Source organism: Vombatus ursinus, unplaced genomic scaffold, assembly GCF_900497805.2.
Source record: "Vombatus ursinus unplaced genomic scaffold, bare-nosed wombat genome assembly UNPS02000582.1, whole genome shotgun sequence".
Classification (NCBI taxonomy): Eukaryota; Metazoa; Chordata; class Mammalia; order Diprotodontia; family Vombatidae; genus Vombatus; species Vombatus ursinus.
In genome coordinates this window covers 616,736-861,208 of record NW_020940360.1, presented here as the reverse complement: position 1 = coordinate 861,208, position 244,473 = coordinate 616,736, and the positions used below count along the sequence as shown (strand labels likewise).

The window sequence follows — 244,473 nt, the reverse complement described above, 5'->3', positions numbered from 1 at the left end:
AGAGAGAGAGAGAGAGAGAGAGAGAGAGAGAGAGAGAGAGAGAGAGATCTATAAAAACTTTTGTAACAAAGCCTTGGAGGCACCATATTTGGATTCTAATATCACAAGTCTTAGCAAACTCTGTCTACACTCAGTACTTCACTTCTTCTACTCCCACAACTTTTTGCAATCTGGTTCTTGACTTCATCATTTAACAGATATATTAATTGCCAAATCTGATGGTCTTTTGTCAGTTCACATCTTTATCAATCTATCTGCTGGATTTGACACTGTTTATGATTGAACACTTCCCCCATGGCCCACCCCTCTTCCTGGTATATTCTCTCCTTTCAGTTTTCATAGCACTACTCTTGCCTGGTTCTTCTTCTACCTCTGTGACAATTCTCTCAGTCTACCTTCCTGGTTCAATGTTCTATATCATGTCTGTTGTTTTCCAGTGTCCTGTCCTAGGCCCTCATCTTTACACTCTTTGTCTTGGTAACCTCATCAGCTACCGTGGGTAAGATTAATGTATCTAAGCCCCATTGTCTCTCCAGTTCTTCAGTCCCACATTATCAATTGCCTACAGGACATTTCAAATTTTATGTCTCAGAGATAACATACTCAACATGTCCAAAAATGAACTCATTGTCACTCCCCTACCCCCACTTTTCTTTTCCAAACCTCCCTACTTTTGTCTAAGGTATCACCATCCTTAGAGTCTCTGAAGTTCATAACATCAGCATCGTCTTAGACTCCTCATTCTCCCTTAACCTCCATATCCTGCCAATTTCCAAATACTTCTGTTTCTAACAATACTTCTGTTTCAACATCTCTTGCATCTTACCCCATTTCTCTATTTACACAGTTACTACCTTAGATCAGGTGCCCATCACCTTTCCCCTAGGCTAGAGCAATAGCTAATTGGTCCTCCTGCCTCAAGTCTTCTCTCACTCCAGTCCACGCTACATACTGCTGCCAAAGTGATTTTCCTTAAGTGCTAATCTGACCATGTGACTCTCCTTCTCTAGTGGCTTTTTATTGCTCAGGAACAAACAAACTCCTCAGTTTAGCTATTAAAATCTTCACAATTTGGCCCCAATCCTATCTTTTCCATTCTCATGGGTATTATATCACTCTCCCATACTTTGTTATTTAGCCAAACTGGCCTTTTCTGTGCTCCTCCCATACAACACTTCATCTCCCATCTCCATTCCTCTGCACTGGCTTATCCCCCATCCTCCTTAACTTCTGCCTCTCTCTTCACCTCTGTCTCATAGAGTCCCTCTCCTCCTTCAAGACTTGAAGACTTTCCTCATCCCCTCAACCACTAGTATCCTCCCTCCCAAACTACCTGGTGATTAACTACTTTATAAGTGTCTTTGTAGGCCTCGTGATAGAAAATGCTATCCACATCCAAAGAAAGAACTATGGGGTTTGAATGCAGATCAAAGCACACTATTTGCTATTTTTTTTCTTCTGTTGAATTTTGTTTCCTCTTTCTGGTGGTTCCTCCTATTGATTCTAATTCTTACTTACAACATCACTAATGTGAAAATATGTTTAATAGGAATGTATATGTATAACCTATATTAGATTGTGCACTGTCTTGGGGAGGGTGGTGGGGAGGAAGGGGGAGAAAAATTTTTAACTCAAAAGCATATGGAAGTGATTGTTGATAAATCAAAATAAATAAAAAAAGTATCTTTGTATATATGACATATTGAACATCACATGATGTATATTATATATTATATACAATGTAACATTACACATATATATTATACACATGATATAATAATGTAACATTACATATTATACATGCATATGTATGTATAATTTATATAATCTATCTATTCTACATACACATGTAAAGAGGCTTACCTGCACATGCCTAAATTGCCTAACATGGAGATACCCTGCTTCTCTGAGTTCCCTTACCACGTGGGTGAAAGTAGTCTCCTTTGATTGGTTGCTTAGTGGGAATAGCTTGTGTCTTTTAAACTAGCCAGACTGAGACAGTTGCTCTCTTTCTTGTGCTAGTTCAGAGAGTGCATATCATGCACAATTCCCCCACAGAGCAGGTTCGATGACCTGACCCTGAAGGAGGGATACCTCCCCATCCCTTTCTTGCTTTTACCCTGACTTCAAGAAATGGGGGGTATTTGTTTCAGTTCTGCTTAATTTGTCCTCACTTTTATAAACTGGAGGCGATCAGTAGTCATCGTGACCTTTGAGCCGGGATTACAGGTAGGATATTGCAGGCAACTAGTCTGGAAAGGAAGCACCAAAAACTAGGGTACCTGGGACTTGAGCCCAAGGCAGGTTTTGGACTTGGAACTGGTACTGTGTGCTCTATAGGAACTGAGCTAAAGTATGAACTTAATCCCCTTCTATTCCTCAAGAGACTGAGGTGGTGCAAAGTGGAAAGAGGATTAAGCACCATGTGTTGGGAAGCAAGTTTATATATTTGTTGTTTTGCCTTTTGAAATAAATATTTCTGTAAAAATTAATGTATTAGTGGTTAATGGAACTAGAGAGCAGGGAGCCCACCTCCCACAACTGGGGGAACACCATGGATGCAGAGCTGCAGCCAGTGGCAGAGAGCCTAGACATTTCCTTCCTCCCTGCCCCTCCTCCCCGAAGTCTCTTAAAGTTAACAGAGAACCCTAGTTTGTGTTAGAGAATAGAATATACCTGGCCTTTAGGCAATAGAAGTCTGATTTCTTACCCAGCCTTAATCACTCAATGGGCATTGCCTCACTCAAACTGAGATCTGGGAAAGACCTTAGCTTAAAAAGGCTGAGATCTCCCACTGTATCTGGGCCATCTCCAGTCATCCTGATCTCTGTCTTGCCACTGGGCTCAGATGGCTCTGGAGGCTGGTGACTTTGCACAGCCCTCCCTCACTTAAAAACAATTCACTTGCAAGTCATGGCATCACCTTCCTGATATCATGGTCCTCTTCAAGAATGAAGGACAAACAACCCAATGTTCTGTAAAATCATGTTTTTCACAATTTCTTCCAGAGCAATAATATTCTATTACATTCATATATCACAGTTTGTTCAATCATTCCCTAACTGATGAGGACCCACTTAGATCCCAGTTCTTTTCCTTTTTTGTCTTTTAATTCTCCCTTCAGGATGTTTGTTTTGCTTAGGACTATTCTCTCTCCAATATTCTCTTCCTTGTTAAATCCCATCTCCCAATCCTTCTTTGGTTCCCTGTTGAGCTTGATATATTTCTGTGTGTGTGTGTATACATATATATACACACATGAACATATACATATATATGTATATGTATATACTGTGTGTGAGAGCACATTCAAGTCTTTTCTCCTTTCAGATAAGAATAAGATTCTTGGGAATGAGTTAAGAATGATGCCTGCTTTTCTCATCCTTTCCTCTATATTTTATATACTTTTCTTCTCATGCACTCCAAGTATGAGAAAAATTAAATCCTATTGCCTTCTTCTTCCTTTCTATAATAGTGTATTCCTTTTACCCTCCCTTTTCTTTCTTCCCTTAAAACCCTCAGAATAGGGTTTTAATCCAATACACCCTCCCCCAGAATTCTGTTTTTCTATATGATAGAGGACCTATTATGGAGAACATTACCCACCTCTTGACAGAAAGGTGGACTCATGGTGAAGGAGACATACATTTTTGGACATCATCACTGTGGGAATTTGTTTTGTTTGACTATTTGTTAAATGGACCTTTTTTCCCTTTCTATATTACATTTAAAGGTACCATAGATAATGAAACAATATCAGAGAAGTCTTCTGTTATTCAAATGTCCTTTCCTTTACATTGAAGGTTTTTTTCTGTTTTTTTGTTTGTTTGTTTTTGTTTTTGTTTTTTTTTTGTTTTTTGTTTTTCTGGCTTCTTAAAGAATTTGTAGGTGCAGCTAGGTGGTGCAGTGGATAGAGTACTGGCCCTGGAGTCAGGAGGACCTGAGTTCAAATCTCGTCTCAGACCAGACATTTGACACTTTTTAGCTGTGTGACCCTGGGCAAGTCACTTAACCCCAATTGCCTTGCTCAAAAAAAAATTTGTAATTGAAATTGTTTAATTTAACTGCTATATGACTTAGGGTTTGAAGCAAAGAGTTTTTATTTTTTCTGGAGGTGAACTGTGTATGCTTTTGATTGGTATTTTGTTTTCTAAATTCAGAAGCACTAGACAATTTTCCTGTATTATTCCTTCCATTATTGTGTTCAGGTTTTTTTTTTTATTTGTCACGTCCTACTAGAAGACCTAGTAACCTTAAGTTGTCTCTATACAACCTGCCTTTGAGATCAGTGTATTTTATTTGTAGAAAGATTATGTGTTTTAAAAATATTATTGCTTTTTGCTTCTTTTCCAGATTGTCCTCCACTTCAGTATATTTGTACTCTCAATTTATTGTTCTCTCAGACATCACCATGAATTCACGTTTTTCTATTCTGTTAATTATTTCTGCTATGCAAATAATAAATTTGTCCCCTTTTAACTTCTTTCAATATTCTTATTTCTCTCTTGCACAGTCCTGGAACATGCTGCTATCATTCCATGTTCCCTTAGGAATCCACAGAGTTCTATGTTTCACTAGGTGTTGATTCAATTTCCTTTGTTTTGCAATATTTATTTTGAGAGATTTGTAATCTCTTGGATGTTTTGATACTTCTCTTCTAATTTTTTTATCTTCTCTGTTGATTTATCTACTTGTGCTCAACTTACTTTTCTTTCTTTTGCAGTCTTTGGTGGTTTTAACCTTTTCCCCTTAAATTTCCCTCTAGCTCACTTTTTGACTTTTACCTCTCTGATAGTGGGTTTACCTCAGGGGCTGGAACTCAAAGCTGTCTCAGCCTCCTTTACTTTTACCCGGCCTCAGTTCTGACCCAAGTAGCTTCTGGGGGAATAAAATTGGCCTTAGCTGGACTTTAATGCCTTCTCCTTCAGGCCTGGTGCAGTCACTTATGCTGGATTAGTATTTTCTACTCTTCATGGCTTTGGAGAAAAATGATATGGCTGAACTGTCAGATTTTTAGACACTTTGGAATTCCCTAATCTAAGGACTGCCCCAGGAAGCTGGAAATCCAGTTCTTCCCCATACCTTCTCCTCAACTTCATGCCTAGTCAGAGTTGATACCTTATATTTGCTGCAATAGGACTATGAGGGAAATGTAGGGGCAGGATGTGCCAACAGAATTGCAAGAGCATGGAAATTACTAACTGGATCCCAAAGCAGAAATCTATAGTTTAGTTTGTGAATCCTGCTTAAGTATGGAGGCTGGTGGGGAAAGGCTACTGAATGAGCACCTTAAGGTGTAGCATTTTTCCCAATGTTAATTCAAAAGGCTATTATGAGGAAGGAGTGAGGGAATATAGGAAGAAATTTAAGTGCTATAAAAACAAGAAATCAATTTTTAGAAGGCTGTTATCTTTGTAATGAGTACGGCTATATGCACCAAATACCTGTGAAAGTTTCTCCCCTTTTAGAGAGGCTGAGGAACCTGAAGGATAAGGACTGAGAGAGATGGGAATGAGAGTTGGCAGAGAGGGGGAATTCTGTTGGAGAAGATAGTAGGCTTTGGCAAGAAAAACAATCACCTTTTCATTATAGACCAAACTGAAAGAGACAATGCAGGAAGATAGCTAAGTGTCATTAGATCTAGAGAAAGAGAGGAGGAGAAGAGGAAGCTTTTGCAAAATGGACTCTTTTTTGGGAGGGGAGATGAAGTATGAAGTGAGTCTTCAGCAGAAAGAGTTGTAGAGAAGGTATTGTGGGAGGTTTGAGGAGAGACAGGAAGATTTGGAACAGCCATTATGGATGGTTGGACAGTGAATTGATTAGTGAGGAATAAAATAATTACCTTGCTGTCGTGAAAGCCTAATTGAAATTAGACAACCTAAATTTGTAGTGAATGGTAGGCACAGTTTTGTGACTTCCTCTAGCTCTATTTAGAAGCATATGAATAGGAGCAGAAGTGGATAGTAGGCTTTATTGTGGGTTAGAGATTTGCAAGTGATCTGCAAGAGGACAAGGGGATAAAGAATTCAGAAACAGAAGATAGTGTAGAGTTGAGTTGGTTTACCAAGGATAGAGATAGTTAAGGGAAGAGAGCATAACTAGGGCAGGGCTGAGGGCCCACCAAAAGAGGAGTGAAATCTAGAATTTTCCATCATGCCTGCAAAAACTCTTCACTCCAGGGTGAAGTTGTGTTACTTCACCCTGGAATGGACACTTCAGAAGTACCTTTAGCCTTTGGGAAAAGGGGGCCTTCTTCTGATAGGATGGCTCCTCTTAAAACCTTCAAGTAAGGAAGACATTCAGGCCAGTCTTCTCACCATTTCTCACCAGGCTGAAATTTGGATTCTTCCATCATGCCCTGCCCAGGTACCTTCCTTTCAGCTTCCCCCCACCCCCAACTTTAGCTTCCTTCTGCATGTTGTTTTCCCCAGTTAGAATGTAAGTTCCTTGAGGATGGGGACTTTTTTTTTTTTGGCTTGTATTTGTATTTCCAGCCCCTAGCACAGTGCTTAGAACATAAAAAGTACTTAATAAATACTTATTAATTGATTGACTGGAGGGTTTGGAGGGCATGATGAGGAAGAAAAATAGGATTAAGAATAATGATCCTGGGAAAGATGAAATAATAAAACATTCTGAGCAGATAAAGGATTTTCAGAGTTTAGTAGATATGGGAGCCCAGTGTGGGGGCAGCTTGAAAGGACTGGATTATAGAAGGCCTTGGTGGAGTGGGGACAGGAGGTGGAGTGATTCATATCCTGGGGCAGGATGGCACTGGAGAATGTTCTAGAGACCTCAGAAGGTGGGAGGCAGATAACTAGGTCTTGTTATGATGGGCTTGAGCTAGAGAAGTCCTTGGAGCATAATGAACTATGGTAGCCAGAGGGGATTGGCAGGATCTTGTCTTGGGCAAGCTGGCTGTACTAAGCCATTGGACAAGGCCCTGAAGGTGACTGGTTTTTATCAGAAGCTGGAGAAGGCCCTGGTCTTGGCAGTGAAGTTGCTGGTGGGAATAGGGCTAGGGAAAGCTAGTGTTGTGGCTCATGTCTGTAATTCAGGCTTCTGGGGAGGTTGAACCTGGTTGATTACTTGAGTTCAGAAATTCTGAAGGAATTCTGAGGAGAGCTAAAGCTGATCCAGTCTCCGCACTAAATCTGTCACCAATATGGTCAGCAGCCAGGAGCAATGGGTCACCAAGCCCCCTAAGGAGATGTGAACTGTCCAGGATGGATAAACAGAGCAAGTTAAAGTTTAGTCAATTGGTCCTAAAGTCCTAGTCATTTGGAATTGAGAAAAGGTCTGTGAATCACTGCTGCACTTCTAGTATGGGTGTGTTAGGGAGATCTAGTCTCAGAAAAAAAAAGAAGAAGAAGAATATGGCTAGGGAGTAGTGACTTTTAAAACTATCCAAAGAATTATTCACTATTACCCAGTTGGAAGAATGCAGGATGCATCATTAAGGAAAACTATAAACATAATAGACCATTTTAAATAACAAAACAATTAAAATCACATAATTAAATCAGTAGATGCAGAAAAAACCTTTGAGAAAAGTATAACACTAATTTATGATAAAACCACCCAATTTATAGGGATAAATATATCTTTCCTTAGAGATTATCTACATAAAGCTGAGAGCTAGCATTATTTGTAATGGTATGACAATAGAAGCCTTTCTAATAAAATTAATGGTAAAGAAAGAATGTTTTTTGTCATTGCTGTTATTTGACATAGTTCTAGAAATGCTAGATATAGTAACAACGCAATAAAAATTAAAGAAATAAACATTGGCAAAGTGGAAGCAAAATTATCTTTATTTGCAAATGATATGATAGTTTACTTAGAGAATCTCAAAGAATCATTTAAAAATTGAATGAAACAATAAAAGTAGAAAGTTATGGAAAAGTAGAAAGTTATGTTACTAATAAAAATGAGAAGGATAAAAAATAAATCTAATTCAAAATAACTACAAAAAAGCATAAAGTATTTGGGAGTTTCCTTACAAAAATGCAAACCACTCTTTGTAGAAACAAAAGAATACTTGAATAAGTGAAGAGATATTCATTGTTCATGGCTGGGCCATGCCACTATAATAAAATTGACAAGACTATCCAATTAATTTACAAATTTAGTGCAAAATCACATACCAAGAGGTTATTTTATAAAAGCAGAGAAAATAATAACAAAATTTACTTGGAGTAACAAAAGGTGAAGAATTTCAGGGAAATAATGAAAAATAGTAGGAATGAAGTGAGACTAGCATAATGAGAGCTTAAACTATGTTACAAAGCAGTGATTATTAAAATTATTTTGCCTTAGTTAAAAACACATAAAATTGATTTATTGATCAGACTATGTTAGTGAGGTATAGAAGCAATCATATATAGTGCCCTATTGCTCAACAAATCCAGTAACACAAACTACTAGGGAAAACATGTGAAAAGTACAAAACTAGAAAGCAGTGTGCTAAAAATTAGGTTAAGATGAACTTCTTACCCCACATTCTGTAAGTTCCAAATGGATATGAAACCTAATTACAAAAGGTCTCATGATTTTAAAAAATCATAAAACAGAAGAAGATACCTTGCACAATGATGGATAAGAGAATTATTCTTAAAGTATAGAGATTATTGGAAAAGATAAAGAGATAATTCAATTACATAAATTTAAAGCTTTTGCATAAACAAAATCAATTCAAGTAGAATAAGAGGAGAGCCTATCAATTGTAGAAAAAAATTCTTCACATTAAATATCTCTTAAGGGCCTGATACCCAAAATATGTAGAAATTTGTCATAAATATGTAAAAATGAGAACAATTCCTTAATAGATAGGTAAACAAAATATATAAACAAGAACTTTTCAAATGAAGAAACTATCAGCTTTTGGAAGGAATGCTCCAAATCACTAATAATAAGAGAAATACAAATTAAAACAATGCTGAGGTCTCTCCTTACTTCCTTCAGATTGTCAAAGATTACAAAAGGTGAAAATAGTAAATGTTAGATTGGCTGTGAAAAGATAAGTATACTAGTATATCATTGGTGCAGCTGCGAATTGGTCCAACCATTCTGGAAAATTATTTGGAACTATATTAGAAAAGTCATTAAATCACACATACCCTTTTTACCCAGCCTTGCCATCACTGGTATATACCAAGGAGACTGAAGATATCACTTAAAAAAAAATAACACTTTTTGTGGTATCAAAAAAATTGGGGAAAAGTTGGTGCCCATGAATTGGAGAGTATATGAATATAATATAATATTATTATATCATAAGAAAAAAATATGAAGAATTCTGGGAAACTTGGGAATACATTCAAATTGATGCAGAGTAAACAGAAGCAAGAGAAAAGTTTATATAATGACCACAAAAATGAAAAGGAAAACAAAATTGGAAGACATCAGAATATTGATCCATGTGATAAGTTGATATTAGAGAACTGACAATGAAACATACCTCCTCACTCTCTGCAGAGAGGTGGTGGACTTGAGTTACAAAATGAGGCAAACACTATCAGACATTCAAAATATGTTGATTTGTTTTGCTTAACTAGTTTCAAGCAAGGGTATTAGTGGTGAGGGTGGGGTGAGAAGTGTGCTTTGAGAAGTGACAGCAATGTCAAAAATCATTAATAGTAATGTTAACAAAAATAAATGTATGGACAAGACCAACAAGACAGAGATCTAGGTATTTTCTTCGAGACTCATGACCACTCAAACCTCTCCAGAACGGAAATTACATGCTCAAAATAAAGCAATTTCAGCTGTCTTTAAGCTCTAGTACACCAGGAACCCAAAAATAGGTTTAAAAAAATCCCTCAACTAATGCCTAACTTGAGCTTACTCAGCACCCCCTCCCCCACTGCCTATCATGCTATTTACAGCAAGGATATACTAGCCATGGGCTATACAACCCATGGGCTCATAACAAAATTCAGTCCTGATCCTCCCTCCCTCTTTCCAGTGCTGTGGAGATCCAAGCCCCAAAATGCAGAAATTTGCTGAGGCCTCAATAGCCAGCACGATAATGTCATTCTACACTGCAGAAGATCTCTTCAGGAGAGCTAAGGAACAGAGGAAAAGGGGCAAGATGTGTTTGGCCTTGAAATAGAGCTCAATCCCACACCCTGACTCTTCCGCTCCCTTCCCCCACCCCTCCAGTTCTGGGAGATACAAATATTAAACAACAGAAATCAGTCCAGGCTACAATAGCACCAGCATGGTAGTGCTCTGTACTGCCTGGCCAGAGAACTGAGCAACAGAGGGAACAGGACAGGACACAACAATGTGTGTGTGTGCATGTGAGGGAAGATGAGGGTGGGGCTGCTCAGGGTGGGGTATAGTAAAACACTATAATAAGCCTGAGGAAAAGACTGAAGTATTTAGACGGGCCAATTCTGTTCCCTCAAAAATCACTCGGGGCAGAGACCTAGGCTGGTGAACCATAAATTATCCAAGATGGGAGGAGGCTAAGAAGCTTTGAGATCCAGGACCCAAGGCGATTACAATCAAGAGGGGAGGGAATCAGAAAGTAAGCAATAGGGAAAAACAAAGGGACAAAAAGACTGAAATTACCAAAGATCTCAAGAGAAAGAAAACTCAAAGACCATGAACATAAGCAGATAAATTAACGGAGAAAACATTAATAACATAAGGAAATATGGCCTCCAGATCTAGTAAACAAGTTCAGATATCTATGAATAAATCTTGCAAAATAAAGGCGAACTTGATGAGACAGAGGATCCTGTGGAATTTAAGGAGAACCTGAAACCACAACACACTGTTTGTTCCTGAGAGGCTTAAAAGAGAAATGAGAATTAGGAGAGCAAAAAATTTTTAACCTGTACAGAACAGAAAAACTTGAATCTGTGATGACTAGTCTCACCAAAGAAACAAAAGAGAAGACAATTGATTTGGGAATTGATTGGGAATATCTAGAAGGATAATCTAGAAGAAGAAAAGCAAAAATTAATAGCATACAAAGAAAATATGCTCTCTATTCAAGCAAAACATTGATCTCAAAGACAGGATGCATAGAGGCAACCTATACCATAAGGCTAGAAATAATAAGAGAAAACTACCCAGAACTTCTGAATATAGAAAACAAAATATCAATTTAAAGAATCCATAGAGAGGCAGCTAGATGGAGCAGTGTATAGAGCACCGGCCCTGGAGTCAGGAGGACCTGAATTCAAATCCAACCTCAGACAAATAACACTCACCAGCTGTGTAACTCTGGGCAAGTCACTTAACCCCAGTTGCCTTGATCAAAAAAAAAGAAAAAAAAGAAAAAAAAAGGAAGGAAGAAAGGAAGGAAGAATCCATAGATTGCCTCCAGAAAAAAAAAAAATCCAAGGTTGCAAATTCCAAGACACATGGTGGTTAAATTGAACAATTCCATTGAGAAAAAATATTCTGCAAGTAACCAGGTGAAAAACTTTCCAATACAAATGAAAAGAAATTTGAATTACACAAACTATTATAGACCCACTGGAAAATTTAAGAGGAAATGGACTAATGTATTCTGAAGAGCAATGGAACTCAGGAAGCAGCTTAGGGTCTCCTATCTTGCAATTCTTAAGTTAATCACAAATGAAAAAAAGAGATAGACATTAATAATAAAAATTCAAAATATTCCTAGAGAGGAAACCACACCTGAAGAGACTATTTACTTTTTGAACACTTCAGACAACAAAAATACAATAGGGTTGAATGAATTCAACAGTCAAGGACAATAACAGCAAGAGAGAGACAGCAGAGAGACCAGTAAAAGCCTTCTTTCTAAATGTACACAAGAAGACAGGGGTGAAAGCAGAAATTAGGCAGAGGTGATGGTGGAAAGGCAGATCTGGCACACTATGGCTAACAGCTTGCAGCTCCCTGCCTACAGATGAATCAATGTCTTTTGTGGGACTAAATTACAAAATGAGAGGGTTCATGGAAGACAAGAGGTGAGGAGGAAAATAGAAGGGAGTGTGTGATGTGCCCTGGTCAAGTTTAGAACTAGCAGTGAGGAAAATGTGACTCCTGAGATCTGGAAGGAAGAAAACAGCCTGCAGGTGAATGAGCGAGGATGTGGAGGGAGAGACTGAAAAAGGAGGAGAAAGGGGGAAGTGTTGTTTTGGTGGTGGAAGGGGAGGGCAATGACAAATGTCCCTATGGATGAAGATAGATGTTCTATGAAGGGAGATGAGGACCTTGCAGGGTGTTATTTTTGGGGATTTGGTACTTGAAAAGGCTACTTGTCCTGCCTGGCAGGGAGGAAGAAGGGGGAGAGTTGAAGCAAGGTCCCAGGGGATACTGGTGTCTGGGGGAGTGGGAAGGCATAGACTGAGGGAGGGGATTTTGAGGCAAATGGGCTGCACAATTGAGGATTGGGGGGAAAGATCCTGCCATGGGGCAGTTTTCTTTGTCACCTATAGAGATTGGCATCTTTTTGGGAATGAAGTATAATGGGGTTGGGGGGGCAAGCTCTATAAAACAGTAGCAAAAACCACTTAAAGAAGAAAGTTCAGAATGGATATGTCAGAAGTTTTGATTCCATCAAGAATGCACAGAATAGAGAAGGACTTGATAAAGAGGTATCATAAACTAGAGAATGAGAGTCTAGAATAGACAGAAAGGGAGGATGGACACTGAAGACAGTGGAGAGAAATCCTCTCTGGAAAGAAGGAAACAAAACATGAAACAAAGAACAAAAAATGGAACAAACAAACAAATTTAAAAAACCCAAATGAAAACTACTAATTGAAGGGGAGGAGACTAGAGAAGAATCAACTTAACTGAGAGGAAAAAATAGGGAGAATCAAATAACTAGATTAAGTTAAAAAAAAGGAACTAAGAGATGAGAAGACAGCCACTGAAAGTAAGACCACCTTAAAAAAGGTTAAGCTAAAGTAACTAAAGAGACATAATACTCTGTTTACACAGAAAGAAGAAAAAAACCATAATTTTAAAAATCCCAAGATTAGAGAAAAATAAAAAATAAGCCTAACTTTTATAACTTTGTGTGTATTAAACAATTCAATAAAACAAAAAAGTATGACAAAACCTTATAATCTGTTGTTTATAAGAAACACCTTAACAAAACAAAGATATACACAGAATAAAACTAAAAGGATGAAAAAAATGTACTAGCCATCAAGTGAATCCCAAAAAATAGGAGTTGCAAATATACTATCTGACAAAACAAAAACTTTCAAAAAATTAAAAGGGAAAAACAAGGAAACTACATTATTATGAAAGGAACCATAGGCAACAAATCAATATCAGTAATAAATTTTTATGTTCCAAATGTCTTAGTATCCAAATTCATAAAAGAAACATCAACTAAGCTACAAGAATTCATAGAAACAGAAAGGTAAACAAAGGAGCAATTTAGAATTGAACAAATTGCTTGAGAAACTTGAGCTAGAAGGCTTATCTTCCAAATGGGAATGCAAAAGAATATATGTATTTCTCAGCACCACATGGAACTTTTACAAAAATTAACCATATATCAAAGCTCAGAGATATTGCAAACAAACATAAAAAGGCAGAAGGGTATCCATTCTATAATGTGATAAAAGACTATAACACAATAAAAACTGTCATTTATTCAGAGGCCACAGACAAAAGATGCAGACTCAAATGGATATTTAACAATGAAATCCTAAATAATGAGTGAATCCAAAAAGTCATTGAAACAATTAATAATTATGTAAAAGAAAATTATCCTTATGAAGTAACATACCAAAATTTCTGGAATGCACCTAAAGCAGTCTTTAGGGGGAAAATCATATCCATACAAATATTTTAAAAAAGACAAATAGAAAAAGAAAAGATTAATGAACTCAATATGCATTGTTAAAAATTAGAAAAGCAACAAATAAACAAACTCCAAATATGCACAAAAGACAAGATATTAAAAATAAAAAGAGAAATGGATAATCTGGAAACAAAAAACCCTGTAGAAATGATAAGTAAAACTAAAAGCTGGTTCTTTGGAAAAACTAATAAAATCAACCAACTTTTAGCTAATCTTATTAAAAAGAATAGGGCAGAAAATCAATAAAATAAAATAACAAATGAGCAAGATGAAACCACAACAAAGTGGAAGAAATAAAAAGAATAATCCAAATTTATTATGCATAGTTATATGCTAACAAAACTGAGAAAATACAAGCAATAAAGAGATATCTATACAAAATACCCAAACTGTAAGATCAGATAGAAATCTTAAATAATTTAATTTCAGAAAAGGAAATAGTACTAGCTGTAATGGAACTTCCAAATGAAAAAACTCCTGGTCCTGATGGATATACAGGCAAATGCTTACAAACTTTTATAGGACAGTTAACACCTAGATTTTATAAACTATTCTCAAAACTTGAGAAAAAATTCTTACCAAAATACTTTTATGAGACAAATATCATCTTAATACCTAAACTAGGGAAGGATAAAACACAGAAGGAAAATTATAGGCCAATATTACTAATGAATACTGATAAAATTTTTAAATAAAATCCTGTCTTATTACAGTGATTTGTCCAAGACATCATTCATTATGACCAAATTGGATTTAGTCATAATGCAATAATGCAGGGATACAAGAATTGTTTAACATTAGGAAAATGATCATCAAAATTAATCATATTAAAAGCAGAAACATCTAAAACCACATGATTATCTTAACAGATGCAAAAAAGGCCTTTGACAAAGTAAAACATTCATTCATCTCAAAACTCTAAAAAATATAGGCACAAGAAACCTTTTAAAAATATCATAAAAAGCATTTATATAAAACCAAAAGCCAGCATTATGTGCAATGGCAATACACTAGAATCTTTTTCAATAAATATGAGAGTAAAGTATGGATGTCCATTCTCCCCACCATTATTTGATATGGTTCTGGAAAGGCTAGGAACAGTAACAAGAGAATAAATTACAGCAAAAAGATAGGTTAAAATGAAATAAAACTATCCCTATTGACTTGGTTGGTGGTTGACTTGGAAAATCCCATGGAATCAGCAAAGATAGTAATTGGGGCAATTAATGGCTTCGGAAAAGTTGCAGGCTATAAAATAAACCCTCAAAAATCAAATGCATTTCTACATAACAGTAACAAAATCCAAGAAGCAATACTAGAAAGGGAAATCCCATTCTAGTGCATAATGTATCTAAGGATCCATCTATGAAAGCATACAAAAGTTTGTATAGATGCAATTACAAAGTCATCTTAAAGAAATAAAGAGCAACTTAAATAGCCAGAGGGATATTAAAAGTCCTCATGGCTGGGCCCTGTCAATATAATAAAAATGACAATACTACCAAAGTTGATTAGTACTTTTAATGCTATGTTAATCAAGTTACCAGAGGATATTTTATAAACTTGATAAAATAATAACCAAATTAATTTGGAAAAACAAAAGATCTAGAATATTAAGGAAAATGATGAAAAGATATAGGGATGAAGAGGGAATAGCACTTCTAGACTGTAAATTATATTATAATCAGTCATCAAAACCATCTGGATTAGTTAAAAAAAACAGATAAGTTGATGGAATAGGTTAGATGAAGGAGAATCAGAAACAATTGAACTCAGTAACCCAGTGTTTGATGAAGTGGGAAACAAGTTATCTAGGAAAAAACTCCTTATTTGATAAGAATTGATTAGAAAACTGGAAAGTAGTATGGCAGAAATTGGGCTTAGATCAACACATTGTATCATAGTTCAAATGGACAGATGACCTTAATACTAAAAATCATATGATAAAAAATTTATAAGAGAAGTAGCTCTATGAGTAGGAGATGTATTCTTACCCAAACAAGGGATAGAGGCAATTACAAAAGATAAAATAGAAAACTTTGATTACATGAAAATTACAAGCTTCTGCACAGACAAAATTAATGCACCTAGGATAAGAAGAAAAGAGGTCCAAGGGGGAAAAAAGAATCTTTGGATCAAATTTGCTGATACAAGAAGAACAGATATCCTTGGGTATCAAGGTGTTCATATCCAATATATATACACTACACATACACACATATATTTGCACATAGACATTCTCTAATAGATAGCTGATCAAAGGACATAAACAAATAGTTTTCAAAGGAAAAATTGCAAAATATTCACAGCCAAATGAAGGAATTTTCTAGATCACTAATAATAAGAGAAATGCAAATCAAAACAACCTTGACGTTTCACCTCACACCTTGCAGATTGGCAAAAATTACAAAAAATGGCAAGAGTTGGTGTTGGAAGGGTTGTAGGATGAGAAGCACACTAATATATTGTTGGTGGAGCTGTGAAATGGTACAATCATTTTGGAAAGCAATTTGGAGTTACGTAAATAAAGTGACCAATGTGTCTATGTTCTTTGAACCAGAGACTACTGTACGTTATTGGGTTTATGTCCCAAGGAAGCCATTAATAAGAAGAAAGTCCCCACACATGCCAAAATATTTATAGCAATACTTTTTGTAATAGCAAAGAATTGGAAACAAAGTAGATGGTCATTGATTGAGGAATGGCTAAACAAATTGTGGTACCTGAATGTAACAGAGCATTTCTGTACTATAGGAAATGATGAATGTGATGAATAAAGAGAAGCACGGAAAGATGTATTTTAACAGATGCATGGTGAAGTAAGCAGAACCAAGAAAATAGTATACTGGAGCAATAGACATAGGAAGAACAATCACACACACAAAAATCAAAAGTGAATGTGTTAAAATTATAAAGATCAATCATGATTTGAATGAAGAGATATAAGAGGACAGCCCAAACCTACTGCTTTGTGGAATTGGAAAATCCACATGTGTTGCACATTTTTTGGGACTTTTTCAATGCTTTGATTGGTTGTACTGATTTTTTCCTTTTTCTTTTTTTTTAAATATACTATTTATTATATGGGATGTCTCTGAAGAGAGTAAGAGAAAATTATTAAGATGTAAAAAGTAAAAGACATCAATAAAAACTTATTTAAAAAAATGAATGTATGATGGGTGAAAAATTGGACTAGTTACACAGTGAGAGCTAGGGATAATAAATGGCCAATCATTGTACTTCACTTATATCCACACAATGTCAAGATAATGTGAGAAAGCCCCTAAGCAGATTGGATGGATCTCCTATAGCAAATTTATAGGAACATCTAGCTAGAATTGTGTGGGATTGTCAAACCTAGATATAATCTCCATTTTTGGAGGGAGGACACTCATAGATGAGATCACAGATTCATTGTAGCATCAGAATACTACATGCAGGGTACTATGCTAGGCATGCAAAACTACTAAAAACTAGTTCCAGACCTTGAGGAGCTTACCTTCTATTAACAGATACAAAACATGAACAGATAAGTAAATACAAGATAATTTGAGGAGGAAGAAAGCAGGGGCATTGGGAAAGTCTTGTGTACATGAGTTGAGACTTGAAGGAAGTTAAAGATTCTAAGAGGAAAAGGTGAGGAGTACATTCCATGTGTGGTATACTGTCTGTGGAAAAGTAGAGATGTAGGAAATGGAATACTGACTTTGGGGGGGAGCAAGTAGACCAGTTTTATTGAAATGTAGAGTACTTGAAGGGGAACAGTGTGTGGTAGATGTGAATGGAGAGAAGTAGACATATGAAAGAGATGTGGAGGTAGGACTGACAAGACTTAACTGATTGGACATGATGGGTCGATGAAAGTTGAGGATTATTTTAAGGTTGCAAACTTGAATACTTAGAAGGGTGATGTCGTCACCAACAGAAAAAGGAAGATCTAGCAAAGGAGAAATGAATTCCTTTGGGACATTTGGGAAAGGTGTCAAATTTTAGAATCAGAGGATTGACTGACTATTAATCCTAGCTCTATGTGACCTGGGCAAACTACTTAACTTGCCTAGTCCTCAATTCCTCATCGGGTTATTTGGTTAAAGACCTTCAAGACCCTTTCCAGCTCTATATTTATGATCCTATGACTCTGTTCAAATATTGTAGAGATAAATAGTAGATTATATTTTATTATACTTTCTACTAGTATATCCTATTGACAGAGCAATCAGGCGCAGGACTAAGGAAGTGTATTCTGCCTTGGTCAGATCACATCTAAAGTATTGCGTTCAGTTTTATCACAATTTAGGAAAGACATTAATAAACTGTACATTAATAAGCTTCTAGGGGGAGGCAACTGGAATACTAAAGGGTCTTTGATCATGATATAACAAGATCAATGAAAGTAACCAAGCATTTTTGGTTTGGAGAACACTTTGGTGGGCACATGATGGCTTTCCTCAAGTATCTGAAGGGCTGTCACATAGAAAAAGGATTAGAGTTGTTCTGTTTGGAACTAGAGGAAAAAACTAGGAATAATGGGTGAAGTTGGGAAAAAAGAATTTGTGGTAAAGAAAAACTTCCTAACAGTTAGACTACCCAAAAGTGAAATGGAATTTCTTGGGAAGCAGTCTTTGGCACCTTAAGCCAAAGCTTGATGACAACTTGTTGGATATGTTATAGAGGAGATCATTCAGATCAGGTGTTCAGATTACCAGCTGTCTTGTGATGTGCCTTCTCTTCTTGCTCTGAGATTCTAAATCTACTTTTGTTTTGTTGTAAACTTGAGTAGCAAATGGCAAATTTTGGTGAGCTTTTAAAAAGGGTGTTTACAACCATTTCACCTCCCTTGCCATTTTAAACACTTAAGCCTAAGAATGAAAAATTAAATGTGTATGTGTGTGTGGTGTATGTGTAAAGTCACTTCGATTCAATAAGTATTTATTAAGTGCCTGCTTGGTGTAAGACACAGGGATATTTGGGTCACACGACCCACAAATAGTGTTAGGTATGTACAGTCCCAGTTAAGTCATTTAAAGACTCTGGTCCTCAATTTTCAGAGAGCCGAGTTTGGAGTCAGAGGATCTGTTAGAATCCCAACTCTATTCCTTACTAGCGGTATGACCTTGAACAAGATTCTTACCATCTCTGGTCCTTGGTTTGTCTTCTATAAGATAAGGAGGTTGTATTAGATGACCTCAAAGGTAACTTCCAACTCTAAATCAAGGCTCCTATGAATTTATGCTTTTCCCTATCCACGACAGGATTTTTATGAGAATAAAATGAGATAATGTATATTAAGGGGTTTGTAACTATTTTGTAATGTATAAATATAAGTTGCTATTATTTCAGGGTTGACTGATTAGTTGTTAAGTCACCACAGATTAATTTAAAAATACCCGGAGTTTTGGGAGAAACAAGTGGTAAGGGACATGGAAATAACTGAGGCTATACTACTGAGAATAAATAGGAAAAAAAATACCAAGACTATACAAATAAATGTTGTGTGATCAAGACACTACCAAAGAAATGCATAGGAAGAAATGACCATTACAGGCTAAAAATACAGATTAAATATATGCTTGTTTCACACAAAATCCATCACCATGAATAATTATGAGTGAAACTGATCTCAACTCAGTGTATAGAGTACCAATATAATAAAAAATACTCCCCAAATTAAGTTATTTTTGTGGATAGGTGGTTCAATGCATAAAGTTCTGGAGTTGGAGTCAGGAAATAGGTCTGAATCCTACCTCTGACACCGACTAGCTGTGTGATCCTGGGCAAGTAACTTAACCTCTTTTGACCTTAGTTTCCTCATCTGTCAAATGGGGAAAATAGCACCTACCTCATAGGGTTGTTGTGAGGATCAAATGAGATGACACATGTAAAGTGCTTGGCAAATCTTAAAGTGCTCTATAAATTCTAGTTATTATTTCTCATATTGTTCCAATTCAAGATATTTAAAATATCTTGAAATAAAAATAGTTACAAGTTGTGATCTTGCTCTTTGAATTCTTTCCTCAAATAAAAACTTCTGCCTTGGTGGCACATTTTATCTTGGATTCTTCTTAGATGCTTATTATGTTAAGGTCTTTCACTAAGATCTCTATCTAAATCTTCCTCTTCTTTCTTTTACTTTTTCTCATGTCTCCAACTGTACGGTCAGCATTGCATGCATAAAGTCATGTAGGTACATTTCTCAAATTCCATTTTAAAATCACTTTGATGCCTTAATTAAAAGAAAAAAACTTACTAGAGTCTACCTCCAGTTATTCTCCTGTACCTCCTATTTAGGATAATCTATTGAGGTTCCATCAAGTATCTCCTCATGGTATTGCATGCTAAGAAAATTCTCCTTTGCTTTTCCTACCATCTGGAACAGCTTTTTCTACATCATCCATTGTGTCACTTCAAATCTTAGGGGACTATGTCTTAAAATTGTTTTCTGTCCTTTAATCTTTGTAATTATATGATTTGAAGCAACACAGTGTTTGGGTATACTGTTTATGTGAAAGAGAGAATGAAAACCATCATATGAAACATTTCATGAAGATTTGAAATTCTTGCGGAAAATAAAATCTATGAAAAAAGATCAAAAGCATTGGGATTATTGATCCTGGAGAAACTAAAAAGTGAATTAATAAAACATCTTTAAATATATGAGGGGTTATGTGAAAGTAGTTGTTAAGTTGATATTTTCCATTGAATAGGTAGTGTTAGATGGTAGAAACAGCACAGGATCTGGAATCAGGAAGATGTGTTCAACCCCTTCCTCAGATCCTTACTAGCAAAAAGACTTTGGGAAAGTCATAACCTTTCTCAGACTCAGTTTTCTCATCTGTCAAATGGGGATAACCTTATCTCTAGCACTTGTATCCCAGAGTTATTGTGTGCCAAAAATGAAATCGTATATTTAAACTGTTTTGAAACCTTAGAAGCACTACATAAAATGTCAGTTACTATTAGTGAGAATAGAACAGGAGGAAATGAGTTTGAACTTTAATGTGAGGATGATTAGTTACACATAAAAATTTCTCACATAGTGAATATTATTAAAGGATGGAATGGTTTATTGAAGGTGGCACACACCTTCCTTGAAATTCATTAAAAAATGGGGTATTTCTCGGTGATCTAGCTAGCTTGACTTTGGGTGTAATCTTTTTGAGGAAATAAAACAATGAACTAGATGGATCTCGTGGCTTCTTCTATATCGAGAGATTGGGGTCAGTGAAGAGATATGGGAGTTTTGAACATTTAATTTGTTGAACAGGACCTTGTCAGAAAGTTTAACCATCTCTAGGGACAATGCTGTTATCCTACACTTCTGGCTCTATACTTTTATTTCAAAAGTCAAAACAGAATTTTGAAACTCCTGATTCCTCCAAATTACAATACTTTTAAAAGTTTATGGCTTGTATTTGTTTAAAAAAATCCTAAAATAATCCCATTTGCCAAAGTATCCAAGTAGGCCAGAAGCCAAATCTCACAAAATACAATTCTAGCAAATTTGTAATAAAATTAAGAATTTAAGTCTTTCAGAGCCTATCATCATAATAACACCTCCAATAGTGAGTTATATGTAAAATTTTAAATTCCAATAAGATAGTTTATTAGGTAAGGCTTTAAGTTTTCTTATACAGAACATGTCAATAAGAAGGATAGCTTTTGCTAGTTGTTGTATTATGTAACTTTACTCAGTGGATTTCCACTTTTGTTTTAAAAGCCTTATAAAAGAGACATATATGTTCAACAACTTATTTTAATTTTGATTAGTTTGAAGGAAAAAATAGTAACCTCCTTAAACTAGCACAAATAAGCTAAAATCTTTTTTAGTCATAATTTGATTTTTATCCTTAAAACCTTTTGGCAAAAGAAACAGCTGAGAAAGTAATAGTTAAGTCTTCATGATAGGGGAATGAATAGAGTTGTGCTTTAGGATAAGCTATCTCCTCAAATTAAACATATCATCAAGTGGAAAAGAAGAGTATATTTGTAGTATGTGCATAATTTGTAATACTTTAAAAACAGAAATGAATCTTGTATTTAAGGTCAACATTCAGAAATAAGTTTTGTATTCTGAAGACATTCAAAAGAAGTTAATGAATTATTTTCATTACTATAGGAACTGGTAAAATTCTAATGTCCGATTCCAAGCAGAAATAATTTCACATCTTTTTTGTTATAAAAAATGTAATTTTAAACCTAGAAACTAAGCTATCTTAGAATAATTTTAAAATAACTTTTCCAACACAACTGGATCTTAATGTATTTTGCATTGCTTTACCACATGGTTTAGCAAACATTTTAATAACAGAATATAAAATGTCTTGAAATAGGTATTTTCAAAAAAATGAATGACAAAAATTGTGTCAAGGTTATTTAGAAGGCAATCAAAACAACAGAAAATTCTAAAGGTTAATTTTCCTAAAATGGTCTTAGAATACAAGTATCAGAACACTTTAAAAAAAGCTACTGCAGCTCCTAAATGGAAAGACATACCTGAAATTTCTAGAGTATCTTCCTAAATTTACATACCACCAAGAAGATACATATGGAAAACTTTAATCTCTGTGTTTTTATATTTGCTTTCACCATTTCTTTTCTATTCTCTTGTGGAATCAAATATCAATAAGCATCAGACTAACGCAAAACAAGTAATAAAAAATGAAAACCCAAAACAATCTATAATTACAACGAAGCATTTATTTGAAAGAAATTGGTACTACATCAATTGTTAAGATTATTCTAAGTATATACTTCCTAAAAATAAGAGAATAAAATATATGGCAGTTAATCACAGAAGTAGCAAAATGGCAATAAAGCACACAAAATGTCCATCTTTTCAAGCTTAAACATCCCTTCTAGAACCAGGTTGCTAGTAATTATAATAGTTTAAAAGAAATTAATGGCTTATACAATAATACAATGCAAATATTGTTAGTATTTAAAAGAAAGGACATTGCATATCAATAAAAGGTTATTACTCTGATAATTTAGACTTTACAATAACAAGTCATTGTAGCCATTTTTTATTATAATCAGAATGAATTATAAAAGGCAATCATTGTACTCAAGTATCCACAGGGCTTCATTTTCGGGCCCCCCACCAAATACATATTCAGCCCTGGATGTTTTAGTTGTGTCTTACACAGTTGCAGTCTTCACGGAAGCTGAGGGGCGGTTGCAGCACCAAGTGTTTCCCACCAGGAATGTTAGGAGCCAGGCTGGGTACAAGGCTTGAGGTAAGAATCCAGAAAACCAGAGTTCAGCTTCTAGGGTCCTAGTCCCACACATAAGCACCTCCAATCTTTTAAACCAGTCCTATAAAAAATACTGTTTATTACCTAGAATGTCAATGGAGAATCTTTTGTTAAATGTTAACAAAAGAATGCTTATTCCAGTTCCCCTTTAAACATCTACCTCTTTCATTTTCAAATGTTTAACTCCAGTCTCTTTTGGAAAGTGCTTAAATCATTTGGAGATAAATATTACTTATTGCTCTTTTCTAACAAATGGCATTTTCCATTGTTTGCATAAATTTCACCCATGTTCGTTTTCTTTTTTTTTTTTTAACAAGGCCCATATCCTCATCAGCGAAACTCCGATGAATGATTTAGCATACAAAACCCAGTAATTGCATACTAATTTGCGAAAGATTTAAAAAATACTTTTTGGGATGTTTTTTCAGCAAGTCTTTGCTTGCCTAACAGTAAACAGGAATGGTTTCGACCTTAAATTAGGAGTCATTTGTCAGCATAACTTTAAGTCAACTATACAATATATACATAATTTAAATCATTTAATCACTAAATACATTGGCCAAACTGTATTATACTCTTTTAAGATCCTTCGTTAGGTTATCGGTTTATCACTAAATTACTGCCAGTTCAGCTGTAGGTACATATTAACGTCTCTTTGCTTTTCCGTAGATTAACATTATTTTCTTCTTGCGAATATTCGGAAAAGCTTTTCGATTCCTAAATACCAAATCTCTGATCAGCTGTCCCCCAGCCCTATTATAATGAAAATAGCATTTTAAGTGCAAATAAGGAGTTTAAAAGCGTCGTTCTTAGAACCAAAGCAAAACACACGCACACACAAAAAAACACACAACCCACCAAAAACAACCATTTTACAATTTGTACTTAAGGCATTGGCAGTAATACAAGAAATATACAGAGATAAGCTCTAGCAAGTAACGGGCTTGCAAAAAAAATTTTTTTACTGCTTAACAAAAAGCAGCCTGAGCCTCTATTGCAATATACAGCACTTCCAATAAATTACACAACACTTGCACAGGCTGCAGAAATAACGCAGGACAAGACTTACACAGATGCCAATCCGCAGCATTTATACACATGCACATGGGTAAGAGACAGAAACCAAACACTATCATTCAACTCAGGGAGGGTAGCTCAATCTTGAGTTTGTTCAATGTGTGTGTGTGTATGTGTGTCTTATTTATGTGTGAATGTGTGGACGCCGTGTGTGCGCGCGTGAGAGTGAGACCCATCCTCAGGGCATTTTCCCCCCTCTCTGGGCAGTTTTGCTTCATTTGTTTCCTATTTCTGCTACATTGAAACTAACTTCCATCTCAGCCCCAGTCAGAGGCGCTGAATAGAACCTGTGCTACGGCTCCGTGTGCGTCATATCCCTCCGCGGAGCCGTCCCTCCCCCGAATCAATCCCTCCACAGAGAAAGCGTTTTCCAGCCAACCAACGGCCGCTGCTCCGACATCTTCTCCTAACTGGAAATAAATAAATAAATCGATCTACTGGGGCGGGGGGGGGGGGGGTGGGAGCGGGGAGGCGGGGAATCAGGCCGAGCGAGGCTGCTGCTGCCGCCTGGGAAAGGAGTGTGTATGAGCGCGCAAGCTAGGGAGGTTGTGGTGGGAGAAGGATACTTTTCCCTATTTTTTAACCCCCTTTTGAAGTTGAGTGGAGGGAGCCGTGCGGAGACGATCAGGGTGGGAGGAAACCCCAAGACCTAAGCTTAGCCCGGGCTCGGCGGCAGGGACTCTTTTCTGAGGCGGAGGGATCTCTGTGGCGGAGGTGGCGGGCGGGTTGCTGCCGCTGCCGCCGCCGCCGCCGCTGCCTGTGAGTTGTTGTTTCCTCCTCCTCCTCCTCCGCCGCCGCCTCCTCCTCCGCTGCTGTTGGTTGAATGGTGGAGCTGAGGCTCTGGCTGGGGAACACACAGTGACAGCTACAGGGCAGGCAGGCAGGCGGCGGCGCCGTCCCCGCTTCCCGTCCTCGGCGGGGGAACCCCGCCAGTGGCCCCTAAGTGACCAATAAACATGTCTTGTGAGAGCAAAGGCCTCTCGGAGCTGCGATCGGGTAAGTGGGGAGGCTGCAGGCGCCGCTGGCACGGGGCGCGTCCGTCCCCAGCGCCCCTAGCCCGGCGCTGAGCTGTGTCTCTCCCCTCTCCCCTTGTCCCCGCACAGAGCTCTACTTCCTCATCGCCCGGTTCCTGGAAGATGGACCCTGTCAGCAGGCGGCTCAGGTACGGGGCTGCGGGCGGACGAGCGAGAGGCGGCGGCGGCGGCGCGCCGCCGCGGGGCTGGGGCCGGGCCGGGGTGGGGGAGGGAGGGAGGCCGCGGGCTGCGGGGGTCGAGGAGGGCGGCCAAGCAGCGTCCCCCCACCCCGCTTTTGTTGTTGCAGGTGCTGATTCGAGAAGTGGCCGAGAAGGAGGTAAGAGAAGGCGGCGGTGGCGGCGCTCTGCGGCGGCTCACCCAGCCCGGGCTGCTGCCGCTCCCTGCCGCCGCCGGGGGGAGGAGGGCGGCGCGGCGGGCCCGGGCGGGCCGGGGTCGGCGCGGGGGGGGGCTCAGGGGTGGGGGTCAGCTGGGAGGTGGGGGTCGAGCAGAGGCTGATGTTGGGGTGTTTTCCCCCTCACAGCTGTTACCCCGGCGAACTGACTGGACGGGGAAAGAGCATCCCAGGACCTACCAGAATCTGGTGAGAGATTCCCATCGCGATGCGAAAAAACTTTTCCCCGAGTCAAATAAAAATTGAATTTCCCGCAATTTTTTACAGGGACAAAAACTTGGCTAAAAAAATCGCGAAAGCTTCAAAGGCATCGGGAAGGGTTGGGAGCTCAACACGGGACAGGCGCGGGGTTGGGGTCAGGGGTACCCGCACCCCAAGATCAGAGGGGCTGCGGACAATTAATTTGTGATATTTTGTTAATGTGCTAGAAATAAAGATACGTCATGAATGTTGTGCAGTGAAAGAGCTGGAGGAGGAGGGACTAGAGCGCGCTTCCGCGAGAGAGCGCGGACGCGGGAGCGCGCACCAGAGAGTCAGGCGGCCAGGAGGGCGCGCTCTCATTTCTCCATGCGCTGTTGCTGCTGCTGCTGCTGCTGCTGCTGCATACATACATAGCTCGGCTTCTCTCCTCTTTCTCTCTCTGCCTTTTCCCTTCTCTCTCTTTCTTTTCCCCCTTTTTCTCTCCTCTCTTTCCCAGCTCTTGATTCACTCTCTCCTCTATCTCTCCCTTTTCCTTCACACAATAGCTGGTGACTAACTATTCTAAAGTGGCATTAGCATTTCACACAAGAAAAGGCTGTTAAGCTTAAATAAAATCAGCAAGAAATTACCCCCAACCCCCCCTTTTTTTTTTCCTTTGCTTAAATTCAAATCTGGAAATTTGGGGGGAAATTAAAATGTAGGATGAGTACAGCCAGCTAGCCACACATTTATTTGCTGTCAGAGTTTTTACTGGTCCATGACAGAACGGCAGTATACATTTATAAATATGATTTGTGGGTTATATATAGCACATATATGGTGAATGTGCATATCCATGTTTAACTTGATACATTACTGTCACCAAAGTGTTCAGATCCTCAGCCTTTTGAAGTTCACTCTGGGATGAAACTTGAGTAAAATTTCCCATCTTTTTCTATTGTGTGATTCTGACTTTCAAAAGTTTTTTTTTTAAAAAATATCTACTTCTCAATTGTCCCTCCAAAGAATATTCCATAGTCTCTACAACTATAATTTTAGGGAAAGCATGAAAAGATCCTACCCTTTTGCCCTGTACTTTCCTCAGTTACCTGGTATTTGCTTTTAGGACAAAGACTCAAAATTTCAACCAATTTAGGTTTTCCTTAAGTTGTGGTCATTCACCACTATTTTCCATAGCTACTTTTTCTTTTTGATTGTGGTGTAGGCATTAATTTGACCAATAAAACTACTATTAGATTACTTTAGGTTCTCTTTGAGCCTTTAAAAATTGTTAAAAGTCAACATTCACAAATTTAAACTTTGAAACAATTGAAGATGCATATTAGATTTTGAATACTCAGTAATAACTAATCCCCTAACCCCAGGCAAAACGTGGTAGAAATAGGTAGCGTTCTTGATTTTGAGGAACATTGTTTCAGCTTTAATATATGAAAACAAATATGGAACAGTTTCCGTTCTTTACCACCTGAGTTTGGATATAATCCTATACCCATTGATATCATTTAAAGTGTGTGTTTTACAGGTTCTCCTCAAGATTTAGTCCACTTGCCATGAATGTTTCTTTTTGCCTGTAATTTTTCATTTTGCCACCCAGAGAAATATTGAGATACCAAAAGGGCATCTGATTTGACTTGGGAGGGCATGGATTTTGACTTGTTCTCTTTTGAATATATAGGTATACTGTGTTTGGTGTAATGTTGTTTGGTTTTCGTTTTTATTGGATTTCTGATGTTTCTGCGGTAATATTTGTGTGAACTCTTGTTATATCTTGGAAGTTATGTTTACATACTGCCTGATTACTTTTGTGTACTCAAAATGAAAAGCATAATTTACCTACAAAATATAACATTTAATTTTATTTTGTAGATTTTGTATGTTTTGGTGAGAACTGTTTGTGATGTTTTTTCTAGATGAGGGTGATAGTTATGCTATCAGGTAAAGTGATTTTCTTAAGTAGAGAAGTTGTAGTATTGAATTTAAATATGTAAAAATATTCCAGATTAGAAATTAGCTATAGAATACACACATTGAATATAATGCTAAAGTTAAAAAAATCTTTATTGATAGTAACTGTTTGGATCACAATAATTATGACTAAAAGAGTAAGCAGTGGTCTAGGAGTCCTTCAAAAAATTTTTATACATGATCTTTAAAATCCAGGGTTTTGTTTTTTTCTTCAAGTTTAATGTGAATATCCATGAGAAATAAAGCTTATCCTTGATTTGAAGGATTTTTTTTTCGCTTTCAAACCCCTAAAATTTGGACATAAATACGTATCTTCAATTTCAAAACTTTAAATGAAACTTTTTGCTTTTTAAATGTTTGGAAGGTGGATTAAGAAGAATTTACTATAGGCCAGGTTACTTAACATTTTTAGTTTATGATGAACATTTTAATGCATGGCATACTTAGTGATTTCACCACCAAGTATTTTCCCTCCAGTAACATGTATCAAAAGATCTCCCTCGTGTTCTTATACATGCATGATTTTTTGGTGTTTTTAGTATCCTGGAGGTGTACAAGTATCTTCTTGCTACTTGACCAGTCTGCTTCATTTTTCATTAATACATGCCATCAGTGATGTCTTTTACACTACCTTAAGTTAAACAGGCAAAATGTTGGTAAGATTCTGCACTCCGTATGTCTTTTATACTGCTCTTTGGGTTCCTTATGATTTTGATTTTTCAGAAATAGTGATGTTCCTAAAATCCTCAAACAAGGCCAACTCAGGGCAAATGTAGAAAAAGGAAGAAATTCCTGATCTGAGCATACAGTTAGGGAAATACTCTTTTCCTGTTTATTTTGTTTACTTAGTTCAGATAGTGAAACTGGTTGGTTTACCATCGTTTTCAAGTTTTTTTAAGCTTACGCAGTGATGTTTGTGTTTAGATTTGTAGTTCTTTAGCTGAGGTGAGATTAAGTTTCCTAGACTAGAGTTTGGACTCTTGAATTTTTTTGAACTGATCCTGCAATTTCATAAATGGAGGTAAGTCCCAGTGAGGAACTCCTTTACTAATGTACATCAGCATCTTCTCTGCTAGATGTAGTTTTAGAGTGGCCTGGGGTCACTGAAAGGTTCAGTAATTTCCTTGGAGTCGCATAGTCAGTGTTCTTCAGAGACCTTGAATCCAGGTCTTTCTGACTCCAAAGCTAGCTTTTTATGCACTGGACCATATTGCCCTTACTTTTTATTACGATTGCAGTTTTAGCTAGCAAAACCATTTTGGGGGTTTTTTTTGAGCTATTTATGTTTTTCTAAAATTATTACAAAAAGGATTCATACTCTTGTGGAGGGCTTCTTTACTCTTAATTTCACGCCACAGAAGGTTTCACTTTGAGGGGAACTGTTGCCAGGTACCTAGGACCTAATTTGGTGTTGAGTCTTAAAACTTTCCAAGTACTAAACCTTGAAAGTTAAAAAAAAAAAAAAAAGTTTTCTTCATATGTATATGTGTGTGTGTCTGTGTATGAATGTGTCATCCCAGGTTATAAAAAGAAAGTTAACTTAGAATTGTACACAAAACACAGTAAATGCCTTTACATTTGGTATAGATTTGCCATGATTAAAATGTTTAATTTTTGTAAGTTACTGATGATTTTTGAACAGTAATAAAATTAAAAATAAGTAGTCAAAAATAATTAAGTCAAATAATTGAAGAGTATAACATTTGTATTTAACGTACTATGAATTGTGAAACTATAGTTTTTAAAATGATTTTGAGATTTTCAAAAAAGATTTAAATATAAGATTATAAGTAATTTTAATATAGCATTGATAAATTACATACAGGCTCAAAAAGTTCAGATGGGAAATCTGCCTTTCCAGATTTTCATTTTTTAAAATTATATATTTAACAGAATTTTAAGACTTAAAATTTTCTTTTTCAGTCAGAATTGGCTTAAATACTGGTTTCCTTTGAGTCTACTAAAGAAATGATGAGAATGATTGTCTCTAGGCTAGTAGACTTTATTTTTTCATCTTATATTGCCCTAGTAAAAAGATAGGCCTTATTGTAGGGCAGCTTACTGAAAGAATTTGTTCTGTCATACCTTTACGTTTAATCAACTCTCTTTGTGAGAGTTAAAGTATTTTGAATATAGAGAAGAAAAAACGTATTTCGTTGGAGGAGAGGAGTTGTGACTTATCATTTTATGCATGAAGAATCCTAATCTAGGTGATTTTTACTGTTAGAAACTAGGCTCTTCCCCACCATTAAACAAACAATTCAAGCACATTCTGTGATTCCCAGTACTCTCCTAAATGAGTGAAAATTGACTTTACCCTACAGGGGAAGTTCTGTCTACTCATGTGTTGTTTCCCCTATCCCTGTAGTCTCAAGTGTGTCCTCACTCTCCACCTCCCCCCCCCCAGCCAATAATGTTAACCTCATATGTGTTTTTACTTAAGTTTAAAAGTACTGTGTTGTGTTGAATCCTGTTTTTCAAGTTTGTGTTTCAAAAGTATTCCATTTTTAGATATTACATGTAGATCAATTAGATTTTATGTTTGGGACATCGTTATTACATATTCCAATTACTACTTTGAAGAATAATGACTAATTTAGATTTTTTAAAATCATGTTTATAGTGTAGTTATTTCCCAAAATCAGAGGTATGGTTGTGTAAAATAATATACAAAATAGTTTAAAAACCTTGAAGAAAGTAGGAATTCAGTTGAAGATACAAGCAGAATCACAGATACATTAGTCTGACTAATAAGATGTTGACTGACTTTTCTGAGTGAATTTACATCATAAAATATTTAGTTGTGAGTGTTTTGGATTAACGGATATTAAAGCTTTTTGCTTTTGATAAGTAGAAAGCTGTTGTCATGAGATGGTAGTTTGGATTATATGAAAGGATCTTGCTCTTGCAGTCTGGTTCCTTTTGACCAGAGATTTGGGAATTTAAAAACCATAGTAGTTTGTATTCTTTAAGACTTTCTTGATGGGCAAGTGTTGTGTCTTTGGTTTTGTCATTTTGTTATCTATCTCAAAATTAGAATGAATTTCTTGTAAAATTTTCTGGTGATGAGAATTTCTGAATTTGTCGTTCCTCTTTTGAGGCCGTAAGTTATGTGAGTGTTATGAACATCAAGCATTTATCATTTAGAATTCCTTACAATACAGATCACGAATATTGTCGTCCCCCGCCTTTTTTTGTTTTACATTTCCCCTAGTTTTTTTAATTGGCATTTGCGGTTTATGTAAATGTAAACACAGAATTTAGTATTTAATAAAGGAATGAATTTTTTTCTGGAAAAATTCCAGTTAAATTGAATACATGATGTTCTTGGAAAGTGATTATCTTTTGCTGATGTTTATATCTAAATTGACTAACATTTTAGACAAGTTACTGTGAGCTTCTTTAAATGAATCTTATTTTACAGAGAAGCATGTATGTTACGGTGTTCTTTTAAGATATGTAAGACTACTAATTAAGTATACCTTAAAATGGATTTTTTTTTAGAAATAATAATAACTTGCTTTTGCATAGTACTTTAGTCTTTACAGAATACTTTTCTTTTTCATAGTAATTCTGAGGCAGATAACTTGAGGTATTAATATCCCTGTTTTATAGACAAGAAACATTCTATTAGAGGTAAAGTGATTTGTGTAGTAATTGTTTGAGGTGGAATTTAAACATAGCTTTTCTGTACCAAAACTGGAGACCTGGCACTTGGCATAGTGGCTAGAGAACTAGCCTTGAAATCAAGAAGACCTGGGTTTGAGCTCATCTTTTATGTATACTAATTTTGTGTGACCCAGGATAAATTATCTTTTAATTATAATTATTAAATTATTATCTCAGTGCTTTCTTTAAACAACTCTCTAAGACTATATATAAGTAGCTATTTCCTCACCTGGGAATTCCTTAAACCAGTGAAATCACAAGTGTACTCCCTGTTCCTATCTGATTCTAAGCTGTGCTCTTTCTGTTATACTGTACATTATTGAATCCATTGAGTCAGTACTTTTCATAGTATCGTATTTTTTAAATTGATATACTGATTTAGAAATTTTACGCTTTAAAGTTTTGGAAACCAGAGTGATGTTAGTACTTTTGTAAGTTTCTAACTAGATTGTAGTTTACATTGCTTTCAGAGGAGATGCTGCTGACAAAATAGTAGATGACTATATAAAAGCAACTTAATTCAGTATTTAAAATACATATCAGCAGTATTTGTGAGTATTTGTGGAGTATTTTAGCTGCTATACAACTTTAGGATTTTATGTATAGAATTTTAAGAATTGAAGAAAATAATGTAATTGAGTATATTTTCCTTTATAATGTCTTATAATTAAGAATTACTGAAATAAAGCAATTACCAAGATTATTTTTCAAATACTCATTTATCAAATATTTTAAAATCTATTTGATCATTCCCTCCATTGAGCAATAGCAAGATAGATGGCAGATATTTTGTTAGAGGGTACAAGAGGAAGGAAAAAGAGAGAAGAGGTTGGTGTTTTAATAATGCTCAAGAATGGTCCAGCAACTGCTCATCTGTTCCAGCAAAGTTTTGCTGCCGCAGGAATGACTCTGTGGATGTCCCAGGTCATCACTTGGATCATATACCTGTACTGTCCATGGTTTTGGCAGAGCTGGACCTGGGGGTGGAGGTGGGTAGGAGGGGGTGAGGGAGAGATAGAGATCACTTCCTGTTTTAGTTCTTGTCCACAGAAATAATAAATTCTAGATAAATTTGGTCCTTAAATATATGTAGTAATGATTTACCAAAATGGATTTTCTATCATTGTTTATGAGATATTATTTCAAGTATGTGATTTGCATTTGAAACCACTGAAAATAAAACTGACTGGTTTATTTAATTTTTGAAATGTTTAAGCATTTTTAGGCTTTTCCATTTTAAACCAAAAGTAGTATTAAACAATATAACTTTGCAAATAGGTGTAGTTAGAAAAAAAATAGAACAGCATAAATCAAGTTTTCAAATAATTTACTTGTCAGATTAGCATTTGGGTATCACTTAGGCAAAGATTGTTTAGCTTGGAAAGGAGATGTTTTCCTTGATATTGACTTTTTTTAGATTATCAAACATCTGACAGTTTGGAAAATAAACCTTAGTGCATCTTTTAACAGTTTCAGACAAATACTCATCACACTTTTCCTGTCCAGCCCACATCTGGAGTATTATACCAAGTTATGGACTTAACTGTTTTATTGAGATATATTGACAAGCTGGATGATAAGAGGGCTTGAAAGTATATGATAACAAGGACCAATTGAAAGAACCGATGCCTGGGGAAAAGAAGACCATGGAAGGTCACTGTGTTTTGTCTCTAAATAAGATTATGATGCAGAAGAATTACTAGACTTCTGCTTCATCCCACAGCTCCAAATTAAGGGCTGTAGTAGAAATTATAAAGCTAAAAATTGCAGAGAAATATGATAAAACTTTATAACAATTAGAACTATGTAAAAGTTGTTTGCATTTCCTGAGTAGTTGGTTTTCTTGTTACTGGAGTTTTTTAAATTGAGACTGTATTCTTTTATATTATATTATATCGTATATATTATACTGTGTTCTTAAGAATACTGTAGAGGAGAGATTCATGTTTCAAATAGGGAGTTAGCTAGGTGACTTCTTAAGAACTTTCCTAAAATCTTACAAGTTTGAGTTTCAAGATTCTGTTCATAGTAGTTCTATGTAATGTGTATCCTAATGATTCTAAAAAAAGATCTTTCTTACCATTTTAATAGAACATAAGTTTTTTTTGTTGTTGTTTTTTTGGGCAAGGCCCCTCTCACTTTTGTATTTTTATGCCCTGTATTTAGCATAGTGCCTGACACATGATAAGTATTTAACAAGTGCTTGTGTGAAATGCTGGGAGAATAGTGAGAAAATGTTATCATATAATAGTTGAAAATCATTTCTTTCCAACATTATTCCTGGATGGGGGATAAAAGTTCCAAACTGAAGAGTCAGGAAGACTTCGTTTTGACTCCTGCATCTGACATAAAATTACTTGATCTCTCCCACTCTCAGTTTCCTTAATCTGTCAGAATGAGGATAAGACTTGTAATACCTACTTTGTAGAGTTGTGAATCCTGCATGATGTAATATATATAAAGCACTTTGTAAATTTAAAAACATTTAAAAGTTATATATCAGAGCTGCCTAAAATAATAAAATTCAACTTTTTAAATATGTGCTACAGTTCACAACATTAGAAAAGTCTCTTAATTCAGATCAGAAGCATTTATTGATGACCTGCTATGTGCCAGGCACTGTTCTAGGTACTGGAGAATCAAAGATTAAAAAAAGCAAAATAGATCATGCCTTAGAGGAGCTCAGATTCTGTTGGGGCATGTGGGAGGAGTAAGATGTAATCCACTTTGGTGATAGCCACGGTGGTCAGGCAAGGTGTCCTGTGGGAGGTAGCACTGGAGTTATACTTTGACAGACGTTAAGGAGCTGGAAGCAGAGGTGAGACTGAAAAGGCAAGAGATGAAATATTGTAATCTGGTAACTGCATTAGAACAATTTAGTTGGAATGTAGCATGGTAGATGGGGAGGATCAGATTATAGAGTGCTTTAAATGTCAAGAAGAGTTTATATTTTATCCTGGAGTAGGGTAATGTTATGGTCAGATCTGTGGTTTAGGAATACCAGTTTGGCAGAAAAATGAGTGGATTGGAGACTGGTTATAGGGACACCAGTTAGGAGGCTGTTTCAGTAGACTAGGCAAGAGGTGATTGAGGGCTTGAAATAGCATCGTATCTAAATGAAGAAAAGGAAGGTATATAGGAGTCATGTGGAAGTAGAATCAATAGGACTTGGCAAGTGATTGTATATTGGAGGATTAAGAAGAGGAAAGAATCAGTGCTTCTGAGGTTGTGAACTGGATGGTTAAAAGGGTTGCTGTATTCTTGACACATGGAGAATTCAGGGAAATTGATGGATTTGGGGGGAAAATATGGAGTTCTATTTTGGACATGTTGAGTTTGAGGTACCTGTGGGACTACATACAAATGTCCAGCAAACACATGGTATTGTGAGATGGGAGCTCAGGAAAGAAATTAAGACTAAGAATGTAGATTTTGGAGTAATCTACTTAGAAATCAAACAATATTTTGGGAGATTTTGCAAAGGAAACTGAAAAAAGACATCGAGACAGAAGCAGAACTAGGAGAGTACGCAGTCATAAAAACCCCAGGAGGAGAGAATACAAGGAGGAAAGCGTGGTCAACAATGTCAAGCTGCTGAGGAGGGGAAGAAATAGGATGACTTGAGAAAAAGCCATTAGGTTTAATGGTTAGGAGAGCTTTGATAATTTTAGTGATAGCAGTTTGACTTGTGGTGAGATTGTAAGCCAGATTATGAGGGGTTGAGAATTGATTGGGAGGTGAGAAAATAGAGGCTTTATTGTGTGTCTAAAAGCAACAAGAAACAGCATTTTATTGGATATTTGGTTACTTTATAATGCAATGCTTATGATAAGCATTTGCAAAAATACTACCATGAAAGTATATCTGACTGCCGTTGTTAAGGGCAGCACCTTATTTTCCCTTTTAGATTTCACTTCTTGAGATCCTTTTGGTTCCTCATTCTGTCATCCAGTATATTAGCCATCTCTCTCAGCTTCATGTCTTCTGAAAATTTTATAAACAAGGTACATGAATCTTTATTCAAGTTATTAATAAAAATGGTAAATTGAAAAGGGCTAAGAAGGGCTGAAGTTTGCCACCAGGGTGCTTCCTACAGGTTGGCATTAATCTTTATTAACAAACACTTTTTTGGGGTTCAGTTCTGCCACTTCCAGATCTGCTGGGGGTACTGCCATGCAGTCCTTGGTGCTTCAGTTCTTAGCTCTACATTTTATCTACAGAGGTATTGTAAGAGATTGGTAAATGTCTTAAAGAAATCCAGTCTAATAATCTTATCCAGAAAAGAAAATGAAGATTAGTTTATGCTAATCACCACTTCCCTAAGTGAATAATTCCTTTAAAATTCATTCTAGGACTTTGTCTTGAATCAATGTCAAACTCATTGGCCCAGTGAAGAATCTGTCTTTCTATTTTTAAAAATCAGAACCACTATCTGCTGTACCTTTCTACTTCTTGATAATTCTCCAAAGATTATTGGTGGCTTAGCAGTTGCATCTGTAAGCAATTTCACTATGTGAGGATGTGTCAGATGTTTTTAATTCACTGAAAAAAACTAGCTACTCCTTTATCATCTTTGCATTTAGGTTAAGTATCAGTTTTCTGTAATTCATCTTTGTTTTTTCCTTTTGTTTCAATCAGTTAGCATTTATTAAGGGTCTCCTAAGTACCAGGCTCTGTGCCAAGAGCTGGGGCATACAAAGAAAGGCAAGAAATAGTACCTGCTCTCAAGGAACTCACAGTCTAGTAGGGGAAACAACATGCAAACAACTGTGTGCAAACAATATATATGGAATAAATTAAGGGTAATCTTAGCAAAGGCACTAAGATTAAAGAGGACTAGGAAGTGCTTTTTTGCAGAGAATTGAAGGAATCTAGGGAAGCTAGGAGGCAAAGATGAGCAAGGTTCTATTGGCATGTGGGGTACCATCAGTGAGAATTCTTAGAGGATGGGAGTAATGTGTAGGAATACTGGAAAGAAAGGGGCCAGGATATTAATGGCTTTTAAAGCCAAACAGGATTTTATATTTGATCCTTGAGGGTAGTAGAGAATCACTGGAATTTATGAAATTGGGAAGTGATAAGTATGGTGGTCAGACCTGCTTTTTAGGAAGATCAGTTTGATAGCTGAGTGGAGAATGAATTGGAGTGGGGAGAGACTTGAGGCAGGGAGATCAACCAGTCAGTTAATTCAGTAGTTAAAGTATGAGGTGATGAGGGCCTGCATCAGAGTGGTTGCAGTGTCAGAAGAGAGAGGGAAATATACATGAGAGATGTTCTTTAACTGAAGATCATTTTGGTTGATTGAACAATACAAATGAATATAGATGAAAATATTTGAGTATTTCAGTCTTCCATTATTGTTCCGACTACCCTTATCAGTGATCCTATCTCTTTATTTTTACTCCTAACTTCTAAAGTCACTCAAAAAGCTTTTTTTTCTTTTGGTATCTGGGCAGTTTGTTTTTGTAAGTTGCCACTTGTTTTGGCCTTTAGTCTTTGACTTAATGTTTTTATGGAACTTTGGCACTCATATACTCGGCCTCAGTTACATGCCCTTGCTTCTGTCTTTAGAGCACATTTGAAGTTGTTAATGAACTTCCTTTATCAGATTTGACCTGATTGTGATGCTTAATTAAACTGGTATCTCAAACCCTGACTATGATCAGTTAGTGTGAAGCTGTCTTAATGTTCTGTAAAAAGTAGGACTGACGTTTCCAGTTCCCACATTTGATTATTTTGGATAGACTCACTGTATATAAGTTTGCTCTTATTGTAGGAATAAGTAGAGAGACAAGTTGGGAGAAGGTAGTGAAAATCTTAAAAATGATAGCAAAGATTTGTTTTATATTTGAAATGAGTGTAGAAATAGATACAGAAATATTTGTAAACCTGAGGTGATAAAATATGGAAAACTTAATATTTATATTAAATGACATGAAATATTAAATGTTTAAAAAACTCATTTGCAAATATATCAAAGGAGATTTCTTGTGAAATCTGAATAAACCCATGTTTTTGGCTTTTATCATAAATTCTTTTTACTTCCATTTTCCATCGTTTTTGAACCTTGCCTTTAATGAGAGGTGGAATTAACACTTGCTAAGTTGTTATTGACCTACTACATCCTGTTGAGGTTGTACAAATTTAGCCTTAGTTAAAGTTCATATTACCAAAGATGGAGACACTCATAGCCTACCTTTAGTCTGGATTATGACATGTGGGATAGATGGGTTAATTGATTGAAATAGAGGGATCATTATGTTATTCTGAATTAAATGATAGCTTTTGGTTCTTAGATATTGTGTTTTAGAATCTGAGTTGGAAGGGGCCTCAGAAATCATCAAATATAATTCCTATGTGAACAAAAATTGCTTCTAGACTAGGAGGACTCATTAACTTACATGGGAAAAAATAATCTCACTAATAGTATTTTTTTGAGTTGTGAATTTAAAAAAAAATTCCATTCTGAGAAGGGGTTCATAGGTTTCTCCAGATTGCCAAAGGTTGAGGTGGGAGATCCAGGATAGAAAAAAAAAGTTAAGGACCCCTGCTTTAGAACATTCCTAATAAGTACTAATCAGACTTTGTTTGATGACCACTAGTAAGGACCACACTCTCCTCAAACATCTCATTCAACTTGTGAACAGTTCTGATATTTCGAGGTTTTTCTTTAACATCAAACCTAAATTTGCTTTTTTGCACCTTCTACTCTTTACTAATTCTTCTTCTGTGTGAGTGACTTTGAGCTACTTGAAGTTGATCATGTCACACCTTAAGTTATCTCTTCCTTAGGCTAACCATCCCCTTCAGTGATCTTCATATTGCATAGTCACAGTGCGTTTTCTGTACTATCTTGCTCTAATGTACCTCTGGATGCTGTCTAGTTTATCATTGTTCTTCTAACTAAAATGTGCATAGAACTGAACACAATACCAAGATGTGATTTGGCTGAGGCAGTGTACAGTAGGACTCTTTAACTCCTTGGTTCTGAACTTTATGCCTCTTGATGCAACTTAAGATCTTATTAGCTTGATTTTGGCTTCCATGTCACATGATTAAGTCATATCGAATGTCCAGTCCACTAAAATCTCCATATCTTTTTCAGACGAATTGCCGTCTAGCTATGGCTTCCATTGTACACTTATGAATTTGATTTTTTGAACTTCAGTAAGATTTGGACATTTATTCTGGTTTAATTTCTTATTAAGATTTGGCCCATTTCTCAATTACATATAATAATACAATTTTCCAGTTTTATACATAGTTTTTGAGGACAACTTTATACTGTTCCAGATCGTAGTTCTTCCCTGCTAGATTTGTTGAGTGTAATGTGTCCCACTAATTGATGGTGAAAAAAAATCCTCTTCCTGACACCTCACCAGTTCTGTGGGTTCACTTATGTTACAGATGGAAAACTGATTACCTGTTTTTGTGGCTGGCAACTTAGAGTATCCTAAGAAACTTTGAAAAGAACTTGAAAAACTAAGCGGGGAAAATGCCTCAGAAAATATTAGGATATATGTGCTGCTAATTTTATTACCCTGTCTTAATCACACACTGGAAAAAGTGCCAGGTACTTGCTTGATGTGTGCTTTGTAATGAACTAGTATAAGGAAAACTTTGATCAGATCACTAGTAGAAACTGTCAGTTTTTCTTTGTTCTATTCAGTAGTGTAGTGTAGAGTTATTTATCTTAAAGATAAATATTTTGGAGGGACTGGTAATTTTCCTAAGCCAATTTGTTTTCTGTACCATTGTTTTAAGATTTCTTTTGAATTCCTGAATTATGGTTGAACTTTAAGCGAATTAAAAGTGTTAAATTGATTGTTCCATAACAACTTTTGGTAAGTACATATTACCTTTGTAATATATAGTTAACTAAAATATATGTCTAGGGCAGCTAGGTGGCACAATGAATAGAATGTAAGGCCCAAAGTCAGAAAGACCAATCTCTCTATGAGTTCAAATCTGGCCTTAGACACTTAGTAGCTGTAGTCAGTTAACCCTGTTTGCCTAAGTTGTTCATTTGTAAAATGAGCTGGAGAAGGAAATGGCAAGGCACTGCAGTATATTTGCTAAGAAAAAACAAAATGGGATCACCAAGAGTTGGACACAACTGAGCAGCAAAAATTTATGTTTATAAGTAATGAGTGAGCTGTTTTCCTTTTTTTTTTTTTTTTTTTTTTTTTTTGTTTGGAGGTGAGGGTATAAACATATGCTTTGATTTATGTTTTAGTCCTGATGGCCATTGTTCAGTTTTGATGTAGGTAGCAGAGGATAGTGGTTGGTTTTAAAAGCACTATAAAATAGTCCTTAGAATTCAGAAAGGTATTGGAAAAGAGCAAGATTAGGTTTGACATTGAGAACTAAATAATGTGTAGAAAATAAAAACTTAATAATTTAGTAAATAAAAATATGCAGCAAATCCTTGATATTAATTATTTACTTGGGTTACAGTGTGATACATTCTACTTTTATTAGAGAGTAAATGGCAGGAAAACCCCAAATGGGGTCATGAAGAGTGAGACACAACTGAAAAGACTGAACAAAATCAAATTGTATGAGGAATTTTTTGTGGGGGAGGGTGGGAGGGGAGGGAAGGGAAGGGGGAAATATCCCAATCTCAAAATACTTGACCCTTGGATATATCCTGGCAATAGTTTTCATCCTGGTAATCTATATATTAATAGCTTTTTTCAACCAATACTTTATCATGAAAATTGAACTTCAGAATGACTCTGAGGCACTGCAAAATACTGACTTTTTAAAAAAAAAAAGTTGTGTTCAATACGTATTACTTAGGAAACTATATTGATGTTACTTTTCTAGAGATTATTAATATTTTTATGGTAATTTTGTCAAGAATTTCAGCAAGAGTCAGAATTTAAGAGGATATCCTAGTTAACTAGAAAAATTTATTTAATCAGAAGAGGACCCCTCCTGATAACTTGAGCATTCTTTCTAATTGAGCAAGGCTTTATAGTATGTTGACTTTTAACTTGTATTCAATTAATAATTTAAAAATAAATTTTTGATGAGTTCATGAGTCATGGAATTTAAGTTAGAAGAGATTTTGTTCAGTAATAGGTTCATAGGATTTATCATTTTAGAAGTTATTTTCTCTAACCCGCTCGTTCACATGAGAAAACTTTGGCCAAGAGAGGTTTTGATTGCCCAAGGTCATACAGATAGATAGTAAGTTGCACAGTCAGGACTTAACTTGGCTTTCTACTCATTTCACAATGAAGCAGTGTACATTTTTTTTCTTTAAAGAATTAGGTAAAAAAAAATTGGTAAAATCATACCTGTTAGGTATTTAATTTGTGGTCAAATGTACTTAGCATTCTGGAAAAAATATATGCTAGGTAGTTTTGCTAGCTAGGATATGTGCTTCATAAGTAAACATGAATGTTATATATGTATATGTATTTATATGTATTTCTGGTATTTTATAAAAGCATTGCTGAAAATAGTACTACAAATGAGATCATTTGTCAAAGTCCCATGTTGGCTTGTGATTATTTATCTTTCTCTGTTAATGTTTCTTTAAAATGGTAATTTACGAGTATTGATAAATTTGGGGTGAAAATAAAATGCTTTATAGCTAGCTGTGGAATTTTTAATATGGTAACTTAAAAATGTGGGATATAGAATTTGTTTGTCACCTCATCTCTTCACAAAACAACTCTTAAGTCATTGATAGGGATTTTATATAAATGTGTGAAAGAGATGATGAAAACATGAAAAAAAAACCTCTCCTTTTTTATCCCCTATCATCAGAAGATTAACATAGTGAGAAAAACATTTCACTCTAAATAAGATTTTCTAGATTGTCAGTTGTTCAGTTCAGCATTCTTTATGTTAAATTACTGCAATACAAAGTGTGATAATAGCATGTGCAGGACAGAATCAAATTCTAATGAAGAGTAAAGTATATTAAGGACAGTGTAGAAATATGAGTAATATCTAACCTCTTTAAAATGTCAGTCATAGTCTTCAGTTATACTGTAACAAGCTATTGCCAAGCTGGTATAGAATAATTTGACAAAAAAGTCCAGAGTATCATAAGGAATTCAAACTGAAATGGCAGTGAATAGTCTTTAGGTACTATAGTGAGGAAATTTACATGATTTGGGTAGGAAGCATAGTATAATAGTTAATTTCTTAATTTAATTCCTTTGAGATTTCATTTTATATTAGGATTTTTAAAATATTTTAACATATACGTAAATTTGAAGGGATTGTCCCTTCTCGCTCCCCCTACCCCCAGTCAAATTCTAAATACACAGTGGATGTATATAATATATATGTGTGTATGTGTGTGTGTGTGTGTATACTTTGTAATCTAACCTAGGCCAAAGTAGAGAGAAGAATTTTGCCCTTCTGCATAGTAATTGTAGCTGATATTTGTGAAGTGCTATATATGCGTTATCACATTTGATCTTTGTAGCAATCCTGTGAGATAAGTATCTAGGTAATACTACTTCTGTTTTACTGCTGAGGAAACCGAGGCTCTGAAAGGTTAAGATAAAATTCAGTGAACACTTTTAAAGTATATAAACAGAATATTATGAAGCTGATTTCAGTAGTTAATCTCCAAGTACTGCAGATTGTAATTTTATTACACAAAAGTCAGAGATTTATTTTAAATGAAGCATATAATATTAGTGTATTCCTTTTGATAGTTCACAACATAATTTTTATTTGTAAAAGTTATTAAAATTTTAAAGCACAATGGTATTTTAAAATTTATTATAACTAATCTCTACAATTCTTTGTTAATTATAGCAACTGTGACTTTTTTAAAGTTGTTAGATTCAACTTGTATGCCTTCTTTAACCTTTCCCCCATGTTATTTGCAGTGTATTTTGTGGGGTAAAACTAGGCATCGAGCTGTTTCACAGAAAAAATACGAAATGTTTAAGGAATGTAAAATTGTAGGGTAATGAGAATTAGATAGAGATTGTTTAGTATAACCCTTTCACTTTATGAGAAAGGAAAATAAGGCCTAGAATCTGTGACTTTGGTCAAGTTTAGATAATAAGTAACACTGTCAGGATTTAAAGACTAGATGTGATATAAATCCAAGCCTCTTGGTTTATTTTTCTATACAAAAAAGGAACTAAAAGAATAGCTAAGATAAATCTCTGTGCTTTAAAAATCAATTGTCTTTATTTACAATTAAATGAAAATTTCACTTTCGTGACAATTTTTCTTTAGAATTTTAGGTAACAGACATAGTATGAGCTTTATGCCATGAAAATGTTCATGTTCCCTTTAGCAAATATTTTTATATTTTTCTGTTTCACACAATAGGTGAAGTATTATAGACATTTGGCACCCGATCACTTGCTGCAAATATGCCATCGACTAGGACCACTTCTAGAGCAAGAAATTCCTCAAAGTGTCCCTGGAGTGCAAACATTATTAGGAGCTGGAAGACAGTCTTTGCTTCGCACAAATAAAAGTATGGAAGCTTCAAAAGAAGGCTTAATGGGATTTTAAATTATCATTTAAAGTTTTTGTGTAAATGTGCCTATATTCATATGTATATAAATATACATATATGTTCAATAGGCTGCAAACATGTTGTGTGGAAAGGATCAGCTCTTGCTGCTTTACATTGTGGAAGACCTCCTGAGTCTCCAGTCAACTATGGCAGTCCCCCCAGTATAGGTAAGTAAATTTGTTGATTTTAATCATGTGGGACAGAACTGTTTAGAAGAGCAAACAAAAATTATTTTCAGGTATAGCAGAATTAGATCACTTTCCATGCTATCCATTGCTTTATCAGGATTTCAGGTAAGAGCAGTACTGTTCAGAAAGTTCAGATTATTTTTAGGTAAATTGCTATAAGTCTATTTATAGTCATACATAATTTTATGTTGTATACTGTGTAGACTTTAAAATATTTGCTATGCTTTGGAGCAAGATTTAAATCAAGGCTAAAGTCTCTGAGAAAATTTAAGTTGTATGTTCCATAGTAGTTTCATATTCTTATTAAATATATTTTACTGAAAAAATAAGTCTTCAGTCAAAGGTATGTTGTGGAGGGGATTCTTTTTTAGGTTGAACCGAGCGATCCCTAAGGTCCCATCCAATTCTAAAATTCTCTTTTACTGGTCAGTGATTTTACATTCATTCCTTATATTTCCATCTTAAAACAAGAATATTTTCTCTCCTTCAGTTTTCCCCCAAATTGGGAACATTGGGAATTAATGAAATACCCACACTCATTTAGGGACCAAATAAAGGTAAATTTTTGGAGGTTCTTGTTTATTTGTTGTATCTTGTTTTGTTCAAAAAAAAAAAAAAAACAAAACTCTGATTCAGTCAGTGTAGTAAACTCCAGGTGAGAATACTCCTGCCTATTCAGATTAGCAACTGTTCTGTACGTAGAATCTTGTAGAGTTGCTTGGGAGCACTGTAGGGTCACATAGTAAAGTATGTGTCAGAGATGAGACTTGAACTCAAATCTTCCTGACTTTGAGGCCAACTCTTTCTCCACTACTCCACATTGCCTTTCATGTTAGGTCTAGGAAAATGAAATAGTTGAAAGCATCTGTTGGGAAATACAGCTATGCTTTTCTCTTTAAAATTTCAAGGAGGCAAACTAGCCAAGACTGTATAACATTTTATTAAACTTTAAGTTTTTCACTTTTTACTTGTATCTAGATCTGTTGAAGATTTTTCTAAGATAGTTGTTGCATGTTGCTGGTTTTCTCAAAATCATATTTCCAACTGCCTCAAAGACATCTTGGAGCGGCTAAGTGGTACAGTGGATAGAGCAATGGGCTTGGAGTTAGGAAGACTTATCTTCATGAATTCAAATCCAGCCTCAGATGCTTACTAGCTGTGTGATCCTGGGCAAGTCGTTTAATCCTGTTTGCCTCTGTTCCTCATCTGTAAAATGAACTGGAGAAGGAAATGGCAAACTACTCCAGTATCTTTGCCAATAAAAATCCAAAATGGCGTTATAAAGAGTCGGACAAGACTAAAACAGCTGACTGACAAAAGAAAACATCTCCTTCTGGATGTAATATCTTCTCAAATGCACCATGTCCAAACTAAGCTAATGATCTTCCTTGTCCTCACCAGGTTCCCCATTTCAGTTCTATTTTTTCTGTCAGCATTATCACCATTTTTCAGGTAGAAAACTTGGGGTCATTTAGGGTCCTTCCTTTTCTTTCAATTTCACTTCCTTTTAAAGTGTCTCTTGGATTCATCCCTTTCTTTCCATTCTTCCAGATCTCACCCTGATCAAGGTCTTTCTCAACTCACACCTAGGTTAATATACCAATCATCTTCTCAGACTTTACCCTCCTCCCTGAGTCTGCCTCACCCTACCCAAGGAAACCCACAGTGTACCAGTGAGACTGACTTAATGCCATCCCCCTGCCCAAGATAGTTAAAAGTTAGATAAAACATTTAAGCTCTTACTACACATGCTGGTCCCTGTTCTAAACGCTGAAGATAGAACAACAAACAAGGGGAAGAAAAAGATACTGATTCAGGGGCGAGGAAGCAAGCAAGGAAGGCAGTATAGGTGTGGGTGGGGTGAAGTATATCCTTGATTCTAAGGATTGGAATTCATTAGTTAAGGGATTCATTAGTTAAGAGAGCAGCCCCAATTAAGTGTTGACTCATTGCTGTTGTCTTTGAAGATTCCCTAGAGTCTTATCCCATCATAGATATACTACTTTATTTTTCACTGATTATAAGTACTTAGCCTTTGTTTCAGTCAGTAAAGAATCATTTATTAAGTGATTACCACATGTGAGGCACTAGGAATACACAGGCAAAAATACAGTAGTCCTTCCCTTCAAGCAGCTTATAGTCTATCAGGTGAGAGAACATGTTACAAAATACATATGAAATGAATACAATGTTGTTTTGAGAGGGAGAGCACTAGCAGCTTAGGAGGAATCCAGAAAAATTTCATGAATAAGGTTGAGTTTGAGCTGAATCTTCAAGGAAGTAAGGGTTTTTAAGAGGCGAAAAGGAGAAGGGAGTCCATGTGAAACAATGGGAACAATATGTATAAAACTGTTCCCTAAAGCTAACTTCTACTCATATCTTTCCCTCTTTCATAAGTCTTACTATGTCAGAAGCATAGTTTAGCGTCTCATTCCTTTCTCGTTCATATGTATATCTATGTTTTGTGTTTCCATTTAGATTGTGAAGGCAAGGGGTCATTGAGTCAGCTGATAACTCACTGATATGTTTTACTTAGGTGGGCTTCCTGAATTTCTGTGGCTGGCCTACATGTTGACGAACTTTTCTGAACTTAGTTACATTGGTCCTTGGGTGCAAGACAATCTCTTACTTGAAGGCTTTTCAGTTTGATGCAGGACCTGCAGAATTTGAGTTTTGCTGACATTTGAGAAACCAGGGTCACCTCCATGGCGTAATGAGGAATCACAGTAGGACTATGATAATTTTTATATAAATTCTGTTTATACACAATTGGAAGGCAAAGGTATATCTGAAATGTGAGGATTTCATCCAAAAATTTTAAACCTTACTAACATTCTCTGTGTGTTTTTTACTTTCTTCTGTTTTATTTTACCTGATGTGTATAATTGGCTAATCTTTGTAATTATGACACTTGATATATATATAATTTTGTTCAAATATGACTTAAAGATAACTGTTTTAGATAAGGTATAGTTGCACTCTGAGAAAAATTTTTTGGTGTGCATTAGGTGATCTGAGAGGGGCAAGAGTATCCCTGATTTGTTATAATCTTTGTGGTCTATCTGCTCTCTAAATAAGATGTTGCCCTTCTTGAGTGTATGGTAGCCTTTGGTTTAAAAAACCCACAAACCTAGATAATAATGAGGAAATAATTCTTCTATATCCTTTGAACAAATTTTAGCTTAAAAGCCGTTAAAGTGTGGGAATGTCATTTAAAAGATTAACTTTTTAAGAGTTTAAAAAACTGTATTTTCAAAACTTAATGAAAATCAATTTTTTATTTTTAGAAATACCAGCAAAGTATTTTTAAAAGTAACCAGAACAAAATTTATAGATTAGATAATAGATAGACAAACTAATAGTATGGCCATGGAGGAGAGATTAGAAACGTGAAAAATACATCTAGGTTAAACGGCAGAGCAGAAGAACATGACAGGGAATTGAGTTTTAGAAAGTTGGTGGGATCAAGCGTATGTTTTTCTGTTATACTGCATCTCTCATATCATGAAAACTAATAGAAAAATAAGGGGCAACATTTTGTTTTCTCTGTACAATTCTTTAGGAACCTCCCTGTTTTGTATATTTTAGAAATATTTGATGCAAAATGCCAGTCCACCTCCTGTTCTTTTGTATGTACACATGTAAGATACACTTTTGAGGGCATTAGTTAGAATGATTAATTCTACTACTACATATTTTTCAGTATTGTTTGTCAGTCTTCATAATGGAGTTTGAACTTGGCTTCGCTGTTTGAAGATTTGAAGAAAATTTCAAACAGCTGTCACTTATGGGTTAGTAGTAAGAAAAAAATAAGCATTTAAAATTTTGGTAGAGTATTCTACCTATATGTGTTTTCAGGATATTGATGGCAAAGGAGTATGTTTGGAAACTTTTAATTTGAATGTTAATAGTGCTAAATATTTTATATATTTTTATATAGTGCTAAATATATTTTAATACCACTTTGAGGTTTTTTTCCTGGTAATATTTGGAAACTTTTTTTGCTCTTCCTTCCTCAACAGGATTTGACTATTATAGATAGTATCACCAAGCAGCAGGAGAAAGAAGGGAAAAAGAATACAAAGAACTCTTTTACTTTATTATTTGGATTAGATTTCTTCATAGACACATTGAGATTGATAAAGCTGTGTCTTGTGTGGAGGGATTGTCTTCTGTTTTTCAGTTTTCGCTATTTAAAAAAAAAATCACCTCACAAAAATTCTTTTTGTAACAACTATATTGAGATCTAGATATCTCTTTTATTCAAATGTCCTTAATAATTCCAGGAAAACTGCTACGGGTAAAAACTTAATTGATTTAACATGCACCATTATAATATGTTTAGTATAAGAAACAATTTCCATCTCCTAGAAGAGACTCCTACAGTGCTTTATTGATGTGGCTATGACAAATTATATTGAAGTTGCATATAGCAGAAATTCCTTTCTGTTTAGCAGTGAGTATACTTGAAGATTTTTTTTTAGCCTAATACTTAGAGATAATATTTGAGTTCATCTTAAATGTTATTACCTTTTTACTTGTATTTTCAGATTGTTTTGACATTTTGAGGAGTTAATTTTATTGTTGAAAGAGTGCTGGAACTTCTTGTTTGTTGGCAAGCATGCTGGTGAAAAACATAGATAAGGTTAGTTATCTGTTTGCTTAGAGCTGGTTGCCTTATCAATTGGTGTAGTACAGATGAACTATTAGTTATAAGGAAAGAAGCTTGATGTCAGAGCATCATTGTTTTTGAGATGGGAGGTGGTGTTGGCAGTACACCTGTGACTATGCTTCTGAGTGGAGTAGCATGACTCATTTTGCTCCTCACTCGTATACTTTGAAAACTTGTGCCTTTGATACTCTGCCATCCTCTTAAAAATTTCAGTGGAAGCTGGTCTTGGCAGGAACTTCCAATGTAGACTTCCTTGTTCTACTTGTCCTTTTTTACTGCTAGTTACCCATTCCATCCCTTAAAAAAGAAAGAAAGAAATCTGGGGTGGAGGGTTAAGTTTTACTAGAAGGGGCAGTGATGTATAGTGGAGAAAGGGCCAGGACCAGCTTAGGTTAATAGAGGCATGTCAGCATTAGCCCAACCCCTTAGTTATGAATTCCTTTACTTTGGTAACCCATGAAATAAAAATAAAAAGTTCTCAGTCCCATATGGCCCTCTGCTTCTATTGAGATTTTTGTCTGAGTGGGAAAAGGAGTAGAAAATACTAAAAATCACAGCAGTTTCAGGTACCAACCTAGTTGTTGGTGCCATAGGTAGGAGATAACAGTCCATTTGAAAAATATCAGCCTTTACGTTCTCTTTATAAATGAAACAGGAAGACAGAAGGAACTTAGAACTTATAAGTGGCACACAGGCTCTCATTTGAGAGGCAAATAAAGGAATTGGTTTTATCAGGTATCCAGAGACAAAAAGAAACATCATTTTATAGGACATTTGGTCATTTTGTATTTCAGACTACCATGAAAATGATTGCTTATATAGTTCATCTATTTCCGATGCTTAAAAGGTAGGGAAATTTTATGAAGTACTCAATTAGACTCTCCAAATTAAAGTTTCATATACTTTGATATACATGGTGACTTCAAAGTAAAAATGGGAATAGACAAGTATGACAAAAAATAAGGTAGTCAGGAGTAAGAAAAGAGAGACCAGAGACTTGTTGATTGCACTGAAACCTTGGGCATATATATCATGATGACTTCTTTGAAGAAAAGATTTTGTTTATGGTGAGCACCAAATAATATCACAAAAATGAAATTAATTATATGTTAACTGTCAGGAGATGACTCATGGATATAAGATTGATTTGTAGATCAGCTGTGTGTGCTTTCAGACCACTTGTGAAATCAAAGATACAAATTAATGGAAATCAAAAGAAAATAAAAATGCGAAAAATATTAAATAGACGTACATGTATGTTTTCGCACTTGCATACATGTCTATACATATGGACACATACATACACATGCTTATATATGCCCTGCAGTTAATAGCTCCAGTTTACATATTTGAGCAAGTTACTGGTAAAGAAAAATGGAAATTGTATTAGGGTAAAGGATATGAGACATAGACACAGATTACAATAGTTGTAAATAGAAGTTTAATTGATATATATTAGCTATCATAATGAGAAGGTCAAAAGAGCCTCACCTTCCTTAGAAAACACTTGACTGGCTTATACAGTTAATATAAAAACTAGAAGCAATACTGGTTTAGAATACAAACTTGTTTATAAAATGTTATGGAAAAGGAGAGGGCAAGATTATAATGAGCTGTATTGCCTTTTTAAATAATGAGAAGCAGTATGGACAAAAACTAGCTTAAAGATATGATGGCATGCAACCCAGCTAAGCAAAGTCATTCTAGGATCATTTAAGAATGAAATAGGACTACAAATGACTGAAAAAAGTTTTTAAACATTACCATCAAGCACAGTGGAGGGCTCTCTTCTAGTCTCAGATGAGCTTAAGGAGAAAGTGGAAAATACATTGAAAAAAATAAAGGATAGGGAAAGTAGCTGGACTAGACCAAATACATACAGAGGAGGTCCATCCTAGAGATGACACAATTTACATGGTATTGTAGGTGTGATTCACAAGATGTTTGAAGGAGAGGAAGGTACCAAAATTATGGAAGAAAAAGGTCAATAAAGTAAATCAGTAACCACCAACCCATGTACCTACTTTCCTGCATGTATAAATGTATATGAAAATAATGTGCATGTGTATTAATGGCATACTGGATGAGTTTAGGTACCAGGTAAGCTTTTGCGAACAATATTCCAAAGGAGACTATATCTTTCCTATCACTCAGTTGATCATAAAATATAGAGAAAATGAGGTCTCACTGTGCTTGTTTTGTAAAAAGAGGATTTGATTCAGTAGAGTAAAATGCCACTGTAGGCTCTCTGATGAAGTAGCTTTAATAGCTTAACACTGCAGGGTGATTTTTGGACATCTTGTACATGGTAAAATTATGCAAGATTCCTTTAAAGATATATAACAAATAGTCTTGTTTGGCCCTCTAATGATTAATAACAAATGAAACATAAAACTACATATGGATGAAATCCACTGCAACCTGCAAGTTGAAGAGGGGTTTTTTGTAGATGTTATGGTCTTCCACGTGTTCCCATCTGCAGATGTCATTGTGTTGATTGCATTGAATTCTAGAACATCGTGGAGCCTCCTAAATGAGATCTGTAATTAGTTATTAATTTGGCCTAACTATCCATGTAGGAAAAATTAAGTGGATGAAATCTGTCTGTTGTGATACATTTGCAGACTGCAAATGGATAATGAATCGGGTCTAGAATTGAACAGGAGGAGAGCAGAGTGGATAGCTTTGGAAAATTGTCAAGTTCTTTTAATGACCTCAAATGTCTCTCTGAAACTATCCTATCTTTTTAATGCCCTTGGTAGGCAGAGGGTGTGGGAAAGCTGAAACATTATGAACAGAGAATTTTGAAGTCCTGCAAAAGATGTCATCAAAGAAATGTAAAAACAAAAAAAGATGAATTGGTCATGTGGCAAGAATGAGGAATGACTAATAGGTAGCCAGTTTCATTGGATCATTATGGTATCAGTAGAAAAAAAAAGCAGCTTTTAGAAGGATGTGGACAAGTAGCACAGGATAATTAGGAATGCTATGCTGTGATCTGTATTGTTTTAGGGAATTTCCACATCAATGAGATGACAAGTCGATTTGAGTATATCTTAGGAACTTAGTGTAGGAATAATTATCAATGGAAAAATTCCATTGTGTATAAACATTTCACTAATGCATCTGTTACATAAAACAAGAATATATCAATATTGACCTTTATACAGTAAATTCCAGCCTTATAGCAAGCTCCAGAAAGTGCTTTTTCAGTTTCTTACTTTGAGGTATATGTGGTGTACATAAGAGAGGCTGACTCACTTTTTGGTTTCTTGAAGGTGGTACCCATTGAACGTAGGTTCTTTAAACCTGGGAAGGTTTCAAGTATCAGTATGATAAACTTGGGTCTGCCAAAGGCCTAGCCTAGTTAAATTTAATGAGTCTTTTCAGAAGATTTGATTGTAACAACTCAAGAAGACCACTTAGTAAGGAATAATCTGCATTGGTGGAAAGAGTACCTACACTAATTTTCATCAAAGATCTAACCTTATAAATCTAATCACCTACATATTTTAATGAATTTTGAGATACCATCCAATGGTTTTTTTGCCTGGAAAATTGGATCATCCCCATTTTGTCTGCTTAACTCTTCATTTAGCCCACCTAATCTCTGTGTTTTCCTCTCAAGTATGTATCAACTCTCAGTCATCTGCTTTAGGCACTAATGGTACCTTCTACCTTTCTCTGCTAATTTCTTTTAGTAACCTGATCTTTTACCTACTCTTACCAGTAAACAACAGTTGAAAATGCACTGTATTCTGTATACAGGAGACCTGGATTATGGCCACTGATATGCACTAACACATAATCCCATTGGCATCATTCTGTCTGTCTCCATAAATCTCTGTTGTCACTCCCCCCACCCCTTACCCTGTCCAGTACCTCTCCAGCTAGTATCTCCTTTGTTATTACCCTTTTCTTGCTAATCCGCTGGCTGTTCTTTTCCTTCTGAAGTACTGCTTGGTTTTTTTTTTTGGTTTGTTTGTTATTTTTTACCTTCTTTTTAATACTGCTCATCTTCAGTCTTGCTATCTTCTAATCCTTCAATCTTGCTATGTTCTGGTTTTCTTCCACCAAAGGGAAACCATCATTTCTTAGTCTTCTGAAATCTTTCTTTTGTCCAGGAAGCTGTGTGGTGTCAGGCCTGGAGTCACAAATACCTGAGTTCAAATCTAGCCTCAGACACTTACTGTAACCCTGGGCAAGTCGTTTCACCCTCTTTGCCTCAGTTTTTTCATCTGTAATATGAGCTGGAGAAGGAAATGGCAAACCACTCCAGTATATTTGCCAAGAAAACCCCAAATGGGCGTACAAAGAGTTGGACATGACTGAAAAATGAACAACAGTGCTGAGACTGGTCTCTCTTTGTGTCCCTGATTGCTTAATTGTCAGGTCCGATGGTGCCTTTTCATTCCTCTTTTTTTCTACAGCAATTGCTAATGTTGATCATTTCTTCCTTTTTGATACTCTGTTCCTTTCATTTTCATGACATAGTCTCTTGGTTTTCTACCTTTATATGTTTCATAGTGAAACAAAAGATTAAGTATTTTCTTTAGGCTTTTGGTTTTTGTTTGTTTCTGCTTTAAATTTCTTATAGGATATTTAAAATTTTTCATTTGGAATTAGAACTTTGAACACTTCCTCAAGTAGTACTTTCTTGAGACCAGGAAAACAAAATATTGGTGGTATGGTTTTCTTTTAATACATTTTTATTGATAAATTGTTTTTATATCACCAGTATTTCCCAGTGTATCACCCTATGCCTCCTCCCAGAGAGCTATCCCTTATCACAAAGAATAAAAAAGAAAAGCCAATTCAGTGAAATTAATGAATACATTGCAAAAATGATGTCTATAGTGTTTTATATCCTTAGTGCCCCCACGTCTGCAAAGCAAAGAAGAAAGAAGTTACTTATTTAAGGAGAGCATGCTTAGAATTTTAGGGAGATAGTTGCAAGGACAAATGATAGTTTCCAACATTAACCAGTTTTTTTTTTTTAATGTTGAAAAGCTATATTATATTTCAAATTTGGGAGTCTTTAAAAGTTCTGTTTAGTTTTCATTTTATTGTAGGACTCTGTCAAAATATCAAAACCTGATAGACCCTCTTTTACAAAAATTAAATATTGAAAGGCAGTGTGGCATTAGAAGATAGCTTCAGAGTCAAGAAAATTGGGGTACAAGCCCAGTATTTGGCACCTACTGACTATGATTGCAGGCAAATAGTTTAACTTCTTAAGTACTCTTGGCAGCATTCTTATGATGGCACTTAAATTGTAGAATAGTTGTTGGTCAGCATTGATAAAGTTTCGTCATAGGAAGTTTACTATACCAGTGAAATTGCAGGTGTTGACCAACTTGGACAAAGCCTTCTCCCTCCCCTAATTCCCCCTGCCCTGCCCCCCTCAAAAAAAAAAAAAAACAAAAAAAATCAGAAATCCTACATCATGCTTACGTATTGTCATCTTTACATACCTATATTTGTACTGATTTAAGATATTTTTACTTGGGGATGTATGTCTTTTAGAATGTAAAGAGTTGTAATTGAGAGACAGCTTGGAGTAGTGAACTACATTGGCCTCAGAGTCAGGAAAACCTGGTTTCTGTTTTTGCTTCTGATACACATACACACACACACGATATATATTATATACACACGTATATGTGGTATATGTGTATGTATATATGTGTCTGTATCTGTATCTATATGTAGATATCTGTATGTGTATGTATGTATGTATGTATATATCATGTGACCCTGAGCAAGTCTCCTAGCTTCTTTGGACCTCTTTTTCCTTATCTAGCTCTAGATTTATGATCCTGTGATCTCTCAGTGCTCTAGGCAAATCTCTAAGACGTAAGGTACGGAAGAATATCTGATCTGCATAGAGGAAGTTTCCCTCACCAGGAATTTCTTTGCACCAGTGAAATCATGTATGGGTTCTGGAATTTAGAGGAATTAAATGATTTGTAGTAAATCACAGTCTGCTCTTTAAAATTTATACTTTTTAGCTAAGTATTGATAGAAAATTCCTATTAACTAAAGAAAACAAGCATTTTTTGATATATAGAGTTGTATTTTTGAAAAATTTGCTTGCAAGTTTTTTTGTGCTAAGTTCTATTTATCCTTGGGTTTTTGTTGTAAAATAAAAAAAGTTACCTGAAAACAAGAACCTATTTAGGAATATGGTGAACTTTTGTAATCATATATTTAATTTGATACTTGTGTTCCAATATATTTGAACAGAAAATGAATTAGCAGTGTGATAGTCTCCATTTCAGACTGTGTAATACTGCAAAGATATTGTCATGTCATGTTTGAATCCTGAAGCTTGCAGTAAAAATTTCTAGATCTCTTTTATGTGAACTATTGTCTAGCCAGGTCTCTCCTATCTTATACTTGTAACTGCTACAAAATCTCATGTTAAGTTGAATTTGTTTGCTCTGTTCCCAGTAGTTTTAATTATGTTGAAACTTCATTCTGTGAGTACGTATCCTTGTAGATATTTTTCAAATACAGATTCCTTTGACCTAGAAAATTTGGTTTGGACTTGATCACATTTTTCTGAGTACTGAACTCTCTCCTTGTTAGATATTTCTAATAGGGTATACTGATGAAGCATTTCATTCTAGGAATGAATCAAATGAATGTGGTCAGCATGATAGAGAAATTTTGTCACCTAATAGTATCCCTGCTATAAAAATTTGTTTCATGTATGTTTATTAACATATTACTTTAGTCTAATAAAAGCTTTTCAAATGGATTGAGTGAAAAAGAGACATGGTCATTGAACTGTAGCATGAAATTTAAAGAGCCATAAAAATAAACATATCTTTAGGAAGAACAAAGAGCAAATTAGGAGACTTAAAACATGGTGTTGTTTCTTTGAGGATTATAGAGAGTGGCATTAGTAATTGTACATAAGTTTAACTAGAGTTTTGGAACCAAATAGAGTTTTTGAAAATTTGTAAATAAATTCTTCCAGTATATTATTAATAAAAATGTTTGCAGGATGACGTACGTCTTTAACATTTCAAGAGGGTGTACTTTAATAAGTACTTTTATTTTTTTTTTGCTTCTATGTAGTCTTTCCTGAAATTATAGACTGGTTTATTTTACACCTATGTAATTTATAAATACAACTCAGTTCCAATTAACGCAAATAGGGAATCTCATGAAATGGTTGCATTATTTGAATTTATACTATATGTTTCCTTTGGTAGAATCAGTAAACATTTTACATACTTATAACTTCAAATAGTGCAAATTCAAATACATGTGGCTACTTCACAGGCAAGGTTAATTGTTTGCAGTGATGGGGACCTAGCTGTAGTTAATTGAGGTTGTCATGTGTTATACAACAGATTGTAATAATTGTTTTTTTAAAATGAATTTAGTTAAAAAATAGACCTGTATAGAAAGGATAAGTGAATCTGATTTTTTTGCTGGTTTAGTTGGCATACCTCTTGTTATTAGAATGGAAGCTTCTTCAAAGTACTATTTGTTTGATTCATTATCTATCTAAAACAATGCCTGGTACATAATAGGTGCTTAATAAATGCTTATTGATTGATTGCTTTCTAAAGTATAAAAACAAGAGTACTAAAAGAAATTGTATGAATTTGAAAATTCTAGCTAGTGGATTAATTTGATTTATAATCTCCGTGGGCTAAGCTTTGGTATCAAAAGAAGCAAAGATTAGACAGTACGTATGAAGGTTGGAGGTGCTTACGTAGAGAGTGATCATCCTAAGAAATACTGAAGACCTTTAGTGTAGTTAGTAGTAAGGTCTTTACCTAGACAATGTTGTTAGGGTCATTATGTTGTGAATAATACCTTTCCAAATAATAAAGATTATTAGCACTGAATTATATAAGTTGGATTCTTTAATCATGAACAGATAGTATTTTTAATGCATTATAATTTCAATGTGCCCTAATTGATTTTTATATTCAGCATAATAGAACATTTTGAATAACATTAAAACTTTTAACATTGCTGTTAAAAAAGAGAATATTAATGTTTGTTTTGAATTTATGGCAATACTAGAATCTATAGAAAATGCTTTGTATTTCTTCTTTATGTAATTAGCTGTTATTAAGGAAATAAAAATTTTAAACTTTTGTTAACATCCATTTATACTGAGATTTCTGAATGTGAGTTAAGTTATCTTAAATTTTTAAAGAAATTAGAAGTGTTACTTTTAGTCTTGTTAGCTGATTTTTCTTACAGGCTCTCTCCTTGTCTGGGAACTTAGCTAATTTGCAGGTTTGGTTAGCTGTCTGTTAACATTAAGTATCTGATATCTTTAGTATAATGAAAAATCTTAACTGTTGAGCTGCTTATTTTATAATAAGTATATATGCTATCTACCTGGAGTAGGTTAATGGAACATATTATTTTAAAAATTAACCTGATTTTGGTTTGATTTTTTTTTTTTAGTACCTGTTTCTTAAAATTATAATCATGCAAGTTCAAAGCTAGTTAGTGTTGTTGACTAGACATATTCCTAGCCATAGTCTACCCTCTTTATGGCTATCTACTCTTTGGATCAGTCTTCCCACAACTCTTCTTCCTTCTACCTCTCCATCCCTAATACACTCTGGTTGCTTGTATAGTAGAATCCTACAAATAGAATTTACCTTGTAGAGTGAAACCTTAATTAACTTTTAATGACTAATGACAAATAGAGAAATGCAATAACATTAGCAAAAGAAATTACTATTGGTAGGAGCAGTTCAGTACTTTGTCACGAGATACAAGGGTCCCTGACAACTGAGAAGGAAGCAAAGAGGGGTAGTACTCGGTCTGACTGTGCAAAAGCCTAGATTCCTATTAATTCAGCCCTTTTATCTTATTTATTTTATCAGTAAATACAGTTTCTTTGCAGCAATAATTTGGGTACCTGTTTGCCAAGTGACTGACTAGGTTTTCTTATTCTTTTTTACCCTGGCATAAACACCTAGGAGTATTCCACTTAATTCTTCATTTTCTTTAATGCAGGAGGTCTCTAACTTTTTGGTCTCAGGACTCCTTTTACACACTAAGAAATTATTGAGGCCCCAAAGAACTTTTGTTTACATACATTATTATTTGTCCATATTTATTTACCATATTAGAAATAAAAACTGATCAATTTAAAAAACCTTAATTCATTTAAAAATGATAACAGACCCATTACATGTTAAATAACATTTTTAGTGAAAAATAATTATGGTTTCAAAAAAAAGTAAGTGACAAGAGTGGCATGACAGCTGGATCCTTATATCTCTGCATTCAAACTGTTGTGATGTGTTACGTTTGATGTATTTGAAGAAAATCTGGCCTCACAGTGATAAGGTAGAATATTTTAATAGCTTTTTCAAATAATTGTGAAAAAATATGTAGTTCATCTTGCACCTCAAACAAGTGTATATGTACTTTTCTTCAAGACAACTGTTGTAGATGTGCTTTATGCATATTTCTCATTTAATCAGGCTATTGAGAAGACATGTACTTAAGGGTTTAGATTTAATAAAATTAATAACTTACTTTATTAAGTATATTCTTAAATGATGCTCACATTTTTTTTTAACTGTGAGCATATGTCACTAAAGAATAAAATGACTACTTGTACAGTTTAGTAGCATTGCCTTGATCCTTGCTAAGGTGTTAGCAGTTTTACTCACCATTGATTTTGCACCATTGATGCAAATGTTAATAATTATTCGTAGATAAACCTTAAGATTCAAGATAGTTACTCAACATTTGGAATATTTCAGCACCATTTGTGTTTGTTGACAATTAATCACATAAAAGATCTTTGAGGATTAATTGGTTCTGATAGTACACAAATAAAGCAATGCAGCAAGTCTAGCAACATCTGTAGATTTGTCCATTTGTGAGGCAGAAGTATAATTCTACAAATGAGATATTAACTCAGTCTTCATGTTTGTAGCTGTATCTTTAATTCACAGATCTGTGCCCTCTGTATGCTCTATTGGACACTAATTAGAATTTTTACAACCAGTCTCTCTGATAAGGGCCTCATTTCTAAAATATATAGAGAATTAAGTCAAATTTATAAGAGTACAAGCCATTCCCCAATTGGTAAGTGGTCAAAGGATATGAACAGACAGTTGTCAGATGAAGAAATTAAAGCCATCTATAGTCATACGAAAAAATGCTCTAAATCACTATTGATTAGAGAAATGCAAATCAAAACAACTCTGAGGTATCACATCACACCTATCAGAATGGCCAACATGACAAAACAAAACAGGAAAGTGATAAATGTTGGGAAAGATGTGGCAAAATTGGAGCACTAATGCATTGTTGGTGGAGTTGTGAAATGATCCAACTATTTTGGAGAGCAATTTGGAACTATGCCCAAAGGGCTATAAAAATGTGCATACCTTTTAACCCAGCAATAGCACTGCTAGGGCTATATCCCAAAGGGGTGTCACACAAATGGGAAAAGGACCTACATGTACAAAAATATTCATAGCAGCTCTTTTTGTGGTGGCAAAGAATTGGAAATTGAGAGGATGCCCATCAATTGGGGAATGGCTGAGCAAGTTGTGGTATATGAATGTGATGGAATACTATTGTGCTGTAAGAAATTATGAACAGGCTGACTTCAGAAAAACCTGGAAAGACTTGTATGGTCTGATGCTGAGTGAAGTGAGCAGAACCAAGAGAACACAGCCACGTTGTGTGATGACTAATATTGATAAACTTAACCCTTCCTGGCAGTACAAGGATCTAAGACATCTCCAGAGGCCTTGTGATGGAAAATGCTATACACACCCAAAGAAAGAACTATGGAAGCCGAATTGTTATTTTTTTTCTCTTCTGTTGAGTTTTGTTTCCTCTTTCTGATGGTTCCTCCTATTGGTTTTAATTTCTACTTACAACATCACTAATGTGAAAATATGTTTAATATGAATGTAAATGTATAGCCTATATCAGATTGTGTGCCGTCTTGGGGAGTGTGGTGGGGAGGAAGGGGGAGAGAAATTTTAAACTCAAAAGCATATGGAAGTGATTATTGATAAATCAAAATAAATTAATAAAAAATTAAAAAAAAAATTCCAGCTAAAACTGACAATAGTTATGACCTTAGAGACTTTCAGGGTTCTGTGTGCTAGTATAAATAAGCATACTCTTTTCCCTTTTGCTTTTTCCATTATTTTTCTTGTTCAGGAATTCTCTTTACCTTTGGTCATGTTCCGAATGGGAACAACCCCTCAACTAAAGCTTATTTCCCCACACACATTGCCAAGAGAAGTAGCATTTATATAGCAAGTGTTTTGCAAGTTATATCCTCACAAGAACCCTGAGAGGTAGGTGCTGTTGTCATCATCTTTATTTTTCAGATGAGAAAACAGAAGTTAAATGACTTGTCCAGGGTCACATAGCTAGTGTCTGAGGCCAGATTTATACTTAGGTTTTCCTGATTCCATATCTAGAAGTCTCAGTATTCCACCTGGGTACCTCCTGTAGTTATGCAGATAGCTTTCCCTTCCACTGAATAAAATTTATTTTAAAAGCCATATATCCAGTTATATTATGCCTAATACTTTGTAATCTGTATAATTATAATTCCTCTGCTCTTAATTAATGGAGAGAAATTGAGTTGGCTGCTTCTACATTGGGAAATACTCTGTCCAAGAACTAAGAAAATGAATATTGTCTGATTTTAGTAGATAACTTAATGACCCTTATTAGTAATATTTTTTGAAGGTGAGTGGGCAAAATATGCTTGGGCTAAAAAAATCTCAAATTTAATCCAATAACTGACAGTTTCAGACTATAAAAGAAATTACCAATCATTTTTTAACAGCATTGACCTACCATTAAGAACTTAGGTGAAAATGTGTTATGATATTAAAATAGAGCTATGTGGCATAAACATAATCCTTTAAAATTTGGTCATTTTAAAATCTCTAGCTTCTTCAGGTCTTAAGATGCTTATATTTTCCCTCCGTATTTTTTTTATATATGGACCAAAAGGGAAAGTGCTAGAAGGAGAAAAACAAAGATAACCTAAGTATTTACTATTCCCATTATTTAACTTCACTCTCCATTTTTTTGTTTCTCTTTAAATTTCTGGGAGCCACAGAATTTTATATGAATAAGCAGTGAGGAGTGAGCAGTATATTGTTTGTTCTAGTACTCAAGAAGTTGATAAACGACACAATTGGATTTTCATGTGGAAGAGATGTCATTTGGAAGTTGGAAACATTTCAAATTCCATTAAAACTTTTTCCTGGGAGGCTAGGTGGCGCCCAGGAAATAGTGACAGAGCACCTGGCCTGGAGTCAGGAGGACCTGAGTTCAAATCCGTCCTCAGACACGGAACACTCACTAACTGCGTGACTCTGGGCAAGTCACTTAACCCCAATTGCTTCACCAAAAACAAAGAAACAAAAACCAAAAACTTTTCCCCAAAAAAAGTGAGCATGGTCTGCCTACTTTCATTGGAGAGGTAGGGACTTATGGGTATGGAAAGTTGCATTTAATTTCAGGCAAAGGCAGTGTCTTGGTTGGTTTGTTGCACTGTTTTTTTTTTTTTTTTTTTAACCATAGTTACAAGGGGAGGTTTACTGAAGAAGCAAAGGGGAAAATGTTTATTCAGAAACAGTGATCTAACAAAAGGCACAAAAACTTTTTAAAAAATTAAGTGCTTTAAGACTAGCAAAAGAGCATTTTAAATTAGTTCAAAAGCAACTATTAATTACATTATGTATTGTGTTGTGTTTTTGAACCAAGTTTGATACATTTCTTTTTACCAGAATTTTTGCAGAAAGCATTATTTCTATAAGTAAAATGATTTGAAAATATTTTTAGAATAAATTTTTGTGGGAGAAACTGTTCTTCTTAGTTAGAAGTTGAATTATATCTCAGAACAACCAGGTAATTTACTTACTTTAAACTGAGCAATAGCCTTATTCAGGAAAAAAAAATTGGGACCCTAGAGACAACACTGACTATAGTGCTCAGGTGAACTTGAGTACCATCTCAGACTGAGGAACCTCTGTTTCTTAGTGGAGTCCTGCATAGCCCTAAATCAGAATTTTACATTATACAAGTAGCCATTTTAATTTATTGTCCTTAATTGAGAACAATTGTAAGAATTGTAATTGAATAGATAAACTGATATAGAAACTGATATTTTGGAACGTTAAAGTAGGTCATTCATATGACTTAGTTACATATGATTCTGTGGTGATAAAAGTTAACTCCTTGACTTCTTAGCATTGTCGAGGGGGAAAAGAGGAGAGACTAATAGTTTTCTTCTAGTGCTAAAGAAGACTCCTGTCTAGTTGCACTAAGAAAGAAGTTAAGGGGAGTAGGCAGTCAAAATACAGAACTTGAAGAGAAAAATCCCTGCAGAAAAGTTTCGATTCCATAAGAATTCTTATGTAAGAGACAGAAATTGCAAAGCATTTAACCTTTGGGGCTTTCTGTTTCTTCACCTGCAAAATGAGCCCTAGAAATGGATCTCTAAAGTCTTTGAAAACTGTAAATACATTCATTGAAACATTTATTATGTACTTATTATGTGCCAAGCACTGTGGTATATAACTAAAACAATTCTGGCCCTAAATGAGCTTACTCTAAAATACAAAATATATTTCCTAGTAGAAATCACTAACAACTGGAGGGATCAGAATGGGCTTCTTTGAGTGGAACTTTGAAATGAGCTAAGAATTCTACATGTCTGTTAAGAGGAAGAAAGTGTGTTTTTATCCTCTCTTCTTTATAATCAAAATTGATCATTGCAATTATCTCATTACAGTTGTCTTTCAGTATTTTTTAGTTCACATTATTATAGTAATATCTATTTTCCCTTCTGGTTCCACATAATATTTGTAAAGCATTTAGCACAGTGCCTGGCACACAGTAAGTGCTTTATTAATTCACACAAGTCTCCCCATTTTTCTCTGAATTCCTCACATTTTATATTTCATACAGTGCAGTTGTATTCCCTTGCATTAGAAACCACAATTGGTTCATCCCCTTTCCAAATTATGGAAACTCACTGTTTGTAGTTTTTTGACTTCCCCCTCAAATGCTATTATGAATATTTAACTGCATGGAGTTTTTTTTAAACTTAGGGCATATGTGTATATATGTATGCATGTACACATTTATATGTAATCTTCATATATGTGTGTATCTACATATACACACATATATAATCTGTACCTATACATATACATGTAGTAATGGGATGAGTGGGTTAAAGGGTCTGAGCAGTTTAGTTACTTTTCTTGAATAATCCAAGAATCACTTGAATATGTTTCCATTAACATAACATTTCACTAACATTTTTTTTGTGGCTAGTTACATCTTCATTTTTTTTAATGAGAATAATAATGTTATAGTCAGCATGATCTAGTGGATTGAGATTAAAAGGCCTTCATCATAGGATTTTAGGTTAGAACTGGATTAGATCATTAGAGTTCATCTAGTCCAGGTACCTCATTTTCACATGAGAAAACTGAGACCCACAGAGGTTAAGTGAATTACCTAACCTCACTGAGTTTGAATACTGTTTCTGTTGTAAGCTATATTTGGAGTCTAGGAGAACTAGACTCAAGGGCTACCTCTGATATAGTAGCTGTTTGATTTTGGGCAAGTTACTCTCATTGCTTCTAGTAAGTTTCTAAAATTGCAGTCTACAGATGTGTTGTACATTGTGAGATGAGTTTCTCTGCCATAAACCCTAACGAAATCACAGATGTGAAGCAAAAATAAATAAATAAATAAATGATCCGTCCATTTCCAAGACAGAAAATAAGTATATCTACCCTTCAAAAATGCAAGATCATTTCAGGTAGGGAACCGTAGCCTGTTTTTGTGTCATGTGTCCTTTGCCAGTCTGGTGAAGCATATGATTCCCTCCTCAGAATAATGTTTGTTGTCCCCATTCATAATTGAAGAAAGTGCTAAATTGCAGTTCAATGATAGTGAAAATAAAGATGTAATTTTTTTTTTTTTTTGGTATCCAGATTCATGGAATCCCTGAATTCCACAGTCCGTTAGACCCCAGGTTAAAGATTCCTAGTTTAGTGGGGAAAATATAATTTAATTGCTTAAATTAGTGAGCTTGATTTTATTTTATTTGGATTTTGTATAACATTTATTGATCTGTGTTATTTGTTGGGATTAGGAGCTGTGTTTGAATTTGTGTAAGGAATCAAATTGGTAATAATAGATTTGTTTGGGAAAAGAAGTTATTTTTAAATTATCATATTGGTCATGTAGTGTATTGCAAATGTAGATTAGTTTTGTTTTTGTTTTTAAAGGAAATTTCATAATGAGAGTACATCTGATGGATCCATTCTGTTTTAGAATGTCTTTGTAAACATCTACTCCAAGATACCAACACTTTCCCTTGCCTAGCTAATTATTCCTTCTTAGCTTGATAAATTCATTTCTTTTCATAGATAGATTTTTAAAAAGGCATCTTTTCGAGCAGACGGGCTTTATACTTTTTTTCAGTCATGGCCAATCACAAAGCAATTTGATTGTTTTTATAGAGGTAGTTATTGCAAAAATATTAAATGAGTTTTTGACAAAGAGAACCTTTTATGTGTTAAAGGAATTGGAGATTAGTGAAGACTGGAGTAATAACAATAATAATAATGGATACTCCATCAAGGAGGTCTGAGGGTTTAATAAATACATTCATTGTTGAGGAAAAGGAAGATAAAAAGGGTTTAAAAAATGTTGAGAGGGAAAAAATTAGTAGAGAACAGGTAATGAATCTTTTTTAGTTTGAGTTGGGCCTTTGTATATTTCTCAACCTTTATGCTTTTCTTCCAGGCCAATCCAAGTGAAATGTTACTGTGATTTTCATGGTGTTACCCTTATCAAGATCTTAAACCATTGCCTGTAGTCTACATTTATTAGTTAATTATTTTAAGTCTGTGTGTTAACAGTGCAACCTTTTTCCCTCGCACTTCCTATCATAAATCCTCTTTTCCAGTCAGTTTGTTTCTTTTATTATCTCCTTACTTTTATTCTTCCCCCTACCAACCTGTCTCCATTTAACCTTCTTCAAATATTTAGCCTACGTTAACTTTGCCTTAGCAAAATTATGGCATTTATAGCCTTGACCACCAGTTTAGTACCTGATTTCATTTTTGTCTTGCATTCTACATTTTGTAGCTGTCAACCAAACTGGAGAGGTTACAGTCTCTATATATGAAAGTATCCAAGTTGATACCACAGATCATTGAAAGACTGAAGAAATATTCTGTGTTTGTATCATGGGTAATTTTTCCTTTCTCAACAAGATTGTAAGCTTCTTCAGGGTAGGGATGATGTCATAAACTCATACTACTGATCAAATTGATCAAAGCACATAGCCACACCAGTTGATTTATTGATGCTTTTATGTATCAATAAATTAATACTTATCTATGCATGGTTTTGAAGCATAGTGGAAGCCACAGCACAGTCTGTCTGCAGGATTTTTTTTTTCTGCCAAAGACTATATTGCATTTGACATTGCCAAAGCTAAGTTTTCTGATAAGACCTCTGTTGTTTGAAAAATCAGGTTTTACCACTGTTGTGTGAATTAAGACTTGAGATCTGAAGGAACGAGGTTTTTGAGATAGAGAGACCATAAGATATTTGACAAACTGTGTGGAAGGTGGAAAAAGTTATATGCTTATCTCAAAAGGCAGAGAGAATATCAGTAAGTAGAAGTCACAGGGAAGTGGATTTGCTTGAACATGGGAAATAACTTTAATAACTGGATCTGACTAGCATTGAAATGGAATAGGTTTCTGATAGGAAGTTTTTAAGCACAACCTGTGTAGATATCTTTTAGGGTTGTTGATGGTATGTAAAATTGTAGGCTTCCTTCTAAAGAACCTTGAGATTTTATAAGTCTTAAATACAAATATTATGCTTTAAATATCTTCCACAGAATTCCTACTCTGATGATTCTTTGTGGTGCTGTATGACCTAGGGTTCTAGAAGATTATACCAGTGGAGTACAAGATCTGGCCGGTTATGCCATGCTGAAAAAGCTTCAAGTCTGGTCCCAGGGATAGACCAAGTCTATTTTCTGAGGAGCAGTCTAACTAATCACAGACAGATACATCACCAGTAGGCTAGGCTTATGGTGATGAAACTATTTTTAGTGATGAAACAGAGGGGGAAAAAAATGGGTCCGCAGTCATACGTATGCTACTTGCTGGTGGTAGGGTTGTAGGAAGTGCAGCAGAGGGTGCTCAGAATCATTAACAAATTCTAGTTGACTGTTGTTACGCTGAATGTGAAATCCTTGTTCAGTGACCAGTGAGTGAACATGTTGTTGAAGGAGCTGAGTCATATACCCATCTTTATATTCTTGATGAAAATATTTAGAAGAAAGAAGGAAGTTGTAATTAAAGGAGCATGGCACACAGGTTGTCCTTAGAGTGGCAAAGAAAGAAGTTGGCAGAGTGGGGTTTTTTGTATGCCCCAAAGCAAGAAGTATTTCATGAACCACTTGTCTATCACATTGCAATACTAATGAAAAGTTTTTGCAAAAAGACCACAACTGTAGTGAACACACCAGCATAAGTAACTGATGATGAAGCATAATTTCTATAGAGAATTTGATGAGTTTAAATGAAATCAACATACATTTTTATACTTGGCAATTTCATTGTTTTAAAATTAAACTCCTTGACATTTTTCTTGGAGCTTCCTTCTATGAAGGTTTTGTGAATATAATTGTTCCTGTGAAATTTAAAGCCTATGAACTGCTATTTAATGAAATGTGAAAATTAGAATAATTTTTCTGTTTTGGTGACGAAAGTAATTTTAAAGCCATTCAGATGACTTTATTTGAGACAAAACATCTAAATTATCATTTCCCTTTGGACTGGACTTGGGTTCTGGTCCTACTCTGCCACTAATTTGTTACACAGCTTGGGGCAAGTATCTAACTAAGTGATCTCTAAGGATCCCTTACAGTTTCTGACAAACTGAGACTAGAGACCAGGTTTTTATCTTTTGAGAATCTGTGTAACATTGAGAAAGTCGCTTAATTCTTTTTCTTAATCTGTGGAATAAATACCCATCTGAATTTTATGAAGAGCAAATGAAGTAACATGTAAAAGTGTCTTAAAGTGTGTGGTGGTTAGAGTGACTTTTAGTTAGGGTCTATATAAATAAGACTTATTCTATAAATATTTGTACCAAGTAGTAATGAATACAAAACTTCCTTTTAAGTAAGTGTAATCAAAATGTAGTCTAAAAACTAAATCCTGATGTTACTTAGAAATCTTTTCCCCCCCTCTTTCTTGTTAGCGGATACTTTGTTTTCAAGGAGACTGAATGGGAAGTACAGACTTGAGCGACTTGTACCTACTGCAGTGTATCAGCACATGAAAATGCACAAAAGAATTCTTGGACATTTATCTTCTGTATACTGTGTAACTTTTGATCGAACCGGAAGGAGAATATTTACTGTAAGTGCTTATTTTATTTATCATTTAAAAAAATTAAAACAATAGGCCAGAGTTCACATCTTACAGTTTTCATTTAGTTAAGATGTAATTTAAAATTACTTGAGATTTTTATAACAATATTGATAAATACATGGCAATTATAACCCTAAAGCTTTTCAGATAGTTTTTTTTTAAACTGAAAAAAAAAGGACATGAAACATTTGGGTCTTTGTTGTAAATTGATTTGCCATAGTTTAGAGGTTTGGTATGAAGCATATCCATCGTCATCCAAGAATGTTGGAAATATATGATGTATTTATGCTATATAATATACTCCTACATCAAATATATACATAATTTTGATTAAACTTTGGTAAGATAGGGATATGAATTAAACCTGTGATTTTATGAGTATAGGGAGCTCCCTGTATGAGGAAACTCCCTCTGCCAATGAAGAGGTTGGTATCTTCTCTATAATTTATGGTTTTGTTGAACTGCTTAGAGCACTGAGAGGATTAAATAGCTTGTTCACAGTCCCTAGGTCAGTATATGCATGAAGCATTTGCTTGAACCCAGGTCTTCCTGGTTCTGAGGCCAACTGGCTATCCATTACATTAGACTGCCTCTCATTACATGCTAGTATATATCCAAAAATCATTTTAATTGGTTTGTAGTTTGAGATTTTACAGCAGAATTTTAATTCCAATTTGTATGTCAAGGATTTTTTTTTAATTATGTAAATGAACAGAAAATTAAGAAGTTGTTTTTGTTTTGTTTTAAACCTTAACAGGAACATCACGTAGATATTTTTTCTCTTTAAAGTTAAGTCCTTTGTCCTTATCTTTTAGTTCTTGTTAGTCTGCATAGAAATTCTCCAAAGTATATTGAAACTGTGGTATTTGAATGTACTATCCTTGGGTATGTTTCTGATTTTTTTTTTTTAACCTCTGGAAGTAAAGAAAAGGAAGGTTTATTCAGCAAGTATCATCTTATGTAAGAATTATTTACTGTAAATAATCTACTTTCAGAGGTGTTTCTTAAATTCATTAGGATGAAATAGAGTGGAGCAGCGAATTATTAAATATTACTTTATGGCCCTAAAGTGTTAGCTTATTCATTGGTATGTGGATTTATTGAAACAAGAAATATTAAAATGAATTTTAAATGGAAATCCCCATTTCTCCTTTTGCAGATGGGAGCTAGCAATGGGATGATATATCTGTGTAAATTGTAATAAATCTCTTTCTTCAGTTATGCAAAGTCTGATTGTAAACTTGAAACCTACTTTACTTTTTCTACCTTTCTTATATACCCATTTATCTGTAAAACAGCCGAATAGCAGGATATGAGGAATTTAACTTATTCCCACTTTTTTTTTTTTAAATTCTGGCACTAATCCAAATAAAATTGACAGCAGTCACTTAATATTAGCAATCTACCCTTATCTACCTTTCACCATTTCACTGGGAAACAGAATAATAATGATATTTACTAAACTTTAAAACAGGATGCCAAATTTCAAAGTGGAAGTCAATCTCTACATGTTCTCTATAGTGCTTTAATATAATCCAAAGAAGTAATTTACTTGTTTCAAGTTTAAGCGCAGTGCCATGCTCATAGAGGGAGCATATAATAAATAGGCTTAATTGAAGATACTGTGTGACTCAGATCCAGCTAAGACAGCCAGAATTTAAAATGGCCTATTCTGATGCATGTTATTTGCATCTGAAATCCTCTCAGAATAGTCATGAACTGAAAGGAAGAGGATTTCATGATTATGCAATTATGTATTTGGGCTTCACTTTGGTTAACATAGTATATATTTGGAATTCACTTTAGTTTGTTGTTGTTAGTTGTTTTGGTCATGTCTGACTCTTGGTAGAACTCTTTTGGATTTTTCTTGGCAAAGATACTCTCATTTCGGTTAACATAAGACAAAGATAGCTATCAAAATTAAGAAAAATTGATAGCTCATTACCTTTGTGTTTTCCTGAAATAGATTTAGTACTTTGTTGGAAATTCTCATATCTTTTAAAATGTAAGCTTTTGTTTTCCCATCTAAGTCAATTTAGAAGTATTGTGTACTTATGTATATACTTATACATAGTTTATGTATTTATATACACATAGATAACACACTTATTGTATGTATAGCTTAATCCTATCTTTAACAAAAGTTTAACTTTAAATAGTTATGTCTTATTTGGAAGTTCTGGGAGAAAGAGATAGTAGAAGTAGTTATTTTTTAAGTTAAGGTTCCATAGATACATGAAAAAAAGCCAATGTAGAATTAGGATAATCCTCTAACACTCAACTTCTACCTTTTGGGGAACTTGGGGGTATTGGAATGGTGGGCAGGGCAACTCTTTTATAATGGCTGCTCTTGGAGATGGAGTAACATGCAGAATCAGGCAATACAAATTTCCACATTAGCCATGTTAAAAAGTGTATATCTCATGTTTTTGAGTCCATCATTTCTCAGGCAGGTGAGTGGCATTCTAACATCCTTTGTTCTCTGGAACTGTATGGTTTGGCAGATCAGAGTTTTCACTTCTTTCACAGTTGTTCATTTTTACAACATTGTTACTGTATAAATTGTTCTTCTAGTTCTACTTTTTTCAGTCTGCATCAGTTCATACATATCTTTCCTTGAAACACTTAATTGCATATGTCATGATAGTATTCTATTACATTCCTATACTGTATATTGTTTGTCCTTTTCTTAATTGATGTTTGATTGAAAATTGATGTTCGTTAATTGAATTAATGATTCCCTTTAGTTTCTAGTTCTTTGCCACCACAAAAAGAGCTGCTACGAATATTTTCATATGTGTGGTACTTTTTTTCTTCTTTTATCTTTTTGGGGCATAGATCTAATTGTTCTCTTTATTAAGGAGGCAAAAAGAATGATAGGAAGAGAAACTCATGTATTAATAATCTTAGAATATAATTTGATTCTTTAGTGTTAACATCTACTTTTCTCCACGAAATTCAAAATATTAATGTAACTCAGGTAAATATTTTAAAATATATTACAAACATTTATAAAAATTGCGTAACATTGATTTTCCATTGTTATGGAATTAAATAGAAATTTAATGGCTTATGTGAAGTGTTAGTTCAAGTCAGTGATACTTTTCTTTTACTTATGAAGATCTGGTTTTGATTTTCTCAAAGTCTTATAATTGCCTGGGTTGATTGTTGGAGGGTATGTGTTGATACTGTCGTTGTCAGCTGAAAATCCCCACAAGCTTTGGAATATCTGGAATGGAGATTAATTAGGTAAGGCTTCAAGATTATAAATCTCCCCATTCCTTCATTTGTAAGTTTGAGATAGTGGCATACCATGCTTATTTCCTTTACATAAGATTGTTAATCTTAAAGCCATAAGTGATGAGTTCTAGGCATCTATTTCAGATAAATTTTAAAACTTTTTGAAGGTTACATTGATTTGAGTAATTCTTATTTATTTGTATCAGTTAAACAAATTTTAGCCAATTGTATGCCACAACCTTAGCTAAGTACTGATTCAGACTGCATTAATGAAGCAGGTTACAGATGTAAAAAAATTTTATCAAATTTCCTAATTTTGCTCTAGAATTAAAAACTCATTCATTTATAAGCATTAGCTGACAATCTAACATTTTGACCTATATTATTTGACTATATTAATATATGTTAATATAGTCTTATTATAATATCATTTGGATATTATAAGCAGAACTCATTTGTATATATTGTGAAACTCTGCTCCAAAGTCATTTAGCTTAATCAGTTATCTTTTGAACATTATTTCTATTGATCTAAGTGACCCCATAATAATGTTTCACTACTTTGTAACAGGTGGTTGGTATGCCTGTATAACTTGTTACTAGATTGGAAACTTTTTGTAGTTACCATTCTATAATAGGTTAATTTTTAGTTCTGTAGTTATTTGAAAACTGTGCTCACAAACTGGTAAAGTTCAAACAACACATGAATATAAGTGAACTGACAAGATGCTGGGGATGGGGGTGGGGTGTTCAATGACATTTAGGGACTAGAAAACTTACTATAGGATATTTTCCTAGTGGAATGTTGGTGTGAGAACAGAGAGAAACACCTATCAGGTTAGAATTTATCTCTTTCTCCCTGTACCCCCATTTCCTAGTTCTTTAATTTCTTCATATCTTAGTTCTTTAATTTCTTCATAACATTTAACAGTATTTTAGCACGTGAAGATAGTTAATTCACTTTGAAGTGGCAAACTCTTTTTTTCCTTTTGAGGGCCACAAAATTAAAGTAGCAATTTAATTCTTTTCCTAAGAGAAATATAAAATGGTCTATTTTATTCTTTTATAAAATCAAGACTAGGGTACCTAACACCTTCTTCAGTAAATAAAACAAATAGTTAAAAAAAAAGGTAATAACACAATAATAGTAAAAACAAGTAATAGTAATCTTAAAAATATGTTATAATTTTTAAAATGTGTTCTGGTCATTTAAAAGGAGAGAAGAAGGAAAAACATGAGAATCAGACACAAAGGCAGATAAAGAGATAGGAAAAGTCATAAAAATACAGAAACAAATACATAGAGCGTATATATAGAAAAAATGAATAGGATATGGGTAGAAAAGATAAAGTTAACAGCTAATTTTGTATACTACTTTACATTCTTATATTCTGTATATAATATCACAACTGAGGCTGGCTCTCTCACTACCTGTTGTCGAATTGCCTCTCCTGTATACCATGTAATCATAAAATAGATGTCATTGTTTGATGAGTTGAATTGATCTTCACACTGAAGGAAGGAGATGATAGTCCCAATGTACTTTACCATGGTCAGATTATATCTAGAGTATTATATTCAGTTTCAGGAAGGAGTTTGATAGATAGGTGAGTGTCCAAAGGAGGAAAATCTGAATGGGGAGAACCTCAAGGTCATCATGCCATGTGAGGATCAGCTTAAGGAATGGGGACATTTATTCTAGAGAAGAGAAAAGGGACATGAGAGCTCTTTTTCAAGTATGTGAAAGACTATCATATGGAAAAAGGTTTAGATTTGTTGTGCTTGACCCCGGAGGACAGAATTATGAGCCAGTAGGTAGAATTTCCAAATATATGTTGATGTAAAGAAAAAAAAACATTTTTTAAACAATTAGAGCTGTCTAAAAATGGAATGGGCCACCTTGGAAAATAGTCATGAGTTTCTTCCCTCATTTAAAGTAATGAAGCAGTGGCTAGCTGACCACTTTTTAGGTGTGTTTTTGAAAGGATTTTTTGTTTACATACATGGGTTGGACTAGATGACCTTTGAGGCCCCTGTTAACAGTGATAAGTAAACCAGGATAGTGACAAGTCTCAAGATCATGCCATAAGAAGACTGAATGAAGTAATGGGGGAAACTCAATCTAGGGTACCCAATATTGTCACTCTGGGGGAGAGGAGAGGTAGGGATAATAGTCTTCAAGTGTTTGAATGGCTGTCAAATGGAAGAGGGATTAGATTTGTTTTGCTTGGCCTCAGTGGGGAAAACTTGGGATAATGTGTGAAGGTTGCCAAAAAAAAAATCAAATTTGGGCTTAATATAAAGAAAACAAGTAATTCTGTTTGGTTGTAGAGGGGATTTTTTTTTAATGTGTATGTTGGAATAAATGGGCCAATGAGGCTACTTTCAACTCTAGGATTCCATAATTTCTATTCTAGGGTGCTTAGGGGAGTAGCCAGTATCAATTTGGGTTCACTGGCTGTCATTATTGAGAATTCACAAAGGATGGATTCATGAGGTTTTGTTCTAATTAAATGCCTTTTTTCTGTCCTTTATACACTACCCTTCTTGTCCTATTTCCCTACCTTGGATTCTGCTGTTCCCTGAACTTGGAATGTCCTCTATTTACTCACCCCCAATTACTAACCCTCTCTGTATAGTAGTTCATACTTATTCACATAAATTAAGTACCATCTTCTCCATAAACAATCTTCTCTTATCCCCAAGTCAGTATTGGTACTTGCCCACTTTGAATATCAGATATTTGTCATGAACGTAATTCTTTAACACACGAATTCTTTGATTTCCACTTCTTACTTTTGGAACCAAATCAATACCCCCATTACTTATGGAGAGATGTGACATTTGACTCTTAGATGACTTCATTCACCATTCCTGAGATTCCCCAGACCAAAACTGCTTTCCTTGGCTTCTCCTTATCTGTATGTGTTATTTCTCCCTACTAGCATATGGTAAGCTCCTTGAGGGCTGGGACTGCTTCACTGTTGTGTTTGCATTTCTAGCACTTAGTAGTATCTGTGCTAGTAAGTGCTACATTTGTTCTGTGAAATCAAAGTTGTGAGTGATCCAATGGGGATTGGAGCACAGGTTATCTGCAGTTTATTTCCAGTGACCTCTGCAGGGATAGAGATAACAGGGAGAAAATGTATGATCGGAACAGAAGGTGGGCTATTCACATGATAAGAGCACAAGATAAGAGATGGACACCTGAGTACTCTACTAGTACCCATGGAATAGAAAAGAATAGCAATAGTTAGCCTTTCATATAGTGCTTTAAAGGTTTTGAAGGCTCTTTATTAACAAGTTTCTCATTTTATCTAAACAAGTCTGTGAGATAGAGCTATTATCCCCATTGTACAGATTAGTCAACTGAAGCAGGCAGGTTAAATGACTTGTCCAGGGTTGCACAGCTAGTAAGAATCTTGTCTAACGTTTTGAGTGGATCCTCATTGGATTTATGGAAGAACATGGACAGGAATAGTGTACAATTAAAGAATAGATGGGTTGTAATTTGTAGTAAGAGTGATAGTACTCTCTTTAGAGATATCACAAAATCATTGAAGTATTAAGTAATTTGCATGTTTAATAAGCTACTAATGTATTTTGAAACTGTAAGGACAGAGGAACTGTGACTTAGTCTTTGTAAGTATTATTTCAATTAAACAATTTTAATGTTTATTTGAAAATGTTAAGCATTTATTATTCACAAGGCACTATGCAAAGTGCTGGGAACTCGAAGACAAATAAAGAAAAACAAACCGTACCTTCAAGGAGCTTATATCCCATTTGCAAATGTAATATGATAACAGATAAATGCAAAGCAATTTGATGTCACTATCATATAATATGTCTGGGGCTGGAAGAAAGCTCAGAGGTCATCTAGTTTAATTTCCCCATTTTATAGATGAGAAAAATGATAACCAGATGGTTAAATGACTTGCACTAGCACACACAGGTAGTAAGCAAGCATCGTAGATGGAATTTGAATCCAGGTCCTCTGTCTCCACAGCCAGTGTTTTTTCTATTGAACTACAACTTAGGAAGATCAGGACAGACTTAATAGAGTATTTCAGATAAGCCTTCTAGGAAGCTAAAGATTTCAAGAGATTGAGGGGTAAGGAGAGAACATATTCCATAAATGGGTATGGGGAACAACCTGTGAAAAGATATAGAAACAAGGGATGGAATGCTGAATTCAAGGTTGGTGGAAAGTTAAGGAAAAATTCTATACTTTGATAATACTGAAAAATCACACCAAAAGTATTTTTTCGGGTAATAGTTGATGAATTAGCTTTGAATTTTTCATTAGATATTATGTTTTTTCTCCTCTTTCCTTGCTTGAATCATAGTAGGACTGCACCATTTTATTGACTTGATGATGGCAGGTTATGGAAAATTGGCAGGCTTGGATTTGTTATTGATTGAAGATAAACAAAGATAAACTTGGAAATTGCTATTTTAAAATCATAATTACTAGCATCTCTGTAGGTGGCAACACACCTTTATTAAAAGAATGAGAGAGAATCTTGAGCTTATATTAAAGAAAAAACTTAGTTCACTAAAGGTTTTTTTTGTTGTTTTCTGAGTACCAGGGGAACTTAATGAAAGAGGAATGTCTTTGTCAATCTTTTATGGATATTTGAAGAATAAAATTCTGAGAATTAGAATTTTTCTTAGGTATTATTCCTAAAATAACTTAGCAGTAAGAATTTAAAAAATATTGTTCAGGAAAGACCAGGTTTATTTTATTAAAAACCCAGTGAACACCTTTACTTTTGCTTTTCTGGCAGACTATGTTCTGCCAGAAAATAGTAGCAAACATAAGGCTTCTTGTTTTGAGATTAATTCTTATTAAAATTGTTTAAATTTACAGGCCCACATAGAAATAATTAAATGAACCTGTGTTTATTTTGTTTTTGTCTACATTATAATATTTGGCCAGCTAGCCAGATGATCTATTATGTAATAAGCCATGCCTTTGTAATTTTTTCAGTGTGTTTGTTGTACATTTAAATTTGGATAAATCCATACAGTGGTATTTTGAAGGAGTATTTAACAATGTTTAATTAAATTAGCTTTAATTATATGTATATCACTTAAGAATAGAATATAGGAATAAAATAAGAATTTAATTATGTCACTCAGTGGGAAGTGAAAAAGGAACAATATTTGCATGAAGAGTTTTTATTAAGTGTGCTTACTATGCATGTCAAGGAATCAGTGCCAGGCACTGTGCTAAATGCTAAAGATACAACTACAAAAGAGAAAGTCTTTTTCCTCCTGGAACTTTTATTATTAATAGGAGGAAACAATACATATAGGGGACTAGTGACCATGGCAGGATGTTTTGGTATGGTAAGTCACCGTGATGATGAATAGATCCATAAGGAATGGGTTAACTTGTCCTTTGTAGAGGGCAATATTGATATGCTTACTGTTCTTAGAGCAAAAGATGGAAAGTTGGTAGCATTCCTGGAAAGCAAGAAGAGAGCTTCCCCATGGGATATGAAGTATGCTCTGATTGGTTTGGATTTGGCTAGATACAGTGGGCTTTGTGAATTTTTTGCTCAGTTGCTAAGCAGTCATGCAGTTCAGCTCCAAAGCAGGAGTTCTGAAACTGAGTTGGGGTCTCCAGCTATCTGGAGGTTCTATAGCAAGGCAGCCTCCTGGCTAACTTCCTTGAGGCCAGAATAAGAAATAATGCCCTGAAAGAATTTGTGCCCTGGGTCCTTGCTTTCCTGATTAGTGACTGCCTCTTTCCTGTCTTTCTGCAAAGCCCTAGCCATATTTCACCTCTTTTCCTCTCTAGTTCTATAATAAGTATTTATATAAGTATAGATACAATCATATCAAATTACTTCTTCCTTTTCTCCTAGAGAGGATTGTGTCGAATCTATCCACCTTCTCTTTAACCTCCTACCTTTAACCTTTTACCATACCTGAACCTTTTCAAACCTGAATACCCTCACCAATTCCCAGTGTGTGTTACCTTTCTTATTAGAGAGTAATCTCTTTAAGGACAGGGACTGGTAGCTTAGTGCTTAGCATGTAGTCAGGTCAGCAAACATTTATTAAGGCCTACTTTGCACCTGGCATTGTGGTAGCACAGGGTTCCAAAGTAAGTCAAAAACAGTCAGTGCACTCCAGGAGCTCACAGTATAATTTTTGTTGTTCTTTTATTTTAGATGGCTTGAGGACATTGCAGTAGAAATTAAAGTTTAGCTGTGCTTTTCCTTATTTCTATAAAAATTGAGACTCCTAAAAACCTTGTGTTGAAAAGAGAACCTTGTAGTCTTAAGGCAATGCATGCATTCTTAATTAGTGGGAAAAATCCACTAAGAGATCCATACCCTGCCTAAAGGTTCATCCTCCAAAATAATTAGTGACCTTTTGCTATAAATCCTAAGAACTGAAAAGGCAACCTGAACATCAAATGAGTGGGGAAAACTTAAGTAGTTTAATTGTCTGGGTGGAGGGGATGGAAGAAGACTGGGTTTCAAGAGGCAAGTCAGCCTTTTCCAATTGGGCAGATTTAGTCCTATAGGCATCTTCCTTATTTTCATTCAGTATATTTGGTAAACAACCTTTTGATCTTAATTTGGTTTCCCAAGTAGACTTCCCTATTAGAGAAAGAGTTAAGTGTAAGTTAAGTTAAATTCAGTAAAGATTTTTTTAAGCACCTACTATGTGCCAACCATTTTGCTAAGTACTCGGGGATACAAATAAGAAAAAGAATCCCTTCCCTCAAGGAGCTTACAGTATGATGGGGATGGGGGAGAAAATGAAAGGAGAGTTGGGGTACCAGAAGATATGGTGTTCCATGGAGTGTCCTACAGAGTCAAAGCCTGGAACTTTGTGAGCCCCTCTGTAAAGGAAGAAAGAGTTTAATGCTCCACTTTACAGTCTTCCAATCAAGGGAGAGGCAGCAGGGGGTGAATTGAGAAGATGTTGAGTATTGAAATCTGAATCATTCTTCATGGTGATAAGATTTCTGGTGATCACCTTATCCTGGGTGGAGCATGGTTTTCCTTGGAGTCTTGGTTTTCTAATGCACTTCAGCTTTGTTGATATGGAAGATATGAACCAATTTTCCCAGCAGTTTCAGAAGGTAGAGTTACATGATGAAACTTTGAAATAAAAGGATTTAAAGGCAACTCTAAGCCCTGTATTGCATGCTGAAGTTATAATAGTCATATTAAACAATAAGTACCTACTATGTGCAAAGTTCTGTTCCAGGTGCTAAAAGTGAAAAATACAGTGTATGAACAATCCTTACTCCATGGAACTTCTGTTCTAATGGTGGAGACAAGTATGTAAGTATAGATAGAATGAATATAAACACAATAAAAGCAAAGTAGTTAACTACAAGAGAGTTTGGGAAGGAAGACACTAGAAATTGGAAGAATCAGGAAAGCCTTCTTGTAAAACAGGGGTTCTCAACCACTTGTGTTGTGGATCCCATTTATCAATTGGGGAATGACTTGTATTGGTATACTCCTTTTCTCCAAAGGTCTCTCATATGTAACTTTTCTAAGATTGTATTCATCTCCTTGACTTCTTATTTATTTTGTAGTTAGATTTATCTAGCCCTTAGGGGAAATTTGAGATTTCGTACTGGGAAAGTTTTCCAGTCTCTTTCTTCCCATAATTAATTTAACTTTGTTTTTATATGCACACAATGACATACATTGAATTATAAAGGAAACCAATTGACATATGGTTATCAAAATGTAGATTATATCTTGACCATTTCCCAGAGCCAGATTGATACATAAGCCCCTCTGGGTTCCAGAGGGCATAACCCTGATGGATTAGGGGTCACTTCAGTATTGCCATCAACTGATCCCCTTTGGCTGTGTTCCTCCCTTTGTTAGTGACCAGTAACTAGCCCCAATTTCATTTAATACTTAGTATCAATTAGAGCCCCTCTTCTTCCTCCTCACCTTCTCAATATATTTTTATTTATTTTAAAAAATATTTCCTGAAGCAGCTAGGTGGTGCAGTGGATAGAGTGTAGGGCCTGGAGTCAAGAAGACCTGGCTTTAGATCCATCCTCAGACATTTACTAGCTGTGTGATCGTGTTTGCCTCAGTTTCCTCTTCTGTAAAATGAGCTGGAGAAGGAAATGGCAAACCAATCCAGTATCTTTTCCAAGAAAACTTGGCCCAGTGATCCAGACATGACTGAAAAATGAATGAAACAAAAATATTTCCCAATTACATATGAGATAATTTTTTAGCAATTTTTAAAAAAAATTATGAGTTCACAATTCCCTCCCTCCTTCTTGAGAAGTCAAGCAATTGATATTGATTATACATTTAAAGTCATGCAAAGCATTTCCATATTAGCCGTATTTTAAAAAACAGACAAAAATAAAACAAGAAAAATAAATTTAAAAAAGGAATGCTTTCATCTGCATTCAGAGTTGATCAGTTCTCTCTAGATGTAGATAGTATTTTCCATCATGGATCTTTTAGAATTGTTTTGGGTCGTAGCTTCTTCACAGTTCAGTTATACTAACAATATTGCTGTTACTTTGTACTATGTTCTCCTGGTTCTACTCATTTTAATTTGTACCAGTTCATATAAGCCTTCTCAGGTTTTTCTGAAGCCATCCTGCTCATCATTTCTTATAGCACAATAGTATTCCATTACATTCATATACTACAACTTGTTCAGCAGTTCCCCAATTGATGGATCTCTCCTTGATTTCCAATTCTTTGCCACCACAAAAAGAGCTGCTATAAATATTTTTATACAAATAGGTCCTTTTCCCTTTTCTTTGATCTCTTTGGGATACAGGTCTAGTAGTAGCATTGCTGGGGCAAAGGGTTTATACAGTTTTATATCCCTTTGGGTGTAGTTCCAAATTGCTTTCCAGAATGGCTGGACTAATTCACAGCTCCACCCAACAGTGCATTAGTATCCCACTTTTTCCATATCCCCTGCAGCATTTGTCATTTTCCTTTTAGCCAAACTACTAAGTGTGAGATGGTACCTCAGAGTTGTTTTAATTTGCATTTCTATAAATAATAGTGATTTAGAGCATTTTTTCATGTGATTATTGCTAGCTTTGATTTCTTATGAAAACTGCCTGTTCATATTCTTTGACCATTTATCAACTGGGAAATGGCTCTTATTTTTTATGAATGTTGCTCAGTTCCATATATGTTTGAGAAATGAGACCTTTTTCAGAGAAATTTGCTGTAAATTTTTCCCGTTTCTTGTTTTCCTTCTAACTTTGACTGAATTGGTTTTGTTTATGCAAAAACTTTCTAATTTTATGTAATTGTAATTATGCATTTTATTTCCACTGGTCTTTTCTATTTCTTTTTTGGTCATGAACTCTTTCTTTATCCATGAATCTGACAGGTATCTTTTCTATGCTCTCTGTAATTTACGTATGGTATCACTCTTTATGTCTAAATCACTTATCCATTTTGACCATGTCTTGATACATGGTATGAGATGTTAGTCTATGCCTAGTTCCTGCCAAACTGCTTTATGGTTTTCCCAGCAACTTTTGTCAGACAGTGAATCCTATTCCCAAAAGCTTATATCTTTGGGTGTATAAAACACTAAATGATAATGGTAATTTTTATTGTGTACTGTGTATTATGTACCTAATCTTATCCATCCACTGATTTGCCACGCTGTTTCTTAGCCAGTGCCAGTTTGTTTTGATGATTATCACTTTGTAATATAGTTTGAAATCTAGAACTGCTGGACTGCCTTTCTTCACATTTTCTTTTTCATCAATTCCCTTGATATTCTTGATCTTTTGTTCTTCTAGATGAATTTTGTTATTCTTACGTCTATAAAATAATTCTTTGGTGTTTTGCTTGGTATGACACTGAATAAGAAGATTAATTTAGGTACAATTGACATTTGTATTATATTGGCTCAGCTGACTCATGAGCAACTGATATTTCTTCAGTTGATTAGATCTATCTTTATTTGTGTAAGAAGGGTTTTGTAATTGTGTTTCTAAAGTCCCAGGGTTTGTCTTGGCAGGTAGACTTCCCAAGTATTTTATGTTGTATGCATTTATTTTAAGTAGAATTTATCGTTCTATCTCTTCCTGCTGGACTTTGTTGGTAGTATATAGAAGTACTGATGATTTATGTCAATTTATTTTATATTCTGTAACTTAACTGAAATTGTTCATTGTTTTAACTTTTTTTTTAGTTGATTTTTGAGGGTTCTCAAAGTATACTATATCATCTGCAAAGAGTGATAATTTTGTTTACTCATTGCCTATTTTTATTCCTTCAGTTTCCTTTTCTTGTCTAATTACTATAGCTAGCATTTTAAGTACAATATTGAGTAATAGTAGTGTGATAATGAACATCCTTACTGATCTTCTTGGGAAGGCTTCTAGCTTATTCCCATTACAGAGAATGCTTGCTGATGGTTTTAGGTAGATAGTACTTATTTTAAGAAAGATTTTATTGATTCCTATGCTTTCTGGTATTTTTAATAGGAATGGGTGAATAAACCTTTTTGTCAAAGGCTTATTCTCCACCTATAAGATGATCACATGATTGTTTTGTTATTGAAATGGTCAGTTATGCTGATGGTTTTCCTAATATTGAACCAGACCTCCATTCCTGATATAAATGTCACCTGGTCATAGTGTATGTATGATCTTTGTGATATATCACTGTAACCTCCTTGCTAGTATTTTATTTAAAATTTTGCATCAATATTCATTAGAGAAATTGGTCTGTAATTTTCTTTCTCTGTTTTTGCTTTCCCAGGTTTTAATGTCAAAACTGTATTTGTGGCATAGGAGGAATTTGGTAGGACTCCTCCTTTATCATTTTTTTCAAAAAGTTTATATAGTATTGGGATTCCTTAAAAATTTGGTAGAATTAATTTGTAAATCCATATGGTCCTGGGGGATTTTTTTCTTAGGGAACTCATTTATGGCTCCATTTATTTCAGTCTTGTCTGACTCTTCATGATCCCATTTGAGATTTTCTAGGCAAAGATATCTGAGTGATTTGCACAGGGGTAGGGAACCTGCAGCCTTGAGGCCTAATAAAAGAATTTGTTCTGTGATGTTTCAGTTTCAGTGGAAGGGCCACACTTGAGGACCTAGAAGGCCACATGTGACCCCAAGGCTGCAGGTTTCCCACGCCTGGATTTGCCATTTCCATCTCCAGCTTATATTACCGATGAGGAAACTGCAGAAAACAGGGTTAAATGACTTGCCCAGGGTCACATAGCTAGTAAATGTCTGAGGCTGGGTTTGAACTCAGGTCTTCTTATTTCAAGGTCTACTAGCTCTATCCATTATGCTGCATAGGTGCCCTGTGGTTTATTCAATTTCTTTTTCTATCATTTGGTTAAGAATTTTATTTATTTAAAGTTATCTATAGTCATATCAAAAATGCTCTTAATCACTATTGTTTAGAGAAATGCAAATTAAAACAATTCTGAGGTACCACCTCATATCTCACACCAATTTCAGATTGGCGAATATGATAGAAAAGGAAAATGATAAATGTTGGAGAAGATGTGGGAAAATTGGGGCACTAATGCATTGTTGGTGGAGTTGTGAGATGATCTAATCTTTTTGGAGAGCAATTTGGCACTATGGCCAAAGGGCTATAAAAATGTGTATGTTCTTTGACCCAGCAATACTACTTCTAGGGCTGTATCCCAAAGAGATCATAAAAAAGGGGAAAAGACCCGCACGTACAAAAATAGTTATAGTAGCTCTTTGTGTGGTGGCAAAAAATTGGAAATTGAGGGGATGCCCATCAGTTGGGGAATGGCTGAGCAAGTTATGGTATATGAATGTAATGGAATACTATGTGCTATAAGAAGTGATGAGCAGGTGGATTTCAGAAAAAACCTAGAAAAACTTCCATGGACTGATGCTGAGTGATAGTGAGCAGAACCAGGAGAATATTGTAACCCAGTTACTGCAACATTGTCTGATGATCAACTCTGATAGACTTAATCTCTTCTCAGCAATACGATGATCTTAGACAATTCCAAAAGACTCATGATGGAAAATGCTATTCACATTCAGAGAAAGAACCAAGGAGTCTAAATGCAGATCAAAGCATACTGTTTTCACTTTTTGTATGTATTGTTATTTCTTTCTCACGGTTTTTCCTTTTTGTTCTAATTCTTCTTTCACAACATGACTGGTGTGGAAATAGTGTTAAATGTGATTGTACATATATGGCCTATATCAGATTGCTTGCTGTCTTGGGGAGGGAGAAAAAAATTTGGAACTCACAATCTTATAAAAGTGAATGTTGAAGACTGTCTTGACATGAAATTATAAAAAATGAAATACTGTTAAGTGGAGGAGAGGGGAATTGTTTCCTCTTCTGTTAATATGGGCAGTTTATATTTTTGTAAATATTCATCCATTTTACTTAAGTTGTTGGTTTTACTGGCGTGTAATTAGACAAAATAACTTATCCTTTAATTTCAGTATTGTTGATGGTGCATTCACTTTTTTCATTTTTGATGCTGGTAATTTGGTTTTCTTTAAAAAATTATATTAACTAGTGGTTTGTCTACTTTATTGTTTTTTTTCCCCCCGATAAAACCAGCTCCTAGTTTTATTTACTAGCTCAGTGGTTTTAGTTTCAATTTTATTAATTTTTCCTTTAATTTTTTTTTAGGATAATGCATTTTGGGGGTTTTTTTTGGAGATTTTTAAACTTTTTTAGTGTTTTTAGTTGCACACCCAATTCATTGATCTGCTTTTTCTTTCTTTTTATTAATGTGTGTTTTTAGACAAACAGGTTTTCTCCCAAATACAGCTTTTGTTGTATATCCCACAAATTTTGGAATTTTGTCTCATTGTTAACATGATCTTTAATGAAATTATGGATTGTTTCTATGATTTGTTCTTTGATACGCTCATTCTTTAGGATTAGATTATTTAGTTGTCAGTTTTTTTTATGCTTTCACTGCCCTTTGTTAAAAGTGATTTTTATTGTATTATGGTCTGGAAAAGGTACATTTAATATTTTTTACTTTTCTGCATTTGGTTTTGAGGTTTTTATGTTGTAATATGTGGTCAGTTTTTGTGAAGTTGTCATGTATACCTAAAAAGGTGGTGTACTCTTTTTTAAAAAAATTTAATAGTATTTTTTTCCCTAGTTCCATGTCAAGAAAATTTTTAGCGTTCATTTTTACAAGATTTTGAGTTCCAAATTTTTCTTCTTCCCTCTCCTCTTCTGAAAATGGTAGGCAGTTTGATATAATTATACATGTACTATCATATAAAAACATTTCCATATTGGTCACAGTTGTGAAAGAAGAGGCAGATCAAAAGGGGAAAAAAAACCATGAGCATGAAAAAAGCAAAAAAAAAAATGCTTTGATCTACTTTCAGAGTCCATTCATTCTTTATCTGAATATAGATAACGTTTTCCTTTGTGAGTCCTTTATACTTGTCTTGGATCATTGTGTTGCTGAGAAAAGCTGAGTCATTCATACTTGCATCATCGCACATTGTTGCAGATACTGTGTACAATGTTTTTCTAGTTCTGCTCATTTCACTTTTCATCAGTTCCTACAAGTCTTTCCAGGTTTTTCTGAAATCTGCCTGTTCATCATTTCTTATTGCATAATAGTATCCCATCACATTCATATACCATAGCTTGTTCAGCCATTCCCCAATTGATGGGTGTCCCCTCAGTTTCCAATATTCTGCCAATATGAAAAGGGCTGCTATAAATATTTTTGTATATGTAGGTCCATTTACCTTTTTTAATGATCTCTTTGGGAAAAACATCTAGTAGTGGTATTGCTGGATCAAAGAGTATGCACAGTTTTATAGTCCTTGGGCATACTTCCAAATTGCTCTCCAGAATGCTTGGATCAGTTCACAACTCTACAAATAGTGCATTAGTGTCCCAATTTTCCCACATCCTCTCCTTCATTTATCATTTTCCTTTTTTGTCATATTCGCCAATCTGATAGGTGTGATATAGTATCTCAGAGTTGTTTTGATTTGCATTTTTCTAATCAATAATGATTTAGAGCACTTCTTCATATGCCTATAGATAACTTTGATTTCTTCATATGAAAACTGCCTGTTAATATCCTTTGACCATTTACCATTTGGGGAATGGCTTCTATTGGCATACTCCTTTTCTAAGATTGTATTCATCTCTTTGACTTCTTATTTATTTTGTGGTTAGATTTCTCTAGCTCTCAGGGGAAAGTTGAGAACTCCTCTTAGGACAGTTTTCCAGTCTTTTTCATCCCGTAATTAATTTAACTTTTCCTTTAAGAATCTGGATGCTATGCCATTTGCTGCGTATATGTTTGTATTGATATCACTTCGTTGTCTACGGTGCCTTTTAGCAAGGCGTAGTTTTCCTGCTTATCCCTTTTAATTAAGTCTATTTTTGTTTTTCCTTTGTCTGAGATCATGATTGTTACCCCTACTTTTTTCATTTCAACTGAAGCATAATAGATTCTGCTCCAGCCACTTACCTTTACTCTGTGTCTCTCTGCTTCAAGTGTTTCTTGTAAACAACATATTGTTGGATTCTGGTCTTTAATCCGTTCTGCTATCCAGTTCTGTTCTGTTTTATGGGTGAGTTCATCTCATTCACATTCACAGTTATGATTACTAACTGCATTTTTCTCTGTCCTATTTTCTTCTGTTTATCTTTCTCTCTTTTTATCCTGTCCCTCCTCTAAAATATTCCCCTTTGTGTTTTCCCCTTCTAGATTTGTTTTTGTTTTCCCCTTCTAGATTTCTATTACCAATTCAGTATGTATATATAGTTTTCCTCTTTGAACCAATTCCTATGAGAATAAGATTCAAGCATCTCCCCCTCCCCATTTTCCACTCCCTTATAAAACATAATTTTCCCCATTCGTCCTTTCCCTTCCCCCTTCTCCCTGGGTATCACTCAGTCCTGCCTATTCATGTTTTCTTAACATCATCTCAACGTTATTGACTTAACTCTTCCACACCCTCTTTCTATGTAGAATCCTTCTAACTGCCCTAATAATGATAAATTTTTTAGAAGTTACATGCATCATCTTCCCGTATAGAAAGGTAAATAATTTAACATTATTGAGTTCCTTATGATTTCTCTTTCATATTTACTTTTTTAAGCTTTTCTTGAGTCTTGTATTTGAAAGTCAAATTTCCTATTCAGCTTTGGTCTTTTCATTAAGAATGCTTGAAAGTCCTCTATTTCCTTAAATATCCAGTGTTTGGTTTGGTTTTGGTTTTGTTTTTGTTGTTGTTGATGTTGTTGTTGGTTTTTTTTTTGTTTGTTTTTAACCTCTTTCCCTGTGAAGGATTATATTTAGTTTTACTGGGTTGGTGATTCTTGGTTGTAATTTTTGGTTGCTCCTTTGCTTTCTGAAATATCATATTCTAAGGTCTCTGCTTCTTTCATGTAGTAGCTGCTAAATCTTATGTGATCTTGACTGTGGCTCCACAGTATTTGAATGGTTTCTTTTTAACTGCTTGAAGTGTTTTTTTCTTTGACCTGGGAGCTCTATAATTCGGCCGTAATGTTCCTGGGAGTTTTCTTTTCAGGATCTCTTTCAGGAGTAGAGTCTTTCAAATTGTTATTTTACACTCTTGTTCTAAGATGCTCAGGCAGTTTTCTTTGATAATTTCTTGAAATATGATATCTAGGTTCTTTCTTTCAGCTTGGCTTTCATATAATCCAAAATTCTTAAATTATTTCCCCTCTATTTTCCAGGTTGTTGGTTTTTCAAAAGATATATTTTATGTTTTCTTCTATTTTCATTATTTTGACTTTGTTTTATTATTTCTTGATGTATCATGTAGTCCTTAGTTTCTACTTGTTCAATTCTAATTTTTAAGGTAATTTTTTTTTTTTAGTGTGCTTTTGTACCTCTTTTCCATTTGGCTAGTTCTCATTTTTAAGGTATTTTCTTCAGTATTTTTTGTGTGCCTTTATTATCAAGTTCCTCATTTTTTTCATAATTTTCTTCCTTTGCTTTCATTCATTAGCCTTATTTTTCCTCTACCACTCTTTGGTTGAAAAACATTTTTTAAGCTGTCCAAGGAATTCTTGTTGAGCTTGTGTCCAAATCACATTTTTTTCTTTGTGGCCTTGCTTTTGGCTGTTTTGACTTATTTGTCTTTTTCTGAGTTTGTGTCTTGATTGTCTCTGTCATTTTTGTAGCTTTTTATAGTCAAGTTCTTTTTTTGTTTTTGTTTGTTCATTTTCCCCCCCTAAGTTTTTTTATTTTGAACTTTATGTTAAAGTTGGGCTCCATTGTGTCTCGGGTGGTGGGAGTGGGATGAGAGTGCCATTGTCTCAAGCTTCAGGCTTTTTCTGCCCTGCTATTTTCCAGGTTTCAGTGCTTCCCGTGTGTTGTGATCCAGGGAGAGGTGTGGTCACTGCTCTCCTGATCTTCACTCTGGTCCTTACCCAGAAAGGGCCCCTGATCCCTTGGGATTGTAGTTGATACTGTCCTTCAAGATGCTTCCTCCCTTGTGACTAAAAATGATACTACTCCAGAGGGCTTCAGATCCCTCTTGACCTAAGGTGCCCCTCTCTGCCCTTGAACTATGTGTGGGTATAGGCAGTGGAGTTGCCAGATAATGTCTGGGTATTGTTAGCAAAGGAGTCTCCTGTAAAAGTCTCTCATTCTGACTAAAAACTAGGTTCCCTTACTGTCTCTGGCTTGAGAGCTTCCAAAACTTTACTGCTATTTCTGTTGCCCCCACCTAGGCCCACCACTGGTGTTTCATCCATGTAGACTTGAGGCTGGCCTTCACTCCCTTGACACAGATCTCTCTTTCTGACTTCTAAGTTACCTTGGACTGGAAGAATGTTTCACTCTGACCTTTTGTTGCCTCTGCCACTCCAGAATTCGATTTGAGGCATTAGTTGTTCTGAGGGGAATGTTGAGAGAGCTGAGTGCTTTATCTGCTCTGCCATTTTTGCTCTGCTTCCAAAAATTTTCAATTAGGTTTTCTTAAAAGATGTACAAGAACAAATATACAAGCATTTTTACCACGAATATCTCAGGAGCCATACTGTCCCCCATGCCTCCTTGGTCTTGGGTGAGCAAGCTTAAAAACTGCTGGTTCTATCAAGTTCATGACCAGATGACACAGCCATGTAAATACAACTTGACTGGGTTCCCAAAGATTGATACTTTGTCCTCAGGTATTGATGCTGCTTTGACTGCAAAACCCTTCTTGGATTCCTGTCCCTAAATTCCTGTGGTGTACTCTCTTGGTTGTTTTCATTGTTCTTCTCCCTTACCTCTGTGTCTTTTCATATTACTCAGAATTCTCTGAAATAGTCTTGTCAGTTTCTTACACACAATTTCTTCTTAGCACAGTTTGCTCAGCTATTCCCTAGTGGTCCAAGAAACGATCAAAGGTGCTCTTGGATGCTAATTCTTTACTTTTCTCTTTTAATACTCTTTTTAGGTTCAGGAGGAAGTTTGTTTTCCCTGCAGTTATTTCCTCCTTGCGTTATTCCTTGACCTCTGTCTCCTTAATTCCATTTGTTGTTCTGTCAGTCAGTCAACATATAATAGGTATCTACTTTGTGCTAGTCACTGTGCTAAATGTTGGGTATGAAAATACAAGTTTTAAAAAAAAAAGACCATCCTTTCCCTCAAGGAGCTTATAATCCATTGGGTGAAGGCAGCAAAGATTATAGAGGGAGGTGGTAGATAAATGTTACATATGCAGTGATGGGGTATGATGGGAAAGTCCTCTCAAAGAGATCCAAAAGCAGTGTAGATGGTGAGAAATGGGGAACACTGGCTGTATTGAATTTAACATATTTGTGTGTGTGTGTGTGTTTTCAGCCCTTTGTATGTCAGAGAACAATTCATTTTATACCTATTCCCTCCCATTCTATTATGTATGAATACTGTTCTCATTCATTTCAAATATAATAAATTGCAAGTTCCACCTTCTTCCTCTTTTCCATAATAGTGTATTTCTTTTAACTTCTCTTTTCTTTTCCTCAGAAAATAACTGTTCTACCTTCATGTTCTCTCTTTTTCTTAACTCCTTTAATACCCCTTGAAGACATTAAGGTTCTGAAGGAACACCTTTCTTCTTTACCCTATTAGAATGTTAATAGTACATTGTCATATAGCTCCATGCAAGCTCTGATAATTTTACCTTTCTTGGTTTCTCTTGACTCTTATATTTATATTTCAAAATTCCTACTCTGCTATATTCCTCAGAAATGCTTGAAATTGTACATTTTACTCTTTAGGATGACACTCAGCTTTCCACATTGTTATTCTTGTTTGTAAGCCTTGTGTCTTTTGCTTTTTAGAATGTTTTATTGTAAGTTCTCCTTTCATTTATAACAGAAAGTACTAGGTCTTTAGAGATCTTCACTATTGTTCTTTGGTACTTGAACTGCTTTGCTTCTTCCTGTACACTTAAGACATTTTTCTTTGATTTCATGCCTTTGGATCTTGGCTGTGACATTTCTGGTACTTTTCTGATGAGGATCCTTTCAAAATGATTGGGGAATTCTTTTCTCCCAGTATCTCTTCACTCCCACATATCAGATGTTGAGAGAGAGAGAGAAAATAGCATAACCAACCATTATTTTGGAGGATGTCTAAAAATGCATGAAATATTCTGTAACCTTGAACCTCCCTCCCACCTCTGTTTCAGGTCAGCATGTCTTCTTCATAATTTTACAACATTCATTTTTTATTGGCTTGAGTTGTTCTCTTCATTTACATTGTTGTCATTGTGCATATTATTGTTAGACAGATTTATAGTTCCATCACTGATACATTAATGTGTCCATCTTCCTACAACCTCTTCCAACAATGACTTCTCTTTTGTCATCTTTGCCAATATGCTGGGTGTGAGGAGAAATCTCAGGGTTGTTTTGGTTTGCATTTCTCTTATTAGAGACTTAGAACGTTCTTTCTTGTGGTTATTAATAGTTTAGTTATTTTTTTGAGAATTGTTTTTTCATATCCAGTGGCCACTTACTTATCAGGGAATGATTTTTGGTTGTCTGTTGTCTATATATCATAGATACCAAATTCTTTTCTGCGAAATTTGATGTAATTTTTTTTTCCAGTTTGACCGTTTTCCTTTTTTTTTTACAGAAGTTTTTCAATTTCATGTAATCAAAATTATCTGTTTTATCTCTTGTAACTCCTTCTGTCTCTTGTTTGGTTAAGGATTTATCTCCTACTCACATCTATGAAAGGTGTGATATGCTTCTTTTATTTTTTTTTAATGGTATGATACTCAGGTCACATTCATTTTGAATTTATCGTGAGATATGATGTAAGGTGTTGTTCTCAGCCTGATTTCTGGCAGAGTGCTTTCTGATTTTCCCAGCAGTATTTATGTGTAGTTCTTTCTTAAGTAATTTGTTTATAGCTTATCAAACACTACATCATTGAGTTCTATTGCATTTATTGTAATAAAATCAAACCATCTCTCTTCCTTCATATTTTTCCCCAATATGTTACCTGTTCTACTCTTTCACTCAAATCAGCTCTGCTCTTTGCTCTTACCTTGACACATTTCTCTTGTCTTAGTTCATTTCCAACTCTAACTTCTTGCTTACACATTCACCTACGTATATGGTTTGCTGCTTTAATGTATTATTAGCTGCTGCCTTAGAATCCCTTGCTCCTGATGTTTTTTTTTTTTTTTTAACTCTGTGACCTATGTTTATTTCTGGTTCCTACTATATCCAATTTCTTCGCTAATGGTAGCTGGAGAAAGTCATGAAAGCAGCTGATTTCTTAAATTTTGTGCCCTGTTGCCTAGTTTTCTCGTTCCTCTATTCATCTACCTTCAGTATTTTCACTATCAAAAAATCCAACAGATATTGTTTTTCAAATATCTCTCACATCTTGACTTTCAACTCTCTTCTGTATAGTTGGCCAAAGGCAATCCAGTCAAATCTTTTCCTAATCAATTCTGGGCCCAGTTTGACTATTGTAGCCATTGTTCAAGGCATGCATAGTGATGACCTGATTCAATAAGCTACCTGGCTAGATACATGTCATAATCTGGCTAAACGGTTCAATACTGCAAAAACACTTCTCTTCAGCCCTGGATTCAGGAGGACCTGAGTTCAAATCCAGCCTCAGACACGTAACACTCACTAGCTATGTGACTCTGGGCAAGTCACTTAACCCCAATTGCCTCAAAAAAAAAAAAAAAAACAATACTTCTCTTCAAGATCAGTGTTCTATGAATGCATATTATTGAATACCATTCTCTCAGAGCAATAAAAATAAAGCTCAAAGGATGATGATGCATAGTGGACATAAGCTGCCCACAGCATGTTATCAAAGATCATTTGCTTGTAAGGACAAGTGTAAAATACATTGTTAAAGATTTGTATGAGTGAAAAATGAGGTGGGTTTGTTGTGTATCATGAGTGGGATATAAGACATGAATAATCCAAGTGGTACATTAGTTTCTCTAAGAAGCTTCCTGGTTTTGAGTAGATCCTTTATGGACTATTTATAGGAAAATAGAGGTAAGCATTTTACAGGTTAAGATCTGTGGATGTTAAGATCTATGACAGTTGAAGAAATACTGAAAAGAAATTATACAATGGTATCAGAATGTTTATTACTATTTTGGGAGGGGTGAACATGTGACTTACAGTGAAACTTGGCGTAAACCTATTGTTTGTTATGGATTTGGTCCAAGAAAAGACCACTTTTTCAGCACCAGAAGAACAAGATTTGGAACATGGCTTAAGACATACAGAGTGCCATAAAATGTTTTCCATTTTAATAGTTTAAATTTGAATACTTTGACCACTTCATGAGATGCATTATTCTCACTAATCTAGATCTATATGTAAATGCCTAAAACATTTTTGGGGAGAACTTTTAACATGTATCATTAGAATAAAACCATTTCAAACTTTTTTTTTTGGTCAGCCTATGTCTGTGTATCTTTTTTGTGTGTGTGTTTATATGTAGAGAGATATAGATACTATTTAAAAAGCCTTTTCTGAGCTTAATTATTAAACATTATTTGCTAATGTAACTTATTTTTTTTAATGACAGCTAAGACTTAAATCCCACCCACAAAAAATGTGTAAGTAGATGTATGTGGACAATTATGAAATAAAACTCCTTGGTTTCTGGCTTCTTAGAGTAATAGAAAATCTGTAAGTTTTTTTAACCACAAGTTTCTTATTCATTTCATCATTACATTTTTAGGTTTTGTTATGACAGGTATTCAGATGATATAACAATTTTTTAAAAAATTTATGTTCAGTGGTATCTGAAAATGTACTTTTTGAGAAGTGGATTATTGTAAATATTAATGTTTTACATAAAATTAAATGAAAGCAAAATTCAGATTTATAATACTGATTTTTTTAAGGGTTCTGACGATTGCCTTGTAAAAATCTGGGCAACAGATGATGGAAGATTGTTGGCTACTTTAAGAGGCCATGCAGCTGAAATATCAGATATGGCTGTGAACTACGAAAACACCATGATAGCTGCTGGAAGCTGTGATAAAATGATTCGAGTGTGGTGTCTACGAACATGTGCTCCTTTGGCAGTTCTTCAGGGTCACAGTGCATCCATAACATCACTACAGGTAATTATTAATTTATTCAGTCACTATAAATATCCTCAAAGTAGGTCAATCTGTTAAAATTATAATACCCCAGAAAGAAATCAGATTTATGTTCTTTTAATTTTTCTTATCTAATTATGAAGATCAGTAAGAACTGAGAAATAGATATGCTTTTTGTCCCGTTTTTTAAAAGTCTGTATTTTTTAAAATACTGTAATTTTGTCTTAGCTCTGCCAAGCATGACTTTATCATCTCTATGTAGATGATTCCCAGATCTTCAGACGGCCTTTAGCCCTCTCCTGACTTTCCAGTATCACATGTTGCTTTTTGAACATGAGGAACAGAATGTCTGATAGGCATCTCAAATTCAGCCTGTCTGAAACAGAACACATCTTTTCTCCCAAACACTCCCCTCTTCAGCTTCTTTATTGTTGATGGTACCACCTTCCAAAAGTCACTTAGGCTTGCAACCTTAGAATTATCTTCAACTTCTCTCTCATACTCACTCCACATATCTAGTCTTTTGCCAAGTCTTGTTTCTACCTTTGAAACTTCTCTCATACTCATGTTGTTCTTTCCACTCACAGCCATAACCCTGTTACAAATTCTTAGCACCTTGCACCTGGACTATTGCAGTAGCCTAATTGATCTCTCTGCCTCATCTCTCCCTCCTATTCATCAGCCCTCAAAGTGATTTTCCCAAAGACAGACATCTTATATTCTCTATCCTCCTTGATTCTATAAATTTCAGTGGTTTCCTGTTGCCTCCAGGATCATATGTAAAATGTTACATTCAGCATTTAAAGTTCTTCACAACGTTAACCCATTCAATTTTTCCAGTTGTCTTACACTTTTTCTCCTTTTCATGTACTTTACTCTTCAGGAACACCTACTTGCCTTCTTGATTTTCTTTATATATGACACTCCGTCTCCCAGTTCTCGGCCTTTCTACTGACTGTCCTCCCATACCTTGCATGCTTTCCCTCTTTGCCTCTACCTAACTCTTGACCTCCTTGGCTTCTTTTAAGACTCGGCCCAAATTCTGCATTTTGCAGGAAGCTTTTCCCAGTCTTCACCACTTGTAGTGTCTTTATTCTGGGATTATTTCCCATTTACTCTGTGTATATAGCGTTATGTAGTTGTTTGCATGTTATTTTTATTCATTAGAATGTGAACTCCTTAGGGGCAAGGACCATACTTTCGCTTTCCTTTGTATCCCTAACACTTGGCACAGTGCCTAGCACATGGTAAATGCTTACTTAATAAATGCTTATTGACTGACAGTCTCCCTGTGCTTCTTTAGCTTCTTAATTTGCAAAATCTTTGAGGCCCCTTCTAGCTTTAAATATATGAATGATTCTGTGTTATTTGGTGGACTTTACTTGAGTGTTTCAATGTTCATTTTTTGGTACTGTTTAACTTATTTGTTACTATTTTTAAGGTGGCAAACGGGCATTATAAATTTTATTATTTGAAGAAAATGTTGTGTTCAAATAAAGATTTTCTTTTCTTTCTGTTCTTGTTTTTCAGTTTTCTCCGTTATGCAGTGGCTCAAAGAGATATCTCTCTTCTACAGGGGCAGATGGCACAATATGTTTTTGGCTATGGGATGCTGGAACCCTTAAAATAAAGTCAGTTTTTTTAATGTGCAATAGAAATGACATATTTTGTTTAGTGATTGCATTTTTTTAAGTATTTAAAAAAGTAAACTATAAAAACAATTCTTTTTCCTTGCCAAAAACTGGCATTTTAGTAAATTAAAATTTTGTCCAAGTAATAAAATGGACCTTTGTTCCTTTTTCTTTTTTCTTAAATATATGCTGGTTTTTATTTCATGGCTCATAGCTAGTGTTTCATCATTTTTACCTTATTTCATGCTTTTATTTTTTTTTCCAGTTCCTTTCATGTTACCTTTCATTTTAGAACTCTTTTAGTGTAAAATAGTTTTCTAACTGCACGTTAGGAAGTATCAAACTAGCTGATTCTGTTGTCGAATATAGGCATTCTGATATTTAGTTCTGATTTAGAGAAACCATTAGAACAGTATTTCCTAGGATGCCTAATTTCACTAAACCAGGGGTGAAAATACTATTTTGTTTACCCTTTCTTCCTGTTGTAATAGAGTGCCTCTTTGTTGAAACTTTCCTTTGGTTAGAATAGAATTGTGAAATAGATTCAGTGCTAGAGGTGGCCATTTTGTCACCATGGAACAAGTTACAGGTACATATGGAGATTGACTATCATATCTAAATAAGTACTGCCCTGCCCCTCAAACACATAAACATACAACACACAAAATTCCGGGGTAAGTTAATGTCATAGCAGTTCGTGACCATTTAAAAGTAGTACAGAGTGAAGCACCTGTGAGACATGCAACAACTGTCATAAGTAGCCTTAATGAAATTTATGGAATTGGAGTATAAAAGCTGACCATCCCAACACATTAAGTAACTTCCATATTAAACCCAATAGATTGCTTGTAGACTGTTTAGAAAACCATAATATACTACAGTTATCCCTTCCACAGCATAAGGGTTAGAGAAGTTGTGTCTCCCTCGATCTAGAGAATCTGTATAAAAATTTTTGGGCCCTCTCTTTGTACCAGAGATGTCTGAATTATTATGATATTAAAAGATAAACTATATTGATATTATACAATATGATATACATATATTTTATGCATTTCCAGGTTTCTAAACTTTTTCTATGTCATCTGCTGATCTTAGTGTGTTGCCTGCGGCTTCTGCAAAACTCAAAAAAAAAAAATCCCATTTAATTTCTTATGCTGACCCAGGATATATCAAAACCATGATGAGGAAAGTCGTGTTGTGGAATAACTGTACTTGTTGGCCATATCAAGCTTGAGTAATGTTTTATGTTCAAAATCATGATAAATTAAACATGAATCTCAATTTTATTAGTAGAAAAGAATTTAATTTTAATGATGTCCATGGTGGAAATCCATAATTTCAAAAATGGAGATTTGTGCCCTTTATATATAACTCATTGTGCTAGGTGTTGGGGTAAAAAAAAGATAAACAAGTCTTTTTATGGTTATGGAGACTTCCATTAAAATTTGAAATAGAAAATGAGACTAAGGAGTAAGTGCAGGGGTAATGGCTAGTGTCCAAAAGTCAATAGATATGGTCTTAAAAAAACAAAAATAAAAGTTTGAACATTAGTTTTCCCCCTTTTTGATTTGCCTTATCACAATTATTTTTTTAAAGAACTTTCTCTTTTCCTAAAGTTTGTTTCTTCAGGTACATGAAGGCTGTCATAACTTAGGCCACTATCTTCATTTATCTGGTATCATTGGGGAATGAGGTGTTCCACATAAAGAGATTTTCCAGGTTTTCCTTTGAAGCACTGAAAAGAATTTTAACTATTTTTAAATGGCGTTTTCCCCAAATCTATTATATTCTTCCTTGCTTTTTTTAAAACAGGATATGATAATATTAAATGTGTTTTTCACCTTTTCTAGTTGACTCAGAGCCTTCATTTTTAATAGCATATTGTAATGTTCTCAGGGACAATTTGAGGCTCCTTGTCCCTACACTGAATAACTTTAGATTGCTATGATTTTTCTGGTTGGTATTTTCTGCCATCTTATTCCTCTTTAATGTATTATATATTTTTATTTCTTCCACCAACAGTTATTTACTCCAGCAATATACATGTAGTATGTAACTTGGGGAAAAAAATAGAAAGTTGCCTCAGGAAACCAGCTAATCAAGCTTGCTAAATACTAGCGCTATTAAGTTTCTGCATAATAACAAGTCAGTAGTTCTGGCCTGAGGGTGTCATTTTTCTCCTGTGGAATAAAGTATATGAGCTTGGTGATAGCTGTTTTTCCCTCTTGTTTTTATAGTTTTGATTTCCCGAGATTTCCCAGATAAGTGGTGTATCTAATTACTAAATAGAAGCTAACCTTTTTTGTTTTGTGGGTATGGAAGAAAGCAGGATAAATCTATTAGGTCAACTGTCATTCACACTAACTGAAGGAAACAGTAAAATAGATAATTGGTTAAACAGGTGATTAAAAAAAAAAACAACAGCGCTCTACTACGTTTTTTACTGGGTAACACCTCCTACCTGATAATGTGGAGTTTAGGAAGTTCCAGCCCCAGACTAGCTGATTAGTTTGGAAAGCTGTTTCAAGAGTGCACTGAGTTGAAGGAAGCAGACCCAGGCACAGCTAGATGAGGGAAAGAAGCATGTGAATCCTGGAAAAAAATACAAAATCCGTTTTTAATCTCTACTGAATTGAATAAACTAGAGGTGTTTATGCCTAACTTGAATAAACAGATATATGATGCTTGATGACCAAACCTCTTACCATAATGCGTGACAAAAAGAAAGCATCTCATAAATGCCTTTATGTTCATTCTTAACCAAATTTCAGTCAAAAGATAGGCAATAAGGATTTGTCTTATTAGCTCTTACATTATGAGAGTCTGAATTTACAATATGTAACTTTAGATTTAATGTATCTCAGTACCACCAAAGTAGATAAGTTTTTGTTATGAGAAAATTAATTTTTATAGGTGAATCTTAGTGATTTCTGATTCAACTTATATGTTTTAGTTCATGTATAGTAAGAAAGTCAATAAATATTAAGGAAATAAAATTGTGAATTTGTTTAAAATAAAATTTTCTTAAATATTTGTTTTCTTTTTTTATAGTATTCATTATGATTAATATCTTATATAGTGTCCTCAGTCTAATACTAAAAAAAATTATTATGGTTATTGTAGAAAATTTTATTTTGAACCTATAGACAGGCCTATTCCATTTAGTGTTCAGAGGAAAGAAAAATTTTTAGGAAACTTTGTTTCTTCAGTGATATTTTCAAATAGTTCATTGAATAAAAAATATGTTTGCATGGCATAGGTAGATAATGGATAATTTCTGAATGTAGAAGCAGCTTGAAATGATCAAATTTGATGATCTAATTATATTCTTCAAAAGAACATTTTTCATTTCATGTATTTCTGAGAAAAGCTTTAAGTTTCAGAATCCTTTTAACAATTAGTATACTATGTCTGTTGGAGTAAGTACTGTGATTAAAATTTAATTTTGTTAAATTTCAGCAAGACAGTTGAAATTCTTTAATTTTTTTTGGTATGAGAAATAAGAATTTTATTACTTGTAGTAAAATACATAGTACAAAAGGATATGATTAAATCATCATAACATTAAATTTGAAGGCTGATAATTCTTAACTAGGTTTTACAGTTTATACAACAGACTAATGATTCCCATGCATCTTTAGATTTGAAAAAATTTCATAGACTTACCACATGATTCCTATAGTAATTGTATACTATGGTTCTATGGTTGATTTGTTGGTTTAAGAAAAATTACACAGTGGCACTAGTTTGAAGTTAGTAATATTTTAAATGAATTCATATTTTAGCATTCAAAGTAGAATCTATTTCATTTGCAACAATAATATATTGATTATGCTTAATTTATTACAATAATTGTGTTTTTATATTTAGGGATAGGATTTGGTGAGGGAGGGTGAACACAAAGATAGGAGTTGCAAAATAGAAAAGAAAAAAAGAGGGTAATTTGAAGTATTTTTTTCAATGCACAGAAGAAAACTAAAGGAAGTTGAGAATGGAAAACAGTTTTGAAAGTAACGTGTTGAATTTATGATGTATTTTAAATAAAGTAAGTTGTATGTAATTTTTTCCCACATAGCCTCTTTTTCTTATCCGTGGTAAATATGGAAAAATTTTTGGTATTGGTTAAATTCTGAATAAAAGTAAAATTTTAAAAATAGTAATATAGATTAAAAAGCATAGTACTTTATCCACTTATAGAGGTATATTTGCTTTGTTGTTCAGTCCAACAGTTGTTCAGTGTCTGACTTTATTGACCCCATTTAGGATTTTCTTGGCAAAGTTACTGGAGTGGTTTGCCATTTCCTTCTCCAACTCATTTTACAGATGAGGAAACTGAGGCAAACAGCTTTTATTTTTTTAAGAAATGACTTGCCTAGGCTCACACAGCTAGTGTTTGAGGCCAGATTTGAATTCACAAAGACTAGTTAGTAGTCTTTCAGGCCTGGTGCTCTATTCACTGCTCCACCTAGCTGCCTCATATTTGCTTTCTGATTTGTGAACCATTAAAATAACTCCTTAATCCTTCCATGGGTCTAAGAACTACTGCAGTGAGGGTGGGGTTTTTAGACTTTGAATAGGATAATTGTGATGTAGTAAGTTTAAATTGAATCTCCTTGTTTTCTGCTGTTCAGTGGGTATGTTTTGGTATTTTGGTGACAAGTAGTTTTGTCTCTACTTTTTGATATTTAAACTTATTTCTGTTAAAAAACAACATTTTGTAGTAGCTAATGTAAAATTTGTTATGTAATGTGGCCCTTCTACTTAAAACCTTTGGCAAGTTACTGAACCTCTCTAATCTTCAGTTTCCTGATCCATAAAGCCAGGGATTTGGAATACATGACCAAAGTTTCTTCTAGGCTTAAATCTGTGATCTTATGATTACTAGAAGAAAAAGCCTTTAATAAAAGGTAGTCTTTAAATTTTTTTTCATTCTTAACGTAACCAATTCCAAAAAGTGTAGCTAGGTAGTACAGTGGATAGAGTGCCATTTAATGGACTCAGAAATACCTGCATTCAAATCCAGCCTTAGACACTTAACTAGCTGTGTGACTCCAGGCAAGTTATTTAATATCTGTTTTCCCAACTGTGAAATAGGGATAGTAGTAGCACCTGCCACCAAGAGTTGTTATGAGGATATAATGAAATAATAAATGTTAGTAGTAGTTGTTACTTTCATCTATAACATAGAACAGAAAAAAAATAATACGGAAATATATATGTATGTATACACACATATGTGCACACACCTATATGAAAACATGAATTTCTTCTGTATAGCTTTTATTTTTTTAAGAAGTACTTAGTAAATTAAAAAAAAATAGTAAATTCAACTTCTTATTTTCAAAGCTGTCCTGCTTGTCTGTTTCCTTCTGTATTTCCTTGTATTGTATTCTGTGCATTTAAAAAAAGGAAAGCTTCAAGGAGCTTTTTTTCTAAATTTTTTGGGGGGAGGTAACTATCATTAGTGTTCTCTTCTGTCCCTTATACTCCCCCTCAGACAAAAAGAAGAAAAACAATCAAAAAGGTAGTCTTTTTAAATGGCCTTTTCCATTTCACAAATAGTAGTTTTCCTATTGCATTAGTAGTGTGTTACACTATTGTGCCATATGGCATACTCACATGTCAAATTGGATTAAAAGTGAATGTAAGCAATAGTTATGTGTCTCCCATGCCAATGACCTTGGAGTCATTCTTGGTGAGTGATTATGGCAAAATTTACTGTGTAATCAGGAATTCCTAAAAACATCAATGGTAGGATTTCCACAAAATCCAATCATGAGATATAATGATTCTAAATTGTTTATAGTTGGGCAGCCATCTGTTATTTCTTGTTTAATTTCTGTCCTCATGTATTCATTTTGAAATCTAAGACAATTTCTGGTAGTACTGATCCCTTTAGAATGATAATTTTAATTGTTTATTTTTTTACATTGTAGTCAAAGACCCACAAAATTTACAGAACGTCCTCGACCTGGAGTCCAAATGATCTGTTCTTCTTTTAGTGCTGGTAGGATTTTCTCTTTTTTAGCTTTCCTTCCTATTCTTTTCTATTTAAATTTTTTTTTGTTTTTAAACATAATTGGTAATGAAATACATAATGTTACATTTGTAAAAATTTTATTATTTTCCCCTTTAGGGTGGAGGAAGGGGATTAGATGTCAACTTAGATGAATGCAAAGGAGTTTGGAACATTTTTGGATTTTTTCTAATCCAAGTTAGATGCTTAGATTACTGTGATTTTTAGCTAAGATTACTATTATAGAGAAAGGGCATTCACAAAGTTCAGCATTGATCAAATTTGAAAAGAAAAGACTGGAACCTTGGATTAAGATATCTGTAACACCTTTCTATTAGAGGAAAAGAATTTAGGGGCAGCTAGGTGACACAGTGGATAGAGCACTGGCCCTGGAGTCAGGAGGAGCTGAATTCAAATCTGGCCTCCAGATACTTAACACATACTAGTGAGCTGTATGACCCTGGGCAAAGTCACTTAACCCTATTGCCTAGCAAAAAAAAAAAAAAGAAGAAGAAGAAGAAGAAAAGAATTTAAAACACAGAGACTGAATTCTTTTATTTGAACTTCGGAAGTACCTTGTAGCTAAATAATATAGACATGTATAATTCATTGGGAGGTACACCAGTTGCAATGCACTAACTTTTTGCATCCTCTTTTAGACTTAGGCATTTTGTACTACAAGATGTAATGTGTTGTGAAATTCACACATCAGTTAAAATAACTTCCTGGTTATACTTAAGAGAAGTCAGAATGTAGGGATTTTAGACATGGGCCTTAGAGATGAAAGTGTTAACTGATATAAAGAAAGCTTTACTTTATGATTTTACACTTTGCTTGTAATTCTACTTTATTCTTCCTTCTAATTAACCTAGGATGAACAAGATTCTTTTATTACTGAAACTAGGCACACAGTACATGTCAAAGTAAAGTCCAGCATCACCAACAGTGTGTGATGGAAAGAGTTGCTAGATTTGGAAGCAGAGGACTTCAGCTCATGGCTCTACTATTTACCACTTGTGTGATCTTGAGGAAATCATTTAACCTTTCTGAGCCTTAATTTTCCTGATCCATAAATAAAGGGAGTTACATTAGATGACCTGAAATCCTTTTAGATTTAGAAATTTATGATCCTATGAATAACTAGAAGAAAGGTGATGGTGTTACTAATACTGCTTTTCTTAGATATTTTGACTTTCATCTGATAAAAAGTTTTAGATATTTTCAAGCTACTATGCCAATTTCACAATACTGTTTATAATTATTTGTCTGGATTTTAACTTCAAAATGATATGGTATACATTTAAACTGCAATTTGAATTTCATTTATATAGTGAGATTAAAAGATTTTTAATCTTTTTTACCATTTGCTCTATAAATTTTGAAAAGTTCACTAAGTATTATATGTTCAAGAAGAAAATGAATAAGTATGGATTTTAAATTTAGTCTCATGATAGAGATCATGATGATGTTTGTAGTATTTTAGAATCTTAACTTTTAAAGGTTATGAAACTACATTAAAATGTTTGCTGGATCCTTTCATAGGTGGAATGTTTCTGGCCACAGGAAGTACCGATCATATTATTAGAGTTTATTTTTTTGGATCAGGTCAGCCAGAGAAAATATCAGAACTGGAGTTTCATACTGTAAGTAGTACATGAGAATTACCTTATCTAATTAAATGTCTTTGGCAGTTACATTAAGCTCTATTTTCCTTTCATTTATTTATAGGACAAAGTTGATAGCATCCAGTTTTCAAACACTAGTAGCAGGTAAGAAAATTATTGTTTATATTTTTTTTTTTCAAAAAATAAGTTTTTAGCTTTTTAAACTATGAAATTACATAAACCAAAAAAAAACCCAGTGGCTCTAAAGCTCCTTTGAAATTAATTATTTGATACTTAGGTAGATCAGAGTGAGTGGCCTTAACAACTGAAGGCGGTTCTTTGCGGTGCTAGAAAGATTATAAAGACTAATTTACTGGTGAGTTAGGGATCTGCATTAGTGAACAAAATTTCCACCCTGGATATTTCTTACCTTTTTGACATCACAGGTCCATAATAAAAAAAAATAATAGTTGAATTTTTTGTTAACTATTAAGTAGCAAAACAGATTTTATTTCTTTGTATGAGAAATGATGTCAGTAGTCCCTGTTTTATAATATAAAACGACAATTATATATGTATATCTTTAAGTTATACTGAAGTTTGGAAAGATCCATATGCTTACAAATGTGTCTTCATTTAGTTTATGTTGGGAAAGAAGTATTCATTTTCAACATTATTTTACAGGGATTTGAGTCTTACCCTATATATTGCCTGTAAATGATGTATTACATAAAGTTAGAGAAATACTTTGTGTATTATTTGAAAACCCATAGTTGTAATTTAATATTTACTCTTACATTCTTTATTGGAAGGAAGAGATGAAGGGATATAGTATTGGACATTTATGTCAGACCCCAGTAACTACAGAGAATTTGGTGCAGAACTAAGTTGCTTGCTGCATCCAATATTCTAGGATACTGAAGAATGGTCCCAAACCACCTTTGAAGCTTGATTTTTCAGTGCCAGTTACTGGTACCAGTAAATTCACATTAAAAGTTAGGCAAATGTTGAGTATCAATAGTTTTCAAAAGTTTAGGGAATTATTTTTAAGAGTACTTTTCAATTTAGTGTTATAAATGTAGGCATATGACTAGACATGTTTGTATGGTATTTTACAGAGTAGAGGTCAGGAAAATAAATGCTTAAAGCTATTTGTGTTTTTCTTCTTACTAGGTTTGTAAGCGGGAGTCGTGATGGAACAGCCCGAATTTGGCAGTTTAAGAGAAAAGAATGGAAGAGTATTTTGTTAGATATGGCTACTCGTCCAGCAGGGTAAGATATCAAACTTGAAAAATTGCTTAGATATAGGTCATTCAGATATATTACTGGTTACAGTAGATTTAATACATTATGCTAAAATTGATGTAAGAAAAAACCTTTGTGATAATTAAAGTTGGCGAAAAGTGGTATGGGATACATCAGTGTGTGGTGGAGTATAATGGAAATTTTCGCTTAGAAACTAGGTAACCACTTGTTAACAGTGTAGTAGGTATTCTTGATCAGGTGTATGTATGATGGAGAGGTACCTAGGTGGCTCAGTGGATGGAGCACTGGGCCTGGAATCCAGAAGACTTGACTTCAAATCTAGCCTCAGGCACTTAATACCTGTGTGACCCTGGGCAAGTCACTTAACTTCTCTTTACTTCAATCCACTGAAAAAGGAAATGGTAAAATCCAGTATCTTTGCCAGGAAAGCCTCATGGACAGTATGATGCCTAGGGTCACGAAGAGTTAGGCATGACTGAACAATATCATTAAATGATGAAGTGGAAAGAAAGCTGCATCTAGACTTGGGGTCTGGGTTTGAATCCCAGTGTTGCCATTTATTACTTATAAGTCTAAGTCACTTACATTTCCTTTGTCTTTGATTTTCTCATTCCTCAAATTGGAAGGTTTGATTAAATAATGTTTAAGATCTCTTCTAGTTCTAAAACTTAGAACTAGTGATTTTACCCCACATATTCGATAAAATTCCAAATCTTGCATTTCTACCTTCTCATCTATTGTATCTGAACCTTTCCATTCACACAGCCACCACCATGATTCAGGCCCGCATCACCTCTCACAAAAGTAATTGCAATAACCTCTTACGTGAAAATGTCAGTTTTTTCTTTGACCTGTAGGAACCCTTTAAAACTGATCCATCTAAAATACTGAGATAGTTATGATATAAGCCAGTGGGTTTTTTCTATCCCAGTCTTAAATGTATTTAACACAAATGTTCTTGCTTATATTCAGCATCTTAAAATTTTTCTTTAGGGGTAGGAAGTGGCAGGTGAGGCAGACAAGTAATTTGCCTCTGGGTCATAAAGTCAGTGGTAGAGCTGAACTATGAGTCTAGTTTTCTGAATTTAAATCCAAATAGCTATTTTTCTTCAACATTATTACTACTAAATAAGTGTTCATTTTTGTTAATAACAATAATAAAACTTATTCAGATTTCTGTGGTACCAGCATTTTACCTAATGTAAAGCATTTGGTCAAAATAATGTTTTTATTACTTTCAGACAAAACCTGCAAGGGGTGGAAGACAAAATCACAAAACTTAAAGTAACTATGGTAGCATGGGACCGTCATGACAACACTGTTATAACTGCTGTTAATAATATGACATTGAAAGTCTGGAATTCTTATACTGGTCAACTTATTCATGTACTCATGGTAAGAAGAATCTTCCAATTTTAATTTAGTAGACTTAATATTAATAGATAACTATTAAGTTAGCTTATATCAAAATGCTATTTCCCTGGAACACATATAACAAGGGAACGAAGAAATCATAGTAATAAATTAACACTTGTCATTTTACTCTGAACTTCTAAAAATGGGGTTGGGAATTGAAACTTTGCAGGGAGCAGAAGAAATAACCCTTTTCTGATGTGCTGTTGTCAAGTCCAGCTGTTGGTTGATTTGGAAGAGCATTACACAAATAATCCTCTAAATGAGAATCATCAAACATAGCATCCACACCACTCCCAAAAGTGGCTAAACCAGATTAAAATGTAATTGGGAAATTAATAAAAATATAATAAAACAGATATTGTTAATGTGTAGTTTTCTAAGTTAATAAATATGTGCCTGCACGGATCTTATGCATGGTTTAATGGCTGTCATTTCTATTTGAGTTTGACACTACTGCCCTCCATCACTATGTGATATATGACTTTGGACATTTATATCATCTTAGCTTAGTTTTAATTGTAATTCTAGTGCCTTCCCTCTGTTAATTATTTCTTTTTCATCTTGCATATAGCATTGCTGTGTGTGTGTGTGTGTGTTTGCATGTTGTCTTCTCCATTAGACTGTAGTTTCTTTGAGGGCAGAGACTGTCTTTTTTCTCTTTTTGTATCCCTAGAATTTAGCATGGTACCTGGCACATTGTTGTAGGTACTTAATCGTGATTGATTGATAGCTTAGTATTTGAGATCTTTATTTTATTTTACCAGCTAAATTTGAAGAAATTTATCAAGATAAAGTAATTTCTGGAAGTGTTCTAAAATATTTGCTGTATTAAAGTTGCGTTGTTAATTTTGCTATATTGTCAGTGGTTGTAACTTGAAAAATATATTTTTCAGGGCCATGAAGATGAAGTATTTGTTCTTGAACCACACCCATTTGATCCTAGAGTTCTTTTTTCTGCTGGCCATGATGGAAATGTGATAGTGTGGGACCTGGCTAGAGGAGTCAAAATTCGTTCTTATTTCAACATGGTAATTGTCTATGCCTTACATTTTTATATATTTATGTATATATGTATATATGTGTATATATGCATATATCATATTTAAGATTTCAATGTTTTATAACTACTGGCATTCTACATAGTGCAAAAGAATTTCATTTAAAATTGGCCCATAAAAAATAGATAAACTTTTAGGCCCCAATATTTTTGAGGCATTTCGAATGACTTTTATAAAAGAAAGATACATGTTAAGTACTAGTTAATGAACATTTTTCCTGGAGTGTTTTGACTCCATAATCATTCCTTTAACATTTTCCACTTCAGTAAATAAAGGTGTTTATTTTCATCTTAACGCTGAAAACTTTGTTGTGGAAAATTTAAATTAAAATTTTTTTGTCTCAAATTTATTTACTCAAAGCATTTTGTACTATGCCTCCATGTTGTGATTAGTAGTTTAGTTTTCAGTGTTCACTCAATAAATATGAACATGTAACTGTGTGTAAGACATTATTAGGTGCTGTTGTGAGAACTTCAAAAATGAAACCAGTTTTGCCCTGGAGCTTACGTTCTACTGAATGACAATAATTGTAATGCATATATTGTTTGAAGGTTTGCTCAATGCACAATATTTTATTTTAGTTTTCTTATTTGAGCCTTATAACAACTCTTGTTACGTACCTATTACTCTTGATACTTGTACATTGTAGATGAGGAAACTGAGGCAATAAGAAGTTAAGTGACTTGCCTACAGTTAAACAGATAGTGAATTTCAGATGTGGAAGTTGAATCTCCCAGGTCTTCTGTGCTTCCAAATCCAAGAGCAAATCCCATTTGTATTATGCTGCTGGCTCCAAGTCTTAAATATAGGAATCTAAATTACCTGTGTGCATTTATGTCATGTCATTAGAATGCAAGCTCTGGAATGTCTTAACCAGGAGGGAAGGGTTTTTTTTAATGGCTTTGTGATTATGTCTAATATTCAAAGGTCAGCTAAATTCAGAGAGACTTTTCATCAGGTTGACTGCAGGGTAACAATTATTTGGTTGTAGCAACTCTTCGTGACTGTCTGCTAAGTTTTATAGCATTTGCAGTCTACATCATTGGGTAGTACTCACACTTAAAAAATCATGGATCACGGAAGTATTAAAGTATATAGCTACATTATACGTTATATATGGTGCCATCATTTGAGATAGGATTGGGGGTTTCTTGAATATGAGGGAGAAAATAAGTTTCGAGAATTTTGGAACATGTAAATGGAGTGTATGTGTGTATGAGAGAGAGGAAGGGAGGGAGGTTGTAATTGTAGTCAATCCTTATTAGAAATGTGATAGGGCAGGTAGGTGACACAATGGGCAGAGTGTCAGGCCTGAAGTCAGGAAGACTCACTCCTGAGTTCAAATCCGACCTCAGACACTAGCTGTGTGACTTTGGGCAAGTCACTTAACCCTGTTTAACTTAATCCACTGAAGAGGAAAATGGCAAACCATTCCAGTATCTTTGCCAAGAAAACCCCAAATGGGGTCATCATGAATCAGACATACCTGAGAAGTGATTGAACAATAATAGAATACTTAAAAATTTATATCGAAAATATTTTTAAAATTTTCTGAATGTAATCATAAAATCAGATTCTGACTGCTGAAGGGCCAGTTATTTCTTAAGTATGTTAAACTTCAGTGTAGTAGTTATTTGCTTTTAAACCACATGTAGGCATAAGATGTTTTGTACTTACAAAAGTTGGGAGCTTTCTCCCCAGATTTCAGGTTAATTTCTGATTTAAATATTTTTGGTTCAGTGCGGATCCATGGGGCTCCATTTATACATATCTTTATATGATAATTCTCTACCCTTCTTTATACCATGTAGAAAGCATGCCTCCATTGAGATCATGCCAAGTCTTTTCATAATTTAATTACTTTTTTAAACCTAGTACTCCATTCTCTATTTCCTCCATTAAAAGAGGAGGAAAATATTCTATTTCAACTCTTAGCTTTTCATAACAAAAGAATTTTTAATATATTAAATAAAATAACATAGTCTAAAGAATGTATTGTAAGACACTATAGTCAGTATAATTAGCAAAATAATTTCATAAAAAGAAAGTTTGGCTTGGATATTTGAGTAGTATAATGGCCTTGAAAAACAACTGGCCACCAGTGAATTCTTGTTTGTGACCATTACACGATGAAATTATTTCCTGCTACTGAGATAGTAGGGAGTGAAAAAAGTTCTAAGACATAGAAGTTAATTCATTTTAAAATGATGGTATGGTTATGCCTTTGATGCTCATATGATAAGTGATAAGGTATGAGTCAGATATCCATTTTCAAACTAATATTACAAGCTTTTTTAGAGGATTGTTATGGAATTCAAAAGTAGGTTAAGAGTCAGGAACCAAGGTGACCCTCAAGTCACAGTAGACTCTTTAAATACATATTTAGGGCTTTTACCTTCTTCTTTACTAAGAAAGTCTCTACCATCTTTTTGGTCCTCATCATCTCAACTAGACCATCACTTATCTTCCTGATTTTTCTCCATATATCCAGACTTTCTGTTTTCCAATTCACCCTCCAAACAGCCACGAAATTGGTATTCCTAAAACATCTGATCATGTTACTCCCCTACTCAAAAATCTTTCACAGCTCCTTATTGTTACCTCTAGAATAAAATATAAACTGATCGGCCTGGCATTTAAAGCTCTGCACAAACTGCTTCTCACCTTTCCAGACCTGCTTTACAATTGTTTATCTCTGTATACTTCTTTCTAGTGAGTCTGGCCCTAAATCTTTTCCTCATACATGAGAGTAAATCTCTAGCATCTGCCTTTGCCCAAGTGACCCCCTATATATGGAACACACTCCATCTTTAGCAATTCCTTACAGAATCCCAACCTTGTTTCAAAATATAGGTGTAACCTTCATGTTTGTATCAAAACAGTGTCCCCACTAGGATGCCTTTCTTGCTGCTGCTATGTTTACCTTCCTACATTTCATTCCTGTCCTAGTCTTCATCTCATCTCTCTTCCTTTTCATCTCACCAGGCCCTAGTCTCCTAAATTCAGTTTCTTTGTTTGTAGAATGAGAATAATAATAATAATAATAATAACAATACCTACATTACAGAGTAGTTGTAAGGATAAAATGTAATAATATAAAGAAAGTGCTTTACATGCCTTAAAGCACTATAGCAATGTCAATTCTTACTCTCAGGTGAGAGAGAGAATATCTGGCAACCTCATTGTAGTAATGCAGTAGTGGGAGAGATATATAATAATTCCTATAAACCTTAAATCTGTTTCCTGGACCACACTGTGCAGAAGGGTTTTCTAGAGGTAAATTATTCTTTGGTCTTCCTATTATATCTCATTAACTTGTATGAATAAAATAATACAAATGTGTTAATCCAGACAATAGATGGGTATAAAATCTTCACGGCATCGATTTCCAAAATGAAATGTATGCATTATGCATGAGATGTATGTTTGTACACATGTATTATAATCCTAAAAAATTTATAGTCTGAGAATACTAGCTAAAAGTGATTTTTTTTTTTTTTGCCCTTAAAAGTTTGTCCAACCTTGTCCCAAGTGTTAGGAAGATTTTTTACAAATGCATAAAAATATATTTGGAAACCCAATGTAAGTATTCAGGTGGACATTTACTTTTTTCTTTCTTTATTTTGTTCTTTGTCTTCTTGGTTCAGTGATTTCAGTATTACTGTATTAAAGAAGGAAGTATATATATATATGTACATATACGTATGTATATATATAATGCCTTTTGTTTACTTCAACAGATCAAAATTTGTGACCTGTTTTATTTTTACCATCATTATTTGCCATTGTATTATTTACAAGATGTATTAATTAAATAATGAATTATTAAATATTTTGATAATTAAAATTATTAAAAATAAATAATTATTAAATAAACAATAAATATTATTGAATTATTAATCATTATTATTAATAATAAAAATAAATTAATTAAAATAAATGCACGGGATAGCTCCCCTTTCTATTTTAGGATAAACCCAAGACCTCTTCGGGTTTTTCTAGCAAAGTAATTAATATTACTTTAGCATAGTATATACAAGGGGCCCCTCTTTTCATGTGCAAATATGTAGCCATGTCTCCCTGGAAGGCAGTGGGCTAAATGTAGGACGTACTGTCTTCTTTTTCTTTCTCTTCTACTCTCAATGTACACACTAGCAGAGTTTTCCTTGTGCTTATTTTAATGAAAGGGTAGAAGAAAATCTCATGAAAATACAATAAATATGTAGTCAGCATTTTTATAGGACTTAAAAATATTATCTCATTTTATCCTCAAAACCACCTGTGTGGTAGATGGTATTATTATCCCCATTTTATAGATGATGAAACTAAAGCAGATATAGTTTAGCTGATTTGCTCAGGGTCATACATCCAGTAAGTATCTAAAGCTGAATTTGAACTCAAATTTTCCTGATTCGAGCTCTCTATCTACTGTTTTAGCCAGTTGCACAGCTAAAAAGTTCAGAGAGATAGAGAGATCCCTGTGTTGAGGGTATATAATCAAGCTAAGCCCTGCTCTCTTGATTGATCCTCTGTGTGGCAAAGAGAAGAAAGACTCATAATTTTTCTCCTGTGAGGTGAGAAAGTCACACTAATATCCTACTCTATAAAATTCCCATAATATATTAAAATAATATTGTACATATACATGCACGTCATGCACATTTACATATTTATCTCTTTTCTTATTTATTTCCAAGCCTATTGCAAAGATGCAACCAAAGAGACCTGAATAAATGTACATGCACACTTATATTAATATATATGTGTGCACGTATGTAAACATGTGAATTTGACCACTGATGTTGGTATCAGATTATCCCATAAGGAATGTATTGAACCTATTTTAAGATAAGATGAAATCTTTTAGCATTCTCTATCCTTAAAGATTTTTTTTTTGGTAAAGATTTCTTTAAATCTTTAAAGATTTGTTGAAGAAACAAAAGGGCTGGGGGAAAATCACCGTGTGTTTTATAAAATGAAGAGGTTAAACTGGATGAACTCTTAAAGCTCTTTCCAGCTCTGATTTTGTGAACCTATTCTATAAATAAAAAGCAAACACTCTATAAATAAAAAGCAAACACTTGTCTGTAGGCAGTCCTAGCCAGGTTCAAAGAAGGCCATCAATAGGATGTCTGTGTCAATAGAGGGAGGAAGATTTCCATATTAAAATTAGAGATTTATGAACCATCATATTTAATATAGAAGTTTTTAGCATTCACAGCCACTTATTTCACAAAATGGAGACCTGAACACACTCAGTTCATTTCAAGGCTAATTTCTAACCCAGTCATGTTAAATGTTGTTTACTTCCTGTGAGGGTGATTTTAGTTAGGGACAGCATCCTCTTTGGGTAGGAACGTTTTTAGAGACTTTTGTTTCTAGACTGTTTTTTACTTTGTCTTCTCAAATGTGGGCCCTCGAAGTCCTTTCTTTTACCCTTTTGCTTCCTTCTTCTCCCACCCCCCTTTCTTAGCTTACTTTACCACACTTTATAAAAGGCAAGTAAGATACTAAAGCAATCACTTAAGATTATTTAAAAGTTTGATAATTTTTTTTTGTTGGTGGAAGAAGGATTTTTTGTTCTTTGTCCATTACCAAGAATATTTACTATTGAAAAGTATTATGTTTATTATTTTTCCAAGTTTCTTTTAAAATAAATTTTAGTCAAATCACTTTTTAAAAGATCTTCTAGAAAACCATTGCAGGGAAATATATAAATTGTGACTTCAAAGGCCTGTTTTTGATTCTTGGCTCTGACATTGTGTGGTACCGACCAAGTCACTTTACTTTCTTTGTGAATAACAAAAGAAAGAACTATGTGAAGTGTTTTTGCAAACCTTAAAGTTCTACATAAGTGACTTAATATTATCATTTTGATATCAGAATTTACTTTTAAAAATTTACTACAGAGGAAACTTCTTATTTCCTACTTTTGGAGATTCATTCCCTATGTAATAATTACTGTTATAAATTATAAAAATGAATTAATGTTATTAATGAGAGTAATGAATTAAACCATTCAAATATTCTGGTTCCACTTTGCTATATGAATATGTAACTTTACATTAAAATCCTATTTTCTAATATACTGTTCTAACCCCAAAGTTTATCATATTTAAATTTCATTAGAATGATTGCTTTAAAACTAGTATTATTAGAAGATTTTAAATCTTTTGTGTGGAACCTTTATGTTCCCGTATTTGCTATGTATAGAGGAGGAGAACTTGAAATTTCTCTTCTGTCCTACTTTTCACTTTCCCCTGGCTCTGAGAACCCTAAAGTGTTCCTAGATGCTTTCCTCTGAAAACCATGATGGTGACTCATTGACTTGGTTCTCTCAGTGATTAGTTTGCTGATCTGTAAAATGAGATTGTACTATATTATCTCTAATGTCATAAACGTCTTATGATTCTAAGTTCCACAGAACCTGTTTAACTGAGCAAATTTGTAAAGTATTTTGACCATATTAAGATATCTTTTATTATTTTGTCTAAGTGTTTCTGGATGTACTAAAGAGTACCCTAAACTAGTTTGGTGCATCTTAGTCTTTCCTATTGTCTCTTTGCCTTTATTATTTTGTATTCAGTTAAGTATTGACTTAACAAGAAAAATGCAGTTACTTGGTTTCAGCAGTACTTTAGTACTTTTTTGTTTTGTTTTAAAAAACAAAGTATAAGTTTGGGGTAGAGGTAGAAGAGTTATACTTTTTACTGATAGTTCACAAAATATAAGTACATTTAAAAAGTGGTGTACAGGTATTTACATAGGAATCAAGCTGCAAGGCTTTATATAAATGAAAGATGTTCTAGTCATGTACCTGTTTGTCAGAGCTATTGGAGACAGGTAACATAGGAATAAGAATGTATCCTGAAGTCATCAGACAAAGTATGTTTTATGGTATTAAAAATGTAATTCACTAAATGCTAAGATTAGAGTAATGTCATGTACCTCCAATATATACTATGGACTCATGGGATAGAAGGCAGAAATGTAAGAGAAGGAGGATAAGAAAGTTATTTTAAGCCAAACCAACATTTATTAATCCTTTTCTGTGTGTTGGGGTACAAATAAAGGTTAAAAAAAGAGAGTCCCTACTTTCAAGGAGCTCATAGTCTAAGGGAAAAGGAAACATGCAAACAAGTATATGTATGAATAAGATACACATGTATACAAGATAAATTGGAGATGATCCCAGTAGAAAGGCCTTACCGTTAAGAGAGAACAGGAAAACCTTACAGAAGTGGGATTTTAGCTGGTACTTGAAGGAAAGCCAGAAGGGCAGAGAAGAGGGAGAGAATATCAGGTATGAGGATCAGACAGTGAAACTGCTGGGAGTTGAGAGGTGGACTGTTTTTGTGTAGGTAACAATAAGGAGGCCACTATACCTCTGTCACTGAATTACAGAGTACATGGGAGGAGGTGAGTAAGGTATAAGAAGACTAGAGGGTATTAGGTCAATAAAGGACTTTGAAAACCAAACAGAATTTTATATTTAGTCCTGGAGATGATAGGGCCACTGGAGATTATTGAATAGGTAGTAATTAATGGAAGTGGGAAATGAGATTCTAAAATGTTCTCCAGAAAGGTAGACATCATGGATTCATTCATTCAATGCAATTTTTTTTCTCTGTCTACTTTCATGAGCTACTTGAAATTCATCCACAGACCCTAGGTAAAGAACCTGTACTCTAAAAGGCCTAAATTGATCAGATTAGGACTAATAGATTAGATTTAATACATCAGGTACTTTATCCCACACTCCTCCCTGCTCCTAAACATATGCTTGCTTTATGTACTTACTGATGCTTGAATTTTCTTTATAAAGACAAAAGACATTTCTTTTCTCTGTTAGAGATAATGTGCTTAAAATGCTGGTTGGCACAAATTAATATGATTAGGTTTAAGTTAATAAAAAATGTAAATTACTTTATTACTTCTAGATTTTGATTGTTGAAAAGGGATTAAGAGTAGGAAAGCACACCTGAAAAATGGGGGGAATTTGTCTAATAGAAATAAAGAATGGAGAGGAAGTTGGAAGAAGACAAGTTTTGGAGACTAATTTGATGTAGAACTGGCCCTGGGCTCTTAAGTTGTCAAAATGGAAGCTGTGCTCTGAGCTGTTTTTGTAACATAGCTGCAGAAGCAGTTAGCTTGGCTTCAGATAAAAGACTCTTTTTTGGTGTTTGCTTTTTTAAAAAATAGAGCAAGTTGGACTTTCTCAGGGGATTTGTTAATAGAGGTATTTCTATATTTTTTTCCTCTAAGTCTGACTTTTATGTAGAGTTTTTTTTTATATTATTTTAAAGAGTCAAAATTCCCTCCTTCCCAATACCAATTAGTTTGCTAAGACAAATGAGTTAAAAAATAAGTCTGTTAGGCAATTTGAGAGACTTACATGATAGAATAACTCCCAAATGAAGTTTTATATATGGGGTGGAGAGGGGGCCATTTAGTCATTTCAGTTGTGTCTGACTCTTCATGACCACATGTGGGGTTTTTATGGCAAAGATACTGGAGTGGTTTGCCATTTCCTTCTCCATCTCATTTTACAGAAGAGGAAACCAAGGCAAATAGGATTAAGTGACTTGCTCAGGATCACACAGCTAGTAAGTGTCTGAGGCCAGATTTGAACTTATGATGAGTTCTCAACTCCAGGCCTGGCACTCTTATCCACTGCACCACCTTATGTATTTGTGTGTAGATAAATAGCTACATGCATACATACATACATACACACACACACACACGTGTGCACCTTTATATGAATTTGAAGTCAGGTATTTTATTAAGTTGCTACTACATATATGTACATACTACCTTTACTGGGTGAACTATAAGATTTCTATACATTGACTTTCATCCTCATGTATTCTAATAAAATTGTAAGTAGGGCAGGTATACGTTTTGTAAATGTGAAAATGAATGTCTTGTCCCAAGATCAAATTGCAAATCTGTTGCATTATTAAGAGATATAGGGTGGCAATACAGCTGGAATGATAATACAGGCTAGTTGTTAAGAGGACAAAGAATTCATTGGTTTTAAAATGTGTCACCTTTTATCAGTTGAAATTGGAAGCATTTAAAGTACTATTCTTCAAAGGTAACAAACATCTAAGTACCTGACAAAGGGGAAGGTAACTCAGTAGAATTTTAACATACAGATAATGCTTAGCTGAGTCCTTTAATAATGATGGCTATTTGCTTTGTAAATAAGTTTTAAAAGAAAACTAAACCATAATTGAAGAGTTCCTTGTCATTTTTTCTTAAGCTGAAGCAGTGGTAAAACTTACTTTAATACTTCAAAAGATCCATGATTCCTTTGGTGTAGTTGGGAAAACAAAAGTCACAAGGATTCTTTGGGAAGTGTTCAAATTTCTTGATAGTAGACCATTTTACAGACAGGACTATTATGCAGTAATTAAAATATGATCTGTAGATGTCTGTAAATTTATTCTCTTATTGATTCTTTTTCATGTGTACTATTATTCGGGGCAAAAGTTTATTACTTGCATGTCTAATTTTGTTTTTTTTAATTATGGGTTTTTGATATACCTGATATGATAAGGGTTTTTACTCAAAGATGGTACTGCTTCATTTTCTTTGTCTCATGGGTGAATTCCAAATAACGTTTTTTATTTCTTTAAAAATATATTTTTAATTATTTTTGTAATTGCTCACTTAACCTTTCTTTTACTTGAGATTATTTTATAAATGTTCCAGTGTCCACTAATCCAGAATAATGAGTTTCTCCTTGCAACGTGTCGATCAAGCAGAGGCTGCCAATCACCACTCAGAATTTTTGCACCTGCACGCTTCTGAAATTGCCATGTTCTCCAGTGTGTTCTCTACTCTAATTTCAAGTGTTGGCTACTATACTTACCTAGATAAAGAAAACAGATTTTTAAAAACCTCAACTTTTAATATCACAGGTGCAGGGTTATTCTTTCTTCTCTGTATTTAGGTAGTCTAGTTATAAACATGCTAGTCTCAGATTGAGAGAGTCACCTCTTTGATGGTTCCAGGTCCTTCATCTCATTTCTTCTCAGGAAAAGAAAAATGTCTTCTAAACCCAAATTTAGATTTCTAATGACATGCTTGGTTTCTATGATAATGTAGGTTCCATACACATAAATCTTTCAGGCCAGGAAAACACCTTGAAATGTTTAGAGAATTATTTGATACTGCTGTCTTTCTCTGCTATTTAAATATTTAGTGCTCAATAGTTCTTAGATGCAAATTCTTAAAAGATATCCAAAATAGATTCTAAGATAAACCATTTGATAAAGAAAGCCTTCTAAATCGTGCTATCAATTACTTTAGTTACCCTTAAAGTATTTATTAAATGGCTATATTGTGTTAGGCACTGTGCTTAGTGCTAGGGAGAATAATAAAGATGTGTGAAATAAATTATTGCCCTCTGGGAACTTAAGACTCTAGCTAAGGAGATCAGAAATGAAAAAATAATTAACAATGAAAGCCATTGTCAAAATGCCAGCTGATTGAAAAAGTAAGCACTAGAAGAGTTTCAAGGAAGAGAAAATCATTTTAGAGTGGGAGTGCTGAGGATGGATATGTGCCGCTGATAGGGTTTGAACTTATTTTTCAGGGGAGTATAGAATTACATAAATGGGAAAGCAGGGAGAGGTAGGCATTGTAGGCATAAATATGGTTAAGTGTGAAATTGAAGTGAGGAGAGTAGATAGACCAGAATGGAAATTACGTAGCGGTTTAATGGAAAATAAGGCTAAAAAACAGACTATATATTTAATAAATGGTATTGATTGAGTGATGGATTGGGGACAGATTTTGGAAGGCCATGAAAGTCAAATTAAGGTGTTTGATTTGATACCAGAGGGATCTGTAAAGAATTTTGAGCAACAGAGTGACTTGATAAAGGTAATATTTTAGGAAAATCAATGTGATGGTTTTTAGCATGGATCAGAAGTGAATAAAATTGGAGCAGGGGAGGTAATATAATCTAGATATAATGACTTCTTTAGCGGTCAAAGTAACAATGCAGAGGAAAGGGAGGATATAAAAGAAATTGAAAAGAAAAAAATTGAGTTTGGTAACTGATTGGATATGTTGGGCAAAGGAAGAGAAAGAGAAAAATCACTTCTATAATTCAAGTCTCAGAAGAACTGGAACAGCTATAGTTTTGTTAACCAAATAGGGAAGTCAAGACAAAGAGGTAATTTGGAAATTTTAGATGCATATTCGGTTTGAGGTAACAGCAAGATGTCTAATTAGAAATGTCCCATTTAGCAAATGAGTCCTGGTAATCAGGTGAGAGGCCAGGACTAGTTATTTTTATTAGTACGTAGTAGAGTTCTTTTTTACATTTGTTCATAGTATTAGGTAATTGACTAATTTTGTGCTTTATTTTGAAAAGATGCTACAAAGAACACAGAAAAATGTTGGTTGTCCCTCATGCTTTAGTTTTTGGTTGGGAAGATACCCTGTGGTATTACAGAATATTAGTTTTAAGGAAATAGATGATGGCAAAGTATCCGTTTTATCTTATCAATTGTATTTTCCTAAGGAATCAGTTTTTGTATATCGTTTTCTTACTGAAATCTAAACCCAATTATGATAAACCTAAGGTGTCTTTTTGTATAAGAAAAGACTTTTAAAGAGTAGTTATTTTCTCAGTTCAGTTTTCTATCATTCCTTCATGGTGTATTTTTTTCTTAATAAAATTGCAATTTCATTTGAAAACTTTTAGATATTTTCCCCATAAAAGCCAGAATAGCAGGAAAGCACCATTTCTTTGTGAGATTCGTTAATATAAAACAATTTGAAGAAGAAAAAAAACAGCAATTTCCCCTGATCCGAAATGGTCTTATTTTAATAAGAAAATTATTTAAACTATTCCAAATTTCAGTTTTTCTTTTTTCGGAATGTCCTAATCCATAGTCTTTAGATGAGTAGTTTCTTACAGGTTATACAGTTTAATCCTCTGACCTTAGATTGTCAATTATGTGCTTATGCTTTATCTTGCCTTTAAATCTGTTTTTTTCCACTTTCATTTGCTTCTTTGAAAATTATCCAACATTTTATTTAGGCTTCATAAGCAAAAGCTGTTTTTACTCGATTGTTTTTGTTTCCCTTGTCTGTCAAAATCAACAGTTTGCACTGAAATTCTGTCTGCAACCTCCATCTTGGGGGGGGTCATCTTTATTTTAATTTTTAAAAATTTGGATCACTATACTCTTCATTAAAGCTACTTCTTTGCATTATCTTCAGAATTTTTCCTTTAATTTGAATTTCTACTAAAAATTAACAGCCTATATTTACCAACATACCTATTATTTTGCAACATCCCTTTTTTCATCTATCTAAAAATTACATTCTCCATCATTTTGTCACTGTGTTTATTCCTTTTCTTTCATCTGGATAATTCTTACTTTTAAAGGATTCTGTTATATTGCTACTTCTCTTTGAGATTTATTCATATCTTTGTTTAACTGAATTCTCTTTCTCAGCTTTTTATCATGGAAGAGGTGGGGAAGAGAGTATTTTTTTGCATGTGATCCTTATTCATATATTTGTAAAATAACACAAAAGTATTTTAAACTTTTAGAGGGTGGAAGTAGATAAACAACTATAATTTGCTTTGAGAAATAGTTACATAGCATAATATAATTTTCTGCCTTTCTGCTTTGTAACTATTCTATAATAATAAACTTGTGCCACTAGAATAATTTGTAAATTTTTCAATACTTCTTTTTTGAGAGCTCACTCTACCTATTGTATAAATGATTCAGCTGTATGTTGAGTAAATATACTTTAATGTAACAATGATTTTTTAATCAATTTATGTTATGTAAAGTAATTAAATTAATCTTATGACTTGTGGGAGTCATATATTACTCTGTATTTTTGTAGTAAGTTTACTTTCATAATATTTTGATCATGGAAGGTTATGGTAACTATAAAGAAAACTTCCTTTTTAAAAAAAAAATATATATCTTCATTTGACTGATTTTTAAAATGGTAGCATCAATGAAAGAGCCAAAGTGGCTATATGTAGTTAACCTTACAGTGAAGGAAACATCTTATTATGTGGTAGTAAATAAATTTAAATCAACTCTCTGTGGTACATCATCTATATGCTTCACAGAGAAATTGATGAAAACTGCCTCCTAATTACATAGATATTAAATGTAACTTTGGTAATTACATAAAATCTCAAGCAGATCCTTAGAAGCATTTTCAAGTAATGCTTATTCCATCCACTTAAACTTGACTTTCCCTTCAGTCCTCCCTCACTCGCCCACTCCCTCCCACCCTCTCCCCCCAAAAAAGAACTTAATTTTTGTTGTCCTTTCTTATCGTAAGAAGGCCACTTTTGTGTTTAGGCATAAAAACACTGAGACCTAGAATGAACCACATTAGAATGTTTTGGCATTGATCCCAAGACCAGGAATAAGTTCTTTTTTGCCATAGTCTTTCAAAATTCTGTCACATTCAACTTCCATTAAACTTCAAGAAATTTTTAGTTAGTTGTATGTTTCATTAGCATTGACACTTTATTTAAACAATATTGAAAAGACCATTCTATAAGTATATTATGATACATTTATACCACTCTACTGGGAGTGGTACTTAATGAATGTTTTCTGTCTTTCCATGTGCATTGCTGAGTTTTTAGTTCTTTTTATTAGATGTTTTCCCCCTCAATAATTGTTCTTAAACATTTTGACATTAAAATACCATTTTCATATTTGATACAGCATTTCTTTTTTCTAACCTCTGATAATTTAGACCAAAAGAATCATAAATTTTCTAAGATCTACTAACAATTAAAAAGCTATGAAAACATTGATGTGAATTGACTTCATTAATTTTTTAAAATTTCTGTGATCTGCTAGCAAGGGTGGTGATGAGACTGAGAATGGACTAAGACAAATAATGTTGGATGGTAACATGACTGAGGCATTCTCAGTTCATTGATTTTTTTTTTCCAATTTATAGAGTTATAGAATGGGCTTCTACTTTTTACAAAACGTTTGTCCATGTTGGCAAACGTGTTTACCTTTAACAGTTCACAGTTAATAATTTTTTATTAGACTTGAAATTTCAGCCATATAAATAAGGCTTTCAAAATCCTCACTTCTCTTTGTAGTCTTTACTGTCTGGAAAAATTATATATCCTTAGTAATCTTTTATGTTTGTTTGAATTAATAATCTTTAAAAACTTTAACATGAACTTTGCAATTTACCTGGGACATTTCTTGAAAGATGTGAATTTATCTAGCCTATATTCCTTCATCTTCCTGCTTTCAGCATAATCAGAATCTTCTTTAGCTTGTGCCATTTTCTTATGGTAAATCTTGTTGTAAGATAAGATAGACTTCAGGAAGATGTCAAAGATTTCTTTGAAATATATTTGCATCTTAGAGGAAATCTCAATACTTTGTTTTGTTCTCATCATAACCACTTTTTTAAAGCCACTCATACATGCACGTTGTATTTAAACCAGTAAAGAATAGCTTTCCTTTTCTTTTCTTTTTTTTCATTACCTATTTGATTTCCTTAGCTGGAAACCTTTCTTGTAGAGCCGTAGATCTAAATGTGAGACAGTTTTCTTGAAAAATCAGACTTCTTGTTCTTTACAGTTATAGTCACATAATACATTAAAGTCTTTCTTTATTCCTACACTGAGGCTATTTGCAATCTAGACAACATTTGTTATTCTAAAAATATGACTATTACAAGTTTTGAGTTTCCCAAGATCTCAATAGGATACTGTTATTAAAAATCTATTTGTTCTGGATCAGTGGATACCGGAACAAAAAGAAGGTAATTCTTACCTGATAATGTGTTTGTGTTCCGATTCTGCTAATCCAGAAATCTCTATACCCCACTCCCCCCGCCCCCAATTTGTTGGAAATCATCCTTAGTTGATGCTGGTTAGGGAGTGACCTCTCTGTTTTAGTTGTTTTCTGCAGTTCAGCCCTCGATATGCCAGAGAAAGGGTAGAATTTTTACCTTTTTCAGAACACTGCTAAAGAAGTTTTCGACGGGGAATGTAGTCTGAAGAAGCACTGAGAGCAAAAAAATTCAGAGTGGTGATTGGCCACCTCTGTTTGATTGACAGGTTGCAGGGAGAAACCCATTCCTTCTGGATTAATGGAACTGGAAAACAGAAAACAATTATCAGGTAAACATCTTTTTTTTTTAACCTTTGAAATTCACCTTTTAAAAGATATCAGAACACTCAGTGAATTTTATTACCAAAACATTGTGAGTAAATTTTTTTACAAGTGTGAACCACAGTGTCTGGTGAACATTGACTTCTCTCTACTTCCTAGAATTGTCCAAATCACTACAGTTGCTAGAAGTTTTCAGCCTTGGCAGAAAAGCCAGTGATTAAAAGGAGACAGATTAAATCCCAGAAGCAGTATTTTCAGATCTGTGTTAAAGGTGATCAGTAGAATTCTGTAGGGGGGAGGGAGAGTGTTCTTTGATTTACTGAATTGTTCCAATTCTATGGCTAAATAGAATTCTTTGTTTTCCAGGGCTATCAATCTAGCATTTCTCATGAATATTTATGTATTTTTAAATGTATTGTTTAATAGCGAAGTTACTTGTTTGATTATCAGTTCATTTAGTATGTACATTTATAAATCTTTATCATAAAATTTTAATCATAAAATAGTAAACAGTTTGTTTATTAAAGAACATTTATTGATTCTCGGATGAATATATTTCAGATTGAAGGCCAAGGACATGGAGCAGTATTTGACTGCAAATGCTCTCCTGATGGTCAGCATTTTGCATGTACAGACTCACATGGGCATCTTTTAATTTTTGGCTTTGGCTCCAGTAGCAAGTATGACAAGGTATAGTATAATGTATAATGAACAAAATACATTTTTTCTTTCAGGTACTCTGTGAATATTTAGAAGTGTAAATATTTTGTAGGCAAATTCAAATGTATAGAAATGTGACACAACTTAGAGCATTTATTTTAAATAGTCATGAGTGTTGTTTTTGTTTTTCTTTTAGTTGAAGCTTAATTTCTGGCAAAAGATGCTAAGCAATGTCATTATGTTGAAATTTAGTAGAGCCTCCAGTCATCGAACTCTTACTAACTGTGTGACTAACCCTGGGCAAGTCACTTAAACTCTTTCAATCTTTTTTGTCATCTGTAAAATGGGGATAATATTTTATTGTTGTTCAGTTGTGTCCTGATTCTTCGTGACCCCATTTGGGATTTTCTTGGCAAAGATACTGGACTGGTTTACCAATTCCTTCTCCAGCTCATTTTACAGATGAGAAAACTAAAGCAAATAGACTTATGTGATTTGCCCAGGGTCATACAGCTGTTAAGTGTCTAAGCCAGATTTGAACTCAGGAGGATGAGTCTTCCTGCTGCCAGGCCTGGCATTCTATCCACTTTGCCACCTAGCTGCCTGAGGGACTGTTGTGAATATCAAATAAAATAATGTATATATAGTACTTTGCAAACCTTAAAATGTTTTATAAATGTAAACTTTTTATTACTACTGTTTAGAAATTTGAGAAACTTAAAAAAAGGTAACTTAGATTGTTTTCCTTGAAATGTTAGTGATTACATATTAATTCTTAGAGTTTTTAACTACTTTTCATATTTGAGAGTAAATGCTGCAAATCTTTATTTTTCCCAGGGGTACTTAATCACTTTCTCCATTTAGTCAGTTAAGTTTAACAAATCAATGAACATTTATTACATTGTCTTTCTATTTATAAATAAAGTTCTGGTTATGACATTGGTCTTGCTCTCAATCACATGGAGCAATGAAGTAGTACATTTAAAAAAGAAACTAAGGTATTAGAAAAAGCTTTGCAGGGGAAAAAATGTCAAGAAATGGAAGTACTATCTGAATTGGGCCGTGAAAGAAAGGAACATATTTAACCTTTAACAGAACTTAAGTCTGATCAGAGTCATAAAGATGGGAGGAATGGAACATGTGGAATAGTCTAGTTTGGCAGATAGTGAGGAAATATTTAAGTTTTTGGAATAAAGGAATGATGTCTTCATGTTTTACATTTGGAATATTTATTCAGGAATCAGTGTGGAAGGTGGGTTGAAGGAAGGGAGAGATAAGAGTCAAGAAGACCAGTTAGGAGACCATCTAGGCAAGAAGACATCCTCATATATATTAATCATACCATTGTTATTATCTAGCTGTCTTTATAATTGTTTAGAGTATGCTCCTTGATTGATTGGTCAAAATTATTTGTTATTGTTAAATTAGTATATTTGCACATTAGAGGAAAACTGTATGGTCTTAATACATTCAAAGTTAAATAGCATTTCTTGGAGTCATGGCAATGTAGAGGCTAAATTCAATTTTAAATTGTCAACACTATGGAGTGAATTTTCTCTATCATTAAGGAAGACAATCTGGTTTGAATTTGAATTGATCAATTTTAAATTACCATTGCTCATCGATTGGAGGCTATACAGTAGTGAAAAGAATGCTGGATCTGGTTAACACTTGGATTTGAGTCTTTCCATTGCCACTCATTATGTATGACTGTGGGCGAGTCACCTAACTTTGCTGGGCCTTTGTTTCTTCATTTCTAAAATGGAAGTATTGAGATAGGTGTCAGTAATGGCCCTTTCAGCTCTAAATCTGTATAATACTATGAATTCCTGGGGATTTCTTCAATTATTTAGAATTTCTTTTTTTCATACTCCTTTAAATTACAGTAAATTTTGATTCCTTTTGATTTTTTTCTCTTTTTGATATCTCCACTATTATTTCTTGCTTTGGCTACCAACACTTCATTTATTCTTAACAATAATTATATATATTATTAGCAAATATTAAAGTGTTAATAAAATGACACATTTTAGTATTGGCTTAATAAGCAAGTAAACTAAAGTAAGGATAAAATATTTATAATTAGGTTTGACTTACAGACAAACAATTCATTATGATACAGTAAAAAAATTAAATTCAGAAGTGATGAAGCATCTAATTATATTTTACCTTTGTCTATGAACCTGGATTCATAATTACCCCTAGAAATGAAAGAGATAGAATGCCTGTCCTAAAGATTGATTCAGTTAGTTGTTTTGTATACAAAGGTTAGCTTCTGCTCTGGTATAGATTGTAGAATTTGGATATATTTTTAAGTATGTTTCCATGTAAGTTATGTTTCCAACAAGTTTTATTGACAGTAATAGATAAATGTAAAATATAATTGAAAGTTGGAATATCAGATAATTATGTATAATTTTATGAAATTAGCTAATTTTGTATATTGTAGATGTTTTATAAATGTATGAATGATTACAATGCCGGATTCAAGAAGACTTCATTTGTTTTTTGTTATTTTAAAAAATGGCTTTAATTCATTAAGAAATGAAGTGGAATTCTGCATTACTAATCTTTGCTTGTCATATCTATTGGTTTATCTTTTTTCAGATAGCCGATCAGATGTTCTTTCATAGTGATTATCGGCCTCTAATCCGTGATGCCAACAACTTCGTGTTAGATGAACAAACTCAGCAAGCACCTCATCTCATGCCTCCCCCATTTTTAGTTGATGTTGATGGTAACCCTCATCCATCAAGATATCAGAGATTAGTACCTGGTCGTGAAAACTGCAGGGATGAACAGCTTATTCCTCAGATGGGAGTAACATCCTCAGGTAGGTACATACTTGATTTGTAAGCTAGAATAGTTTTTATTAGGTATTATATTTTCATAGTCACCCAAAATAATTCAGAATAGTATTTTTAAAATTATTCTACCAAATGATAAATTCAAAGGACATATTTGAAAATATCCATTTTTAAGGTCTTTGGATTGTATTCAAGGACATATGATTTGATTAGGAGCAGTTTTGAGAGTTTTAATATAATAATCTTGATTTGTGTACAGTCATGATAGATAAAACTTTTATAATTTGGATAAATTCTTAAAAATGATTTTAATAACCACATTTCTAGAATTCAAAAATGTTTAAAAAATATTTTTCTTTTTTATCAGTTATCATTTATTCATATAGTCATATGTATAGAGATCTTTTCCCAGTTTCCCTTTTTTCTTCCATATAATTTCATCTGCTAACGTGTGTCAGAAACAAGACATAAATATGTCTTCCTAAAACTAAAGCTATCCTACTATTCTTCCATTCCGCATCACATACTGGCTATTTGAATTGAATTGTTCACTTAACTTCACAGTGCTTCCGTGCTACTCTGTGACTATATTTTATAGATGAATTGCTGAACTATGTTGGTAGAGAAAGTTGCCAATTGCACTGAATCACACATTCAGGATTCTACAACTTTGCACCCTTTTAATAAGACCTCTGGAACTGTTTTGAATTTCTCTAAAATAGGAGAGAGAGTAGGTGCCTGCAGGAAAGTCTGGCCTTCAGTTTCTCTCTTTCTGTCTGTCTCTCTGTCTCTGTCTCTCTCTCTCCCTCCCTCCCCCCCCACCCCCACTGGTTTTGCCAGACTAACATGATTTTCTCCTTTGATAGGAAAGCTTTTAATAAAGTATCTCTTACTATACTTCTAGAGAACATAAAAAGACATAGATGTAGACAGTAATACAATTCAAAACTGTCTGGATGACCAGAATAGTTGTTAATGGTTCAGTATTACTGTAACAGGAGGTCTCCTGGGTTATATCCCAGGAATTTCTGTTTTGTCCTATGCTGTTGAACATTTTTATCAATAACATGATATAAAATTGCAGATGGTGTGCTCATAAAATTTGTGGATGACACAAAGTTGAGAGGGATAGCTAACACTTCTTTAGAATCCCAAAAGATCTTGACAGGCTACATTATTGGGAGGAATCTAGTGAGATGAAATTCACTGTGGATTAATGTCAAGTCTAACACTTGGGTACAAAAATCAACTTTACAAGCATAACATGAGGAAGGCATGGTTAGAAAGCAATTCTGAAAAAGATTTGGGGATTCTAGGGGACTGTAAGCTCAATATAAATAAGCGGTATGATATGGCAGCCAACAAAACTAATGTGATCTTGAACTCCATTAAGAGTTTCACAGACCTCTTTTAGAATATTGTGTTCATTTGTGGGCTCCATGATTTAAAGAGGACATTGAAAGGTTGGGAAATGAGTTTAATAAGAACACTGACAACTTTGAGAAAGTCTGGAGGAGAACAACCAGAGTGATAAAGTGCTTTGAGTCTATGGCATGAAGATTGGCTGCTGTGTAGTCTTGAGAAGTGAATCGTTGGGGCAAGGTCTGATAGCTGTCTTGAGGTATTTCTCTGGTTCCAAATGACAGAACTGGGAGCAATGGTTGGAAATTCCTAAGAGGTAAATTTAGATTCGGTTTCAGGGAAAACTTCATAATAACTAGAGCTGCCAAAAGTGGCATGGTCTGCTTAGGAAAGGATCAGGATCCCCTTCTTAGAAGTCAAGAAGAGGTTAGATGACCACCAGTCAAATGTGTTAAAGAGTTTAGCAGGGATTCCTTTCTTGTATGGTTTGGACTGGATGACTGGCGAGGTCCTTTAGAACTCTTAAGATTGTTTAATTAGTAATTTGAACTTCAGTTAGGTTTTTAGTACTTTTTAATACTATATTTGGGCATTATTTAATGATTTTATTTACTAGACTAGTCTCATTTTGGAAAACATTTTCATATACATGTACATATATATATGTATGTATGTTGCATGAAACCTTCACAGTCAGCAGACTTTTACACATAAAAGGAAACTGTTGTGTTGGCACTCCTTTTAAGTTTTGTACATGTAGCAGTTATCCATGTGAAGTAGTTATTCTGGTGGATTTTGATTTGTTTTTTCATGCTGGGTTTAAGTAAGTGTATAATATACTTTGCAGTTCTGCTTCAACCTATAAGGAATTTTTTTCCTTTAGGAATAAGAAGCTTGCATGTTTGGGGACAGTGAGGACTCTTACTTAGTCTAAGTGCATTTAATCCACAAATATAACTTATAACTAGAGAGTGAATGAATGAGAGATAAGGTTGTATAGCCAAAGAGCAATTAGATTTTTAGGGTCTTTGAATCCTAGGATGAAGAATTTGAATTTCATTGATAAGCTATTGAAGATTTTTAAATTAATGATATAATTATGAAAGTAGTATTGTAAGAAAAGTAGTCTGAAGCGGCAAGGAGAATAATTTATAGACTAAAGATAGCATAGAAGAGGGAGGTAAATTAGTTATAAGGCTACCTGAAGTTGAAGGCCTCAGCCTGTATGGTGGCAGCAAAAATAAAGAGGGAAAAAAAGTAATAATTTTAAGATTAAAGAGGAAGGGGTGACTAGTTGTGAAGGAATGATAGAAAATATTGAGTGAGAGTTATCTTTTAACTTGGGCAAATAGAGAAGTTATGGTATTATTGATAGAAATGGGGTAAACTATTTCACAGTATTATACTTTAGACTCTGATCCAGCTAATAAAAAACTACTCATCATTGTCTAACCATATCCTGTTCTCTCTTGCCTTTATTTTTAACAACATATCATTTTCCCATTTCTAGAAGCGATTTCTCTCATGTTTAACTATTGAAACACTTCAAAGTTAAATTTAGGTGTCACCTCTTTCATGAGATCTGTATTTCATCTTTCCTTCCTCTAATTTCCCTTGTCACTTTTACTTCTTCTATGAATAACATTCAAATTCTAATTTGGGTTAGTATGGTTACGTATGTGTTGCTTATCTCTCTCAACATTTGTCTTATCTATTAGATAAAAGTACCTTGAGGGCAGAGTCTGTTTATTATTATCATCAAACTTTATGTCTATGGTGCCTTGAATATAGTAATTGATTAATATGTATTTTTTTAGTTGAATTTAGAAGAGTTTATTCTATGCATGAGGAAGATGATGTGATGACGAAGATAACCAGCAGCTTTTAAAATATTGAACTTTTAAAAAATATGGTGTCTTGAAATTTTTTTTCAATTAACAAGTATTTATTTTTTCTCCCTTTCCCTTCCCCCAGTTTATTTAACAAATTGTAAAGTAAAACTCTAATAAAAATATACCTAGCTAAGCAAAACATTCCCATATAGGCCATGTCCAAAAATGTATTTCTCAGTCTAAATCTGGAAACTATCATCTCTCTAGTTTTCAGTAGTGTACTGACAATGAGTTATCTTTGGTACTCTGACTTGTGGATTGATGTTGCAATGAGAATTCTCAAATCTTCCAGAGGGTTTTTTTCTTTTTTAGAAAGTTTTTTATTGATGTTATTATATAAATATTTTGGTTCCACTCATTCCCTTTTTTCAGGCTTGTCTGAAACACTCCTGGCTGTTATTTCTTAAAGTGCAATATATATTCCGTTACATTTGTGTATCATTATTTAAGTTATTTCCCAGTAGACGATCACCTGCTTAGTTTGCACTTCTTTGCTAATACACAAAGAGCTGCTGTAAATATTTTTGTATATATTGACGCTTTTTCTCTTCTTTGATCTCTTTAAGGTGTAGATCTAGTAGTGATATAGCTATAGTAGTGATACTCTAGATATAGTACTGATATGATATACAGGGTTTGGTGACTTGAGCGAGAATGGATTGGGGTAGGGCGGATGGAGGGTAGAGGCTTTTCATTTTGACTGTATTTACAAATTCAGAATTCTGTCAACAATCCATTAACCTGTTTTCCACTAGCCCCATTGTCATTTTATTTTTCTGTCATCTTTACTACCCTGTTGGGTGTCAGGTAGAAATTCAGAGTTGCTTTATTTTACATTTCTCTAATTATTACTGATTGGGAGGGGGATTTTTTCTTATATATTTGTTGATTGGTTATGTTTCTGTGAAAACTACTTGTTCATCTACTTTGATCATGTATCATTTGGGGAATGACTTATTATTCTTATAAATTTGAATTCATTCCTTATCTCTGTGATACAAGATCCTTATCAGAGAAACTTAGTGCAAAGATATTGGTTCCTAGTTACCTATTTCTGTTCTCATTTTAAGATTTGCGCAGCACTTTACAAATATTAATTCATTTTATCCTCACAACAACCCTGGGCAATAGGTACAACTCCCATTTTTCAAATGAAGAAATTGAGGGACCAAGAGATTAAATGACTTGCCCAGATAGGCTCATGTATGTAAGAACCTCATAAATACAGAAAAGTAGAAATATGTATACCTTTATTGAAATATTCAATGGTCACAGAGAAAAAATTCTGAAAATCAGAGACTAAACAATTTAATCCTAATGAATTGGTATGTCAAAGAGCAAGTTAGAGAAATGATATATAGTTTCATTAAAGATAACAATCATGAGACTATATAAAAATTAGACTGCATTTAAAGCAATACATAGAAGAAAATTAATATCTCTGAACACTTTTATTAACAAATATGAAAAAAAACTCTCCCCATTTATGAATTGGGAATGCAAGGCAACCTCAAAAAACCTAAAAAACTAACACATTAATCCCAATTAAACTCCAAAATAGGAATCCTGAATATCAAAGCAATTAATAAAGTGAAAGTCAACCAATTAAAGATTGAAGTATTTGAAATAAAGCTAGAAATTGTTTTGTATTTAAAATTAATAAACATTTAGCTACTTTGTTTTTAAAAACAAGAAAGAGGAAAATCAAATTACAAATATAAAAACTAAAAAAACCAATTCACGGCAAAAAATTGAAATAAATTATTATTAAGAACTATTTTGTTCAAGTATATGACAATAAAATCGACAACTGAATATTTACAAAAATATACAAATCAACAGAAAGAGAGAAAATTTAAACAGCCAAATTTTAGAGGAAGAAATTGAATAGTATGTAAATGAGCTTATAAAGGAAAACACTGGAACTAAATGGCTTCACAAATTAATTCTCTTAAATATTTAAAAAGCAATTAATTCCAGTATTATATAAACTGATTGCAAAAAATTCAAACCAAGGGATCCTACCAAATTCCTTCTTTGAGATAGATATAATCTTCATATATAAACCAGAGAGAGTTCAGAATACCGAAGAAAAACTGTAAATCAATATCTCTCATGAACATTGACTCAAAAATTTAAAATAAAATATTAGCAAAGAGGCCAAAACAATGTCACAAAGATTACAACATTGTAAAGACAAAGAACTTTGATAGAAAGTTGTAAGAATTATGATCAATACAGTGACCATCTGTGATTACATAGAACTAATAACTGTCATCCTTCTGACAGAAGTGATAGATTTAGGGTTGCAGAGTAAGACACTTTTTTTTGTTTTGTTTTTTGTTTTTTAATTTTTAGGCAGTTGGAGTTAAGTGACTTTGACCAGGGTCACACAGCTAGTAAGTGTCAAGTGTTTGGTCTGAGGCCGGACTTGAACTCAGGTCCTCTTGACTTCAGGGCCAGTGCTCTATCCACTGCGCCACCAAGCTGCTCTGAAGACACATGTTTTTGTATGCAGCCAATAAGAGAATGTTTTGTTTCATTGTGATATTTGTCCTAAGAAATTATTTGCCCCCTTCCCCCCCCCTTTTTTTTTGATGAGGGTTGTTACTTAAAACATTTTTTAACCATAGAGATAATATTGCCTAATTGTTTTAATTTATTGTAAGAAATCTATTACTAAATGGGAAGTTAATTGTTTTTAATGTAAAAAGCAAAGCACATCAATAAACTTTTAGGAAAAAATTTCGGAGAGCCATAAGAAATTACCGAATTGAGACTCAACTTGCATTATTGCTTACTCAGGACTGTTTATTATCAGACTTTTCAAATTTCAGTTGCTTGGATTTGACTGCTGATGGTGTGCTAATTAACTCAGGACAAAATAATTTAGATATGGTTTCATATTAATAGCAGTCTTGGTATGTGCGCTTCTGTTGATACTTTGCTGACTAAGAATTTCTGAGCTTGTCCAGATGAAGCTAGATTGGGCTTGTTGGGTTTTTTTGTTTTTGTATTTTAATTCCTTGTCAATTAAATGTTGTCTTTTGTACCATACATGTCTTTAATTGCTTTTTTGTATTTTTTTTTTAGTACCATGATTTTTTAAGAATGAATATTGCTGTAGGGAAATATGTAGATAGTTATTTAAGAGCTCATTTCAGTGACTCATATGAGATATTCCAGAAGTTGTTGGTATGTATGAGTCAAGGGTCATTTAAACTCACCGTGAAAAAGCATCAGTTGTACTGAAGTATAGTGGGATATTTGGTTGAAAATGAAAAAAATGGGAAGAACTGATCAATGATTGCTACAAAGCAGTTTAATTAATCCTTAGACAACAAGCAAAAATCTCACAGGTACTTGTTAGCCAGAGAGGTTGATTTCTTCTCGACTTTTGAAATGGGAAGAACAGTGAGACCAATTTAAAACAAATAAAAGAAATAAGTAGCTGCTAATATTATATATGAAGCACTCTTACACTTCTCATGCGCAAGGCAGTATAAAAACTGGAATTCCAAAGATTGGAAAAATAAATTTTTTAGTGTGAATTTATTTTTTCATTCAAGGCTATTTAAAAACTGTCATCCAAAGAAGTCCAGATGTTTCTCTAATATTTGAGGTTTTTCATCAGAATTGTAAAACAACTACTCGAAAAATGTTTTGGGGATTTAAGAAAAAAATTTTTAACTTCCAGTAGGCCTTGAAGTCTTGTCAATATTAAGGGAATGTTAAACTCAGATATATATCTTGTTGTACCAAGAAGCAGCATTCTTCTAAAATTTTAAAAATTCCCAGTGGAGATGAAATTCTTCCACACAGCCTTGTACCAAGCCACATACCTTGAAAGCTTAAGAAATTTATCTAAGAGACAGAGATAAATATGTCTTGGTAGACTGAGACCTCACCTGATTTAAGATTTTTTTAAAAAATAACTTATGGCCTAAAGTTAAGGTTAGATTGGGAATGAGGTGGGGAAACTTTATTCTGAATCAGCAGATAGAATAGAAGTGTGGTTTCATGATGAAGAATTAAAGAATGAATCAAAATCTTGTTAAATCAGGTAAAAGAAGTGATCTACAGTAAAAAGATGACATTGCATATCAAACTTTTTTTTTTAAGATGTAAAAATTTAGATGGTTTAATCATGGCTATTCTTATTTATTAAATCAAACCACAAGGAACCTCCCCTTGCTGGAACCATATTAGCCTACTTTTAGTTATACTTTAAAAATAGTAAAAGTGTGATTTTTAAATTTGTGGTGTTTATTAATTTAGAGTTCCTTTTCTACCAATAAATCTAAATTACTGAGATTTTACTTTGGCACATTATAGGTCTCTAGCAAATGCTTGTTGATTGATTTATTGTAGTGTTTACGTTTGGCTACAGCTGTCTTTCTTCTTCTCCTTCTCCTCCTCCTCCTTTTCATATTTGTTCTGTACGTGCTCAATGTTCAAATCCAACTGGGCTACTAGGAGTTCCCTGAAGGTGGTCTTACATTCTCATACAATCATTTTACATCTCATCTGGTATCATTTCTTCCATGAAGCCTGCTCTGATTACTTCACTTCACAGAAGCTGTTAGCAATGGTCAGAAAAATAGTAGTGGAAATCATTGAAATAAAATTCAGTTACTACCTAACTTAATGTTACATATGTGTGAAGTATGACCTGAGGAGTTCAGAACTCCGGAATTATGCCATGAAACACTCTGCTCCCTTTTCAGTTTGTACCTAGTGGTCATTAGCTCAGACTCTAGTGGGGTAAGAAGTAGAGGAAGAAAGTTTCATGCAGCACTTTTTTTCCCCTTTTTAATGATGTCCTCACTGGACTTTGCAAGATTAGAATTATGTGTCTAGCAGCCCAGCAGAGTTTAACATCTGCTTACTCCGCAGCAGACTACTTGTACTTTCATGAGCATTCCAGAGTGCAGAAGGAAAGACTAATACTCACTTAAGGATAGATGGCAGAGTGCTCCTAGAAGTTGCTAAACATAGGAAAACAAAGGAAATCCATGGAAACTGGAGGAATATTATGGGCTGGTAAAGCAGAGTTAAAAATACAGGGTTAAAGCAAGGTGAATAGTTTCCTTCCCCCCTGGTGTAGTGGAAAGAGTAATGGAATCCATCCACTTGTCTTTGAATCTCTGGGCAATCAAATGCTTCTATATTGGGTAACTATAGGCAAGTCACTTAATCTCTCTTGGCCTCAGTTTCCACATCTGTAAAATAAGGAGTTTTTAGGTGTTCTTTCTAGCTCTAAATCTGTTTCTGTGGTTCACCTTAACATTCTATCTGTAGTATGGATATAGCACTCCCACCTACGTGGGTTTGGCTGATAATCCATGTACTTTAAAAAATCCAAACAACTTTTGGTTAAGAGGGATTATATAAGTGCTTCATAATATTTAGTCAGAATTTGAGGAATTAGCTACTGGTAAATACCAACTGGACAATAGATAGTGGGTTGTGAATTTTCAGAGTGTGGGGGAAAATAGTAACAAAACAGCAATTCTATTATTTTTGTATCTTAAGAAACATTTTTATTAGGATACTTAATTAATCCTTGATTTCTTAGCAGTTAGTCTTCCCTCCACTGATGCAGATCCCAGCCAATGTTGTTCTTGTCCACATCTTTCTTTAATTCTTTCACATAGAATCTACTGTGCCTACCTTTTTGAGCACCTGTGTGTTAGAAGTACCAACATCTTTACACTTTGTCAGGGTATTGACTCTGTCCGGTGTAACTAGGAGTGAGTCTCACTCAACATCAGCATGAAAGGGAAGAAATAGTTGCCAATGGTTTCATGCATACACAAATCTTGAGTATAGAGTCTGGGCAGAAAAAGGGTACTATGCTCTAATTCCTACAAACTCAGATCCCCTAGAAGGTTGATATGTGAGACAGTGATGCCTCTGCACTGAGCTCTTGCCTCAATCCTTGAATATCAGATGACCAATACTATGTAGGCAGATGGTTGTTTTTGCTTGTCCTTTCTCTCACAGTGGTGGAGAGGGAAGTGTGATGAGCTTTGTTGTTTATACATTGCTAAAGAATTAAGTACATTAGGTTCCTTTCAAATTTGCCTTCCTGGGGCAAAGATCTGGTTTACCCTTGATTGGTAGTCATTTCCCTAGGCCATGTAATTTGGTTTAATTCCTGTCCTGTAACTTTAACTCCATATTTCTGGGGCTGAGTCCTTGTTAACTGCCAGCTTTTGTCAATTTTAGGAAGCTAAAAGTGAACTTACATCCATTTTTGGTATTTAATTTTTCATAAATTTGGAACAATTTAAAATATATTGTCTTATTACACTTTTGGGGGAAAAAAATTAAGTAAGATTTGTTTATGTGAAGATGCCATGTCCTGCCACCCTTCAAACTGTGTTTTCCTCTTTCCACTTTTCCTTTTGGCTCAAACCTCATGAGGATCAGGCTTATGATATTGAGGGAAAAGAGCAGTATGACTTCATGATAGGCAGCAACTCAGATAGTTTGAGGACCCTTCCCTCATACCTTCAGAATTCAGAGGTCTGCTGTACTAGGCCTATAATTGCCTAACATTAAGTTTATTTTAAATAAACTGAGTCATTATCAGGAGAGTGGTGTTTAAAAAATAGAACTAAATCTTGATGATTATTAAGTAGAATTTTTTAAATGTCAGCTACAGCAGAATAAACATTTCTATAATTTTTACTCCCCCCCTTTTTTTTGCTTGTATCAAAATGTATTTTGTCTTGAGAAATTACCCACTGTTTAAAATAGTATGTTACCCTCTACAAATTTTGCTTATGCCATTTTTTAAGTTTCTAATACAAGTAAAATAGCATTATTATGGAATTTTTTTTCATATGAATAAGATATTTTTTGCACCCAGTAGAATGTATAGTCTGTGAGGGCAAGTATTGTTTCATTTTTGTCTTATCTCCAGAACCTTGAACATAGATGTTCACTAGGATTCCTGTATATAAGATCCACTGCCCCTTCAGTTTCTAACCATACCCTCAGGGACCAGGTGTATATGTGTATAGGCGGGTGAGGGAGTTAAACTAAAGGTGTTACTTGTTGCTTTTATGTCATCTGTTGTCAATATTTAGAATAGATAATTGAATAATAATTTTTCAAAGGGCAGCTAGGGTGGCACAATGGATAGAATGCTAGGCCTAGAGTTAGGAAGACTCATCTTCCTGAGTTTAAATCTGGCTTCAAACACTTACTACCTGTGTGACCCTCGGCAAGTCACTTCACCTTGTTTGCCTCAGTTTCCTCGTCTGTAAAATCAGATGAAGATGGAAATGGCAAACCACTCCAGTATCTGTTAAGAAAACCCCAAATGGGATCAGTCATGAAGAGTTGGACAAGACTGAAAAACAACTGAACAACAATAATAAAAAATATTTCAATTACAATGTGCTTATACTCTTATTTTGATTGCTTGAATGGCTGTAAGAAAAATACCGTAATGTGTCTGTTAACTTTATTATTTTTGTTTGTCTTCAATATAGGACTAAATCAAGTTTTAAGTCAGCAAGCAAATCAGGAAGTCAGTCCTTTGGACAGCATGATTCAGAGGCTCCAGCAGGAACAAGATCTGAGACGCTCTAGTGAAGCTGGTGCCAGTAACAATAGCCGTTTAGGCAGAGGTTAGCAGTGATGTGTTTTATTTTCATGTTGGCAATTGATCGTTTGATATCAGTAAAAGTCTTTATTTTGTCTATAAAATATCTTATTTACTTACCCTTTCCTGGTGATATTGACTCATTCTAGTTGTCTTATCTCTTTTTAACACTAGAAGGACCAAGCATGTGAATTGACACAAAAATACTAGAATTTTGCTTTGAAATAAAAATTTTTATCCTACTATCTCTATTTTCTTTGCTTTATGTGTTTAAAAAAAAAGTTCTGTGTCAAATGATGCAGTTCTGTTGGTCCTTCAAGGTATTCTTAAAGTTCTGATCCTTCTAGTATTAAGGCTAGTACAACAACCTCCTAATCTATTTTTCATTCTCGCAGTCTATCTTAAATTATTCTTCCTAATTCTTGGTTCTGTTCATAGCACTCCACTGATCAAGAAATTTCCTCTAAACCACAAATTAAAATCTAAAGTTACTCTGACATTCCTATTTTTCTGTAACTTGGTATTACCCTTACCGTACCTTTTTCTGATGCTACTATTTACGTGATTTTGTGTCCTCTTTGCTTTTCTGAAGGTCTAGATGTTCAAATTTTTATCGATCTTTGAAGGCCCCTCCATCATTTCAACTCTATTTCAGCAGATATTCTCTTTGCATTTTTGGAGTGTTCAGGATCTTATTATGTAGGAATTGTTTTACATGATATATATTTTCTGGTATTTGTAAATCTTACTTAGTCTTCTTACTTTTCTTATCTCCTTCAGTACGTAGCATAGTGCTTTTAATTTTTAAACAACTTTTTATGAAGGTAATGATTTGATATAACTTTAGTGCCTTGCACTTCACTGATATATTTCATTAGCTTATCTACACAGAGGAATTCACAGTTTACATCAGTATTTTGATTTTAAACTTTGTTTCTGGTTCAGTTATATCTGTAGTTATGCTAAATTTATAATTGATCATTTGAATGACCACAGTAACATGATGTTAAATTGAGATTATAACTCCCAATTCAATTTATTGTGTGTGTATGCCTTATCCATGTGTATCAACACAGACTTTGCCAATGGCTTACAATAAACTACTGTTTTTAACTTTTTATTCAGCCTCTGTAAGTTCTACCTCAGAAGTTCATTCACCACCGAATATAGGCCTGAGGCGAAGTGGACAAATTGAAGGTGTAAGGCAAATGCATAGCAATGCACCAAGAAGCGAGATAGCTACAGAGCGGGATCTTGTGGCCTGGAGTCGAAGGGTTGTAGTACCTGAATTATCAATTGGGGTTGCCAGGTAAGGCTCGCAAGTATCCATGTAGAATTAAGGTACTTGGATGTCTTGTGGGACTATTTTCCCTCTAAAGTAGGGTTCAGCAGAATATTGCCTGAGAGCAAGCTGAGAATGTTTTTTCATTTTTAGAGTTGGACCACAGGTAGTATTTTGTCTACTCCTACTCTGGAGAAAGAGTGAGTTCTCTTGAAGAAGGAATTAAAATCTTCAATATGAGAGTAAAGATTATATTATTTTGTCATAGCTTTATATTCCTGTCTTTTGAGCAGGAGGAGATAACATTGGGTTGAATCACAACTGTTAAATTTTTTAGGTTTTTACATCAAATTCATTTGTGTATATATAAATGGCTTTTATATGGTGTAATAACAAAATAATGTTTTTTAAATTGTAGGATATATGTGTTGAACTTAAGTCACAGGGTTGCTGTTTTTTGTTAAACATTAATAAAATTTCAAAATATCTGACCCATTTACTTCACTTTTTTAATTTTTCATTAAAACATGTTCAATTATCTGGCAAAGAGAATAAACTACAATCACATAGTGTTTAATGGTCACACTGTGTTGGTGTTTCATTGTAATGCTATCCTCATGGTCTGTTCTTTGGGACCTTCTTATAGTGAAGGCTAAATGAATACTGAAAGTGTTCATTGTTTCCAGTGTCAGTGTCTAAAGGTAAACATGCATCCAAGATATTCCTATTTTAGTAAAATGGAAATTGATATAATTGTAACCTGTAAGGATGCAAATAGCCCTCCATAAAAATAATGCTTTTTGATGAGCACTTTTATTATTTACGTTGACCTTCAGTTATCACCTTAAGATATTAACCTCTCATCTCCTCTTTTACCACCTACAATAGAATGGCCTAATAAAGGCATTGCCTCCTCTTCCTCACCACCTGCTCTATTACTTGTGATATATCTTTTGTTCTCTACTGAAACAACTTTCTCCAAGGTCACTAATAACGTCAGTAATGATAAAACAACATTTTTTCCCATTCCAATCTTCCTTGATCATTGTGGAATTTGACAGAGTGGACCAAATCCTCTTTTAGATGCCCTTACCTTCCATAATTTCTGTGATAATGTATTTTCAAGTTTCTACCTCTTTGACCAGTCTTCATCCTTTTTATTTTCTTTGCTCTTCATTTTTGTTCCGTCACCTTAAACTCAGGCAGACCTCTGTGTTCTGTACTAGGTTCTCTCTGTTTTCTCTCTGCACTATTTTTCCTGGAACTTTAATCTGGGTTCTCAGCAGATTCCCTGAATAGTGATTCCCTGAATCTCCAGGGTAGAAGGGCAATATTTACAATTTCCTGTTTGACATCTCCACTTGAATGTTCCATTAACACCTTAAATTCAACATGTATAAAATGAAGTAACTCATTCCCCTTCAAAATCTTCCTTTTCGTCAACTTCTTTGTTTCTGTTAGTGGTACCACCATCTTGTCAATGAGGTTCATAACATAGGAATTATTTTTTACTTCTTCCTCCCTATATATCCAATCACATTTAAAATTCTGATGTTTCTAATTGCACAATATTATTCATATCACTTCCCTCCTCTCCACTTCCTATCTAATGACCATAGTTTAAGTCCTCGTTTTTGTTTTGTTTTGTTTGTTTGTTTTGTCTGGGCTATTATAAAAACTTGGTAACTAGTTTTCTTTCTTCCAGCCTATCCTAATCCCTTACTTCACATCACTAACTGAGTAATCTTTCTACTACATTGCTATGACCACATCACCCTTCTTGAAATAAAACTTCATACTATCTACTATATAAATTACAGACTCTTAATCTAAACCACTTTCAGTTTACCTGTCCAGCGTCATTTAATCCAATATCTTTTTGCATTCTTTTTCCAGATGAACTGAACTATTTCTAGTCTCCTATCCTTTATCTTTCAGTTCTTTTCTCTTTGAAGGTTGTAACTCAGATTCCATTTTCTCTGTGAAATCTTAAGTGACATTCCTTCCCTCCAGTCCTCCAATCCAATCCTATTTTCATCCTCGAATTTCTCATATCAGTTTGTGTGAATATGTCCTTTAAAATTATCTCTTTCCCTTGTGTCATAATATTTTGATTATTTCTCATTGAAGCAAATAAATGGTTAGCTTTTTAAGAGTAGAACAGTGTTAGATCTTTCAATCAGTCTATTGGTACACATTTGTTAAGTGTACACTATTTGCCAGGCAGTTTGCTAGGTGCTGGAGATAGAGATACCAAAAAATAAAACAAAAACAAAAAAACCAAAACCCCAACAAAAAACAATCCCTACTCAAATAACTTACTCTGTTGTTGGGTTGGCATGTTCATATAAAAATGTTTTCAGAATGAATAAAAGATAATTAAACAATAAGGTAATTGTATATACTTTTATATCCTTAGCATGCTCATGGTAGGTACTTCATAAATGTTTGAACAAATGGCTTTGGAATTTAAGTGCAAAAATGTATTTTGCATACATTTCAAATTTAGAGACGCTATATCCAGTTCCAGTAATATTTTGTTAATATGTATTTTTAATTGTTTTCTTTCTTAGAGATTAACAGCAATGCAGAAATAAAAGAATGAGGATCTCCTTATGCATTTTCCCCCAAATTAATTTTTGTTCTGAAGTCATTTGTTGAACACTCATCTAACATGCATGTGGCTTACTTCACTTTTAGTAGGCAAGAAGAATGGAGAACTGCAAAGGGAGAAGAAGAAATAAAAATTTACAGGTCAGAAGAGAAAAGAAAACACTTTACAATTCCAAGAGACAATAAAATACCTACTCTGTCAAAGGTAAATCATAATTTATGTATGCAATAGCTGTATTGTACTAATTAAGATTAATTCTTCTATGCTTGCAGAGGAGCTGTGATTTCATTAGTGTTATGAATATTGATTCTATCGAAGTGAATTACAAGTCCTCCAGGAACTATACCCCAAAACAGTTTTTCACTTGGTGGGCAGCCTAGTCATTAGACTTTCTGAACATAGTCAGTCTGGTTCTTAGACAAAAGGACAGAACCTCTCGTTTTTATTTATTGAAGATTACATGGTGACATCATTGAACCTCTCAGTGCTCACTGGAAATTCTCTAAGACTAGGAATTTTAAAACAGTTGTCCATCAATGTTGGTAAAAGGATTTTCCCACTTCTGTGAAATCATAAGCCTTCACCCTTTACTCCCTCTAAAAAAGCCACTTACTCAGTTTGGATCTCAGTTTCTTTGTAAAATGAGAGTGTTGAACTAGATGGTCTTTATAGTCCTGAGCTTGTAAGCCTGTGATCCCATGTTGCAGTTATTCATTATAACAAATTTTTAATCTTGTGATGGCTACTCTTTTTCGCTCAGCACAAGCCTGGCTAACTGCACTATCAACTTGTATCCTTAATAAAGATGCTTAAATTAGCCTAAACAAAACTTATTTAAGAAAATGTCTACTGCAAAATCACATTATACATATTAAGTACTTGACCATATCAATGTGAATATTTTCTCCATGCATACAGAGCATAGACTATCCATACCAAATCATTCTGTGTGATTTTTATGTGTTTTCCCATGGACTTTTGACATTGGAATGATCTAATATGCTTCAGGCCTTCCTTTAGACCTATTTATATCTTGTTGGGTACCAGTGCAGAACTCAATTGGCCCCATTTCCTTTTACATTCATGTGCTTTCTGAATGAAAGCTTTGCAGCCTACAGTGTGCTTACTTTGTATCTCTCCATTGCCCTCATGAAAGTCTTCATTGATTTTCAAGATTCCATAGGGTGTCATTGGGAGATTTGTGGATTTTTTTAAATGGACTTTTATACTGAGGAATTGTATGGGATTTATCAACTTTTTATAACCATTATTTTCCTCATTGCTGGCAGGGGAACACCTTATTCAATCTCAGGTATTCTATATAGGATAGGAAATAAGGGTTGGCTCTGTGATTTTATTATTAGAAAGAATTCCCACATGACCAAACTGCCTCTGCTAATGTAGGTTGGCACCTTCTCTGTAACTTATAATCTTGGAGAGTTACCTAGAGTACCTGACAGGTTAATTCACTTGCTCAGGACCACACAGTATTTATCAGAGGTGAGACCTTGAACCCAGGTTCTTCCTGCTTTTAAGTCCACTTCACTATGCTGTCTTTAGTGTGCTATATGATGAAAATTTAGAAGTCAGAAAAAGTGGCTGGAACAGACCAGACACACATAGAAGTACTACATACTGGAAATAACAAAATCTTGAAAGCATTGGTGTATTATTTTGTGAAGTATCTCAGGGTAGGATGATGTCAAAAGAACAGGAAAACATCAGAAATTCTTCTTACTACTCAAAGACCATAAAGAAACCATTAGTTAATTATAAATTAGTCTGCCTGTGTACCCCTCTTAAGTAAATAGTTATGTGACGTTTCTATAGACATACCAAAGGTATCTTTTATTATTTTGTTTTTGTTTTTGGCTAAGCAGTGGGGTTAAGTGACTTACTCAGGATCACACAGCTAAGTGTCTGAGGTTGGATTTGAACTCAGGACCTGTGCTCTATCCACTGTGCCACCTAGCTGTCCCTATTATTTTTTTTTTTTTTTCAATGAGAAGAGAAAAACAAGCATGTTTATTTTGGTGATTTCAAAGTCACAGTTAATGAAGAACAGAGAATGCAACATCTTGGGCTAGCCTAACAATACAATCAGGGTAAACTCAACGGATGTAGCATGCTTGTTATCAAGACTGATGTCACTTGCAAGGCCATTCCATTAAGTTAGTGTATCAGTAAGTATTTCTGGGATGAATTAATGAGTTGGGTCCAGAATTGAATATAGAAGGAAGAGATTAGACTCAATAATGTTTTAGAAATTGCATGGTACTTTTAATAAAAAGATCATGGACAAAAAATGGATGTGATTTAATTTTGCATGATCTATTCTTTTGTAATATCCAAACAACTTTCTATTAATGCAAATATTCAAGAGTTAACAATTCATAAGAAAAATATTTCTACTTTTCTATTAAAAATGTAGTTGAATCTCCTCTGCTGGCTACTACCATCATTTTCTATATCATAGCTCTGGGAGAAATATTTTAATCTTATTAGGTTTCAGTATGCTTTTATCTTCTTAAATATGCTAAAATTCTGGCATATTAAAGGGCTTAAGGACTCTTGGTAATTTTCTAGTTCTTTCATTCAATTTTTCAGTCTTCTCACACTGTTGTTTTATTCACAGTCTTCCAAAGTCTAAACCATATGAAGCTGACTTATAAGTACTGAGAGGGAGAAAGGCAGAATCCTACAGGAAACATTTAGTTCAGCCTAGGACTCGTTACCTTTTAAGCAAAAATTCTGGGTAATATTTCATTCTGGGTAAAATAAGTGTCTATTACCTTTTTTAAATTTTGGCTTCTCAGGGATCCTAGACCAGTTTCTTCTACCAGTGACTTTTTTTTTTTTAAACAAAATTGGTTGAGGGACTTACATGTACTTTGAAGAAATCTAGATAAGCCATATATGTAATCTTTTCCTGATCTCAAAGGGATAGGGATTGAACCTGTGATTTTTCATTAATATCAGAATTCCTCCTTAATTATGAAAATTCTTTTACCATTGCAAATTTGCACCTTCTCTTTAATATATAGTTTCAGAAAGTTGCCTAGAGCCCTGAGAGGTTAAGCGAATGGCCCAGGGTCTTACGGCAAGTGTGTGAGAGAGGTTGAACTTGAAATGCCGTCTTCCTGGTTCTAAGAGTAGTTCTCTATTCATTATGCCATGCTCTCTCTGTTCATTAAAAGGAATTGAGGTTAGTCTGACATCAAGCCATATCAGTACATTAATATCTAATTTTGTGTATACTCTCTCACCATCACTGTAGTAACCAGTGTTCAGTCTGTCAGGCTAAATGCTCTAAGGAAGAAGTTACTGAAGTCTTTAGGGTTCTGATCATAAAAGCTTAAATTAAGGTTCGCTTGTAATCTACCTGAGTGAGTTTGAGAAAAATTTCCTCTGCCTCCACAAATGTTTGGCTGCTTATCTTTAAGCATGCAAAGAATCTATAGTAGCCTTTGTGTAAGACATATTTCCCTTTTAAAATTCAATCTCAGCTGAAGGTTCCCCTCTCTCCTCCTAAATCAGTGATTTCACAATTTTTTAGACATCAAAACATTTAAGCCTTTAAGGGAAGATCATTGTAGAAATTTGAAACATCACTATTTTTTGATTTCCCCAGTTATGATGCAAGTGCCTTTAACCCACTCACCCTTACTTTTCTGTCCTCCCCTCTGTTGATAAGCAATAGCTATGACTAAACTACTCCTTGCTTGGTATTGCCAGTTTTCATTACATATTAAAAGACAAGTTACAGTCTGTAACCTTCATGTAAGAAGTGTTAAAAAGAAAGATATCATCCAGAAAATGTATGATTGGAAAAAGAGGTTGTCCAAATAGGCAGCAAGAGCAGGAAATAGCTTATGTGCTGTCCTACTTACCAAAGATTATTACAACATTTACAAAGTTTTCAGTACATTGTAGATTTTATGATAGAAAATTAATGGGATAACATGACCAGGCATTACATAGCATGAGATAGTATAAATGAGTCTGATGTGCATCATTGAAAAGGAGCGGCCACATTAATATGATCATGGATCCTTTTAAACAAAGTTTTCATAGTCTTATTTCTACGTTCTGCTGCAAACCCATAGCAAACGACCTTAATACAATGGCGAGTTAGCTACTCCTGATAGTTATCATTAGCCCTTAGTAGCTTAAGCCACACAGATTTCTGACCAGGAATATTATTTTACATTATCCATACTTTTGGAATCATTTAATCTTTTTTTTATTAATTTATTTTTATTTATCAACAATTATTTCCTTAAGCTTTTGAGTTTTAAATTTTTCTTCCCCTCCGTCCCCAAGATAGCACGCAGTCTGATATGGCTTATACATATACATTTCTATTAAACATATTTTCACATTAGTGATGTTGTAAAGAAGAATTAGAACCAATAGGAGGAACCACAAGAAAGAGAAAACAAAACAGAGGAAAAAAAATAGCAAATAGTATGCTTCAATCTGCATTCAAACTCTGTAGTTCATTCTTTGGATGTGAATAGCATTTTCCATCCTGAGACCTTTGGCGATATCTTAGATCCTTGCATTGCTGAGAAGGGCTAAGTCTGTCAACGTTAGTCATCGCACAGCGTGGCTGTTATTGTGTACAGCGTTCTGGTTCTGCTCCCATCACTCAGCATCAGTCCATACAAGTCGTTCCAGGTTTTTCTGAAGTCTGCCTGCTCATCATTTCTTATAGCACAATAGTATTCCATTACATTCATATACCACAACTTGTTCAGCCATTCCCCAGCTGATGGGCATCCTCTCGATTTCCAATTCTTTGCCACCACAAAGAGCTGCTATAAATATTTTTGTATATGTGGGTCCTTTTCCCATTGTTATGATCTCTTTGGTATACAGCCCTAGAAGTGGTATTGCTGGGTCAGAGAGTATACACATTTTTATAGTCCTTTGGCCATAGTTCCAAATTGCTCTCCAGAAAGGTTGGATCATCTCACAACTCCACCAACAATGCATTAGCATTCCAGTTTTCCCACATCTTCTCCAAAATTTATCATTTTCCTGTTTTGTCATGTTGGCCACTCTGATAGGTGTGATGTGGTACCTCAGAGTTGTTTTGATTTGCATTTCTCTAATCAATAATGATTTACAGCATTTTTTTCATATGACTATAGATGACTTTAATTTCTTCATCTGAAAACTGCCTGCTCATATCCTTTGACCATTTATCAATTGGGAAATGACTTATATTCTTATAAATTTGATTTAATTCTCTATGTAGTTTAGAAATGAAGCCCTTGTCAGAGACACTGGTTGTAAAAATTCTTTCCCAATTTTCTACTTTCCTTCTAATCTTGATTGCATTGGCTTTGTGTAAAACCTTTTCAATTTAATGAAAACAAAATTATCTATTTTACATTTCTTAAGGTTTTCTGTCTTTTGTTTAGTCATGAATTCTTTTGTTCTCCATAAGTCTGATAGGTAAACTATTTCTTGCTCTCCCAGTTGGCTTATAGTATCAGTGTTTATGTCTAAATCAAGAACCCATTTTGACTTTATTTTGGTGTGAGATTTTGGTCTATGCCTAGTTTCTGCCATACTCTTAATTTTTGTATTATAAAGCAGCAGTCATCAAAACTGCTCGGTTCTGGCTAAGAAATAGAGTGGTGGATCAGTGGACACAGTAGTCAGTGACTATAGTAATCTAGTATTTGATAAACCCCAAGGGGACTCCAGCTTCTGGGATAAGAAATCACTATTTGACAGAAGCTGCTGGAAAAACTGGAAGAGAGTATTACTAACTAAACTGGGATTTTCATGGTCTGGGCTTCACAGATCACATTGGAAACATCCTGAATTGGATATCACACAAACATTATATTTAACAGTTTCCCACATGCTGGACCTGTGAAAAGAAAACAGAGGAGGCTCAGGAAAAATACTAAGATTTTAAACAGCAGAAAGGTAAAAGAATGGTCCAAAATTTGGTAGTTGTAGCCTCTCTGAGTGACAGAGGGTCTCTGAATTCTTCCTGAAATTGAGTTATTTTAACCATTTCAGGCAAAGAGATCTCTTGATTTTTGTACGTAAGACTTTTTTCTTCTTATATTGTCTTCTCTAGCTAGATACTATCTGAAATCCTGTTCTCAATCATTTTGTAGATTTAAGGATCGATATTACGTATCTGTAAACTTTCTTCTTACCGGAAAGCACAAAGCTAGTTTCATCCCCCTTACTCCCACTTCTGTTTTTATCTCAACTTTTCCCTACTCTAAAAAAGTGCCCCCCAGAGACCTTTATGTACCTTTTATATACAAAGTCTTATTTTCCCAGGTAAACCGTGAGTTCCATTTTTGGTTGCTTTGAATATACTTTTGTCCCTGAATTTCTGCTCTTTGACATAGTGTTGGCTACAGGAGCTTAGAAGGTAGGCAGGAATTGGGGCAGAAGTCTAGTGCCTGGCTGTGGAAGAATCAAAGCTGCTGAGAGCTTTGCTTTGTATGGCTTAAGAGAAGTTAGACTTAATTTCTTCATATGTAAAATATGAATAAAAATATACCTTCTGCTTCAAGATATTTTTAAGGGCATCGAATGAGATGTGGGGGAAGAAAACTTAGTAAGATGTAAAGGTATAATATGCAGAGCTAAATTAGTAGCATAAAAAACCTTTACCGCTGAAAATCTCAATCATGTATTTTTATATCTACTCTTCTTGGCTTGACCTTTTTCGTCCTCACTTCTCGGTGTTCTAGCTACATAGTCGCCCACTACACCAGCTATCTACATTTAATTCTTAACTTTTGAGACAAAACTCTAGTTACTACTTACTTCTTTGAAAATGAGTCATCCTTTTAAAGATTCTCTACTTTTTTTACCGTCGAGTATTACACTGAGTTGCCTCTAAAAGAAACAAACAAAAAGTTTGCTTTTTTGGGAAATGGAAAATCCCTAAAGAGAGAAAGGATAAGCTCCTATAACTTGAGGTACATAGTTTAGGAACCTGGTAAATTCAAAATGAAAGTTAGGGGAACTTCATAACCCTGTTTAGATTTCCTTCTTTCCTGAGTATCTGAAGCTAACACTCATAACATTACACCTTGTAGAGGGCAGCAGAAACCCTAGAGAAAGGTCATAGATTTCCATCTGTAGAAGTAGAAGAGACTTTCAAGGCCCAGCCCTTTTAATTTTTCAGTTGAGGCCTAAAGGAGTTAAATGATTTATTCAAGGACTCACAAAGTGATAGAGCCTATATTTGAATTCAGGTCCTCTAACTCCAAATTCTCTCTATTTGTGCTGTACCATACTGCTTCTTGTCCCCTTCTCCTCTCAGTAAGGGTGAACTCAGAAAAATATGTTGATATGTGTGGTTTAGGGTTAATAAATTAAAGGCCAAAAGTTGTTAAGTTACATATTTTCTTCAGCAAAAGAGTTGAAAAGATTTTTAATGCAGAAATCATGAAACAACATCATAAAACATAAAAGAAATGACTTTCTTACTGGCTTAGTCGTTTCAGAATCAACTGTTTTGTGAAAATAAGTATCTAATGAAAACATAGGACAGAGCTGAGCTGATTGACACTGCATAAAATTCTGAAATTCTGCTACCCATAGTATTTGGAGAACTGTTAACTTTGAATGATGGGAAATAGAAATAAAAGATAATAGGCTCTGATTATCATGACTTAGAGAAATTTAAATAATGTAAGACATTTGTGGGACAGGTAGGTGATCCAGTGGATAGAGGACTCAGCCTGGAGTCAGGAAGACTCATCTTCCTGAGTTCAAATCTGGCTTCAGACACTTACTACCTGTATGGCAAGTCACTTAACTCGCTGCCTCAGTTTGCTCATCTGTAAAGTGAGCTGGAGAAGAAAGTGGCAGACCATTCCATCTTTTCCAAGAAAATCCAAATGGGGTCACAGAGAGTCAGACACAACTGAACAACAACAGCAAAAAAGTTGCCACAATGAGAGATCAAAAAAATCCTAAGAACTGCTTCAGTTATAGACCCTTGGTTATCTAAACACAGATTCCAGATAGCTAGGTGCTATTATTGGTTTAAAGTTCATATTCATTTGCAGTACACAAAGAAGATTGTAGATTATAAGCACTATTGCCTCACAGAAAAAGGGAAGAACTCCTAAGTGACACGGTATATAGAGCGTTGGGCCTGGAATCAGGAAGACTTAAGTTTAAATCCAGCTTCAGACTCCTACTAGCTCTGTGACCCGGGGCAAATCACTTCACTTCTCTTTATCTCAATTTCTCATTTGTAAAATGGAGGTAATAATAGCACCTATCTCTCTGAGTTGTTGGTATGTAATGAGATAATAATTGTAAAGTGTTTAGCATAGTGCTTGCCACAAGGTAATTGTTAGCTGTTGTTATTAGTGGTAGCAGTAAATAGAAGAATCGTTTGAAGAAGCAAACCAGATTGTCCCCAGAGCATTCAGAGGAGAGATTAGATAGATGATGATAGAAAATTGGAAAGTGGTACAGCTCTGCCACAGTTTCTGAATTAATAGAGTATTCGTAACAGGTAAGCCTCTCTATATTTTGCATAAGGAAATAGAAATGTCAAGAAGATGAAATTGGGAAGAATAACTGGACCTCACGAAAATAAAGATGCAGTCAGTCCTGGAATCAGTATAGCATACAATTATTCATGAATTAATCTTTAAGTTTTTTCAAAGAGGGCAACACTCCAGATCTATAGAAAAGCTCCTATACAGTATTAATACCCACAGAAAGGGGACCAAGAAGATTAGTAACACTAACTACAGACCCTTAAACTCCATCTTTTTTCATCTCTTATATAATATTGACAGAGAAAGTAGTGTGGTACTGTGGAAAGAAAAGGCTGTCCTTTAATCCAGGAAAACGTGGGTTCAATCTGTCCTCTCTCACATATTCTCTATGTGACCTTGGGTAAGACACTTAACCTCTAAGACAAAAGTGGCAGAGAGAGATCTGACTTACAGTGAGTTTCTTATTCCAATAAAATCACTGGTACAGGGGCAGGTAGGTGGCACAGTGTATAGAGCACTGGCTCTGAAGTCAGGAGGACCTGAGTTCACTTAACCTCAATTGCCTCACCAAAAAGAAAAAATCACTGGTACAGCCTCTTTCTCTATAAAATCTTTATGAGAATGGTATTGAGGATATCTGAATGAGTATATGCGAAGGAAACTGGTAGACTATTGTAAGCAGTTTTTCCATGGCAGAGATCTTCATAGTCACATGATTAATTGAACTATAGAGAATACAAAGTCCCATTGTGTTTATTATTTGTTCACAAGATATTGTTTAAATTGGAATAAACCTGAGTTTTAAAAGCTTTCTTCCATCAACATTTTTCCAAAAATCCAGATTTTTTCCTTGTAAAGCCACAGTGACTTTGTTTAGTAACTCATTTTTGTCTGCATTAATTGAAGCACAAGGGAGGGAGACACATGATACCCAAAGATATTTTTTAAATATCCTGAAAAAATGTCCAGCAAATGGTTCTTTCAAGTCTCCCACTAGAGCTCCTATTTGTGAATGCCATTGTTCTGATTATATCAAGATCCCAGAACACTACCAAGATTCTGTGGTATGATTTAGTCAAAGTTTCTATATATGAAAAACAAATAGATATATAATGCATATTGTCCAGACTATGCTATCTACTTGGTGGGCATAGAGAGAGAGAGAGTGTGTGTGTGAGAGAATGTGTCTATGTGTGCATGTGCGTGTGCATGCACGTGCATCTGCCTCACTGCCTGTCTTAGATTGGCATTGCAAACATAATATTCTGGACCCAAAGTAATGATCCCAAGCTTCTCCATTTAAAAATTCCTCATCTTTTCAACTCCCAGTGATGCTATATGGGTTGTGAATGATGGAACATCATAATAAAATGGTATATGAAACAAAAGCAATAGATTCATGGTTAAATTTAAGTAGGCTAAAGCAAATTACCAGTATAACTTGTATGATAAAAATAATGATAGCTAACATTGATGTAGTGCTTACTATGTGCCAGGTACTCTACTAAGCACTTCAGAAATATCCCATTTGGTCCTCACAGCAACCCTAGAAAAGTGATACTATTATCCCCATGTAACTGATGAGGAAACTGAGGCAAAGAGAGATGAAGTGACTTGCCCAGGGTCAAACAACTAGTAAGTGTCTGTGACTATATTTGAACTCAGATCTACCTGACTCCAGGCCCAGCATTTTTTCCACTGTTCTACCTGGATCCATATAGAAGTAGCACAAAATAACATTATCAAGGACCTATTACCATTGGAAAAGTAAGAGAGCTGGTCATATTGCAGTAGTGAAGGATAACCTAGATGTTGACCTGATATCCATGAAATATCAAAAGATGCAGAAAAAAAGCCTTCAGGGATTTGGATACATTATTAATGGAGTACTTATGTGGGTAGGAATCACAAAGTTTAGGCGTGAATGGTCTGGGAGATGTACCACTGGAGAGATCAATGTCTTAAAAAATATTGTTTGGACAGATTAGTTTATGTCATTATACACATGAATAATTTGAAGATAGATTTCAAGAAGATGGAAATTTCAAATGTATGATTAACATTTCAGTGAAATTTTAGTGTCACAAGTAGAGGAGAATAGTCATATGGATAATACAAAAACCATCGTTTGTACTTCCTGGAATACATTGTTCTTATTTTGGTCTATATAATTATGTTTGCTTTGGATCATTATTAAAGTTAATCTATTTCTCCCAGTAGAAATCAATATTTGAGTATAAATAAGAATATTGGGTTGTGAAGAGGTCTTTCCAAATGAATAATTTATGCTTGGTTTTACTCACTTGTTTATTTGGAACTCTTTTAAGGAACAGGTTAAAATATAAATGTTGCTTCAGTCATGTAATAGAGTCACAGATTTTGAGAGTTAACCTTTCCAGAGATAGACCTCACATCCATCTAGTCCAAGCAATTACCCAAAAAATAGCATACCATGGCATATTCACAAATGGGTTTGAGGGCTTAAAAATGAAAGGGGTGGGGCAGCTAAGTGGTGCAGTGGGTAGAGATCCGGCCTTGGAGTCAGGAGGACATGAGTTCAAATTAGGCCTCAGACGTTTGACACTTAGCTGTGTGACCCTGGGCAAGTCACTTAACCCCAATTGCCTCAGCCAAAAAAAAGGGGGTGGGGTGAGGAACCTTTGGCTACCTACCAAGGCCAAGGGAGCCTACTCTACTTTTGGGTAGTTCCAATTGTTAGGAAGTTTTTCCCCATCAAGACTAAATGTGCTTCTTTGTAATTACCTTCCACTAATTGTGATTCTTGCCTTTCAGAGCCAAACAAAAAATGCAATCTCTTTTCTACATGACAGCCTCTCAAATACTTGGAAATAGCTATTGTGTCCCCTCTAATTTCTTGTCTTCTTGAGCCTAAACATCACTTGTTCTTTTAACTGAGCTTCATATGACATGGAAGAAAGGCCCTTCACTGACCTACTCACCTTTGTCTGGATAGTTCAAGCTCTTTTTCTTAACCATGATGACTAGAATTGAATACAATACTTCTCATTTGGTCTGACCACAGTAGAGTACAGAGCAACACTTGCCTCCTTTTCCTTACACCTTTCATTATGTAGCCAAAGATTACATTACCATTTTTTAGCTACCATATCATACTGCTGATTGATATTAAATGAGGAGTTTGCTAAACCCCTACATCTTTTCCAGACAAATTGCTATTTAATTATATATCTCCTCCATTCTATACTTGTGGAATGTAAATCTTTACATTTTATCTCTTTGGATTTCGTCCCATTAGATTTCATCACAGGTTTTCAACATCTTTTTGGGTCTTGATTCTGCCAACTGATATGTATTCTTCCTGATTGTGTTTTATGCAAATTTAATGATCACACCATTTATGCCTTTATGTAGTTTATTAATAAAAAGTATAACTAACATAGGCCTATCAAGTATATCGTACAATCCACTTGAGATGGCTGATGACTATCCTTAAGTCTGAGCATTCATCTGATGCCAAATTCATACAACTATATTATCTAGGCCAAATCTTTCTATCTTCTCCAAGAATGCTATGAAATATTTTTATCAAATGTTTTGCTACAATCTAGATAAACTCTCTTTGCATTTCTCTGCTCTGTTAGCTTATTAATCTTCTCAGAAAAGGAAATTAAGTCTCGCCTGACTTAATGGAGCCACGCACTTTCTGTAATCACCACTTCCCTCTCTAGATGTTTACTAGTCATTTCTTTAATGTTCCATTCTGAAAGATTCCTAGGAATTGAAGTCAAGCTGACTGCCCTTCAGATTTCAGATTCTGTTCTCTTCACCTTTTTGAAAATTAGCACATTTGTCCTATGGTACCTCTCCAGTTCACCACAATTTCTCAACTATCGCTCACAGTGGGGTCAGTAATAACATCCCATCAGTTTTTTCAGTGAAAATATAGTTAATCTAGGGCCAGGTGATTTGAATTTAGGGGCCTATTGGTCCTCTGTACTAATTTTGGGAATCAACTCCTTCTTAGTCATTAGCCAAAGTTGTTTCTGACAGAGAAAATAGAAATACGAATTAAACAGGTCTGGTTCTTTCTTTTTTCTGTTATCAGCCTTTTCCTATCTCATGTAGCAGTCCTATTTGTTCTTTGATCCTCTTGTTTTCCCCTATATACTTTTTTTTTTAAGGGATAAAGGAATAAATATTTATGTAGTGCCTTTGTGCCAGGCACTGTGTTAAAAATTGCATTTACAGATATTATTTTATTTGATCCTTACAACAGTTTTGTTTTCCTCAGTTTCCATTGCCAGCCTGAGCTCATTCTGAGCATAGGACTCTGCCATACTCCTTCATCCGTTATTAACTGCCCTTGCTTTATCTTCTGTAATGCCTTTTTAAAAATTTAAGTTAACTAGTATGTTTGCTGTGTATCCAAACTTGTGTCTTTGGGCAGATACTGCTTTTTTTTCCTCCTTGGAATTGTTTCCCTTTGTATCTTCAGAATTTCATTCTTTTTTTTTTTAATTTTTTATTAATTTATTTTGATTTATCAACAGTCACTTCCATATGCTTTTGAGTTTAAAATTTTTCTCCCCCTTTCTCCAGAATTTCATTCTTAAAAGGTTTCTATCCCTCCTGGATTGACTCCCCCTATAGAATTTTAGTAGATGGGATCCTACCTATCTTTTCTCTCAACCTTCTGAAATTCATTTTCCCAGAGTCTGTGGATTATTTCAGACTATGGTCAACTTTCAGTTTTATCACAAACCTTAGGAGAGATAGTCATTTCCCCTCAATGTTTGCATCCCAACACCTGGTTCTTATGTGTTGGCATATATCAAATCCAGAATAAAATTTCCTTTTATAGGTTCTTCTATCTTGTGAAGGATACAGTTATCACTAAGGAAGTCAATATATTATTAGCTGTTTGCTTTTGTTTGAGAGAATGTTTTGGCAAATATATAAATGAATAAGCATTTGAAGTCTCCCATTGCTAATATTATCACACCTGTGTGCCAGGTCTATGATCTGTTTCCAAAACTCATTTGTTTTTGCTTTTCGGCCAAGTGTTCTATAGTGTTTGCCAATGACAAGAATCTGTCAGTCTTCTGTTTCTCCCTCCACTGTTTTTACCTAAATGCTGCCCATCATATTTTCTTTCCTGTGATACTGGTTTTCTCAAATATTCATTCTCATTCCTCTTAATAGTCATGTTTCCTTTGGCTTCCACGTACACTGCTGACTCATTGAACTTGTTGTTTACTACAGATTTCATATCATTTTCAGAACAAATACAGTCTAAACATGTCTTTCTGTCATTATATTTATTTCTATTGTACTTCATCTTAACTAGTTTCAGCCCAGTGCTCTAGCTTTTCAAGATCCTTTTGAATCCTAACTCTCTCTTCCAATCTGTTAGTTTTCCTTGCCAGTTTGGTGTCATCTACAAATTTGATGGAATACCATTTATGTCATTACCTAAGTCATAATGTTAAGTAACACAAGGTCAGCCAAGCATAGATTCCTAGGATATTGTCTCTTCAAATGACTCCTGTTTTTCCTCCCTGGAATTGTTTAGCTTTGTGTCTTAAGATTTTGTTCTCGAGCATCTCCATTCCTTGTATACTTATTTCTCCCATAAAATTTTAATCTATGGGATCCTTCTATCTTTCTGCTGTGCCCTTTGAAATCTACTTTCCCAAAATCTGAGGTACATGTTAGACTATGACCAGCTTTCTTCTGCTTCTCTGTCATGATCTTAAGGAGGGAATGGTGACATCTTTCCAATGTTCTCATTATTTCCACCCCTAGCATTCAGATTTTTTTTATTAATGAGTATTAGGTTTAGAATTTCCCCTAGTCATTTCCTCACTTTCTGAAGGCTAAAACTATCACTAACAGAAGGCAAAAAATTATTAACTAATCTGTTTTTGTCAAAGAGAGAGTTCTAACAGATTTCTGGTTGATTTAAGTCTACTTAACTACTATATCATGCTTTTGTGGCAGGTCAATAATCTTTCCCCCAAAACTGTTTTCCATATCTGTTTCCTCTTTTCTGTCCAGGTGGCCTATCGCAGGGTTTTTAATGTTTTTGTGCCTCATGGTCTTCTTGGGTAGTCTGGTGAAACATTTAGACTCCTTCTTACAATAACATATTTAAAGTACTGAAAGAAATGCTACATTTCAGTTAGAGGTTATTTGAAAATAAAGGTCTAATTTTTTTTTCTATCCAAGTTTATGAATCCCCTGAAATAAATCTATACACCCGTGGCATATTTTAACAACCCTTGGTCTATAGTGTACTCATATGACAAGAATTACTTATGTTTCTCCTTCAGTTTATCTTTACCAAATTTTATCCATCAAATTAAGCTCCCTCTGATATCTTGGTTTCATCACAAGTGTACTTTTTTTAATACTCAGTGTTAAATCTCTGATCCTAGCTTTTTGACCAATCTTGCTCCATTTAAATAGGCTTTTATTCCTTTCTCCCCTAACCCCTGAACTATACTCTGCTTCTGCTTTCTTGTATTAGAACCTCTCTTTCCTCTTGATTTTGTTCCTTAACCTTTGGGCATTTGTGCATAGATATTTTAAGCCAGTTTAATTATTGACTTCTTTGTTGAATATTATTTGTGCTGCTGCTGTTCTTCCTTTATTTTAGCTGCTCTGTATGATATATAGTTTGGTGGGTATACATAGGCAATATTCCCTTTCCAATCATTTTAAAATAAAGCCCTTTTGATTAGATCTGTGAGACATCTAGCAAATACATTGTTAGCAGCTTTTTTTTAAAAAATGCTATGTGGCCAGAAATCTGACATCACTTTATTATTTTAAGGCATCACCTGAAAGTCCAAATACCATCCTTAGAAACTACCTTCTTTGCAGTCTGTTTACTTTTCAAATTAGTTTTTTCTTTATATATCCTTTGGTCTTCAGTTTCTTGACCCAGATTTCATAATAATTGTCAATACATTTTAAGTTCCTTCTGATAGTATCCTTTTACGTTTTACTAAGTCACCATAACTGGGTAATTGTCGTCCATTTTTCTAAGTCTTGGGAGATTTTCTGTTCAGTCTTGGACACATATCAAGGAAAGTCAACATCATCTCTCTTGTTGTTATCAGGTTGACGCATAGCTGCCTCTGTCAGTAACCCTGAGTAGGAACTCATCAAGAACTGCCACAGCTCTTTTCCCTCTGACTCATACGGGATTATCTCCTCCCTGATAGTTTTTGTGGCTCTAACATACCATCTTTTGGAAAACATAAAGTTGCTTAGTCATATAAAATGAAATTTAGTCTTCTCATTTGCTTGACTATTGCATTTTCTTTTCTATCATGGGCCAAGAAGAATGAGTAGTTGATCTGTGGATTAGATAGATAAATGAAGATGGCAGAACTAATTAAGTTAGAAGTAGTTAGATACAACCTGGAACCAAACTATCTGAGTTCATCTCTTAACCTTTGCCACTTTCTAGATATGTGATCTCTCTCTCTGGTCCTCAGTTTCCTCATTGCTAAAACATGGGATTTTAACTAGGTAGATTTTAAGATTTCTCAGGTTCTTAAATGTATGATCCTGTAAGTGATCAATTTTGGGGGATTATTTTGTTATGAAGAGGTCTTTATATTTTATCAACAAGAAGTCATTTAGGATTTGTTCCTACCAGCTTGCAAATTATGGTATCCATATACAACTTTAAATACTTCCAGTTCACTTTTGGGAGTATGGATCTTAGAAAACTAATTTTTATTTGTAACCAAGCCCCAGTATCTAAGATCATATCTAGTTTAATATAAAAAGGAAGTAAATAAAGTTGATCTCAAATAATGAAAAACTAATTCACTATATTCCTTGATCACTTTTATAAATGAAAACATAGCAGATACCTATTTTTCCTGTCCTTCAAATTTTACAGTTGTATTAAGTCTTACTAAAGCCTTATTTATTTTGTGGGACATGCAGTAGACTATTCAGACTTATTTCTTTGAAATTACCCAACTGACTTCTATTTTTAATCATATGGATAACTGAGTGGTAAGGATTGGGAAATGTCTAATTAATGTCTCAAATTTAAATCTTGGCATAAACTTTACCAGTGGAACCCTTCTTGTTTGAAAGAAAAAAGTTGAAAGTTGGTGACCGATTCTATTCTTCCTTTTTTCAGAATTGCAGTTTTCTTGGGGAAAAAATGGTACGACATTGATTTTGGCTGAGTTAATGAAATTTTTGCTGTATTATAATTTTGTATAGAACTTTTTTTCACATAATCTTACTGTTAAACTGACTGACAACGTGACATATTTGGGAAAGACCAATCAATTCTTTCAGTATTTCACCCTAAAAAAAGTAAAGTATAAAAAAAAACTGTTATAAAGTATACAAAAAGTTTTACTATGAAATAAAATGCAGAAGTGTAAAATGAGATTAAATATTTGTTTAAATTTCTGAGTACACACTACTTTTCAGGACATTAATAAGCAGAAATAGAACCTTTTATCATGAAATATCCTAGATTTTCTTCTGGTAAGAGCAAATTATTCACTGTTATTAGTGCTATATTTCATGATAATTGACAATATAGCATTACTAGCAACTTCTTATTTTGCTCTCTGAATCTGGGATATTCGTAACTGTTATAAAAAATGAATAATGTGACTAACATATTAAAGAGTAGAAAAAGAGTAGTTGATATCCACCTGTGCTGATTTTCATAAAGTGGCCTCAGTTCCAAATTGAATTTCAGCCAGTTTCAATTAAAATTGTAACTTCTTGGAATAATAGTCTACTTGTTTATTTTTTTCCCCTATGTATTTATTTTGTTTTTAAAAGGAAAAGTATTAGATTACTCATTAATGTTTTGTTGTTATCGATATAAAAAAAAATTTTAAATTGACTCTTCATATATGCTATTTTCTCTAAACCATTACAAAAACATTTTTACAGTTCAATCTTGATTATAATGCTCAGAGGAAATCATGTCTTAATGATTAATTTAATTTTCTTTTTAAGTTGGGTATTAAAACTTTCAATCCTTGTTGAACGTGATCTTGTTAGTAGTTGTGTTTATTACCATTTGGTACTTGAAACACACTGAAGAAGATTTAGTATTTTATATTTGTTAGTAAGGATCAGAAGACTTAGGAATATTAAATCAGGAATATTAAGTCAGGAAAAGAAAAGTGTTAGGAAAGAAATGAATATTAATTTAAAATATACAAAGTGTTATAAACCACCAGGACTAAGTGTAGAGTATAAAAATTTATTCTGTGTGGCTTCAGAGAATATAACTGCTCAATTGATAAAACTAGGCTCAATTGATAGAGGTTATAAGGATACATAATTCAGAAAGAAATTGTTAGCTATTCTAATTCACAAAGAATTGTTAGCTGTTCTAAAGAAACGGGTTGTTACTTTGTTGGGGTGATTTTTTTTTCTATTTTTAAAGATAGTGTACTTTAAGATAGTGATCAGGTATGACAAAATCACAAAAAAATAAAGTTAGAGAGGACCTTACGGGTCATGTCAAGTCCGACTTACTTATGAACAGGAATTTCCTTTACAGCATAAGTGTCCTTCTGTTGCAAGAGTTTGTAAATTTTTTTTTCCATGGACCCTCTTTGACAATCTAGCAAAGCCAACGGACTCTTTCTCAGAATAATGTTAAATCCATAAAATAGAATTCATAGTGTTCTAAAGGAAACCAATTATATCGAAATGCAGATATTAAAATAGTAAAACAAACAAATTCACAGACCCCCTGGGGGCCCTGCTCTATTTTAAGTCTCTGCTTTGAAGACATACAGTAATGAAAAACCTAGTATTCCTATTCCAAAAGTTCATTCTACTTTTGGACAGCTCTAAGTGTTAGGAAACTTTCCATTGTATCTAGCTAAAAATCTTCCTTTCTTCAACTTCTAGGGAGTAGTAATTGAAGAACTTAAAAATTTGAAGAATTTGGTTTCTAATTTGTGCCTTTGCTTTCAGCTTCTTGCTTTATACCCTAATGGTTAGCTACTTTTCAAGTTAGTAGAATTTTATGACCTGCCAGGAGAGGTGTCCTATTTTGGAAGTCATTTACATAAAGAAAACAGCTTATTCGTTAAGTCATTGTCAAAATCCTCTCCTTCGAAATCACATGTGTGTAAAATTAAATATCTGCTAATAGCTATTACGTAGTATGATTGCTCTTTAAGACAGTGAATTTCCATGTCTATTTATGTGCTGTCTTTTGACCTAGTAGTACAATAGAAATCCTATCACTGCTGTAACCAAAAGTTATATAAATATTTACTGATCTATAATTTAAATTGTCAAATTAAATATAATCAGATAATATTTTGAGTAAATTTAATCAGCTTTTTTTTTTTTTTTTTTTTTAAAGAATCATGCCCATGATCATTTACTCGATCCTGGAGACTCAAGAAAGCAACAGACTAATCAGCATAACTACCGGACAAGATCTGCCTTGGAAGAAACTGCAAGACCCTCAGAGGAGTTAGAAAATGGCAATAGTTCTTCAGATGTAAGATCCCATATTCTTATACTAATACGAATTGATTCCTGTATAAGTTTTTAGGGCCTAAAGCATTAAATTTGGATAGATTTGCAATTTTTAAAATTTGACTTGCTGTAACTTGTTATATTTCATTGAAAGAGCAGAAAAAGAAACAAGATCAAAAAGAAAAATATTAATAGGTATTATCTCAAAGGAAACATGTAGGTTTAATGAGGAGATTTGTCTTTAGGTTTTTGAGGGAATTCTGGAAAATTATTTGAACTAAGACAACCAACAGTCTAGTCAGTTGATTGGTGGGTTCTGATCAAGTATAATTATAGTTGAAATAAAAGCAAAGTGTCTGCAGGGGAAATTTTTTTTAATCAAATTTGCATGTACATATATATGTACACACACACACATACTTTAGAGTCTATATTTAAAATTTACTTGTTGCTTAGTGTTGTGTTTACAAATTAACTTTGTTTGCAGAATTGCATTGCCCATAATAGTTACGTTGCTTTTAAAAACAGGTAGTTGAGATATTTTTTGTAAGTTCTGCCAGATGACCAGAAAAGGTCTGCCTTTAAGTTCAGAGAAAAGACCTTTCCACTTACCTACTACATTCCAGACAGAAATGTGGCACGCATTCACAAGCTGACTAGCAAATTATTGCAGCAATCCCTCCCATGGACACTTTTGTTCTAAGCCAATTGTTCAAGTTAAAGCTCGTTATAAATCTGTAACATTTTTATTAACAGTAATCTTAGAAGTCCAGACACTTTGAGAGTTTCCCAGGTAGAAAAAAAAACAATTGGAGGTCATATATTTAAAAAAAAAAACAAAAACAACTTTATTTGGTGGCCAAAGTCTTTATTTTAAGGGACCCAATCTTTTCATATTCTTTTAAAATTAAAAATGTGTAACAAAACTCTTAAGGTAGCTGGTGACACAGTGGATAGAGAACTGGGCCTGGGAGGATGTAAGTTCAGATCCAGCCTCAGACACTTACTAGTTGTAATTCTGGGCAAGTCACTTAACCTTGTTTGCCTCGGTTCCTTATCTATAAAATTAGCTAGAGAAGGAAATGGTAAACCACTCCAGTATCTCTGCCATGAAAACCCCAGTGGGGTCACAAAGAGTCAGACACAACTGAAACAACTCAACAACAATAAACATAAAATTCTAATCAGTAGACACAAACAGCACATATGTATTCTGCATCATTCGTGGTTAAGGAGAGTCATAATGGCCAAAGAGGGTCCAAGAGGGTCTGTGTGCTCCATCTCTACCTATTAAAACAACCTGTTTGCTCTGAAGAAATGGCTAAAATTAAAAATATTGACCCTGCTTATTATCATTTCATAGAGAAGTCTAATGCATGCAAAGTAATTCTCAAAATAAGGAGCCGAAGTAACACAGAAATTGAGACATCACATTTTTCATTTTTATACAATGTAATGAAACATTTGTATTGTTTTAAAAACTTATTATTCCTATGTGTTTCAAACTTTCTGATGGCTTATGTACTTAATAAGAAGTTAATTTTATTTGAAAAGACATCAAGATAGAAGATGGCACAATCTAATAATTTGTCTAATCTAGTATATTTGAATGGGAATCATAGTTTGTGTTTTTTTCCTGTCTTGAATGATATAAGCTAAAACACTTAAACTTATTATCAGGACAAGTGAAGTTTAATATGGAGTAGCCAGCTGTCTCAGTAGATAGATTGCCAGACCTGAAGTCAAGAATATCTGAGTTCAAATCCAGATATTACTTACTAGATGTGTAACCCTGGAAAGTCACTTAACCTTCCTTTTGCCTCAGTTTCCTCATCTGTAAAATGAACTGGAGAAAGAAATGGCAAACTACTCTAGTACCTTTGCCAAGAAAACCCTAAATGGAGTCACGAAGAGTCAGACATGACTAAAATGATTGAATAGCTAAAAGGTTTAATCTCATAAGGCTTACTATTTAGATTGGTAATACAAAGGCTATATTTTTATAAAGGTAGTTTTTGCAATAAATTTTCCTTCTTAAACAATTAGTGATCATTGCACACCCGGGGAAACATTAAAATTATACTTTGTCAGTTTTATGGGACTAAATTTATTAATTCTATTAAGTTGTATTTTGGGAGGGAAAAAAGGCGTTACAGAAGTATGCTGCAAAAATTAATCCTTAGAATTTTCCATTTCATTTTAAGTAAAATCAAAGATGTTTAGTGTTGATAGCCATCTCAGAGACTTTCTAGTCTAACTTATACAGGATTTAAAATTCCCTTTATAACTTAGCCAGCAAGTAAGTAGTATTCTAGCCTAGGCTTGGAGATGTCCAATGAAGATAAACCTACTCCTCCCAAGATAAACATTCCACTTTTGGATATGTAATTCTTAGGAAGTTTCTGTTTGTATCATGCATGAATTCCACTCCCTTAAAGGTCTACCTATAATCTCTAGTTTTGTACCCCTAGGGCCAAGAAAAGCAAATATTCCCTTTCTAATTGTTAGCCCTTCCTTGAACACTGCCATGTTCAGCAAGTCAAGCAACAAGCATTTTATTAAGTACTCACTATGTGCCAGGCATAGTGGAAAGTTCTAGAGATGCAAAGAAAAGCAATAACATGATCACTGCTCTCCATGAGCTCTCATGCTGATAAGGATGACAATGTGCAAATAACCATGAATGTAATACATATATATATATATAATACATACACAGTGTAAATGTACAGTAAATCTTAAAAGGAAATGGACTAATAGCTGGGGGAAAGGTGGGAAAGATTTCCTTCAGAAGATGAGATTTAAATTGTCTCAGAGGAAGCCAGGGAAGCTAGCAGTTGGAGGTAAAGAAAGAGGGCACCCTATGAATGGAAAACAGCCCCTGCAAATGCACAGTCAGTAGATGGAATGGAATGTGTAGGAAGAACGCAGGTAGGCTATTGTGCTTGAACTTGGAGTATGTAGAGAGAAGTCAAGTATAAGGAGACTGGAAGGGAAGAAAGGGATCAGGTTTTGAGAGTTTTGAAGTAGAGGATATTACATTCTATTCTGGAAATAAGAAATTTATTGAATAGGAGGGTGACATATGGTCAGACCTGGCATTTAGGAAATCACTTTGGCAGCTGACTGGAAGACAGGAATTGGAGTAGAGAGAGACTTGAGACAGACCAATTACAAAGTTATTGCAAGAATCCAAATAACTATGAATATAATACAGGAGGCATAAGGGCCTGTACCAGTATGGTGACTTTGTGAGTAGAGAGGTTTCATACAAGAGATTTTATGAAATTAAAGACAAAAAGATGTGTTGATTCAGGAAGTAGTTCTTTATAAGTTATTTCTGGTACTCTCATTTTTGTGCCCATGTGGGTCATCAGAGGAGGGCAGTATTTTTTTGAAAGTATTAATAGACATTTCTTATTATAACTTTTGAAATTTTACTGATAATCCACTTATAGCAAGGTTAAGGGACTAATTTCTTTTAGATTCTAACCTAGGAAAAAGAAAAAAAAGTAATGATGCCCTCTGAATTAGATCCATGAATAAGTTATTAAAATATACTCTAGTGATTGGTCAAGGAACACATTTCAATTTAATGTCAGTTAGGTAGAAAGCTATGACACAGCTGCTTTTAGCTTACCTAACACACCCTTTGAAGAATAGAGATGGAAGAATGAATAGTCCTATTGATTGATGCAATTTAAATGATGCTTTAAGATTTAAAACCATAACAGAATTCATTGCTTAATAATGTATTAAAAGAATTATGACTCTAAATCAGGAAATTGCTATGCCCACCATAATTCTGAGATTGAACTATTAGTTTTCTGCATTTGTCACTTATAAAAATTTCCATTATTTTGAGTTCTAAATGTTAAGCCAAGATTTTTCAGGGTTCTTAACTCCGTATTTTTGTGTAGCAGTTCAAGTTTTAGCTACAAGTCTCCAGTTCTGAAATTATTAACATTAGATAAGAACAGATAAATACATGTATTTTTCATACTTATGTTTAGTGAAATTAGTTCAGTAGTATCAGCAGAATAGAGTTATAACCCCTTTTTCAGGCCCTCTCACCAGGTGAAGGAAAAGTGAAGATTACATTCAATAATTGACCACAAAACATTTTTAATTTCTGAAAGATTTTTTCTGAAAAAATTTGAAGGGAGTCAGAAATAAGACATCTTTACACATCTTTATAGTCCTATGAAGATAATAGTACCAGGAATTACCAGTTACATCTCTGTGAACTTTAGAATGATTCAGAAATTATGTTTATTATGAGAATAAGACCTATATTTTATGTCAAATATTAATAAAAATAGGCTATGTCATGAAAGTTCCCTAATGTTAATATCTCCAGATTTTACTGATAATTTTTGCAGAGATGTACAATAAATATATATTAAATATCTCTTAATTAGGAAGGTGAAGTAGTGGCTGTCAGTGGTGGAACATCAGAAGATGAAGAGAGAGCATGGCACAGTGATGGCAGTTCAAGGTAAATGACTGGATGCTTATTTTTATAAAGCTGTACTGTTCGTTTTAAGTATTAATGGAATTTTGATTGGTACTGATGGTACTCATGACTAGAATATAACTCTGGAAGGGTAAAACTTAGTCAAAAGAAAAAGATGAGGTAAAGGGGATGAGAGCCTTTAGTCCAGACCTGTAATTTTATTGGGTAGGGAAGTCAGGGTGGAAACTTACTTCATCAGTATAGATCAGCATTTCTCCTTTAAATAAGCTCAGAGATAAAAAAGGGATTAGGGATAGGGTTGTCAAAAAAAAATATTTTAAGGAAAAGAAATTAAAAGAGGATTATAAAAATGCACAGAAGAGAACAGAAAGAAAACCCAAAATTACATAGTGAATTTGATATATTTTATTTAGAAATTTGCAGTTTTCTTCACAATCCTGGTCTACTGTTGTGTGGAATTGCTCACTTTATTTGGTGTTTCAGTTCAGAACAAAAGAAAATTTTTAAATTTGTTAAACCTTTTAGGATTGCATATTAAGATATATTCCTGAAATAACTAGAATGTGAGGAACATAGTGTAGATTGTGGGTGAAACTCAGTGACATTAGAAACAAAAGTAGTATTGTCACTGAAGGCTACATCATTTAGACAGAGAAAATAGATGAGACATTCAAAAAGCAAATTGTAAGCCTGGCAGAGAGGGTATGCTATGAGAATGATGAGGACTTTAATTACCCAAATGTACTACTGTATTGTAGCTCTCTACTTCAAAAAGATCATCTAATACACTAGTTCTTGGCCTAACAGCAGGAAACATCCCACATTAGCTGATAATACCATGAATGGTACCTCCCATGGTAGCAGGGGCTTTAGAATGTCCTGTGGCTTAGGGGATAGAACCTTCAAAGTTACGGAATCAGTGACCAAAGGCAGAGGCTTCAATAACTTGAGAACAATATTTTCTTTCATTTATGGACTGCTCCACATTTATTCAGTATATGTGTTTACTTACAGCCTGAATAAACATTGTAAAGCTACATAATACTGTATTTCTCATAAGTATGACTCAAATATTCAGAATGGATCTGTGATCTCATTTGGTATATATTCCTGCTAACAGTATAGGTCAAAAACCATGTTCGCTTGACTATCCTGCGTATCTGTTGTCTACATCCTCCTGCAAGTCCACTAATAAGGGTGGCCCCACTTATTGGGGGCCCATATCTTAGTATTGGTAGGGATAGCATTAATTCACATAATCATGGTTTTTCCATTAGTTATTCCTCTTGTGCGTGACCAGCCAACCTTCTTTTTTGCCTCATAAGTTTTTTGATGACAGTGGTATGATACCATATGCTATAAGGATATATTCATTGCATAGAAGCCTATTTGATTCCATTCCTTAATATGTTAAAAAGTTGTTGCCATTAGAAAAAAAAATGGTACTTCAAAAAGGTGATGCTTTTAAACTAATTTAGGAGGTTTATTATTTTTCAGAATTTAACAAATGTCAAATATTACTATTAATTATCCCTTATTTCATCTCTTTATTATGAGCCTTTCTGAAAGGGAATTTTGGTTTTTTCTTGTTGTGTGTGGGAATTAGAAATGTTTAGGTAAGCATAATATTTTAGAAAGTGCTCAGAAGTTGATGTATTAGAAATCATTGCAGTATTTTAGTGAGTCCAGTAATTCTGTATTGTTTTTCTCTCATTACTTTACTTTTCATTCGTTATTTTAATATCAAAGAAGCAGGCTTAAGGTTTGTTTGGTTTTTTTTGTCCACATTTATAGTGATTATTCTAGTGATTATTCTGATTGGACAGCTGATGCAGGAATTAACTTGCAGCCACCAAAGAAAGTTCCTAAACATAAACTAAAGAAAGCAGAAAGCAGTTCAGAGGATGAAGAAGAATCTGAAAAACAGAAGCAAAAGCAAATTAAAAAAGAAAGGAAAAAAGGAAATGAAGAAAAAGATGGACCAACGTCACCAAAGAAAAAGAAGCCCAAAGAGAGGAAGCAAAAGGTTGGTACCATATTAAGCATCAAAATGGTGTGATATTTTCATTCTGTTTCTAGAGAAACATGATTATTTTTACAGAAGTTTTTTTTTTTTTTTTTTTTTTAATAAAATTAGTAGCTCACATTTAGGAAGTGCCTGTTTGATTTGCAGAGCCTTTTACAAATATTCTCTTTTGATTCTCACAACATCCTTGAGAGGTAGATGCTTTTATGCCCATTTTTATAAATGAGGAGACTGAGGCAGGCAAAGAGTAAGTGACTCGATTGTCACTAGTCAGCTAGTAAGTGTCTGAGACAGAATTTGAATTAAGATGTTTCTGATTTCAGGTCCAGCACTATCAACTTCACCATCTAGCTGTCTTTGTAAATAACTAGCATTTATAATTTGCAAAGCACAATACAAACGTTACCTCATTTTATCCTCGCAATAACCCTGAGAGGTAGGCGCGTATTGAGGGCAGAAAGGCCAGTCTAGCTAAAGCAGCAGCACACCCTGGAGGAGAGGTTCAAACCACTACTACCACTTTGACCCATCCCACCCTCCTTAGACTCTTGAGGGAAAGAGCCTAGGATTGTAAATTCAGCAGCTTTTTGTATAGCAATGCATTCAGCGCCAGTGTCCACAGTCATCATTCTGAGAAGCAGTTCCTGTGGAAGTGCAGTCTGGTAAGTGTTCTTGCAGGTGCAACACCTACTTCTATTGAAGACCCAGAACCAAAGTCCTTGGCAGTGAACAAGTATCAGTATTTTCTCAATATGTTGATGACCGCAAGTCATGGAATCACAGAGTAACCATATCTGAAAATACATGCAGTATTCCACAGCTGTAGCACCCCCTCCCTTCCAACCTATTTTAATTAACAAATTTGTTATCTTTCCACACTCTTACCCATTAAAAAAAGACAAAAGAAAAAAATTACCCTTTAACAGATATGCATAGTCAAGCAAAGTAAATTCCTTCATTGTCTGCATGTAAATGTGTGTGTTATATGTATATGTGTGTATACATATATACTTCTTCCAGAAGAGGTAGATAGTACATTATATCATCAGTCCTCTGGAGTCATTGATTGATCAATAGTTCTTATTTTAAAATAAAAATTAAAAAAAAAATCCTATGAAATCCAGACTGATTTAGATCTTTTGCCAGACTTAATTTAAATAATTCTTCCTTCTGCTTTTTCTGTTTTATGAAGCAATATATAGTCCTTAACTTTCCTCAGTAATATTTTACAAACAAGTTTATATTTTGAGTGTGTATTACTCTTAGCTCTCATCCACTTGACAAGTAAAGCAAGTTTTTGATCATCTAAGGCAGTTTGAAGGTCTTTTGAGAACCTCATTTCAATCAGTGATTTATACCAGATAAATGTTTGCATGAAATTGTTACCAGATTTTTATTTCTCTTTCTACATCTATTTCCTCTTTTCATTATCAATAACTCATTTCAGCAGGTCAGCTTGGAGCTTTTAAAATTCCGTACTGTATTTTTTCTCATTTGTTTTCTTACAGCTTTGCATTTATGATATAAAATCCCTGAAGTTTCTATATAGTCTATATCCCTTTTTTTAGAGCCATCTTTTTCAATATATTTGTCATCATACTTTACTATCTCCCTATTTGCCTGGTGTGTACTCACTTCTTTTCTCTGCCTCTTAGATTACCAGACTTTATCAAGCACCTGCTTGAGCCTCTCCTGATCCCAGCCATCCCTAGATGCTGGTGGCCTATGAAAAGGCATCAAGACGAGATTCCCCATAATCATTTTTCCCCCTAAATTTAAAAACAAATTTCTTTATGTTAAATTCCTTTGATAAGGCCTTGGTATCTAAGATACATAAACAACTAAGAAAAAATATTTTATTTATCTTTGTTTCCTATGTTATCATAGCCAAAGAATTCATTATGGGACCAGCCTTGGTCCCTTAAAACACAAATCTCATTTGTGATTGATGAGATTCCCTATGCTTAGCTAGGCTGGTCCTTAGAAAATAGACATGATTTGTTTTGGGACCATCCTTAAAGCTTTTCCGAAATGACACATAAAACCTACTTGTAAAAAACCAGTTTCTAGTCCTCCTAATTGAACTAGAAGTCAAACTGAATAGTCTTCAGTTTTCAGACTTGTTTCTGTGCTTCTTTTAAAATAATCAGGACAATATGTTCACCTTCCAGTTCACCAACTCTTCTTCTGTTGTCTGTAATATATCTTTCTTTATTCCACTAATCAGCAGTCAGTTAATAAATTCCCACTGTGTCAGAAGCACTAGGAATACAAAGACAAAAATGATGTGCTCTTGCCCTCACGGTGACCACACAAATCCAGGGGTGGTAATATGTTCGTGTGTGTGTATCTATTTATTTATCTATCTATCTATCTTTATAGATATCTGTCTGTGTGTGTGTGTGTGTGTGTGTGTGGACACATGCACAAGGCAGTTGTGAGTAGAATTATATTATTTTGAATTTAACAAATACTAACTAAAATTAATATATGTGTATAGAAGATCAGAAAAAAAGAAAATGGTATGTGAATATTCAGTAAGTTGTAGTTTACTTTTCTTTTTTTAAGTGTATAATAAGTTCAGTCTAATTTTCAAAAGCACTCCATTTATTTGTACTACTTTCTTTCTCGCCTTCTATTCTCTGCATTTTTTAAAAAGATGCCTCAGCATTTTTTTTTAAAACTTTTTAGTGAGGCAGTCGGGGTTAAGTAACTGGCCCAGAGGTACACAGCTAGCGTCAAGTGTCTGAGGTCACATTTGAACCCAGATCCTCCTAACTCCAAGGACAGAGCTCTATCCACTGTGCCACCTAGCTGCCACTGTCAGCAACATTCTTGCAAGTTACTAGTAGTATATATGTACCAGTGGAATTGCTGGGTAAAAGAATATAGACATTTTATCAACTTTATTTCTGTAATTACAAATAGTTTTCAAAATTACTGCATTAATTCATAATGCCACCAACAATATGTTGGTGTGCCTATCTTCCTACAACCTCTCAAACATTGATTATTTCTGTCATATTTACCAATTTGTTGGGTGTGAGGTGAAATCTCAAGGTTTGTTTTTGATTTACATTTCTCTTAATGCTTGTGATTTGGATCATTCTTCCACATAGTTGTTAATAGTTGAAAATTGTTCTTTTGAGACATATACGTTCAGATCCTTAGACCAGTTCCCCATTGGGAAAAACTTTTGATATCACATACTTTTGTTAGTTGTTTATGTATCTTGGATGTATGTATTTAATATAAGGAATTTTTCAAATTTGACTGTTTCCCTTTTTTTCATGTGTGCATTAATTGTACTTAAAGAAGTTTTTCATATAATCAAAATTATCTTTTTAGTTGCCTCAATCTTGTGTTTAGTAAAGAATGAATACATTTCCTACCCATGATCTAATTTTCTTCAAGAGTTTTTTTAATATTACAATCTTTAATAGTATGATCTTTAATATTAAGGTCACATATCCATTTTGAATTTATTGTGATATCCATTTTATCTTCTGATCCTCTTGTAATGAACTTTTTCCTTACTCATAGAGCTTGCTCCATTAATTTGTTTATGATGTCAGCCTTTATATCTAGGTTGGGTTTCCATTTGGAACTTATCTTAGTAAATGTTTGAGATGTTAATAGTCCTTTAGTAGTTTGTTCAGGATGGCCTGAATAAGTAAATTAATTTAGATAGTATTGTCGTTTTTGTTGTTTTGCTAGGCCAACCCACAAGCAATAAATATTTTTCCAATTATTTAGGTCTGTCTTATTTCTATAAAGAGTTTTTTGTAGCTATATTCATATGGTTTTAATGTATCTGTTGGTAGATAGCCTTCTGAGTATTTTAAGCATTCTTATAGTTATTTTAATGACAATTCTGTGGTCTCTTTCTGCTGAATTTTGTTGATATTTGGTGATTTACACAGATTTATTTTTTATTCTGTAACTTTGCTAAAGTTGTTTTTAAAAATTCTTTTGTTTACTCTTTAGCTTTCTTTAGATAGATCATCATAAAAAGTGATAGTTTTTGGTTTTTTACTCCCTCCTTTTACTTTTTCTTTTCTTTTTTTTAGGCAATTGGGGTTAACTGACTTGCCCAAGGTCACACAGCTTACTTCTTTTTCTTGTCTTACTGTTATAGCTGGCATTTCTAGGACTGTGTTAAATGGCAATAGTGATCATGTGTACACTTGCTTTACTCTTCATCTATTTGGGAAAGCCTTTAACAACTTTTCCTGTTGTATATAATGCTTGCTCTAGGTTTTAGATAGATACCACTTACCATGTTAAGGGAAAATCTGTTTATTCCTATTAATTCAGGTGCCTTTAACCAAAATTGGCATTGGATGTGTTCAGTATTGTCCAAAATCTTTTCAGCACATATTAATATAATCATAGTTTTTATTTTTTGAATTAATGTGGCTTGATGTCTTTTTTTTTTCCATTATGAACCAATTCTATATTTTGGGTACAAATCCAACCTGGTTATATTATATGATATTTTGAATATGTTATCTGATCCTCTTTGCTAATAGTTTTTTTTTTTAATATTTATATCAGTATTCACTAGGGATATTGGTCTATAGTTTTCTTTCTGTTTTAACTCTCAGGGTTAAGGATCGAGACCATATTTGTATCATACAAGGAATTTGGTTGGATTACTTTTTTGTTGCTTTGGTTTTTTGTTTTTGTTTTTGTTTTTTTCAAATGGTTTCTGTAATACTGGAATGCATTATTATTGCAAATATTGGAATATTTGAAATCATTTGTAAATGATTTTACCCTCTGGTCTTGGAAGATTTTGGAGGTGGGGAGGAGGCAAATAGTTCACTTTTTATGGTATTATGTTGTTCAAATAGTCTATTTTTTCTTATGACAATGTGAGAATTTTATATTTTAGTAAGTATTCAACATTTTCATATGAAGTACAGATTTTATTTGCATGTAATTGAGCAAAAATAGTTTCCCTTATTTCCTCTTCAATTTTTGTGAATTATCCTTTGTCATTTCATAGTAACAATTTGATTTTCCTCTTATTCATTGGATTAGTTAATTTTTTTTTTTTTACATGAGGTAATCGAGGTTAAGTGACTTGCCCAGAGTCACACAGCTAGTGAGTGTTATGTGTCTGGAGCCAGATTGGAACTCAGATCCTCCTGACTCCAGGGCCATTGGCTCAATCCACCGCACCACCTAGCTGCCCCCAAAGATAATATTCTCCCTCTTTTCTTTTCTTTTTTTTTTTTTGAGGCAGTCAGGGTTTAGTGATTTGCCCACACAGCTAATAAGTGTCTGAGGCTGAATTTGAACTCTATTCCTCCTGACTTCAGGCCTGGTGCTCTATCCACTGTATCTGTCCACTCTGTCTGTCCACTCTATCCACCTAGCTACCCCTAGTTAATTATTTTTGCTAGTTTTTTCCCAAAAATTCAGTTCTTAGATTTATTTATCAATTCAGTTTAATGGCTAGGACTAGATTCCACCTTCCACAGGAAATGTTTGGCCTTAATTCTTGGGCCTTGTTCAGACTCAGGTTGCCTGGATATTGAATCAGACTACTTTGGCCCTGTATCCTTCTGTGGGACTGGACTATTTTGTACCTCACCTACCCTATCTTTTCTCAGTGCCCTACTTTCACAGGATTCTGGCAATCATTTTTGCAGTTTTGAATGGATGGAGGAATTTATGTGTGATTTTCTTTGATTTTCTTTATCATTGTTCCTTCTAGTACATTTTCGGATCTTTACAAGCTCCTATTCTAAATGATACAATGCTTCCAGTGTGCTCTCTGGAATGTTTGCTCCATAGGGAACAAAATACATTTAATTTTATACTTTTTCCTTTCTTAGTTATGTTAGCTTCTTGTACTCACTGAGACATGACTCCCTCCTGATTTTACACAGCCTTCCTGGGCACCTTTTCTAGTACTGTTTTCACTTTCACTCATACCCTTGACTTCCGGTGAGGGAGTTGGATTACTCTTTATTCCCCATTGCTACTTCCAGGCTCTTCCTCTACCAACATCACTCAGTAACTTCTTCCTTTGAGATTTAGTCCATATCAGGATTCTAGTAGGTATTTATTGACCTCCCTCCTCCTTCTTAATTCAGGAAGTTCAGTGGCTGACTTGCAGTATTTCTCTTCTCTCCAGCTTCTGCCCTTTGTAGTAGGGAATTTCAGTGTACACATCACTAATTTTGGGAATACCTTACTCTCTCCTTTCTCAGGACCTCCACCTCTACCCTACCATAGCTATTATCTCTCTGACAGATGATGATCTCTCTATCACCCACAAGTGTTCTGCATCCATTTCATGATCTCTCAGATTCCTTTCTCTCATCATCATCTGTTGTCATTTCACCTCTCCCTCTGTCTTGCAACTCTAAATCGTGGTTTTCATCTTCACCAAAATCTCCACTTCTTTTACCCTAAGTTGTCAGCCATCACTCCTACACTGTCTTCCTGTCTCCATATTGACCCCTAGGTGAATCAGTTCAAATCTACCCTGTCCTCAAGTCCTTTGCCCCTCTAACATATCACAGATCTTGGAGTGACAAATCTCAGCCTTAGATTACTACAACCATCTACTGCCTTTGCTTCTACTAATGTGCTATTGAAAAGAACTAGAGAAATTCACAAAACTCTGCTGAGAGTCTACTACACGTTTGTTTCACAGTCTAAACTGGCCCCTCACTGTAGCAAGATAACCCTTTTCCTTTCTCACTGACTTACTATAACCTTTTCGCAGCCTGCTATCATACCTTCCACAGTTCCTACCCTCTCAGCTAAGAACATTGCCTCATTTCTATTAAAAATTTGAGGCCGTTCGCAGAGGTCTCTCCTTCCCATCTCACATCACTCAGATACTTTGTGCCACTATCTTCACTTTTATCTCACACGAAGAGGTATCTCTTCTCCTTGCCAAGGCAAACAAACCCTTCTACAAGTGATCCCATTCCATCCCATCTTCTCCAGTTGATTGCCATATCTATCACTAACACTCTCTCATTAATCTTCAATCAGTCCCTGTCTTCTGGCTACTTATCTACTGCCTAAAAACATGCCCGCGTCTCCTTCATAGTGGAAGAAGTTCAGTCTCAAAAATACATAGTTATAAATTGAAGAAATACATTATTGACTGGGCATACTAAATTATTATACACGTTTCTCAACTCCTCTCACCAATTATGTAGAAGTTTTTTGCTGAAATTTATTAAATAAGTTCCATCTGATTTCATTCCACTTTCAGGAAGTCAGTCAGTAAACATTTATTAAGAGCCTACTGTGTACCAGGTATTGTACTAAGTACTGGAGATATAAAAAGAGGCAAAAGACAGTCCCTACCCTTAAAAACTCATAATCTAATATAAGAAGCAAGTATGTACAAACTATACATAGGAAAAATTGGAAATAATTTAAAAAGAGAAGGCACTATAAAAAAGAGGTGTGGGGAACAGCTTCCTGTAGAAGATGAGATTTTACTTGGAACTTAATGGAAGCCAGATGAGGACAGGAAGCATTCCAGGTATGGGCAGTAGTCAGAGAAAATGCCTGGAGCTGACAAATGCTGCTGCTGCTTGCTATTTGTCCTTCGTTCTCCAAGAGAATCATGACCTCAAGGTGGTGTTGCCATGACGTGCAAGTGAATTGGATTTAAGGAGAGCTGTGCAAAGTCACCAGTCTCACTTTCTCCTCCAGACCCCTCTGGGTCCGGTGGCCAGATATGGATCAAGACCAACTGGAGATGGCCCAGGATGCAATAGGGGACCTTGGCCTTTTCAAGCTAAGGTCTTTAATAGGTCTCAGTTTTACTGAGGCTGAAAGATAAGTGTCTTATTTGCGGAATACCAAGGAGACCAATGTCACTGGATTGAACAGTCCATGGGGAATAGTAAAATGTAAGAAAATTGGAATGGTGAGAGGGAGGTAAAGGGGATGACGGCACTAAGTTATGAATATGAAGGGCTTTGATCAGCAACACAAAAGATAATGTGTTTTATCCTTGAACAGGTTTCGAACATGAACAGACTGATATGAACCAGGCCTGGCCAACAACATTGTAGCAGATCATTTTGAAAATATTTGTTGGTGTATTAAAATTATGACATTTGATTGTCATTGATGGTTAAATGCTTTTTTTTTTCCCATTAGTAAGGGTTTGGGAAAGAGAGACTAGACCTGTGATTGTACTTCAGGAGTCAATTTCTGGGGCAGCTAGGTAGCACAGTGGATAGAGCACCGTCCCTGGAGTCAGGAGGACCTTAATTCAAATCCAGCCTCAGACATATAACACTCTTTAGTTGTGTGACTTTCCTCAATTGCCTCATCAAAAAAAAAAAAAAGGTTGATTTTAGTACTGAGAGGTGAAATTACATACAAGAGGTGACACAGAGAGTATATGTCAGGGTGGGACTTGAACCTTAATTTTCTTAGTTTTAAGGTTAGCTCACTATACACTATAATACACTAGACTGCCTCTCCGGAAAGGGCAGAACAAAAATAGCTAATAAAAAAATGAAAACCATGACAAAAAGAGGGACAATGAAAACCACATATGGCAGGTTCAAAGAACTATATTCTAGATACTGAAAACTGGCAAATGTGATTTATTAAGCACCTACTATAAGCAAAGCCCTGTGCTAAGAGCTGAATATACAAAGAAAGGCAAAACACAGAAATGATTGCAAAGATGGTACCAGATGACATCACAGAATGAAAGTAGAACTATTCGGCTGCTATTTTGTTTCTATCTTCTCTATCAGCAAAAATGGTCTTCATAAACTGGAATCAAAAGAACAAACTATAAAGTAGAAATTGTAGCCTATGATAGATGAAGAGGAGATAACAAGATACCTAAATGCTTTAAATGAGCTCACCTTCAGACTAAATGAATTATTTACTAAGATGTTATAGATCCTTTCAGATATAATCTGAGCCACTGTTCAAAATCTTTGAGAAATCATAGAAAATACAAAAGATGCTAGAAAAATTAAGTTGTACAAATTTCCTAGTTTTCTGAAAAAAGAAGAGGTTGATTCTGGAAACTACAAATACAAAAAAAAATTTTTTTTGTTAAGTTTCACATGGATATCAGGCAAAAGTCCAAAATAGATTATTAACTAGAAAGTTTCTGAGCATTTAGAAAATGCATTGATCCCAAGATTCAACATAGCTTTTCTAGGAAGTCGTACCATGCTAGCTTCATATCCTTCTTTTTCCACAAGATTTTGAGTTACAAATTTTCTCCCTGTCTTGTCCCTCCCCCAAACCCAAGGCAGCATGCATTCTGAATACCCTTTCCCCTAATCTGCCCTCCCTTCTATCTCCCCTTCCCCTTCTCTTATCACTTTCCTTTTCTAGTTTCCTGTAGGGCAGGATAGATTTCTATACCCCATTGCCTGTATATCTTATTTCCCAGTTTCATGTAAAAACAATTTTTTTTAACATGTGTTTTTAAAACTTTGAGTTACAAATTTTCTCCCTTCCTCCCTCCCTACTCACCCTCATTGAGAAGGCAAGCAACTCAATAATTATACTTGTGTAGTCATGCAAAACACTTCCATAGTAGTCATGCTGTGAAAAACTAATTATATTTCCCTTCATCCTATCCTATCCCCCATTTATTCTGTTCTCTCTTTTGACCCTGTCCCTCCTCAGAAGTGTTTGCTTTTGATTATCCCCTCCACCAATCTGTCCTCCCCTCTATCAACCCCCTGCTCTCTTGTCCCCTTCCCCCCTTATTTTCCTGTAGGGTAAGATAGATTTGCAAGCCAAATCCTATGAGAATAAGATTCACTCATTCCCTCTCACCTTCCCCCATTTCCCCTCCACTGTAAAAGCCTTTTCTTGTCTGTTTCATGTGAGATCTTTTATCCCATTCTATTTCTCTCTTTCTCCTTCTCCCAGTATAATCCTCTCTCACCCCTAAGTTTTATTTTCTAGGTATTACCCCTTCATCTTCAACTCACCCTGTGCCCTCTATCTGTATATCTATACATACATACAATTTTTTTCCCTCCTACTACCGTAATACTGACAAAGGACTCATGAGTTACAAATATCATCTTTCCCTGCAGGAATGTAAGCAGTTCAACCTTAATAAGTCTCTTATGATTTCTCTTTCCTGTTCACCTCTTCCATGTTTCACTTGAATCTTGTATTTGAAGGTCAAATTTTCTATTCAGCACTGGTCTTTTCCTCAGGAATGCTTGAAAGTCCCCGATTTCATTGAATGACCATTTTTTAACCTGAAGAGTTATACTCAGTTTTGCTGAGTAGGTGATTCTTGGTTGTAGTCCTATTTCCTTTGCCCTTCGGAATATCATACTACATGCCCTCTTGTCCCTTAATGTAGAAGCTGCTAAATCTTGTGTTATCCTGATTGTGTTTCCACAATACTTGACTTGTTTCTTTCTGGCTGCCTGCAATATTTTCTCCTTGACCTGGGAATTCTGGAATTTGACTACAACATTCCTAGGAGTTTTCCTTTGGGGATCTCTTTCAGGAGGTGATCAGTGGATTCTTTCCATTTCTATTTTGCCCTCTGGTTCTAAAATATCAGGGCAGTTTTTCTTGATAGTTTCTTGAAAGATGATATCTAGGCTCTTTTTTTGATCATGGCTTTCAGATAGTCCAGTAATTTTTAAGTTCTCTCTCCTGGACCTATTTTCCAGGTCAGTTGTTTTTCCAATGAGATATTTCACGTTCTCTTCTATTTTTTCATTCCTTTGGATTAGTGTTACAGTGCCTTGATTTCTCAAATTGTCACTAGCTTCCAATTTATCCATTCAAATTTTTAAGGAAGTATTTTCTTCAGTAATCTTTTGGACTTCCTTTTCCATTTGGCCAATTTTGCTTTAGGGCATTCTTCTCCTCATTGGCTTTTTGGACCTCTTTTGCCATTTGGGTTAGGCTATTTTTTAAGGTGTTAGTTTCTTCAGTATTTTTTTGGGTCTCCTTTAGCATCACTCTCAGTTTTTCCTCTACTTCTCTTACTTGCTTCTCAAAATCCTTTTAGAGCTCTTCCATGGACTGGGACCAGTTTATATTTTTTTGGAGGCTTTGGATATAGGAGGTTTGGCTTCATTGTCTTCTTCTGGTTGTATGTTTTGATCTAATTTGCTCATGATCCCAGCCAATTACTTGAGTTATAGACTCTTTGTTAAGGTAGGAATCTGTTTCCAGTGTGGAGAATGTACTGTCCCAAGCTTCAGGGGTTTGGTGCAGCTGTTTTCAGAGATACTTGTAGGGACCTGTAAATTTTCAGTTCTTCCAAGGTGCTATGATCAAGGGTGAGGTGTTTACTCCTTTCTTGGCCTGCGCTGTGGTCTGTGAGCACTCTTTTCTGTCTTGGAACTGTGAGGAGGATTTCCTTTTCACAGCCGCTACAAGCTCCACCCCGCCAGCACTTCTCCTCGCCCCAGGACTGCCACCCAGAACTGTGATCCAGATCCAAGCACGTGCAAAGCAAGAGAATCCTGTAACAGCAGAGAGATCCCTGCAATCCCCTTCTGATCAGCCATTCGATTCCCCCTCAGTCTGTGGGCTGGAAGCCCAGAAGGCAGCCGCTGCCCTGGGGCTGAGCTCAGGGAATCGGGCTGGGATCCATGCTAGTCTTTAAGCGCTGCAGAAACAGACTTTTCCCACTGACCTTCTACGTTGTCTTTGTGGGTTGAGAAGTCTGGAGACCTCCACAGCTGCCCTTGATTCAGTCCCCTGAGGTCTGCCCCAGGTTCTCTGAGGCCTGGTCTTTGCCTGCGTAGCCCACACTGAACTGCGCTCCTCTCTCTCCCAGCCCACTGCGATAGACCTTTCTAATCAGTCATCCAGGTTGTCTTGGGCTGAAAATTTGTTTCAATCTGTCTTTTTGTGGGTTCTGCTACTCTGGAATTTGTTTAGAGCCATTTTTTTACAGGTATTTGAAGGGGTTTGGGGGAGAGCTCAAGCAGGTCACTGCTTTTACTCTGCCATCTTGGCTCTGCCTCCCCATATCCTTCTTTTGACAGCTATATTCATAGATTAAAAACCTCTTAAGGGCACTCTCGGTGACCTTGGGTTCTCGAAGGGCCCTTCCAGTTGAGTGCAAGCTCTATCAGATCCTCTTAGACTGGAAATTCTTCCAGTCTGGGCCTACTGATGTCAGTTTTCCTAGGACAAAACTATCCACTATCAGATCTCATCACCATGATGTTGATTTTTTTTTTTAGCCACAGCAATTCTCATGTCAATCTGGAAACTATCAGCATTATCATCTTTGTCAGTAGAAGCGTCCAAAAGGATATCCATATTGATAGATTCATAGATCCAAGAAGTATCAAGTATTTATACAAATAGGGAAGGAAAGAAGGATTTATTAAGCACCATAGTACTTGTACTAAGCACTTTACAAATATTATCTTATTTCATCCTACAAATAGAAACATATTTGTACAAAAATGTTTACTTATATAAAAATGAATAACCACAGTCCCTACCCTCAAGGAAATTACGGTACAGTGAAGGAGATGACATCTTATTGTATAATAAATACATAAATTTCAGTGAGAGCTTATAGGAGACAGATCATGCCTGATTTGATGTGGCTGAAGGAAATCTTCAAAGAAATTGAGTTGGGCTTTAAATGTGAGCTTCTAGTTTAAAGCCTGCAGTGAGTAGAACTAAATGGAAGAGCATTCCACACATAGAGAATTATAGTAAAAATAAAGGTATGAAGCCAGTAAGGTCTAGTCCATGTTTAGAGAATGGCTCTTGAGATATGTTTAGTAGGTGAAAGAAGGTAATAGGAAAAAGTTCTGGAAAATTAGATTAGAACTAGACTCTTCTTTTATTTCTATAAACATCTCACTTATTTTAAAATACATTAGTACCAAATCATCAGGGAAAGGGAAAATAAGAGAAAGCTGGGCTCTGTACTGAGCACTTTGGAAATATTATCTCATTTGATTCTCACAACCACCATAAGAAGTAAATGCAGTTAATACCCCTGTTTCACAGTTGAGGAAACTGAGTCAGGCAGAAGTAAAGTGACTTGCCATGGGTCACTTAGCTAGTAAGTGTCTGAGGCTCGATGCAAACTCAAGATTTCAGTCTCCAAGCCTAGAGCTCTATATACACCACCGTCTAACTGCCACTAAGATCGTAGATCAGGCCTGCCCAACCTGCAGCCCAGGGGGCACACCAAAGGATTTCAGGTGGCCTGCAAGAAATGTAAAGGATGTTTTCCTCTACATTTTTCATGGGCCACCCAAAATCTTTTGTCAGGCTGCAGGTTGTGCAGACCTGATAGATCTAGAACTGGAAGGGATATTAAAAGATCATTTCTTGCAACCTCCTCATTTTACAGATGAGGAAACTGAGATCCAAAGAGGTTATGACCTACTGATTACCATAGAGATAACAGAGTTAGAATTTGATCTTAGGTGTTGTAACTCAAGGTCCTTGCCTTCAAGGTATCCAAGCCCTTCTGTGACTCTAGGTTCTTTTCACTGTATCTTGCTGCTGTCTCTCTTTGCATCATTTTTTTTTTAAAGCTTAAAATTTTAAGATTACAATAATCCCATTAGCTAAAGAACTTTGCCAAAAACAAGTTTAATTTAAGGGAGATCAGTATAATGTCATTCAATAAGTTGATAAACATTAAATGCCTGCTATGTGCCAGACCCTGTGTTAAGCTCTGGGAATACAAAAAAGAGGAAAAAGATATTAACTCCCCTGAAGGAGCTTACAGTCTAACGGGGGAAACAACATGCAAATAAGTATATACAAAGCAAGCTATATGTAGGATAAATAGGAACTATTTAACAGAGGGAAGGCACTAGAATTAAGAGGGTTTTAGGAAAAGCCTCCTGTAAAAGATGAGATTTTAGTTGGGACTTAAAGGAAGCCAAGAAAGTCAGTAGGTGGAGATGAAGAGAGAAAGTGCGTTCCAGGCATGGGAGCATCCAGAGAAAATGCCCACAGCCAAGAATTGGAGTGTCTTATCACAAAGTCCTCGTCACTGGATCAAAGAGTATATGCTGGGAGTAGGGTGTACAAAGACTAGAAAGGTAGGAGGGGGTTGGGTTATGAAGAACTTTGAATGCCAAACAGAGCATTTAGTACTTGATCCTGGATGCAATAGAAAGCCACTGGCATTTTTTTGGGTGGGGTTAGGGTGACATGATCAGACCTCTTTAGGAAAATCACTTTGGTTGGAGGATGGATTGGAGTGGGGTGAGGCAGGCGCACCCACCCGCCAGCTATTGTGGTATTCCAGGTATGAGATGATGAGGGTCTATACTAAAGTGGTGGCAGTGTCAGAGTAGAAACATGTATTTGAGAGATGTTTCAGAGGTGAAATTGATAGGCCGTGGCCATAGATTGGATGTAGAGGAGAGGAGATAGTGAGGAGTTGAAGATGACTCCACGGTTGTGAGTCTGAGGGACCAGGAGAATGTTGTTGCTCTCTAAAATAATAGAGAAGGCAGGGGAGACTTTGGAGAAAAGATATTGAGTTCTCTTTTGCATATAATGAGTTTAAGATGTCTACTGAACATCCAGTTCCAGATATTTGAAAGGTAGTTGGAGATGCAAAATTGGAAGTTAGAGAATTTAGGGCAGGATAGGTACATTTGAGAATCATCAGCATAGAGATGGTAATTAAATCCATGTGAACTGATGAGACTTGAGGGAAGGTAGCATAGAAGGAAATGAGAAGAGGGCCCAGGACAACCTTGAGGAACGATGTCTGCTTGTAGTTGGAAGGCATCATCTTAATGATAATCCAGCAAAGGAGACAAAGACAGAGTGATCAGATAGGTAGGACAACCAGAAGAGAATGGGGTCCCAAAAACCTAGAGAGAAGAGAGTATCTAATATAACACGTATTGCGTTATGCATTTAGGTTAATTGCCACCCCAATTTTTTTTTCTGACAGGTACAGGAGGGATTATAATTGACTTGGCAGGACTTTTTGTTAATTTTTTAAGCAGAAGTTTATTTAGAGACAACAAGGATAAAGTGACTATTAAAAAAAATGTTGCATTTGACGTTCTTAAGCTACATAAATAACAACATTAACAAGAAAAGACAGAGAATAGACATAACTGTCAATAATATTGCTAATTATAATATTAATAGTATAGTATTAAGATCGTGGGAAATAGTAGTCTGTTTATTTTCTCTCTACTCCTCAGGCTGCATCTATAATATTTTGTACAGTTCAGGCCTACCAAATAAGGTACATCCAGAGGGGTGATTAAAGGATCTAGAAACCATGTCATATGAGATATCCATATTTAACTTAGAGAAGTAGAGATTAAATGGACATACACTATACTTACTATACTGAGTAGATTTTTTAGCTGTTGCTTCAGAAAGCAGAACTGGAACCAGGGCAAAGAGACAGGTTTTGGCTAGAGCTATTACAAAATTGAATGAATTGTCTTGATAGATGGTGAATTCTTTTCAAACAGATAACTGATTGTTAGGTGTACTATGGAAGGGATTGCTGCATGGAGTAGAAAGTTGGACTATACAAACACCAAGGTTCCTTCCTAAGATTCTTCGGTATTTTTCCATGCAATCCCAACATTTGTAAAATGCTAAAACTACAGATAGAGTACCCTAATTGTATTTTTTAAATAAGCATTTGGATAGATAGAATAAATTAAACAATCATTTATTAATAAAAAAAATTGTAATTTAAAAAAATGTAAAATGTTCTTAAAATTAAGATAATGCCTTGTATTGTAGGTGTTTAGTAAATCAACTGATTCATCCCATACCCTTATTTAAAAAAAAATAAAAAAGACTTGCAGTATTTTAGTGCAATTTAAAAACTTCAGTATTTCTCGAGGAAATAAGTATTGTATTCTCAGCACTGTGTTTCATAGATTTAGATCAAGAAGGGACCTTAATATCTACTGTTTTTGAATTCTTGTTTTCATCACTGCAATGGTTAACTTTTTTTTTTTAATTTCAAGAAAACCAGTTTGTTAATAATTGTGCAGTTAAAAAATGTATTCTTGAGGGGGCAAGTTTGCTTTATTTTAAATATCCCTGTTATGGAGTATTTTTTGATGTGAGGAGTATGCATTTTATATTGAAGGTTGATGTTTCTATTTTCATAAAGTTTCACTAGATGTTTTGTAACAAGTACTATTTATGGTGAGCATACTCACTTTCAAATTTTGTGAACATTCTCTAGAGATTGGCTGTTGGAGAATTGACTGAAAATGGTTTGACTTTAGAAGAATGGTTGCCTTCAGTATGGATTACGGATACTGTTCCTCGAAGATGTCCATTTGTACCGCAAATGGGAGATGAGGTACCTTTTGATTAAAAATTAACTCTCATTTTTTGTCTTTTTTACAGTTGACTTTAATGCAAACTTCTAGTAACTTGTAATTATATTAGAAAAATCTTGTACTGCCAATTTTTTATTGTGTGTATATGTATATATATTTAGAGAGATGTATGTATATATTTTTAATCATTCCATTGATTTTGTTTAGAAACATTGCTTAAAAGTGTTTACATATTTAAATGGAAAGTTTGTAAAAGAGAAGTAAAAAGCTTTTGGTAGAAATTTTTTTTTTTTTTACTTTATTTATTTATCTTGGCTAGGCAGTGGAGTTAAGTGACTTGTCCAGGGTCACACAGCTAGTGTTATGTGTCTGAGGCTGGATTTGAACTCAGGTCCTCCTGAATCCAGGGCTAGTGCTCTATCCATTGCACCGCCTAGCTGTCCCAAAAGTAAGTGGAGATGATGGGGATTGAACCCGGGGCCTCACACAAGCAAAATTGGTAGAATTTTTAAGGCAAGTTTATGAAATTTCGCAAGCTGGGGCTTCCATCTCTAATTTTATTTTTATTTTTTTCTATAACTTAATAGATATAAGTAGATTGGCATATTAAAAATATAATTTATAATTTAGTCATGAATAAAACTATTAATTATTGTCTGGTACTGTATTTCAAGGCATATTTAAATGTGTTCAATTGTTCTGTAAATCCATCATGTAAAAATTTGGCTATTTTCATTTTAACAGCAATAGAGTCATACCCCAATTTTTAAGCTGTAAAACAGTCTAATTGTTTAAGAATTGTTTAATAGATTCCTGAGTCATTATCAAATTGGATGAATCTCTGAAAAAAGAGACCACCTACATTTTGGAAAATTTTTACAATTATAGTATTACTTCCTTTTTGAGGTGGGCGAGGCCAGCTTAAAGTGAGAAACCTTACCATAATATTTTCCTCCAAAAATTACATCATTTTCAAATTATGAATATGTCTCAAGCTAATATAAATGGATGATACTAAGAAAAAATAGTTTTTGTAATTGTTACTCATATTAAACCTCTCAGATAGTAAGAATATCATAAAGTTAAGTCATTTAACATTTATTTTAAGATTTTAAAGTTGAAGGACTACTTTACTCTTCATAATACCTTGGGTTTAAGAAACATACTGATTTGAATTCTTACTATTTTTTAGTAATACTCTAAAAATTCATGAATTTTTAAATTACTTCATCCTTTTTGCTCAGTAAAAATCTATCCTTAACAAGCATTTCTTGGTACTTACTGTGTGCCAGGCACAGTGCTAAGCATTGTAGATTAAAAAAAAGTCCTTGCTCTCAAGAAGTTCACAGTCTAATGGAGAGACAACATGCAAACAACTATGTACAAATACAATAGATAGAGTATATATTGGAGATGATCTCAATTGAAAAGAACTAAGATTAAAGAAGACTGAGAAGGGCATTTTCCAGAAGATTCGACTTTAACTGAGACTTAAAGGAAGCCAGGAGGCACAGAGATGAGTTGGGAGAGAGTTCCAGGCGTGGGGTACAGCCAGTAAAAATGCAAGGATTTGGGAGATGGAGTGTCTTGTGAGAGGAACATCAAGGAGGCTAGTGTCGTTGGTCATTGGATCTCAAGATTATATGGTATTAAGTAAGATGTAGGAAATCTGGACAGACAGGAGGAGGCCAGGTTATGAGGAGCTTTAAAAGCCAAACATAGGATTTTATATTTGATTCTGGAGTTGATAAGGAGCCATTGGAGTTACTGAATAGGGATAAGGGATAATATCTTTTGGTAGATTGATTTGACAGGTGAGTGGAGCATGGACTGGAATAGGGAGAGAGACTAGGGGAAAAAAGACTAACAGGCAAGTTATCACAGTAGTTTAGGCATGAGGCAATGAGGATGTGAGGTAGCAGAAGTGTCAGAGTAGAGAAGAGGGCGTATTTGAGAGATGTTCCAAAGGGAGAAATAACACTACTTGGCAACTTACTGGATATGGAGAGTGAGAGAGTGAAGAGTTGAGGATGACACCTAGGTTGGGTAACTGGGTAGTACCCTTGATAGAAATAGCAAAGTTAGGAAGAGGGGAGAGTCTAGGGAGAAAGATGAGTTCAGTTTTGGTGTAGAGTTTATGATATGTGTGTGACATCCAGTTGGAGAACATGGAGATGTTCATTGAGTCAGTCGGAGCTGATGAAACCAAGTGCAGTAGTATAAAGGGAGAAGAGAAAATAGAAGAGAAGAGAGCCCAGGACAAAGAAAGTTTGTTTTTTATTTGTTATTTATTGTCCAGTTTTGTGATTTCATTTTTGTATATGAGACTCCTAGTGTGGAAACTTCTCTGCTAATACATATCAGACTTCCTTCTGTTCTTCTACTTACAATCATAGTGAGTCTGGGCAGTAAATCTTACCCACTGTCATACAGCCACTATTTGTCAGAGTTGGAACTTGACCCAGGTCTACCTGACTCTAACCATGATTCATCACTGCCTTTTAGTTTTCATGTAGAGTTCCAGAATAACATGGTTTTGTTGTATTTAAATTATTTTGACAGATTTTTCATATTTGACTTGTAAGTTTTTCTAAACTATATTGGAAATGTTCTGTAACCAAATTTTAGCTTCTTAAGAGATCTACATAATGTGTGAGAATAATATTGAGAGTTCTTTTTTCCTGTTTGGATTTCTAATTTGCAATAATATTTCTCTGTTTATCCTGTAAGATTCAGCTCCTGTCCCTTCTGTAGTCCTCTCGGCTGCAAATGTCTTCCTTTCTGAGATCACTTTATATCTGCTCTGTATTTATCTTATATGTATCTAGTTAATTATTGTTCTTCCCCCTCTAGGGCCTTTCTTTGTGCTCCCCACACTTAAGCACATTATCTAGCACAATATTAAAATTTTTGGACTGATTGCCTACTGTGGCTATAGTTAAATAGTGACAGTATAATAACCAATCAAAATTTAACAGTTCACTCATGGAATAGTTTACTCTTTTAGCTTAAGCTAACATAGCATAACATAGCATAACACTTAATGGTTTTTGCATTTTGAATCATAAGTGTTATTACATTTATATTTTGTAACTATGACATGATTCATTTTGTTTTTTTTTTTTCTTAGGTTTACTATTTCCGACAAGGACATGAAGCATATGTTGAAATGGCCCGAAAAAATAAAATATATAGCATTAATCCAAAAAAACAGCCGTGGCATAAAATGGAATTGCGGGTAATATAATGTTTCTTTTATTATGACATCTTTTTTTTTTATTGTTTTTAAAAAAAAAATTTTGGGGGGCAGCTAAGTGGCGCAGTGGATAGAGGTCTGGCCTTGGAGTCAGGAAGACCTGAGTTCAAATCCAGCCTCAGACACTTGACATTTACTAGCTGTGTGACCCTGGGCAAGTCACTAAACTCCCAATTGTCTCACCAAACCCCCCCCCCCCCAAAAAAAGTTTTTTGATTCAGGCTGATTAGTCAGAAGAAACCATTTTATAATACAGATAAGATTTTTGTCTTTGAGAATAAATAGCACTAGTTTTTTGTCTTGAAACTTTTAGAATAGATTTTTTTCTTTTAAGAGTTATTAAAAAGAGTTATCATTCCATTATCTCGACTTTGCAGTAAAAATACTGATCTAATTTATTGACTGGTGCAATTTATGTTTGATACATAATGTATCGGGATTACTTTTAGACAATTGTATTCATTTTATATCTAACAACTTTAATACTTTATGTGAAATAAATCTGACATTCTGATCTTAAGTTTTACTAGAAAAACACATTTTATTTTATTTTATTTTTTAGGCAATTGGGGTTAAGTGACTTGCCCAGAGTCACACAGCTAGTAAGTGTCAGGTGTTTGGTCTGAGGCCAGATTTGAACTCAGGTCCTCCTGACTTCAAGGCCAGTGCTCTATCCACTGCGCACCTAACTGCCCCTAGAAAAACACATTTTGAGAGTCATCATGACATATTGGATACAGTTGAAGGTTGGATGACCTGGGATATAAAGACCCTTCTCTGACAGAGACTGTGTGACCCTGTCAAGTCACTTAACCTCGAAGTGACCCCAAAGAACTCTGTAATACTAAAAGATGCAGAGCAGTTGTTGATCTGATTTGGTGGGGCTAATTTCTTTACCACAAGTTACCGATACTAATGAAATCACAAATCCAACATTACCTCCACACCCCACCCCCAAAAAAAATATTCAAAAAATTCACTGTCTTCATTTCACTAGATTTTTTTTTATGATAGTTACAAAATATTAAACTTTTAAGTCAAAACATTTAAATCAAAAGCATGGTGTTTTCTTGTTTCTTTTTTTCTCCCCTAGGAGCAAGAATTAATGAAAATAGTTGGCATAAAATATGAAGTGGGTTTGCCTACACTGTGCTGCCTTAAACTTGCTTTTCTAGATCCTGATACTGGTAAACTAACTGGAGGAGCCTTTACAATGAAGTAAGGGACATTCAAAGAGGCAAAAATTTTCAAAGCTTTAAGAAATATATTTAAATCATTGACTTTAATCAACTTATTCATGTTTTGTTTTTGTTGTATTTATCAAATTAGGTACCATGATATGCCAGATGTTATAGATTTTCTAGTCTTGCGGCAACAATTTGATGATGCAAAATATAGACGATGGAATATAGGTGAGTACATAATTAGTTTGTGAAAATGTGAACTGTTTAACATACACAAAATGAGCTCAAAAGAAAGGCAGCTTATTTCCTGGATCTTAGAGAATAGATGATAAAACATTTACTTTTTCCTAGGTAGAGAATTGAAGTGCATGATGTTGCCATCTCTGCCAGAGATAGCATCTTTATTGACTCTTTTTTTGCTTAGCTAACCTTTTTACATGAGTCTCTTCATTGGCAGGCATGGTATTTTTGAAGTGATTGGTGTAAAAATAAGGCATTTGTAATTTTTTTTAAGAGAGGCTTTATTCACTCACTATATAAATTGAATAAAAATATACTTGCTGAATAGGAAATTCATTGTTGATGTCCTTTTTTGTATCAGAAATACTAATTACATTTATTAAAAATCAGTTGTTTTAGTTTTTTTCCTCCCTCTAAAGGCCCAGCATATAAGTATTTTGTGTACTGCTGATTATTTTCTTGTGCTGGGTGAGGATTTATACAAGCGCCATTCATAACTGAATCTAAGAGCTGAAAGGGACCTCATAGGTAAAGTCAGCAAGCATTTATTAAGTACTTATTACATGCTAAGCATTGTGTTGACCTTATTAGAGTTTCTGCCTTCAGCAAGCTTCCATTCTAATGGGGGAAGGCAACACATAAAGGGAATTGAAAAGCAGGGACTAAAGGGTGGCAAAGTCTGATGACTGACATGGACTATTGCTCAGAATCAAGGTTTTGGGAAGAACTTACCAATGGGAGAGTTCTGCCATAGCCCCAGAGGGATGTTCCAGCAATGGGAAGGCATCTGAATCATGGTAACATGGTCATGTAATTTAACACCATCATTTTATAGATGTCTTCATGAAGATTATTTTAAGGTGCATTTTTGAAAATTCTTCGCCAATATGTGTGCCATTATCCATCATTGTTACTAGTTTTCATTTTAAATTATTTTTAAATTAAATCAAAGGGTTGGGGGGACTCATAATTAGTTAAATTCCAGGATCTAGATTTGCATGATTTAAAGTATTGATATCTGAAGGATGATCTCCAAAGATTTGTCCTTATTCTTGTTCTTTTCTCAGAGTTGACTTAGATGATATGATACCTGGTTTAATAAATTTTTGTTAATTTGTTGGTGATACTGTAGTTTTTATTCTTATCAAATATGTGGTTGAAACTGAGGAGTAGCTAACAATAGGACAGGATCATGAGCCTAAAGCTCATGGTCAGAGTGAAAGGGCCAAATCTAGTAACTGAAATTTAGTCAGATTAAAGCTCTACATTTGGGTCTAATAAATAATAAGCCTAAAGTTCTACATTTGAGTGTATATAAGTAAATATTATTTGCAGTACTTTTTAGTGAGAGCAGGACAAAAAAACATACTTCCCTTTCTCCCCCCCAAAAATCCTTGGTTTAGTACTTTTTGATAGAGTGGTATTAAAGGTCTGCTTTGTAAATGCAGTTTATTTTGATGACTTTGAGATGTAAAATGTTAACATCTGAAAAATACATAGATATAATTGAAGAAATACATAATTGGCTGGGCTTAATTATTATATACTGTTTTCAATTTCTGTTACCAATTATGCAGAGGTTTTTGTTTAAACTCAGTCAATTTCCATCTTTGCAAGTGATATATTGTTTTTGCTAAAGAAACTTAGTTTTTAGATATCTCGTTGAGCATGATTTCTCCATATTATTCACTAATAATAGCTCAAGTCACAATATACACTTAAAGTGTAAGGTTCATCATTAGTAGCAGTTAATACGTAAAACCATATTTCAAGTGATCTTTCCAATAATTTCAAAATTTTGGCTTATTTTTATTTCAGAGTTGATTAAATTATCATTGTTTCTGCCTTATAGTATGGCTGACAAAAATTTCAGCCCAGGAATAAGTGAAGTGTCATTTTTGGCGTGTTCTTGATTTAGAAGTTTTAGTGTTTTTCCCCCCAATCCCAGTGGATTGTCTTGTGTTACCCCACTTAGGATACTACAACTCATCTTTAGAAAATGACGTAAAAACAGAATGGTAAGAGGTCTAAAGACTATGCTATATACAAATCATTTGAGGAACTAGTAAATTTTTGCCTAGATAAAAAAGTACTTGGGAGACATGATCAGTCAACAAGCATGTATTACATGCTTGCTGTGTGAAGCACCATGATAGGCACTGGAACTGTAAAGACGAAAGTAAAGACAAAGTAAGACAGTATCTGCTCCCAGGGAAATTACATTCTGTTGGGGTATACAATGTACATAGGTAATATAAAACATACACAAAGTGATTTCAGTGGGGCTTCTAACCACTGAAGCAATCACAAAGTCCTGTTTAAGAAATTGAAGGAAACTAGAGATTACAAAAAGTGAAAGTAAGGAGGAATAACATTTCAGTCTTGGGAGATAGGCTGTACAGACCATGGTTGTAAGTGAGAGTGTTGTGTGCAGATAACCGTAAGTAGGCCAGTTTGTCTGAATCATACAATGTTTGGGTGGGGAGCAGGAGAAAGTAATGCAGCCTACAAAGATAGGAAGAGGCAGGAGTGAGCATAAAATATATTTCAAGCATGGGAGGTGGCCATTGCAAAGATACAGTATCATGAGGGGAGATGGAATAATAATGTCTTGAAAACATTGATTGGGGCCAGGTTGTGAAGGGCTTTAAAAAAAACCCAACTTCTCTAAACAGGAGTTTGTTTTACCCTAGAGGCAAGAGTGAGCTGCTTGTTTTTTTTGTTTGTTTGTTTGTTTGTTTGTGTGTTTATTTTTTTTGTTTTTTAGATTTTTTTAAATTTTAGACCTAAATACTAAAACTTAAATACACAATAAGAAAAAAAAAACCTATTACAAATTCCAGCCTTAGCTGGAAGCTTTGTGAGTGGAAAGAAGGGATCGTAATGAGAGATATGGAGATAGAAACAGTAAAACTTGGCATGTCATTGGATAGGTGGGGTAAGAGAATGTGAAGAGTGGAAGATAATGCCAAAGTTGTGCCCCTTTTTGTTGTTCGATGGTACCTGACACCATTTGGGTTATTATGCTGGAGTGGTTTGCTATTTAATTCTCCAGCTTATTTTATAGATGAGGACATGTTAAATTACTTGCCCAGGGTTACATAACTAGTGATGTCTGAGGTCAGATTTGGCTCAGGAAGATGAGTCTTCCTGACTCAAAAGTCTGGACTGTGCCATCCAGTTGCCCCAGTGCCAAAGTTACAAACTGGGAAAACTAGAAGAATGGCTGTACCCTTGATAGATATAAGAACACTTAGAGAAGTGATGAGTTTTGGGGAGGAAAATAATGAATTATGTTTTTGATATGTTGAGTCTCTGGGAACATCCAATTTCATACTCACAGTAAACAATTGGACAAACAAGAAATAATTTAAACTTTTAAAATGTATTTACTAAAAATGGATTATAACATGACATTCTTAGTAATGTACTGCCTGTTTGTTTCTTATCCAGGTGACCGTTTCAGATCAGTCATAGATGATGCTTGGTGGTTTGGAACCATTGAAAGCCAGGAGCCTCTTCAGCCTGAATATCCTGACAGTTTATTTCAGTGTTATAATGTCTGGTAAATATCTGTCTGGTTCGTTTTTTTGTTTTTCTTTGTGTTTTTTTGTTTCACCTAATTACCTTCAAAATTTTCCTTTGTAGTAACCAGACTATTGAGTACATGATTCAATCTCTTAAAATAGTGAATTTTTTTTTAACTTTTTTGTGACAAATTGTATTTTTTATTCATTCAGCAGTTATTTTTATTTGGAATTTTAATGCAAGTATTATATCTTTCTTTAAGCTGGGATAATGGAGACACAGAAAAGATGAGTCCTTGGGATATGGAACTTATTCCTAATAATGGTATGTGTATCTGTAGATTGTGCTCTATGTAACTGTGAAGTAGGATGAATTAACTTAATAGTAGAAAAGAGATTTTGAGTTAATAGGAGTCATCTTTATTAAATCAGTGCTATTTGAAAAAATTGTAGTGAATGTTTCATCCGAAAAAGTAATTGGAAAAAAAAAGATATTTGAAAAACACAATGTCCATTATGAAATGTTCATGTAAAATGAAACATGAAAATATAAGTTTTAGATCAGTTCATAAACTTGTTGATCAATATAATTCATTGGAAAATTTTCATTTTCACTGTTATATTAGTTTTTTTTAAAAATGAATTAAGCCATATTGAAGTATTTTGAATTCAATAAAAAATTTTTAATTGTAATTTTTTAAAATAAAAAGAGAGTAGCATTTCTTCTGTTACCAAAAAATGCAAGACATATTCTTTTATAACAAATCAGGAATTGAACTGAAGCCACATAACCTGTTTGTGCAGTTTATGTCACTACTGGCCTAAAATAGGTTGTAGCCAAAAGCTAAATGAGTAAGGGTCCAAGCAGATATAAGACAAACTGTAAAAGGGGGAAGACTGAACTCTTTTGACTCATCCAACCACAAATTTTACTACCATCATCACATCACCCTAAGGTAATAGCAGGCAGGTTTGTTCTCCAGAACTCTTCTCCAGTACTTAGAAGTTTCTTAGGCCTTCATTGTTTTTTGTTGTTGTTTTTTTGTCCTTCATTCTTGAAAACAACCAATGACATCAGGAAGGTGTTGTCTTGACTTGCAAGTGAATTGGATTTGAGTGAGGCAAGGCTTGTAAGTCAACAGCCTCACTCTCTTCTCCAGAGCCATCTGAGTCCAGTGACAAGGCATAGATCAGGATGATTGGAGATGGCCCCCGATGCAGTGGGAAACCTTGGCCTTTTTAGCCAAGATCTTCACCAGGTCTCAGTTTGTCTGAGGCAAAAACCATTAAGTGATTAAGGCTAGGTAAGAAATGAGGGGAGAAATGCCCTCTTTTACCTATTCAAAGGAAAAAAAAATCTCATCTAGGAGAGGAAGACCCTCAGAGTTCCTGGCCAGAACAGAAACAATTGCTATTTATACTCACTGTGAACCAACAAAACCCAAACAATGACCAACTGAGGGTTGGGTTGGGTAGCCCATTATTGGCCAGTCAGTGAGAGCTAGAGTGATTTGGGTTTAAGGCATAGGCAAGTAGCTCCAAATAGGCTTTATCAAAGCATGGTTTAACAGAGAGCTATATTTCTAGAAATTTATTTTCCTTTGGGCAGAGTACCCATATGTAAATGTATGATTCCCCATGTGTAGGGAAGAGGGAAAAAAAGAAGGGAGAGAGAGGGAGGTGCAAGAAGGGACAGTTCTCAAAGGATGAGAGCTATCAACAACCATATGGAAAATTGCTCCAAATCATCAATAAGAAAAAAAGGAAAATAAAAGAAACTCTGAAGTTCATGTCCGTAAGATTGGCAAAGATGACTGAAAAAAGTGATTGTTGAAGGATTTGTAAGAAAACAGGCACATTATTGTATTATCGGTGAAGTTATGAAATGGTGCAAACATTTTGGAAAGTAATATGGAATTATGTTCAAAAAGTCACTAAGACTCATATATCCCTTGACCCACCTTATGTCCCAGAGAGATCAAAGAAAAATGACCAAAATTCAATCCAGTCCAATCAATAAACATTTACTAAATATCTACTATGTTCCAGGCACTGTGCTAAGCACTGGGATACAATTAGTAAAAAAGCCAGTCCCTGTCCTTATGGAGCTTACAGTCAAAAGAAATCAACATACAAAAAGAGGCAAGAAAGTGGGAGTGAGGAGAAAAACCAAGGGGGTACTCAGCATGGGGGAGTGTCTTGTTCTTTGGAGTTGAAACGGCAGAGTAGCAGATGCAAAGTGGAGTGAGCTGAATACATTTTCTAACCTTGAAGCTATCCAGGAGTTCAGTATCCTGTCCTCCAGTCATTGGGGGTAGGAGGCTGAGGGAGATATCAGTCAAGGCTTGAATTAGCATCAGGTGGTAAGATGAGATGTGATGGGTTTAACCTGGGAGGTGCATCTTGTTCAGTGGAGTTGAAAAGTAGAGTATTAGAGGCAAAGTGGAGATATGTACAAAAATAATTATAATAGTACTTTTTGTTATAGCAGAGAAGTAGAAACTAAGGAAGTAGTCATCAACTGGGGAATGACTGAACAGATCATGAATATAATAGAATATTATTCATCTGTAAGAAGGATTTCAGAAAATCCTAGAACTTATATGAACTGATTTAGAATAAATAGAACCAGAAAAACAGTTTGTTCAATAACAGCATGAATGATTGAATGAATGAGAGAGCATGGTGGGTAAGCATTAGAGATATAAATAGAAAAAATAGAGACAATCCCTGCTCCCAAGGAGCTCATACTCTAATTGGAGAAGACAACATATAAAAGTTAAGGTGCAGAGCAGACATAAAGGCGCATAAGTCCTAAGGATTTAGTGGAAAAGCAGATAGCAAGGCTCATGGGTTCTAGGTTAAGTCAGTAGGTCAGATAATTATGCTGGGGTCTTCAGGGCATTGAGGCTTTGCAGATATAATAAGGGTAGGGGGATCTTAGGAGGCAGGTACGGGGCAGGTAGTAAGGCTTGATGATTTTCCATTGAAGTAGAATTGGTGACTCTCATCTTATCCAAGGCCTTCATATAGCAAGTTGAAGTAGTGCCCACTTCCCCCCCCCAACCTCCTTTTGAGGAGGACTTTAATTCATAATGTAGAACTGATGATAAACTAAAGAGTTTTAAAATTCTAATGTGATGTTTCTAAAACCTGTTTCTTTTTTCATAAAATACACTCTTGCATTTAACTATAGAGCATTACTTTCAGTTATGGACATTTTAGAGTATAAAATACATTTTGTATTAATGAAGTTGTCATTGATAAAAGTGTAAGTTCTTTTCAAGGAGTTTTAAACTAAAATTGTTGTTAAAGAGTCTGTATGTATTTTCAAATTTTCCTAAAGATGATTTTTCTCAGATTTTCTTTTTGATGCATTTCAGCTGTATTTCCTGAAGAGCTAGGAACAAGTGTTCCTTTAACTGATGTTGAATGTAGAACATTGATCTATAAACCTCTGGATGGAGAATGGGGTTCTAATCCCAGGGATGAAGAATGTGAAAGAATTATTACAGGAATAAACCAGCTCATGACACTAGGTAAGACTCAAAAAAGAGGAAACAGATGATGCACAAATAGAAAACTTGAGTAGAAATAAAACTGAAAATTAAACATAGTCTTAGTTTTCAGAGAGATCTTAGGTCCATGCTAGATACCTGTATACCTCTATAATGTCTCCTTCAGGTAGCTATCCAATGTCAGCTTTAACACCCACAGTGACATAGAAGGTACTGCCTGATGAGGCAACTCATTTGTTTATTTGGCAACATTAGTCCTTAAGAAAGTTCTTCCTTGTGTTGAAGCTTATCTGCCTTCCTACAATTTCCACTGATTAATCCTAGTTCTTCCCATTAGAACAGCACAAAGTCTAATTTGTTTTTATGTATAAACTCACTTGGTCAAGAATACAGATCAATTGTCCCTATTCCCCCAATCCACTTTTTCCCAGGCTAATTATTCACAACTGCCTAACCAAATCATATGTGATGTGATTTTTGAGGCCTGTTGGCAATCTCCTTTGTACATAATCCAATTTGTTAAGAAAAAAATTAATTACATTGAATTGACAACATAAGGAAATTTGGTGAGATTTTATTTTCCTGAAATAAATTACCTTTATTTTATGAAGAAAAACTTAACCTTTTTTCCAAATAAGTATGTAAAAATCTTCAAAGTGATTTTTTTGAAGGTGTATGCAAAAACAGTAGAGATCTAGAATTGAGTTAAAAGATTGAACCTGATGTACTAGTATTGATTCACAGTTGACTGGTAAATCTACAGAGGGCCAGTTTTGCTACCAAATAACTTCATGACACAAAACCCATATTGGTCTGTGTCTGCTCTCTTAAGACTTGCCGTAAGTTTCCTCTGTACAATATTTCATTGATGTATTGCAGTCTATTTACACTTAACCCCTTCTTAACCATTCCCTTTAAGGGTAGGAACTGGTTAGTTTTTTGGGTTTTTTTGTTTTATTTTGTTTTTTTGCAGCCAAAAAAAAAAAATTACCAAACTCAGATACATTGTTCTTTATCAGTCTTGGTCCTGAAAGACATATTTCCTCCTGTTTAGTCGGAAGACTATAGATGTGGAATGTTGCATATATTACTGTTTGTGATTTTTTTCTTCGTTGAGTTTTACTGTAAAAAAAAATTTTTTTCATTGTCATAAGAAAGAATTCTGTGATGGGGTATATTGGGGAAATTATTCTGAGGTTTTTAAAAAAGGGCATCTTATTCATTGGAGATAAAAATCAAATAATGGGGTTAGACTTTGATCTTGAAGGTCCCTTCCAACTCTAAACCTATGTGCCTGAGATGATTGCAAATTTGCCTTCATGTATTAGGAAACTTTTTCATTAAGTTATTGTTGGATGACTCATCGTTTTCTTTCATTATCCATGATAGATTCAAAAGGTAGTGATGATTTTCTATGTTATTTTCTCTTGTTGTAGACTTTTCTTATATAACTTTGCAGATTTTATTTGTTAATAATTATATTAAGGATATATGGAGTACTAGTGAAACACATAAAGCCATTGTTCAACCCTTGCTCTTCATAGATCTAACCTTCCCAACCTTTTTCACTTGTACATTTCTTTGATAATATTTTTTTTATACAGCTTCCCATGTGTAGTTCTTGGTAGGAAATAGCTCCAACCTATTCATATCTATTATGTGTTTTTACATGTACCTTTGAGTGACCTGCAACTTAATTATTTGTAGATTATGGTTTTCTATGCTGCAGGTAGTAGATAATGAAGAACGGGAAAATATAACAATGCTTTCAGTGGCACCAAGCTTCCCCTAAAACAAAAGCTATCTTTTTAATATCAATATTTTTCCAATGATTCTGTCTTGATATAAAGTGAAATTATAGGATGATAATGGATAAAAACTTTAGTACTTAATAGAGGAGTGAGCTTGGCAAAACATTTTTGAATTGTTGATATGCATTGATTTTATGGTAATGTATGGCAATGGACATACATAATGTAGAAATATTCTGATAGCTGCTGACTTAGTAGAAATACGCATGACCTTCCAGAGCTAAGGTGGTTTTGAAAACTTATAAAGATATTAGTTTAAAAGTGATTTTTTAAAAAATACAATGTGTAAATATTTTTTCCTTCTTTGATTTAGATATTGCTTCTGCATTTGTGGCCCCTGTGGATCTACAAGCATATCCCATGTATTGCACTGTAGTGGCATATCCTACTGATCTCAGTACAATTAAACAAAGACTGGAAAGCAGGTTTTACAGGTTAGAACTAAGTTACATAGTTATTACTGGAAAAGGTGTAGCAGGGGAGAGGGGAGGGCAGTATTATTAGTAAGTGGTCTTTTTAATTGAGCATATTCTTTGGAAAATTTTTGAGTACCATACTTTCATTATTTCCTAATCTGATTTGATGCTCACTTTTCTTAATGAATAGAAAACTCAATACAGAGTTTTCTTACGGAAAGAGGGGGAGCAAATTTCACATTAAAAGTAAAAGTTTTTTAGTTGACTTTTAAAAAGAGTATCATTTTTAAAATATGTGTTTGCTTTAATCATGCAGTCTTTGAATACTGATGAAAAAGTAATTCTCCTTTGTCCTTATGTTTTTGGTACTACAAACATTTAAAAACATTCAGAAGTTTTAGAAAATCATGTAAAACTTTTATAGCAATTTTAGTTTCAGATGTTCATAGACTCCCTCTTCTCCTCCCCCCCACATTCAAACTTGAAATAATTTATATTTTTTTCTAAAGATATATCACCTTGTATAGTTATTTCTTTAGAACTACATATCTCTGTGTATATATGTATAGATATAGATATATGTTCAGATCTGAAAATAAATATTGAATATGAGGAAGTCACATTTTCCATATTTATTGTAAATCCTTTTGGTTTTTATAGTTTTGACAGATTTTTACATGTTTATAATTCTTTTGTTTTTCTTTTAACCTAGAAATTTTTTTTTTTTCATTTCAACTGACTTTTGATAAAAATGTATATTTCTTTTTTTTCTTTTTAAGAATATAAAGAGCTATTTGCACGTGTTTCTTTATATACCAACAGTTCTGAACCTCTCACTTCCCTTTCTTTTCCCATTGCCTCTGGAGATTTCACTCCCCCTCCCCTTTTCTGTTGCATATTCCACTATCATCCTGGACTCCCCCCATTGCGTTTTGCTCCTTCTTCCCAAGCTCCATCATTACTTCATATCTTGTCCCAACGACGTGTGAAAGTTGTAAGAATTCTAAATGGAATATTAGTAGTATTTTAGAACCAATCCATCATATTAGAATTATTTTTGTATGGTGAAAAGTGCATTCCTGAGGTCTTAATTTGAGATGACTTAAAAAAAATTCCCCCCCAGAAGGGTAAAGTAGGTTTTTGTGTTCTAGATTGGAAATCCGTCCACCACTTATAATGTTGTTTCTATGAAAAGCTGCATTCTGAGTTCCAAAACTGACTTTTAAATGAAATTTTGAAAGATATGCATACTCCATATGTAATTGTAATTAACATTCTCTTAAAAGAATAGGGTCTTTATTATAAAATACTTAGTATTGTACTATGCTATAAATATAGTGATGTGATGGGTTAGAATTCATTTCCTCTATGCTCAGCGGCCCTAGACCTACTTGTACTTTTATAATTTTTTTTAGTAGTTCTTCTTTCTCTTCTTTCCAACCACTTCCTGAGGTCTTTACCTCATTGCTCTTGTCAGTGTGTCCTGCTCTCTTATTTTTATATAAACTTGTTTGGGTTTGGGAGCCTGAATTTGACCTTACCTCTGGTAAATAGTAAAATGTATATTTTTTTTTCTTAATGACTATTTGCCATCCAAACACATTTTTTGTTTTGCTTCTCATGTGTGACTACGTTCCATGTGAATATGGTTGCTAGAAGTCTTTCTTGGGTAAAGTTGAGGGAAAGCTTTCTGGGTGCTTGGTTTGTAAAGGTTTTTTTATTCCTTCCACTTGGTATGTGTTAAGGAATATTCCCTTAAGAAATCTCTAGAGACTCTACATAGAGTTGTATTTCAGTCATAGAATTTGAGCCATTAGAAATAATTCTCCATCAACATTTGTTTTAGAATTCAGAGAATAATTATTCTTCAGTCGTTCAGTTCTTCAGTTGGGTTTCATAGTAAACTCGTGGTTCACTTCATATCCCACAGGTGATCTGTCGTTCAGCCATTTAATAGTTTCCTCCGTATATCATAAAATCACATCCAATAACTATAACTTATTTTACTATTATCTTTTATAATTTTAAGATTAGAGGATAAAATTGGTAAAAAATCTAATTTTAATTTCTATGTACATTTTAAAAATATGAGTTAGTTCTTGTATTTTTCTTCCAAAGGCGGGTTTCGTCACTGATGTGGGAAGTTCGTTATATAGAACATAATACACGTACCTTTAATGAGCCTGGAAGCCCTATTGTGAAATCTGCCAAATTTGTCACTGATCTTCTTCTACACTTTATAAAGTAAGTTCATGATTACTTTTTTATTAATTCTAACTACAATACCAGTAATTAACAGTATTAAATGATATAAAGTAGGGCCATTATTCATATAACTACTGTTATAGAACTCAAGATAAGGAGCACACAGGATCAATCATACATTTAGACCTGGAGAGGGCCTTAAAGACATCCAGTCCAACTCAAAATATCTTCTTATATAGAAAAGTAAATACAGGGTTATTATGTAATCTTAATTATAAGGGATCATCACCAATGGCATTAATATTTGTATTCCCCACACATCTACAATACATTATGTATTTAGTTAATAAACACAAGTATAGGGCTGTTATACCAGATGATAATTAGCCTTTGAGAATACTAAATTAAGCATTCTAGAATTCTCTGCCACAGACCACACCTTCCTTTACCATTCCCCACCATTCTAACGTAATTTCCCCAGTGTCATCTTCTTAGATATAAATGAGATAATACAAGTATTAAGTGTTTACTACATGCATAATGCTAGGTAGTGAGAAAACAAATAAAAAGAATTAAATAATACCTGTTTGTAATTTACATTTTACTGGGGAATACAAGTACCTATAAACTTACATATATATATATACACACACACACAGAGCATAAATATGAAATTGATATGTAGAGAGCAGTTACTTATAAAATAGTTGTGGGGTGGGACTAGTAGTTAGAGGAAACAGGAGAGGTATCATACAGAGAGTGGTGCTTGAATTGCATATTAAAGGAAGAATGAGGACTCTTAGTAAGTAGAAGTAAGGAAGGAGAGCATTTGACGTATATGGGATGGCCAATGCAAAGACACAGAAACATGAAATAATATCTGCTGAGAAGCAGAGAAAAGGTCAATTTGTTTAGATTACAGAGTGTAGGAGGGGAGAGTAATATCCAGTGAAACTATCTGCCAGGGCCAGATTTTGTAGAGCTTTAAAACTAAAGAGAGGAGTTTGTATTTAAACCATACAGTCAGAATCACAGGTCCTTAACATACTGATGTCACAAATCTCAGAGGCTGGCCAGCCTACAACTGAGTAAGAATAACTTATTCTGGGGGCAGCTAGGTTGCACAGTGGATGGAGCACCGGCCCTGAAGTCAGGAGGACCTGAGTTCAAATTCAGCCTCAGACCAAATACTTGACACTTACTAGCTGTGTGACCCTGGGCAAATCACTTAACCCCAATTGCCTTTTAAAAAAAAAAAAGAATCGCTTATTCTTGTACTTATGACTTCCAGAGGCAGCCCATGTCAATTTAGGGTAGCTATGTTTGGTAGAAAAAGTTTCCAAAGAACAAAAGCCCAGTCTATCTGATTCCTCTTTCACATGACAGTTGTTCAAATACTTAACGACCACTATAACTTATCACTTAAGTGTTCTTTTTGTTTAAGCTAAACTTTCCTAGTTTTTTCAAATCATCCTCATGGTATTGTCATGAGGCCCTTCACCAGCTTCATTGTCCTACTCTGAAATGTTCCAAGCTTATCAGTATCCTTCCTAGTCCTGATGACAATACTTCAAATGTGTAATCTGATCAGAATTAGATAGAATCACAAGTAGAGTTAACAGGATTTTGTGCCTGTGTATTTTGGAGGATGTGATAGAGGATAGAGTCAAGAAGACTCCAAAATTTGAAGGAACTGGAAATGTATAGCTTGAAAAGGGAAAGACTTGGGAAGGTGCATGGGGTGGCATAGGGTAAGTCTTTCAGTATTTGAAGGGCTGTCATGTGGAAGAGGGATTATGTTATTCTGCGTGTTTACAGAAGGGTCAAAGCCTAGGAACAGTGGGGAGAAAATAGCAAATAAAGTTTGAGATACAGAAAAACTTTCTACCAATTGAAACTGTTCAAGAATGGAATGTACTTGCCTTGGAAGCTAGTAGGTTTCCCCCATACCAAAGGTCTTTACTCAAAATCTAGATACCGCTTGTTACATTTACTATATTATGTAAAAATTGAACTGGATGACTGCTGTGGGGTCCCTTCCAACTCAGCTTCTGTGAATAGACTATTTAGACTCTTTAGAATAGGCAGTTTTAAAGATTTTAGGTATTTTCTTTATCTACGAAAGTTGTTCATTTTTTACTTATTAAACAAGTATTATTCTATTCAGTAAATATTTATTGTACCTGGGCACTTTCCTTAATGCCTTGGCAGAGAAAAATTTGTATTTGAGAGATAAAAAATCAGTATTAGCTACCCTAAGAACTTAAGATCTAACAAAGAAATAATATCTGTATGTAAATATCTAAATTCCAAGACAGGATGTGCTAAATAAATACCATGTGAGAGACCTCAGGAGTTCTCTGGTGAAAAAAATCCTTTAGCTGGTAGTATTAAGGAAGATTCAATGGAGATGGAAACATTTAAGCTGTCTCATCCAGTGAGACAGATTATGAGAGGGCAAGGGCATTCTGATTTGAGAGACCATCAAGAGCAAAACTGGAAAAAGCACACCAGAATGATTAGTTCAATTTTGCTGGAATATAGGGAATGTATAGGTGATTAGTGCAATGTAAAACTAGAAGAGGAAGGTTAAAGTTTCCAAATGAAGAGTTAAAATTTATTTTGCAAGATAGAGATACATGCAAAAGATATTTCAGAAGTACAATTAACTGGACTTTGTGTCTAGATATTGAAGGATGTGATAGAGGGTAGAGTCAAGGAGGAGTCCAAAACTGAATCTGGTTGACTAGGAAAATGGTGATTCCATTAACGGAAATTGCAGTCAGGGGAGAATGGATTGGCAGGGAATATGAAGAATTTTATCTTAAATATATTCAGTTCAGGGTATTCACAAGACAGCAAGGTAGAAAGAAGTTAAGCATGTGTGATGGCTGCTAAAGAAAGATATCTGAATAAGAGTGGTAGATTAAGTTACTGGAGAGGGTGAAGTTAACTAAGCAAATAATAACAATAACAATAATAATTAAAATAGAATGACAAGGAGAATAGTTGAGGGAGTTAACCTCAACATCAGTATTCTGAAGTTTGAGAACTACTTATTTACTAAGGTGCTAGGTAGGATACACAGAAAATAACATGTTTCTGAATCTCAAGAAGCTTACAGTCTACTTAAGAAAGTTAAAGAATTTAAAGGAATGATAATTGTAGAGGTCAGGTAATGTTTCTAAGAATCTGAACTAGTTCTTGAAAGGTGGATAGGATTTGTATGGTTGAAGGGGGCCATTCTGGGAAGGAAGGAATGACGAGCCAAAAGCTCAGATTTCAATGCTTATGGTACATTCAAGGAAACATAAGTCTTAACTGGAGTTGAGAGAATTTAAGTAAGAAATTAATTTGGAAAGGTAGATTTGATTGAAATTGTGGAGGGCCTTGAATGTCAACGGTAAAAGAACTTACTTATTTATATACTTAACATCTGTTGTGGGTAAATTTTCAAATAAGTTCTGGGGCATTGTAACCTCCCAAAGTTTTGATATGCTTATTTAAATAATATAGGAAATACATATTAATAGAAAATTATTTTAGCTCTTAACATTCAGTTTATATTTTTTTTTTAATTTTTAAATTTGATATTACAAGCCTTTGTACTAACATTTCTTGTTATATAGAGATCAGACTTGCTATAACATAATTCCACTCTACAATACAATGAAGAAGAAAGTCCTGTCTGATTCGGAGGTAATTTAAGATTTTATTGTCATTATTAGAGTTTAATCAGTGGACTAAAATAAATCCATATATTTTAGTGAGTTATTAATCATTTGGGATAAAAAAAATTTTTTTTAATCTAGTATCCTCATTTTTTTAGAAGCATTTGATTGGTATATTGTATTTGAGTTGGTAGTAGTTATAAGACCCTTAAACTAGATACAAACTTATCAATGAACAGAAATGTCAGTATTGTGGTAAATAAGCATTTATTAATTGCTTTTTATGAGTACCTGGCAATGTGCTAAGTGCCTGGGATATTAAGAAAGATAAAAGTAGTGTAATCATTCTAATGTAGTAAACAATATGTCTATAGAACAGTACATAAAAGATATGAACAGGATAGATGGAAGGTAATCCTGGGGCAGGTACCAGCAGTGGGAGAGACCAAGAAAAACTTCTGCAGAAGGTATTGTTTGAATTGTCATAAAGGAAGAAATAGAAAGCAGAGGTAAGAAGGGAGAGCATTCCAGGCATGGGGAATGGCCATTGCAAATGTATGGAGTCAGGAAGAGAGAAGTGTTGTGTGAGACACCGGCAACTGGGCCAGTATAGTTGCTGTAGAGTGTAAGAAGGGTCAAATGTAAGAATATTGGAAAGTTAGGAGGGGGTTAGGTTAAGAGGAGCTTTTAAAAGTCCACTAGTATTTTATATTTGATCCTAGGGATAATAGAGAACCACTGGAGTTTATTGATTAGGAGGAGTGACATTCTCAGACCTGCAGTTTAGGAAAAGCAACTTAAATGAGGGGTGAATTGGAGTAGGGAAAGACTTGAGACAGGGAGATCTATTAAAAGGCTATAAAGAGCCCAAACAAGAAGAATTGTAACAGGATGGTTAGTGTGGATGTGGAGAGAAGACATGCGAGAGATATTGTCAAGATAAAGACAAGATTTGACAACAGATTGGAGATATGGGATAAATGAATAGAGTTGAGAATGAAACCTAGGTTCCGAGCCTAGATGACTGAGAGAGTGGTGGTGCTCACAGTAGTAATGGGAAATTGAGAAGTGAGGAGAGGATGAATGAATTCTGTTTCGGACATGTTGAGTTTTGGAAAACTATAGAATGTGTAAATTCAGGATGTCTACGTGCAGTTGAAAGTTGTAAGACGAGCTCAGAGGAGAAGAAAGATATATAGATCTTATATATCTATATATAGATATATAGATTTACATAGATATGACAGTTGAATCTGTGGGAGCTGATGAGATCAACAAGCACAGCAATATAGAGGGAAAAAGAGAAGAGGGCCCCAGGATAGAGCAGTGGGAAACATCCATGGTTACTGACCGTTAACCTGAACAAAAAACCAGAAAGAAGAAAATTAGCAGTCAGCGAGGAAGTGAGCCAGCAGAGAGCAGTGTCATGAAAACCTAGAGAAAAAATTATTCAGGAGAAGAGGGTCATAGTATCTAAGGTTTTAGAGAGGTCAAGAGGAATGGGGATTGAGAAAAGGCCATAAATTTGGTAATTTAAAGCTCATTAGTAACTTTGGAAAGAGCAGTTTCAGTTAAATGATGAGTCTGTATTGCAAAATGTTTTAAAAGTGAGTGAAGAGGAGAGGAGGTAAAATTACCAGTATAGATAATATCTCAAGGAGTTGAGCCATAAGTTTCGTGGGTTAAGCGAGGTTTAAGAATGGGAGAGACCTGAGCGCATGTTTGTAGGTAGCAGGGAATGAATCAAGGTCAAGAGTACATGTTAAGGGATTTACCTTGGCAAGAACGACCCACCTCTTCATATGAAACAGAGGTGAAGGAATAAGAGAGTAAAAGATGTGTGGTGATATAAGATGAAAATGAGTGTGAGAGAAGAGGGAGCTCTTGTTGAATAACAGTCAGTTTTTTTTTGGTCTGAGTCAAGGTCTTCGGGTTAGAGGGTGGAACAAAGGAGGAGTTATGGGAGGCTAAGGGGAAGATGAAAAGGTTAGGAATAGCTGTTGTATTATGTGGAATAACAGTTGAATTAGAGGGGTTTAAAGGCTTGCCTTGCTACAGTGAGAACCCAGTTGATATTGTGTAACAAATTCGTAGTGGACCTTGTCAGCATGATTTCATAATTTTCAAATATGCTGCTATTTTCAAGGCGTTCCAAAGTAAAAGGGGGGGGTGAAAACTACATAGTTAAACATCATGTACAGAGTGAGATATGAAACATTATTTCCTAGTGTTTTATGAAACTCATAAATTCTTGCTTCAAAGGAAGAAGAGAAAGATGCTGATGTGCCAGGAACTTCTACCCGTAAAAGGAAGGTAATTTATTTTTTATTGTTTTATTTCATTGATTTTTATCATTAATTTCTCACCCAGAGAAAGGAACATACTTGTACATGAAATAAAGAATATTGAAAACAATCTTTTTTAAAAGAAGCATTAATATAATATAATATTAACACCAAGCTCTTGGGACAAAAAAGAAAAGCAAAACAGCTCCTGCCCTGCGAGTGCTCCCTTTCTAAATGGGGGAGAGCTAGTTAAAGATATATCAGGTAGATGAGATGTAGCCTTAGAGCAGGAGTTCTCAACTTTTTTTGTATCATGGGCCTTTTTGGCAATCTCATCAAGCCTATGTACCCCTTCATAGAATAATGTATTTTAATGTGTTTTTTAAAATGCAATAGATTATGAAGAAAATTGGTTACATTGAAATATAATTATCAAAATGTGGTTTGTTTGTTTTTTAATATGTGTTCTAGTGTGGATATGTTGAGTTTTTACGGTACCTATGGAACATTCAACTTGAAATGTCCAATAGGCAGACCAGAACTCAAGGCGGTGGGGGGATGTATCATCATTTAAGTATTATTTTATTATTCTAAACCAATTTTTAGAACTATAAAATTGTATTGAATGAATGTATTTGAATTTGTGATGTTAGGACCACCAACCCAGAAGACGTTTACGCAATAGAGCTCAATCTTACGATACCCAGGCCTGGAGGAATCAGTGCCAAGAATTATTAAACCTCATATTTCAGTGTGAAGATTCTGAACCATTTCGCCAGCCTGTAGATCTCCTTGAATATCCAGTGAGTGTTGTGTTTTGTTTTTCAGTATAAATGTTTGTTGAAAAGGAAGTTATGTTCAAGAACTGTAGTTAGGCCATGTTTTTGTGAAGATAGAATTTCATTTTTAAATGCATTTCATAAATGATATTTTGGTTTCTTCAGTATGAAATATAAACTTTCATTATTGAAAGGCCATTTAGTATTTAATAAAGCATTTAAATCATTATAAACTTATTGAATGTATTCTTGAAACAGTTGAGGAAACCTGCATTTCACATCTTTCTTTTTGCCTCTAAGAAATATAACTTGATAAGCTAAGTTTAGCTTAAGGCATTTTATTTAATTCCTTTATTTGAAGCCATGTTCACTTGATACAGCACTGTTAGGTGCTAGTCTATATTTAGTATGAAATGAGAAATAAGAGAACATGAAATATTTTAACAGTAACAGAGTTCATGAAATATTTTTGTCAATTGAAAATCTATATCAAATTATCCCCAGACAAGTAATTGAATTGTTGATAAGTTTATAAACAGCATTTTTTTTCCAAACAGATAAAGTGGTAAGCATATACTCAACCCATTTATTTGTGATAATATGAAAACGGATAGTTTTACCCAGTGTTACCCTTTTCCACTCCCCAACAAAATTTTTGCCAGAGTTGTTAAATAATAAAATTAGTATGTATTTTAATTTCACTTAATATCTTTTCCTCTGAAACTCATTGCTGGAGGTACTTGAAGGTATAAAATGGTCAAAAATCTAGCATTAAGAGGTGAGTATTAGTAATAAGTTATTACTACAATATTGATTATACAGCAAGTACATCAGCTTTTTTTGTTTTTATACCTATATTCTTTTCCCACTCACGTATTCTCCCCTCTCTTATAAGAAAAGTTTAAGCAAAAACAACACAAGCTTCTGACATTCTGACATTATATAACATTCCATATCTGGAGTATAAGAGGGAGGAAGATGTTTCACCTACTGTTCTGTAGGACTAAAATTAATCAGAGTCTAGTTGCCTTTTGAGGTGTTTTTATTTATGCTATTATTGTCATTGTTATATACTTTTCTCTTGATTCTGCTTACTTCTATCCTGATTAATTTTCTGATATTGGCCATTATTTAGGGAGTAGATTTAGGAATATTTGAAACCTAGCAGATTTTTGTAAGAGTAGGTTAACAGGGGTATCAAAAGAAAGACAACACTAAACTTGGAGACATAGGTCTTTGGTTTCAAATCCCCTGCTCTGCCATGTAGTATTTGTGTGACTTTGAGCCAGTCATTAACTCTCATCCTCAATTTCTTCCTCTAAAAAGAGGTTGCTTAGAATAGAAGATCTCTAAACTTCCAGATATTTCTAAATCTTTGTTCCTGTCACCTTAAATTTAATTCGCTATCAGCAGGTATTTTAAAATTTTATTTAACTATTGCATTAAACAAATTTCCCAGATTTAATGTAGTGATAAAATAGTAAGTACTTCACTAATCCATCACTTAAGTGATGCAAATTAATTTTACAAATTAAAAATTATTGCTAAGTCTTCCTTTTAAATGTTTATTTTTTATTTTAAAAATTCTGAAATCTAACAGTTATAACCACAAAATGATTAGTTTATCAAACTTACCAGAATGTATATATCCAAATGACTGTTTTATCACTTTCTAGTTGATATATTTTTTCCAAAACTACTACTTAAGACATTTTTAAAGCTCTTACTTTGAAAATGGCCTGTGCTTTGCTGTAATGGACAGTTCTTTTGAGGCATGAGGGAGTCATTGGGAAGTGGTGGTAGAAAAGAAAAATTGTCTATCATGTATATTCTTTAAAAAATTCTCAGTTACAGCAAATTGTCATCTTTTGAGTATAAGTTTGATTTTTGGAAATGACCCTAAAAGTCATTTATAGCTCGGTCTGGTAAATAATGGGAATGATCAAGCTGACAGTCTTCTGTTCAAAAGTATAACAATAAAGGAGACTGGTTTTCTTTTGTGGTGGGTATACTGTCTCTGAAGCAAATTCAAAAAATGTTTTGCCAGGAGTAGGTATATAGCTTTCCAAAATCTTGAACTTGTGTCTAGCCCATTCGTTAAAAAAATTAATTTCATTACTTTATAATTATACTTATATAGTTTTCTTTGCTGTCTTAAAATATGAAATGTAATTTAGTATCATTTTATCATAAAGAATTTTATTATACAGAGTTATAAGAATCTGTTTGCTGTATGTTGGCTATGAGGTATCAAGGACTTTATCCCTATTGTCCCCCCTTACTAAAGCTTATCCTTCTGTCTTCCTTCAACTTGGTGCTGAAAGTGTTGGCTATGGTTTTTACAGTTTTCTGAATGCAACCCTAGAGTCTGGCTTAGTTTTTCCTAGAATGATATTTAGGAGTATTTTGGCATCAAATTGCCTATGAAAATTGATCCTTTTGTTTGATTTTGTTTGCTGTCATTTCCCAATAATTCACCTTTGCCATCATTAGAACCCTCTCTTGTAATAAGCAAAAGAGAATCAACACATTAGCCATGTCTAAAAATGTATGCCTCGTTCCACACTACTCTGCCAGGAGGCAGAAAGCATCCTTCACTATCACTCCTCTGATGTCTTCTAATGTTGTTACCTTGATCTTTGTGTAAATTGTTCTGCTTACTTTGTTCCACACTATTTCATACAAGTCTACCCACCTTTCTCTGATTATTCATATTCACTATTTCTTTCAGTGCAATATTCTATTATATTCATATGCCACAGTTTCCTCAGCTGTTCTCTAATCATTGGGCGCCCACTTTTCCAGTTCTTTGATATTACAGAAAGTGCTGAAATAAGTATTTTTGTATAAGTAGAACTTTGCCCATTATTATTGGCCTCCTTGGATTATTTGCCTAGTAATACTATCAAAACTCAAAAGGTATGTACAGTTTAGTGAATTTTTTAGTATAATTCCAAATTACTTTCCACAACAATTTTACCAGTTCACAGTTTCGCCACTTAGCATTTTTTTGTGTCCTACCCATCAGATGCCTTTTTCAGGGGCAGCATGGTATAGTGAATACAGTGTTGGATTTGGATTTTAATTCTTCTTATAGTGGTTGTGTGGTCATAGGTTTTCACCTCTGAACTTATATACTACTTGTGAAATGAGGATAATAATGCTAGTAATGCCAATTTTTCAGAGTTTTTGTATGGCTGAAATTAGGTTAATGTTATGTAAAGTGCTTTTTAAGAGTATAATTAATCATATTAAAACAACAGTATTATTTTAATTATTTCAGTATAGAGCTATATATGGCAACAGAAAATTAAGATTGCTAAAGACATGACCTGAATAAGTATAATGCAACTGCATTTCACATTGCCTCTTCTTTATGATGAAACTATAATTATATCACGTAGTTCAAAACTGATACAAATTACAAATGACATTTATTTTCATATATTGTTTTACTTGTAACTGTAATATATACATGATGATCCTAAAATTTGTTCACCATGTACCCTCTTCTTAACTTTAAGATCAGTATAATGTTAAAAAGGAAATAACCTTCATGTGTGTTGGGGCTTTTTTGTTTTGTTTCATGAAGAGAGCTACAGTGATATTTATGATACTGGGAGGATATAGGCACTGCATTAAATTTTGATTACTGAGAATAGGGAGAGGTAAATATAGAGGCTGATGCTACCTAAGAAAATATTTTTTATTTGGGACATTGGGGAACTGGGGAGGTTGTTTACTAACAGGGCAGTCTCTGTGGCTCTTTTAGAACTTACATGGACCCTTCTACCTTTGAGGAACATTGATTTACAGCCTTAAAATCTTTTTTTTTTCCCCCTGTAGGATTACAGAGACATTATTGATACTCCAATGGATTTTGCTACAGTTAGGGAAACTTTGGAAGCTGGGAATTATGAGTCACCAATGGAATTGTGTAAAGATGTAAGACTTATTTTTAGCAATTCCAAAGCTTACACACCAAGCAAGAGATCAAGGGTATGGAATTAAATTTTCTTTCTCAAATGTGTAATTTTCTGCTCATAATACCATCTTTATTTATAAATGTAAACAACTAAATGTTTATAGCTGGCTCTATAAATTTTAAAACAATGTTGAAATGTTTTCTAATCTGCAAAAGTAATTTAGATATTTGTTCATTAACTTTAATTACCAGAATTGAATATGAACTCTTATGCCTTCATTAGTTTGTACTGTCTATGAAAATGAAGTGTTTATCTGAAGAAAGGTATTTTCTGGGGGAGAAAAATAGTGCAGTTGATTAGTAATAGTTTGAATCTTGGTTTGCAAGTGGAGTAAATAATTTTCAGAAACTAACTTGTCTTTTTTTTTTTTAATATTGTGTGGTCAGCTCTTTTTTAATGGAGGAAGAACATTTGTGTGGGTAATTTATAAATGTAAATTTGTAAATGTAAAAATTAAAATATTTGCCTGGTTTTGGTGATACTAAAGAAAAAGGGAACTCTGGAAGCGAGATAATGGATATCAGTACATGGAAAGTAGCCCATTGTGAACTAACTGAAACTATGGCTAATTAGGTCAGCAGTGAAGAGGACTCTTGTGGATTATAGAGTTCAAGGTTATAGGTACTGCACACAAAAAAAGGATAAAAAACAAAATCTTGACCAAAGACTGCATTTAGGAGGAAGGTATGTAGTGCAGTGGTTAAAGCATAGGACTTGGACTTAAGAAGATTTTAGTTTGATTCCATCCTCGGGGCACTAACTAGTTGTATGACCCTGCACAAGTAATTTAACCTCTGTCTGCCTCATTTTTCTCAACTATAAAATGAGGATAATAGTACTTGCCTCCTGGAATGGTTGATAATATTTGTAAAGCACTTACCACAGTGCCTGACACATAGTGGGTATTTAATAAGTGCTTGTTTCCTTTCATTCGGGGCATAAATCTTATGTGTTTGCCTTTTTTTTTTTTTTAATTATAAATTTGCTATTGAGAAAAAATTGTGATTTTAAAATCAGGATTTTACTGAAGAGAAAATTTACTATTGTATGTAATTGTTAAAACACTGACACAATTCCTTTTATTTATAGATTTATAGTATGAGTCTGCGTCTGTCTGCTTTCTTTGAGGAACACATTAGTTCAGTTTTATCAGATTATAAATCTGCTCTTCGTTTCCATAAAAGAAATACAATAACCAAAAAGAGGAAGAAAAGAAACAGAAGCAGCTCTATTTCCAGTAGCACTGCATCAAGGTACAGTTATTTCTTTTTTTAAAAGCATGAAATGATCCATAAGTTTGACATCTGAATGGTTAAACTTGGTGTGGTTTTTTTTAATGCTTCTTTTACTATTCCCTATATTACAGAATGATATATTTGACATGCAAGTTCCTATGATGTGGAGGATTTTTAAACTTTAACTAAAGCTATACTAGTGTAAGTGCTTAAATTCAAATAACTGCTAAACATACAGTAAAACAGTATTTTTAGGATAGTGATGGCATCATGCTTTTTCTGTCATAACTATACAGTGATCTTTCACTAAAGATTCACTTATCTGAACCTCACTACTCCTTAAAATTCACTACAAATGTCACATTTAACATTTCATTACAGTACAAATTATTTTGAATCCCACAGTATTGTGAAACTTGTATGTGGATCCTCAGGTAACTACAAATGACCATGTGTGTTACAAGCTTCATTTTTTAAATTTACAGCCCTGAAAGGAAAAAAAGGTTATTAAAACCTCTCCTGAAGGCAGATATCTCTACCTCTCCATTTTCTACACCTTCACGAACAACAGCCCCAAGACACAATGCTGCTCAGATGAATGGAAAAAGTATCGAGTCCAGTTCTGTGGTACGGACTAGAAGCAACAGAGGACTTACAGACCTGACTATAACTGAGCAACCATCTACATCTTCAGGAAGCAAACCTTTGATTTCAAAACCTAATGTTTCTGTGATACCTGGGAAAACAAGTGAGTCGAGTCATTCATAATTTCTTAATTTAAGATTCCCTAGTAAAATGATGTCCCTGTGAACTTATGTCTAAATTTTCAAAATTCTTTACTCTTGATACCTTGTAGAATGAAATATATTACATTTGCACAGATTTCAGTAAGCCTCTTCAGAGGATTTTGTGTTTTTTCTAAACCTTTTTTTCCTTTAAGATTTGCATTCATAAACACAACTAGCCTGTAACTTTGTGAAGCCTAAAATCATTCCTTTTATTTCTTTTCTACTTTTGATTTTTTTTTCTTTTTAGTTTTTAAATTTATTTTAAACTTAAGTACAAAATAAGAAAGGTAAAAAAAATTGCCATGTACACAGCAGAACATAAGAGAGGATTCAGTATAAATCCATTTCAAGAAAACCTATATAAGAAATACTACACATTGTTTTCAAAGCTGTCCAGCTTTTCTTTGCTTCCTTGTAGGTTTTCTTTTGTGCACTTTTTATGTTATTCTCCCCACCCTTCTGATGGCTACAATTAAGCACAGAGATATAGATAGATAGATACACATGGACACATATTATACATATACATAAATATCCATTAACATACACATATATACTCATACACATATTTGTAAGACCGTACTGTGTTTATTTCTACTTGTTCTCTGTTTCTCTGAAGGTGGATAGCATCTTTTTTTCATAAGTCCAAGAATTTCTGTGTTTTTCTAAATCAACCAGCTCATTTCCTACTACACCACAGAAATATTCCAACCCAATTCCATTCTGTCAGGAAGATTGTCTGTAAAAGTTTTCCCCCAACTCTCTGCATACCTTCTTTTCTTGGGTGCATGAATTTTATTTATAGAAAAACATTTTAATATAAAATAATGAAAATTATCCATTTTACACTTCAACAGTGCTCTCACCTTATAATATGGTTTAAGGTCTGATACTACTGAATCTGCTTTACATCTTTTTTCCCCTAGTTTCTTTGAAGTTCTTGACCTTTTATTCTTCTAATGAACTTTGTTATTATTTCTTCTAACTCAGATAATTTTTTAGTAATTTAATTGGGATGGCATTACATAAAATAGATTAGTTAGGTATAATTGTCATATTTTTTATGTATTGGCTTTATCTACCCATAAACAGTAAATATTACTTCAGTTATTTAGATCTAACTTTATTTGTATAAAAAGTGTTTTATATTTATATTCGTATAGTTCCTGTGTCAGTTTTGGCAGGTATACTCTCAGGTATTTTAGACTGTCTAGTTATTTTAAAGTGGTCTAAAACAATACTGATACGTAGTATAATATCTTATTTTTCTCTTTTGATTAAATCTATTTTAGCTTTAACTTTATCTGAAATCATGATTACTGCCCCTGCTTTTTTATATAATAAATTCTACTCCTGACCTTTATTTTAAGTTTGTGTATATCTTTCATTTTTATAGCATTTCCTGAAAGCAGCATATTGTTGAATTTCAAATTTTTATCTATCAGTTTCCATTTTATGGGTAAATTCATCACATTCACATTCTTAGCTATAATTACTTGTATATTTTCCTCCTTCCTGTTTTTTTTTTTTGTACTATTCTCATCCTATTCCTATCACTCCTCACTCCTCTGCTTTACTTCTCCCTGCTACCTTACCTGCCCTATTCATTAACCTACCCACCCCTCCACGAATTCCATCCTCATCCTCTCCCCCCACCCTATCCTTTGCCCTCTTCTTTCTGAATATAGAACGTTTATACCTTTCTAGATATAGATAGATACAGATAGTTCCTTCTTTGACCCATTTCTGATGAGAGTATGGTTTTAGCACAAACCGCCTCCCCTCTGTTAGCTTCACCAGTATCCATCTTTTTCTCTTTTGCCTCATTTGTATGAGATAATTGCCCCTTTTTATCTGTCCTTACACAGTTTTATTTTTAGAATCACACGATCATACTCATCTCAGCCCAAGCCTTTCTTTCAGACTAAAAATGACGAACAGATACTTATCATATGTAAGACGTAAACAGACCTTATTGAGTCCCTTGTAATTGGTTCTTAATGTTTACTTTATATTTCTCCTGATGTTATGTGTCCAATTTTCCCTTAAGTTCTACTGTTTTTGTCACAAATACCTAGAAGTCTTTCTGTTCATTAAGTGTCTTTTGTTTTTTAATTCAGGATTATACTTAACTTTGCTGGGTAAGTTACCCTTGGTCTTAACCTCACTTCTTTTGCTCTATGAAAATATAGTATTCTAAGACTTATAGTCCTTCAATGTAGTAGCTTCTAGGTCTTGTGTAATCCTTATTGTAGCTCCACGATATTTAAGTTTTTTTTTTTCTTGTTGCTTCTAATATTTCCTCCTTAATCTGGGTGCTTTGAAACTTGGCTATGCTATTCCTGTAAATTTTCCTTCTGGGTCTCTTTTAGGTGGTGATTGATAAATTTTTTTCTATTTCTGTTTTGCCACCTTGTTCTACAACTTCAGGGCAGTTTTCCTTGCTAATTTCTTGTAATATTGTATCAGAATTCCTTTTTTCATCATAATTTTCAAGCAGTCTGACTATTTTTGTATTATTTCTCCTTGATCTATTCTCCAGTTATTTTTCTGATGGGATGTTTTATATTTTCTTCTATTTTTTTTTCATTCTTTTGATTTTGTTTTATTTTTTTGTGTGTCTTAGAACATCATTAGCTTCCCTTTCCCCAATTCTAGTTTTCAAGGAATTATTTTCTTCCTTAAGTTTTTGGTTCTCTATTTCAGTTTTGTTGACTTTCTTGCATAATTTTCTTGATTTTCTTGAATTGCTGTTATTTTTTTTCTAATTTTTCCTCAATCTCTCTTATTTGATTTTTGATATTTATTTGATTTTTAAAGTCTTTTTTATGTTCTTCTAAGAAATTTTTCTTTTGTGCTTGGGACCATTCAGCATTTCTCATTGAAAATGGGGTGGCTTTTTTAACTCCATTATCTTCCTTTGAATACGAACCCATATCTTCTCTATCCCCATAGAGGCTATCTGTGGTTGGGTTCTTTCTCCTTTGTTCTTTCTTTCTCTTTCTTTCTGTCTTTCTTTCTCTCATCAAGTTCTAGTCCCAAGGTATAGAGAGTAATGCCCCAAGTCTCAGGCTGTTCTTACTGTTATTTTCTGAAGTCTGTCCTGGAGCTCAACCTTGGGCTGTCCTTTCCACCGCTAAATCACTGCAAGAGCCCCTGGTCACAATGATCTTTCTCCCGGTGGCTGCAAAATACAGCTGCCCTCTCTTCCCTGGAACTGAAATCAGGGACTCTGCTCTCCTCAAAGTATCCACAGCCCACAGTTCCCCACCCCTCTGCTACTGCATTTAGTAGGTGTGTGCTAGCTGCTTCTTCCCACAGCCACAGCCCAGGACGAGTTTGGTTAGCACAGCTGTGCTTGGCATCCCTTGACAATGGAAGGTCCTTCAATCTTTTCCTTCTCAGCCTTCAGAACCCTTCATGGTCTGTGAGATGAAAGTTTCTAGGGCTGAGGCTGCCTCCCAACCCTAGCTGCCCAGAGCTTGCTGTTTGTTGATTCCGTAGAGTTGGCCTTGGAGGTGTTTGCATTTCACTCAGGCTGAACTTCCACCCCGTTCTGCCCTGGAAGTCAGGTCTTTCATAGGGTCTTCTTAGGTTGTCTTAGGACAACAACTGCTTTACCCTGACTTGTTTATTTCTGCTACTCTTCATTCCCTCTGAGGCAACATTCTGTCTTTTTCTGTGGAGGAAATTTGGAGAGCTGAAAGTTTTCTGACCTACTCCATCTTCCCAGAATCCTCTGCTTTTTTTTAAAAATAATTTTTAATCGTTTAATAGTTTTTAATAGAGTAGAAGATCTCTTTCTTTTCATTTGTTGATTAATGTTTGGGACAGTAAAATACTTGTTATATTGTGAAAATTTTGGAATATTTTCCTGAGTGTTCCCCTGTGGCAAAAAAACCTTTTTGAAAAGTGTTACCTAGTTGAATCCGAAGCCTTATTGGTTGTCTCCTTCCTTTACTTCTCAGGACCATTTGATCATGTTGACTAACTTCTTGATAAAAGGCTGTTCTTGAAATTCTCCTGTTGGCTATGATAGTGCAGAATGTCCGAGTTCCCTACTTGGTTTCTCTCCATTTCTCCTCTTTTCACATATTAATTGTAGGTATCTCCCAAAACTTACCTTTCACCTTTCTGTACTTTTCTTTTAACATTTACTTCTTGATGAAAACATCCTTTTTTCATAATTTCAAGTAGCCTTTTTATACTGATGACTCCCAAATTTAGCACAACCCGCCCTCCCCCCACTAGCTTCTGTATCAGTCTGTTTAATTTTTTGCCTCATTTGTATGAGATTATTGCTCCTTTTTATCTCTTAGTTTTATTTTGTTTTAGAATCACACCATCATACTCATCTCAGCCTAAGCCTTTATTTCAGACTACTCAAATAAAAATGACAGTCATAATAGAACTGGTAATATTTATTATACATAAGAAGTAAACAGTTACAATTAGTCCTTAATCTGACCACACCTGAACTTTGATTTTATAATTCAGTCAGGGTTTAAAGTAACCTTGGATTTTTCTCTCTCTGCCTCATATGTCTCTAGTTTATCAAGTCTTGTTTCAATTTCCTTTTTGCATAAATTACTATAAAATTATCATTTATTTTTTTGCAGGCATTTATATAGCCCTTTAAAGTTTGTAAAGTACTTTATTTGCATTATCTCATTTTTGTTTCACAGATATGAGGCAGGTACAACAATATTACTATTTTTGTTTAACAGATGCAGAAACTGAGGCTTAGGCCTTCTTGACTTGAAATCTGGCGTGAACATGTCCTGTACCTTCCACATGAAATTGCATTCCCAAATCTCTCTGCCTTTACACTTTGTCATCCATTCTTGGAATTACTCCCTCCTCACTTCTATCTCTTAGAATACTCTAGCTTCCTTTAAAACTCAACCTAAAGTGCCACTTCCTACATGAGACCTTTCCAGCTGTTAGTGTTTACTTAAATTTACATGTCGTTTTACCCAATACAATATAAGTTCCTCAATGGAGGGGATTGTTTGCTTTGTGTCTTTTTATCCCCAGCACCTAGCACAATCTGTCCCTGGCATATAGGTGTTTGTTAACTTTTTTTTAAAAAGTATTTATTGAGATCTTTTGTTTTATATCACCTAAATTTCCTTATGTACTTCTTCCCCTCCCCCCTTCCAGAGCTCCATCTCTCATAACAAAGATTTTTTTTTTAAAAAGAGAGAAAAAAGAATCAGCAAATGCAATTAGTACATTTTAAAATGTGACAGTATATGCAGTGCTCCGTAGACATGGGACCTCCTCCTGCATCTTTCCCTCAGAACACGGAACTTTGCAGAGAAGTGAGGGAAAGTATTTTCTCTTGCCTCTTCTTTGAAATTAGGCAGCATTCATTTAATTAATGTTTTTTGATTGCTTGATGAGCCTCTCTGAAATTAGTAAGGCTAATTCTTAGACCAGAAACAATAACTAATAATAATAATAGCTTTCATTTATATAGAGCTTACTGTGTACTAAGCACTTGACAATTATGTTTACATTTTTACATTTACAGTTACATTTGATCTTACAAACAAGGTGTCAAGATAGTTGCTCTTATTTTCCTCATTTGACATATAAGGAAACTGGGACAAAAAGGAGTTAAGTGATTTGCCCAGGGTCACACAGCTAGTAAGTGTCTGAGGCTGAATTTGAAATCAGATTCTCCAGACTCCAGGACCAGTGCTCTATCCACAGCGCCACGTACTTGAAAATAACATATTGGAAGGGACAGGGTAAAACAAGAGAAAAATAGAATAAACAAGGGGGGAGAGGTTGAAGGGGGTTTAGGATGGAGGAAAATACAGTTAGTCTTTCACAACATGATTATTATGAAAGTGTTTTGCATGACGACACGTGTATAACATATATCGAATTGCTTGCCTTCTCAGTGAGGTGAGGTTGGAGAGGGAGGAAAGGAGAGAATTTGGAACTCAAAAGTTTTGTAAATGAATGTTAAAATTGCTTTTACATGTAACTGGGGAAAAATAAAATGCTAAATTAAAAAAAATAATAACATATTGACTCTGGACCCATACACCAGAAGTCCTAGCAGTTTGTAGCACTTGCTATAAGTTGCAGTAGCTGGTATTGCCTTTGGGAACACTGGGTCATATCTACACCATAATGGACTATTAGGAACACAACTTTAATGGAAGTTCATCAACAGCATGTATAAATAATCATTATAAATAGTTGTCCCAGGGCTTTCTATCAACCTAGATGAATCAAAAATATGGTGGAACAGCTTCTCATAAAGGAAAGGAAGCAGGAACTATAAATGACTTCCGTTTCTGAGACGTCATCTCCTCTTTTAAAATTGAGTGTTTGAAGTTGAAAGTTGTGAGTATTAGCCCAGAGTTTTTGAACCTTACTAATCTAGTTATGCATTCGAGGCAGTCATAGCCTGTTTCCTAATGGGTGAAGAAATGGGAATCAAAGTGCCTCCCATGATAAGTTTCAGTGAATTTTGGCTTATAAGATCTTGTTCTTTTCTTTTTTTTTTTTTTTAGTACTGGAGAATTCTGCAAAACATTCCAAAAATGTAAATACTCTTTCAGGCCCTAGTCAATCTAATTTTAGTCACAGCACTAGGAATAATTCTGCAAGAGAAAATATGGAGAAGGAAAAGCCAGTCAAACGTAAAATGAAGTCATCTACTCTTACCAAGTCACCCACTCCAATTCAGCAAGGTACGTTGTTAACTTTTCAGGTGTATTTGAAGGTATACTAGAATTCATTAATAATACTGGTTCTGCTATTAGGACTAACACTCAACTTTTAGACTGCTCATGTTGTATTAGATCTTTCCTGTGGGGAGTCGACACATCTAAAGATATGGTTTAAAACAAAACAAATTTAGAGACCTATGTAGTAACACTCATTCAATTATGTAATGCCTAAAACTTCCTATATTCTTCTATGTTGAAAAAATTGTCAGGTTTCTTCTGAAGTTAAAGGATATATTTCCAAGCTCCTTGGGATACAGATATTTTTTGCACAAACTTTGTTCAGGGGAGATTCAGTAAAGTGGTTGGTTGTTAAAACAATACTGAACATGTTAAAACTGACTTCACAAGATCAACAAATACATCCTAAATTATTCATGTATCCTTTCTTCTTTCATTCCTTATCTGTACTATCCTCACCTTTTCAATAGTTAAATCCTTTCTTTGACCTATGTTTCTTCTCAGTTGCTTGTCACTTTCAAAATTCTAAACTCTGAAATAATATCTGCATATTTAAATATTAATGTCTGTAGCTCTAATATAACATAACTAACTCTGTAGCCTAGTGCATTTAATTCTCAATTTGGAAATGGTGCAACCAAACCACTATCATAGTAAAGTTGGCCAGTTGTCTGAAGTATATTAATTAGTGAATAGTTAGTTCTTTAACATTGATATTATAGGCTGCTTCCAACTTAAAAATGGGTTGCATTCTAAATGTTCTGTAATTGGTAGTTTAGAATTCTGAATAAATTTTCCCCCAGAAATAGTTATGTACAGTGACTTGATTCCCAGGTCAGCCCACACAAAAAGCCAGTTTGAACTATAATATATTTCCATTATAGTTCCATGTAACCCCTATGCGTAACAATGCTTTATAGGGAAATGTATTCAGAATTCCATCTAGGAATGCGGAGAGCCTCTCTGTCAACTCCACACTGTAGTTAGTGTCCTACATTTGAAGTCAGAAAATGAGGGTATTAATTATAGATCTAACGCTATGTGTGACCTTGAAGAAAATCACTTAACTAGTCTATTTCTTTTTTAAATATAGATATAGGTTAAATTGTATCATTGTGAACACTATTTGCTTTCAAGAAACATTTATTAAGTGCCTAATACATCCTATTCTATACATAATATACAACACAAGCCATTTTCTTAAGGAGCTTATGGCATAATGTACAAGTACACCAACAACTTTATAACACGAAAAGTCAGATTGATGCAAAGGAGAAATACAGAGTGCTGTAAGAAGTTTGAGAAGGGAATTTTCAGTGAGGGTATATGAGAAGGAAAAAGAAAGGCTTAATAGAGGTGGTGTGTCAAAGAAATTTCTACCTTAGTAAATTGCCCATATAAACTTCACTAACCACCTGTCAAAAAACACAGAAAAATCAGTAGCTGGAGGGAACAAATGGGTAAGAATAGCTTATGAGTTGTGTATCTCTCTCATTACTTCTTTATACGCTGGAGAACCTGGGCATTGTGTTGTGTTTTATGTCTAGATCCTACGAACTAAATATGGATTCTAGCACTGTGTTCTTGTTACGAGAGTATCTTTACACCAAGTAATTGAGTGAGATGTAAAATTTATTATAAAATTTTTACCTTGATTGTAAAGTCTATTCTTAATAGTTTAACAGGTATATTACCAAAATAAGTGAAAGAATTTACTTGAAATCATTTAACTATTGGGAAAAAGAACTATAGGGTTTTATTAACAGACAGGAACTTCTCTATGCTGTGCAAAATCAGCATTCAACTTTGTTATCATCCTGCATATAGTTCTTGTATTCCATTCTATTTCTATTATTATATTATGAGTGTTAAAACTGCCATCATATCCTTACAGAATTGTTAACTGAATTATTTTAATATTCTAGGAGTAGTAGTGTTTTTGTAGCTCCTTCATAAGAGGGGTTTTGAAGAGAAAGTCTATTGTCTTATATGGCAATTTAAGGAACAGTATAAGAGAATATTGACACAATATTACACATGACCTTATCCCTCAACTCTACTTGATATTTGTTACCAATGAGAGTAATGGTAGCCAGTGTATAAAAGTGAATTAAATCCAGTAGAGTGACATGGAAAAAAAAAATTGGGCTGTCAGATAATCTGATTTCTTGGTCTCACCTCTGTTGCTGACTTGCTGTGTTGTTTCAGACAAGTCATGTTAACATCTTGTGACTTGACTTCTTTGGGAGGGTTATGTTTTTATTATTTGAAAAAAGTAAAATGATGAGTTTATTATGCATTATGAAAGCTAACAAAAATGCAAATTCATCTCCTCCATATCTTGTAATAATACACTATCATTGTACTGTCTTAGCAGATTGCAAGAATAATGCTTTGGCATCAGGAAGCATCCAAGTAAATGGACATGGAGGTCAGCCATCAAAACTCGTTGTAAAGAGAGGCCCTGGAAGGAAACCTAAGGTAGAGGTGAATATAAGCAGCAATGAAGTTGTGCACAAGAAAAGAGGCAGAAAGCCCAAAAAATTACAGTGTATAAAACAGGAAAATTCAGAGCAAAACATAGTACAAACCATTAGAGATGTGATTAATGATGAAGTAACTGCAGCTTCTTCAGCGTGCAATTTTCTTTCTGAAACTGATGTTGTAAAAGAAGATTTGTTACAAAAAAAGGGCCGTGGGGGCAGAAAGCCCAAAAGAAAGACAAAGGCACAGAAGCCAGATTCAGACCTTATGGTTCCTGCAAGTGTTAAGATGCTAAGAAGAAGTAGTAGAAAAAAGACAGATGAACCTATGGACGAGGATGAAGGGTCTGAGGAACTTAAGGGCTCTGAGCCCCACATGAGAACTAGAAACCAGGGTCGAAGGACAGCATTTTACAATGAAGATGACTCTGAAGAAGAACAAAGGCAGCTATTATTTGAAGACACCTCTTTGACTTTTGGAACATCGAGCAGAGGACGAGTCCGAAAGTTGACTGAAAAAGCAAAAGCTAATTTAATTGGTTGGTAACATGTACCAAAATATTTTACTTTAAATGATATAAAGCAGGTACAGTTAAGGAACAAGTAGAACCAAGGCTTCTTCCTTGCTGCTATTATGGATTAGAGAATGTTATAATTTGAAAGAATTAGCAAAAAAAAAAAAAAAAAAAAAAGGAAAAGAAAAAAAACTTAAAGAACACTTCTTTAAAGAAATATATATTTTAAATGTTTGCTATTTATTGCCCTCAAATAGGTTATACATTTCAACAGTCATTTTATTCACAATTCAGAGGGGAGAGGGGAGCAATTCCTAGTTTATTTATGAAAGAGAAAGATCTGCTTGCACTGTTGGAGGTGCATCATATTCCTAGTGACAGAACTTTTCATGCTACAATGTATGTTTATTTTTGACCAAGCAAGGTACATTTCTATCAATTATAGAAGTCGTCTCCTAGGAAGACAGAATGTTGCAAAGAGTGGCAGTAAATTAAGAATTGTGTTTCCAGTAAAGATACATATAAAATTACCAAACTTTGCTAATCTTTAATTTCAGTAATGATGGAAAATTCATCTACAGAAGCTTAGAACAGACTTTGCTTTATCCCATTTCTGCCAAACCTAGAAAAAAAAAGTTCTTATAAAAAATATATCCACATTGGAAAAAGTTTGACTGGTGTCTAATTTTTCAGACCTTGATTCTTGTATCAATCACTAAATCTCTGTTTATTGTGCCAAAGACTGAGCATCAGTGCAGTGGGAAGCCTATTTTTGACTCTCCATACAGCATACAATTTTCAACAGTTAAAAAGGCTATATATTATTCTAATTAGCAAGTTACTTAAAATTGTGCTAAGATTTATCCTTTTGGTACTTAAAAATAATGCACTGGTGGGAGTCCTTTGACAGAGATGTTTTAGACAAAATATTTAAGTGGTTAAAGGATTCAAGGAAATTAAAGGAAAGGTATGGGATTTGCTGTTTACTTGATCTGGATTAATATCATTTCTACCAGTTTAGACATTTGCTAGGCTAAAATGACTTACAAAGAAATGTGTCTGTATGTGTATGTGTATATATTGATAGATGGTTATATAAAAATATATATACAAACACATGCGTATACAATATTACCCAGGTAAAATTCTTTTCAGGATTTTTTAAATAGCACTAGAATAAAAATAATTTCAAAATGTCATACTTTATAGTTTAATTTTAAGAGGAAGATTGGTTATTTTCAATTATAAAGGTTAAAATAGGCCAAATCACTTTTTATGCAATCATGTTTTATACAGTGGTCTCATTGCACATTGTGTTTTTTCTGCACTTTTTACGGTATCCTTATCACGCTGATAAAGTCAATATACACCCTAAAGAAAAATTCCATTTAATGATTGTGCCTTGTATTCTATTTTTTTTTGTTGTTGTTGCATCTTTAGTAAAATTAAGTTGTCTATTGTAAATGATAACTATATGACTTAGGGGAATGTATTGCTATATGTACTGCTATGGAAAAGGAAAGCAGTTATTTATTTGTTTATGGTACATTTAGTTATTTTATACCTTAAAAACCAACTTAAAATACCATTTCTGTTCAAAAAATGTCCATTACAAGAAAAATTTAAAGGATGTAGTATTTTCTGAGGACTGGTATGGTACAAAAATGTAACCAAAAATTTCAGATACTACATTTTTGAAATGGGATTAGGAAACAATGTATTATCATAACCCAGCTGTAGAAGAATAAAGGTCTTTAAATTGAATGTTGCCAAATTAAATTGCATAGCAATCTTCATATGTTCTGGTTATGTTAAGTATTAGCTATCATTTAATTATTCTAAAGAAAAATAATAGTTGATGCATTTGGATTTTTTAGGTTGTTTATGCTTAGATTTGTGCAAAAAAATCCTCACGTAAAATTAAGTAAACCATTTTCCAAATTTTGACTGGATTGCTATGATTTTACATTTTGGGGAAAAAACTAATTTGAAAACTTTGCAGGTATCTTTGTATATTTATTTTTTCTAACGGTTATTTAACTATTCAGTTAAAGTTCAGTGGCTAAATCATTCATAATGCAGAAGGTGGAAGGCTTGCTTGGTTGTACAGTAAAATGCAGTCTTTCAGTTATACCATTAAAAATAATGAAGTGTGTGTTTGACCTTTAACAATGATTAATTTAAAAGATCTCATTGCTTTTGAAGGCAATCAATATCAGATATGTAATTTCCTGATGTTATCTGCATTGTGTTAAGAACAATAGCATTCATCTAAAAATTCATCTTCTGTAAAAATATATACAGATATACATATATATTTTTATGGTGTGTACAGTTTAAAGCTATGAATTGACAAGAAGGACCCATATACCATCTTGGAGAGTATAATAACACTTCTAGTACAGTGTGTGGGATGATTCTAACTCTTGAGCAAAGAAATGAGTATTTAAGGTCTTATCTGCAGCACATAATTCTTTCTGTTCTGCAAACACTGTATATTTATGACCTTAAGCTTACAGTTTTACTAGACACTGGTTTCTTTATGAATCATGAATTATTTGGGTCAGGTTCTTTTTAATTGAAACACTTTCAAATTTTTATTAGTAAAACAAGATATATTTAAATTTTATATTTTTATAATTTAGCTTCACTGTGTTGCAAAGGTTTAGTTCAAAAGCTTTAAGTCCTTACCTTCTTTTGTGTGTTTTCTGTTTAGGAAAATGTCCTGAGACATTGATACCAATTCTTTGTGTGGTCACACTCACACACACACACACACACACACACACACACACACCAAGTTGTTCTACATGAGCAATAAAATAATCTCATTTGTTGGAATAATTTTCATAAACTCTTACTTGTTGTGTGCATGTAATATATAAAAGCCATCTGTATTTTCAGTTACCTAAAACATAACTCACAAAAATTTGTCCCAAAGTGATTTTTTTTTTTTTTACAAAACACATAAATGTTGCAAATATGCAGTTAAAACATTAAATCTTAATTATGGCCTCATAACCTGGCACAGTAGATTTGTAGTTTCATTAATCTAAATCCATTCAGCTCTGATATTGTGGTTTTAGACTATTTTCTGTCTGTAAATATGAACTGAGGCCAGAGTTTATTAGATTTATTTCCACTGATTTAAGTATCCAATTTCATTGCAACTGAAAAGAATAATGTTTGATTGTCATTATATTATGACAAGTAGTTATATCTTTACAAATTGTCTTCCTCTTTAAATGTGATTTGAATGACTGTATGAAATATTTGTGTACATTTTATTTGTACAATTTGGGATTGGGTTTTGGCATACTTTAAAAGATGGGATTGACTGAATTTAGTATTACTAGGAAATGAATTATGTAAGATATATTATTGACTGACAAAAGGACCCTCATGCCGCATGTATGTTAACTTCTAGAACTGTCACTTGTCTGTATGGTGCAGTAGACCAGTCAATACACTGTTACTGTACAAATGTATTCAAATACCAATTTTAGCTTGTTGGATGTCAGCAGTTTTTTGAAGATTATTATATGTAGACTAAACTAGCACATCCAAGCTTTGCAGTTGCTTCAATTCTAACAACATTCCATGACATATACTTTGCTCATACCCGCTCAAACTTCAGCTGGAAACAGTCTTATTTTCTGTTTACTACCTGTTGAAATTTGATGTTTAAGTAATTCTTAATTTGTATCTTATATTTTTCATAATACCTAGCAGTGTTTTATAATTAGTTGGGGGGGACTGAGATACTCAATTGATTAAAGGGCTATGCATTTTCTGCTTAGTTTCTCTACATATTTTAACATTTATGCACATTGTAGCAAGGAAAGGACTTTGTGCTCTAGGAATGGCCCCAAATCTGAATATTATTTCTACCAAGGTTGCAAATTACTGCATTTTTATTTCCTTATCTGAAATTTTGGTTTTGTATTTTCAATAAACATTCAAACTTTGGGGTTTTTTGTTTTTGGTTTCATTTTTAGGTCATTTAAATTCTATAATCTTTCATTTGCTATGAGAAGAATTGTTAACTACTAACTATACTAAATACTCTTAAACACTCCCAGTGAAGAAAGTTAGTTTTGCTTATTATCATAAAAAAGGTAAAATAATGTCTGAAAGCTACAAGTACCAGTTTTGGAGCTCCAGAGATTAATTTGTACACACTGCAATAAAAATACAATAGTTATAAATGATCTGAGCTATATAGTTTTGGGGTTTCATTTGGATAGCTGATAGCTCTACTTTGTAATTATTTTTGATGCAGATAAACACATCAGGAAATTAACCTTATATGGCACAAACCAAATACATGATGGTGGGTGGTGATATTGTACAATGAATTTCTACATTTAAAGAACTAAGAAGTTAGGTTTTGAATGGTATATCAATGTCCACCTTGTATACATGCATATAAGGCACGTGCACATACATGCTATGTTCTATGTAAGGTTGTGCATGTTGATTTACCAGTATGGTATGCTGTAGAGTATGAGACAAATAAAAGTTACATTTTTGGACCATATTAAAACTGCAAACCAAGACAGGGATCTTATTAAAGATCTTTTAGAAAAATATAAATCCTGTCACTTAAGATATTTAGATATGTGTAGAATGTAGCTCAATTTTAAGAAAGTGACCTAGAGGGTTAATTTTGAAAACTGACACATTTTCAGATTTAAAATACACTTATTTTGTACAGAATACAATGTTAAATCTGTTGTATGTAATAAATACCATACGGTTTCAAAACAAGATAATTCTTTAGCTTTATCCAGTTTTTTTCTTCCAGAAACCTGGAACATCATGTTGTTATAACCTGCAGTATCACAACAGGATAACAGTGCCCTTTCTTTTTGTACATACTGATTGGACCTTTCTTTACTGTTATGTGGACACTTTCTATGTTAGTTTTGATGCATAATTCTTTGAATCCTTTTATACAAACTAGAATGTATGTGTAAGAATTCCTGTCACTGCAATGTAGTAACTACAAACCTATTTTTAAATAAATAGAAAACTTGTTTTTCTAAGCTATTTAGTAGTGCCTCTTCTTTCTACTGAACTGCCTTTTTGTCATTATAAACCTTTTCATATACTATAATGTTTTAATCTCAAAAGTCCATTTTATGCTTAATTTTAATTCTGTGGGAGAAGTCCCATGCATTCAGTGTTAAAGTAAATATTTCTCTTTAATGTGAGAATTCCCAGGAGTGTGGATATCCTCACTAGATTTCGTTTGACACCTACCTAGTGGTCAGACTTAACATCACAAATTGTCGTGCTATTTATGGGAATCTGAATTTAAAGACCATAATTCACTGTGTGCTACTACCAGAGAGTGAATTTCCTGTGTGCTTTAAATTGTCTAGTGAGACCTAGATTTCAATCCTGTAAACCAGGGCTGGAGAACCTGTGGCCTTGAGGCCACATGGGGCCAGGTAAGTCTTCAAATGTGGCCCTCTGACTGAATCCAAACTTCACAGAATATATACTTGTATGTATGTATGTATGTATGTAAACTTACCATGTAAGGCATTGCAAAATGGGATTCAAATATAAAAAATTAGTTTGTCCTTCAGGAAGTTTTTTCTTAGTATGTATTTTCAACCCAAACTGTGATTTCATTGGTATAAGGAACTCACAGTAAGAAGTGTCTGATGGCTCTCTTCTCCTTAGTTATAAATGGACATTTGGGATAGAGGAAAGAAGTATAAACAAGGCAGAAATTTCTTTCAGCTGGCAGAAATAGTGAAAGCTGCATCCAGATGTGGCACTAGGTATGGGTTAAAAAAAAAAGAATTGCAATAGACTGAAATGTTGAGTGCCCAAGTTCTGTGTATAGGAACAAGTTGTACAAATGCATGGAGATGGAAGAATATAGAAGAATACAGAACAAAATTAAGTTGTAGTTCATAATCTGATTTGGCTGAAACTAGGATGCAACATGAATAATGTAAATTAAGGCTGAAAAGATGATGGCACACTGTGGAGTTTGTATTTTAGCCAATAGTCCCTGAAAGTTTTTTGATATGATCAAAGCTAACCATTAGGAAAACCATTTTGGAAAGCATAAAGTACAGAATGTCGGGGGGCAGGGGGGAGGTTTGTTTTTGTAGGATTTTTATAACAGTGGATAATTGTACTTGAGCCAGGATAATTGGGTTTGAATCTCACCTCATATACTTAGGAATTATGTGACTCTGGGGTGATAGTGCCTTTGTGGGCCTTGGTTTCCTCATTTATAAAATGGAAAAATAGTGCCTGTTTCACAGGACCATTGTGAGGATCAAGTAAGGTAACACAAAATACTTTGTGAACCGTAAAATCATATAAATAATGAAACAGCAAAGATATCTAGAGAGCCTTTTGTTGCTATTTTCTTAGAAATGGTTCAGGTTGACAAGTGATTAAAGCCTTCGTAAATTTTCCACATTTCCATTTTAAAGAAAATCACATATGTAAAACAAGTTTAATAGAAATAATGAGCATTTGAGACCTTCAGCATAGGTTTTTAATTGTGTTTTTGTATTTGTACCATTAATAATACTTCACAGGATTTACGTTTTTGTTGTTTTGGGTATGAATCTTTGATTTCATCAGTGTGAGGAATTTGGGCAATGCAGATTGCTAATATATAATCTTAAGAGAGCCTCCCAGGGCACGGACAGGTGAAAACATGTGCAGGGTTATGTGGCCCTTTACTACAGGCTACCTCTGTCAGAGTTGTGATGATTAGGTAAGATCATGTGTGTGTATCTTAGACTGTGGGCTCCTTGAGAGTCCTGCCTTTCTTTGTACCCCAGGGCTTGGCAAAGAGCTTAATAAATACTATTTGACTGTGAGAGGGGAAAAAAAAGCTATCTAAATGTCGACTGTTATGACTTCACAACTATGATCTTGCTCATTTCCACAGTTTCCTTATCAGTCCCTGGTCAGTTCCCATCACTAGTTTACTTAAAGAAATGGGCAGAGAAATTATTGGTCTAAGTCACCTGCTGGCTGCCCGCAATCAAACAACTGTTAACTGTATTAACTGTTCTTTTAGAAAGGGCTCACTGATTTCAGAGGACAAGAGAGAGAACATTCTGAATAGCTGCTGATAGCCAGAAAAATGGGCAGAATGTTTTGTAACAAACTGGTCCCTTCCATCACCACAACTAAATTTTTTAAAAGTCTTTGTGTTCTACATTTTTACTTTAATATACTATATTTGACATACTTGTCATTTGATATATTTTAGTACTTCAATTTATTAGTTAACCACTTTTCAAGCCCATAATATATCAAGGTTGATAGTGAGTTGCAGTGTAGACTGCTCATATTTATTTGGCTGTCTTATTGATGTGATACATAGATGGCTAAGTAAATTTCACTTACAACTAGTAGAGATGGATTATCCTAAACTGGGCATTCCTTAGTCATTTACATATAGCAAAGAGATGAGTTTTAAATCTAACACGATTATAGAGAGATCACTGGATTATATAATACTTAAAACAGAGAAGTCACTATTGTACTGTTGCAGTTGTTGGAGATCATAGAATCATAGATTTAGAACTAGAAGAGATCTTTGGAACCATAGAGTCCAATCTCTTCATTTTACAGATAAGGACCCAGAGAGGTAAAGGGAATTGCCCAATACTATGTTAAGTGCCTAAGGGAGATTATAACTTAACTCTTTTCTGACTTCAAGTTCAGCCCTCTTAATATACCACACTTCCCTCCACAGTAATGGTTTTTCTATTTATCTTTTCTCTACTGTTGCACATCCTGGAATGTCACTTCTGGATACTTTCGGGGTTTAGATGTGTACAGACAAGTGTTGCTTATTCCTGGTATTTAGATATTTAAAATCATTTAACCCATTTTAGTTATGTAAGAATGCATGAACTTACAGAATAATCAAATCAGCTAATGGTTTTTCTATTTTTTTTTTAAAGAGCTAGTCTTATTCAATGTTTTCATTTTATTTTAAATTTTGTAAATCTTCATTTTCACTATTTTAGTGATTAATTAGGTCAATTTTCCCCCTAGTATTTTGATTGCACTCCCAATTCACTGATCTGTTCTTTTCCCTTTCTGTTTAAAAAAAAAAAAAATGTTTAGAGATACAAATTTTCCTAAGGATTGCTTTGAGTGTGTGCTGTCTCATTGCTGTCATTGTCTTTAATGAAATTATCACTTTTTTGATTTATTCTTTAGCCCACTAGCTCTTTAATTTCTTTAAATATTTATTTAGTCTCCAATTTATTTGGTTTTCAGTGGCCCTTTATGTAGTATAATTTTTGTTGCATTGTGGTCAGTAAAGGATATGCCTAATATTTCTACTTTTCTGCATTTGTTTGTGAAATTTTTATGTCGCCAAGACATGATCAATTTTTATAGTAGCAAATGGTAGAGAACAGCAGTAGCATAGTAGAGAAATATGTAAACTCCATTGTATTTCCATGTCATAATTGGCAGAGGTCTATCATATTTATTTTTCTAAAATTTTATTTAAGTCCTTTTTTTGTTGTTAGATACATCTAAGCCTGATAGGGGTGTACCAAGGACCTATATTATTATAGTTTTATCTCTTTGTAATTTAGTTTTTGCTTTCAGTATTCAGAAGCTATACCATCCAGTGCACATATGTTTTGTTTTTATCTTTTTTTTTTCCCAAGGCAATGGGATGAAGTGAGTTGTCCAGGGTCACATAGCTAGTGTCAAGTGTCTGAGGCCAGATTTGAACTCAGGTTTTCCTGAATCCAAGGCTGGTGTTCTATCCACTGCACCATCTAGCTGCCCGAGTTTGTTTTTATTTTTAAGCAAAATATGGTTTCCCTCTTTAAAGTTGTTGGGTTTCTTTGCTATTGCCTAATTATCAGTGTCAAAAAAAATTCATAACACATGAAGAAGAAATAAAGGATATTATTGGGATAGTTTTGCCAATAAAGCAACCTAAATAAATGAAAATTAACAAAAATATACTCCAACAGAAAAATTCAGAATTTAAACCTAATTTTAGAGGAAGAAACTGGAAAAAAACAATAACAAAATTCATCTGGAAGAACAAAAAGTCCAGAATATCAACGGAACAAACGAAAAGAAATGCAAGAGAAGGTGGCCTAGCTGTACCAGATCTTAAATTGTATTATAAAGTAGCAATCATCAAAACTACTTGGTGCTGGCTAAGAAACAGAATGGTGGAACAGTGGAATAGGTTAGGTATACAAGACACAACAGTAATGACCATCCTAATCTACTATTTGATAAATCCAACAACTCTAGCTTCTGGGATAAAAACTCACTATTTAGCAAAAACTGCTGGGAAAACTGGAAAAATGTATGGCAGAAACTGGACATAGATCAACATCTTATGCCCTATACCACGATAAAGTCAAAATGGATACATGATTTAGATATAAAGACTGATACTCTAAGCAAATTAGAAGAGCAAGGAATAGTTTACCTTTCAGATCTATGGAGAAGGGAAGAATTTATGACCAAACGAGATAGAGAACATTTTGAAATGCAAAACGGACAATTTTGATGACATTAAATTAAAAAGTTTTTGCACAAATTCAATGCATCCAAGATTAGGAAGGAAGCAGAAAACTGGGAAAGAATTTTTACAACCAGTGTCTCTGATAAAGGCCTCATTTCTAAAATATATAGAGAACTGCAGCAAATTTATAAGAATATAAGTCATTCCCCAATTCATAAATGGTCAAAGGATATGAACAGGCAGTTCTCAGAGGAAGAAACTAAAGCTATCTATAGTCATATGCAAAAATTTTCTAAATCACTATTGAAATACAAATCAAAATTACTCTGAGGTACCACATCACAGCTATCAGATTGGCTAACATGACAAAACAGGGCAATGATAAATGGTGGAGAAAGATGTGGGAAAATTGGAACACTAATACATTGTTGGTGGAGTTATGAAATGATCAGACCTTTCTGGAGAACAATTTAGAACCATGCCCAAAGGGTTATAAAATTGTGCATACCTTTTGACCCAGCAATACCACTCTAGATCTGTATCTCAAAGAGATCATAAAAAAGGGAAAAGGATCCACATGTACAAAAAGTATTTATAGCAGCTCTTTATGTGGTGGCAAAGAATTGGAAATTGAGGGGATGCCCATCAATTGGGCAATAGCTGAACAAGTTATGGTATATGAATTTAATGGAATACTATTGTGCTATAAGAAATGATGAGCAGGCAGAGTTCAAAAAAACTTCAAAAGATTTACATGAACTGATGCAGAGTGAAATGAGCAGAGCAAGGAGAACATCGTATGCAATAACAGCCACATTATGGGATGATTAACTTAGATAGACTTGGCTCTTCACAGCAACACAAGAATCTAAGACAACTCCAAAAGATTCAAGATGGAAATTGCTATCCACACCAAGAGAAAGAAATATGGAGTCTGAATGTAGATGGAAGCATACTATTTGCTTTTTTTTTCCTTTGTTGTTTTGTTGTATTGCTTCATTTTTGTGGTTCCTCCCATTAGTTCTAGTTGCTCTTTATATCATGACTAATGAGAAAATATGCTTAACATGAATGTCTATGTAGAGCCTATATCGGATTGTACGCCTTCTGAAGGTGGGGGTAGAAGTGGGAAGGAGAGAAAATTTAGAACTCAAAATCTTAGGGAAGTGAATATTGAAAACTGAAAATAAATTTTTAAAAAAGTATGGTGGAAGAAAGGATTCTGGAAAGATGGCAAAATAGGTCAGAAAATTCCAAATTCTCAAGATTTTCCCCCATAAGAGATGATATAGCACCTCAGGGTGAACATAGAGTGGTAAAAATAAATAAGAGTAGGGGCAGAACAGGGGTCATCCTGGGACAATTGGAGATCAGAAGAAAAGTTCCAGGATGAGGTTTGGTTCCTGTGAAGAGTAAATGCCTCCTGGCTAGATCCTAGGTCACTTAAACAACAAGTGGCAAACCCTGGGGATTAGCTGGATTGGGAAACTGTCTTGGCCTCAGCCACAGGAACTTTTACCTCCAGACAGTGAGGAATATTAGGTGTCTGAGCTGGGAAGATCAAGGGACACCAGACCAGGTGGGGGTGAGAAGGAACCAGCACATGCCTAGTGAGTGCAGAAGCAGTGGGACAGGGACCCTTTTGGCTGTGGGCACATACAGGAAACTGGAGGCTTTGGTTCCACTTCCAGGCTAGAGGGGAGAAGTGAAGGAGGATCTGAGGACAGAGGCACCATCCCCCAAACCCCAGGACTAGAGGGGTTAATGGAAATAGAGTCCAGGGATAGCCTCAGAAGAGGATACTGAAGCAAAGAAACCCTCTTCTACCCCAAAGAGTAACATGAAATGGTCACATGCTCGAAAAGAATTCATAGAAGAACTTAAAAAAGACTTTAAAAATCAAATGAGAGAGACTGAGGAAAAACTAAATAAATAAATAAATAAGAACAATCCAAGAAAAACAAGAAGATTAAGAAAAGAAAATCAATTAGAAAAGGAGATCCAGAATCTTTCACTTTTTTTTAAAGGCAGTTGGGGTTCAGTGACTTGCCCAGGGTCACACAGCTAGTGTCAAGTGTTCGGTCTGAGGCTGGATTTGAACTCAGATCCTCCTGACTTCAGAGCCAGTGCTCTATCCACTGTGCCACCTAGGTGTCCCAGAGATCCAGAATCTTAAGGAAGAAAATGACCCCCTTGAAAATTAGAATTGAACAAAGGGGAGCCAGCAAAGTTATAAGAGATCAAGAAATAATACAACAAAATAATAAAGAATGAAATTAGAAGAAAATGCGAAACATCTCATAAGAAAAACAATTGATCTGGAGAACAGATTAAAAAGAGAAAACATATGGGGCAGCTAGGTGTTGCAGTGGATAGAGCACCGGCCCTGAAGTCAGAAGGACCTGAGTTCAAATCCAGCCTCAGACCAAACACTTAACAGTACTAGCTGTGTGACCTTGGGTAAGTCACTTAACCCCAATTGCCTTACCCAAAAAAAAAAAGAGAAAACAAAAATAATCACACTACCTGAAAGCTGTGATAAAAAAAGAAATATTGATACAATAATACAAGAAATAATTAAAGAAAATTGTTCTGAAGCATTAGAACAAGAGGGGAAAGTAGAAACAGAAAAAAAAAATCCACCAATCACCACCTGAAAGAGATCCTTTGAGGAAAACCCACAGGAATATTAAAGTCAAATTCTGAAACCCTCACCTCAAGGATAAAATATTATGAGCAACAAGGAAAAAAAAAAAAACTGATGGTGCCACAATTAGAATCACACAAGATCTACCAGTGGCGACACTAAAAGACTACAGGTCTTGGAACATGATGTATCAAAGATCAAAAGAATTAGGGTTCTGGCCAAAAATATACCCAGCAAAGGTAACCATAATCCTGAATAAAAAAAAAAAAAAGGACATTTAATGAACTCAGACGTTCAGGATTTTGTTTAAAAAGAAGAAAAAAACAGAACAGAACTTAATAGAAGATTTCGCATACGGGAGCCAAGATAAATATAAGGTACACATCAAAGACCAACTACAAGGGACTCAATAAAGACAGACGGTTTACTTTTTATGTATGTAAAACGTAAAACCTATGTCTAAGATTGTTATTAGTAACTAGGTAGTTCATAAGAAAGATTGGTGTAGAGCTGAGTATGATATGACTTTAAAAAGTAAAACCATTTAGGAATAGCTAAAAAGAGTAATTATCCTATACAAACGAGGTATGAGAGGAAGAATCGACACAGGAATTAGATAGGAAAGGAGGGTTGTTAGTTCTGGAAACCTACTTTCATCAGGAATGGGTTTAAGAGGGAGCAATACATATATATTTAGAAGAGTATAAAAGTCTTCTAAATTCAGAAAGAAAGAAAACACCAAGGGGATAAGGGGGAGAGTCTAAGGGAGGGATCTCTAGAGGGGAGGATGAGGGAATAGGTTAAAAGGGGGGGGAATAGAAGAATATTAAAATTAATGAAAATTGGGGGACAAGGGAGGGATCTTTAGAGGGGAGGGAGAGGGAATAGGGGTATAAACAAGTGTATAGATTTATGGGAATGGGAGGATAAGGGAGGGATCCTTGTGGGGGGAGTTTGGTTAAGTAATAGGAAGGCAAAGCAGTGGTAGAAGTAAAGGAGTTAGGAGGGAAAGGAAATAAGTGATACGCACAAACAAAAACAAAGATCAGAAGTAGAATTTGTTAGGGAAAGTTCGTGTCTACATATGTGTGTCTGTATATATGTAAATATGTACCTATGTATCTATATCTATACATAAATATATCTACACTTCAGGGGAAAAAAGAACAAAGTAAAAAGTGCACAGCAGAGAACAAAAGAAAACTTATAAGGAAGCAAAGAAAAGATGGACGACTCAACATAATGCATAGTATTTATTATATAGGTTTTCTTGAAATGGAAATTATTGCTATGTATTTTGAATCTTCTCTTACATTCTGTGTGCACAACATGCTTTTTTTCTTTTCTTATTTTGTATTTAAGTTTCAGTAATAAAAAAAAAAAAAGCAGCATGGTGGAAGACCATGAGGAGCATCACCCATAAAACAAAGAGAGGAGCTTTGGAACAAAACACCAGCTTAAGGAAAGCTTTATAAGAGACCCAGTTTAATAAAGTCAGCTTGAAGCTATTTAAGGATGAAAGCAGTAGAAGAATAACAAACAGAAGAAAGATGGAAAATATCTGCAGATATTTTTAAAAAACAAAAGCAAAGTTTGTTTTTTTTATGAGTCACCATACTTAAGCATTATAGATCCCGATGTGCATATAAAGAGAATAAGAAGATCAAAATTAGGAAGATGGATTAAACTAAGTATACATAGAGGAGATCTGTGTTGGATATGACATAATTATGAATTAGCAATCAATGTGTATTAAACAGGGGAAGATAAAAAAGACATGGGAAAAATTCAGATTTTATTAATATTCCCCCCTCCCAAAAGGCATCCAAGAGGACATCAGATACTATAAATCTGTATTCCTACTTTTCCATCTATATAAAATCTTTATGATAGTAATCTATGCTCATATGTAGGAAATCTTTGTGGAGAATATTAGCATGGAGGCAGACTTTTGCTAAATTTCACAGTGGACTACATCTTTACCATCATACAATTGATTGGAAAGTATAGAAAACACAAAATTCCATGATGCTTATTTTTTAAATTATTATTTAAAGAAAAGCATTTGATTCAGTCGATCAAAATGGCTTTCTTTCAACAGGATGCCTCCTATGGATTGACTTGATTTCTGGAAGTCTGAGTCTAGAGGTCCACTGTTCCAGGTGGGCATAAAGAAGTTCCAGCAGGGTCCATCTCAGATTACAAAGTGGAAAAAGGATTACCTTTTCCAACTGGATGGGTTATCCAGATATTCCTATCTAGATTATATCATACTGGTTGCATCTAGCTCTGGAACATTGTAGAGCTTCCTGGATGAGATCCATAATTATTCAAAAGACTTTGTCTTAACTGTTCAAAGAGGGAAAATAAAGTGGATGAAAAATGCCAATTGTCCACCTTATGACATACAGTTAGATGTGCAATCTATAGAGCTCATCCATAAATATAGAGTATCTCAAAAATCTTAGTGCAGTTTCAAGTTTAATAGCTTAAAATTTAATAATTTCCAAGTTTAAGTAATTAATTTAAGAAATTAATAAATTTCAAGTTTAATAACTTAAAATAGCAATAAGACTTAGTAGACACATTTTCTGTAACATATATATAAATATAATGCCCCTTCTAGCCTCACTTGCCCAACACACTGCTATTAGGAGGTTGGGTCCCCAGAGGTGTCAATGACTGTTACTATTCCTAGAATTCTAGGGGTAACCCTGTAGGTGAATATCCTCATAAATGCTGGCTCACAAATCCCAATCTCCCACAAATATACCCAGAATCCACAAGGAGGGGAGAAGAGTGGGCATGAATTTCTAGTGTAATGGCAAAGAGGCACACTCATAGAGAAGACTAATGGCTAAGATAAATGCCAACTTTGAAACTTGATCCCTCCCTCTCTCTAGACCCTCACTATGAGTTGCTTCTCTCTTTCAGCTAGACTGGCTCTTCACAGGGCACAGTGAAGTTCAGCCTCCACAGCACTACCTGAGTTTTTACCTCCCAAGGTATACTATCTTGATAGAATGGACCAATCTTTTGCTGGATTGGGCAGAGCAGGTCACTTGGTGGTTATTTTGTGTTACTGGTGTGTTATCACTGCAGTGATATTCTTAAATTAAAACTCAGTAAAGGCAGTTAGGTGGTATACTGGATAGAGTACTGGATAGAGTACTCAGGAAAACCTGAGTTCAGATGCCACCTCAGACACTTACTAGCTGTGTAACCCTGGTCAAGTCACTTAACTTCTGTTTGCCTCAGTTTCCTTATCCACAAAATGAGGATAATAAGAGCAACTACTTCCCAGGGTTGTTGTTTTGAGGATCAAATAAGATAGTACTTGCGAAGCGCTTAGAATAGTGCCTGACACACAGTAGATGCCATGTAAATGGTAGCTGCATTATTATCATTATCATTATCATTCACTTATTTATTATAATTATTACTTTCCAGGCTACATGTTGCTAAGGACCTGGCAGGTCACTCAGTAGAGTGCTTATTCCTCATTAGCTTCTGTTGCTACTGCACTGGGCTAGGCAGCTGCTGGAGAGTGGCTTCCATACTCTGCTGGGTAAGCCACTTTGCTACGAGGCAACTATTACTAGTATTCAGTTGGAAAAGGTGGGGAATAATGTCTCTGATAGACAGGCAGATCAATTGGTCTCCTTATCATGACTGTAGATTCCAGCTACTCTTTAATGGGCAGCAAATATGGGCAGCTAGGTGGTGCAGTGGATAGAGCACTAGTCCTGGAGTCAGGGAGACCTGAGTTCAAATGTGACCTCAGGCATTTACTAGCTGTGTGACCTTGAGTAAGTCACTTAACCCAAATTTGCCTCAGCTCCTCATCTGTAAAATGGGGACATGTTGAAGAAGAAAGTGGCAAACCCCTCCAGTATCTTTGTCAAGAAAATCCCCTGGACAAATCCATGAGGTCACGAAGATTCAGATATCACCAAAGAACTGGACAACATCATAGCCTATAGTATTTCCCTACCTTTGGCTTGGTTTAACCACATCACTCGCTTGTTCAAGAAGTCCAACCCTTTGTCTTTAGGATCAAACCTATTATGTGTGGCATTTAAAGCCCTTCCCAATCTGACTCCAATCTGTACTTCCAGGTTGAATTCATATCACTTCCCCTCATCCACTCTGCTGCCCAGCCAAAATGGCCCCATTTGCTGTTTCTCATACAGAATATTCCATCTTTTGCCTTTTGTGCTTTTGTATAGGCTTCCCTCCATTCCTAGAATTCTCTTCCCATCCCTCATTTGGAATTCCTGTCTTCCTTAGAAAGCAGCTAAGTGGTGAGGTAGATAGAGCACTGGCCTGGAGTCAAGACAACTTGAGTTCAAGTCTAGCCACAGATAATTGCTACATGACCTTGGGTAAATCACTTAACCTTTGTCTGCCTCTGTTTCCTCATCTGTAAAATGGAAGTGTTAATATTATCTACTTCCCAGGGTTACTGTGAAGAAGAAATGTGAAAATATTTGTAATGTTCCTTGCAAACCTTAAAGCACAATGCAAATGCTAGCTGTTACAATTATTATTCTTACGTGCCATTTCCTATAGCATATCTCTCAACTTGTTATTGCTCTCCCTTCTGCCACCTCATATTACTTTGTATTAACTCTGTATCCATTTGTATGTACTTTATGTACATGCTGCCTTCCTAGGAGAAAATAAGTTCCTTGAAAGCAAGGGTGGCTTGGTTTTTGTCTGTTTCCATCGAACTTTGCATAATGCCTGGCACATAGTACTTTGCTCAATAAATGTTTGTTGAATGAATGATTAAATGTAATTGGTTGTTGTCCTTCCTTCTTGAAGAAGACCAAAAATGACATCGCTAAGTTGGGGTCAATGTATAGTGTGTCTGACTGACTGATCAGACCAATACGAGTTCAGAAGGCTTTACCATAGGTCAGGCACAAATAGTCCATATGAACATCTGGAGTGGAGGTATCTCTAAATTTGTGCATCTCAGGTTTCTTTACATTTTTTGTGTGTTTTGACCACAGGATAGGATCCCTGCCTGTTGAGGTAAGCAGGGAAGGCTTAGGTGAAGCAGACCAATTTTAAGGCACCTTTGTCCTAGCCTCCTCCTCACCGCAGCAAGTAAGCAGTACAGTCCTTTTAAAAAATCTGCTCAGGCACTCAAGAGGCTGCCAAAACATACTGCTACTTCAGTCAAGTAAGATGATTCTGTGTCCTGGGCCACCTGTATTCAGGATTGTGACTACAATTCCCAGTGTATCTGTACCTGCTGCTTTGTCACTTGGCCGTCGCCACAGGACTTTGAGACAGGTAAAATGGTAAAATGTATGGGTGTCTTTTGACTCGTGCATAAATTGGACTTAAGTGAGGCAGAATTGTGCAAAGACATCAGCCTCTCTTCTCTCTCTCTCTTACAGAGTGTTCAGGGAAGAATAGTTAGTACCTCTAGTGCAAGGGCTGTAGAGCCCTTTTCAGGGCTGCTTTCCACCTTTGGTGTCCACCTGATTCACTCAACTCTCACCTGTGGCTCCAAGAAGCTGTAACATGCACAGAAGCTACATCCAGGTAAACCATTTCAGCAGACGGCCTAAACCAGGTTGAGGAAAACCAAGGGGTCTGAAACCCATTGGTCAGTTAGGGGGTTATCTACCCCAAGCATGTGAAGACTTCCCCCAGCACAATGGGCAGATAAGAACAATTTGTTCCAACAGTCATGAAGGCAGCTGAAGCAGGTGCTGTTGAGCACTTGGAGCTTGGTTAGACATCAAAGATTCCAGAATCATCCACTGCATCCTGGGTCATTGCCCGTCATCTTGATTAAATGTATATTCCCCTATATGACCTCCCCCCTCAACATATAGACTCATTTTCCATATTATTCAATTTAAAAGCATTTATCAAGTGCCTACTATGTTCAAGGCACAAGGTACAGAAGATATGAAAATAAAATAGACCCTGTCCTCAAGAAGCTTATATTCTACTGAGGAGATCTAACATGTCCATAGATATTATAAGTAAATACAAAGCATACTCAAAATAAATCTGTGACCTCATCAATGTAGGTGATACCTCCAACAATGCAGATCCCTACCCACTTTTACCATATTATTCTTATTCATATCTCATCATGTTTGTCAAAGGAGATCTATCCAATCTGCTGGGGATCTTTCTTAAGTTCTGTTGACATCATAAAGATACTAATGGAGCCTGAAGACTATCTATCAATTATGTTCACTCTGACCATGAACCCAAACCATTGTGTCTGGAATTTCTGGGTAACATCTTTTCTAACACTTCTCCATAATTCCTTCTAAAAAAAGGTTGCAGCCTTCTCACACCTACCATGTGCCTCTCTTTTCCCCTTTGGGTGATGTTCAGCTTCAGTATTTCGTGGCTTACTGCCATGCAACATCACAAAAAGAATATTGGTGTTAAAAACATGGTTGTTTGGTTAGGGTGATAGTTAGAAGGTCATTATAAATACACTGAAGATGATCAAGTATTTAATAAATATGAAATGCAAGCTTCTTATGAAAGACTCCTTCTATAAGAACTATTGAGAAGATTTCCAGGTCAAATGAGCAACAAGATGGAGAACTAGACATTTTCTCTTATCCCAATAACCTCTCAAACATCTCATTTACTAAAGATAAAGCAATAGCAGTTGTTTTTATGGTCTAAGATAACCAGAATCCAAAAGCTTTAAAAAAAAAAAAAAGAAAACTCCAAACCCATGAATTGATGCTCACTGACCGTGAAGTCAGTCAGCCCCTCTTCCTCATCTCCCATGCTACTAATAGTGAGGCTGCACTAGTAGACCCAAGGACCCAACACAGTTTACAACAAAACCCACCAAATGATTGAGTCATTCCTTTCCAGTTCTTTCCAGTGCCCTGGAAACCTCAGCTCCAAACTGTGAAAGTTTTTTCAAGCTGTGACAACCATGGTAGTGACATCCCTTCAGGAGCAAAAGCAGGGCACAATTCCATAGCTCTGAATTGCTGGTGTTGGGGTAAACAGTGTTGCAAAGCTCTGAACTGCCAGTCAGAGAACTGAAGAATAAAGGGAGAATGGGAAAGGTAAACAGGACAGGATATATATATATATATATATCTGTGTGTGTGTGTGTGTGTGTGTGTGTGTGTGTGTGTGTGTGTGTGTAGAATTATATAACCAAATAAAAGCAGAAAAGAAAAAGGAACTAATGAATGAAACCTCAAATGCAAAGAGATAACAAATGAAAGGAAGATATTGAGAGTAGGAGGACAAGATCCAGTGGGAACAAGGCTATTTTAAAAACAATTAAGATAAAGCAACTGAAGGAACATAGTACTGTGTTTACAGCAGAAGAGGAAAATTATCATAATTTCAAAAATATGATATTAGATACAGATGGAAAATATAAACCTAACTTTCATAACTTTAAATATGAATAGATTAAATGATCCACTAAAATGAAAATGAGGCACAGATTGGATAAGGAAATACAATGCTACAATCTGTTGCTTACAAGAAACATGTTTAAAAAACCAAAGATATACATAAAGTAAATCTGAGGGGACGGAAAAAATTCACTATTCATCAAGTAAATAAAACAAAAAGGTTACGGTCATGCTACCTGACAAAGAAAAAACAAACATTTAAAAAATTAAAAAGGATGAACTGAAAAAAAACCATATTAGATTGAAAGGCACCATAGACAATAAACCAATATTAGTAATAAACTTATATGCTCTAAAAGCCTTAGCATCCAGTTTCACAAAGTAAATATTATTTGAGCTATGAGAAGACATACACCGTAACATAACAATGACAGAAGACTTCAACATCCATCTCTCAGTTTTGGGTAAGTCTAACAGAAAGATAAACAAAAAGAAAAATGTGGAACTTATCACTGGAGAAATGAGAGTTAAAAAGACTTAAAGCATCTTCTAAATGGCACAGCAAAAGAATATACATACTTCTCATTATCACATGGAAGTTTTACAAAAATTGACCACATACTAGGGCACAGAGATATTGCAAATAAACGTAAAAGGGCACAAATAGTTAATATATCCTTTATAGACCATAACACAAATAAAATAGCAGTTGGTTCAGGGACTACAAATAAAAGATATAGACCCAAATGGAGACTTAACAATGAAATCTTAAATAATGAGTGAGTCAAAGAACAAATCATAGAAACAATTAATAACTGTGTAAATGAAAATCATAAAAAAATCAGAAAGCCAAGAAATAAGCACACCCAAAGTTAGCATAGAGATATTAAAAATTAGAGAAGAAATAGATAAACTGGAAACAAAAACCCAAGAGAAATGATAAGTAAAACTAAAAACTGATTTTTTTAAAAAGACTAGTAAAATTGATCAAAAGACCAGATAGATAACCTTAAATAATCCAACCTCACGAAAACAAATAAATCTAGGCATTAAAGAACTACCAAAGGAAAAAACTTCCAGTCCTGATGGATTCACAGAAGAACACACACACACACACACACACACATGCATATGTATATATTATATGTACATGTATCTAAAGCTAATTGCCATTTGCCAATAGATAAGTGGTCAAAGGATATCAATAAACAATTCTCAAAAGAATTTCATTCACAACCGATGAAAGAATGCTCTAAACCACTCTAAGGGAAATGCAAATCAGAACAACCCTCAGGTTTTACCTTATACTCTGCAAACTGGAAAACCTGACAAAAAATGGCAATAATTAATATTGGGAAGATTGTGGAATAATAGGCACACTAATACATTGTTGGTAGAGCTATGAAGTGGTATAACTATTTTGGAAAGCAATTTGGAATTATGCAAATAAAATGAACCAGAGACTCCCTTTCTGGACTTATTATCCTGAGAAAGTCATATTTATAGAAGCACTTTTTGTAACATTTCCAGAATTAGAAACAAAGTAGTTGCCCATCAATTGCCAAATTGTGGTACATAAATGTAATGGAATTTTATTGTGCTGCAAGAAATAATATGTGTGATGTATACAGAAGAGCATGGAAAGATCTAGATGATCTGATACCAAGTGAAGTAAGCCAAACCAAGAAAACAATATACTCAGTAACTACAATGTAAATGGAAAGAACTACAACATCAAAAGTCAAAAGCAAATGTAACCAAGTTACAAGGACCCAGCAAGACTCAAATGAAGAGGTAAGGGAGGACATTCCCAAGCCACTCTACTCCTTCATGGAAGTGAGAAGTTCATAGGGGTTACATAATGCACATGTTTTCTGACTTTTTCGATGTATTGATTAGTTGTGCTGACTTTTTTCCTATCTAAAAATACTATTTGTTATATAAGATGGCTCTCTGGGAGGAGTTGGGGGAAGGATATTTGGGGTAACTATAATGATGTAAGAAACAGAAGATGTCAACAAAAACTAATGAAAAAAAGAACTGAGAAAACTGGAAAACATTCTTACAGAAATTAGGCTTAGACCAATATTTTATACCATATTCCATAAAAATTAAAAATAGATATATGCAACCTAAATATTAGAGATCATACCATAAAAATAGAAGAGAAGTGGATTATATACCTTTCACAGCTATGAGTAGGAGATAAAATCTATGCCAAACAAGGGATAGAAGCAATTATGAAAGATTAGTTAATAATTTTGATCGAATGAAAATTTTACAGAAACAAAATGAATAAATCTAGGCTAAGAGAGGCTGTGGCCTTAGGTAGGAAAAATCTTTGTTTTAAATATTTCTGATAAGGGTTTGGTATCCAAGATATATAAATAACCAACAGAAATACACATGACCAAAAGTCACTTTGCAATAGACAATTGGTCAAAGGATATGAACAAAGAGTTCTCTAAAAAAGAATTGAAACGATTAATAACTATATGAAAGAGATTGTTGGAGCAAAGGTTTAAGGCTTATCTGGGTCATGGCAGCTGAGGTGCTGATTGTGGAACAGAACATAGGGAGAGTTGGGGAACAGCAGGAAAAAGAAGCCAGCCCCTCCCCGCCTTCACCTATGTAGAGGGATCCAAGTTCTGCCAGCCTGAGCTTGTTGAGTCCCCTGTCATACCTATTACGGCAAGAGGAGCTTATCCCCAAGGAGTTCAAGGATGCCTCCATTGTCCATCTCTATAAAGGTAAAGGAAATAGATTGCTGTGTGACAATCACATTGGGGTTCTCTCCCTTAGTCATTGCTGGCAAGATTCTTGCCAGAGTCCTCTTTAATGGGCTGATCCTTCACCTATAAGATGTTCATCTACCAGAGAGTCAGTGTGGCTTCAGAAAGGGCCGAGGAGCAGTCGACATCGTGTTTGCTGCCCAGAAACTGCAGGGGAAATGCCAGAAGCAGAACAGAGGTCTGTATACAATGTTTGTACTTCTCACCAAGGCCTTTGATACATGTGACCCCAGCAACCTAATAGCATTTGCCCAACCGGTACAGAAGGCTGATGGATTCATCAGAGCAAATGCTACCTATAAACTGATGGTCACAGCTGAACAAACTTGGCATTTGAGAGCACAAGCTAGAAAGGTGACAGAGAAGGCTCATAGAGAAACTGAACTGCATCAAGCAACTTATAATATGATGAAAAAAACTTGGCAATATTGACTACCTCTGTAAAGAGAAGAATGATCAGAAATATGTTCCAACATTTTAGCAAAGGAATGGAAAGACTGAGGTAAATTGTCTACATGATTTCCTTGATGCCTTCAAACTGCATGACTTGTCCTAGACTTCATATGACAGTACTGTGAAGCAAGATATTGAAATCAGCATCATGGACAAGCTTTTGAGTAAGAAGATGGTCCTGCTCTACTGTATAGAACCTAAATTTACTGAGTCTCTCTCAGTGATGGTGGACACTGTCAAATAGAACCTGGAACTAACTGTTCTAGCCTCCTTGACCTCTTTATTCCCTTCCTTGATGAGAATTTTGAGAAATGAAATATCAAGTACATGAATCATGAGTTCCTTGGAAGGAGAGCCTTGTGTGAATTGAAAATACACTAATTGAGAATGTAAGGGCCTGATAGATGGGGATAATGTAACCAACAAAATGGGAAATTAGACTTTTTCTCCAATTCTCACAAACTTTCAAAATTTCTCAATATAAAAATTATGTACATGAGGTAAAGAATCTGTGGCCTTCTCCACAGGCCAAAATACCAAGAAATCTAATGAGATAAAAACCTGATGAATTAATAATGAAGAAGGCTAATCCCTCAGGAGCTCACTGAATACTTCCTCCTCCACCAGTCTCCATGCTCAGGCAGAATGGTAAAATGGCTACTAGGCAATTTCCTTGCTGCTCCTTCAGTCTCTTCCAGGACTCTCTGACTGTGCTGTGCCGTGTTGTGCCCTCCCGTCCCCTCCCCAGTGTGTGGCCACAAGCAGCAGACCTCAAACTATGCCTCCCCCCAACCCTCTTGCTGGGAGTGGTAACATGCTGCCCTACAGCATCACTCGACTAGAGAACTAAAGAACAGAGGAAACAGGGACAAGGTACCAGCGTGTGGTGGTGGGGGAGGAGGTACACTGGACTTTAGGATTCTGCCCCACAAGAAGTCACTTGAGGCAGAGATTGAGGCTAATGAAAAGTAAATTCCTCAGAATAGGTGGAGGCTGAGAGTTTTAAGGGACACAGCTCTGGAGGATCTTCCATCAAAGGGAGAAGAATCAGAAAGTGAGTAATCGAGAAATATAAGGGGAAAAAAATCTGAAATTACTAAAGCTCTTAAGGTGAAGAGAACTCAGTTAAAAACCTTGAGCACAAGCAAATAAATCAACAGAGAAGATATTGATAACAGGAGAGAAGATGGTCTCCAGATTATGTAAATGAATCCAAACATCTTTGAATAAATATTGTAAATGAAAAAAAAAAAACTGAATTAGCACTTGATGAGGCAAAAGAGCTTCTAGATTCCCAAGAGAGCACTTGGGACAATTAATAGCTTCAGGAAAGGTGCAGCCTACAAAATAAACCCATAAAAACCAACAGTATTTTGTCTTTTTCTTTTAAATTTTTTGTTTGTTATAAGGGATGACTCTCTGGGAAAAGGAGGGATACAGGGGGAAACTTACATGATATATAAATAAAAGATATCAACAAAAATCTATTTTTAAAAAATTTCAATTTTCCAAAGACAATTTAGTCTGTTGTCTTCTTCCCATTCTAGTTTATGCCCAGCTCATTGTATACGTATAGTGTTTCTATAAATATATGCAGATTTAATAGTTTTATCACATGCAGCTTTAATTTTGAATAGCTTAAAATTGGACTAAGACTTTTAGAACACCTCTCATATACTGATGGATGAGCTTTACAAGTCATCCATTTAACTTTATATCAGAATCTAGAGTCTAGACCACGGGTGGGGAACCTGTGGCCTAGAGGCCACATGTAGCCTTCTAAGTCCTTGGGTGCAGCCTTTTGATTGAGTCCAAGTTTTACAAAACAAATCCTTTTAATAAGGGGATTTGTTCTGTGAGGTTTGGATTCAGTCAAAGGGCCACACTTGAGAACCTAGAGGACCATATGTGGCCTTCACAGGTTCTCCACCCCAGCTCTGGACTGCAGGCATCCTTCATTCTCTTGAATTGTGTTTTCTGTGGACAGGTAGGCCAAATGCTTTTGTCAGATTATGGATTTCATTTAGGAGATCCTCTGAGGTTCTGGAGCTTAACGCAACCAGCACAATGTCATCCATAGACAGGAACACCCAAGGACCTCATCCTCTAGAGGAAATCCTTAAATATCCTTGAATGATTCACCAAGCTCTAATTTTTTTCCCTCCATTGTTTCTTGCTATATTGTGATATGATCCTACACTGAAAAATTTCTGACTTTGCAGTCAAAGGACCTGGGTTTATATCCAACCTCTGTCACTTGCTACCTATGTGACCTTAGTATCAAGTCACTTAAATTCTTCAGGTCTCAATTTCGTGATCTGTAAAACAAGGGGTTTGGATGAGATGAAATCTAAGGCACTAAATCTATGATCTGATAGTACTAAATTGGTGTTACCTTTTCCTGACTTACCTCTCTACTTAGCAAGGAAATCATATATTTGCCTCTAAAATGATTAACCACTAAATTCTTTAGGACTCCTTATTATGGTGATTGATTTACATCATGTAAATTCCTATACAAAATTATTATAATTGGCATTCATAGCCTTTCTTCTATCCAGTTTCCATTTTTCAGCATTTAGAATGTGTTTAAATAAGTCATTCTGTAGTTCTTTTAATTCTCTGCCATCTATTTTTTCAATTCATTCTTTTTATAGCTTTGTATTAATTTTGATCTTTGCTTGAACAAGTTTGACTGTAGCTGGCTCAGGAATTACTTCCAAGTCATTAATGAGTAATTTTCTGTATTTTTAAAACTACAGCAGAGAGCTAAGTAAGCAAAGATAAGGACACAGATATAAGAGAAGTTGTAAAGCTAGAAATGACAAAACTTGACAACTAATTCAATATGAAGATGATGAGGATGAGTCAAGGATGATACTGGGGCCTCAAACTGGGGGACTGAAAGGATGGGTGGATCTTCAAGATATTAGGGAAGTTTAAAAAAGGTATGGATTTAGGGGAAAATATAAGTTATGTTTTATGTTTATTGACTCTGATGTTCCTACGAGACATCCACTTGGAGATATCTAGTCAGCATTTGGTAATTTGGAACAGGAACTCAGGAGAGATATTCAGACTAGATGTATAAATTTCAGTGTCAACTACTTTGGGATAATTGAATCCATGGGAGCTGATGAGTTCACCTTTGGAAAGAGTATCTAGAAAGAGGAGACAATAGGGACCCAGAACAGAGCTTTGGGGAGCATCCACACTTAGTGTACTGGAGACAGATACAGCTAAGAAAATTGAGAAGCCATTAGACAAGTAGGAAGAAAAGTGTTACCAAAGCCAAAAGAGAAAAGAGTATTCAGCAGAAGGTTCAGAATGTCAAAGCTGCCCAGAATGAGGACTGAGAAAATAGTGATTGTCTTTTATGAGCTCTCTCTTCTTCCCTATTCCACACTTCAGTGCCCCTCTATATCATTCTCCTTTCTCCTGCCTTTGCTCTAATCTCTGAGTGGGAGAGTCCTTTATTTGTGACCTTGAGTCTATCCTCTCCTCTCTCCTCCAAGATTATATTCTTTTGACTACTTCCTCTCATTCTCTCATTTTCAATGTCTTCTGATTGAGTCCATCCCTGCATAAAAATATAGCCAGTTCTCTCCCATCCTTAAGAGCCTTCCTTCTTGAGGCATACTCTTCATGTGTCAAAGTCTGAACTCCTAGAAAAAGTCATCTACCCTCCTTATCTCTACATCTCCCCATTCCATTCATTTCTCAGCTCCTTGAAAACTGGCTTCTGATTCTACCATTCACCTGAATCTGCTCTAAGGTTACCAATAATCTTCAAATTGCTAAATTCAATGGCCTTTTGAAAATCTTCACCGGCTCTCTATTGTTTCTAAGATAAAATGCCAACTTCTGAGCTAGGCATTTAGTACCCTTCAC

The 244,473-nt window shown here is 34.6% G+C and overlaps 1 protein-coding gene across 3 annotated transcripts; it reads left to right on the top strand.

Moving 5' to 3' along the window:
- The first annotated feature begins 24,929 nt into the window (after positions 1-24,929).
- PHIP (pleckstrin homology domain interacting protein) lies at positions 24,930-217,986 on the top strand. Of its 3 annotated transcripts, none has more exons than XM_027854734.1 (40): positions 24,934-25,137; positions 25,245-25,303; positions 25,462-25,491; positions 25,696-25,755; positions 42,718-42,868; positions 42,979-43,077; positions 66,071-66,231; positions 90,835-91,056; positions 92,566-92,666; positions 98,603-98,673; positions 100,225-100,325; positions 100,411-100,451; positions 101,460-101,558; positions 102,794-102,947; positions 103,862-103,996; positions 119,746-119,874; positions 122,452-122,677; positions 133,411-133,548; positions 134,649-134,832; positions 137,506-137,623; positions 156,296-156,436; positions 160,836-160,912; positions 162,686-162,917; positions 179,101-179,220; positions 182,331-182,438; positions 183,550-183,674; positions 183,786-183,868; positions 187,334-187,445; positions 187,671-187,732; positions 190,791-190,946; positions 193,050-193,170; positions 195,271-195,396; positions 198,987-199,056; positions 201,291-201,341; positions 201,967-202,116; positions 205,939-206,091; positions 207,168-207,331; positions 207,799-208,061; positions 214,635-214,814; positions 217,189-217,986. In XM_027854734.1, exons 1-40 carry the CDS (start codon positions 25,098-25,100, stop codon positions 217,839-217,841), a joined length of 5,466 nt encoding a protein of 1,821 aa, XP_027710535.1. In that variant the 5' UTR covers positions 24,934-25,097; the 3' UTR covers positions 217,842-217,986. The 3 variants fall into 3 exon arrangements, with proteins under 3 accessions (XP_027710542.1, XP_027710535.1, XP_027710526.1); XM_027854725.1 differs by having other exon boundaries at positions 217,186-217,986; XM_027854741.1 differs by lacking the exons at positions 207,799-208,061; positions 214,635-214,814; positions 217,189-217,986 and adding an exon at positions 207,445-207,514 and having other exon boundaries at positions 24,930-25,137.
- The last annotated feature ends 26,487 nt before the right edge of the window (positions 217,987-244,473 follow it).

Bases quoted from the DNA above. Each gene is read 5' to 3' on its own strand.
- PHIP (XM_027854725.1), top strand. From the start codon at position 25,098: ATGTCTTGTGAGAGCAAAGGCCTCTCGGAGCTGCGATCGG. The intron at 183,675-183,785 runs GTAAGGGACATT...TTATCAAATTAG, and splicing joins GGAGGAGCCTTTACAATGAA to GTACCATGATATGCCAGATG. The intron at 190,947-193,049 runs GTAAGACTCAAA...TCTTTGATTTAG, and splicing joins AAACCAGCTCATGACACTAG to ATATTGCTTCTGCATTTGTG.